The following is a 288,358-nucleotide window of genomic DNA, read 5'->3' on the forward strand; positions in this document are numbered from 1 at the left end:
GCAGAGATTGAAATCTTACGTAAATTAAATAAGGAGACAAGGGATTTGAAAGAAAAAAAAGGTAAAGAAATTTAAGAGAGATAAGGAGGAATATAGAAATAAGAATGACAATAGTGATGTCACACAAACTGAAATATGTGGTATTGCTAAGGATAAAAAGAAACCTCCCTCCCAGTGGAAAAAAATAGATAGAGAAAGAAAAAGAAAACCTCCAATAAGGGATAATTGGAGGGCCAATGGGAGGGAATCTTGGAGAACAGATAGGCAACTTAATAGGAGGTGGAAAGATGATGAGGAGAGAAATAATAGAAAAGATTGGGGACGAGGAAATTTTACTCCAAATAGAAATAGATATCAATTTTTACCGAGAGAAGATGAGGAGGTTCATACCCCTTTTTTAAACTGGGAACCGAGGGGAAACAGAAGGAGATTTTAAGGAAAAGGAGATGTAAAAGAGGAAAACGTGCAGGTATAAAAAAGAAAACCAATAAAAAGACTTCGGTAGTTGAGCCCATACAAAGTGATCAATTAAGTATGAAAATATTTAATTTAAGTAAAAAGGAACTTACAAAAGAGGAAACAAATGTGTTGATGAAAGGTCTAAAATATGCCCCGACGAGTAAGGCTGCCCTTTTCAATTTTATATTGATTTAGAGAAATTTACCCGTAAGCTAACAGTAAAGAATTTTTTTGTGGCTAAGGATGGAGATGAGGCCTTGAGTTCTGAGGGTGGAGGCTCCTCCACTTCTACATTCAGGCCGAAATCAACGTTCTATCCTACACATTGTAGAGGGAGCTTTATTGAATCCTTCGGCAAAATTGTGAATGAGGAGGTAGAGAGTGTATTACAGAAAAAAATTAGGAGGTGTAATCTTACTTATAAGGAACGCCTTGCCCTAAAGTCACTGAAAGATGATAAAGACTTGATCATCAAACCGGCGGATAAGGGTGGAGGGGTGGTCCTTATGGATAAATGTGAGTATATGGCAGAGATTGATAGACAGTTAATGAGTGGTAACACTTACAAAAAATTAAAGAATGACCCTACGAATAGAATTAAGAATGACCTAATAGTTCTCACTAGGGAAGCTATGGAAAGTGGGGTCCTCACTCAATCGGAATTAGAATTAACTAATATCCCCTATCCCTCTGTTCCAACAATATACGTGCTGCCAAAAATCCATAAGGGCCCCCTCCACCCACCGGGTAGACCGATTGTGTCTGGGGTAAATAGCATTACCTCAAATCTGTCAGCAGTTGTAGATTCGTATCTTCAACCCCTAGTAAAAGAGACAAGAGCTTTTTTAAAAGATACTGGGGATGTGTTAAGAATGCTGAGTAACTTAGAGTGGAAAGAAGACTACCTGATGGCTAGTGGGGACGTCTCCACACTATATACAATTATTGACATTGATTTTGGGTTACAGGCTTTTTCCTTCTTTTTAGATAGGTCCACTTTGTCTCCCGAAGTAAAGATATTTGTATTGAAAAGTATTAAATTTATTTTAACAAATAATTACTTTTTTTATAATGGGATTTATTATTTACAGACAGTAGGCACGGCGATGGGCACCAGATTCGCACCCAGCTACGCCAATCTTTTCATGGCATTCTGGGAGGAGAGTGCAGTGTGGCGTGATGGCGAGTTGGGTGCGGGTCTGGTGACCTGGAGTCGTTATATAGACGACATTTTTTTGGTCTGGAATGGAACACAACATGATCTGTCTGCTTTTTGTGATAGTTTGAACTGTAACTGTTTAAATATTAATATTACTTTTAAAAGCAGTAATTTTGAACTTTCCTTTTTGGATCTGTGTATCTATGTGAAGGAAGGATGCCTTCATACAAAAATCTTTAGAAAGGACACTGACTCCAATGGGTACATAGACAAAGTCTCCATCATAAGAACTGGCTTGACGGGATTCCGTACAGCCAGTTTTTGAGGGTGAGACGGAACTGTACCGAGGAAGATACTTGCAAAGAACAGATGAAAGAAATGGGCCAACGCTTTATAAAAAAAGGTTACCAAAAAGAACAAATTGAAGTGGCTAAAGAAAAAGCACTAGGTATAGAGAGACAAAGTTTGCTAGTGAATTCTATGAAAGATCGTAAGAAGGATAATATCTGTTGGTCTTTTATTAGCAATTTTAACTCTCAACACAAGGAAATAGAGACCATTTTTAAAAATAATTGGAAGATCCTGAAACAGGATCCAATTATAGGGAACAAATTACCTGATAAGCCTGTTTTTGTGTATAGACGTGCCCCCAGTCTCAAGGATAAACTTGTTAGAAGCAATTTAGATGAAACCAAAAGATCCAGCACGAGAACTCTAGGTTTCCATAGATGTGGTTTATGCACTATGTGTAGATTGGTTAAGGGACCCAGTAAAATCAGGGATTTCTGTGTGAAAAATGTTACCTATCCAATAAAAGAATTCCTCATGTGCAACACGAAAAATGTTGTGTACGGTTTGGAATGTAAATGTGGGTTAGTTTACATTGGCAAAACCGGTAGGAATCTTAAAGTCCGTCTAGCTGAGCATACTTACAACATAAAAAAAGGACTTGAAACCCACACAGTATCAGCACATTTTAAGAAAGTTCATAATTCCAACCCAGGTGCCATTAAGTCCTTCTGGGGATTACAAACCATTTTGCCATCTTGGAAAAATAAAGATGATGATGTGATACTGGCAAAGGCGGAAATGAAGTGGATCCACACTTTGAAAACTCTGACCCCAGGAGGACTTAATGGCGATTTCGAATTGAAGTGGTTTTTATGAAAAAATTCTTTTAAGGAAATGAAAATATTTTTTAAAAATCATTTAAAAAAAAATGTAAATATTTTTTAAATTACATTCTCCTGCTGCTTTTGAATTTGTGTCTGCTTAGAATTATTTGGTGCTATTATGATTTTATAACTGCCAGATGATTATTCCCCTATCTATTTTAAAAGTTTTGTAATTGTTGTTTTCTTTAATGTTTTTATTTTATATATGGACCTTTTATGGACTTTGTTTTAATCGCTGACTCAACTGGAGGAAAAGAAATTAAGTGGCGATTCAGACGAAATTGCGGAGGTGAACCGCACAAACCACTTCCTGTTTTTCTCCGTTGGAACGCATAGAGACTTATGCTGCCGGGAGTGACGACTTCCGGTCGCGGCCGATGACGAGGACTTCCGGTCGTGGCAGAAAGCGCCGCGTTTTGGCGGGAGTGAGACCTGCTTGTTTTGGACAATTATGCCTAATGTTTGGGGGTATAAATACCCTACTCTAAGTACTCACCACTATGCTTCTGATGAAGGACCATAGCGTCCGAAACGCGTCAAATTAGTGGTGCCCGGTGTGGAGAGGTGGAGCTGTCTTCCTTGGATGACCTTTTCCTTCCGATATGCTGCAGAAGTCCGGAATCTCCAGTGTTCCTTTTGGGAGGGTAATTCGATTCCAGCTGCCAGCGCCCCTTGACACCCACCCTGTTGTGTTGTGGATATATGTCTATATTTTTTAAAAACATTGTGAGTGTTCTGTGTAAATAAATTCGCTGTCCCTTTTGTCCAAATTGGTCTGCCCAATGATTTGTTTTCTTTTTTGAGATAAGAGACTACACGTTGGAGGGCGTCATAAGAGGACACCTGCAAACACTCCAGTGAAGGATGGCAAGGGGATTCCCTTGTTTTGATTTATCTATATCAGATGTAAGGACGTTTTTTATGGTGTTTTGCGCCTATCACTTTCCAATCCTGTGTGTATCGATTTATGTAGGCCACTGTGGTCACATTGTCTGACTGCACCTGAACAGCCCAATGTTGTAGAAGGTGTGCTGCCTGCAGAAGGGCGTTGTACACTGCCCTGAGCTCCAGGATGTTTATCGGAAGGAGAGACTCTTGGTCCGACCAATGACCCTGAAAGGTTTCCCCCAGAGCGACTGCTCCCCAACCTCTTAGACTTGCATCTGTGGTTACAAGGATCCAGTCTTAAATTCCGAACCTTCGCCCTTCCAGAAGGTGTGGAAGCTGCAGTCACCAGAGGAGTGAAATCCTGGCTTTCGGAGAAAGGCGTATCCTCTTGTGCATGTGTAGGTGAGAGCCCGACCACTGGTCCAAGAGGTCCAGTTGAAAAGAGCAAGCATGAAACCTCCCGTACTGTAGAGCCTCGTAGGCAGCAACCATCTTCTCCAGGAGGCATATGCATTGATGAACCGATACCCGGGTAGGTCGTAGGACATCTCAGGCCATAGTTTGAATCACCAACGTTTTCCCCACCGGGAGAAACACCCTCTGCACTTCCGTGTCAAGGATCATTCCCAGGAAAGACAGTCGCCTTGTCATCTCCAGGTGAGACTTTGGAAGGATTATGAGCGTGATGGATTGCAACAGCCTCTCCCTGGACGACGCCTTGATCAGGAGATCGTCCAGATATGGAATTATGTTCACCCCCTGCCTGCGGAGGAAAACCATCATCTCCGCCATCACCTTGGTGAAAATCCTTGGTGCTGTGGAGAGGCCAAACGGCAGCACCTGGAACTGATAGTGCTCGTCCAACAGTGCAAACCGGAGGTATGCCTGATATGGCGACCAAATGGGAATGTGGAGGTAAGCATCCTTGATGTCCAGAGACACCAGGAATTCCCCCTTCGTGAGTCCTGAGATGACAGCCCTCAGAGATTCCATCTTGAATTTGAACTCCCTGAGGTAAGGGTTCAAAGATTTTAAGTTTAGAATAGGCCGTACCGAACCATCCGGTTTCGGTACCACAAAAAGGTTTGAATAATAACCCTTGTTCCACTGCTGAGGTGGAACCGGAACAATGACCTCCGAAACCACCAATTTCCTGATGGCTTCCAGAAGAATTGTCCTGTCTGCCAGCAGGGCTGGCAAGCCTGACTTGAAGAAACGGTGAGGCGGGGGATCTTCACACTCCAGTCTGTACCCTCTGGACACTATATCCAGAACCCAGGGGTCCAGCCCCGATGACACCCAGACGTGGCTGAACTGCCTGAGTCTTGCCCCCACCTGTCCTTCCTCCAGGCCTAGCTGTCCACCGTCATGCGGAGGACTTAGGAGTATCAGAAGCGGGCTTCTGGGTCTGGGAACCTGCGGTAGCAGGTTTCTTTCCCTTGGCACGACCACCTCTGAAGAAGGTGTTCAAAGTTTTATTCTTTCGAGGCCTTGCGGGCCGGAAGGACTGTGACGTGGAAGATGAAAAAGGCTTTTTCGTAGCCGGGGCAGCTGAGGGGAGAAAAGGAGTCTTACCCGCGGTAGCCATGGCAATCCACGCATCCAGCGTCTCCCCAAAGAGAGCCTGACCCTTGTATGGCAGGCCCTCCACACACTTCCTGTATTCCATGTCTGCAGACCAGTTACGCAGCCAGAGACCCCCACGAGCCGAGACAGACATGGAGGAGATCCCCGCAGCCATGGAACCCAGGTCCTTCATGGAATCCACCAGGATCCCTGCAGAATCCTGAATATAACGTAAAAATAAATCAACGTCACCTTTATCCAGCGTAGTCGATTTCTCCTGCAGAGTGATAGACCACCTGGCAATCGCTTTTGCAATCCAAGCACAGGCTATAGTAGGCCGCAATATAGCCCCTGAAGCCGTGTAAATGGACTTTAGCGTAGCATCCACCTTGCGATCTGCTGGGTCCTTTAACGCGGTAGACCCCGGGACCGGTAATACCACCTGTTTTGACAGCCCGGAGACAGAGGCGTCCACGATCGGCGAAGACTCCCATCTCTTCCTATCTACCTCTGGGAAGGGAAAAGCCACCAAGACTCTCTTGGGAATCTGGAATTTATTTTCCGGAGTTTCCCAGGCCTTTTCAAAGATAGCATTCAATTCCTTGGATGCCGGGAAAGTGAGAGGGGGCTTCTTATGATCTGTGAAGAAGGCCTCCACCACCTGTTCCGGTGCTGTATCCGAAATGTGTAAAACATCCCTAACAGCTTCAATCATCAACTGCACCCCTTTGGCAAGGGATGCCGTCCCCCTCGACACATCCCGTCACCATCTGCAGCGTCAGAGTTGGTGTCCATGTCATCCTGCATAATTGCAAGTGCACGTTTGTGAGAATGTACCGCAGGGGAGCCCGAGGAGGCAGTATCAGACCATACAACCATAGAGGATTGGAGGACCTGAGTGGCATGCTCAGTCCTAGCAACTCTATCAGAAATCTGAGAAATAGTCCCCCTCAGAGAGACTAACCATTCTGGCTCTCTAGCTGGGATCTGTGCTAAAACAGTGCAATCCTGATTACATGGAATGGAGTCTTCCTGTGAAGACAAATCCTCTGCCGCATATGAAACAGTGTCCCTAGACATGTTGCACACACACTCAAACACCCCACAAACACACAGGTTATTATGAACACAGAGTTTCCCTTCCCAAGAATGGCAGAGAGACACAAAGATTGGAGCCAACCCACACACAGCGCTATCAAAGGTATAGGGAGTCCCTTACCAGCGCTGGTTGTGTCCCTTAATAGGTGACAGCCTGTACACAGCCTCCCCCCCCCCCCCCCCCCCTTCTACAACCCCCTCTGTACCGTACAGACAGCTGGAGATTGCTCTGGAGGGACCTGGTTCCACTAGAAGTGATTGCAGGCAGGAGAAAATGGCGCTGAACGCTGCTGGGTCCACTCTGAGGAGAAGCTCCATACCCCAAGGCCGCACTCTTCACACTGTCCCCCCGCTTGCTAGGGGGGACAGTGACTCACTCGCCACCTCTTCAGCTCCAGAGGGGGTGGCGGCCGGGGCGAGCGTTCCCCTGTGGCGGGGCGCGATCAGACCCCTCTGAAGCCAGTGTTCAGTCAGCGGGAGCAGTGGCTCAAGACCCCACAGGGCGGACACTGCTCCCCCCCCCCTCAGTCCCTCGCTGCAGGGAGGCTGTCGCCAGCAGCCTCCCTGTGAAAACCGAAAACTCTGAAAAATAAAAATGTAACTTTTTCCAAAGAAGCTCAGTAGAGCTTCCCTAGCTGTGACCGGCTCCTCCGGGCACATTTTCTAGACTGAGTCTGGTAGGAGGGGCATAGAGGGAAGAGCCAGCCCACACTGTTAAACTCTGAAAGTGCCAATACTCCTGGTGGACCCGTCTATACCCCATGGTACTAATATGGACCCCAGCATCCTCTAGGACGTAAGAGAAAATGGCAGTATTTTGCAGAGAAAATTAAAGGGGCCCAGTTAGGCCAATGCCCACCTCCCTGGTGGCTAGTGGATGGGCAAAATTCAACTTCTGGTGGCTCCAGACCTAACAATTTTAATATACAAAGCAGGACTATCTCCTGCTACATGGAAAAATATCCATGATGATGTAGTAGACTCAGTTGCCCGCTGGACCTAGCACCTGAAATATAGAGAATGTAGGATGGGACTAGAGTATGGGCCAAAAGCCCAAGACAAAGGGCACTCTGGTGGACTGAGAAATGTGGTAATTTATGGCCGGGCAGCTCTCTAGATATTGCATTGGTGGCCTTATTGTAGTCCCAAAATGAACAGAGTAACACCTACAGTGGCAGCTTTAATAGGAGCAAGGCTGTCGTCAGAAATTGTGGGTCTCGGCACTGACAAACTATGCAGGCCCCCACCCAAAAAAAAAAAAAATTAAATAAATTAGGGGCCTGAGGGCCCTCTCAGTAGCTAACAGCTGCGGGTGGTGGTTGGCGGCACTGGGCGGTGCTCGGCAGTGGGCAGCATGCGGCCCGGGCCCTCCACTCTCTGTCAGAGTGGCTGGGCCCGGGACAGTTGTGCCCCCAGCACCCCCCTGATGTTGGCCCTGGAGTGGAGTCTCTTTTGCTTTTCACCACAGCATTTCTCTTCTCCTTGATGTACATTCGCTTTGGAGACCCCAGCACTGCTATTCCACATACTTGCTGACTTTTTACCTGAGATGTCACAGGAGCGGGCCCAGGTGGATGGTGTGAGGGTATGGATTTGTGAATCACATCATTCTGCAACAGGGAGAGGGGAAACAATAAGGAAGTTCACCAAGAATCCAGAATACTGGTCTACTCTTTTGGGAATCTGTGAGTCTTCCAGACATTCCGGGAGAGTAGGCAAATGTACTCACACACTGGGATAACATTTATCAGCATGTCTCCTCATGTTCAAATACGTCTTTACCTTTGAACAATGTCTCCCTTCTGTACCTTGTTAGAACCCTTGATATATTTGAAAGTTTCTATCAAGATGTTGTAGTGGGCCACTAGTTTGTCCAAATAAGTGGGTACCAATAATAATAGCTTATGGACCAGCAGCAAATGGTAACTTTAAAAGTGAATAGGTGTTAGAATGATTTCCTTCTTGGCATTAATCTAACTTATAACATGAATCTATCTTCAATTTGCCTCATTAGTGCACATTTTAACATCAATTACCTTAAGGCAGTGGCGTATGTATTAGGGGTGCAGTGTGTGCGGCGCACATGGGCCCCCAATGTCCAGGGGGGGCCCACTCCCCACTGTTACCACCCCCACATGGTCCCTTCCTGTAAATCACTTTTATTGCCAATGATTTAAGATCGGTTTGCGAGTACTCGCGGGTCCTATTTTCACGTTAGATCCTTGACAAAGGCATCATTGCTGAAACGCTTTGAACACTGCTGGACACTGCAACACAGCTATTTTACTACACTTTACAGCTCTCTCCCCCAGCTGGCGAACGAGGACTGCCCGAGAGATCCCGCACCACGTGACGCATCACATGATGCGGCTACCAGGAAGTGATCAACGGGACCTGAAGCAGGTGAGTGTAGCGGCTGCTGCACCGCACGGTGTTCGAGACGCCACGGACTGGTAGACAGCAGCACCGGAGGATACAGGCACGGAAGCTGAGCCGGCACAGGCGCGCTGAACGCACCCCTGGCGGTAAGTAAAAGAACCAAGCCCGTAACCTGTCTCCTCATAGTGGTGCACATAGACATCAGCAATACAAGGGTCGGACTAGCGGGACGCCGCAATAGTCTCATCACCCCATGAACACTGATAAACTATTATACTCATATTTAATACATAGGTCATATCCACCTATGGTAAAGGTGCCCTAACAGGAACACCTGACATTCACCCATCAGGGGTCAATCCGGATCAGGGTATACCATTTAGGAGGGTATACTGCACAAAGGGTGGTCTGCAGGACACACCTGATAGAGACCTTTTCACCCACAAATAAACATCAGATCTCAAATCAGTACAAACATAGTCCTCTGTTCTTCAATCATTTTACACACAATCATTGACCAAATTGATATTCTCCCCCCCCCCCCCCTCTACCCCCTCCTCTCATCCTTCAAATCTTCACACACATCCTCACATCTGAGTGCGCTGACCATATCCAATTCAATGATTTAAGATCGGTTTGCGAGTACTCGCGGGTCCTATTTTCACGTTAGATCTTTGCTATAGCTGAATTGGCTCCAGTTTTCAAATTAATGAAGAATTATACAATCCAATTATTTTCTCCATTTGAAGTACCTTACTAGTCTAGGCAACTTTACTAAACAGAATCGACTTAGTTTTGCTTTTTTAACAATTACCCTCATTCAACAATAAAATTAATTTGTTTTACTTGTGATAACGTAGCTGGTAGTCACGCAGACAATCCAACATGACCCGCCCCACTAGGTACAAAATGCTCTGTTTCTGGACCTCCCTCTTAATTTATGATTACCATCACCTGTGTTAAACTTGTTAAATGATAAGAAAACTGTTTCTTCACAGGTGATGGCAATAATAAATTAAGAGGGAAGTCCAGAAACAGAGCATTTTGTACCTAGTGGGGTGGGTCATGTTGGAGGGTATGGTCACGTTTGAGATACATAACACATTCATATCTCCTCACTAACGCTGAGGAGGCGTGGCAGTGCACTGCTGAGCCTGCTGTGACATCCTCAGACCACAGCCACACCTCCTCCCAGCATACAGCGAGGAGACACATAACACATTCATATCTCCTCAGTAATGCTGGGAGGAGGCATGGCAGTGCACTGCTGAGACTGCTGGGACATCCTCAGACCACAGCCACACCTCCTCCCAGCATACAGCGAGGAGACACATAACACATTCATATCTCCTCAGTAATGCTGGGAGGAGGCATGGCAGTGCACTGCTGAGACTGCTGGGACATCCTCAGACCACAGCCACGCCTCCTCCCAGCATACAGCGAGGAGACACATAACACATTCATATCTCCTCAGTAATGCTGGGAGGAGGCATGGCAGTGCACTGCTGAGACTGCTGTGACATCCTCAGACCACAGCCACGCCTCCTCCCAGCATACAGCGAGGAGACACATAACACATTCATATCTCCTCAGTAATGCTGGGAGGAGGCATGGCAGTGCACTGCTGAGACTGCTGTGACATCCTCAGACCACAGCCACGCCTCCTCCCAGCATACAGCGAGGAGACACATAACACATTCATATCTCCTCAGTAATGCTGGGAGGAGGCATGGCAGTGCACTGCTGAGACTGCTGGGACATCCTCAGACCACAGCCACACCTCCTCCCAGCATACAGCGAGGAGACACATAACACATTCATATCTCCTCAGTAATGCTGGGAGGAGGCATGGCAGTGCACTGCTGAGCCTGCTGTGACATCCTCAGACCACAGCCACACCTCCTCCCAGCATACAGCGAGGAGACACATAACACATTCATATCTCCACAGTAATGCTGGGAGGAGGCATGGCAGTGCACTGCTGAGACTGCTGGGACATCCTCAGACCACAGCCACGCCTCCTCCCAGCATACAGCGAGGAGACACATAACACATTCATATCTCCTCAGTAATGCTGGGAGGAGGCATGGCAGTGCACTGCTGAGACTGCTGGGACATCCTCAGACCACAGCCACGCCTCCTCCCAGCATACAGCGAGGAGACACATAACACATTCATATCTCCACAGTAATGCTGGGAGGAGGCATGGCAGTGCACTGCTGAGCCAGCTGTGACATCCTCAGACCACAGCCACGCCTCCTCCCAGCATACAGCGAGGAGACACATAACACATTCATATCTCCTCAGTAATGCTGGGAGGAGGCATGGCAGTGCACTGCTGAGACTGCTGGGACATCCTCAGACCACAGCCACACCTCCTCCCAGCATACAGCGAGGAGACACATTACACATTCATATCTCCTCAGTAATGCTGGGAGGAGGCATGGCAGTGCACTGCTGAGCCTGCTGGGACATCCTCAGACCACAGCCACGCCTCCTCCCAGCATACAGCGAGGAGACACATAACACATTCATATCTCCTCAGTAATGCTGGGAGGAGGCATGGCAGTGCACTGCTGAGACTGCTGGGACATCCTCAGACCACAGCCACGCCTCCTCCCAGCATACAGCGAGGAGACACATAACACATTCATATCTCCTCAGTAATGCTGGGAGGAGGCATGGCAGTGCACTGCTGAGACTGCTGTGACATCCTCAGACCACAGCCACGCCTCCTCCCAGCATACAGCGAGGAGACACATAACACATTCATATCTCCTCAGTAATGCTGGGAGGAGGCATGGCAGTGCACTGCTGAGACTGCTGGGACATCCTCAGACCACAGCCACGCCTCCTCCCAGCATACAGCGAGGAGACACATAACACATTCATATCTCCTCAGTAATGCTGGGAGGAGGCATGGCAGTGCACTGCTGAGACTGCTGGGACATCCTCAGACCACAGCCACACCTCCTCCCAGCATACAGAGATGAGCAACAGAGAGGGCCGAGTGACACAGTTAGCACAGCTCCTGTTCCTTTGTTCGGCCCTTTCTCTGTCCCACCACAACCGATTTCCCACCAGTTGGGCTTGTTTTGTTCAGTACGTCCTCGGCTTTTGTTGGGAGTTAGCAGTGACTGTGTGAAACAAAATGTTTTCGTCGCAGAAATTAGTTCTTCTCTGAGACGGTGTACTAACAACACTGATGTTTTTTTTTTATATTTGTGGCAAATATAGTGCTGCAAAAGACAGAAAAGATATAACGGTATTCATAAAACAAGCATTTCAGGCTTATTTCGGACATCACATAAGCCAGCAAAACAAGATATGGGTGCCTCACAAAGTTTGTAAAACCTGCGTGAAATCACTCCGCAATTGGACTAAGGGGGTAATTCCAAGTTGATCGCAGCAGGAATTTTTTTAGCAGTTGGGCAAAACCATGTGCACTGCAGGGGAGGCAGATGTAACATGTGCAGAGAGAGTTAGATTTGGGTGGGGTGTGTTCAATCTGCAATCTAAGTTGCAGTGTAAAAATAAAGCAGCCAGTATTTACCCTGCACAGAAACAAAATAACCCACCCAAATCTAACTCTCTCTCTCTCTGCACATGTTATATCTGCCTCCCCTGCAGTGCACATGGTTTTGCCCAACTGCTAAAAAAAATTCCTGCTGCATTCAACTTGGAATTACCCCCTAAATGTGATAGAAAAGGATTTAATTTTGGCATACCTACGATGTGGTGTGAGCCAAAAGATCACTTGAGTGACTGCTATATTTGTACTGTAAATGTGAAGGGTATGAATCGATTTGGAGAGAGAATTGACAGCATAGGAAAGGAATGAGTTAAACATCTTGTGAGGGGTGGACCTAGCTGGAAGGAAAGTACAACCCTTTGGGAAAAGGGGAGGGTTAGTATATATAGGGAAGGATAGACATCTTGTCTCTCTCTTGTTGGTGAAATTGCCTTGAGTGGGTGAGTGCTGCATAGCAGGCTTACCAACTTCTACTGTGTTTCCCCTGGGGCTCATTAACTTTGGTCCCCTCCTCTGCATTCCCCCCCCCCCCTCCCTTTTTTGAGTCTACAGTTCGGCTGGCCTCCACGGGCTCGAGCGGGGCCGAGGTGCGGCAGCCCGGGTCAGCTTGTTGCTGAGTTCCAGGCCGGCTTTGCCGGAGGGGCTTGGGCAGCGGGGTGGGCCAGCGGTGCGTCCCGGCCGCCCAGAGGTGGAAGGGCGGCTGCCCCCACCTCCGAGCGCGGCGGGTGATTAGTGGCGGGCGACCGCGGGCGCGCGCATGCGCGCCGCTGTGGGCGCCCGTCCGTGGAGCCGCACGGGGCTCATGTGCAGCTCCCTGGGCACTGTACAGGATGGCGGGGCCAGGACGGAGTCGGCTGCTAGCCGCGCGAGGTCTGTCACTGGGCCTCGCGCGGCGGATCTGCAGGGGGATGCGGCCGGCCGGAAAGCAGTGGGACGCGCGCACGAGGTGCGCGCGCACCCACGAGGGCTTCCGGCGTCGCCGTGCGCGCACGGGGGCGCGCAGCGGCGTCGCCAGCCTCAAGGTCTCCCCAGCTTGCTCCCCTGCAGCCGGAGTCCGGCGGGGGGCAGGGGGGGGAGGAGAGGTACGAGGGTGGTTCCCTCAGAAGAATATAAGCAGGGCTCTGCAGGGAGGGACGACCAGGGGGTACACGGGGGTCCCTCAGAAGAGTATAAGCAGGGCTCTGCAGGGAGGGACGACCAGGGGGAACACGGGGGGTTAGAGGCACCAGGAGTCGGGGCGCGCGCACGATGTGCGCGCGAGCCCGTACTCACGGCAGGCGGCGCCGTTTGCGCGCGTGCGCGCGCAGCGGCGCCGCACGTCTCTCTGTCTCCCCAACTCGCTCCCCTGGAGCCAGATGCCAGTGGCTTGCGGGGGAGGGGGGGCAGGGAAGGGGAGCGGGGGCCGCAGGGCTGCTGCGGGCGCTAACCGGCCTCGCCGCAGGTCCCTCCTAGCGGGCGGAGTTGGCTCCGATCTGCGGGGGGTTCGGAGAGCGACAGCAGCGTTGGCGCCGACGGCCAGTCCCTCGATAGAGACGGGCGCCCCCTCCCCCTTTTTTCCCACCAAGGCAGACGTCGCCCCCCGGGTGACGCCGTCGGGCGTCATGCGGGTAGGCGCGCGGGGGCCCCGGCTGGGGGCACCGGGGAGCCGGCGCCGTGGTTCGGGCCAGTAAGGGCCCCTCCGGAACTCTGGAGTTGGCTCTGGCCAAGGTGGGCGCGGCATTACGGCCGCTGGCTGCGGCTGCATCACCGGGGGTAGCGGCAAGCTCCGACGCGGCCGCGATGGAAGGCGGGTCCGGAAGACGGTCAGCTTCAGCGGCGCGGCGAATTGCCACGCCTGCAGGGAGCTCGGAGAGGCCGCCGCAGACCTAGAACACGGTCCGTAACAGGACGGGCAGGGACGCGCTGCGGGGACAACCCCCTCACGAGTGGCTCGGCAGGCGCCGCAGTTGTTTTCCTGTGTCTTTCGCCCCCCTTTTTCTCTCCTGCAGGGGATCGCGGCGAAGTGGAGATGGTGGAGTACGGGTAAGAAGACGTCGGTTCTGCCACGCCGGAGGATTCCGTGTCGGTGCAGTCGACGGGTTCAGGTGAGGTGTTACAGTCGGTAGCGGGATCATCCACGAGTCCCAGTTCTCGCAACTTTTCCTCTTCCTCCTTTTCCTCTGCTCTGTCGTCGCAGGCGTCCGAAGTCGGTAGCGCTACTAGGGCGAAGAATCAGGCGACTAAATTCGCCAAAAGGGCGGCGGGGCAGCTGGGAGCTCGAAGAGGCGTAAGCGGATTGGGGAGGATGCTCGCAGGGCCAAGAAACGCAGCGATTTGCACTGGTGGGCGCGCTGCAACTACACTGCAGTGATGCGGGGCCTGCGGGATAGCGGACGTAGGAAGATTCGTAGTGGGACTTCGTGCATGTGTTCGTCTGTACGAAGGAAGCGAAGAAGGAGTATAGATCGGCGGCTGCAAAGAGGGACATCGGGGCCGTGGCCTTCCGTACCTTCGTTAACTGGCTGGCCGGTTTTGGGTCTTCGCGGCGTGCTACCTGGAAGATAGGCCGGTCGAGCACAGGAACGTGATTCGGTACATGCTTCTCATACATGACTTGCAGCGCACTTCTTCGGGATCGGAGTGGCGTAGGTAGAAGCAGGATGGTTAGCGGGTCATGGACTTTGGGTTCAAGGACGTCTAGGTCTGGCTCAAAGTCACTCGGGCTTCACAGCAGACGGAGGAGCCCCGGAAGCCGGGGGCGGACGGCCACCACCGCGCAGGGTCGTCCGCCCAGGGGTAAGGCGCGGACGGCGGATCGGCCAAATCCAGCCTCCTCCTGCTTCAAAGGCAGTCGTCAAGGTACCCGGGGTAAACAAACTTATCTCAGGCAGGCCGCGGGCGGGAGCGCTCCACAGAGCTTCAACGCCAATTGCTTTAGAAACGATGGGCATCCAAATAGGTATCCAAATAGGGCGGATGCAAAAATTTCTGTTTTTCCGGTTTTAATTTTGTTTGCGCGTGCCTGTTGCGAGCGAGGTGTCGGTTCGGGTCCAGTGGATATGGAGGTCATCTCTCCAGTGGGGGTGGTTCCGAAGAAGACTCCGGGCGCTTTTCGGCTTATTCAACATCTTTCTTACCCATCGGGGACGGCGGTCAATGACGTGAGGCCGCCGGATCATGGTTCGGTGGTTTATCAGTCGTTGACGAGGCATTGGCGCTGGTCCGCAGTTACGGGACTGGAGCACTCATGGCTAAGATCGAGGTTGAGTCCGCTTTTCGGTTGCTGCCATTACATCCGGACTCATTCCGTTTTATGGGGTTTTCGGATCGGAAGGGGGTATTTCATCGGCAACGGTTTGCCGAGGGGGTGTTCCGTTTCATGCTCGTTTTTCGAACGGTTTAGCACGTTTCTACACTGGTTCGTGGAGTTTTCGCCAAGGGGTCATGGGGTCGCCCATTACCTCAATGACTTCCTGTGTGCGGGCGGCACATTCAGCACGGGCGGCGACTTGCTGGTCAGCATCCGAGCCCTGTTTTTTCCACTTCGGCGTTTCAGTGGATGAGGAGAAAACTGAGGGACCGTCCTCCTGTTTGTCCTTTTGGGGATCGATTTCGACACAGCGGCAGGATCGGGTCGGCTGCATCGGGACAAGGTGGTGAAGCTCCGCGAAGCTATTGGCCGGTTCGAAGGGTCGCGTAAGATCACACTGCCGGAAGCTGGAAAGGGCGAATGCGGGGTGTGCCAGACCACATCATTTCGTGCGATGATCCTCCGAGATTTAAGGGGATGGAGCAATATGGGCCTCATTCCTGGAGGATTTCAACGGGGGTGTATATGGCAGGCTCCAACGGTAGTCAGCGCTAGGATGCAGTTGTTCACCGACGCGGCTGGGGCCTCTGGATACGGATGTTATCGGGAGGGATCTTGGTGCGCGGCTTCGTGGACGGCATCGCGAAGGCGTAACCAGGGACTTTTTGCTTCTGGAGTTTTTTTTCCCCATTATGGGGGCGCTGGAGGTTTGGGGCGAACGGCTGGCTCCTCGCAGCATCTTTAGATGTGACACTCTGGGCGTTGGCGCATGCGATAAATAACAAGGGGGCGAAGCCGCTGTCATGCTGCGGGTGCTGGGACAGTTGTGTAGACATGCCTACGTCGGAACGTGTGGTTCCGCGCGCAACATGTGCCGGGGCTGGAGAACGGAATTGCCGACGCTCTGTCACGAGGGCATTGGGAAAGTTTTTTGTTGGTTAGCACCGTAGGCCGACGAACATGGTGTTCAGTGTCCCGGTTATGTTGGGAGGTGATCGGGACGGATTGGAGGGTCTTGCGCTGCGGTCAGTCGCGCCAGCCACGCTTAAGCCGCAAGCTTGGAGCGGAGTAGGAGGAGCTTGTTTAAGGACGAATTCAGCAAGGTAAGAGCGGGCATCGGAGGATGCTTTCTTTTATTTGGCAGCTGTAGGTTTCGGGTAGGTCCAGAGCGGTGGTATCCCGGTACTTGGCCAGGATTTCGTTTCAGCGGGATAAAGGGCGTCCCCGACGTGGCTAAGAGCGGGATTCTGTTGAAGGCGATGAAAGGATGGGCGCGAGTCGCGCCGACGCCCATTGATGCGGCCTTGTTGCTGGATGTCATCAGGGCGGTTAGAGGTGTCGCGTCGTCCATGTTTTGAATTGCGGTTGTTCTTCAGTTTGGCGTGCTCAATGGCTTACCACGGGGCTTTTAGGGTTCCGGAACTGGTAGCGCCTTCTCAGCGAGCAGATTCGCGCATGTTGGTCGGGGACGTGGTGGTGGGTGAGAAGTCCTTGCTTTGCAGATTGCGACGCTCTAAGACTGACCAAGTGGGGAGAGGTCAATGGGTCACCTTGGTTCCGGCTCTTGAGGAGAGCATTTGCCCAGTGAGGTTGGCGGTGCAATATGAGGCAGTACGGCCCGACGGTCGGGGGTCATGGCCGCTGCACTATGAAGGGCTGCCGGTGACGAAGTATCTATTTCATGGGATGCTGGGTTGCTGTCTTGCGAGCTTGGGCCTTCCACCCGCTGCGTTCGGGACGCATTCCCTCCGCATAGGGGCTGCGACGTCGGCTGCGGCGACGGGATTTTACATGGCTGAGATCCAGGCGGTGGGGCGATGGAAGTCGTCAAGCTACAGACGGTATATGCGCCCCGTTGCATGAGATGTTGGCTCGCGCGTACTTGTGTGTCAATTCCAGTCGTTTAATCATGTTATTACAGTTCAGTACGTTATGGTGTTGTGCGTTTGTTTGTCTTCCCCCTTTTTTATCCTACTCAGGGATTAGCTACTCGCTGTTGCTGGCATGAGCCGGCAGCGGGGGTCTGGAGTTATTTTGCAATTTTTTGCCTGACTTGACGGACTGAATTCTAATCCACAATTCGGCTAATCTGTTTTAATCAGAGTCCCTCAGCAGGTCTTTATGCTTTCACCTCCAGCTGAGTTATTACATGTTTTACCCCTTCTCCCCCCACCCCCCCCCTCCCCTCCCCCTTTTGGTTTGTTATTTTCATCTTTCCCATTTGTGTGTTCAAGTTAGGCTTCAAATTGGCGGATTGCTCGTGCAGATCGGCTAGGCCGAGACTGCTGCAATATACGACAGCAAAATTTTTCTTTTTGGCAGATCCTTCAGGTTAATGCAGTAAATTAAACAATGGTATAGATGATTAGTAACCACTTTTACCCCCTTTTCCTCCTCTTCAGGTTGGTTGGTAGATGACTTGCCTATTTTGGTGGTTGGCCACTCTTATGTGTATTGGGCCGCCCAGTGTTGGCCTCGCAGGGGGCACAGATGTTTCCTAGGGCTCCAGAAGTTCGTTGGCTTGGTTGGCAAGGGATGATGTGGACGGAGTGGAGAAGTAGACTAGTGAGTCAGGCCAGCAAGCATGTTAGCCCTAGGGTGTTGGTTGTCCATTTAGGTGGCAACGACCTGGGGAAGAGGACTTATTTGGAGATGCGGTGGGCCATGATACAGGATCTGGCAAGTTTGGCCGCAGCAGTGGACCAATTGTATATTGGTGTTCTCCTTGATGGTGCCAAGGTTGAGTTGGCAAGGTGTGGCGGACGGTCGCGAAATTGAGGAGGCCACGCAGTAGGGGAATGGACCACTTGTATATTGGTGTTCTTCTTGATGGTGCCAAGGTTGAGTTGGCAAGGTGTGGCGGACGGTCGCGAAATTGAGGAGGCCACGCAGAAGGGGAATGGACCACTTGTTATATTGGTGTTCTCCTTGATGGTGCCAAGGTTGAGTTGGCAAGATGTGACGGACGGTCGCGAAATTGAGGAGGCCAGGCAGAAGGTGAATGGGGCGGTGGCGAAGTGGGTTGTCCCACGGAGGCCAAGTGGTTCGCCACCCTAGGATTCAGTCAGAGACAAAGTCACCTTCTTCGGCCTGATGGTGTGCATCTATCCAATGAGGGGATGATGTTCTTTCCTGGAGGATCTGTTCCTAGGGTTGCTGGAGTTAGGGTGAGGTTATGGTGGCGGTGCGAAGACTCTGGGAAGGAGTCTTTCGCTGTTGGCGGAAAAGAACGGCAGTTGGTGGTTGTATGGTAAGCTGTAGTGATTTACAGTTTGATTTGGTTTAGGTGCACTCACCTCCATAGACTTATTGGCCGCTTGACCACCCGTCCGGGAAGGCAGCGGCAGGGCACCCAGGAGCGGTGGGTAGTCACTGTGGGGGTGGAGTTGTCACCTATTACCGGTTTTTGATAGTTGTAGTAAAATTAGGATGGTTTCGAATTTTTAGTATTTTACGGTTAATTTAGCTTAGTAGAGCCGTTCTTTTTGCTGCCACCATATGCCGGCTGTATCGGCATCTTAACAAAGTTTTCAATTACAGGTTTGCTATGGTTAGGGTCAAATAAATAGCTAGCAATTTTTCTGCCAAATTCAAGTCTCCGTGTCTTTATTTATTGGGTTTAGAGGTAACGAATGCTTTACTTGGAATGAACGGGTCCACCAAATGTCACTAGGATGTTTAGGAGAGAGAATTGACAGCATAGGAAAGGAATGAGTTAAACATCTTGTGAGGGGTGGACCTAGCTGGAAGGAAAGTACAACCCTTTGGGAAAAGGGGAGGGTTAGTATATATAGGGAAGGATAGACATCTTGTCTCTCTCTTGTTGGTGAAATTGCCTTCCCGCCCTCCCGCCCTGTTGGTAAAGGTTTCTGGCACGGAGTGCCTTGGCATTAAATTGTTGGCTGGTTTTATCGTTGGCTATTTATTGGCGGAAAAGAACGGCAGTTGGTGGTTGTATGGTAAGCTGTAGTGATTTACAGTTTGATTTGGTTTAGGTGCACTCACCTCCATAGACTTATTGGCCGCTTGACCACCCGTCCGGGAAGGCAGCGGCAGGGCACCCAGGAGCGGTGGGTAGTCACTGTGGGGGTGGAGTTGTCACCTATTACCGGTTTTTGATAGTTGTAGTAAAATTAGGATGGTTTCGAATTTTTAGTATTTTACGGTTAATTTAGCTTAGTAGAGCCGTTCTTTTTGCTGCCACCATATGCCGGCTGTATCGGCATCTTAACAAAGTTTTCAATTACAGGTTTGCTATGGTTAGGGTCAAATAAATAGCTAGCAATTTTTCTGCCAAATTCAAGTCTCCGTGTCTTTATTTATTGGGTTTAGAGGTAACGAATGCTTTACTTGGAATGAACGGGTCCACCAAATGTCACTAGGATGTTTAAAGAAACGCAAATGGGAATACCCAAGTATGAATTCTGCAAGCAACCGATACCACATACTGAAGATTTACCTGTACCATCATACAGTTCATTGTGCAAAGTTGAATATGATGATGTGGAAATGTTAATTTCATACAGTGCAAATGACAACACAGATGAAAGTGAGCTTGAAGAAAGTTCCACAACTCCAAAAAATTTTCTCAAAAGGAACTAAACGATTTAATTTGTGACTTGAACTTATTGAAAAAGCTGAGCTTTTAGCATCCTGACTTGAAGAAAAGCACTGTCTTGAGACGGATGTTACTATAACGTCGTATCGAAATAGAAAACAAGTCATACTGCCGTTCTTTAGCCAAGATAACAATCTTGTGTATTGCAACAATATTCCAGAACTTCTCCAGATGATGGGTTTACAAGAATATCGAGCAGAAGACTGATGGCTATTCTTGTATAGTCCATAAAGGAGCTTAAAATGCATATCAATGCACAATGGGAATACATTTGCGTCGATTCCTATTGGTCATTAAACAAAACTTAAAGAACAGTATGAAAATATCAAGTTAGTGTTATTCTCAGTATCGGTGGTCTGTTTGTGTCCATTTAAAAATGGCAAACTTTCTCCTAGGGCAGCAAAGTGGATATACCTGTACTAAGTATCCATGTCACATATGCTCATGGGATAGTCATGCAAAACAAAAGCACTGGCAGCAAACCATATGGCCTCCAAGAGAAGTTATAACTGTAGGAGAAGCCAACATCATTCATGAGTCGTTAATCAACAGGAAAAAGAAATCATACTGCCACCTCTCCATATCAAACTGGTTTAGTGAAACGATTTGTAAAAGCATTGGAGAAGTCATGCGATTGTTTCACGTATATTTTGAGAACATTTCCATCTCTTAGTATTAAAAAATTAAAGGCAGGAATTTTTGACGACCCACAGATACGGAAACTAATGAATGATCCAAATTTTACCACATCTATAACTGAAACCGAATCTGAAGCATGGCTGAGCTATGTGTCTGTCATTCAAAAATTTTTAGGCAATCACAAGGCAGACAACTATCAAGAATAGTCCACAACATGCTAAAATGTTTCAACAAAGTAGGTTAAAAAATGAATATTAAAGTAAATTTTTTGTACAGCCATTTAGATCACTTCCCGTCCAATCTAGGAGATTTAAGCGAAGAACAGGGTGAGTGGTTCAACCAAGATATTCAGGTAATGGAAGAAAGATATCAAGGAAGGTGGGATTATCACATGATGGCTGATTACTGTTGGAGTCGGCAGAGGGACTGCCCGCAACAGGAATACAAAAGAAAATCCTACAAAAAAACGTTCTCATAGCTTCCTAACACTTATGTATGTAATTATGCTGTGTCTCTTTATAACATTTTACAAATCAAATGTAATCAGAATTAAAAAAAATATTTTTAACTATTTTTAACATTGTTTAATATAATTTTTCATACATATTGAAGACATATGCCTTTCTCAAAAACTAGAGCCAAATGAAAAATAAGCATGGAATATTCATGATGAGGAGCACAAAATTAATTGAAATCGACTCTTAAATCCCTGTTCCCCAGTGAATTGCACTGTTTCATGAACATCAACAAATGAATTAGGCCCTATATGGCATCTGAAAAGTCTGTTTTTCCACAAACTCAGTGCTTAAAGTGATCCTTGTGAGTTTGCCATAGTGAGTTGTTGTCCCCATTAGGAGTTGGCCAGATGGCCTTTCCCCTTGCGAGTTGTTGTCCCTGTAAGGGGTTCGGCGCGTGGCCTTTCCCCTTGCGAGTTGTTTGGTGGGGATGGGGGCAGGTGGCCTCATCCTTGTAAATTTGTGGGCAGTTGGCCCATTTTGTTTTTTATGTTAACAAGTTATTGCTTTATCTAGGTCATTATTCCCCTGCCACGATACCCAATTTGAAGCTAAAATTTGAAATCCCTTCAAATAAAAATCTGAGCCCTTTCATACCAATTCAGTTGTCCGAGTCTTTATTTCTTATATATAAAGACTGAGTTTGTGTGAATGAAGTGTGCATCAGCCGATAGAGAGTTAAATCACTGTTCTTCAGTGGCCATAGCTGTTTCATGCGGTGGTTGTGGGGCACTGATCTTCTTGTAGTGAGATGAGGTGTCCCGAACTTGGGAGGGGACCTGGCCTTGTCAATTCTGGCAAGTTAAGGGTTGGTGAATTCCCCATAGCCAGGTTGCATCCAGGGATTACATGTATATTGTGTCATGTTTTTTGTGACTGGCTGTCTGCAATGCTTTCATGGTCCCCAAGGTTTTTTTTAATTAATACAACTTTGACCTTAACTAGCAATTGCATTGTGTGTGTTTATCATAGTAGGGATAAGAGGGAAAGTGTTTAACTGTTATGGTTTTGGATAAGATCTGCTGATAGGCAGCTTATTTACAGTATATGACACCACAAGGGTTGCAGTGCCATTGTGGTACCCACGTTTGGGATGCCACTACTACCCCCATCATGGCCCTAACTGCAGCCAGCGCTGCCAGAGGAGACTTGTCAGCGGGACATGCGCTGACAGCGTTAAAAGTTCCTTCTCCGGTTGCCTAGCAACAGCCACGGAGAAGGCAGAGGGTACTGGGACCCAGGGGAGCCAAGCCATCCATTCCCAAGCGCGGGAATCTGTAGCGCCAGGGATTGGACAAGGAGAGGCGCCAAGAAAGAAGAGGAGGGGACAAAAGAAAAAAGAGAGCGGCGTCGGAGAGAGCGGACGGTTCTGTCGCATGGCTGCGCGGAGAGGAGGACTGCCAGCCGCCGAGAAGTGTGGCAGAGCACGGCGTGAGAGGAAGCCGTGGGAGAGCCCCAAGTCACCGGCTGTGCAGAGCCGCTGAGAGGAGAGCCACGGCGAGTGCAGGAGAAGAGAGCGGCCGTGTGAGGGATGGAGCAGAGACGCGGCCGGCAGCAGCGCACAGCCGCCCATCACAGCCGTGCTTACGGACAGAGGAGCCGGAGCCTCCCGGCAGCTGTCCCCGGTGCCTGAACCGCCGCAGAGAGGGGGAAGCATCATTACCGCACTGCAGTGAGCGGGGAGAGCGCAATCAGCCCGCACCAGGTCACAAGCTATGCAGGTACATTCATAAATCTCCACCTCAGCTAGCAGTTGATAGGAGACAACATACCCCTACCCCAGTTGACGGATACTTAGTGGGGCTGTCACTGATAGGGTCTTCCGAAGGAGAAGGGGGGACATCCTTACCCCCAAAACACCCCCACCATAAGCTTGGTCACTCAGGGTTAAAGCCCCATTTGCCTCCAGCATACAGTGGCATCACGTATGAACCTGATCCCCATGTCCTCCTCTCACCAGACAGATTGTTCATAATCTCACAAGCTTACATGGTCACCGTATGTCTGGAGTGATACCTTATCCAGAGTCGCTTCGTTTCCTCTGACTTACTTTTCCGTGGATACAAATATGGCTAGTACCGTTAGCCGCTGCTACCGTGTTATATCACGAACAGACAGTTTAGCACACATCCCTACGAATACTTACCTTGCGTCCACTGACGTCTTCCCAGGAGTCCTCTGTTAGCGTGCAAGTAGTCTGTTAGAGGGACGTTGGCCGCAAACACCCACTGGGGCGCAGGAACTGAACATTAGTGCCCGGCGTATGACGCCATCCTATGGACAGTTTAAGAGGTGCATCAGCATTACTGTCAGGACATTCTTTACCCTAAGATAACGTTACCTTCCAAATGATTGGTAGTGCATGTTATATATTTGATTGTTTGATTCAGTCATAGTTATACCGTAGAGATGTTTAAACTGTGAACACTGTTATAGACAGGGAAAGACTCAGGGTATTGTAGTAATGTTCAACCTATGCAAATGTGTTTAATGAGAATTGAGTTACAACAGTGACTAATATTTTTAGTCCAATAAATGGTTGTCACCGTCTCTGTGTGTAGTGGTCTCTGAGCGTATTGTGTTTGGGTTGCCCTTCCGGGGTTCTCCTGGTCCTTCTTCCCCAGCCTCACAGGTGATGGGAAGAATAGTCGCTGGCCTCAACATCATTGAAGAATGGATACTGCCGACCACGAAGACGACCGAGCTTCAGGTACGAACCCACTTTATAGGGATATTACACTTGGCGTCCGCGAACAGGATCGTTTCAAGATGTCGAACCCAGACATTCCGGAGTCGTCCTCGGCACAGGGACAACCACCAGCGGCACCCGGAAACCCGACAGGGACAACGGCATCACCTATCACCATGCCATATTACTTTGGGGCCCCATGGTTGCCGACATACGTAGGAAAACAAGTCCCTGGCTCAAGTACTTTCAAGGCATTCAAAGACAAAATGCTCTCCATGTTTCGCCTATATACGCTCACGGAAGAACAAAAAGTAGAGATCCTGAAGGGACAATTAACCAGCCCAGCACTGAGGGAAGTAGAAGCATGGGAGGATACGGAGAAGAAGAGTGCAGATTGTATATTAAGGAGCATATTTGAATCCAAAACGGTAGCAGAACTAAAGAGCCGTCTGTACGCGAGAAAGCAACGACCAGGTGAATCTTTACGGGAATTTGCACTAGGCCTACAATAAGCCTTGAGGGCTGTACGAACACTGGATCCACTGGATGTTGGACTGACCCATGACACCCTAATTAATTTATTTATTGAGGGAGCGCAAGACAAAGCAATTCGGTCACAATTACGAATGTGGAGACGCCAAAAGCCAGACAGTTCTTTCTCTGCGTTTAAAGAAGATGTTCTGTAGATATTAGGATTGAATCAGGGCGACGGGACTGAAGACGACGAGGCACCAAGGAAAGTGGACGAAGAAAGCCTCCAGAGCATCCCTCCATACAAGAATGTAGATGCCACCACCCGAGCGGGGGCAGTCCTTCAGCAGGCACCCACCAGGGCCAGACCCTATCGAAGCCCTGAATCGACAGATGTCGGAAGTGACGCTCAGCCTGTCCCGGATGAGCCAGAGGCTAGAAGAACTCGGCAAAGAACCAAGTGGAAGCCGACGCAGAGAATGGCGTCAAGAACACGGTGGAAGAACCCACCCTCGATGGGAGGTCACGAGAGAGTCAGGCCGACGGCCTACCGATCGGTTTGATCCACAGGGTCGACCAATTTGTAGGGGATGTCACCAGAGCGGACACATCAAACGGAACTGCCCACTTGACCCTTTAAACGGGGGGACCCTGAGGCGAGGGACCGACCCTCGGGAGGAGAACCACTGACAGGTCCGCCGTCACGGGATTGGTGGCCCCAGTATGTAGGAGAGTGCCCCCACCTGAACATCCGCATCAATGGGATCGAGATACCGTCTCTCTTGGATACGGGCTCACAAGTCTCTACAATCCGACTCACAGAGTTCCTTCAACACTGGGACGAAGCCACCATTGTGTCCCCACCCGCTACATGGCTCCACCTGCTAGCCAGCAATGGACAACCCATCGCCTTCCAAGGCTACTGGGAAGCCGACGTGAAAGCAGGAAATGCCGCCTTGACGCGCCAAGGATACCTCATCACCACCGCGCCCAACGCGCACTTGCCACCTGTGATCCTGGGCATGAACATTCTGCAAAACTGTCCCGAGGAACTAGTAGAAGCCCTGATGAAGACCGCGGCCCCTAAGGAACGAAAGGCCCTGCAACAGACCGTCAAAGTGCTAGAGGGCCAAAGGAAATTTGTTAACGGTCAGGGTGAGATTGGAAAAGCCCAAATCACCGACCGCCAACCTGTTCTGCTGAGACCGAACTCTGAGCAAGTGGTGTGGTGCAAAACGAGAATTGGTCCGGGGGGAAGAGACTACGAGGCTCTAGTGGAACCCTGTGACTGGGATGGACAACGGCCGTTCGCTGTAGCGAGGACACTAGCCAAAGTGGTACAAGGGAGGGTACCAGTCCGTCTTCTGAACCCTCACTCGTATGCCATCAGACTCTACAAGTACTATCCAGTAGCAAAGGTCAGTTGGATCGACTTCCAAGACATCGTGGGACAGGGTGTAACCGCGGCTCAATCAGGAGCGGCAGACGGAGAAACGTCGGCGGCTGAGGAAGAACCCCCATGGTGGGCCGGGATCCAGATCGGCGATGTTGACACCCCCACTGATAAAAGAGATGGAATATTACAGATTGTGCGACGCAACGCTGCTGCATTCAGCCAACACCCTTCTGATTTTGGGCAAACGGATGAAGTGTATCCTCACATTCCCACGGGGACAACCCCTCCTATCAAGGAACGACACCGACCCCTCCCTCCAGCCATGTACCAGCCAGTGAGGAACATGATTGCATAGATGAAAGAGGCTGGGGTCATCCGTGAAAGCCACAGCCCATGGGCCGCTCCACTGGTGATAGTGAAGAAGAAAGACGGTAGTCTGCGCTTCTGCGTAGAGTATCACAGGCTCAATGCTGCAACTCACAAGGACGCCTATCCGCTTCCCCGAATCGAAGAATCTCTGACGGCCTTAAAGACGGCGGCGTATTTCTCCACACTGGACCTCACCAGCGGCTACTGGCAGGTCCAAATGGCCCCTGAAGACATCGAGAAGACGGCCTTCACTACGCCAATGGGCTTATTTGAATTCATGAGGATGCCATTCGGGCTCTGCAACGCTCCGGCCACCTTCCAGCGCGTCATGGAGCACTGTCTCGGACACCGCAACTTTGAGATGGTCCTGTTGTACCTCGACAATGTGATAATCTTCTCAAGAAACTACGAGGACCATCTGCGACATTTGGAAGAAGTGTTCCAACAATTGACCAACTGCGGCCTGAAGCTTAAATCGAGCAAATGTCACCTGCTCAAGCCCAAAGTCCAGTATCTTGGACATGTCGTCAGCGCCGAGGGCGTGATGCCTGATCCGTAGAAGATCAGAGTCGTTCAGGACTGGCCAGTCCCCAAGACCGTCAGAGATGTCCGAAGTTATTTGGGATTCGTAGGCTACTATAGGCGCTTCATTGAACAATTTGCTGCAGTGGCGGTCCCGTTGCATGAATTACTCCGAGGCCAATCGGGTCATGAGCGAAGAGGGTCGTCCTTGGTATGTTGGGGAGAAGAACAGCAGCGGGCCTTTCACCAGTTGAAGACGTCCTTAATCGAAGCCCCATTATTGGCCTACCCCGATTATGAACAACCATTTCAAGTGTACACAGGCGCCAGTCACCGGGGGCTAGGAGCCGTACTGTCCCAGGTGCAGGATGGGTGTGAAAGAGTCATCGCATACGCCAGCCGGGGCCTCCGCAAGACTGAGCGGAACTGTGAGAATTACAGCGCCTTTAAGCTGGAGTTGCTCGCCCTCATCTGGGCCGTCACCGAGAAATTTAAACATTATCTTGCCGCCACGCCGTTCGTCATCATGACGGATAATAACCCGCTGGCACATCTGTCTACTGCTAAGCTCGGAGCTCTGGAACAGAGATGGGTATCCCGACTAGCAAAATTCCGGTACACCGTATCCTACCAAAGTGGGAAGTCCAACGGGAACGCCGACGCCCTTTCCCGATTACCCACTGTAGATGTTGTGGAGGAAGATAGAGATGTGGATGAGGATGTCGAAACCCCGGTGTTTAAAGTCTCTCAAAAGGGACGAACGGTCACGTCGGACCCCCTATCCGTCACCGGACCTCCACGAGTGGAAGGCGCCTTACTGGATGCTCCCACAGTCGACTGGCGCGAGAAGCAACGGAAGAGTCCAGTGCTGAGGGAACTTGTGGCCTTGTTGCACCAGCGACGCCAGTTGACCCGGGTCCAACGGGAAAAAGCTGACCCGGAATTGATCAAGTTACTACTGCATAGGGACCGCATTCACCTGGAGGAGGGGATCCTAGTGCGCACCAGCATAGATCCGAGTACTCATCAACCGGTTACTCAGGTGGTTGTCTCCAAAGATCAAGCCACTCTTCTGCTCACAGCCTACCATGACAAATCCGGACACTTCGGCACTCAAAAGACTGAAGCCATCCTACGCACACGGTATTTCTGGGTGGGCATGCGAGAAGATGTGGAAAGATGGTGCCGTGACTGTGTTCCATGCACAAGGAAAAGGCAGGCCGACGCTACCCAAAAGGACCCTCTACATCCCATTAAGAGCCAACGTCCACTACAAATCGTTGCCCTGGATCATGTGAAATTGGAGCCGAGCATCAATGGATATCTGTATGCCCTTACAATAACGGACCATTACAGTAAATTCCTAGTAGCCGTCTTGGCCAAAGACCTCACTGCTAAAACCACTGCCGAACTGTTTTTGAAGCACTTTGCCAGGCTCTATGGGTATCCAGACTGCATCTTGACCGACCAAGGCCCTGCCTTTGAGTCACAGCTGTTTCACGAACTGTGTTCTTACTACGGCTGTCGAAAAGCTCAGACCACAGCCTATCACCCGCAGGGGAATGGATTGTGTGAACGAGCTAACCAGACCCTCATCGGGATGCTCCGGAGCCTAGCGGTAGAAGATCGCACCAAGTGGCCGACCATACTCCCCAAACTAACCTACCTCTACAACAACACCGAGCATTGCTCCACCGGCTTCACGCCATACTACCTCATGTTTGGCCGACGAGGCAAATTACCCCAGGACCTGGAATTAGCCCCTGCTGTGGCCCTTCCCGTCGACCCAAAGACCGACTGGGTCCGTGAGCACCAGCGGAGGATAGAAGCTGCCCGAGAAATTGTAACTAAAAGAGTAGAGCATGCCCAGCATCGCCAGGAGGCGAACTACAATGCCCACATCCAACCTGAGGCACTGAAGACTGGAGACTTTGTCTGGAAGAAACGGAATCACCGCACCAGCAAGCTTGACGCTATGTGGGAGAGTTACCCGTACATCGTGGTCAGTGTTCCTGAGGGCGACCGATACACCTACAAGATCCGTAAGGGCCTGGAAGGTCCAGTCAGCGTGGTACCGAGAGACCAACTCAAGTTCTGTACCATAGAGCTACCGACGAGGAGCACAGATCCACCTGTGGTAGAGGGACAGGAGACCCTGGGGGGCATACCCTTACACGATCCCATGGAGCTCTTAGTGTTTATGGGTGGTCTACCTCCACCGCATCCAGCCCCGCCCGTAACTCCAGACCCGGTGTTTGACACGCCTGTGGAAGGCCTGTATCGGCCTAACCTAGTTACCGCTCCTAGCGAGAGTGACTTTCCTGTAGTTGAGGCCAGAAGGTCGGGACATAGCACACAAGGCGTCCCGCCTTTAAGGTATAGAGAGTAGAATGTTAACTGTTTTTTTAGTATGCTTATACCTGATTCGTTTGCACGTGTTTCATGTTATTGTTGAGAGACTCATGTTAAAGACTTTGACTCTCTACACATGCGTGAGGATACGCATCCTTCCACCAGGGACACATGTGGTGCCCACGTTTGGGATGCCACTACTACCCCCATCATGGCCCTAACTGCAGCCAGCGCTGCCAGAGGAGACTTGTCAGCGGGACAGGTGCTGACAGCGTTAAAAGTTCCTTCTCCGGTTGCCTAGCAACAGCCACGGAGAAGGCGGAGGGTACTGGGACCCAGGGGAGCCAAGCCGTCCATTCCCAAGCGCGGGAATCTGTAGCGCCAGGGATTGGACAAGGAGAGGCGCCAAGAAAGAAGAAGAAAAAAGAGAGCGGCGTCGGAGAGAGCGGACGGTCCTGTCGCATGGCTGCGCGGAGAGGAGGACTGCCAGCCGCCGCCGAGAAGTGTGGCAGAGCGCGGCGTGAGAGGAAGCCGTGGGAGAGCCCCAAGTCACTGGCTGTGCAGAGCCGCTGAGAGGAGAGCCACAGCGAGTGCAGGAGAAGAGAGCGGCCGTGTGAGGGATGGAGCAGAGACGCGGCCAGCGGCAGCGCACAGCCGCCCATCACAGCCGTGCTTACGGACAGAGGAGCCGGAGCCTCCCGGCAGCTGTCCCCGGTGCCTGAACTGCCGCAGAGAGGAGGAAGCATCATTACCGCACTGCAGTGAGCGGGGAGAGCGCAATCAGCCCGCACCAGGTCACAAGCTATGCAGGTACATTCATAAATCTCCACCTCAGCTAGCAGTTGATAGGAGACAACATACCCCTACCCCAGTTGACGGATACTTAGTGGGGCTGTCACTGATAGGGTCTTCCGAAGGAGAAGGGGGGACATCCTTACCCCCAAAACACCCCCACCATAAGCTTGGTCACTCAGGGTTAAAGCCCCATTTGCCTCCAGCATACAGTGGCATCACATATGAACCTGATCCCCATGTCCTCCTCTCACCAGACAGATTGTTCATAATCTCACAAGCTTACACACGGTCACCGTATGTCTGGAGTGATACCTTATCCAGAGTCGCTTCGTTTCCTCTGACTTACTTTTCCGTGGATACAAATATGGCTAGTACCGTTAGCCGCTGCTACCATGTTATATCACGAACAGTCAGTTTTGCACACATCCCTACGAATACTTACCTTGCATCCACTGACGTCTTCCCAGGAGTCCTCTGTTAGAGTGCAAGTAGTCTGTTAGAGGGACGTTGGCCGCAAACGCCCACTGGGGCGCAGGAACTGAACATTAGTGCCCGGCGTATAACGCCATCCTATGGACAGTTTAAGAGGTGCATCAGAATTACTGTCAGGATATTCTTTACCCTAAGATAACGTTACCTTCCAAATGATTGGTAGTGCATGTTATATATTTGATTGTTTGATTCAGTCATAGTTATACCTTAGAGATGTTTAAACTGTGAACACTGTTATAGACAGGGAAAGACTCAGGGTATTGTAGTAATGTTCAACCTATGCAAATGTGTTTAATGAGAATTGAGTTCTGTGTGTGTAGTGGTCTCTGAGCGTATTGTGTTTGGGTTGCCCTTCCGGGGTTCTCCTGGTCCTTCTGCCCCAGCCTCACAGGTGACGGGAAGAATAGTCGCTGACCTCAACATCGTTGAAGAGTGGATACTGCCGACCACGAAGACGACTGAGCTTCAGGTACGAACCCACTTTATAGGGATATTACACTATGTTCTGGGCATCCCAGAAGTTCAGGATGGCATGGGAGATATCCTGAAGGTGCAAATGGAAAGAGGTGATTCAGGAGAAGCAGTGGAGGGGGTCATTGGCAGAGCCAAGTGGGTAGGAGTGTAAGTTGAGATGAGACTGGGTATGTAGGGAGAAGAGTGGTTAAGGGTTTTGCAGGTGAGTAAGAGGAGTTTGAATATGATTCTGTGGGGTATAAGAAGCCAATGGTGTAACTGGCACAGGTGAGCAACAGAAGTACAGTAGAATGACAAGAGATACAGTAAATGAGGTGAGCAGCAGAGATAAGGGTAGAAATGTTTATATCGAAACACATGGAATATATTACAGTAATCCAGGGGGAAATGGCTCAATACTATAGCTATTACAGAGGTGGAACCAGCAGGCAGGGCCGGTCCTGGGGCTCTGTGCGCCCTGGGTGCCAATAGAGGGCGTGGCTTCGTACAGGGGGCGTGGTCATTTACGCCCCTGTACAGACTACTGTTTCGCTGAAATGTGCGGTGCGCAATGACGTAATTGCGCACCGCACAGCAAAGGTCCTCTCCACGAAGGGAAACTAGACGCGTAGCGTCTAGTTCCCTTCATGGAGAGGACCTTTGCTGTGCGGTGCGCGATGACATAATCGCGCACCGCACAGTAAAGGACCTCTCCACGAAGGGAAACTAGACGCTACGCGTCTAGTTTCCCTTCACAGCGGCCATCGGCAGCGGGCAGCAGGGGGCACAGCAGCAGCGGATCTTGCCCTGATGCGGCACCCTCCGGATGGCGCCCTGCGCCCTCCGGGAGGCGGCGCCCCGGGCAAAAGTCCTGCTTGCCCGTGGCAAGATCCGCTACTGCCAGCAGGATTGGGAGAGGGACTGAAGAATAAGAGGGCAGAGTTTCATCAGCAACAATGTGATCAGGGACAAACACAGGATTTTCAACAGGGGGGTATCCAAATGCAATCCACAATCTCCCTCTCCACAGAACATTGGTATTTTTTTACACAGGATACTGTATGGAATACAGTATTAATATTTAACATTATAGATGGACTGTAGTATAGGCTGTATCAAACATATTTAACTAATATAAGTAAAACTTCAGGAAAAGGTTAAACATGCCATAAAAAATAAATACATATATTAAACATAATAGAACCAGTAGGAGACAGAACTGAGCTTTCTAAGCACAGTGTCCCACCTCATCGTAAGGCTCCTGTCTCTTCTTATGGGCAGCTACTCTCTGATCCTGTGCACAGTTTGAGGGCTCAGATCCACACACACACAGCAAACGTGGTAGAAGAAGATGCTATATTGGGCATGTGCAACAGCTCTGATCTGTCCCTTTAACTGCATGTTGTAGTGGCAGCTCTAATAATTGTATTATATACTATTGCTATTGTCATAATTTGAGCTGCTGGCCAAGAAGAAGGGGGTTTTCTGGGCAACTGGAAACCCCCTCTGCGTTTTCCTATGGTGGTATTGGAGGCTGAAGGGAAGAGATGTAGAGGGAGGAGACCAATGAACCTGGGAGGAAACCAAGAGGAAGGAGAGGGGAGGTAGAGATGGAGAAAGAGCTGTTTGACAAGTAGGAGGTGATCTTAGGGAGTACTGTATCATGCAGCACTCCCAGGGCACTCGCTGGTTGAAGAATCCACATCCTCACAAGTTAAAAAAAGATATGAGTGGAGTCACTGCAGAGGTTTGAGAAAGAAACACACACACGCACCTCCCAACTGTCCTAAATTCAGCCGGACAGTCCCACTTTTTGGTCCTGCAGATGTGGGGTGAGGTTGGGGACACTCTGTCATTGATGTTCTGTATAGCAGAGCAGTGGTGAATGGATGCACGTGCATCATCCACACAGAGGGGCAAATGTATTAAGCCCGGAGAAGTGATAAAGCAGTGATAAGTGGAAGGTGAGTGATAATGCACCAGCCAATCCGCTCCTAATTGTCAATTTACCTATTGGAGCTGATGCGTTATCACCTTGCACTTATCACTGCTTTATCACTTTCCAGGCTTAATACATCTGCCCCTGTGTCAGGAGAGGCTGGGGGCTGCCCAGTAGCTCCTGGATTGGTGTGCAAGCCCAAGGGCCCACCATGATGAGAATCTGGGGTGTGATATGCATCCACACCCCAAAATTCCATGCACTAGCAGGTGTGGCCTTGTGGACATGGGGCAACGGCCTGTCTGGTATTTGCAAAGAGTCCTGGGACACTATTTAAAAATGTTTAGAGGTATGCATACCTGTCACTCTTTCCAGGCCAGGAAAAGGTGTGTTACAGGCTCATTTGTTCCACTGAAGAAGTAATTATTGGCTCCTTAAACTGCATGTTTATTTATTTATTAAACCTAGCTTTCAATTACTTGGGTGTCCAAGCTGTATTATGTCTGAAAGAAGAACTCAGTGCACAGCTCGGTTCTGTAGAGCAGTCTATAAAGGTCTGTAAACCCAATTAAATTTCTTCTCATCATACCATCCCCAATGCAGCGGGATGACAGAAAGAGCCACAGTGTTCAGAGCTGTATTTGAAGGTTGCAGCAAGATGATTGACCTGTAGGATTGGGTGCCGTGCCATTCCCCTGGTGATTTGTGCGTCACTGCGGCCGCTGGGACTCTGGAGGGGTAAGCATAGAAGAAATGGGTGCAGGGAGTGTGGTGTGGGCCGCAGGGGCCTGTGTACACTGCACAGGCTGCACCCATTATACATACACCACTGGATGAAAGACTATTCTTTTGTAATAAAAATATTGTAGTTGGCAAGTGAAAAAAAAACAGTGACGAATAAAAGCTGACATACTTGCCTGTTGCTGATTCTTTACTATTTAATTACATTAGTTTTGGATTTAACTACAACACAATCCCCCCCCCCCCCCCCATTTTTTTTTTAAATATAAGTAAAAAATGTTAATGGTCTAAAATCATGTTAACTAAAGTGTCATTTACAAGTCACACACATCTTTAAGGACATTTTGTCTTCTTTTAGCATTACTGTACATAGGCCTATGAGAGGCTTGTATGCAGTGGTGGGCTGGGCAGGGTGACATCTGCAGACGCAGAAACTGTCCTATTGACAGCGACCAGCCAGAGTCTTCATACACACCAGGCACCGTACCACGGTGACTGCACAGCGACAGGTCACGCCAGTCTTTGTTGTCACATGGCTCAGGATTGGTCACATGAGAGTTACAATTGTCTATCTCTAAGCCAACTCTGATTGATTCAACCAATTCCACTACCTCCTGTATTTGTGTCAGGAAATGCTGCTGATAAATTTATTACCCCTGCAAAGTGTTCTGTTCCCATATTAGAATAAATTTGTGCGCTCTCTAACAGGAATGTCTCACACTGATTACTTCTGGGTGCAGAACATTTTACACTCTAGCAGCAGCCGGTAATGCTACAAGTGCCCCGGCAGGCAGGAGACTGGTGCATTAGGGCAGGACATGGAGCAGATAGAAGAATGGTACAAGGGGAGGCTGAGAGGTGGGAGAGGATGGGCCCACCATATTGCCTAATGTCCACATGGTTTTGGGTATGGGTGTGCATGAGGAAAGTAGGCAGAGGTTAAAGAAGAAGAGGTTGTGGTCAGAGATTGCAAAGAATGAGGTAAAGCAGACACAGAGGACTGCAAGGTAACAAGAGAGCAAGAGCAGAGACACAGAACAGGTATCAGGAACTGTTGTCTTACAATGCCAAGGTGTCACGAACCAGAGTTACCAAATAAAAAGTCAGGTATCAGCGATATCACAGACAAGAGATTTCTGATGCATACACCTGGGATGTTATTCCTGGACACCAAAGATATGCAGACAGGAACGGTCTCAACTAGTGCAGCTCACTAGTCAGCTACTCTGCAGGAAACCTACCTGCACAGTGGGTCAGGTCTATTTATCAGCACAGATGCAGAGAACAGTTCTTCAGAGAAACACCTGCATTGCAGATTAGAACTAATTAAAAGCAAAGGTAACTGAAAACTATCCTGTAACTGCAAGGATGCAGTCCAGATGTACAGGTGACCAATACAGAATGCTGTCCAGGCTTCACTGCAGTCCAGGCAGGGCCGTCTTAACAGCAGTGTAGGCCCCTGGGCACAGCAATGCACTGGGCCCCCTACCCATCCTCCAGCATTACGGGTGGGGGTTGCTATCAGCGGCAGCTTTGATGTCCCATGGGCGGTAGAGGGTGTTAACATGTAGGACCTGGAGCAGTAATTTATGCTAATTACTTCTTTACTGCCCAGATGGGGCTAAACTGTAGAAGGGGGCATTGGGCTGAATGAAGAAGCTCTGGTACATGACTTCCAGGGTGTTAGGGGGTGTTTAATACATAGGGGAGGGGTGGATAGTGGAGTGGGCTTAATATTTATCATTTTCTGGTGGGGGGGCAGATTGCTTGACTGCAGATATCTCAAGTTCCTGAAAATATATTTATTAGCTTAGATTGGGGGAAAAAAATAGAGAGTCCAACCTTTCAGGAGGTACTGGGGACTTGGGGATCAGAGTTCAGGTGCCAGAGCAATTCACCAACGAAAATATAAAACTGCATATTAGTCGTGTGGAGCTGGAGCAGGGACCAGCTGCTTGAAGGCTGATATCTCTGGTTCTGGGCATAGTAGAAACAATTTGCCAGTGTCCACCAAAAGGGGAGAGTCCCAGCTTTTGGATTATACCCTCAGACAATCTCTAAATCAGACAGAACCTGAGATATCTGACTGGAAAGAGCAATTAACAGGCTTGGATGGGGACCACTGCTTTCAAGTCAGATATCACCAGTTCCCCAGGGCCGATTTTAAAAAATCTGGTACCCCTGGAAAGAGGGGACCCTCAGCTATCAGCCTAGGGCCCTTAAACTCCTGGGGCCCTTGGGCAAGAGCCCATTGAGCCCATACGAAAAGACGGCCCTGAGTCCAGGGACAAATGCAACATTTCTACAGGGGGAGGGAGGGGGTCAAAATCTTACATCTCAAAAACAAAGCAAGAATAAAAACTGTCTCAATTAGTCTGCAACAGACAGCTTCTTGATTGAGTTCTTGGGGTAGATTTACTAAAGCTCCTAAAAATGAAAAGTGATGGTGTTGCCCAACATAACCAATCAGATGTGTCTATAATTTTCTAGGATACAGCAGAGAAATTATGGCTACCCGAACTAAGTTTGAAATCTGTATTACACCACAGGCGCTAATAGACTATATATCATACATAAAATTTCACCATTACGTCCTTTTTGGCAGAGTGAAGAGTTCCTTTGGCTGGGTCTTTTCTTCAATTCAGAATACCTGCTGTAGAATCTCCAGCATACAAAGACATAAAAATAAAAAACAACCAATGTGTAGTAGGCTTTTTTCTGTACAAATACATGGATAATAGTGACTTCAAGAGTCTATGAGTGATTCTAGAGCGTACCCCACTCACACTTTAGTCAGATAACCACATGCACATCAAGGTTTCTTTTTAGGACACAGTGACTTCTCCCACTTGAACTGCACCCAGCGTGGTGATCAGCGGTCTTTATCTAGCTGTAGAGTGCGCCCTGTGGTGTTTTAGAAAAAGATAGACTGGAGCGTACCCCAAAACTCACACTCGAGAGATAGGTGGCAAACACATAATTATTCCAAATTATTGTGAAAAGTACATCGCCAGGAATCAAATATAAAGATACCGCTATAGGAATCATACCACATCCTGAATTGTGAGTTGGGGTACGCTGTATTGGATTGTCATTCCTCCCCTAAAAAAGATACCTTTATGTGTTTGACACCTATCTCTCGAGTGTGAATGCTCCAGTCTTTTTCTAAAACACCACAGGGCGCACTCTACAGCTAGATAAAGACCGCTGATCACCACGCTGGGTGCAGTTCAAGTGGGAGAAGTCACTGTGTCCTAAAAAGAAACCTTGATGTGCATGTGATTATCTGACTAAAGTGTGAGTGGGGTACGCTCTAGAATCACTCATAGGGGGTCATTCCAAGTTGATCGCTAGCTGCCGTTGTTTGCAGCGGAGCGATCAGGCTAAAAATCGGCATTTCTGCGCATGCGTATGGGCTGCAATGCACACGCGCGTCATACGGGTACAAAGCCCGTTGTGGTTGTGCACAGGTTCTAGCGAAGTTTTCAGTCGCACTGACGGCCGCTAGAAGATTGACAGGAAGGGGGCGTTTCTGGGTGTCAACTGACCGTTTCCATGAAGTGTTTGCAAAAACGCAGGCATGTCTGAAAAAAACGCAGGCATGGCTGGGCGTTCGCTGGGCGGGTGTATGACGTCAAATCCGGACACAAATAGGTTGAAGTGATTGCAAGCGCTGAGTAGGTTCAGAGCTACTCAGAAACTGCACAAACTTTTTTTGCAGAGCTCGGCTGCACAAGCGTTCGCACTTCTGCTAAGCTAAAATACACTCCCCAGTGGGCGGCGGCATAGCATTTGCACGGCTGCTAAAACTAGCTAGCGACCGATTAACTCGGAATGACTCCCATAGACTCTTGAAGTCACTATTATCCATGTATTTGTGAAGAAAAAAACCTACTACACATTGGTTGTTTTTTATTTTTATGTCTTTGTATGCTGGAGATTCTACATCAGGTATTCTGAATTGAAGAAAAGACCCAGCCAAAGGAACTCTTCACTCTGCCAAAAGGGACGTAATGGTGATATTTTATGTATGATATATAGTCTATTAGCGCCTGTGGTGTAATACAGATTTCAAACTTCAGGTAGCTGTATTTGTGTTTAAATGTGGTGACATTTTCTGAAGTCTGTAACATCTAAACTGCTTTGCACCAGTTCGGATTACCCCCCCCCCCCCCAAAAAAAAAACTTTTTTCTCTAGAGCAGTGGTTCTCAAACTCGGTCCTCAGGACCCCACACGGTTCACGTTTTCCATGTCACCCGGCAGCTGCACTGTGTATCACCAACTGTCACATTTTAAAAATCTACAGTTGACCTGCAAAACATGAACCGTGTGGGGTCCTGAGGACCGAGTTTGAGAACCTATGCTCTAGAGAAATTATAGCTAGATTCTGATAAATTGCTATGGGCAACGCCACGACTTTTAATTTTTCGTAAATCTACCCCCTTGTGTATCATACTTATATAAAGCCACTTTGACAATCACATTAGATCACATACATACAATACATAAAGGGGTCTATTTAGTAAAAATTTCCTATTGAATCTGAATATAATTTCAGCTTATCGCTAAATATTTTTGGCAGTCTCGGCAAGGAGACTGAACACAAAGAACATAGAATTTGACAGCAGATAGGAACCACTTGGCCCATTTAGTCTGCCACTTTTAGACCCGATGTGTGAAAGGTGTATGAAGGGTGTTACCAGCACCCCTTTGAACTCTTTTAGTATACTTGACTATATCCCATCTGGCCTTTTTAAATTATTCACTTTCAGTTTTGAGAGTTCTGTTAGGAGCTTTGCCTCTGTACTTGTAGCTACCACATTTTTATGATAATACTTCCAATTTAACTGTGGCCCTTGTTTGCATCCTTTGAATAAGCGAAAGATGTCTGGTCCCATCTTAATTCAACCGCGTATGCGCCTTTTCAGGGACACAGCATAGAGTCAGGAGGAGAGTAGTGGCTGGGGAGAAGGAGAGAAGCAGTTAGGGGAGGAGAGAAGCAGTCGGAGGAGGAGAGAAGCGGCCAGGGGAGGAGAGAAGCAGTCGGAGGAGGAGAGAAGCGGCCAGGGGAGGAGAGAAGCAGTTGGGGGAGAAGAGAAGTGGCTGGGGTGGAGAGAAGCAGTTGGGGTGGAGAGAAGCAGCCAGGGGAGGAGAGAAGCAGTCGGGGGAGGAGAGACTCAGCCAGTGGAGGAGAGAAGCAGTCAGGGGAGGAGAGACGCAGTCGGGGGAGGAGAGATGCAGTTGGGGGAGGAGACAAGTGGCTGAGGGAGGAGAGAAGCAGTCGGGAGAGAAAAAAAGCAGCTGGTGGAGAAGTATCTGGGGGAGGAGAGTAGCAGCCGGGGGAGGAGAGAAGTATCTGGGGGAGGAGAGTAGCAGCCGGGGGAGGAGAGAAGCATCTGGGGGAGGAAAGTAGCAGCTGGGGGAGGAGAGAAGCATCTGGGGGAGGACCGTAGCAGCCGGGGAGTAGATAGCTGGCCAGTGGCCAAGGGAGAAGTAAAGTGAAGCTTCTTTCATATATATAAATACTGTTTCTGCACAGCCCCCATATTATCCAATAGGGGCTGCAGGATCATGAATGGAGAAATTAAAAGGACTTTTGAATTTTCTAAATATAGAGAATAGAAATGATTTGCTTTCTATGGAGAAATTATGTTTTAAAGTTTATTAAACAGAGTCCAAAGTGTGTCTAATTTAAATCAGAGGGAAAAAATAATCACAACAGAATAAAAAATGTCTACTAGATTTTCCTTCACATACCACCACTGCCCAGCAGCTTTTCTTTTTTATCCCTGGATGTTATAAAACTATGCTGAGAAGCACAGAAGGCATCGTGAAAAAAAAGGAATACACTAATAATACATGTAATCCAAAGGCAGAAAAAATCTTTAAAAGAAAATATCTTTAATAGCAAATGAACATGCTTGTATTGATTTTGTGCAGAAATGCTATTGGTTGATCGGGATCCGGTCTGAAGATCGACACTGTCTAGGTCGACAATGGTTAGGTCGACCACTATTGGTCGACAGTCACGAGGTCGACATGGTTTCTAGGTCGACAGATCAAAAGGTCGACGTGACTTTTTAAAAATGTTTTCCTTTTTTAAAACTTTTTCATACTTAACGATCCACGTGGACTACGATTGGAACGGTAACCTGTGCCGAGCGAAGCGGTAGTGGAGCGAGGCACCTTGCCCAAAGCATGGCGAGCGTAGCGAGCCATGCGAGGGGACACGGTGCACTAATTGGACTTCCCGGTCACTGTACGGAGAAAACAACACCAAAAACACATGAAAAACTCCTGTCAACCTTTTGAACTGTCGACCTAGACCATGTCGCCCTACAACCCCTGTCGACTTTCCAACTCTGTCGACCTAGTGCCTGTCGACCTATAGTGGTCGACTGAAACATTGTCGACCTAGAACCTGTCGATGCAATAATCCACACCCGGTCGACCAGGGACTTTAAAGTAACTGACTCAACACTGCTAATCAGCTCCCGCATTGGCGTTATTCCTATAAATGCCCTCCTATTTTATGTACTACTAGGTTAAGCCACCCAAATTGTTATCGCAGTGTACATTGTTTCATTTGATTCATGTCAGGAGCGTTATCTTTTGTTCTACCAGACAGGCTTATGTAGATCTGGTGGTATTATATAGTCCAAAACAAAATGACCATAGTAGATGCTCCGTTTGATAAGTCCCTTTATTATGTATATATGAAGGAATTCTTTGTTAATACCTTGTATTGCTCCATGTAATCGCTTCACAAATTGCTCACTAATGCGAGACGTATTAGACGGGAACATGATGTAACAGCTCATAGCGTTGCACTTGACAAATTCACAAGCAGGCATTGTATACATGTATATGCAGTATTATCCACTGACACATGAAATCATAGTCTGACAGAGGAAACTGGAGATTAGCCGCTTATTCCTGCCATAAGTGCCATTGTAAGAGCAAAGGGCCCAGTTTGCTTTAAAATGTAAAAAGGTAACAAGAAGATAAGAAAGCAAAACACTGCAGTACCTAAAACAGCAATGCATCGGTTATAAGTCATAGCTCTGTAATACATAACGCCGGTAGATATGAAACGCTTAACAATGCTATCAATTTATTATGTTCATGAAAAAAAATCAACATCTAAACTTGGGTCTATGGGGTAAATTTACTAAGGTGGGAGTTTTTAGAAGTGGTGATATTGGGGGTCATTCCGAGTTGATCGTAGCTGTGCTAAATCTAGCACAGCTACGATCATGAACTCAGACATGCGGGGGGACGCCCAGCACAGGGCTAGTCCACCCCGCATGTCAGTGCCGCCCCCCCCTTCCCCCCGCAGAAGTATAAAGGCATCACACTGCGACGATGCCTTTGCACTTCAAGAGTAGCTGGCCGGGAGATACTCTTCGCTCCCCGGCCCGCAGTAGTTGCCCGCCGTTTCGCCCCCTCCCGGCCATTGACCGCCTCGGCCTGTCAATCAGGCAGAGGCGATCGTACTGTAGCGACGGGCGGCCATGCGCCAGCGCACTGCGGCGCATGCGCAGATCTGACATGATCGCTACGCTGCGAGAAACTGCAGCTTGCGATCGGGTCAGAATGACCCCCATTACCCATAGCAACAAATCAGATTTTATCTTTTAACTGTAGCCAGTCTTTAGGTCAACAGCACTTAGGTCGACACTCATTAGGTCAAATGGTCACTAAGTCGACGTGGCAAATGTCGACACATGAAAAGGTTGACGTGAGTTTGAAAAAATATATATTTTTTTTACTTTTTCATACTTTACGATCCACGCGGACTACGACTGGGAATAGTAACCTGTGCTGAGCGCAGCGGTAGCAGTGCGAGGCACCTTGCCTGAAGCTTGCGAGCTGTGCCAGGGGATACGATGCACTAACTGGGGTCACTTTACGAAGAAAATGACACAATTTTTTTTATAAAAAACTCATGTTGACCTTTTTCCATGTTGACATTTTGCATGTTGACCTAATGACAGTGTCGACCTATGTCAGGTGTCGACCTAGTCACTGTCGACCAATAGTGATCGACCTAATGACTTTCGACCTAATTACTGTCGACCCTATGATCCACACCCCTTTTATCTTCTAGAAGCAGCTAGATAAATGTTAAGTAGAATCTGATTGGTTGCTATGAGAAACATCACCAGTTCTAAATAACTTCCACCTTAGTCAATTTACCCTCATGGGTTTTGCTGAATGACGTAAGTTTAGGCCACAGAAGTTGTGTGACACAGCTGATCAAACGAAGGTCCCCGCTGTCATTTCTAAAAACTAGTTGTCAATATGGTTAGGTGAAGTATCCGAATCCTTACCCCAAATAACAAAAATTTAAAACAGTCTGAAATTTTTGCAGCAGGCTATTCTAAGCCGTCTAGTTAGCAAGGTATTATTTTTAGAGGCTGCACGGTGTTGGACTTGGGGCTGGGCTGACCTCCAGCCTTCAATGGGTTCTCGGACATTAATTGGGAAGGGGAGTTGGGAGGGAGGGAGGAGCAGCCGATGTGTATTTTTATTTTGCATGGAACTGTTAGCTTATGCAGTAAGGAGAAACCGATACCATGATCCCTGCAAATCTGTTTACAGCACAGAGTGAAGTTCTGCTATTGGTATGAAGGTCTGGAAAGAAATATACATACAGCAAGAGCAAGTGACATAATGTTAATCTCTTGATCGAGGCAGGCAGAATCACACAACTAAGAGACAAGGGGTGAGTGGGAGGGCTGATGTGTCTCCTCACTTAGTGGGAGAAAACCCGACTGGAAGTAAAGTTTATGAGCAAATTTGGAATCTTGGAAAAGTCAAACTTTAAAGGACAGTCAAGCAGACATGATATGTAAGTTCCTCTCTCCCAGCTAAGGCGATCAAAGGTTTTTGAAAGCAAACACAAAGTCAAGAGATGAACAAGAAGTACTCCTTTGAAAAAGGGAATGTGAAAGCTATCAGAGAAAGGCGAATAATGAAACACACGTAGGACGCTATGGATATTTTATCTCTACATGGACTACCCTGAGGACACACGTATGCTCTCAGTCATGGAGAACGGGGAGGATGTGATTGGGAGCTCCAACCTTATGGTGGTCTCCGATGAGAAGACGTTCGAACTCTGCCGTCAGAAAGACTGCTGCGAACGGTTGGTGATCAATGTCTCAGGGCTGAGGTTTGAGACTCAGATAAGGACACTCAGCAGGTTCCCCGAAACCTTGTTAGGAGACCCAAGGAAACGAATGCGCTTCTTCGATCCACTGAGGAATGAGTACTTCTTTGACCGGAACCGGCCATGTTTCGACTCAATACTGTACTTTTACCAATCAGGCGGTCGACTTCGTCGGCCTGCTAACATACCCCTAGATGTTTTTATGGAGGAGCTGATGTTTTACCAGCTTGGAGATGATGTGATCAGGAAATTTAGAGAAGATGAGGGGTTTCAAAAAGAGGAGGAGAGACTTCTTCCTGAATGTGAGTTCATGAAGCAAGTATGGCTCCTCTTTGAACACCCGGACAGTTCTTCTGCCGCACGTATCGTCGCAATTATCTCTGTCATGGTCATTCTCATCTCCATAGTCATCTTCTGCTTAGAAACGCTACCAGAATTCCGGGATGAAAGGGATCTATCCTTACCGGTAAGCATTATAATTTAATTATTTTCATGGTCATATATCAGAGGTTTTTTATTTTTATTTTATTTCAAATGTACCATGAAAACATTGGTGTAATTAAGATGATAAACAGGTATGACGTTCCTGAGAGAAATTCTTGGCAGGTACAGTATACCCTTGATAACTGAATTATGTGCAGGAACTAGCCTTTGAAGTACGAAAAGATAAACAGATGGAATCAATGTATGGGGTGTTTGTTTGGTCATGGAGGGGGTCAAATAGATTTGACATCCTAGTATTAGTTTACCAAAATATCCAAAAGTCCATTCAAAGTCATATTTTACTGCTGTTTATTTACAAACACATTTTGTACATTTTACATAAGATATTCACCTTCAATTCATCTGTAACAGTCAGTGGGAGTTGATTGTATTCTTAAAATACTGAAAGGTTTTACAGTATATTATTAGTATGAATAACAGAGGGGGCTTTCCGTGTAAGAGAAGCTATAAGAGTTTGTTCCTACAATTCCACACTTATTGTGCTACAAACATAGGCCAAACAATACTAAACAGTGATATTCATTTCACACCATTGCCTTCTAAAATTTGAACATTGGGCCTTATTTAGGTTTGTTAGCAAACCATAAAAGTTAGCAATTTGGCAAAACCATGCAGGTGGGGCAGAGGTAACATGTGCAGAGAGAGTTAGATTTGTATGGGGTGTGTTAAGACTGAAATCTAAATTGCAGTGTAAAAATAAAGCAGCCAGTATTTACCCTGCACAGAAACAAAATAACCCACCCAAATCTAACTCTCTCTGCACATGTTACATCTGCCCCACCTGCAGTGCAACATGGTTCTGCCCAATTGCTAACTTTTTTGGTTTGCTAACAAACCTGAATAACCCTCATTGTGTTGACAATTTTAGAACGTGAAACATTCCTCATGTGTTAAGCTAGCAGTATAAAATAATGATTATGCAGATTTAGGAGCAAAGCAATAAAAAAGTAAACAAAAAACCCAGCAAGTTTGCACCTTGGCGTAATTATTGTTCTGTGCAGCAGTGGGGGAAATTTAACATGAGTCGAATATTTAAAGTTGGGAATGGGTGTATCCTAACTCAATTCTAAATTTCAGTGTAAAAACAGGATTTTCCCTACATGCAAAAATAAAAACATACAGTAAGTGCATTTACACCTCTTGCATTGAAACATGGTTTGTCCAGGAGCAAATCTGCTACTTTTTTTTACCTGCTCCTCTCTCTGTTTATGCCATGTACATACCTTTTATGCATTTTTTATACATTTTTTCACTGCCTAGGTGTGAATGAGATATGAGGATTTGACTGTACATTGCTTAGGTCAGTGGTCTCCAACCTTAATTGGGGTGTGAGCCACTTTCGGAAAATAAAACCTCTGAAGGAGCTACCCCCTCCCCATAATGCGCTGGCGTTCCTGTTAAGTGGGTGTGGCCTCACAAAAGTGGGTGTGGCCTCACAACTACCAGTAATGCCCCCCCGCGTAGTGCCAGATACACAAATAATGCCCCCCAGCAGTGCCAGATATACAAATAATGCCTCCCAGCAGTGCCAGATACACAAATAATGCCTCCCAGCAGTGCCAGATACACAAATAATGCCCCACAGCAGTGCCAGATACACAAATAATGCCCCCCAGCAGTGCCAGATATACAAATAATGCCTCCCAGCAGTGCCAGATACACAAATAATGCCCCCAGCAGTGCCAGATACACAAATAATGCCCCACAGCAGTGCCAGATACACAAATAATGCCCCACAGCAGTGCCAGATACACAAATAATGCCTCCCAGCAGTGCCAGATACACAAATAATGCCTCCCAGCAGTGCCAGATACACAAATAATGCCTCCCAGCAGTGCCAGATACACAAATAATGCCCCACAGCAGTGCCAGATACACAAATAATGCCTCCCAGCAGTGCCAGATACACAAATAATGCCCCACAGCAGTGCCAGATACACAAATAATGCCTCCCAGCAGTGCCAAATACACAAATAATGCCTCACAGCAGTGCCAGATACACAAATAATGCCCCACAGCAGTGCCAGATACACAAATAATGCCCCACAGCAGTGCCAGATATACAAATAATGCCTCCCAGCAGTGCCAGATACACAAATAATGCCCCACAGCAGTTGCAGATACACAAATAATGCCTCCCAGCAGTGCCAGATACACAAATAATGCCTCCCAGCAGTGCCAGATACACAAATAATGCCCCACAGCAGTGCCAGATACACAAATAATGCCCCACAGCAGTGCCAGATACACAAATAATGCCTCCCAGCAGTGCCAGATACACAAATAATGCCCCACAGCAGTGCCAGATACACAAATAATGCCTCCCAGCAGTGCCAGATACACCAATAATGCCCCACAGCAGTGCCAGATACACAAATAATGCCTCCCAGCAGTGCCAGATACACAAATAATGCCCCACAGCAGTGCCAGATACACAAATAATGCCCCACAGCAGTGCCAGATACACAAATAATGCCCCACAGCAGTGCCAGATATACAAATAATGCCTCCCAGCAGTGCCAGATACACAAATAATGCCCCACAGCAGTGCCAGATACACAAATAATGCCCCACAGCAGTGCCAGATACACAAATAATGCCCCACAGCAGTGCCAGATATACAAATAATGCCTCCCAGCAGTGCCAGATACACAAATAATGCCCCCCCAGCAGTGCCAGATACACAAATAATGCCCCACAGCAGTGCCAGATACACAAATAATGCCTCCCAGCAGTGCCAGATACACAAATAATGCCCCACAGCAGTGCCAGATACACAAATAATGCCTCCCAGCAGTGCCAGATACACAAATAATGCCTCACAGCAGTGCCAGATACACAAATAATGCCCCACAGCAGTGCCAGATACACAAATAATGCCCCACAGCAGTGCCAGATATACAAATAATGCCTCCCAGCAGTGCCAGATACACAAATAATGCCTCCCAGCAGTGCCAGATACACAAATAATGCCCCACAGCAGTTGCAGATACATAAATAATGCCTCCCAGCAGTGCCAGATACACAAATAATGTCCCACAGCAGTGCCAGATACACAAATAATGCCCCACAGCAGTGCCAGATACACAAATAATGCCCCACAACAGTGCCAGATACACAAATAATGCCCCACAGCAGTGCCAGATACACAAATAATGCCCCACAGCAGTGCCAGATATACAAATAATGCCTCCCAGCAGTGCCAGATACACAAATGATGCCCCACAGCAGTGCCAGATACACAAATAATGCCCCACAGCAGTGCCAGATACACAAATAATGCCCCACAGCAGTGCCAGATATACAAATAATGCCTCCCAGCAGTGCCAGATACACAAATAATGCCTCCCAGCAGTGCCAGATACACAAATAATGCCTCCCAGCAGTGCCAGATACACAAATAATGCCCCACAGCAGTGCCAGATACACAAATAATGCCTCCCAGCAGTGCCAGATACACAAATAATGCCCCACAGCAGTGCCAGATACACAAATAATGCCCCACAGCAGTGCCAGATACACAAATAATGCCCCACAGCAGTGCCAGATATACAAATAATGCCTCCCAGCAGTGCCAGATACACAAATAATGCCTCCCAGCAGTGCCAGATACACAAATAATGCCTCCCAGCAGTGCCAGATACACCAATAATGCCCCACAGCAGTGCCAGATACACAAATAATGCCTCCCAGCAGTGCCAGAAACACAAATAATGCCCCACAGCAGTGCCAGATACACAAATAATGCCCCACAGCAGTGCCAGATACACAAATAATGCCCCACAGCAGTGCCAGATATACAAATAATGCCTCCCAGCAGTGCCAGATACACAAATAATGCCCCCCAGCAGTGCCAGATACAATTCCCCCCGCAGTGCTATTTAAAATGCCCCCCCCCCCCCGCAGCGCCAGATAAAATGCCCCCCCGTCCCCCCCGCAGTGTCCGATATTGTGTCCCACACAGTGCTAACCCTTACTAGCATCTTCTACTGCCGCCGATGCTGCTCCTCCTGTATGAGGGACGGAAGGGGAGGAGAGCGCAGTGCGCGCCTCTCCTGTGAAGTCCGGAGAGCGGCTGCGGTGAGGGTGACAGAATCTCCGGCGGCGGCCATTTGAAATATGGTGCCGGTAAGTGAGCTAATCAAAACTCGCGGTCCGGCAGCCAATCAGGTGCCGCCACTGCCGGTCCACGAGCTCTGATTGGCTGACGGCCGGCACCATATTAAAAATGAAGGGAGGAGGAGTGCCAGTGACTGCCCAAGCCCATGCGCTCTGTGAGCTACCGAAAATACTACGGCGAGCTACCGGTAGCTCACGAGCTACGCGTTGGAGATCACTGGCTTAGATCAATATATCCCTACATGGAATGCATACTATTTACTGGCAGGCGGGAAGCCGGCTGTCAAGATCCTGACAGCAGCATCCCACCCTACAGAATGCCGGCAGCAGAGCAAGCGGTACGAATCCCCTTGCGGCCTTGGATGCTCGCTGCGCTCGCCACAGGTTTTTTTCTCACTCTGTAGGTGTCGTAGACACCCACGGGTGGGAATAGACCCTGTGCATCGGGATTCCGGCTGTCAGCAAATTGATTGCATCCCCCCTACGTTGGTCAGTACTTACTTGTTTTATCCATTGATAAATCTAGTGGTCATTGTGCCATGAAGACATGCAAAGTTTTCTATTTAGCCTAAATTATAATGGATTGTGTATTTTTCCAACTGTGTTAGTTTAAGGACGTCACCTTACTATGGGCCTTATTCAGGTTTGTTAGAAAACCAAAAAAGCACAAAACTGTGCAAAACCATGTTGCGCTACAGGTGGGGCACATGTAACATGTGCAGAGGGAGTTAGATTTGGGTGGGGTGTGTTCAAACTGAAATCTAAATTGCAGTGTAAAAATAAAGCAGCCAGTATTTACCCTGCACAGAAACACTATAACCCACCCAAATCTAACTCTCTCTGCACATGTTATATCTGCCACACCTGCAGTGCACATGGTTTTGCCCAGTTGCTTGCTTTTTTAGTATGCTATTGCTAACAAACCTGAATAATCCCCTATGACGGGTTTAAACTAATAGATTTAGAATTAGTGACATTATTAAATAGCCACTGTCATGCGGCTGACACCACTGCATTCTGCAGTTTGAACGTTGTGTTTAAAATTGTAGAACATGGAACATTTATCATGTAATGAATGAAAACATAACCACTGAAGTGGTGCTACCGATGTCAGTGCAATATGTCCTGCATAGCTCCCAGTCATCGTAATGCATGAGCACTTAAATAAATCACATTTTTAATTGACAGTCCTGTTACTGGGAAGTGCTGCAGCAGCTAGGTGCTAAAGTAACACTTCTACTGTTAAACTAGTTTTTCTTCAAGCACAAACTACATCAGAGGTTACTTTCAGGCTATATACTGTAGTAGCTACAGTAATATAGGAGCTACCATGCTGTCAGTGTAGTAAACAGACGTAGGCAATTATTATCAGCGATTTATATAGCATCTACATATTACTCAGAGTATATCTAATCAACCACATCAGTCTCTGCCTAGTGGGGCTTACAATCTATGGGGGAGATGTTCCAACCAATCAGCTTATGACTGTCATTTTTCAAACACAGCCAGTAAAAGGGTAGCTGATTGGCTGGTACTTTATCTCTCTCCACTTTTTCTTTCTCCAAGGTTTGATACATCTCCCCCTATGTTCTCTATGACACGTGGTAGGAAACAACTAGAGCACCCCGAGAAAACCCATGCAGACATGGGTAGAACACACAAACACCACACATATAGTACACTCGTTGGCTTTGAATCCATGGCCCCTGTGAGGCGAGGAAGTAATGCTAACCACTGTGCCACTGTGTAACATAATTTATGCTATGCCTAGACCTGACCTACTCAAATACTTGCCGACTTTTGAAAAATAATTTCTGGGAGATCTTGCTCTACGCAAGGGGTGTATCTTGCTCCTCATATGTGGCGCATAAGGCAGCACACAGGGGAATGTCCTGCACTGCTATTTAAAAGCTTTCATAATCCGCTCAATCAAGGTACAGAACTGTTATATGTCAGTGCTTTATTAAAACTGAGATAATAATACATGCATTAGATGTAAAATGTCAAGGGCTTCCAGGGGATGCCACAAGGGTATAGTGCGGGCCTTCGGTCTCCTTTGGATGGCAACCTGGTAATGGTCAAGCCAGAGCCGGCCCTAACCAATATGATGCCCTAGGCAAGATTTTGTCTGGTGCCCTCTAGCACCACCGCTATTTCCACCTCTGACCCAGCACCCCTTTCCCAGCACCATATTTTTGTGCTCCTATTTTAAATAGGAACAGTGCACAAAAAAGGGACATGTTCTTTCTGGGAAGGGGCATGGACACACAATAGTACCCCCAATTCAAATTACACCACACAGTAGTGCAACTTTATTCACATTTTATCATGTGATAGTGCCCCTTATTCACGTTACATCACACAGTAGTACCACTTTACCTTATGTATGTTATTCCTCATAGTAGTGCCCCTTATACACATTACATCACACTGAATTGCTCCTTATTCACATTACACCACACCATACCATATTGATTACACCACACCATATTGATCTTTATTCACATTAGACTACAGTAGTGCCCTTTCTATACATTAAGCCACACAGTAGAGCACCTTATACACATAATGCCACACATTAGTAATGCCTTTATACACATAATACAGTACCACACAGTAATGCCCCTCACACATATGCCACAGATTATTAATGTCCTTATACACATAATGACACACATTAGTAATGCCTTTATACACCTAATACTACACAGTAATGCCCCTTACTCATATGCAGGGCCGGACTGGCCATCTGGCACTTCTGGCAAATGCCAGAAGGGCCGATGGCCATGTGGGCCGGTCCAGCGCTCACTGAGACACGCTGCCACTCAGTCCGGCGGCAGCGTGTCTCAGCTGTCAGGAGAGGAGAGCGCCCGCCAGCGCAGCTGTGTCTGGCGCGGCGGCGTATAGCGGACTTCAAACCAGCCGCCAGTTCGTGAGCCAATCAGAGCTCGCGGACCGGCAGACAATCAGAAGCCGCCAGTCCGCGAGCTCTGATTGGCTCACGATCCGGCGGCTGGTTTGAACGAAGTCCGCTATATGCCGCCGCGCCAGACACAGCCGCACTGGCGGGCGCTCTCCTCTCCTGACTCACCCGTCTCTCACAGCCGGAGCTCGGAGGAGGAGCAGCAGCAGCAGTGCAGCAGCGGTAAGCAGCTGCAGCACTGGCTGCTGTGGGGGCAATTGTATACCTGGCACTGTGGGGGCAATTGTTTACCTTGTACTGCGGGGGCATTTGTATACCTGTCAGGTATACAATTGCCCCCACAGTGTCAGATCCACAATTACCCCCACAGTGTCAGGTATTACCTGACACTGTGGGGGCAATTGTGGATCTGACACTGTGGGGGCAATTGTGGATCTGGCACTGTGGGGGCATTTGTATACCTGGCACTGTGGGGGCATTTGTGGGTCTGGCACTGTGGGGGCATTTGTGGATCTGGCACTGTGGGGGCATTTGTATACCTGGCACTGTGGGGCATTTGTATACCTGGCACTGTGGGGCATTTGTATACCTGGCACTGTGGGGGCATTTGTATACCTGACACTGTGGGGGCATTTGTATACCTGGCACTGTGGGGGCAATTGTGGATCTGGCACTGTGGGGGCATTTGTATACCTGGCACTGTGGGGGCATTTGTGGATCTGGCACTGTGGGGGCATTTGTGGATCTGGCACTGTGGGGGCATTTGTGGATCTGGCACTGTGGGGGCATTTGTGGATCTGGCACTGTGGGGGCATTTGTATACCTGGCACTGTGGGGGCATTTGTATACCTGGCACTGGTGGGCATTTGTATACCTGGCACTGTGGGGGCATTTGTATACCTGGCACTGTGGGGGCAATTGTGGATCTGGCACTGCACTATTGGGGGCATATAATGTAAATTTCGGCTCATACCGGGTGCTATAATGTAAATTTCGGCTCATACCGGGTGCTATAATGTGAATTTTGGCTCATACTGTGTGGTATAATGTGAAAGAGGCACCAGTACTAGATAGTATAAGGGGTCCTACTATTGTGGTGCATAATGCGTAATGTATGGTGTGGTAAACTACACTGAAGGTCACGCCCCCTTTTGAGTGGCCACACCACCTTTTCCGGAGCTTAATTACAAACTTCACATTTCCATACCCCCACTTAAAAATGTATACTTCAACCACTGGTTGTGTGTATTTTAATAGAGAATGATGTACGCTTGTATGTTGTTAGAATATTATATTTGTAAGAGCATAGACTAATAAGCGGGAGGAGTCAGGAATAGTAAGGGGAGGAGTCACAGAGGTGGGCCTGTGTGCTTCAAAAATGCCAGGGCCTATTTTTAGTCCCAGTCCGGCCCTGCTCATATGCCACAGATTATTAATATCCTTATATTAACCTTTATTTTTATTGGAAAAAAAAAAAAATTAATGTCCTTATAAACATAATGTGCCTTACACATACGCTGTACATTATTAATGCCCTTAAATATATAATGACACACATAATGCCCCTTACACATATGCCGCACATTATTAATGCCCTTATACACGACACACATAGTGCCCCTTACACATATGCTGCACATTATTAATGACCTTATACACGACACACATAATGCCCCTTACACATATGCCGCACATTGGGGGTCATTCCGAGTCGTTCGCTCTGAAAATTTCTTCGCATCGCAGCGATTTTCCGCTTAGTACGCATGCGCAATGTCCGCACTGCGACTGCGCCAAGTAAATTTGCTAAGAAGTTTGGTAATTTACTCACGGCTTTTTCATCGCTCAGGCGATCGTAATGTGATTGACAGGAAGTGGGTGTTTCTGGGCGGAAACAGGCCGTTTTATGGGTGTGTGCGAAAAAACGCTACCGTTTCTGGGAAAAACGCGGGAGTGGCTGGAGAAACGGAGGAGTGTCTGGGCGAACGCTGGGTGTGTTTGTGACGTCAAACCAGGAACGACAAGCACTGAACTGATCGCAGATGCCGAGTAAGTCTCGAGCTACTCAGAAACTGCACAGAGATGTCTTTTCGCAATGTTGCGAATCTTTCGTTCGCAATTTTAAGATGCTAAGATTCACTCCCAGTAGGCGACGGCTTAGCGTGTGCAATACTGCTAAAATCGCCTTGCGAGCGAACAACTCGGAATGACCCCCATTATTAATGACCTTATACACATGACACACATAATGCCCCTTACACATATGCCGAACACTATTGCAGAGTCAACCCACCCACACACAGCACTTTCAGGGCCGCTAACACTGTGACCTCTGCCTCTGCTTGGATACAGATGTGTCCTCATACATCTTGCCTCAATACATCATGCAGCAGGAGATACCTGGCTTGAGTCAGCTGGCAGCTTTGCTAACATTGGGCACCTTTTTTTTTGCTTTAACTGCATCTTATTAGCGTTGCTATTGACTGAGATGCACAAGCAGCTTCTGCTGATTAAAATGACATGTGGCATGCCTTTATTCTGTGTGCGACTGTGGCTGTATCTGCATATGTATTGCCACATTACAGGGATTTCCACGAATACACTGTTACGTAGCATTTCGTATGCAGATACAGCCACAGTTACACACAGAATATAGTCATGCCGCATATCATTTTAATCAGCAGAAGCTGCTTGTGCATCCTAGTCACATAGCAACGCTAATAAGATGCCGGCAAATCTTAGCTGCGCTGGTAGGAGGCCCCCCGCCACGCGCACCATTTTCCTGTCGTTGCCCCCTTTTCTCCGTCGCCGCCCCCGCAACACTGCATCTCCGCCCTGTAAACGGAGCGTCGCCGCCTCCCCTGCCCTGATTGATAGGCAGAGGCGATCACATTTTCTGCGGCCCCCCGCAGAAAATGCGGGCACATGCGCAGGACAGGCCTGCATCTTTTTTGTATTTTTTGCAATTGGATCGCACACTGCGATCCAACCTGAATGAGGCCCTATAGCTTTTCTCGGCCACTTGATTGTGCAAATCAAATAACGTAATGTAGCCAGTCCCCCTCCTGAAAGCAAGGTGTAAAAAGTAGGTAAGTATGACTAATATCAATTTGTCGCTTTAATTGCACAAATCTGATACATTCTTCCATCTCCTGCAAGGTTCGGGAGACTCCTGATTTTTCGTGACCGCATTTCCGGCATTCCACCCGCTTCCTAGTGAAGCAGGCAGGATGAGGAGATTACACAGAGAAATGCAACGCCGAATGGAGGAGGCGGGACTAATTGATGCAAATTTGCTACCTGACTGGTCTTTGCCTATACAATTAACTACTGGTGTGTACTGGGGTATGGGTTGTTGGGTCGACCCAACTTAGGCCGACACTCATTAGGTCGACCACTGAAGGGCGACATTGCCATTAGGTCGACATGCAGTAGGTCGACATGGGTGTTAGGTCGACATGTACTAGGTCGACATGTCAAAAGGTCGACATGAGGTTTTTGACTGTTTTTGGTGTCGTTTTCTCCGTAAAGTTACGTAGGACCCATATTAGTGCACCGTGTCCCCTTGCATGGTTTGCTTCGCTCGCCATGCTTCGGGCAAGGTACCTCGCTCTGCCACCGCTTCGCTCGGCACAGATTACCGTTCCAATCGTAGGCCACGTGGATCGTTAAGTATGGAAAAACCCCAAAAATGAAAAAAAAAAAGTAGAAAAACTCATGTCGACATTTTGACCTGTCGACCTAGTACATGCTGACCTAGCGGCCATGTCGACCTAATGCATGTCGACCTTCAGTTGTTGACCGAACGAGTGTCGACCTAAGTTGGGTCGACCTAACAACCGTAACCCGTGTACAGTACTCTGCTCACCCTCAAGACTGCTCGGGTTACAGTTAAAATGCCGGCGGCCAGGAACAGCGTTCAGGATACTGTCGCCCAAATCCCGACAACCGGCAATACCGACAGCCGGAATCCCGACCCACCAGGACTATTCCCACTTGTGGGTGTCCACAACATCCATAGAGAGGGGAATAGATCCTGTAGTGAGTGCAACGAGCCACGGGGCCCTCAGCGTGGCGAGTGCAGCGAGGGGGGACTCCTAGCGCTCGCCCCGCTGCCCTCCTAACGCTCGCTCCTAGCGCTTGCCCTGCTGCCCTCCTAACGCTTGCTCCTAGCGCTCACCCCAGCATTCTGGCAGACGGAATGTCACTGTCGGGATCTTGACAGCTGGGATCCTGTCCGTCTGCACACACATTTCCAACAAAATGGCACAGCTATTATATGAGGGTGGTTCAATAAGTAAGGTAACAAAACCTCTCACGTGTGTAATGTTCTCTATTACATTCTAATGTCCCGCCAGGCCAGAGCAGGTAGACCGTTGCTTCCCCTCACTCCCATTACACTGCGCCTCATATCAGTCATACTGTCCCAACATCAGCTGTAAGATGTCTAGGTCTACGGTGATAACGTCATGTAAGTGAAACAAGTCTGGGTTTGACTTGCAATGTAAAATTTAATGTGCCTGAAATTTTGTTGCAATTATTTAATCTAGAGCTAGTTTTTAGTATTTATCTACTGCACATATTTTTATTCTTGTTTTGTGTGTTGGTAAAAACATCCCAGTAATAGTTTATATTGTATAGTCATAATAACTAAAAATGTATCATATCTTTTACAATCCAAGAGAAATAATCATGTGAGAATTTGCGCAATTCTCCTGATGTCTCTAATGTTCAATTTGCAAAATAATAAAGTAAACTGTTTTCAAATGTTGTAACTTTGTGTTGCAAACATCACGTCGTACTGTTGATTCTCACCAAGAGAACGCAGTAATGCAGAGTGACTACATCTGACACTTGCAGCCTCCATAATACTGAAACAGGGGAAGGTAAAAGCGGAAAAAATGCATTGGGACTTTCTTTTTTTAGTCGGATGCACCGCGCATGCACCGCAATTTTGTTTGTGCAGCATCGCAGTGCAAATGTAGATGCACGGTAGCAAAAATTTAATTCTGCAAACCACTCACACAGTGGTTCAGGATGGTGCTTCCTCCCGAAAAGCAGCTTGCAGTGGGTCGAAACTCTCCTGCTGTTGCAGAATTGTCTTGTAGTGGTAGAAGATCATCAGCGGGATATAACGCCGGCCGAGTCCGGCGGCCGTGCGGGATGCCAGCAGAACTCAGACTTCTTTTAAAGGGGCAATCACTTACAAGGCAAAAACATGCCTTGTAAGTGATTGCCCCTTTAAAAAAAAAGTCTGTGTTCGGCCAGCATCTCGCATTATATCCCGCCGACAGGCTCTCCAGTGGCATTTACTATTTACACCAGTGTTGCCTACTCTCCTGAATCCTGCAGGAGACACCCAATTTTTCGGGTAGACCCACGCATCCCTCCTACATTCTGCTCACTTCCTAGTGAAGCGGGCAGAATGTAAAAATAAATACAGTAATACCGCTGTCATTGCAGAGGGGGTGTGGCCTAATAACGCGATTCTATGAGAATAACGTAATTATAGCCATGTCTTATGCAAATTTAGGGCCTAATTCAGATATAATCGCAGCAGCAAATTTGTTAGCTAATGGGCAAAACCATGGGGGTGATTCTGACCAGTTCGCTCGCTGCGTTTAATCGCAGCAGAGCGAACGGGTCCCTGCTGGCACATGCCAGGCGGCCGAAGGCCATAGCAGGAATGCGATCGCCTCCGCCTGATTGACAGGCAGAGGTGATCGCTGGGCAGGAGGGGGCGGAATGGCGGCGTTTGTCCGCCGTTTCGTGGGTTTGGTCCAGCCAATGCAGGCGTGGCCGGACCGAACGGGGGGCGGGCCGCAGCAACTGCATGACATCACACGCAGCCGCTGCGGGCCGGGGAGCGATGAGTAGCTCCCGGCCAGCACGCTAAAGCTGCGCTGGCCAGGAGCTACTCGTGAAGTGCAAAGGCATCGCCGCTGTGCGATGCCTTTGCACTTCTGCGAGGGGGGCCGGACTGACATGCGGGGCAGGCTAGCCCTGTGCTGGGCGTCCCCCCGCATGTCACGTAAGAAGATCGTAGACGTCACACAGCCACCGCGGCCCGCCCCCCCAACGGTCCGGCCACGCCTGCGTTGGCAGGACTGCGCCTCCTAAATGCAGCCCCCTCCCACCCAGCGACCGCCTCTGTCTCAGAGGCGATCGCTAGGCAGCGACGACTGCCATGCACCAGCGCACTGCGGCGCCGGCGCATGCGTGGTTCCAACCCAATCGCTGCACTGTGACAAACTGCAGCGAGCGATAGGGTCTGAATGACCCCCATTGTGAAGTGCAGTATCCTGCGTTATTTAGCTGCATGCAGGAAATACCTCTCTCATATCTGGTGTTCAGACTTTAGTAAATTGCAGTGATGCATGCATCATGGGGAAAATGCTGGGTTGATAATTTTGATAAATATGTTATATGATGTTACTGAGACACCTAGGGGGTCATTCCGAGTTGATCGCTCGCTAGCAACATTTTGCAGCGCTGCGATCAGATAGTCGCCGCCTATGGGGGAGTGTATTTTCGCTTAGCAAGTGTGCGAACGCTTTTACAGCCAACGGCACAAAAAAGTTTGTTGCCGTTTCTGAGTAGCTCTGGACTTACTCAGCCGCTGTGATCACTTCAGCATGTCCGGTCCCAGAATTGACGTCAGACACCCGCCCTGCAAACGCTTGGACACACCTGCATTTTCCCATACACTCCCAGAAAACAGCCAGTTGACACCCACAAACGTCTTCTTCCTGTCAATCACCTTGCGATCGGCTGTGCGAATGGATTCTCCGTTAAATCCAGCACCGATCCTCTTTGTACCCGTACAATGCACCTGCACATTGCGGCACATACGCATGCGCAGTTTTGCTGAGTTTTAACCTGATCGCAGCGCTGCAGAAAGTTGCTAGAGAGCGATCAACTCGGAATGACCCCCAAAGTTTCCTGTCATTTCCAGTGGCCAATCCTGTACTTTCAGGCAATAGAAGCCACTTATCCAGGTTCAAAATATATGCTCTGCACTGTAATACTTGTCCTAACAAGCAAGACTGCTGCGTAGAAATAAAACTCAGAGCAATAAACAGAGCGGAGTGTTGTTTCCTAATCCAAAGATCAAAAAGAGAAAAAAGATGCAGGTACATTATCCCTGTGTGTATAATAAAACGCACTCTCATGTGTCCAGGCCCTTAGAGAATATCGTGTCTCAGAATAACCCGTTCACTAACAACGTGCTGATCTCTTATCCTATAGAAATGTTGGAGTCACATATAAATACTGCTCCTCCAATTACATCTGCCAGAGACACAATGACGTCAGTGGGTTTCTGAGAATAATCCTGGTTATTAGTGATTGGTGGGGGACCCACAGTCAGCGGCCAGGACTAGTACCTGTAATGCTTATTGCAACGTAAACACTACAGCTAGATGTCTGTGAATTTCAACACAACGTTCTGTGATGTCGCAGAGATTTCCCTCGGAGGAATATTCTGGACTAGCAGAATTAGAACCAGCTTTATCACAGCATTAAATACTTTAGCACTGGCCAAAAGAGAGATCCACAAAACTAACCAAAGCCTCCTATAGTAAAATATAATAATAATAATAATAATAATAATAAAATGTAATAACAATGGTAAAATAAAATATAAATACAGATACTATCTCAGTAGGGGAACCAAAATTGTGTGATTTTGAATTTTGGATAAGGGATACTCAACCTGTATTTGAAAATATGTTATCCTGAAAGAGAGACTTGAGACACACTCCCTGTAAGGGATGTGGCCTAATGGGGAAGGGGTGTGGCTTTATGACATTTTCTCATGCTTACTCGGTATCCGGACTCCAGGTCGACAACAAAAAGGTCGACACACCTTGGGTCGACGCCAATTGGTCGACACACCTTAGGTCGACATGGACAAAATGTCGACATGGACAAGAGGTCGACATGGAAAAAGGTCGACATGAGTTTTTCACATTTTTTTTCTTTTTTGGAACCTTTTCATACTTAACGATCCACGTGGACTACGATTGGAACGGTAATCTGTGCCAAGCGAAGCGAAGGCACCATGCCCGAAGCATGGCGAGCGAAGCGAGCCATGCGAGGGGACGCGGTGCACTAATTGGGGTTCCCGGTCACTCTACGATGAAAACGACACCAAAAAAACATAAAAAACTCATGTCGACCTTTTTCCATGTTGGCCTTGTTTCTGTCGACCTTTTGTCCACGTCGACCTAAGGTGTGTCGACCTAAGGTGTGTCGACCTTTTTGTTGTCGACCTGGAGTCCCAGACCCGCTTACTCTGGGGGGCTGGGCCAGAGCCGGCCATAGGCATAGGCAAACTAGGCAATTGCCTAGGGCATTTGATATGTCTAGGGGCATCAGCAGCTTCTGCTGATTAAAATGATATGTGGCACGCCTATATTCTGTGTGTAGCATTTCATATGCAGATACAGCCACAGTCTCACACAGTATATAGGCATGCCGCATATCATGTTATTCAGCAGAATCTGCTTGTGCACCCTAGCCACATAGCAATGCAAATAAGATGCATTTTCATTAAAATAATGTGCCCGACGTTAACATTGAGGCAAGATTTATGAGGACACATCTGTATCCAAGCAGAGGCAGAGGTCACAGTGTTAGTGGCAGTGTGAGTGCTGTGTGCATGTGAGTGGGTTGGTTGTGCAGTAGTGTTCGGAATATGTGTAAGGAGCATTATGTGTGTCATGTAAAAATGCATTAATAATGTGCAACATATGTTTAAGGGGTACTGTGTCATTATGTGTAGAAGTGCATTAATAATGTGCGGCATATGTATAACAGGGTACTACTGTCTGTGTATCATTATGTGTATAGGGGACTAATAATGTGCAGCAAATGTGTAGGGGGCACTATGTGTGTCATTATGTGTATAAGGGCATTAATAATGTGCAGCATATGTGTAAGGGACATTATGTGTAAAAGGGCATTAATAAAGGTTGTCATAATGTGTAAGGCACATTATGTTTATAAGGACATTAATAATGTGTCTCATATGTGTAAGGGGCATTACTGTGTGGCATTATGTGTATAAGGTGCTCTACTATATGGCATTGCGTATAGAAAGGGCACTACTGTGTCCTCTAATGTGAATAAGGAGCAATAGGGTGTGGTGTAATGTGAATGTGAATAAGGAGCAATTCAGTGTGTAGTAATGTGAATAAGGGGCTCTAATGTAACGTTTATAAGGTAAAGTGATACTACTGTGCGATGTAATATGAATTATGGACACTATTGCATGATCAAATGTGAATAAAGTTGCAGTACTGTGTGGCGTAATTGGAATTGGGGTTACTATTGTGTGGCCATGCCCCTTGCCAGTAAAAACACCCCCCTTTTTGGGCTGTGTGCCAAATGTGCGAACTGTTCCTATTTAAAATATAGGGGGTATAAACACCAAAATAGGGACTGCTATGGATGAGGGGTGGTGGTGCTGGGAAAGAGGTGCAAGGTCAGAGGCGGAACCAGCGATGGTGCTAGGGGGCACCAGCGGTGGTGCTAGGGGGCACCATCTAAAATTTTGCCTAGGGCATCATATTGGTTAGGGCCGGCTCTGGGCTGGGCTGTACCTCCTGACTGTGTAATACCCCTTTCACACCGCACAAATAACCCAGTATCCACCCGGCATACTGCCGGGTCGACACGGGTCGGTGTGCGGTGTGAAAACGCCATGTCAGATTGTTATTCCCGGGTTGAATACTGGGTCAGTGGCTCTGTAAACGGATTCCCAGGTCGAGACGACCCGGGACCCGTTTACAAGATAGGGAGAGGCGGCGCTGAGATGAGCTCATCTCCCAGCGCCGCCTCCACCTCCACCCCCGCTGTCGTGTCGCCCCCCCCGCCGCTATGGCAACAGACCCGGCAATATGCCGGGTCTGGAAGCCAGCAGAAAGAGGTAGGAGAGTCTCCAATGCCGGATCCCACGCGGGAAGAACCCGTTTCTAATTCTCGGGTGGGATCCGGCATTGGAGATGTGAAAGGGGGTATAATGCTCCCTCTAACATGGGTGGGAACAGTCCCTGGAAAGTGGGACAGTAGAAGGTATGTGCACATGATTATTGCTATAATTGCTATAATCATCGTATTTAATTTCATTCAAATTGGATTTATTCAGGAACTCTGACCAATAATTGGCTTAGATAAAGGACAGTTTATAGAGGGGTTTTCCATGCCAAACCACCAAAGTGGGCATGATCATTATGCAATATAGTAGTGGTATGGCCCTCACTTTAGGCCAATCTGTACCACTTTCTAATGCACCTCAAATATATGGGCACTGCCGGATGCACTACTGCCAGGCAGTGGTGGATTTCCCACTAAGCACGTGCCTAGGGGCGGCACTTGCTGGGGGGCGGCACTCCAGGCTGATAAGGGCCAGGTGATTCTTTTATTTCATCATTCCGATTATGTTTTTTATATTTTTTTTAAGTAAATGATGGGGGTGAGCAGTAAATTGTGGTCCAGGAGTTGGTAGCAGGGCAAGGCTGGGGATGCTTTGGTGGTCTCGAGGCATCTGGACTGGTACTTGAAGTGAAAGGGACAATGGCGCAATGGGAGGGGGGGGGGGTGGCGGCAGCGGCCAATAATGTGCCTAATTCCCTGGGACAGCACAAAGTGTGTCACATCTCCCAGCTGTCCCTGCACTTGGAACAGTACAGGTGTAATATGTCATGCTTTTCACGGCTTCTGCTCCTTGCTCTGTGGTAACCTTTTATTGATCCAGCAAAAAATACTGGTGAATTCATACATGAGGCCCAGCACAGCACAAAACCTACATACAGCACTGATCACATTTCACCCAGCCCTCAGGCTGGCTCTGAGAACAAAATCAGATACCTCATACCACACGGGAACTGCTACCACGCAGAAGTGTCCAGGCCTGGTCCGACTACAGCAACGAGCATAGACTCTGGGGAGGCCGACCAGCCGAGTGTTTTACTCCACTCACAGCTACCCTGTCTTGTCTCTTAATGGGATCCAGTCTTTAGGTCGACACTCATTAGGTCGACCACTATTGGTCAACATGCATTAAGTCGACATGGCAAAGTTCAACACATGAAAAGGTCAACCATGAGTTAAAAAAAATAAAAATAATAATCTTTTGAACTTTGTCATACTTTTACGATCCACGCGGACTATGATTGGGAATAGTAACCTTGCCTGAAGCATGGTGAGCGATGCGAGGGGATACGGTGTACTAATTGGGGTTCCTGGTCACTTTATGAAGTAAGCTACACCAACAAAATCTAAAAAACGCATGTCGACCTATATCAGGTGTCAACCTAGTCACTGTTGACCAATAGTGGTCGACCTAATGACTGAGTGGTAAGAATCATAGGCCCTCATTCCGAGTTGATCGCTCGCTAGCTGCTTTTAGCAGCAGTGCACATGCTAGGGCGCCGCCCTCTCTTAACTTAGCAGAAGTGCGAACGAAAGGATCGCAGAACTGCTCGTAAAAATTTTCATGCAGTTTCTGAGCAGTTTCAGACCTACTCCTTCCTTGCGATCACTGCAGACAGTTTAGTTTCTGCTTTGACGTCACAAACACGCCCTGCGTTCGGCCAGCCACTCCCCCGTTTCCCCAAGAACGCCTGCGTTTTTACCTGTCACACCTGCGTTTTTTAGCACACTCCCGGAAAACGGCCAGTTACCACCCAGAAACACCCACTTCCTGTCAATCACTCACCAATCAATACAGCGACAGAAAAGCGTCGCTTGACCTTGTGTGAAACTGCATATTTTTGTGTGAAAGTACTTCGCGCGTGCGTACTGCTGCCTATATGCATGTGCAGAAGTGCCGATTTTTAGCCTGATCGCTGCGCTGCGACAACGGCAGCTAGCGATCAACTCGGAATGAGGGCCATAGTTGTCAATTGGTAAAACATTACTTCAGCAGGTGCATTATAATATGAACATCTTAACACAGAATACAGGTTGAACCCGATGGGCATTTTGCCTCTTTTCAACCTCACTAACTATGAAACTATGTGACTGTCGACCTAGTTACTGTCGACTCTATGATCCACACCCCTAGTGTACCTTTGTTATGTTAACGTTACAGCAATGTGATCTGTATAAGGAGGACATTTTAGTTTCATACATACATAGAAACAAAAAAATAGGTTATTTTGATCACGTGAGATTATGCATTTGCATTTCCCATAAATATATACTCTCCATGGGGTCGATTCAATCCACCGACAGTTAAATAGCGCCAGGAATTAGCTCCCGACGCTATTCAATTCAGCTCAAGTTAAGTCGGCGAATGCCTGTTTCTCGCGGACTTAACAGGTTGATTTGTCGGGAGAACGGGCATTCTCCGACTTCTCAGCCTCGCGCCGGCCGCGCAGCAGCACTTTTGGCGGATTTCTTCTCTCATCCCCCGGGGGTGAGAGATGAATTCCCGACAATTGAGTGTCACTTGGCGCTGTGTTGAATAGCGCCGGGAGCTAATTCCCGGCACTATTCAACTGTCTGTGAATTGAATCGACCCCTATATTTATGTCATGTATCGAATTATATGGGGGAAATGAATGTGATAGCCTGCACCATGCAGGCATCAGCAGAATTGGGGGGGGGGAGTATGACTGATGCTATAAAGTAGCAATCATTTTAAATAAACTAACTGGTTTTGCCTTTTAAATGATTGCTGCAAAACATCGGGCAGGCATGCTGGGGTCCTGACGCTGCCTGCAAGTGTGCTATTTCCCCTTATATTTGTTGTTCTGAAAGAGTCTAGAAATCACATAGCCCTACAACGAGCAGCCAGTGTAAGAGCCTGTGCAGAATGGTTGGCCATCGACCATCGATGATTCAAAATCATCGATGGTGTATGTTCGATGTAGAATACTTTTGATGGGGGAGCACCAAATGGTTTCCATCCATCGATGGAAAGGTATAACCAAATACTTTTTTTTTTATGTGGTACCAGGACATGGAGCATGACACCGCTAAGCCCCACCCATTTTTTATTGGTCCGTGGACAAGTCAGAACTTTTCAGTGGTGGCCATCAAGTGGTGAAAACCATCGATGGATCACCATAGATGGTTGTGTATCATCGATGGTTATCATTGATGGTAACCATTGATGGGCACCCACCGATGGCCATGCCTACTGTGCAGTGCGGAAATTGCAGTGCAAAACGTTTCCTTCATATTTTAAAACGGTATATCTAATTTAGGCCTGATTTAGAGGTGGATGCAAATGAAGCCGCAACTCTATCTTCTTATGCTGCGTGTCTGCCAATTTATGGTAATACCACAGCTGATGGAATTCTTACAGAGACGCCCACCGGCTCTGGCTGTAATTCTACGATTCGTGTAAAAAGTCACACCATCCATCACATATCCATTGCAGCCCTACGGTTGCTCAGAATGTCCTTCAAGACATGGCCACCAGTGCAACTGCAGATTTGGATGCAGTCACTGGCCGCAACATGCCTATGTCTAGATAGTCACCCTCCTGATAACACCCACTGAAATTCCAGTTCTTTGCATCCAAAATCGCACTACAACCTCCCATGGTAATTATCAGATGTATGCACAGTATAAGAAATGTCGGGCAATTAGGCAAACACTGGCAAAGCAGCCACCTCTGACACAGGCCGTTAGAGGGGTGATACCAGTGGTATCATGCTCAGGGCCTGTAAGCAGGGCCATTTTAACATATAGGCACACTGGCCAGCTGCCCATGGCCCCATAATTCTAGAGGCCTTTGATCAGAGGCATGTAGTGTCACACATTCAGAGCGGCCAAGTAGCATTCTCTACCTGCCTCCCATATTGCAGCCAGACAGGGAATGGCTGTCATCATGGACTGGTGGATGTTTGATGCTATCCACCAATCAGAGTGCTGACAGCCATTCACTGAATGGACGCATGTGGAGAGATGGTGTGGGACTGCAGAAGGGGCGTGTTTTTATTTATATTGGTTCCCATGAATGGGTGATTAGGGGCCCCAATGCACTGCATTGCCTTAGGCATACAATGCTGTTAAGATTGCCCTGCCTATGAGACAATACCTCATAGGCCCTGAGATATGCTATATTCACAACATCACAGGAAAAATACAACACAAGCAGAGATAAACACTGGACCAAACAAGGAGTAAATTATTGCTGTGACTGGTCACACATCACTAAGGTTTTCTTATTATTATTCTAAATTAGAGTCAACCATAGCTCATTAGATGTACAACCCCAATGTGCTAGTTATGTCCTCAATAGTTTAGTGCCTATTGGCGGTGTTCTAAGTGGTGTCGAAGTCGAAAATATTATAGCCACATGCATCACGTACAAACACCACACAGATGGCCTCCGTGTGGGTGCTTGTTCTGCCGTGCATGTGCATACTCGCAAATTACGTATAATCGCTCATGCGGTCCTGCGTGTTAGCGTGTGGTATGAGTAAATACGATAGCATACGCTTTCGCATGGAAAAGCCATAAAGACATATTCCATATTTAATCCATATAATACATAATTTACACATAGCCTACATGCACCACACCAGCGAGTTACATTTAGAGATATGTTACATTTAGAGATATCCAACTTTACAGGATATGAGGGGACAGAATTAGGTTTGGTATCCAGCTGTACAGTATTTCAAGGGCAATATTCCAATGACAGTTTGCAGAAAGTAGCACGCTCCTGCGCATAGATATGCGCAGGAATATATTATTAATATCACACTGTATGTAATGTACTCTTGATATTTGGATGGAACCCAGTGGAGGACATCTGCAAGCGCACCTGGACCAGGCATCGCCCACCTATTCAAACCGACCTATGACCCCTCATGTACTGTAAATGACCAGCCCTTTAACCTATGGATGAAGAGATTACAGTTTGTTTCATGCTTTGGACCATTGTATAAAACCAAGCCTCCTGGCTGGCCTCAGCCTTTTTCTCTGAAGGTCATCTATTCAGATTGACTGAGGACCGGATCTGGGTGGCGCAGGTGAACAAACGTATGTATCCATTGGTTGTAGCTTCTTCTCTTGTATTATTGTATTTCTGTTGTAGCCCCCTTTTAAGTAAATAATTGTTGGTGTGTTGGACCTGCAACATTGCATATACAATTGGTGTCGCATTCCTTTCCTGTTAGGGGTTTTAAAGTGTATTCCGCCGCATGTGTAGCTACTTTGTGCTTACAGCGTGCCGGCGTGCTTACGCAACGTGTACGTATTTGATAGGGGTTTTACACACACACACACACTTAGCGGTCGCAGTGGCCTGAACAGTTGTACATTTAAAGTATTGCTTTTCTTCCTGAAAGTTAATCAGACTTAACAGTGGTGAGCAAATTAATAGTTTCATACACTGTCACCCATCATGATCAGTTTGACCTTGGTAAACAATTCCATAAACATTTGTGTAATAGAGTGAGGAGAGAAAGCTATCCAGACGTTATGTTGGCATACTGCCTCTGCTGTCAGCCCATATGTCTGAACAGTAAACAGGCGATGAGAGGGCAAGTTGATGGTGTGGTAACTTTCTGCATTATACAATTGGCCACATATATTGCATTTGACTCAATTTAAGGGATTAAAATAATTCACAATAATCTCTATGACAGGCATGCTTCTGTATTTATTTGGTGTGACACTAATTATACCAATAGACATTGATTATACACAGAATACTCTTTCCTTACATTTACTTAAGCGGTACTCCTTAAATATAATCTTTTTTTTTTTTTTTAAATATATGTCTATTAACAAGGACACAAAATAAACATTCTGATCAGAGAAATTGTTACATCAAGTGCAGCTAAATGCTATAAATGACAAGAATCCTATCAGATATGCAACACAGGTATCCAAAACAGTACCTATCGTTATTCAAATAACATAGAAAAATAAACATATAAAACAAATCAGACAATTAGGCATAGAAAAGGATGACATTTAGAAGTAAAAGGCTAAGTGGGGAGGGGGGGATACAGGTTCGAAAGGGAGGTTGCAGGTAGGAAGAGATGGATTCCCAAAAGGACATGCGGAGAGAACGCTATAGACCAGAGATTTTCAACCTTTTACAACTCGCGGCACTCTGATGTTGCTTTCACATCGCAAACCGTGCGTTTGAAACGGTTCTTTAAACGGTTCTTAAAACGGGTCTGAGCAGTTAAACCCCTTTCACATCGCATGTTGTAACTGGTATATTACCGTTTCATTACCGTTTTGGTACCTTTCACACTGAACCCGTTTCTCCCATAGAAAACAGTGGTTGTCATTGTAAATGGACTTTTCTGGCCCACACATTATTAATAATTATTAATTAATTATTAATAATTTGGCTAGTCGTACGATGGAACCCAGCAGCTTCAAGCATCTTTACCATGTTTTTGTAGATGACTGCATCCTTCACTGTCCCAGTGATTTGGCTACATATTTCTTCATCCCCTCTCATCCTAAGCAGCTCCCTAACCTCCTCATCACTCCAATTTGCCATTTAAAATTGTATTCTATATAATAAAATGCTTCTTCGCTCTCATGTGTTTCCTCCAGTTTATTTCCTACTTCTGCCTGGTGACATCACGCATGGAGACAGCCTATCACCTTCTGTGGTTTGGAAATACCGTTTCAGAGCCTTTCACATTGCACAATGAAACGGGTCTGAACCGTGTAGGACCCTGCTTTTTAACCGTTTAAAATACCAGTAATCTGTAACCAGTACATTCAAAGTGGCCTTTTCCCACCGCAGCTAGAACCGTTTTGGAAGGCTTAAAAAATGGCAATTTACCGGGTTATAGCTGCGGTGTGAAAGGGGTATGAACAAGATCTAAATATTGCCAAGGCACCTAAAATATAATGGTGATGCATGGTGCAGTTGCGTGTCCTAGGATGTCATGTCACAGCTTCTCCATAGGTAATGCCTCAGCCACATCTGAGAAAGCTAGAAAAGCCCAACACTGCCCGGGCCCAAAATTAGAACGGGCTCTGCAACCACTAAACCCACCAGTATTGATCGTTCCGGGGCCTCAGTAGCGGCAAAACACTGACGGGCCTGGCTGTGCTTCTATGGCGGCACACCTGGAGACTGCTCAGGGAACACTAGTGTACCACGGGACAGTGGTTGAAAAACACTGCTATAGACACATCTCCTGTCTGCACAGTCCAATATAAAGGCACAGAAGGGTACTTCCAGCTCAAACAGCAAAATTAAGATGTGTTTGTGAGGAATTAAATTCCAGCCAAGGGTGCCAGGTAGCTGTAAAGCTTTGAATCCGCTCTGGAGTCACTTGAAAATCTACCATTGACATATACATGTCAATGCGAGTGAACAATTCCCTAATGGTAGGAGGGGATGTAGACCACCAGCGAACTGGTATCGCAGTCTTTGCAGCACTATTGAGGAATTTTTTTTTAATAAGATGCTGGGGGACCGGAATAAGAATTAAGAAGCCAGAAAGAAGGAGTAGTAAATATAATCTTTTTGACGTAAAACATGAACAACATTTTTTTGTCAATCACCAAACACAAGGGGGAGATGCATCAGAGCTTGGAGAGAGATAAAGTAGAGAGAGAGAGAGATAAAGTACCAATCAGCTCCTAACAGTCGTCTTTTAAACACAGCCTGTAAACTGCAGTTAGTCGCTCATTGGTTGGTACTTTGTGTCTCTCCAAGGCATGATACATCTTCCTCAAGTAACTCTTAATGACCTTCTCAATATTTTGCCTTGAAAAAGCTATAAATTTGGTTGGAGTTATCAAATAATAATTGTATGTATGCCCTATATGTATTTTTGGAGTTTTTTTTGCAATCTAATTTATTAAAAGTGATGTTTTTAATTATTTAAATAAAAAGGCACCAGAAAGGCGTTGTCTTTAATTCACAATCTGTGAATCCCCGTTCCTTTTTCTATATTTAATTTGTTACTTGCCTGTTGCCTCGGACATCTGTTCCAGGTTGCCTTAGTATGGGATTACCTTGTGGCTAGGAAATTGTATATGCAGGGCATTACTGTTTGGTGGACATGGAGATGAATTCTATATGCTGGATATTAAACAGTTCTTTATGACATATACATTTTACATATTTTGCGGAGGGTGAGACAGCCGTCTTGGTGGTCTCAATTGCTATTCTAGGTGATCCGCCTCCATCCCCGCCCGATTGGAGCTTACAGTCTAAGGGGGACATGTACTAAGCGGTGATAAAAGTGGAGAAGTGGCCTATGGCAACCAATCAGCTGCTCTGTATACATTTATAGTATGCAAATTCTAAATGTTAAGTCAATGCTGATTGGTTGCCATAGGCAAGTGCCAGTTTTATCACCGCTTAGTACATGTCCCCCTAAATTCTATAACAATAAAATAAATATATTCTCATCTACTCTGCTAGAACATCTGCACTGACTCCTGAAAGAACATCTTCACCTCCCTCTACCTACCCACTTCCTAATGAAGTCATCATGGCTCCGCCCCCTCTGAGCAATGCGACAATTTGGTCAGGAAAAAGTCACCCCAGAAGATGCAAACTGATTCCCATTGAATGTTTCTGTCACCTGCACATCCTCTTGCTGAACATGTCCTCTATACATTAAAGATCATCACCCCTTGAACCTTACTTAAATAATTTGCTCCACAAAAATTAAATCTAAATTTTGTATGTAGACATCATTCAATGCTTAAGTTTTGAAATATGAAATCTACATTTTGAACCCCTGCAAGACTCGTGGGAATCTATGCACTTACTGTAAAAATAGTTGCCTTGGAGCAAGAAGTTCCACCAAAAGCTGACAATAAGCATGAAGGACATTAAACCACAAGGGGTTTGAGTGTTGCCTCCTTTAATAATATGCTGCTAATTTCCCCTTTAAGGCAGTCAGCTTACTTTTAACAGCCAATAGTATTTAAGTGGGGAGGAGTTTTTTTTAGTTAACAGTGGTGTGAGGCAGAAGATCTGACTCTTTATTCCGGTTTCCAACACTCCCACCCTTTTTGTGCATGGCTGATTAGTGGCGGGACAGAATTGTAGTTTGTGTGTTAGGTTTTAGACTTAGTGGGTGCGCTCTCCCTGCAGTGGGGTATGTATAAACCAATTGTCCTAGACGGGGAAATGGTTATACCACCTGAATAAGTGGGTTGTGGAATGGAGAATTGAACACCAATAATCGGTTCCGTGTAGGTATGTTTAGTTGTCCTGTCTGTTCTTTATTGCTGCCACCATTTAAATATTTAAATTGAAAAGTATTATTTCTCTATTAATAAATCTGAAAAAATAATAATAAATTATATATATATATATATATATATATATATATATATATATATATATATACTAGGTCAGTGGTGGCCAACGCGTGGCTCTTGAGCCACATGCGGCTCTTTCGTTATTCAAATGTGGCTCCCAACACTCAAAGTCACGTGACCACAAGAGATCTGTAAACCGCTGCACTCCAGCCAGACATGCAGCAGCACTACGTAGACTGAGAACTGAGGGAGCCAAATACACATGGGGTAGCTGGCTGGAGTGACACAGGCGGGTGCTGGCTGGAGTGACACAGGCGGGTGCTGGCTGGAATGACACAGGCGGGTGCTGGCTGGAGTGACACAGGCGGGTGCTGGCTGGAGTGACACAGGCGGGTGCTGGCTGGAGTGACACAGGCGGGTGCTGGCTGGAGTGACACAGGTAGGTGCTGGCTGGAGTGACACAGGCGGGTGCTGGCTGGAGTGACACAGGCTGGTGCTGGCTGGAGTGACACAGGCTGGTGCTGGCTGGAGTGACACAGGCGGGTGCTGGCTGGAGTGACACAGGTGGGTGCTGGCTGGAGTGACACACGCTGGTGCTGGCTGGAGTGACACAGGCTGGTGCTGGCTGGAGTGACACAGGCTGGTGCTGGCTGGAGTGACACAGGCGGGTGCTGGCTGGAGTGACACACGCTGGTGCTGGCTGGAGTGACACAGGCGGGTGCTGGCTGGAGTGACACAGGCGGGTGCTGACTGGAGTGACACAGGCGGGTGCTGGCTGGAGGGTGCTGGCTGGAGTGACACAGGCGGGTGCTGGCTGGAGTGACACAGGCTGGTGCTGGCTGGAGTGACACAAGCTGGTGCTGGCTGGAGTGACACAGGCGGGTGCTGGCTGGAGTGACACACGCTGGTGCTGGCTGGAGTGACACAGGCTGGTGCTGGCTGGAGTGACACAGGCGGGTGCTGGCTGGAGTGACACAGGCGGGTGCTGGCTGGAGGGTGCTGGCTGGAGTGACACAGGCGGGTGCTGGCTGGAGTGACACAGGCTGGGTGCTGGCTGGAGTGACACAGGCGGGTGCTGGCTGGAGTGACACAGGTGGGTGCTGGCTGGAGTGACACAGGCGGGTGCTGGCTGGAGTGACACAGGCTGGTGCTGTCTGGAGTGACACAGGCTGGTGCTGGCTGGAGTGACACGTGCTGGCTGGAGTGACACAGGTGGGTGCTGGCTGGAGTGACACACGCTGGTGCTGGCTGGAGTGACACAGGCTGGTGCTGGCTGGAGTGACACAGGCTGGTGCTGGCTGGAGTGACACAGGCGGGTGCTGGCTGGAGTGACACACGCTGGTGCTGGCTGGAGTGACACAGGCGGGTGCTGGCTGGAGTGACACAGGCGGGTGCTGGCTGGAGTGACACAGGCGGGTGCCAGCTGGAGTGACACAGGCGGGTGCTAGCTGGAATGACACAGGCGGGTGCTGGCTGGAGTGACACAGGCGGGTGCTGGCTGGAGTGACACAGGCGGGTGCTGGCTGGAGTGACACAGGCGGGTGCTGGCTGGAGTGACACAGGCTGGAGCTGGCTGGAGTGACACAGGCTGGAGCTGGCTGGAGTGACACAGGCGGGTGCTGGCTGGAGTGACACAGGCTGGTGCTCGCTGGAGTGACACAGGCTGGTGCTGGCTGGAGTGACACAGGCGGGTGCTGGCTGGAGTGACACATGCTGGTGCTGACTGGAGTGACACAGGCGGGTGCTGGCTGGAGTGACACATGCGGGTGCTGGCTGGAGTGACACAGGCGGGTGCTGGCTGGAGTGACAAGGGCGGGTGCTGGCTGGAGTGATACAGGAGGGTGCTGGCTGGAGTGATACAGGAGGGAGCTGGCTGGAGTGACCCAGGCGGGTGCTGGCTGGAGTGACCCAGGCCGGTGCTGGCTGGAGTGACCCAGGCGGGTGCTGGCTGGAGTGACCCAGGCGGGTGCTGGCTGGAGTGACCCAGGCTGGTGCTGGCTGGAGTGACGCAGGCGGGTACTGGCTGGAGTGACACAGGCGGGTGCTGGCTGGAGTGACACACGCTGGTGCTGGCTGGAGTGACACAGGCGGGTGCTGGCTGGAGGGTGCTGGCTGGAGTGACACAGGCGGGTGCTGGCTGGAGTGACACAGGTGGGTGCTGGCTGGAGTGACACAGGCTGGTGCTGGCTGGAGTGACACAGGCTGGTGCTGGCTGGAGTGACACGTGCTGGCTGGAGTGACACAGGCGGGTGCTGGCTGGAGTGACACACGCTGGTGCTGGCTGGAGTGACACAGGCTGGTGCTGGCTGGAGTGACACAGGCACGTGCTGGCTGGAGTGACACAGGCGGGTGCTGGCTGGAGTGACACACGCTGGTGCTGGCTGGAGTGACACAGGCGGGTGCTGGCTGGAGTGACACAGGCGGGTGCTGGCTGGAGTGACACAGGCGGGTGCTGGCTGGAGTGACACAGGCGGGTGCTGGCTGGAGTGACACAGGTGGGTGCTGGCTGGAGTGACACAGGCTGGAGCTGGCTGGAGTGACACAGGCTGGAGCTGGCTGGAGTGACACAGGCGGGTGCTGGCTGGAGTGACACAGGCTGGTGCTGGCTGGAGTGACACACGCTGGTGCTGGCTGGAGTGACACACACTAGTGCTGGCTGGAGTGACACACGCTGGCGCTGACTGGAGTGACACAGGCGGGTGCTGGCTGGAGTGACACAGGCGGGTGCTGGCTGGAGTGACACAGGCGGGTGCTGGCTGGAGAGACACAGGCGGTTGCTGGCTGGAGAGACACAGGCGGTTGCTGGCTGGAGAGACACAGGCGGGTGCTGGCTGGAGTGACACAGGCGGGTGCTGGCTGGAGTGACACATGGGGGAACTGAAGTGTATTATGTGAATCTGGCTTTTCAATATATTTTATGCGGATCTGGCTTTTTCAATTATTTTATGTAGAAGTGGCTTTTTCATTGTATTTTATGTTGGATCTGGCTTTTTCAATGTATTTTATACCAGGTGCGTGGCCTTGCAGGCACAAAGTCACACCCCATTTTTGCAAGTGCGCCATCGGCTCGAAGTCTGGTCTTTGATGTACCTAACAAGATTTCTTGGCTCTTTGTCTCTGACTGGTTGGCCACCCCTGTACTAGGTGCTTCATCGCGCCCTACGGGCGCTCTTCACACCGTCGCAAGGGGCTACGCCCCCTTAACCCTTGCATGCCTTTCTGGGGTTTAATATTTGTATTATATGGAGTATTACCTGCATTCCTTTGTTAGTGGTTAAATATTGCACAATGAAAGGGCGTGCGATGGTGAAGGAGGCGCAGCCCCTTGCGACGGCGTGAACAGCACCTGCAGGGCACGATGTACAGAATGTAGCGGGTGCGGGGGGGACTGCGGATGGTGTCTGTAGATGCTGCGGGTGGAGGGGAGGCAGAAGTGGGGGTGGGGCCTGGATGGGGAAGGTTCGGGAGGTGCTGCGCGTGGGGGAGGGGCAGAGGAGTGGGGGATGCAGATGGGGGAGGGGTCCGGAGGCACTGAAGGTGGGGGAGGGGCAGGGGTGCCACGGGTGGGAGAGGGGCAGGTGTGGGGATGTTGTGGATGGATGAAGGGTTCCGGAGGTGCTGTGGGATGGGAAGGGACGGGAGTGCCGGGGGTGGGGTAGGGGACCGCAGGCACCATGGGTAGGGTAGGGGCAGGTACGGGTGTTGCGGCGGATGGGAAAGGAGGTCCGGAGGTGCTGCAGGTGGTGGAGGGGCAGGTGCGGGGGTGCCATTGGTGGGGGAGGGGTGGGTGAGAGGGGGACCGCTGATGGAGGAGGGTGTCTGCAGATGCTGCGGGTGGAGGGGGCAGGTGTGGGGGGAGACATATAAGGGGGGTGAATGGTGGAAGGGGCCTGGAGGTGCTGTGGGTGGTGAAGGGGTGGAGGAGTGGGAGCCACGGGTGGTGTAGGGGGTCTGGAGGCACAGCATGTGGGGGAGGGGTGGAGTGCTGCATGTGGTGGAGGGGAAGGTGCGGAGGTGTGGTGCATTGGGGAGAGGTCTGGAGGCGCTGCGGGTACTGTATATGCCATAAAAGGTAGTTGGAGGGTATGCAGTAACAGGGCCAGGACAGGGGTGACAGGGTCAGTACAGGGTTGACGGGGCCAGGACAGGGGTGACAGGGTCAGAACAGGGGTGACGGTGCCAGGACAGGGGTGACGGGGCCAGGACAGGGGTGACGGGGCCAGGACAGGGGTGACGGGGCCAGGACAGAAATGATAGGGACAGGATAAGGGTGACAGGGCCAGGATAAGGGTGAAAGGGCCAGGATAAGGGTGGCAGGGCAAGGCCAGGGGTGACAGGGACATGACAGAACACAGGGCACGGGAGAGATTGGTATTAGGGACAAAACAGTGGTGACAGACAGATGTGTCTTACCGGAGTCACTGCTGCTGGCTGCTGCTGTTCCACTCCAACCTGTTGGGATCTGCTGCTGCTGGAGACTTGGCATGGCTGACTCTCTCAGGCTGGATTCCTGCTTCCTATGCCCGTCCGCATCCCTCCCCCCCTCCTCAGTCACACACCGCAGACCTTGCGCAGCTGCCGGGCACTGTGGTAAGGTGAGACTGGAAATGACTGGTTAGCCCCCAGGAGATGCTGCGGCTGGAGGGAGGAGGGGGTCATAGCATGCACGTGGCGCGGACCTCACGGCTTCCGGGCACTGTGGTAAGGGGAGACTGGGAGTGACTGGTTAGCTCCCAGGAGACGCTGCGGCTGGAGGGAGGAGGGGGTCGGAGCCTGCAAGCAGCTCGGATTTCTGCAGCGCTACCCGCCGGCTAAAGTGTGTGAATGAGCTGGGCGCACCTCACTGCGGGTGGCAGCGCTGCAGCTAGCAGTGGGGTTGCCGGGGCTGGAGATAACAGAGGCAGTACGGAACCTGCACAGCATCAGGTGCCCCACAAAACTGCAGCTAAGAAGCGTGGAGTGTGCCAGAAAGTGACGCTCCTCTGCGCCAGAGAGACCCTGCTGAGTATGCCGATGTGGGGGGTCAAGCACACAGTGAGCCGGTGCCCGTCTGTCTGTACGGCATACCCCCTCACACCCCCCCATACCTCCCAACTGTCCCGATTTTCGCGGGACAGTCCCATTTTTTGGGGTCTGTCCCGCTGTCCCACCCGCGGGTCGCAGTGTCCGGCGGTGGGAGGGGGGGGGGCAGTTGGAAAGCTCCTGTACTCGCTGTTCTGCTTAGCAGAGCAGCGGTGAATAGTGGAGACAGAGGGAGAGGGGGCATCAGGGGGTACGGATTAAGGGGGGTTCCAGCAGCAGAGCCGGATTAAGGGGGGGGGCAGGGGGTACGTACCGTTGGCCCCACAGTTTTAGGGGGCCCCCCGGCTGGAGTAGCTCTGTTCCAGCTCAGAAGCTCCCCCGTCCTGCCAGCAACAGCGGCAGCATTTGTGCTACAGTCAGCACACGCTGCTGCATATTGGCAGGTCTGTGGTGTTGCAGGGAGGCAGCAGTCTCCCTGCTTTCTTCTCCCTGTGCGGGTGTGTAGGGGGGAGCGACCACCTCCTCTGGATTTAGCCCAAGGTGAGGGGCCAAAATCCCATCAAAAAACAAAAAATAAAAATTGAAATTTGCATAAGGGGGCGTGGCCACGCGGGCCGCGATTAGGCCACGCCCCTAACCCACAGTGGCACAGCAATGAGATAGGGCTCCCCTGTCACAAGTGCCCTGGGCCCCCCGGACTCATAATCAGCCCCTGGGAGCATGCCAGCAGCTCACAGAGCGCTGGGCATGCTCCCTCACTGACGAAAATGGGGCCCTCCCGTGAAGCCACGCCCCCTTTTCGCCGAGTGTGTTTCCCTCCTTCTGCCTGGATAAAGCTCCTGCAGAAAGCTGGGAGGTCTGCACCCCTGCCTGTGCCATGCCCAATGCCCATGCTATCTGCTTCTGCTCCTAGTCTCCTGTAGATTTGGCCAGATCTCTGTGACTCATTTGACTAACTCCGCCCAGTGTTGTAACTCCGCCCAGCGTTAGCAAATGAATCACAAGGTCACAGAATAGGGCTATTATATAGGAGATATACACTGCTCAAAAAATAAAGGGAACACTAAAATAACACATCCTAAATCTGAATGAATGAAATATTCTTATTAAATACTTTGTTCTTTACATAGTTGACTGTGCTGACAACATAATCACACAAAAATTATCAATGGAAATCAAATTTATTAACCCATGGAGGTCTGGATTTGGAGTCACACTCAAAATTATGATTTGTGATCTCCGAGTGCCGTTTTCAATTGGATTGCTATCACCCTGCTCTAACTGGCACCGGAGTATGCTGATTGTTAGATTTGAGTGCCGGCACACACTGGAAGGATATATATATACATATATATATATACATATATATATATATATATATATATATATATTAGAGATGTGCACCGGAAATTTTTCGGGTTTTGTGTTTTGGTTTTGGATTCGGTTCCGCGGCCGTGTTTTGGATTCGGACGCGTTTCGGCAAAACCTCCCTGAAAATTTTTTGTCGGATTCGGGTGTGTTTTGGATTCAGGTGTTTTTTTTCAAAAACCCCTCAAAAACAGCTTAAATCATAGAATTTGGGGCTCATTTTGATCCCATAGTATTATTAACCTCAATAACCATAATTTCCACTCATTTCCACTTCCAGTCTATTCTGAACACCTCACACCTCACAATATTATTTTTAGTCCTAAAATTTGCACCGAGGTCACTGGATGACTAAGCTAAGCGACCCAAGTGGGCGGCACAAACACCTGGCCCATCTAAGAGTGGCACTGCAGTCAGTGGCGTAACGAGAAATTTTTCTCCCCCAAGCCAAAAAATGCTTCGGCGCCCCCCCCCCCTTTCATGCTCCATAATTGGGAGCAAGAAAGGGATAAATATGCGCGCGCCGAAGGCGCGCGCGTCAAAAAAGGGGCGTGGTTTTGTTGGAGTGGGCGTGGTTTCGCATAAAGGGGCGTGGCATTGCAGGAAAAGACTACCTTATACCCCAGTTTTGCAACCTGCACGCCCATACGTTGGCCACCACAGGAAAGAAAAATAATCCTGATTCATGCCCCTTACATTATTTGTCATTTTTCCTCCTTATAGTAATGCCCAGTATACATTATGCCACATACTGCAATGGCCCTTAGACATTATGCCGCACACAATAATGCATGACACAATATGCACACACTGTAATGCCCCCGACACATTATGCCACACACCGTAATGTCTGTGACACATTATGCCACACACCGTAATGCCTGTGACACATTATGACAGGAATCGCAATGCCCGTTATACATTATGCTACACACTGCAATGCCCCTGATACATTATAGCACATACAATGTCTGTGACACATTATGACACACACCGCAATGTCCGTGATACATTATGCCACACACTGCAATGCCCGATACATTATAGCACATACAATGCCTGTGACACATTATGCCACACACTGCAATGACCTTGAGACATTATACCACAATGCCCGTGATATAGTATACCATACACCGTAATGCCTGTGACACATACCGCAATGCCCTGCCCGTTATACCCTATGCCACACATCGCAATGCCCGTTATGTATTATGCCACACTGCAATGACCCTGAGACATTATACCACATACCACAATGCCCGTGATATAGTATACCACACACCGTAATGCCTGACACATTATGACACACACCGCAATGTCCGTGATACATTATGCCACACACTGCAATGACCCTGAGACATTATACCACATATCACAATGCCCGCGATATAGTATACCATACACCGTAATGCCTGTGACACATTATGACACACACCGCAATGTCCGTGATACATTATGCCACACACCGTAATGCCCATTACACATTAAGTCCTACAGTAAGGCTTCTAATTACTTTTCAATTACCTGCTCGTTGTCAGGGGTTTCATGCACTGGGTGTGATGCTCGTTGCCAGGGGTTTCATGCTCTTGGTTCCATGCACGGTGCCAGGGGTTTTCATGCTCAGGGTGTCATGCTCGTTGCCAGGGGTTTCATGCACTGGGTGTCATGCTCGTTGCCAGGTGTTTCATGCACTGGGTGTCATGCTCGTTGCCAGGTGTTTCATGCACTGGGTGTCATGCTCGTTGCTAGGAGGTAGTCCTTGTTGCTAGGGCTGTGCTCCCAGTGCCACATATGTCCCCAGTGCCAGATATTCCCCCACGGTGCCAGGTACTTACATGCCCCAGTGCCAAATATAGTCTCCCCCCCCCCATGTACCAGGTACACATATACCCCCCCAGTGCCACATATGCCCCCAGTGCCAGATATTCCCCCCCAGTGCCACATATGCCCCCAGTGCCAGATATGCCCCCAGTGCCATATATTCCCCCCCAGTGCCAAATATGCCCCCAGTGCCAGATATCCCCCCCCCAGTGCCAGATATTCCCCCCGTGCCATATATGCCCCCAGTGCCAGATATCCCCCCCCAGTCCTAGATATTCCCCCCGTGCCATATATGCCCCCAGTGCCAGATATCCCCCCCAGTGCCATATATGCCCCCAGTGCCAGATATTCCCCCCCAGTGCCATATATGCCCCCAGTGCCAGATATCCCCCCCAGTGCCATATATGCCCCCAGTGCCAGATATTCCCCCCCAGTGCCATATATGCCCCCAGTGCCATATATGCCCCAGTGCCAGATATCCCCCCCCCAGTGCCAGATATTCCCCCCAGTGCCATATATGCCCCAGTGCCAGATATCCCCCCCCCAGTGCCATATATGCCCCCAGTGCCAGATATTCCCCCCCAGTACCATATATGCCCCCCGTGCCAGATATCCCCCCCCCCCGAGTGCCATATATGCCCCCAGTGCCAGATATTCCCCCCCAGTGCCATATATGCCCCAGTGCCAGATATGCCCCCCAGTGCCAGATATTCCTCCTCCCCCCCCGTGCCATATATGCCCCCAGTGCCAGATATTTACACCCCCCCCGCCCCCCGCCGTCGCTTTTTGGAGGGACACGGTGGGCACAGCTCATCTCTCCTGTGTCCCTCCTGCTGCATCATCTCCGGCGGCCGCGGGTCTAATAGGGGGAAGTGCCGGTTCGTGAGCCAATTAGAGCTCACGGACGGCACTTCCCCCTATTAGACCCGCGGCCGCCGGAGATGATGCAGCAGGAGGGACACAGGGAGGCGCGCTGTCCCGCCGTGTCCCTCCAACAAGCGGCGGAGGGAAGAAGACTGCAGACTGACATGCGGACGCTCGTCCGCATGTCAGTCTGCTGTAAATCAGTGGCGCCCCCGCAGCCCCTCGCCCCCAAGCCACCGCGAGGACTGCGGGGGGCAGTAGTTACGCCACTGACTGCAGTGTCAGACAGGATGGCAGATTAAAAAAATAGTCCCCAAATAGCACATGATGCAAAGAAAAAAAGAGATGCACCAAGGTCGCTGGATGGCTAATCTAAGCGACCCAAGTGGCCGGCACAAACACCTGGTCCATCTAGGAGTGGCACTGCAGTGTCAGACAGGATGGCACTTAAAAAAATAGTCCCCAAACAGCACATGATGCAAAGAAAAGAGAAAAAAAGGTGCACTGTGGTCGCTGGACGGCTAAGCTAAGCGACACAAACACCTCAATATCAGAGGAATTATTCGTTCTAATCAATGGTATTATTGGTCCAAATCACTGGAAGAAAATGACAAAATCACAGAAAATATTCGTTCTAATCAATGGTATTATTGGGCCAAATCACTGGAAGAAAATGACAAAATCACAGGAATTATTCGTTCTAATCAATGGTATTATTGGTCCAAATCACTGGAATAAAATGACAAAATCACTGGAATTATTCGTTCTAATCAATGGTATTATTGGTCCAAATCACTGGAAGAAAATGACAAAATCACAGAAAATATTCGTTCTAATCAATGGTATTATTGGGCCAAATCACTGGAAGAAAATGACAAAATCACAGGAATTACTCGTTCTAATCAATGGTATTATTGGTCCAAATCACTGGAATAAAATGACAAAATCACTGGAATTATTCGTTCTAATCAATGGTATTATTGGTCCAAATCACTGGAAGAAAATGACAAAATCACTGGAATTATTCGTAAACATTTGTAGAAAGTCGCTGCTTTCTGATTACAGAAATGCTCAGATATTCCTGCGAATCCACAATCCCTTCCCAGAGGAAAAAGAAATTGAGAAACCGTTGTTTGAGAACGTTTGTTCTCTTTCCCTTACAAAGGAACAAACCACTTTCCAAGAAGACTGACGTTTTTGGGATTATGGAGACATAATGTTTTTGAAAATAAATCCTAAAGCAGGTGGTGTATTAGAGCAAAAGAGTGCAAGAGACCAGCCATGCTGTTTATGAAATGTTATGACAAAATGTTACTGTAATTCATAAGCACTCATTCCTAACTCTGCTAAGTACTGTTTGGTATACTGTATCCGGCTTCCATGAGGTAGTTGTCCATTATTTCAGCTTCCATTGACCTTTTTGAAAGCGGTAGAAGTTATCGATTTTTTTTTTTTTTTCCCCTATTTTTAATTTTCTCCTGCATAGCCCAGTAAAATGTTGCAATGTTAAGTATTGACTTGTGCCTTCTGGGGGTCCACTTCTTCACCAAACCCAGCCAAATCTCATCCTAACCCTCTGTTCCACGTTCTCTATGTACCCCATCTGTGTCACCCATGTCTGTCTACCCCTCCCCTTTAGATTGTAAGCTCTCACGAGCAGGGACCTCTTCCCTCATGTGCTTATCCTTTGTCTTACTTTAATAATCTTCAACTGTACCACATCCAGCAGTCCTCTGCCACCTGATACTTATTCCAGTGTCATCTGCTGATGTAACTATGTGTATTTACCCTGTATTTGTCCTATACTGTCATCAACTGTAAGTTGCTGTTTTACTGTTTGATTATTTATGTACACTGTAATTGGGCGCTGCGGAACCCTTGTGGCGCCATATAAATAAAGGATAATAATAATAATAATAATAATAATAATAGTATAGGGTGTATAATCCCCAGGTGTATCTCACACATCACTCAGTACAGATTACAGGATGTATAATCAGTAATCACCAGGTGTATAACACACATCGCACAGTACAGTATACATACTGGTCACAACAATGCAGCAGATATTGAGCACTGATCAAGATACTAGAAGTGACAAAGAACTGCAAGATACAGCAATGGCCTACTGTACTGTACTGTACTATATATGTATACTGCTGGTCACCAAAATGCTGCACTGTCCTACTATATACTGCTCACAATAATGCAGCACAGATATGGAATGGATACTTGCAGTGACACAGAGCTGCAAGATACAGCAATGGCCTACAGTACAACTATATACTGTTGGTCACCAAAATGCTGCACTGTAATACTATATATACTGCTCACAAAAATGCAGCACAGATATGGAATGGATACTTGCAGTGACACAGAGCTGCAAGATACAGCAATGGCCTACTTTACAACTTTATACTGCTGGTCACCAAAATGCTGCACTGTAATACTATATATACTGCTCACAAAAATGCAGCACAGATATGGAATGAATACTTGCAGTGACACAGAGCTGCAAGATACAGCAATGGCCTACTGTACTGTACTACTATTATACTGGTGGTCCCCAGTCCCCACAATAAAGCACACTGAGCACAGATATTTGCAGCACACTGAGCACAGATATGGAGCGTTTTCATGCAGACAACGTAGATATTTTCAGCACACTGAGCACAGATATTTGCAGCACACTGAGCACAGATATTTGCAGCACACTGAGCACAGATTACGGAGCTTTTCAGGGAGAGAACGCAGCCACGTCCTCTCCGTTCAATCTCCAATGCACGAGTGAAAATGGCAGCGACGCGCGGCTCTTTATATAGAATACGAATCTCGCGAGAATCCGACAGCGGGATGATGACGTTCGGGCACTTTCGGGTTAACCGAGCAAGGCGGGAAGATCCGAGGCTGCCTCGGAACCGTGTAAAATAGGTGAAGTTCCGGGGGGTTCGGATCTCGGAGAACCGAACCAGCTCATCTCTAATATATATATATATATATATATATATATATATATGCAAAACAATCAGCGGCACTCACGGCTCCCGAATGGGGAAATGGAGCCGTGAGTGCCGCTGATTGTTTTGCATATTTATGGACACCCGATTCGGGGTTGTTACCTGGATGGCACCGGCTTATTGATTGTATAGTATTTCTGGATGGAATGCTACTGATTCTCATACAATATATATATATATATATATATATATATATATATATCTAAGAAATTCTCATGGGAGCTAGACCACTTCAGATTTCACATACAAATGTGTTTATTTTAAAAAAAAAATTTTATAAACAGTAAAAACTGTAATCATATAAAAATATCAATAAAACATACACATAACTTTATATAGCAAATGAACAGTATAGACAAATAATTATCTTGGTAATTTTTATATTGGTGATATCCACATCAATTTTTCAATGAAGCGTTCAGATGTATGTTCAAATCACAAATGCGTGAATGCCCAACGCGTTTCGTCCTTACAGGACTTCATCAGGGGACGTAATCTGAGTGGTAGTTAGAAAGAAGGTGATACACCATATACTAATTATAGTTATCACAGTCTTGCTACTATTATAACATCTACTTACATACCAATGAGATCAAAGTTTGCAAGATATCACATCCAACTTTTGCCGCAGGTGTATGTAAAATTCTCACAGATAGAAGATCTAGAAATGTCACCATTAAAATTGATATTAAATTCAAGTGACCATATATATTTGAAAGAATTAGTAAACATAATCAAGGAGGGAGGAACAAACATAATGGAGTAATGGAGGAATAGATGCAATATACTCTTATCAATGGGTGTAATAATTGCTCAATCAATCATATTTGAGTACAATGTTACTCATTATTCAAAAACAGAAGTGATGGTAATTATTCCATTATATCATAGATATTTAAACGAAGCTACTCACATTCCAATAATGGTGTCTATCATAAAAAGTTCACCAATGTGTACAAACAGAAGAAAAATTGCTGTGACAGTAACCTATAAATTGGAAATACAGACAATAATGTGTATGTATATTAGGGATAAATGATCTTTACCAGCATTAGTTATAAACTGCAGATTATTACTTTCATTACATATATCCAAACCTAACTATACATAACATTCATTGTACAAATGGAGTAAATCCAAATTGTTCTTATATATACAATATCATTGAACTATCTATGAGGGACCATATTGAACCTAATCGCTGATCCATAATTGTATTTTTATATATATTCCTGATTATTGATATTCCCAAATTATGCTTTTATATATTATAAAAAGGGCGGAGCTTTGACACCCATTATAAATTCAAACAAAACTTTAGTATAATGGGATACGACAAGGCTTACCAGCCTCTATATGTCCAGACAATATCTTATATTCTCTTGCAAAATTACAGCCCTAATATTTAATTCACGTTATACTGTAAATTATTAGATAATAAATCCTAAAAAATGAAAATGATCTAATTTATAAAAATAGTTACTATGTAAAAATAAGGCTACAACTAGATTAATTAAATTAATTTATAATGGGGGAACATCTTGGGCTCACCTTTTTAGTTGAAAATTGACCAATCCAAATAAGAATAAGAATCTTGTGATAGATTCAAATAGGTCAATACCCTGGAAAAGAAATTAATCCATAAATATGGGTTCCCTTTCCAATATATCCAGATGTCCATTAATCATATATATATATATATAATTCTGGGTGTCTGCACTCTCCAAAAATATTATAAACATTGGGGTGCTCCAACAGGGACAACTAGTCCAAAATACAAAAATAGATTTCTAGAATAAAAATATTATCCATTCAGGCACTCACCATTTAAAGCTGTTTTAATAAAGTTCTTCAAAGTTCCTATAGGTGGAACGCACGGCACTTCCGGTCGGAGACAAGCGTTTCCCCGATATGCTATTTTTACAGCTTATTCTATGATAGCTGTGGTGCTGTTGATCATACAAATTTGGGCACTGATGTATGTTTATACTCTGACAGCGTTTGGTATGTGTATTATAATGAATAGTGGTATTTTCATTTTGGGATATATGTAATATAATGCACCAGGTCATGATTGGTAATTGAGGGGGGTATATAGTTCTGCCTTTGGTGGTGGTTGCCATTCACTCTTCTGGCTGCTTGGTGGATGGTTCATTGTGCTGCTATGTCCTGAAGTAAATCCTGAGGGATTGAAACGTCGACCATGTCTTTTTTGCACTTTAAAGAACTTTATTAAAACAGCCTGCTTTAACTGGTGAGTGCCTGAATGGAATATTTTATTCCAATATATATATATATATATATATATATATATATATACAATATGGGTGTCTGCAGTGTCGGGAGCCACAGTCCACTGACCCCTCGACCACAGAATCAGGCGGCACTCCACGGATTTAGTGTAGCAAATAAAACTTTATGTAACAGACAGCATGAAGAGTCCAACGTTTGAACACCGCGGCGGGTGTTTTTGTCAAGGACACATGCTTCACCATGTGTCCTTGAGCCAAGGCCGAAACTAGGATTTTCGTCACCCGGGGCAAGGCAATAGTTTGCGCCCCCCCCCCCAAAAAAAAACAACAACAACAGTAAAAGAAACTCTATCAGGCTAAATCAGGAAATTTGAAAAAAGGGGATACTATTGGACAATCAATATTCCCCTATGTGCCTGAAATGCCCTACAGTATGCGTCACATGCCCTGCCAGCGTGTTCCACTACATGCTCCACTGTGTGTCCCCATACATTGCACTATATCATAACACTTCATTCCCCTATCCCTTGCACTACATCACTATACTACATCCCCTACACGCTGAACTACATCACTATACTACATACCCTATATGCTACACTACATCACTATACTACATCCCCTTATATGCTACACCACATCAGTGCACTACAATCCCCTATATACTGCAATACATTACTACACTACATACACTATATGGTACACTACATCACTACACTACATCCCCCTAAAAGGTACACCAAATCCCCCCATCTGGGAGGCAAAGCGGAGGTTGATCTTGCTAACTGGGAGCACAGTGCGCTTCTATAGCTTGTAAGGTGCACCGCACGCTAGTCGCAGCACTGCATGGCAAAGAAGAGAGTTTAAGACAGTAACCGGCATAGGAGAGATCCCAAGTACTGGAGCTCACCCGTACAGCGCTGTGAGCCAGCTGTGGGCAGACTGGTGGGTCAGAGACATTGCCAAGGGAGCTGTCTTCTGCCTCTCTGGAGCAACACAGCCCTGCCGGTAAAAAAAAATGAAAATCCCCTGTTCCTCTGTAACTCCTTGGCACCCCCTCAAATCCTGCACACGGGGCGCATGCCCCCTTAGCCCCCCCCCCCCCCCCTAGTTACGGCCCTGCCTTGACAAAAACAAGGACACATCAAGGAGGGCACCCCGGTCACTACATACGCTTTCGAGTGCCAACTATACCCATTGAAAATAAATAAATATATATATATATATATATATATATACACAATATAATAGCCCAGATCTGTGACTTTGTGACTCATTTGCTAACGCTGGGCGGAGTCACAACACTGGGCGGAGTTAGTCAAATGAGTCACAGATCTGGGCAAATCTATAGGAGACTAGGAGCAGAAGCAGATAGTATGGGCATGGCACAGGCAGGGGTGCATACCTCCCAGCTTTCTTCGGGCAGACAGGGGTGCATACCTCCCAGCTTTCTTCAGGCAGAAGGAGGAACACACGTGCGGCGAAAATGGGGCGTGACCAACGAAAATGGGGCGTGGCTTCATGGGAGGGCCCCCGTTTTCGTCAGTGAGGGGGCATGCCCAGCGCTCTGTGAGCTGCTGGCATGCCTCCAGGGGCGGATTAGGAGTCCGGGGGGCCCAGGGCACTTGAGACAGGGGAGCCCTATCTCATTGCTGTGCCTGCTGTGGGACTGGGGGCGTGGCCTAATTGTGTGCCGTGTGGCCACGCCCCCTTATGCAAATTTATTTTTTTATATGGAATTTTGGCCCCTCAGCTAGGGCTAAATCCAGAGGAGGTGGTCGCTCCCCCCTACACACCTGCATAGGCAGAAGAAAGCAGGTAGACTGCTGCCTCCCTGCAACACCACAGACCTGCCAACACGCAGCAGCGTGTGCTGACTGTAGCACATTGCTGCCACTGTTGCTGGCAGGACGGGGGAGCTTCTGAGCTGGGACAGAGCTACTCCAGGCGGGGGGCCCCCTAAAACTGTGGGGCCCATGGTACGTACCCCCTGCCCCCTTCCCCCCCCCTTAATCCGGCTCTGCTGCCGGAACCCCGGGACAGTTGGGAGGTATGCGGGTGAGTGAGGGGGTATGCCGTACAGACAGACGGGCACCGGGTCACTGTGTGCTTGAACCCCCACATCAGCATACTCAGCAGGGTCTCTCTGGCGCGGAGGAGCGTCACTTTCTAGCACACTCCACGCTTCTTAGCTGCAGTTTTGTGAGGCACCTGCTGCTATGCAGGTTCCGTACTGCCTCTGTTATCTCCAGCCCCGGCAACCCCACCGCTAGCTGCTGCGCTGCCGCCCGCAGTGAGGTGCGCCTAGCTCCTTCACACAATTTAGCCAGCGGGTAGCGCTGCAGAAGTCCAAGCTGCTTGCAGGCTCCGACCCCCTCCTCCCTCCAGCCGCAGCGTCTCCTGGGAGCTAACCAGTCACTCCCAGTCTCCCCTTACCACAGTGCCCAGCAGCCGCGAGGTCTGCGCCGTGTGCATGCTATGACCCCCTCCTCCCTCCAGTCGCAGCGTCTCCTGGGGGCTAACCAGTCACTTCCAGTCTCCCCTTACCACAGTGCCCGGCAGCTGCGCGAGGTCTGCGGTGTGTGACTGAGGAGGGGGGGGGGGGGGGAGGGATGCTGACGGGCAGAGGAAGCAGGACTCCAGCCTGAGAGAGTCAGCCATGCCAAATCTCCACCAGCAGCAGATCCAAACAGGTTGGAGTGGAACAGCAGCAGCCAGCAGCAGTGGCTCCGGTAAAACACATCTGTCTGTCACCACTGTTTTGTCCCTAATACCAATCTCTCCCGTGCCCAGTGTTCTGTCATGTCCCTGTCACCCCTGGCCTTGCCCTGTCACCCTTATTCTGGCCCTTTCACCCTTATGCTGGCCCTGTTACCCCTATCCTGGCCCTGTCACCCCTGTGCTTGCCCTGTCAACCCTATACTGGCCCTGTCACCTCTGTCCTGGTCCTGCTGCCCCTACCCTGGCCCTGTCACCTCTATACTGTCCCTGTCATTTCTGTCCTAGCCCCATCGCCCCTGTCCTGGACCCATCACCCTTGTCCTTGCCCCGTCTCCCCTGTCCTGGCCCCGTCACCCCTGTCCTGGCCACGTCACCCCTGTTCTGACCCTGTCACCCCTGTCCTGGCCCCATCACCCCTGTTCTGACCCTGTCACTCCTGTCCTGGCCCTGTTACTGCATGCCCTCCAACTACCTTTTTGGTAGGTACAGTACCCGCAGCACCTCCAGACCCCTCCTCAATGCACCACACCTCCGCACCTTCCCCTCCACCACATGCGGCACTCCACCCATCCCCCACACGCTGTGCCTCCAGACCCCCTACACCACCCGTGGCTCCCACTCCTCCGCCCCTCCACCACCCACAGCACCTCCAGACCCCCTCCACCATCCACCCCCAATATATGTCTCCCCCCACACCTGCCCCCCTCCACCCGCAGCATCTGCAGACACCCTCCTCCATCTGCGGTCCCCTCCTTACCCACCCCTCCCCCACCCATGGCACCCCCGCACCTGCCCCTCCACCACCTGCAGCGCCTCCGGACCCCCTTCCCCATCCGCCGCACCACCTGTACCTGCCCCTCCTCTACCCACGGCGCCTCCGGACCCCCTACCCCACCCCTGGCACCCCCGCCCCTTCCCATCCCACAGCACCTCCGGAACCCTTCACCCATCCGCAGCATCCCCACACCTGCCCCTCTCCCACCCATGGCATCCCTGCCACTCCCCCACCTACAGTGCCTCCGGACCCCTCCCCCATCTGCAGCCCCCACTCCTCTGCCCCTCCCCCACCCGCAGCACCTCCTGACCCTTCCCCATCCTGCCCCCCCGCTTCTGCCCCCCCTCCACCAGCAGCATCTACAGACACCCTCCCCCATCCGCAGTCCCCCCCGCACCCGCTACATTCTGTACATCGTGCCCTGTAGGTGCTGTTCACGCCGTCGCAAGGGGCTGCGCCTCCTTCACCATCGCACGCCCTTTCATTGTGCAATATTTAACCACTAACAAAGGAATGCAGGTAATACTCCATATAATACTAATATTGAACCCCAGAAAGGCATGCAAGGGTTAAGGGGACGTAGCCCCTTGCGACGGTGTGAAGAGCGCCTGTAGGGCGCGATGAAGCACCTAGTATATATATATATATATATATATATATACACTGCTCAACAAAATAAAGGGAACACTTAAACAACACAATGTAACTCCAAGTCAATCACACTTCTGTGAATTCAAACTGTCCATTTAGGAAGCAACACTGATTGACAATCAATTTCACATGCTGTTGTGCAAATGGATTAGACAACAGGTGGAAATTATTGTCAATTAGCAAGACACCCCCAATAAAGGAGTTGTTCTGCAGGTGATGACCACAGACCACTTCTCAGCTCCTATGCTTTCTGGCTGATGTTTTGGTCACTTTTGAAAGCTGGCGGTGCTTTCACTCTAGTGGTAGCATGAGACGGAGTCTACAACCCACACAAGTGGCTCAGGTAGTGCAGCTCATCCATGCGAGCTGTGGCAAGAAGGTTTGTTGTGTCTGTCAGAGTAGTGTCCAGAGCATGGAGGCGCTACCAGGAGACAGGCCAGTACATCAGGAGACGTGGAGGAGGCCGTAGGAGGGCAACAACCCAGCAGCAGGACCGCTACCTCCGCCTTTGTGCAAGGAGGAACAGGAGGAGCACTGCCAGAGCCCTGCAAAATGACCTCCAGCAAGCCACAAATGTGCATGTGTCTACTCAAATGATCAGAAACAGACTCCATGAGGGTGGTATGAGGGCCCGACGTACACAGGTGGGAGTTGTGCTTACAGCCCAACACCATGCAGGACGTTTGGCATTTGCCAGAGAACACCAAGATTGGCAAATTCGCCACTGGCACCCTGTGCTCTTCACAGATGAAAGCAGGTTCTCACTGAGCACATGTGACAGACGTGACAGAGTCTGCAGACGCCAAGGAGAACGTTCTGCTGCCTGCAACATCCTCCAGCATGACCGGTTTGGCAGTGTGTCAGTAATGGTGTGGGGTGGCATTTCTTTGGGGGGCCGCACAGCCCTCCATGTGCACGCCAGAGGTAGCCTGACTGCCATTAGGTACCAAGATGAGATCCTCAGACCCCTTGTGAGACCATATGCTGGTGCGGTTGGCCCTGGGTTCCTCCTAATGCAAGACAATGCTAGACCTCATGTAGCTGGAGTGTGTCAGCAGTTCCTGCAAGACGAAGGCATTGATGCTATGGACTGGCCCGCCCGTTCCCCAGACCTGAATCCAATTGAGCACATCTGGGACATCATGTCTCGCTCCATCCACCAACGCTACGTTGCACCACAGACTGTCCAGGAGTTGGCGGATGCTTTAGTCCAGGTCTGGGAGGAGATCCCTCAGGAGGCCATCCGCCACCTCATCAGGAGCATGCCCAGGCATTGTAGGGAGGTCATACAGGCACGTGGAGGCCACACACACTACTGAGCCTCATTTTGACTTGTTTTAAGGACATTACATCAAAGTTGGATCAGCCTGTAGTGTGTTTTTCCACTTTAATTTTGAGTGTGACTCCAAATCCAGACCTCCATGGGTTAATAAATTTGATTTCCATTGATCATTTTTGTGTGATTTTGTTGTCAGCACATTCAACTATGTAAAGAACAAAGTATTTAATAAGAATATTTCATTCATTCAGATCTAGGATGTGTTATTTTAGTGTTCCCTTTATTTTTTTGAGCAGTGTATATATATATATATATATATATATATATATATATATATAGGATATATTTATATATAGGATATATATATATAGGTCAAGTACAGGTAACATTTAATGGGTAACACAAAAATACGCTGCTAGTGAGTTTATAGGTTCACAAGGTCACAAAGCGGAATCTGCTCGGTGGGCCTGCAGCTTTGCACTTTCAGAAATGACCTCTCGAGGAGAGCTGGATGTCCTGTGTTGAATTGGTTTTAATTAAAGATTCCACTTACTGCTTTCTGTTTTTTTCCTGTGTGTGTAGATGATACCTCTGAATGCCATGTTTCTGCTGCTGGTTTGTTAGTGCCAACGGGAGATTCAATTTAGTCCTCATCATCATGACCTATATAGATAGGAGACTGGGCAAGATGTCAGACCAGGACATCAGTATTAATAAAGACAAGATATAATCTCCCTTAGACAGTGTGCACTTTTATCAGCCGCTATTCAGCCATCTCACATGTCTCATCTTGCAAAAGAAAATCCACTAATTATCTCTCCTTCTAGATGCCCTTTGCAGTGCCCAGAGCTGTTCTCTAAAACTGTTATATCAGTTATATCATTCAATTACTTATAATGATGAAGACAAGTGTGCCAGTGGCGTTACACAAGAGATAGGGAGCATTAGCAGAAGTTAGAACATTGGTTATATCATTCTTTGACCAGGACACTAATTACATATGTACTCAGTGTCAGACTGGAGCATGAAGGGCCCACCGGGGGAATGCAGTAGTATGGACCCATACTTAAGGGGTGTGGCCAGTCACCAGGCGGGGTTTGCCCAACCATCTTAGAGACTTAGCTAACCATTCAGATGGACAGAAGGTTGATTGATAAGGGTACGAATCTTAATGTTGTTTCCATCAATGGTCTGCTCCACTGGGTAATTGACCAATTCATTGAGTAACAATGTGTAATTTGAGTGCATAGTCTGGAACCTGCCCCCTAAGGGATGTGGTGGGGCCCTGAGGCACCAGGGCCCTCTAGTTGACTTCCCCTGTATCCTTGTGGGCTAGTCCAACCCTTTATGTGATTCAGCTGTGTTACCCTTGGTTAAGTTTTTCTTTAATAATGAGGAACACTGTGGCCCATAATTATTATTATTATTATTATTATTGTTATTAATAATAATAATTCACTTCTGCTTACTGGGGGTAATTCTGAGTTGATCGCAGCAGGAACTTTTTTAGCAGTTGGGCAAAACCATGTGCACTGCAGGGGGGGGAGGCAGATGTAACATGTGCAGAGAGAGTTAGATTTGGGTGTGGTGTGTTCAATCTGCAATCTAAATTTTCAATCTGCAATCTAAATTGCAGTGTAAAAATAAAGCAGCCAGTATTTACCCTGCACAGAAACAAAATAACCCACCCAAATCTAACTCTCTCTGCACATGTTATATCTGCCTCCCCTGCAGTGCACATGGTTTTGCCCAACTGCTAACAAAGTTCCTGCTGCGATCAACTCAGAATCACCTCCAATGTCTTTACTTTTCCTCTGCTTATTATATATTTAAGGATTATCCAGTCTGAAACTCAAAATTGAGTTTGGAGTGGAATATCATCAACTATCTGATGGCTCCCGCAAAAAAAAAAAAAGATCAATAACATGGTTTGCTCCCGAATATTATTCAACTAAATGCAGTGCTAGTCAGGCATGGCAAGGAAATTAGGAAAGAGTGTTGTGGGCCTCATTCAGACTTGGACATTACTGTTTTCATAACAGCAGCCATTGTTGGAACAGCAGGAGCAGCAGCCAATGGTAGCCTTCCACTTGTGCACCTGCATACGGAAGACAGTACAAGCACTGAGGTTTTTAGTGTCTAAATCTAACTCTTTCTGCACATGTTATCCCCCCCCCCCCCGCAGTGCACATGGTTTTGCCCATTAGCTAACAAATTTGCTGCTGCGATCAGGTCTGAATTAGGCCCCAAGTTCGTGTTAGTAGTTGCAGCTTGTTGTTTCTTTTCCAACTTGTGGGTTTGAGAGACATACTAGTGCTTTCTAGTTTGACAAGCTGTAAAAGGTTCGACAAAGAGAATATTGTCAGTGAACAAGGGGGGTCATTCCGAGTTGTTCGCTCGCAAGCTGCTTTTAGCAGCTTTGCACACGCTAAGCCGCCGCCTACTGGGAGTGAATCTTAGCATATTAAAATTGCGAGCGAAAGATTAGCAGAATTGCGAATAGACACTTCTTAGCAGTTTCTGAGTAGCTCCAGACTTACTCGGCATCTGCGATCAGTTCAGTGCTTGTCGTTCCTGGTTTGACGTCACAAACACACCCAGCGTTCGCCCAGACAATCCTCCGTTTCTCCAGCCACTCCCGCGTTTTTCCCAGAAACGGTAGCGTTTTTTCACACACTCCCATAAAACGGCCAGTTTCCGCCCAGAAACACCCACTTCCTGTCAATCACACTCCGATCACCAGAACGAAGAAAAAACCTCGTAATGCCGTGAGTAAAATACCTACCTGCATAGCAAATTTACTTGGCGCAGTCGCAGTGCGGACATTGCGCATGCGCATTAGCGACTAATCGCTCCGTTGCGAGAAAAAAATAACGAGCGAACAACTCGGAATGACCCCCAAGAAGAGGCCTGTAATTTTGTGATGTTGGAGGGCCTTCTTCAGAAGCACAAGTGACTTCATGAAAGAGGGGGGGTTAGAAGTTTGGTATGTTGTTTGTCTGTGTTGCACACAAGCACAGACAGGACGGCTAAGGGTCTGCAGGTGCAGTTATTTAAATACAGGGTTGCACTACTTGTTTTGCAGCATTTTATGATTTAATGGGGTTTAGGTTTTATGGATGGTACACTTGGATGGTACATCCATTTCGTTTTTTCATCTTATTACTTCTCTATTGATATTTTCAGATTTAAGGAAGAGGGTTATATGGTTGGTTGGCCGTTCACACGTGTTCTTAGCAAAAACCTGATTTTTTTTCGATTTTCAGGAACAGGGGTGAAAGCCCAATGGAGTGGAGTCAGAGAGTCACATGGGAACACTTCAGGCATAGGATATGGGAGTGGGCTCGTTTAAATGGCCCACTCATATTCTTGTGGGGGAAAATGATACATGAAAACACTCCAAGAGATATTTCAGTAAGGATATTGGGGGTCATTCAGACCCGATCGCACGCTGCAGTTTTTTGCAGCTGTGCGATCGGGTCTGAACAGCGCAAGCATGGGGGCCGCAATGCGCAGGCGCGTTGCTGGCCGGCGATGGACGGGGACGGACAGTGATGGAAACAAAGAAGAAAGCATTTGCAGTGGCGAACGCAAGAAGATTGACAGGAAGAGGCCGTCCGGGGGTGTCAACTCACCATTTTCTGGGAATGTCGAGGAAAACGCAGGCGTGCCTCGCCGTTTCCAGGGAGGGTTCCTGACGTCAGCTACAGCAAGGATCGTCGCAGCGGGTGAGTAAGTCCTGAGCTGTGCAGAGACTGACAAACTTTTAGTTGTGCAGCTCTCTGCACATGCGTTTGCAGCCCTGCACAGCGATTCCCCCTCCCCTGTAGGCGGCGATTACCTGGTCGCAGCAGTGCAAAAAATGGCCTGCGTGTGACCAGGTCTGAATGAGGCCCATTAAGAGGATTTTTTATGGTTAGGGAGATTGGTCAGAAATTATACCATGGTGGTTTTGACATTATTCAGTTTCATTGGCAGCCTTGAATAGATCTTGAGTAATAAGTAGCACGTCCCTGTCTCAATGGGTTCAGTTGAATGTGTGCCTGGCTGCTGAGCACTAGAGTCAGACACTGGCAGCTGCCATGTGTGCATTTAACAAATGTGAGACTGAATATATTTTATATTTACAGTGAGGCTTTGGGGATAGCCCTGGATGTGTATGGAGGTGTGTATAGAACTTTGCATATTGTGGTGAGTATTTGACAATGGAGAAATTATGTATTCTGCTCAGTAACCTTTTAGTTGAATGATTTTTAAGGTTTTACAAGAGATAAGTTTACTACTGTTAGGGTAATGTTCCCACAGCAAGAGGTAAAAAAAAATTCTGTTAGGCTAGGCATGTTTACACTGGAAAAAAGGAGATTAAGAGGGGACATGATTAACATTTACAGATATATAAGGGGTCAATACACAGAGCTAGCGGGGGAATTGTTTTTGGTAAGATCATCACAAAGAACACGTGGACACCCACTTAGGCTAGAGAAGAAGAGATTTTGCACAAAGAGACGGAAAGGTTTCTTCACAGTAAGGACATTACATATTTGGAATTCCCTGGCTGAGAGAGTAGTAATGGCGGACTCGGTCACTACTTTTAAGAATGGGCTAGATAAATTCCTAATGGCTAGGGATATACCGGGTTATGGTGGGTAAATCATGCATTATAGTATTAAAATAAATAAATAAATAAATAAATAAAAATTATATATATATATATGTGTGTGTGTGTATATATATATATTTATATATATAGAAGAAGAAGAAGAAAAGGAATTGACATAACGGCTAAACATTTACCACAGTTAAATTAGTCTTAAAAATATTACATGTGTAGGAGATCACTAACAGGTTGAACTCGATGCACAAATTGTCTTTTTTCAACCTTAGAAACTGTGTTACTATGTTACTATATCCACTGTCTCTCCAGTGTAGCTGTCTAATGGTTTTGAGCAATTGGCGGTCATTGTCACTTTACGGGACTAAGAGCTGATTCTGATGCATTTCTACTGTGCTGCTGCAGCAGCCATCTTGCTACCTTATGCTAATGTGGTTGTCCGGCGGTGTATGACAATTATCTGCCTGTCTCCATGCGTAAGGCCGTGGCACACACCGTTTTCTGTTTGCAGACACAGTCATCATATTAAGTATCTGGATTTGCCTCCAACCCAAGAGATCTATCTGTAACAGGCGTCCATTCACAGTCCGCCCGCTCCAAGGGAGCACATATATCTTCCTACACACCCACAAGACTGCCATGACACTCCTAAGAGATGGAGCAGTTGTGTGCGATCACAGTGTATCCAGATACTGCACAGAAACGCGTTTCACACAAGGAGTGATCAATGGACAGATTCAGCATCCACACTTTCAGCCCTGGTCCGTGCTGTGGCCCATGCGCAGTTTGCAGATAGCTACAGGATCCGGTTGCATCAGGACTTGCGCCCCCACCCAGAATCATCTCTTGAGTTTTAAAATAATTATTATTTTATTATTTATTGTTGATATCTTGTTGGGTGTTATTATTTCCCCAGTTCAGGTTCTGTGGTATATATGTACTACGAAAGTCTTAAATTTGGTTTGCTTATTTGCGACCATATATAACATTGACTCGGTAAATGGAGGTCAGCAACGCATTTTCTTAAAATATTCCAATAAAAATATTTTCCGGCGCTACGCAGGTAAATTATGAGCCCATATACTTTACTAAGCAGTTTTTGTTTTGTTTTTTTTGCTTTGTAATGCGTAATTTGTGCTGGAATCCATTCTTACCTTAAGTTATGTAACAGCTGTCAGCACGCAGCTCCAAAGACATGCGCTAGGATATATTTAAAGAGAACAGCCTGTCACCAACCCGCACGCAATAAGCATTGCTCATGGATGTCTGGACCATTAACATAAACTGGCTACTGAAATTACAAATATGCAGTCAGATAATAGTCTCTACATACAGAAGAGAGGTGGAGCAGCGAGATGCCAAACATACTGCCCAACGGTTACATTAAAAGCTGGAGACCAGGGTTCAAGTCCCAGTATATGCTCATTATGTGGATGATTTAGCAAAGGGCAAAAATCCCTATTGCTGGACAAATAGGATGTTGCTTTTGGTGATTATAAATTTAGAACAGTGGTATTATTCCAAAATATGTCCCCAGTGTCGGGCTGGGGTATGTAGAGCCCACCGGGGGGATGCAGTGGTAGGGGCCCATGTTAGGGGTGTGGCCAGTCTGCAGAGGGTGTGTGGCCTGACACCTCATTGGTTTGACTAACCTTTAGAGAGTGCCACGTCTGGGCCCCTTCATAAATATATACAGTAAATTAAGATGCTGCATCAATAATAATGTACCAGATTAATAACAGATTAATAACAGCAATGCACTGTAGAAAATACACCAAAGTCCGGTATAAGGTAATATATGTATGATGTACAGTATAATTCAAGTGCACAGACTGGAACCTGATCCTTGGAGCAGGAGGTGGGGCCCCCAGGCAGTGGGGCCCACCGGTGGTTTCCCCTGTACCCCTGTGGGCCAGTCCAAGCCTGTATGTCCCTATAGATTAGGGGTGGGCAAAATACGGCCCGCGGGCCGGATGCGGCCCGCAAACCGATCCTACCCGGCCCACTGCTTCCCCCCAGTGCGCAATGACAAGCGGCCCGACAGGCTGAGCTGCTTGTCATTGCTCTGCAGTACCTACAAGCCGCCGGCGCCTGTCTCCCCTGCTGCTGCTGCACGGCGCCTGCCACACTTATCTTCTTGCCTTGTAGCCTCCCCCTCCCGCCTCCAGTGACAACGGCAGTGTTCATGGTCAGCCAAAAAGGGGGTGGAGCTATGCGAGGGCGAGGGGCGGGGCTACACGGACCTAAGGGGGCGGAGCTACACGGGACAAGAGCAACTGCTACAGATCCATCCTTCCTGCCACTGCCAGCCAGATAAGTTAATGGAAAAAGTGAATAAGAGAAAGAAAGTGTATTTGTGTGTGTATATATATATGTGAGAGTGTGTGTGTATATGTTTGTGTGTGCAGGCAGTGGCGTCAGACTGTTTTTAGGTTAGGGGGGAGATCTTTAACGCTCGAAGTACCACCCCTAACTCCCCCCCCCCCCCCCCCCCCGTGTTCTGTCACTGACTTAACCCCACATGTTCTGTCACCGCGTCACACCCCCGTGTTCTGTCACCGCGTCACCCCCCCCGTGTTCTGTCACCGCGTCACCCCCCCCCCGTGTTCTGTCACCGCGTCACACCCCGCATGTTCTGTCACCGTGTCACCCTCAGTGTTCTGTCACTGACTTAACCCCACATGTTCTGTCACCGCGTCACACCCCCGTGTTCTGTCACCTCGTCACCCCCCCGTGTTCTGTCACTGTCACACCCCTCGTGTTCTGTCACCGCGTCACAACCCCCGTGTTCTGTCACCGCGTCACACCCCCCGTGTTCTGTCACTGTGTGTCACCCCGCCTGTTCTGTCACCGTGTCACTCTGTGTTCTGTCACTGACTTAACCCCACATGTACTGTCACCATGTCACCCCCGTGTTCTGTCACCGCGTCACACCCCCGTGTTCTGTCACCGCGTCACACCCCCGTGTTCTGTCACCGCGTCACACCCCCGTGTTCTGTCACCCGCGTCACACCCCGCATGTTCTGTCACCGTATCACCCTCAGTGTTCTGTCACTGACTTAACCCCACATGTTCTGTCACCGCGTCACACCCCCGTGTTCTGTCACCGCGTCACCCCCCCCGTGTTCTGTCACTGTCACACCCCTCGTGTTCTGTCACCGCGTCACACCCCCCGTGTTCTGTCACCGCGTCACACCCCCCGTGTTCTGTCACCGCGTCACACCCCCCGTGTTCTGTCACTGTGTGTCACCCCGCATGTTCTGTCACCGTGTCACTCTGTGTTCTGTCACTGACTTAACCCCACATGTACTGTCACCATGTCACCCCCGTGTTCTGTCACCGCGTCACACCCCCGTGTTCTGTCACCGCGTCACACCCCCGTGTTCTGTCACCGCGTCACACCCCCGTGTTCTGTCACCGCGTCACACCCCCGTGTTCTGTCACCGCGTCACACCCCGCATGTTCTGTCACCGTGTCAACCTCAGTGTTCTGTCACTGACTTAACCCCACATGTTCTGTCACCGCGTCACACCCCCGTGTTCTGTCACCGCGTCACCCCCCCGTGTTCTGTCACTGTCACACCCCTCGTGTTCTGTCACCGCGTCACACCCCCCGTGTTCTGTCACTGTGTGTCACCCCGCATGTTCTGTCACCGTGTCACTCTGTGTTCTGTCACTGACTTAACCCCACATGTACTGTCACCATGTCACCCCCGTGTTCTGTCACCGCGTCACACCCCCGTGTTCTGTCACCGTGTCACACCCCCGTGTTCTGTCACCGTGTCACACCCCCGTGTTCTGTCACCGCGTCACACCCCCGTGTTCTGTCACCGCGTCACACCCCCGTGTTCTGTCACCGCGTCACACCCCCGTGTTCTGTCACTGCGTCACACCCCCCGTGTTCTGTCACCGCGTCACACCCCGCATGTTCTGTCACCGTGTCACCCTCAGTGTTCTGTCACTGACTTAACCCCACATGTTCTGTCACCGCGTCACACCCCCGTGTTCTGTCACCGCGTCACCCCCCCCCCGTGTTCTGTCACTGTCACACCCCTCGTGTTCTGTCACTGCGTCACACCCCCCGTGTTCTGTCACTGTGTGTCACCCCGCATGTTCTGTCACCGTGTCACTCTGTGTTCTGTCACTGACTTAACCCCACATGTACTGTCACCATGTCACCCCCCGTGTTCTGTCACCGCGTCACACCCCCGTGTTCTGTCACCGCGTCACACCCCCGTGTTCTGTCACCGCGTCACACCCCCGTGTTCTGTCACCGCGTCACACCCTTGTGTTCTGTCACTGTGTCACACCCCCCGTGTTCTGTCACTGTGTCACACCCCACATGTTCTGTCACCGCGTCACACCCCCGTGTTCTGTCACCGCGTCACACCCCCGTGTTCTGTCACCGCGTCACACCCCCGTGTTCTGTCACCGCGTCACCCCCCCGTGTTCTGTCACTGTCACACCCCTCATGTTCTGTCACCGCGTCACCCCCCCCGTGTTCTGTCACCGCGTCACACCCCCCGTGTTCTGTTACTGTGTGTCACCCCGCATGTTCTGTCACCGTGTCACTCTGTGTTCTGTCACTGACTTAACCCCACATGTACTGTCACCATGTCACCCCCGTGTTCTGTCACCGCGTCACCCCCCCGTGTTCTGTCACCGCGTCACACCCCCGTGTTCTGTCACCGCGTCACACCCCCGTGTTCTGTCACCGCGTCACACCCTTTTGTTCTGTCACTGTGTCACACCCCCCGTGTTCTGTCACTGTGTCACACCCCGCATGTTCTGTCACCGTGTCACCCGCAGTGTTCTGTCACTGACTTAACCCCACATGTTCTGTCACCGTGTCACCCCCGTGTTCTGTCACCGCGTCACCCCCCGTGTTGTCACCGTGTCACCCCCCCGTGTTGTCACCGTGTCACACCGCCCGTGTTCTGTCACCGTCACACCCCCCCGTGTTCTGTCACCGTGTCACACCCCCCGTGTTCTGTCACCGTGTCACACCCCCTGTGTTCTGTCACCGTGTCACACCCCGCATGTTCTGTCACTGACTCAACCCCACATGTTCTGTCACTGAGTCACACCCCCCGTGTTCTGTCACTGTGTCACACCCCCCGTGTTCTGTCACTGTGTCACACCCCCCGTGTTCTGTCACTGTGTCACACCCCGCGTGTTCTGTCACTGTGTCACACCCCGCGTGTTCTGTCACTGTGTCACACCCCGCGTGTTCTGTCACTGTGTCACACCCCGCGTGTTCTGTCACTGTGTCACACCCCGCCTGTTCTGTCACTGACTCAACTCCACATGTTCTGTCACCGTGTCACCCCCCGTGTTCTGTCACCGCGTCACACCACCCGTGTTCTGTCACTGTGTCACACCTTTCCCCAGGGGCCATAAGACACTGGATAATTTGCTTGCTGTGCAATGATTATCCCAAATAAAATGTTAATGTGTAAAAGGGGGCTCTACCTTCCGTACTGTGTAAAAGAGAGCTCTACCTGCCGTAATGTGTAAAAGAGGACTTTACCTGGCGTAATGTGTGACAGGGGCTCTACCTGGCGTAATGTGTGTAAGTGGCGCTACTGTGTGGCATAATTTGAATAATGGAGACTATTGTGCAGCCTAATATGTATCTATTTTATTTTTGGGCCACACCCCTTCCCTATGAAGCCACGTCCTTATATTTTTGGCATGTGGGGAAGCTGCTATTTTGTGTGCGGCCCTCGGATACTGACAGGAAAGTGTCAAGTGGCCCTTCAGCTGAAATAATTGCCCACCCCTGCTATAGATGGTGGTAAAAACACAAAAGACTATCTTGCATCATTGTTCACCGCTGGTTGGCCATGCAACAAAGAGATGTATGTCTATGTCTTGGGTTTCTTCCAGTGGTGTGGACCTGATATTTCCCAAGCGTATGCTATAAAGCAAGACCAATAGTACACACCAGTTTGGCAATGGAGGGGAATCTTATGTATAGGTGTCGCATACAGTATCACTCACCTTTTGAGTAAATGAGACGTGCTGTGGACATTCATTTGATAACCCATTGTCCGTTGGTTCACAGAATACTTACCTGTATGCATGTTTATTCTTTTGAATTGGCATATGATAGATCTGTTTTGTTCTATGTGTATACACCTGCATTTTCCTACAAACACAGTTTTCTTTAGACATCATGATTTCAATTACACAACCAAGTTTTTTCAGCTAATGAAGTGGGAAGGATCCAGGAGTGTTTCAGGGGTAAATGTAGGGATTCTAGAGAGCACTGCCAACATGAAACCCTTCATCATGTACACAGCAGGTGCACTACTATCAGGTGCACGCATCTCTATTAACAGCCATCTCTATTAAGAGTCCCCAAACTTAGCCCCACAATCAGAATCAGAATCAGCTTTATTGGCCAGGTATACTTGCGTATACTAGGAATTTGTCTTCGGTTTGCTATACAACAGCCAAGTAGGTAACAGATAAGCAGGTGGGGGAAGTAAAGTCACACAGATAGGTATACAAGTGAGTTACATGTACGTCTAGTCAGTCAATGTTCAGGAGTTCAGCAGGCGGACCGCTTGGGGAAAGAAACTTTTGAGGCTTCTGGTGGACCTGGCGGGGACGGCCCTGTAACGCCTGCCTGAAGGAAGCAAGTTAAACATGCTGTGGCCGGGGTGTAGCTGGTCTTTTACTATCTTCATTGCCCGCTTTTTAGCTCTGGACAGGTACAGGTCCTGGACTGAGGGAAGGTCGGCCCCGATGATCTTCTCTGCGGTTCTGACCACCTTTTGGAGCCTGCATCTGTCCCTCGCGCTGGCGGAGCTGTACCATACGAGTATCGAGGAGCACAGTACCTACTCCACAATCGCGGAGTAGAAGAGGAGCAGAAGCTTCTGTGGGATGTTGAACTTCCTTAGTTGCCTGAGGAAGAACAACATCTTCTGCGCTTTCCCAACAGTGGCGTCAGCGTTGGACCCCCATTTAAGGTCCCGGGAGATTGTGGTCCCTAGAAACTTGAAGGAGTCCACTAGCGATACCACACTGTCAGCAATCGTTAGCGGAGGTGCACTAGATGACTTCTTCCTGAAGTCCACTATCATCTCGACAGTTTTGAGGGGGTTGAGCTCAAGGTAATAACCTCCAAAACACTTCAGCACTAAATAGCCCCATCACCCCACCATAAACTAAAAGGAACCACCATGAACCCAAAATTAAATAGCCCCCACCATAATCTCACCTCTATTTTAATAGCTCTCACCCACCATTAAGTTATTATCCCCCATCTTCACCCAGTGGTATGACTAGAGCTTTGTAGTATCATTTTGAAGAGGACCCTAAAGCTTCTAGGCAGGGACCTCTCTAGAGAGGCGGTTGGAGTGGATATGGTCACTATCGTTTTTAAGATTGAAAAGCTTTCTGTATACTAGCGGGCCAACGGTGGGGAGGACAGAGAGGAACAGGAAACGTATACCGGGAGACGACCAGCGGTGAGAGCGATCCCATGCTTATACACCTGTGAATACTTGTAAGGTGTCGGGACATAGCAATTAACTGCAGCTACGTCCAGGAGGTCAGGTGCCTTGCTGGCAGCACCGATCCCAGACGGATAAGAAACACCGCATGAATCGGCGTCTAGAGAGTCCGGTGAGGCAATTCCAAATATTATCTCTGTTGATGCACAAAAACTGTTGGAACGCTATGTATTGGATTTGATACAAGAAGTTTTTAAGAATAAAATAGACTTTGTTTTTAATATATCTGGACATTTGATTTGGATTGTGGAGGTGGAAGAATCATATACAGCTAAATCCTGAATTTAATCATATTTGTATAGCATTGACAGCGCTAAGAGTTTCTAAAGGACCTGGGTTCTATATACAATTTGTACGGCTGATAGGCTGATCAGCATTTCCTTATAAGAGACACAGCTGCAGTCATACAGCGCTTTGGAGAGGATTCTCATATTTGTACTTTTACGCTATAGTAATGTCCCTGTGTATAGTATGCATCACAGTAGCGCCCTTGCCATAATTCATAATAAGCCCCATAGCAGTGACCCAGTTTATAGTATGCAAAGTTCCGTCCCCATCAGCAGCCTGTCTATGTTAGCAGCATGCACCAAGGTCTTGTATCAGCCTTCAGTGTCACAGCATTGTTTCTGTGCCACCTATCCAGAACACTGGGCATAAACTTTTAAAGGTAAAGGTGCTAAGCCTCCATACCCATTAAGAATCTAGGCCCCCTAGCAATGGCACTCAAGGGCGGTTAATCAACAAGGAGGAACAGGCACCTACCTAGGGCCCAGTGGCACCTAGGGGGCACATCTGTTGCCATTGTGTTAAGATGTCTTTGTTTTTTTCAAGTTGTCCCGTTGTTCATTGGAGCACAGTAATGCTTCACCAACACTATACTGAAGCATTGCTGTGCTGCTACGTTTTTTTAATGCAGGGACGGATGTGAATGTGCTGCTTTACACAGACAGCAGCAGGGGAGGCCCTAGCAATGCTATCACAGTGCTCCTCCAATTGGAGGTTCTCCTGCCTATCTGCATAAGAAGGTAGGATCCAGGAACACAAGGCAAGTGGGTGGGATAGAGGTGAAGTTATTTTTATCCAGATAAAGCTATGTGGAGATAACTGATGGGGTGTCAAGTGATGGGCATATATGTGGCATGGGGGACATCTGGTAGGCATATAAGGGGCATTGAATGGGTAAATAAGAGGTATGAAGGGGCATAGGGAGGTTGGATGACATGTGGATGTAGTCTGATGGCATGTGGATTGATCTGATTGGCATGTAAGGTGCATTGAGGGAGGTATGATGGCATGTGTGGGGGTCTGATGGAGATATGGTGCTGTCTTATGACAAGTAAGGGGCATTGCTGGAGGTCTGATGGTACAGTTGCAAGAAAAAGTATGTGAACCCTTTGGAATTTCCTGGATTTGTGCATAAATTGGTCATAAAATGTGTTCTGATCTTCATCTGTCACAACAATAGACAAACACAGTCTGCTGAAACTAATACCACACAAACAATTATATGTTCTCATGTTTTTATTGAACACACCATGTAAACATTTAAAGTGCAGGGTGGACAAAGTATGTGAACCCCTAGGTTAATGACTTCTCCAAGAGCTAATTTGAGTCAGGAATCAGCCAACCTGGAGTCCAATCAATGAGACGAGATTGGAGGTGTTGATTAAAGCTGCCCTGCCCTAGAAAAAACACACACCAGTTTTGAGTTTGCAATTCTCAAGAAGCATTGCCTGATGTGAACCATGCCTCGCAGAAAAGAGCTCTCAGAAGACCTATGATTAAGAATTGTTGACTTGCATAAAGCTGAAAAGACACAAAGAAATGGATGTGCATTCACAAGGGTTGCGCAATAAAAGCAGACAAGGCAGCCTTACTAACTACACGGATAGGGACAAACACAAAATCCCTGGATACTCAATGAATACAAAAAATGTGCAGTAGTATTGGCGCTGAGTCCGTAAGATGTACCCTTATATTACTAAGGGAATATATAAATGAGATCTAGTTGATGTATGAAGTACAGTACATTTTATTGAACATACATACACAACATGGAATGAAGTTTAAAAAATTAAAAATGCAAACTTAATGGACACGATACAGTACATATATGTGCAACTGGAGCTGGGAGACAGTGACTTGGTTAAAGTGCTGGTGCAGTAAGCAGATGGTAAGTCTCTCACCCTTTGGTGGCCCTGCGGTGGGCTAGCTTAAGGAAGCAATGCTGGTCCGGCGCTGATGTAGCCCGGCACCACCGCACAGGGCAAAAATCAGCTTCTTGGTCCTTTGCCAGGTGTTCACCGTTCCCAGGTCCAGTGTTCAATCCAGTGTAACAACGCGTTTCGGTCATTTATTTTAGACCTTTTTCAAGTTTGTGGATTGAATTTGAGGGCTTATGAGGATGATTTATACCCCTAACCATTAGTCTATCACTCCTAACACCTGTAGTTTTACCGGAGCGCCGTATCGCCCCGGCTTGTTCCGCCGGAAATGACGTCTCCTGCGTTTCACCGTCAACCGGAAATGCTCTTGTTTGCGTTCCAATGGTGAAGACCGGAAGTGATGTCTTTTGCGTTCCACCGCCGGTCAGGAAGTATCCCGGTTTACGTTCAAATACAATAAAGATCTCCTGCGCACCGCTGATATATCTGTGTTTTCTCTATCAAATTTGAATCACTCCTGGGTGCGTTCACTGCCTCTGAGAGTGGGTGGTTAGATTCCCTGGTTGTTATCAGGTTGCCTATGGTGAATCCCCGTCGGCCATCTTTTTTGAGGGTAGCACAGTACGGCATATTCATGTGATTCCCATAATGCTTGAATTTTCCTTAGATATATTCAGTGGAGGACCAACTCTGACCAATCTTGGTGGTACTTTGTATTCCCACTAGTCCATCCCTTTTACCCGAGTTGGTCACTCATTTTGAATGTTGTAGCAGCAGATGAATATAATAGGCAAGAGAAAATAAAAGAGAAAAATTACAACCAGATAAAAAATACAATCAGATAAAATACAATAAGATAAAAACTCAATCTAAAAACCACTTCAATTCAAAATCAACATTATGACCGTTTGGTTTAAGAGAATTTAAATTAAAAATCCAACGCATCTCATTTTGAGCTAGAATTGTTTCAAGATTTTTGTTTTTCCAACTTGCTTTAACTTGCTGAATCCCTAGGTATCTTATGATATGTCCCTCACATTTATTATGTATTTTTGTGAAGTGTTCTGAAAGGGTGCTGCAGAGATGTTTGCTTTTAGAGACCATAGGAGAACATCATCCAAAATATTCCTGAATGAAAACTCGGAGGATACTAATGAGGATGATGATGATCTCCCTACTATACTCACAAAGTTAGAGAGGATTATGATAAAGGAAAATCGTCTATGGTGGGAGGTAATCACACTAGAACATTACCTGACACACCATCTGGTCCCCAAGGGATTGAGAATTATAAAGAAACCATCCTTCACCAATGAGAGTGAAGCATTTCTGAAGGAATGGGAGAAAATTCTCAATCAGTGTGGCTTATCCCTAGTAGAACTAATAATAAAAGAAAGAAAGGAAAATTTATTGGAAGCAAACCGAGAAATTGAAGTGTTAAAAACCCGCATCGTCCCTTCTAGTGATTTAGAAGAAGTAAAAGAGAAAGAAAAAATCATTCTCACCAAACTTGAAAAGGAGACTAATGAATTAAAAATAAGAAAGAAAAGGAAATTCTTCAGGGACTCTAGGGTAACTTCACTGGAGGATTTAGATAAGGGGGTAGATGAAGAACTTCCCCCAACCAGGGATTCTACCCGGACTCCCACTTGGAGAGATAACAAAATACAACATAACCCCCAACCAGTTAAAGTAAGGAATAGAAAAACATTCCACAAACCTTGGAATAACAGACCTTACAGGCCTGCAAGACAGGAATTCGGTTCATACAGACCGAGATTTCAACATAGGAAGGAAGAATGGAATGATAATTATCATAGTTATGATATAAGACCCCCAGAGAAAAGGAATGAGAATTGGAGGACCCCAAGAAGGAGAGACCTGGAATATCCAGAATCGGAAAGACCCCTAAGAACAAGAATGTACAAAGAGAACCCACTTCAGGATAAGAGAACTGATACTGAAGGTGGATGGCAAACATCAAGAAGGAATCCCAGTTTTTTAGAACAGGACTTCCGGCAACAGAGAAACAGATAACTGATAAACCGACCAGGAGGGGTAAAAGAGGAGGTGTAGTCAAGAAGAAGAAGAAGTCTGCATCACGTACCACCAACCCCCATATGATCCAAGAAGAAAAAAACACCAACCAGAATCAGTTCGTAAAAGAACCTACAAGCAGAATCTTCAATTTAAGTGATCACGAATTATCTGATGTAGAAAAAAACGTCCTCATGAAAGGGCTTAAATTTGCCCCTTCTAGTGACCCCAACCCCTTTGAGATGTTTGTGGACTTACAAAAATATGTAAGGAAGTTGAGCCTCAAAAAATTCTTTCAGGGAAAAGAAACAAACACCGAAATTACGACCAATAATGGGAAAACCTTCAAAAAGAAATCACATTTCTATCCCCAGCATGTTAAAGGAGGAAGTATAGAATGCTTCAACTCCATCGTGACGAAAGAACTGAGGAAAATCCCCAAACCAAAGAAAAATAATCTTTCACAAAAAGAAAGACTAGCCCTGTCATCTCTACAGAAGAATACAAATCTGACCATCAAACCTGCAGATAAAGGGGGAGGGGTTGTACTCATGAATACAATTAATTATATGAAAGAAATAGAAAGGCAGTTGGGGGATGAGGGAACATATAAAAAACTGAAGGCAGATCCCATCGCCAATATGATTAAGAAGTTAGACGATCTCACAAAGAGAGCTATGGAAAGTGGTGCCATCTCTGCGACAGAACGAGACTATATCCACATAGATAATCCCTCTACACCGACAATATATGTCCTGCCGAAGGTCCACAAGGACCCAGTAAACCCCCCAGGACGCCCAATCATCACGGGGACAAATAGTCTGTCATCGAATCTATCAGCAATGGTGGATTCGTATTTACAACCACTGGTCAGTGAAACTCCTGCCTTTTTAAAAGATACAGGGGATGTTTTGAGGAAGTTGGAAAAAGTTGTCTGGAGTGAGGAATGCACTATGGTTAGTGCAGATGTCAGCACTTTATATACCATCATCAATTGGCAAGAAGGAAAGAAAGCCATTGAGCACTTCTTACAAAGGAGTAAATATAAGGAAGAAGTGAGATCATTCATAATTGAATCGATCGATTTCATTCTCACCAACAACTATTTCTACTACAATGGATCATATTATCTCCAAATCAGGGGCACCGCCATGGGCACCAGGTTCGCTCCAAGTTATGCCAACTTGTACATGGCCTATTGGGAGATGCGACACATTGACCCAATAAGGACATCTGGAGCGAACCTGGTGTCATGGTGGAGATTCATTGACGATATTCTTCTTTTTTGGAGGGGAACAGACGAAAGCCTTTCCTTATTTCTTGAGTCACTCAATTCAAATGATTTTAACATCCAATTAACCTTTTCTCAGAGTAAAAAGGAGATCATTTTTTTAGATCTGCAAATTTATATTGGGGATAATAAAATTTGCACCAAAACTCATCGGAAACCGACCGATTCCAATTCCTATATTAGCGTAGATAGTGAACATCATTGCAAATGGTTGGAGAACATCCCCATAGGTCAATACAAAAGACTGAAAAGAAACTGTACTGATCCTAAAGTATTTGAGGTACAGAAGAAAGAAATGGGGGATCGCTTCCGGGAAAAGGGGTATTCTGAATCCACTTTAGCAAAAGCTGAAAAACAGGTCTCAGGCACAGAAAGAGATCATCTCATAAAAGAAAAGGAAAAAAACCCCTCTCAAACCAGTCATAACCCATATGAATGGGCATTTGTCACCAAGTATGGTGCACACCATAAAAGAATCGAGAGTATTTTTAAAGAAAACTGGAGAATTCTGAAGGATGACCCGGTGATAGGAAAAATCATTCCTGATAGGCCTATGTTCATCTACAAAAAAGCCCAATCCTTGAAAGACCGTTTAGTTAAGAGTAGCCTACCGGAGAAATCTTTAGCCAGGACGTGTAATCAAGGCTTCCATAGGTGTGGTGATTGTCTAATGTGCAGGACAACCACCAGGAAAGACATACCACGTAAATGCACAGAGTTCACAGTTAATGGAAAGAACCATAAAATCAAAGATTTCATCACTTGTCACTCAAGAAATGTCATCTATCTTCTTGAGTGCAAGTGTGGGCTAATATATGTAGGCAAGACATCCAGGCCCTTGAAAATCAGAATGGCGGAGCATGTGTATAACATCCGCAAGGGCCTGGATAGTCATCCCTTTTCAGAACACTTCACAAAAATACATAATAAATGTGAGGGACATATCATAAGATACCTAGGGATTCAGCAAGTTAAAGCAAGTTGGAAAAACAAAAATCTTGAAACAATTCTAGCTCAAAATGAGATGCGTTGGATTTTTAATTTAAATTCTCTTAAACCAAACGGTCATAATGTTGATTTTGAATTGAAGTGGTTTTTAGATTGAGTTTTTATCTTATTGTATTTTATCTGATTGTATTTTTTATCTGGTTGTAATTTTTCTCTTTTATTTTCTCTTGCCTATTATATTCATCTGCTGCTACAACATTCAAAATGAGTGACCAACTCGGGTAAAAGGGATGGACTAGTGGGAATACAAAGTACCACCAAGATTGGTCAGAGTTGGTCCTCCACTGAATATATCTAAGGAAAATTCAAGCATTATGGGAATCACATGAATATGCCGTACTGTGCTACCCTCAAAAAAGATGGCCGACGGGGATTCACCATAGGCAACCTGATAACAACCAGGGAATCTAACCACCCACTCTCAGAGGCAGTGAACGCACCCAGGAGTGATTCAAATTTGATAGAGAAAACACAGATATATCAGCGGTGCGCAGGAGATCTTTATTGTATTTGAACGTAAACCGGGATACTTCCTGACCGGCGGTGGAACGCAAAAGACATCACTTCCGGTCTTCACCATTGGAACGCAAACAAGAGCATTTCCGGTTGACGGTGAAACGCAGGAGACGTCATTTCCGGCGGAACAAGCCGGGGCGATACGGCGCTCCGGTAAAACTACAGGTGTTAGGAGTGATAGACTAATGGTTAGGGGTATAAATCATCCTCATAAGCCCTCAAATTCAATCCACAAACTTGAAAAAGGTCTAAAATAAATGACCGAAACGCGTTGTTACACTGGATTGAACACTGGACCTGGGAACGGTGAACACCTGGCAAAGGACCAAGAAGCTGATTTTTGCCCTGTGCGGTGGTGCCGGGCTACATCAGCGCCGGACCAGCATTGCTTCCTTAAGCTAGCCCACCGCAGGGCCACCAAAGGGTGAGAGACTTACCATCTGCTTACTGCACCAGCACTTTAACCAAGTCACTGTCTCCCAGCTCCAGTTGCACATATATGTACTGTATCGTGTCCATTAAGTTTGCATTTTTAATTTTTTAAACTTCATTCCATGTTGTGTATGTATGTTCAATAAAATGTACTGTACTTCATACATCAACTAGATCTCATTTATATATTCCCTTAGTAATATAAGGGTACATCTTACGGACTCAGCGCCAATACTACTGCACATTTTTTGTATTCATAAAGCTGAAAAGAGTTACAAAAGTATCTCTAAAAGCCTTGATGTTCATCAGTCCATGGTAAGACAAATCGTCTATAAATGGAGAAAGTTCAGCACTGTTGCTACTCTCCTTAGGAGTGGGTGTCCTGTAAAGATGACTGCAAGAGCACAGCGCAGAATGCTCAATGAGGGGAATAAGAATCCTAGAGTGTCAGCTAAAGACTTGCAGAAATCTCTGGCACATGCTAACATCTCTGTTGACGAATCTACCATACGTAAAACATTGAACAAGAATGGCGTTCATGGGAGGATACCACGGAGGAAGCCACTGCTGTCCAAAAAAACCATTGCTGCACGTTTGAAGTTTGCAAAAGAGCACATGAATGTTCCACAGACCTACTGGCAATACTGTGGACAGATGAAACCAAAGTTGAGTTGTTTGGAAGGAACACACAACACTATGTGTGGAGTAAAAAAGGCACAGCACACCAACATCAAAACCTCATCCCAACTGTGAAGTATGGTGGCGGGAGCATCATGGTTTGGGGCTGCTCTGCTGCCTCAGGGCCTGTACAGATTGCTATCATCGACGAAAAAATTAATTCCCAAGTTTATCAAGACATTTTGCAGGAGAACTTAAGGCCATCTGTCCACCAATTGAAGCGCAACAGAAGATTGGTGATGCAACAGGACAATGACCCAAAGCATAGAAGTAGATCAACAACAGAATGGCTTCAGCAGAAGAAAATACGCCTTCTGGAGTGGCCCAGTCAGAGTCCTGACCTCAACCCGATTGAGATGCTGTGGCATGACCTCAAGAAAGCGATTCACACCAGACAACCCAAGAATATTGCTGAACTGAAACAGTTTTGTAAAGCGGAATAGTCCAAAATTCCCCCTGACCGTTGTGCAGGTCTGATATGCAACTATAGGAAACGTTTGGTTGAGGTTATTGCTGCCAAAGGAGGGTCAACCAGTTATTAAATCTAAGGGTTCACATACTTTGTCCACCCTGCACTGTGAATGTTTACATGGTGTGTTCAATAAAAAACATGAGAACATATAATTGTTTGTGTGGTATTAGTTTCAGCAGACTGTGTTTGTCTATTGTTGTGACTTAGATGAAGATCAGAACACATTTTATGACCAATTTATGCACACATCCAGGAAATTCCAAAGGGTTCACATACTTTTTCTTGCAACTGTATGTGTGAGGACTGATGGGCATGTGGTGATGTCTTACGGCATGTAAAGGGCATTGTGGGAAGACGGATGGGCATGTGGCAATGTCTAATGGCATGTAAGAAGCATTGTGGGAGTTTGGATGGCATGTGGGGGCTAAGGGGAATGTGGCAATGTCTGATGCCATGTATGGGGTAAGTTGAGTGATCTGACTGGCATGGATATGTGTTGATAGCAATGCAGGGAGCTCTGATGGCATGTACTGTAGGTGTATTTGATGGATATGTAAGGGGCATTTGGAGATACCGTATGTGATTGCATTTAAGGGACAAGTGAGGAGTTCCATTAGGCCCATGGGGAGGTCCAATATTGCCTGATGGGCATGTGGGGGAAGAATAGCATATGTCTGAGCTTATGGCGAGTGCGTCAATGTGAGGGGCTTGTCATCATTTACTATTTTTTTACCCCAGCTCATGTGTGTATGTAGGACCCAAATTAATATCTTACCAAGGACCCTATCTGGCTCTGACTGTACCCAGTGCACCTACAATAGTTACGCCCCCTTACGCACACTTGATTAAATTATTTACCCACCCACATTACATGTGTTTATCAACTGCTGGCTTTACCAGTGTAAGATGAAGCATTACAGACTGTATATAAAGCAATGTGTATTTTACACACAGGAGTTATACTGTATAAATTGTTTGTGTTCATTACACTTTTGTACACAAATATAAAATAACTCCTATCAGCTATTTATAACCAGTATTAAACCCATACACAGAACACTCAAAGAAAGACAAGCATATGCACACTCACCTGTTCACACACATTCATACAGCTACCTCCTAACACACTGTATGGTATGCGGTTAACATACCGCCCGTCGGGATCCCGGCTGTCTCAATGCCGCCACCAGAATCCCAACGGGAATACTATACCGCCGCCGGAATTCCGGCGAGGTAGGTGATTCCCCCTCTATGGGTGTCTACGACATAGAATAGAACATGTGGCAAGCAAAGCTCGCCACAGAGCCGGTAGCGTGGCAAGCGCAGTGAGCCCGCAAGGGGCTTCATTGCGCTCGCCCCCTGCCGGCATTCTAGAGCTCAAGATGCCGATGTCGGTATACTAACATTTGGCATCTCGAGCGGCGGGATCACATACCGATCCCCACTGTATAACTTAGTGATGATACACAGAAGAATATAAATTATACAGGGTAATATTACAGAAGATCTATAACAAACTATTGCCCTTATTTATCAATGAGTGATAAATTTCACTGTGAGTGATAAATTGCAAAAGCCAATCACCTCCTAACTGTCATTTTTCAAACACAGCCTGTGACATGGAAGTTAGGAGCTGATTGGCTGGTGCAATTTATCACTCACAGTGAAATTTATCACTCATTGATAAATAAGGGCCTATGGGGGTCATTCCAAGTTGTTCGCTCATTGCCGATTTTCGCAACGGAGCGATTAAGGCAAAAATGCGCATGCGCATGGTACGCAGTGCGCATGCGCTAAGTATTTTAGCACAAAACTGAGTAGATTTACTCACGTCCAACCGAAGACTTTTCATCGTTGAAGTGATCGTAGTGTGATTGACAGGAAGTGGGTGTTTCTGGGTCGGAAACTGTCCGTTTTCAGGGAGTGTGCAGAAAAACGCAGGCGTGTCAGGGGAAAACGCGGGAGTGTCTGGAGAAACGGGGGAGTGGCTGGCCGAACGCTGGGCGTGTGTGTGACGTCAAACCAGGAACGAAACGGCCTGAGCTGATCGCAATCTGTGAGTAGGTCTGGAGCTACTCAGAAACTGCTAAGAATTTTCTATTCGCAATTCTGCTAATCTTTCGTTTGCTATTCTGCTAAGCTAAGATACACTCACAGAGGGCGGCGGCCTAGCATGTGCAATGCTGCTAAAAGCAGCTAGCGAGCGAACAACTCGGAATCACCCCCCGTATCCGGTCATAGTGTATGCTATATCCTTTTTTATTTGAATTTTACTGCTCTCTTTTTAAAGATTCATTTTTATTTCTTACTATTATATGCCTATTATGTAAAACTTCTGGTCCAATAATAACTTACATTTTCTGAGCCCGGCAGACTAGCAAACAATGATTGATGTGCCTTAATATTTCTATATTATAGAGTATTTCCAGGCAGTTTTACATTGCTGCAGTATTTTTCATACCAACCTTGTTGGATCATGCACATTGAGAAATGAGCACTAGAGTGCTACACAGGAAGATGGGAGTAGTGACTGTAGCTTAGCATTCACAGCAGCTGCACTACAGCCATCTTCTTGTAGCATTCTCAATAGAGATGAGCGCCTGAAATTTTTCGGGTTTTGTGTTTTGGTTTTGGGTTCGGTTCCGCGGCCGTGTTTTGGGTTCGAACGCGTTTTGGCAAAACCTCACCGAATTTTTTTTGTCGGATTCGGGTGTGTTTTGGATTCGGGTGTTTTTTTCAAAAAACACTAAAAAACAGCTTAAATCATAGAATTTGGGGGTCATTTTGATCCCAAAGTATTATTAACCTCAAAAACCATAATTTACACTCATTTTCAGTCTATTCTGAATACCTCACACCTCACAATATTATTTTTAGTCCTAAAATTTGCACCGAGGTCGCTGTGTGAGTAAGATAAGCGACCCTAGTGGCCGACACAAACACCGGGCCCATCTAGGAGTGGCACTGCAGTGTCACGCAGGATGTCCCTTCCAAAAAACCCTCCCCAAACAGCACATGACGCAAAGAAAAAAAGAGGCGCAATGAGGTAGCTGTGTGAGTAAGATTAGCGACCCTAGTGGCCGACACAAACACCGGGCCCATCTAGGAGTGGCACTGCAGTGTCACGCAGGATGGCCCTTCCAAAAAACCCTCCCCAAACAGCACATGACGCAAAGAAAAAAAGAGGCGCAATGAGGTAGCTGTGTGAGTAAGATTAGCGACCCTAGTGGCCGACACAAACACCGGGCCCATCTAGGAGTGGCACTGCAGTGTCACGCAGGATGTCCCTTCCAAAAAACCCTCCCCAAACAGCACATGACGCAAAGAAAAAAAGAGGCGCAATGAGGTAGCTGACTGTGTGAGTAAGATTAGCGACCCTAGTGGCCGACACAAACACCGGGCCCATCTAGGAGTGGCACTGCAGTGTCACGCAGGATGTCCCTTCCAAAAAACCCTCCCCAATCAGCACATGATGCAAAGAAAAAGAAAAGAAAAAAGAGGTGCAAGATGGAATTGTCCTTGGGCCCTCCCACCCACCCTTATGTTGTATAAACAAAACAGGACATGCACACTTTAACCAACCCATCATTTCAGTGACAGGGTCTGCCACACGACTGTGACTGATATGACGGGTTGGTTTGGACCCCCCCCAAAAAAAGAAGCAATTAATCTCTCCTTGCACAAACTGGCTCTACAGAGGCAAGATGTCCACCTCATCTTCACCCTCCGATATATCACCGTGTACATCCCCCTCCTCACAGATTATCAATTCGTCCCCACTGGAATCCACCATCTCAGCTCCCTGTGTACTTTGTGGAGGCAATTGCTGCTGGTCAATGTCTCCGCGGAGGAATTGATTATAATTCATTTTAATGAACATCATCTTCTCCACATTTTCTGGATGTAACCTCGTACGCCGATTGCTGACAAGGTGAGCGGCGGCACTAAACACTCTTTCGGAGTACACACTTGTGGGAGGGCAACTTAGGTAGAATAAAGCCAGTTTGTGCAAGGGCCTCCAAATTGCCTCTTTTTCCTGCCAGTATAAGTACGGACTGTGTGACGTGCCTACTTGGATGCGGTCACTCATATAATCCTCCACCATTCTATCAATGTTGAGAGAATCATATGCAGTGACAGTAGACGACATGTCCGTAATCGTTGTCAGGTCCTTCAGTCCGGACCAGATGTCAGCATCAGCAGTCGCTCCAGACTGCCCTGCATCACCGCCAGCGGGTGGGCTCGGAATTCTGAGCCTTTTCCTCGCACCCCCAGTTGCGGGAGAATGTGAAGGAGGAGATGTTGACAGGTCGCGTTCCGCTTGACTTGACAATTTTGTCACCAGCAGGTCTTTGCACCCCAGCAGACTTGTGTCTGCCGGAAAGAGAGATCCAAGGTAGGCTTTAAATCTAGGATCGAGCACGGTGGCCAAAATGTAGTGCTCTGATTTCAACAGATTGACCACCCGTGAATCCTTGTTAAGCGAATTAAGGGCTGCATCCACAAGTCCCACATGCCTAGCGGAATCGCTCCCTTTTAGCTCCTTCTTCAATGCCTCCAGCTTCTTCTGCAAAAGCCTGATGAGGGGAATGACCTGACTCAGGCTGGCAGTGTCTGAACTGACTTCACGTGTGGCAAGTTCAAAGGGCATCAGAACCTTGCACAACGTTGAAATCATTCTCCACTGCACTTGAGACAGGTGCATTCCACCTCCTATATCATGCTCAATTGTATAGGCTTGAATGGCCTTTTGCTGCTCCTCCAACCTCTGAAGCATATAGAGGGTTGAATTCCACCTCGTTACCACTTCTTGCTTCAGATGATGGCAGGGCAGGTTCAGTAGTTTTTGGTGGTGCTCCAGTCTTCTGTACGTGGTGCCTGTACGCCGAAAGTGTCCCGCAATTTTTCTGGCCACCGACAGCATCTCTTGCACGCCCCTGTCGTTTTTTAAAAAATTCTGCACCACCAAATTCAAGGTATGTGCAAAACATGGGACGTGCTGGAATTTGCCCATATTTAATGCACACACAATATTGCTGGCGTTGTCCGATGCCACAAATCCACAGGAGAGTCCAATTGGGGTAAGCCATTCCGCGATGATCTTCCTCAGTTGCCGTAAGAGGTTTTCAGCTGTGTGCGTATTCTGGAAAGCGGTGATACAAAGCGTAGCCTGCCTAGGAAAGAGTTGGCGTTTGCGAGATGCTGCTACTGGTGCCGCCGCTGCTGTTCTTGCGGCGGGAGTCCATACATCTACCCAGTGGGCTGTCACAGTCATATAGTCCTGACCCTGCCCTGCTCCACTTGTCCACATGTCCGTGGTTAAGTGGACATTGGGTACAACTGCATTTTTTAGGACACTGGTGAGTCTTTTTCTGACGTCCGTGTACATTCTCGGTATCGCCTGCCTAGAGAAGTGGAACCTAGATGGTATTTGGTAACGGGGGCACACTGCCTCAATAAATTGTCTAGTTCCCTGTGAACTAACGGCGGATACCGGACGCACGTCTAACACCAACATAGTTGTCAAGGCCTCAGTTATCCGCTTTGCAGTAGGATGACTGCTGTGATATTTCATCTTCCTCGCAAAGGACTGTTGAACAGTCAATTGCTTACTGGAAGTAGTACAAGTGGGCTTACGACTTCCCCTCTGGGATGACCATCGACTCCCAGCGGCAACAACAGCAGCGCCAGCAGCAGTAGGCGTTACACGCAAGGATGCATCGGAGGAATCCCAGGCAGGAGAGGACTCGTCAGAATTGCCAGTGACATGGCCTGCAGGACTATTGGCATTCCTGGGGAAGGAGGAAATTGACACTGAGGGAGTTGGTGGGGTGGTTTGCGTGAGCTTGGTTACAAGAGGAAGGGATTTACTGGTCAGTGGACTGCTTCCGCTGTCACCCAAAGTTTTTGAACTTGTCACTGACTTATTATGAATGCGCTGCAGGTGACGTATAAGGGAGGATGTTCCGAGGTGGTTAACGTCCTTACCCCTACTTATTACAGCTTGACAAAGGGAACACACGGCTTGACACCTGTTGTCCGCATTTCTGGTGAAATACCTCCACACCGAAGAGCTGATTTTTTTGGTATTTTCACCTGGCATGTCAACGGCCATATTCCTCCCACGGACAACAGGTGTCTCCCCGGGTGCCTGACTTAAACAAACCACCTCACCATCAGAATCCTCCTGGTCAATTTCCTCCCCAGCGCCAGCAACACCCATATCCTCCTCATCCTGGTGTACTTCAACACTGACATCTTCAATCTGACTATCAGGAACTGGACTGCGGGTGCTCCTTCCATCACTTGCAGGGGGCGTGCAAATGGTGGAAGGCGCATGCTCTTCACGTCCAGTGTTGGGAAGGTCAGGCATCGCAACCGACACAATTGGACTCTCCTTGTGGATTTGGGATTTCGAAGAATGCACAGTTCTTTGCTGTGCTGCTTTTGCCAGCTTGAGTCTTTTCATTTTTCTAGCGAGAGGCTGAGTGCTTCCATCCTCATGTGAAGCTGAACCACTAGCCATGAACATAGGCCAGGGCCTCAGCCGTTCCTTGCCACTCCGTGTGGTAAATGGCATATTGGCAAGTTTACGCTTCTCCTCAGACAATTTTATTTTAGGTTTTGGAGTCCTTTTTTTTCTGATATTTGGTGTTTTGGATTTGACATGCTCTGTACTATGACATTGGGCATCGGCCTTGGCAGACGACGTTGCTGGCATTTCATCGTCTCGGCCATGACTAGTGGCAGCAGCTTCAGCACGAGGTGGAAGTGGATCTTGATCTTTCCCTAATTTTGGAACCTCAACATTTTTGTTCTCCATATTTTAATAGGCACAACTAAAAGGCACCTCAGGTAAACAATGGAGATGGATACTAGTATACAATTATGGACTGCCTGCCGACTGCAGACACAGAGGTAGCCACAGCCGTGAACTACCGTACTGTACTGTGTCTGCAGCTAATATAGACTGGTTGATAAAGAGAAGATGTCTATGTAACTATGTATGTATAAAGAAGACTGAAAAAAATCCACGGTTAGGTGGTATACAATTATGGACGGACTGCCTGCCGAGTGCAGACACAGAGGTAGCCACAGCCGTGAACTACCGTACTGTACTGTGTCTGCAGCTAATATAGACTGGTTGATAAAGAGAAGATGTCTATGTAACTATGTATGTATAAAGAAGAATGAAAAAAAACCACGGTTAGGTGGTATACAATTATGGACGGACTGCCTGCCGAGTGCAGACACAGAGGTAGCCACAGCCGTGAACTACCGTACTGTACTGTGTCTGCAGCTAATATAGACTGGTTGATAAAGAGAAGATGTCTATGTAACTATGTATGTATAAAGAAGAATGAAAAAAATCCACGGTTAGGTGGTATTACAATTATGGACGGACTGCCTGCCGAGTGCAGAGACACAGAGGTAGCCACAGCCGTGAACTACCGTACTGTGTCTGCTGCGACTGGATGATAAATGATATAAAAAATATATATATATCACTACTGCAGCCGGACAGGTATATATTATATATTATATAATGACGGACCTGCTGGACACTGTCTGTCAGCAGAATGAGTTTTATTTTTATAGAATAAAAAAAAAAAAAACACACAAGTGAAGTCACACGACGAGTGTTTAACTTTTTCAGGCAATCACAATATAAGTATACTACTAACTATACTGGTGGTCAGTGTGGTCAGGTCACTGGTCAGTCACACTGGCAGTGGCACTCCTGCAGCAAAAGTGTGCACTGTTTAATTTTAATATAATATGTACTCCTGGCTCCTGCTATAACCTATAACTGGCACTGCAGTAGTGCTCCCCAGTCTCCCCCACAATTATAAGCTGTGTGAGCTGAGCAGTCAGACAGATATATATAATATTATATATAGATAATAGATGATGCAGCACACTGGCCTGAGCCTGAGCAGTGCACACAGATATGGTATGTGACTGACTGAGTCACTGTGTGTATCGCTTTTTTCAGGCAGAGAACGGATATATTAAATAAACTGCACTGTGTGTCTGGTGGTCACTCACTATATAATATATTATGTACTCCTGGCTCCTGCTATAACCTATAACTGGCACTGCAGTAGTGCTCCCCAGTCTCCCCCACAATTATAAGCTGTGTGAGCTGAGCAGTCAGACAGATATATATAATATTATATATAGATAATAGATGATGCAGCACACTGGCCTGAGCCTGAGCAGTGCACACAGATATGGTATGTGACTGAGTCACTGTGTGCTGTGTATCGCTTTTTTCAGGCAGAGAACGGATTATAAAGTAAACTGCACTGTCCTCACTAGTAAACTCTCTCCACTCAGTCTCTACACTTCTACAGTAACAGTACTCCTCCTAGTCAGCTCCAGTAAATCTCTCTCAGTCTCTTATAATCTAAATGGAGAGGACGCCAGCCACGTCCTCTCCCTATCAATCTCAATGCACGTGTGAAAATGGCGGCAACGCGCGGCTCCTTATATAGAATCCGAGTCTCGCGATAGAATCCGAGCCTCGCGAGAATCCGACAGCGTCATGATGACGTTCGGGCGCGCTCGGGTTAACCGAGCAAGGCGGGAAGATCCGAGTCGCTCGGACCCGTGAAAAAAAACATGAAGTTCTGGCGGGTTCGGATTCAGAGAAACCGAACCCGCTCATCTCTAATTCTCAATGCATACTATAGAGCTCTATCAATAAGATCTCCGTCTCAGGAGCTGCTAAAACATTTTGGTCTGTTGTGGGGGGGTTGGGATATTGGGCACTTGGAAACCCTCCATATGTGTGCCACTGGGCTTCCGGCTATCCTGGGAGTTTGGGGACAGCTCACCAAAATTCTGTGATAGTAGGCTTTAAGTTATTATATTATGTACAAATAGTGTAATTAGTATTTAGAGACTTTAGTGTTTACTAGTGATGCTGTGAAATTCTTATTATACAGCTATGTCCTCATTTACTATTACCGCAGCCCTTCTCTGGTACAGGTTGAATGGTGTTGAAAAGTCTATATACTACAATTCTCAGTGCGGCTCACACACACCAGATATCTTGCGCTGCATGCCGTATTGAGGCTTGGTGCATATAGGAACATTGTACACCTGACGTACATCTGGCACAAACGCTACTGTTTTAGAACAGTAATATACATGTGACTTGGATAAATAACGCTGCAGTGGACTTTTTTTTTATTTGATTTTTTTTTTTTTTTACATATCACTCTTTAAGACAAACTGCAAACATTTCTATAATCGTGCCAGTTCTTTCTCTTTTAATACATACCACACAATGCCGCCCACTTTGAAATGATCATATTGGAGAAGTAACCATAGCTGGGGACATGTCAGCAGTAAATCACACTGGTCATCGAGAGGGATTAAGGTTTATCATCAGATTTACAGCACATGATCGCGGGAACACTTGTCACAGTGTATGCTATGTGTAGCACGTGAACCTGCTCCCCGGTAGGTGCTGACTATAATCACTGTTTGAAAGATCGTTATAATGATCTGTGGTAAGCCTGGGATGAGGTTCCCTGCTATGTAAATGTCTGATGTCAGCCAGTGTTTATTATGTATAAGTAACACCCCTCTAGTTGCAGGAGTGTGGGTGATAGACCTGGGGCCAGATGTAATAGCGGGCGAGTTTGCCGGAGGTGAGGAAGGCAGCCAGACTCAGACTTTTTTTAAAGGGGCCATCATGTACAAGGCAAAGCCATACCCTGTAAATGAGTGCCCGTTTCAAATAACAGGGCAGATGTATGAAGCCTGGAGAAGTGATAAAGCAGTGATAAGTGCAAGGTGATAATGCACCAGCCAATCAGCTCCTAACTGTCAATTTACATATTGGAGCTGACTGGCTGGTGCGTTACCACCTTACACTTATCACTGCTTTATCACTTCTCCAGGCTTAATACATCTGCCCCAATGTCCGAGTTCGGTCAGCCTCATGCACCTACGGCAAACTCGGACGCTATTACATCTGGCCCCAGATGATTGATGGTAGGGATGGCCATCGACCATCGATGATTCTAAATCATTAATGGTATATGACCGATGTTAACTACTTTTACCATCGATGGGGGAGAGCTAGATGGTTTCCCGCCATCGATGTTAAAGAGTTAGCAAATATTTTTTTTTATCTTTCAGGGTGTCAGGGACATGGAGCATAGCCCCGCCCCCAACACCAGTTAAGCCACACCCACAGTCCCTGATTGGCCCGCGACTAAATAATAAAGCAAGGGTGACCATCGATTATTCAAAACCATTGATGGTTCCCTTACAGATGGTTTTCAACCATCGATGTTATCAATATATGGTACAATCGATGGTGACCATCGATGATAGCCCACCGATGACCATCCCTAATTGAAGGTACCTTCCAGGGTGCAGACTTATAGCATACTGTATTTCCTATTCTTCCCTTACATCGTGGGCTCCTGTCTCCCACCAACTTCCTAATAAAGGTCCAGATTTATTAAGCCTTGGAGAGTGATAAATTACACGGTGATAAAGTACCTGCCAATCAGCTCCTAACTGCCATGTTACAGGCTGTGTTTTAAAAAATGACAGTTAGAAGCTGATTGGTTGGTACTTCATCACCGTGCAATTTACCACTCACCATAGCTTGATAAAGCTGGGCCAAAGGGGCTTATATATCAACGAGTGATAAAACTCATTGTGAATTATAAAACTTGTTGCATATAATGAGTGCTCCAGCCAATCAGCTACAAACTGTCACGTGTTCAGCTACTTAATGTCATGTGTTTGAAAAATGACAGTTGTGAGCTGATAAGCTGGAGCACCATTTATCATACGGACTGAGTTTAAGCATGCACAATGAGTTTCATCACTCGTTGATAAATGTGCCCCCAAATGAGATGGATAAGATGCCTGATGAGGTGATACTCAGCAAATCACAGCCCTGATACAGTTAGTACTATTGCACCCCGGGAACCATCTGAGAGGGAATCTATGTATCTTGCGTGTTTACGTGAGAAATGTGTGACTTTTAGTATTGGCCGCATTTTTCAGTGATTTTATGCAGTTGATATCGCAGGATCGCTAGAACATAGCTATTCCCATGTCCTCTAAGGGAACTGTGAATGGGAGTTTTTGAAGTAGCAGATTGGTGCAGATAATATTTAGCCCATCCAAGGAATGTAGCAGTGAGGGCAGAGGCAGAGGCGGAACTACCGCCAGTGGAACCAGTGCGTTGCACTGGGGCCCGCCACTGTCCAGGGGCTCAAAGCATGTAATGAGTCAAACTGACTCATTACATGCCGCTGTGTGCTGCGGGCAACCGCTGCCCGCAGCACACAGCCGCCCGGAGAGGAGCGCAGCGCAGCGGACACGGGGGGAAGGAGGAGGAGGGAGGTGGAGGAGGGAGCCGCAGCTGTTTTATTGGTTGAGGCGCTGCTGCTGCTGTCCCTCTGCTTCACTATAGGCTGTCTTTCGCCGCTGTGATGAGGGAAGCGCATCCCAGCATTCACAGCGGCGGAGAACAGCCTATGGTGAAGGACTGGGACAGCAGCAGCAGCGCCTCCACCAATAACACAGCGCTGCTGCGGCTCCCTCCTCCACTTCCCTCCTCCTCCTTCTCTCCTGCCCGTGATCTCTGCCAGAAGCTGCACCGAGGAGCCTGACTGGAGAGAGTAAGTATAATTCTTTCTTTCTTTTTTTCTCTTTCTTTCTTTCTTTCTTTCTTTCTTTCTTTCTTTCTTTCTTTCTTTCTTTCCTTCTTTCTTTCTTTCTTTCTTTCTTAATGTGCAAAAAGGGGGACTGTCTGCCGTAATATGTAAAATGGGGGAATCTGACTGCCGTAATGTGTAAAAAGGGGGGAGCTGTCTGCTGTAATGTGTAATAAGAGGACGCTGTCTGCCGTAATGTGTAACAAGGGCACGCTGTCTGCCGTAATGTGTAATAAGAGGACGCTGTCTGCCGTAATGTGTAACAAGGGCACGCTGTCTGCCGTAATGTGTAATAAGAGGACGCTGTCTGCCGTAATGTGTAACAAGGGCACGCTGTCTGCCGTAATGTGTAAAAAGGGCATGCTGTCTGCCGTAATGTGTAACAAGGGCACGCTGTCTGCCGTTGTGTGTAAAAAGTGCACGCTGTCTGCCGCTATGTGTAAAAAGGGCATGCCGTCTGCCGTTATGTGTAAAAAAGGGGAAGCTGTCTGCCGTAATATGTCAAAAGGGGGACGCTGTCTGCCGTGATGTGTAAAAAGGGGACGTTGTCTGCCGTAATGTGTAAAAAGGAAAATCTGTCTGCCGTAATGTGTAAAAAGGGGGACGCTGTCTGCCGTAATGTGTAAAAAGGGGAAGCTGTCTGCCGTAATGTGTAAAAAGGGGGACGCTGTCTGCCGTAATGTGTAAAAAGGGGACGCTGTCTGCCGTAATGTGTAAAAAGGGGGACGCTGTCTGCCGTAATGTGTAAAAAAGGGCACGCTGTCTGCCGTAATGTGTACAAAGGGGACGCTGTCTGCCGTAATGTGTAAAAAGGGGACGCTGTCTGCCGTTATGTGTAAAAAGAGCACGCTGTCTGCCGTTATGTGTAAAAAGTGCACGCTGTCTGCCGCTATGTGTAACAAGGGCACGCTGTCTGCCGTTATGTGTAAAAAGGGGGACCCTGTCTGTTGTTATGTGTAAAAAGGACGCGCTGTCTGCCGTTATGTGTAAAAAGGGGGACGCTGTCTGCCGTTATGTGTAAAAAGGGACGCTGTCTGCCTTAATGTGTCAAAAAAGGGGACGATATCTGCCGTAATGTGTAAAGAGGGGACGCTGTCTGCCGTAATGTGTAAAAAGGGGAATCTGTCCGCCGTAAGGTGTAAAAGGGTCTCTACCTGGTGTAGTGGTGCTACTGTGCGGCGTAAATTCAATAATGGAGACTACTGTGCACCGTTTTATGAATTGGTATTATTTTGTGGCCACACCCCCTTCCCCACGAAGCCACGCCCCTATGTATTTTTGCACGTGCCTACGGCGCGCACTGCCCCTGTTTTGCATGCAGGGGTGGGGCTCCGATGCCATTTCTTGCACACAGTGCTAAAATGTCTAGTTACGGCACTGTTGCTAGGTATCCATTTCTTTGGCCCCGAGCAGGTCCCCCTCACCAGATCATCTCCAGGGGTGACTTGGATGGGATAAGGGGGGGGGGGGGGCAAAGCATTTTGTCGCACCTGGGCCTACCGCTCGCTAGTTCCGCCACTGGGCAGAGGTGTCTTCGGGTGAACAGTGGGGAGGCCTGATGCTGAGTGAGAACAAGCTACAGGGAATGGTATGGCAGAGATGAGCGGCCTAGTTGTGTGAGCCAGTGTCTGAACTCCATAGAGGTGGTCTCTGTCACCCATTCCTGTCAACATCATTGCATTGCAGTGCTCCACACCGACTGCGGGCCTAATTCTGACCAGATCTGCGATCAGATAGTCGCCGCCCAGGGAGAGTGAAAACCCGCCCTGTGCAAGTGTGCAAATGCATGTGTACACCATGTGAAAATTCTGCCAGACAGCGGACATCTGCAAATCCGTTCGTAACTCACTCACCATCGAATGATTTTTCCAGTCTGCGCATAGCCCAGGACTTACTCCTACAGTGCGATACAAACAGGCTGATCAGTGCCGGAGCTGACATCACACAGTTACACACCCTCCCTGGAAATGCTTGGGAGCGCCTGCGTTTTTCCAGACACACCGAGTAAACAGTTACCACCCACAAACGTCCGCTTCCTGTCAATTGCGAACGCCCATGCAACTGACATTCTTACACCATCCTGGCTCTGGTGACGCACCTGTGCATTGCGGTGCATATGCATGCGCAGTCATTCAATAGTCGGCCGCTGTACGATTTCGCACAACAGCGATCAAGTCTGAACCGGGCCCTGTGTCTGCATGCAGGCCCAGCGCTACCTGCTCAGCAAAGGGATGCAGTGCAGGTAGGCGCCAGGCAGGAAAGGCGCTCTACCTGCTCTGCATCCCTGCTGCTGCGCCTGGGCCCCCTGCTTCTGCCGGCCGCTGTTCCTGTCACTGCATGACAAGCAGCGGCGCAGGTAGCTGAAAGCCTCCTCTCCTCTCCCCCTCCCCTACTGTGACAGTGACTGATGGGATGGGGTGGTGGAGCTACACGGACAGAGGGGGCGGAAGGGGGGGGGTTACACGGGACCATCAGACTGCAGTGCCACACAGGAGGACATGCTGCTCCAGATCCTGCCAGCCAGGGAGAGTAAGTGAGAAAGTGTGTGTGTGTGTGTGTGTGTGTGTGTGTGTGTGTGTGTGTGTGTGTGTGTTTATGTATGTGTACGGGGGAGGGGGGGTGAATAAACTGCACTTCTGTGGGCGTTACGTGTAAGCTGCACTACTACTGGGGCATTATGTGTAAGCTGCACTACTACTGGGGCATTATGTGTAAGCTGCACTACTACTGGGGCATTACGTTAAGCTGCGCTACTACTGGGGCGTTATGTGTAAGCTGCGCTACTACTGGGGCATTATGTGTAAGCGGCGCTACTACTAGGGTCGTTTTGTGCAAGCTGCGCTACTACTGGGGCGTTATGTGTAAGCTGCGCTACTACTGGGGCGTTACGTGTAAGCGGCGCTAATACTGTGGGCGTTACGGGTAAGCTGCGTTACTACTGGGGCGTTATTTGTAAGCTGTGCTACAACTACGGTGTTATGTGTCAGCGGCGCTACTACTGGGGGCATTTTAAATGGGGGTACAATTGTGTGGCCATGCCCCTTCCTTGTGAGACCACATCCCTTTTTCGACGTGCGCTGTCCCTTTGTAAAGTATGGGAGGGCGCAAATTTATAGTTTGCAGGGGGGGCGCCAAACACCTTAGCACCGGCCCTGTCTGCATGTTCACCAAGTAACTGGTTGTTACAGGCGCATTGGCCACTTCTTCACTTTAAACCCTTCAGAGTTTGGGATGAGGAGAAATTAACAACCTGAAGGAGCCATTTAGCAGCACAGTTGGTGCGATGTTTAGCATTGCTGACTTATAGCATTGAGGTGATTTCTGCCACCATGCTGTGTGGAGTTTGTATATTCTCCAAGTGCTTGCGTGGGTTTCCTCCGGGGTGCTCTGGTTTTCCTTCCACAATCTAAAAATATACTGCTAGGTCAACTGGCTCCTATACAAAAAAATTACTGGTAGAGAATAAAGGGGGAGATTTATTAAAGCTTGGAGAGAGATAAAGTACCACCCAACCAGCTCCTGTCATTTTTCAACACAGTCTGTAACGTGGCAATTAGGGGCTGATTGGCTGGTACTTTATCTCTCTCTCCACTTTATCACTCTCCAAGCTTTAGATAAATCTCCTCAAAAGATTGTAAGCTCCACTGGGGCAGGGACTGTGAATGGCCAAATAGGCTCTGTAAGGCGCTGCAGAATATGTATGCACTATGGTGGTCATTCCGAGTTGTTCGCTCGTTATTTTTTTTTGCAACGGAGCGATTAGTCGCTAATGCGTATGCGCAATGTCCGCAGTGCGACTGCGCCAAGTAAATTTGCTATGCAGTTAGGTATTTTACTCACGGCATTACGAGGTTTTTTCTTTGTTCTGCTGATCGTAATGTGATTGACAGGAAGTGGGTGTTTCTGGGCGGAAACTGGCCGTTTAATGGGAGTGTGTGAAAAAACGCTACCGTTTCTGGGAAAAACGCGGGAGTGTCTGGGCGAACGCTGGGTGTGTTTGTGACGTCAAACCAGGAACGAAACTGACTGAACTGATCGCAGATGCCGAGTAAGTCTGGAGCTACTCAGAAACTGCTAAGAAGTGTCTATTCGCAATTCTGCTAATCTTTCGTTCGCAATTTTGATAAGCTAAGATTCACTCCCAGTAGGCGGCGGCTTAGCGTGTGTGCTAAAAGCAGCTTGCGAGCGAACAACTCGGAATGAGGGCCTATGTAAATAACGTAACAAATCTTCCACACACCACCACTGAACAGGGAGGCTAGATGTCTGAACTTGTTTTCATTTTTATTTTAGCTGCTTATGTTTTGCCTGTGTGAGAAACTCAAATATATAGGAGACAACATGGACAGTTTATTACATGGAGATGAATCACAGCTCGGAGAGAGATAACGTGAACAGAGATAAAATACCAACCAATCAGCCTCTCATTTTTCAAAACAGCCTGTAACATGACAGCTAGGAGCTGATCGGCTGATACTTTATTTCTCTCCACTTTATTTCTCTAATGAATGGTTACAGGCCCTCATTCCGAGTTGTTCGCTCGCTAGCTACTTTTAGCAGCTGTGCAAACGCTATGCCGCCGCCCTCTGGGAGTGTATCTTTGCTTAGCAGAAGTGCGAACGAAAGGATCGCAGAGTGGCTACAAATTTTTTTTGTGCAGCTTCAGAGTAGCTCCAGACCTACTCCTAGCTTGCGATCACTTCAGACTATTTAGTTCCTGTTTTGACGCCACGAACACGTCCTGCGTTCGGCCAGCCACACCTGCGTTTCCCCAGGCACGCCTGCGTTTGTATGTGACACGCCTGCCTTTTTACACACACTCCCCAAAAACGGCCAGTTACCTCCCAGAAACACCCACTTCCTGTCAATCACTCTGCGGCCAGCAGTGTGATTGAAAAGCGTTACTAGACCTTGTGTGAAACTGCAACGACCGTTGTGAAAGTACGTTGCGTGTGCGCATTGCGGTGCATATGCATGCGCAGAATTGCCCTTTTTATGCCTAATCGCTGCACAGCGACCGAAGGCAGCTAGCCAACAACTCGGATTGATCACCACAACAGAGTGCGCAGTGACAATACAAAGTTTCATTCTCAACTGTCTTGTCCCGCACATGTTACATGTATGTATGGGATCGATATGAATTGCCGATAGACGGATGCCGGCGGTTAGAATCCAAACAGCGGTATCCCGTCCATCAGAATCCCGACAGCCCCCCAGTAAGCCCCCTAACCCTCCTCTGCCCCCTACCCCTAACCTCTTTGTGCCTAACCCTAACCCTCCCTTCCCCGCTGCCTAAACTTAACCCTCCCCACTTGATGCTTAACCTTAACCTCCCCTTCTATGTGCCTAACTCTCCCGGTATCCGGTCTCTAGGTCGACACCAATTAGGTCGACAACCATTAGGTCGACACACATTGGTCAACAGTGGATAGGTCGACACTAGAAAAAAGGTCGACATGGACATTAGGTTGGCATGAACAAGGTCGACATGAGGTTTTTTTTTTAAATGGGGGGGCACTTTTTAACACTTTACGATCCACGTGGACTACGATTGGAAATGGTAACCTGTGCCCAGCGCAGCAGTAGCGGAGCGAGGCACCTGGCCAGGCAAGCCATGCAAGGGGATACGGTGCACTAATTGGGGTTCCTGGTCACTTGACGGAGAAAACGACACCCAAAAAACATTAAAAACGTATGTCGACTTTTTTTCATGTTGACCATGTTCATGTTGACCTAATGTACATGTCGACCTATTTCTAGTGTCGGCCTACCCACTGTCGACCAATGGGTGTCGATCTAATTGGTGTCGACCTAGAGTTCCACACCCAACTCTCCCTCCCTGGTCCCTAACCCTCCCTGGTCCCTAACCTTAACCTTCCTGGCCCTGCTCCCTAACCCCCATTCTTCTACCTAAACCTAACCTCCACCCCTCCCCCCCACCCCCACCACGGCAGGACGTGTTGTCCCGATGATCGGGATGCTGGCTGTCGGTAATGTGACGCTAGCATCCCATCGGTATATCGATGCCGGCATTGCCTCCTACTTCAGGATACTGGCATCGGTATATCGACCGCCGGGATCCCGTCTGTCGGGAAGCTAACTACTTCCCGTATGTACATCTTTCTACAGGTCACCAACTAAGCATTTGTGTTTGTGAAGGTTCAGGAGGCCTTCAATGATGCACTTTTGTATACTTCTATCCTTCATCTGCTCTTAAACTGGTTCAACTCTATGGAATTTACGTGAAATCCTAATCTTGAAACCTGTCTGGCAGTGGGCACATGATACTGAACTAAATGCCAGCAGAGAGCATTTGGGTTGTACTGGAAGGCAGCGGCTATATTTATCTTTATCTTGACCAAGCACTCATGTCTTCTTAGGCTTCTCACGTCTTCCATGTGCATAGCATGAGTATCAACATGACTTAACATGATACCACCTGCGTTTCACCACCACCGCCCATGAACAGGGACACTTTCCAGTGCAGGGTATTGCAGCTTGTATCCAACTCATTTTAGTTGTAGCCACCTACTCCGTCCGTTGCTGCTACTGCATACATTAGCTCGTCGTTACAGTTTGTAACACAAATCTTTAATACCTTTCGCAGAAACAAGTAAATGTTTTCGATGTGCCTGGCCTGAGTTCCCCTGCAGGAAACTAATCCCTCCCATTTTTTCATGATCTGTTTGGGATCGGGTGACGGGTCATCATGGTTACACGTCTATTCTTGACCGGATTAACAGCTTTCTGAGGTGTACCGACAACTTGGTGTCACTTAATCCTGGACACGATGGGACAGTGCGTTGTTGGCATTTGCTCAGAACCAGCGAATCATTTTTGAAACTTTAGATTGTCTTGTAAAAAGTAATAAAATGGATATTTTTTGTTGTTGTTTGGCCACTGCTGCTTTGTGTTATCCATGTGTTAATTATAACTGCTAATTAATAATAGCACAAGAAAAAGAGGCAGTGAAACGCGTTATATAAGAAAATTCCTAGCTATTTACTGCACTATAACCTTACACAAAATGTGATGGTATTTTTGTATACACATACCGTTCCAGTAGCAAGGCATGACAAGTGGCTGTGGAATAGGGATGCTGAGGTGGTGCCAGGCCTGCCTATTGGGGACTACAGTACCTATCTGTGGCGATTGTTCAGGAGCCAGATGGAACAGAAGGATGAGCCTGTCCACAATGTGATAAGATGATATCACAGAGAAGGAGCAGAGGCAGAGAGGAGATGTGCAGTTCGGATCTTTAAGAATCAGAATTCACCCCAATTTTGCAGTTCTAAACCGAACCGAGTCTTGGTTCGGTTCTCCCGAGGAGATCCGAGTCCTGATTTGGATCTTACCACGGTCCAGATTTTGGATTTTAAAACCGAACTTCGTGTTTTGGATTGCAAAATGAAATGACACGATTTTAGCTGTTTTTTTTTTTCCATTTTCAAAGAACCCAAAATACAAGATTTGGATTTTAAAACTGAATTCTGAACCAAAACGGTATTGCAAAACCAAAACCAAAGTACAACAGTGACAGACCAATACCAATACCAGACTCCACGCACAGCTCTAGTCCAGAGTAATCCAGGCAACCATATATATTTAAGACATAAATTTAATTTAACTTTCCTATTTTGAGGAGAACATAAAACATTGGGGCAGATGTATGAAGCCTGGAGAAGTGATAAAGCAATGATAACTGGAAGGTGATAACGCACCAGCCAATCATAACAGGTTTGAAAAATGACAGTTAGCAGCTGATTGGCTGGTGCGTTATCACCTTCCACTTATCACTGCTTTATCACTTCTCCAGGCTGAAAACCAAAAGTGAAAGCAATTGGGCAAAACCATGCTGCACTGGGTGGGGCAGATGTAACATGTGCAGAGAGAGTTAGACTTGGGTGGGTTATATTGTTTCTGTGCAGGGTAAATACTGGCTGTTTATTTTTACACTGCAATTTAGATTTCAGTTTGAACACACCACACCCATAGCTAAAGGTGGGTACACACTGGCCGATATATCGGCCATTCTCTTGAACGGACGATATATCGTGGGTCCGTCGGCCAGTGTGTACGGCCGATGCATCTGTGAACTCCGTCGTTCACAGACGTATTGCGTTGGCCCCGCAGCACAGCCGACGGCCAATATATCTACCGCCGACGACCAATATATCTACATGCTGCGGTGGCCGGTGGTGATTGACAGCTGAACTGGGCATGTGTGTGTACACGCCCGCCCAGTACATGACGTCAGTCCCCGACGGATTGGCCAGTGTGTATGCTCAACACACTGCCCGATTCGTCCATAGATATATTTGCTGATCAATTGATCGGCAGATATATCTTCCAGTGTGTACCCACCTTTACTCTCTCTGCACATGTTACATCTGCCCCCACTGCAGTGCACATGGTTTTGCTCAATTACTAAATTTTTTGGTTTGCTTACAAACCTGAATAAGGCCCTTAAAACATCTTCCCCAATGGGAGAGCACCCTGAGAAGTGGAATCGAGTCCAATAAGTAACGTTCAGATTCAGAGATGGACGCTAAATGCAAATATATATATATATTAAAGCAGTAGGAAGCACCTGTAATTGAAAGATGCTCACTGCTGACTTTTGTGATCTACAGCTGCAACCTAAGACGCAGCATTGGATCATCTGCATGAACATCGGTCATGTGAGTAATCCTCAGGTTACGCAGGATTGCTGGTGTTTTTGCACTGCCGGGGGGGCCAGTGAAGCTGTGTCCAAGGATGTAGCCACTGATCTGGTCATGCCCAGAAAATGGGGCTGATACGCTTCCATTGCCTGTAACACTGGCCGCCGCTGCCCCTTCCCTAACCCGAAAACTGCTGCAGCATGTCAAGCACACTGCGCCTTAGGAAGCGCAGCGACCGGAGTCGCAGCAACAGATCTGCACATGCGTGGTATCGATTCAGATCGACAAACATCGTAAATGTAAGCATCCATCGGGTTTGCATACACGTCCAAAACTCTGATAAAGGCACGGCGTCAGACCGAGCAGATTATAAGTCACAGTGGTTCCTTGTAAACATGCAGCCAATCCATATGAAGATCAATAACTGCATTATCCTCCTGCAAAACTAAGAAAGGGAGACCAGCAGCAGGAAGTATTGCCCCTTTAATTTACACTTCAAACAGAATAACATTCATATCTGTGTAATTGAACATCTTCATAACAACATACCTCGGTGGAGACCCGCCGGGAGAGGGAGAATGCAGGAATTAGATGAGGACGCATAGTGACTTCACCAAGGTCAGAAGGAGCTGCTGCTTGTGGTGACTGGGACTGTGCTGTACAGAAAATGTCTTTGTGCCATAATTACATGGGCATCACTGATATACTATATACCACTTACATTTTATTTATTTATTTTTCATGGTTTTAGTTATTGGAGATGTAGGAGATGCCCCGCACCTTTCTATGTGGCGGGGTGTCTCTCCGGGTACTTTGCCCAGGGTCGGACTGGTCCACAGGGGTACCAGGGAAACCACCGGTAGGCCCCATTGCCTGAGGGCCCCTCTCCTTTCTCTAGGGATCAGGTTCCAGACTGTACACTTGTATTATACATGGTAGATATGTTGCATTACACCATACCTCCCAACTGTCCCGATTTTCGCGGGACAGTCCCGTTTTTTGAGGACTGTCCCGCTGTCCCACCCGCGGGCCGCAGTGTCCCGTGGTGGGGGGGCAGTTGGGAGGTTCTCTCTCTCGCTGCCCTGCTTAGCAGAGCAGCGGTGAATAGACGCTGTGCGCATGCGCACAGCTTCTATTCAGTGCAGACAGAGGGAGAAGAGGCATGCCAGCGGCTCACAGAGCGCTGGGCATGCCCCCTCAGTGACAAAAACGGGGGCGTGACTTGCGAGCGCGGGTCCTCCGCGAAGCCACGCCCACTTTTTATTAGGTCACGCCCCTTTTCGGGAGCGTGTGTCCCTCTTTAGAGAAGGGAAAAGTTGGGAGGTATGTATCTGCAAGCTTGCAATCCACAGTACATGCACTTTTCTGTTTGTTATTAAACACATTATTTTTGTTCACAGAACATTGGGGGGGTATTCACAGGTGGACGCTAATTTTCTGAAATCGCAAACGGCTGTCTGCGGCTGCATTGCGCAAGCTCCGACTTTCAGTATAAAATCGTATCCCAGAAGGATGCAACCACATAGTGATTGACATGCAACGAGTGGTGGTGGTGAGGGAGAATGGTGTAGGAAACGCAGGCATGTCATGGCCAATTTCGGTGTCGCAGGATGACGTTGCCTCCGACGGGAAACACGGTGGTGATGCGCCTGTATAAGCAGCCTGGCTGCGTATACAGGGGTCGACCTCTATTTGCTGCTTTCTGCGATGCAATTGCAATTGAATTGCGATCGCATCACTGGGCTGCGCTACACATGCTAAGCGGCCTTGCCTTGTGCAGGCCGGCTCCCAGCCTGCGATGTAATCCGTAGCAGTTTTTGCGTTTTTTGCAAAACTGTTACTGACTATGAATAACCCCCATTATCTTTTTACATACATAAAACAATATAGTATTAAAAAAAACTGCATACTGCACAAACTGGTAATAACTAATTTATAAAGTCATAAAGGACAGGAATTGTAACTCACTGCATCTGAATAACATTATATTAGGGTTATACATTTTTCAATAAACAGTTCTCACATTTATCCCTATATGGTGTATTGGTGTTATTCAGAATCTGCAATCCACACTGAATAACCCCATATGGTGGTCATTCCAAGTTGTTCGCTCGTTGCCGATTTTCGCTATGCTGCGATTTGTTGCTAAATGCGGCGCATGCGCATGGTACGCAGAGCGCATGCGCTAAGTTATTTTACACAAAACTTAGTAGATTTGCTGGTGTTCGTGCAGCGCTTTTTAGTCGCACTGCTGATCGGTGAGTGATTGACAGGAAAGGGGCGTTTCTGGGTGGTAACTGAGCGTTTTCCGGGAGTGTGCTAAAAAACGCAGGCGTGTCAGGGAAAAACGCGGGAGTGTCTGGAGAAACGGGGGAGTGGCTGGCCGAACGCAGGGCGTGTTTGTGACGTCAAACCAGGAACTAAACGGACCGAGCTGATCGCAATCTAGGAGTAGGTCTGGAGCTACTCAGAAACTGCAAGAAAATATTTAGTAGCAGTTCTGCTAATCTTTTGTTCGCTATTCTGCTAAGCTAAAATACACTCCCAGGGGGCGGCGGCCTAGTGTGTGCAATGCTGCTAAAAGCAGCTGGCGAGCGAACAACCCGGAATGAGGGCCAATATACAGTATACATTAGAGATGTGCGGTTTGGTTCTGAAGAAAGCCAAATCCACCCGGACTTTGGGATCCGAACCGAACCAAAACTCCTACATCTCCAATCTGAGCTGAGTCTCGATCTTCCTGCAGTTCGGAATACAGATTTTAAATCCAAATTTCAGGTTTTGGATTGCAAAAATGACATGATTTTAGCTGTTTTCTCAATTTTTATAGATTTTTTTTGTTATCAACGATTACCGATTTTTAACCAAATCAAAAAGCGAATACGAACCAAAACACGATGATGAATTAGAACCAAAACACAGGGGTCCACATCCATCTCTAGTATATTGTTTATTTATTACCAGTTATTTATATAGCGCACACATATTCCGCAGCGCTTTACAGAGAATATTTGCCCATTCACATCAGTCCCTGCCCCAGTAGAGCTTACACTCTATATTCCCTATCACATGTACACACACACACACACACACACATTAATGCTAGGGTTAATTTTGTTGGAGCCAATTACCCTACCAGTATATTTCTGGATTGTGGGAGGAAACCCACGCAAGTAAGGGGAAAATATACAAACTCCACACAGTTAGGGCCGTAGTGGGAATCGAACCCATGACCTCAGTGCTGTGAGGCAGGAATGCTAACCATTACACCATCTGTACTGCCTGTATTCACAATTGTTCCTTAAATTGTTTATGAAAAGTTTTTGAATTGCCACCAGTTAGAAATGTACCTTAAATTGGATATTGCAAGAAGGTAAGCATCAGTAGTAACACTTTGGGGGAGATGTTTCAAACTTCGGCATGAGATAACGAGTAGAAAGATAAAAGTACCAACCAATCAGCATCTGTCATTGTACAGGTTGTGTTTGAAAAAAGACAGGAGCTGATTGGTTGGTGCTTTATCTCTCTCCACGTTGTATCTCTCCATAGTTTGATACATCTCCCCCATTATGTGGCAGATTCAATCAGCCGTATGCCAAGTTGGCGGTCTGCAGGGAAAGTGCCTGAAGCCATTCAATGATCAACTTGCAAGCAGCCAGGGGCCAGCTGTTATCTGTTATGTCTGCTCACTTCTCCAGACAGAGCAAGCAAAAATAAGCGCTTACGTTTGCCACATGTTGGTCATGGGTCTGTAATTAAATAGCTCTGGGCTCTTTACCTGCATGAACAGGCCACGTGATTTAACCCTCTGCTTACTGCATCTGCACCTATAGTTCACGGCAGTAACCTCCTACACGATAACCCAGGGCCGTCGTACTCGTAACACCATTGTAGGACCTAGGTAAAGCAATACATTGGGGGCCCTAACCACCCATTCATGGCAATAAATAAAAATAATCATAACTTATCCCTCCTGTGGTCCCACACCGTCTCTCCACATGCTTCCATACAGTGAATGGCTATCAGCACTCTGATTGGTGGACAGCTCCAGCCATCCACCAGTCTGCATGCTGACAGCGATTCACCGCCTGGCTGCAGGTTGGGAGGCAGGCAGAGAATGCTGCTGATCTTGTTGTGTATAATTCACAATCAGAGTGGCCAGCCAGCAATGTCTAACGGCCTTCCAAGAAGCTCTGGAGCCACCAGACCAGAGGGCAGATTACTCCCAGCATACTGCTTGGAGTCCCCTAGCCTCGTGAGGCCTCGGGCAACTGTCCACTGTGCCCATATGTTAAGATGGCCCTGTGATAACCTTGGTTATGATTAGGTATAGAAATTAAATAAGGCAATAAGGAAGATTTGCTGTATCCTCGGGGTATCCGGTCTCTAGGTCGACCACACTTAGTTTGACAGTCACTAGGTCTACCACTATTGGTCGACATGCATTAGGTCGACAGGGTTTCTAGGTCGATATGGTCACTAGGTCGACATGACAAAAGGTCGACATGAGTTTTTCACGTTTTTCCCCATTTTTTAAACTTTTTCATACTTTACGATCCACGTGTTGGGAACGGTATCCTGTGCTGAGCGAAGCGAGCCATGCGAGGGGGCACGGTGCACTAACTGGGGTTCCTGGTTACTCTACGAAGAAAACTACACCATTTAAAAAAAAAAAAAACTTATGTCGACCTTTTGTCATGTCGACCTTGCTCATGTCGACCTAATGCTTGTGTTGACCTAATTTGGGTGTCGACTTAGTTACTGTCAACCAATAGTGGTCAACCTAGACCAGGCTTTTTCAACCAGTGTGCCGTGGCACACTAGTGTGCCGCGACCAGTTGCAAGGTGTGCCGCAGAGCCAGAGCAGCTTCCTGCACCTTCAGAGTGAACTGTTTTCCCGGGCTCTTCTTAAAGGATCATTCATGCTCCGGCTGTGACCTGTGCCTTGATAACGCTGCGGTGTGATATCATAGGTCACGGCCACCGCGACTCACCACCCAGCATACACATCTTCCAGTTCCCGCCTGCATCCACAGCTTTCTTTGCCTACCCGCATCCTTACCTGCCTGCCCGCCCGCCCACTGCTCAGTATTCGCAGCAATCCACTGACAATGCTAAATTCCTTGTCGTGTAAACAACCCTTATGAAGCTAAGAACACTGTACGCTGTTTATTTAAGAAATACCGTAATGATACGCTATTTGCGTAACGATCGCTCAGCCGTAGGCGAGACGCTCAAGCGTCACGTTCGCTCACGGCCCAGTGATCACAGGACACGTTATTGGTTATGTCTAGGGGAAAGATTCGCTGTAACGTAGCGTACGCTAGAGACCACGAGGAGGTCACCAGCGATGCAGACGCTCACAACACTATACCTTTATGTTAAACCTTATACCGATGAAATACACTGAATACCTTAATGTGAGTACAGGGTGTAAGTGCAACCTTGTGGAACCTGACTATCTACAAAGCTGCATGAGCGTCACCGACGCTCAAATGAACACTTATCACTATAGGAAATACACAGATACTGGTTTAGGTTTCCAAGGCCTATTAACTGTATTATGTCTAATATACTTGAAAAAGGGGATAACAGTACATATGATACACTACAATATAACAGAGACTTCCTAACCACAGAACTAAACAATAAATACAAAAAGACAATACTACACTGACCTAAATGCAATACGATACAATACTATAATACTATAAGGTATTTAAGAGAAAAAGAGGAGAGAGAGAGATAGAGAGAGAGAGAGAGAGAGATTGGCTCGCAGAAAGACAATGATTATGGAGAGAACTTACGCACAAAGGGTATGATCGCCAGCGCCTCGATATCCAGCTCCCGATTATCAGCAGATAACCGTTGATGAGAGAGTGAGAGCTGGATGTGGTCGGCCTGCCTATTTATGCTCCACACACAATGCAATCTCCTGGTCCTACAATCCCATTGTCCATTGGCCGAAGGAATTCGGCCCTGCATCATAACAAAAGGTCATAGGGTGATTCATACAGGTGGGCTGTGACGATTTCCAACAGCTCAGGTGGGTGGGAAACTGGGTTTCCCGCCGCATACCTGAGTATGTGCAAATCATAGAAATGGACATAAACTTCTTATGTCCATAACTATTCGCACGAGCGATTAATACGCTCCAAACCAACACCGGAATATTGCTAATCAAATACTCTTCCGATGGGTACCAAACACTGCTGTATGATTCCTGTTAAACCCTTCGTACGATGCAAAGAGGGATTCCTCAGCTCTGGGACATTATATTTTAACCAAACTTACAGAAACTATCAAAGGGATCATGATCTATAAACTACATTAATTGTGAACATTTGTAACTAATGAGTCGCACGCTACGATCACATAAACTCTACCGTAAATGCGCATACTGCGCGTGCGAGTGCACGCTATTGCGGGTATGCGCTTCCACGGGAGAGCGTACGCATGCGCAGCACGGACCAGTGTGCGGTGCAAATATGGCAACGTGCATTGAGACATTTTTCTGACTTTGACAGTCCACCCTTTGGCAGTCAATAATAACTGCCACAAAATATTTAAGGAGAAAAATGTAAGTCAGGGGTTAATTGATTTCCATGGTTGGGTAGGGGAGGAGAGAGGAGAAGGTGTGAAGAGGGTATGACCTAGTGAGAAAGCAGGAGCATGTGTGTATGAGTCCATGTTTGGAGGGTCATGTATCATCGTGCCGTACGTGTGGTAAATCAAGCTTCGAGGTATTGCGAAGTATACATTTGAATTCCTTCTTATCCTGTGGTACAGGTCTGTGGATGGGCTGTCAAACTTTACCGAGCTCATTTCGGCTTTCAGTTGTAACAAAATGGGGATGCACATTTTAGTTGATGATACATGAATGGGGGAGGTATGTGGTTGCTGCTATCTGTGCCTGTATTCCCTATCGACTATGTGTGTTATTACCTGAGGGTTGCAGAGATGAAGATAAAGAACACTTACGAAAAATGCAATGATATTCTATGTCAGGTTAATGTACGTTCGTCGATTGGGGTCTTGATTGGTGTCGGTTGATTGGAGTCTTCTTCTTTGTGCTTTTGCTCATAAATCGTGAGTAAAGCATACAACGTCCATGGATTTACAAAAAATGTTGGGCTAGCGTGATTTTAAAGTTCCTAGGGAAACTGGGGTACCCATGGCATTGTCCATCAAAATCTTGTTTATCAGGTCGTCTGCTCTTCTTCTTTCCATCTTTCCGTTGTCGGCCCCTTGGCTCATCAAATCCTTCGTCTACGTGGGTCTTTGTACCTCGGAGGAAAACATAGAAATGGGTGAAAGACGGACCGTATACTCATTACATCATTACGTCATGGTTTCTAGCATTGGGTCATAAATCAAATCCAGGTTAATTACAGTTTCCTCACTCCTCAAGCTCATCACTTTTGTACTTTGTTTGCACCTTATTAAAGCCTGCCCGCATCTAAATATCAATCCAAACGATATAACGACACCCAAAATACATAGGAGAAACTTTCCAACATCCATTATGACTCCTTGAGCCCAGTCTCCTAAACCGGAGAACCAATTTCGCGGGTTCAACCATGACACCCAACCAGTCAGCTCATTACCTACAGCAGCAAGGGTGAGATTGTGTTTTCGACGAAATTCCCACTTTAATTGCAGAATATCGTCCATCTTTTGGTCTATGACCTCTACCGGATCCTCGGTGCTATTTGTGATATACGTGCAACACTTTATGCCGTACTGTGTTGCCAATGTAACACAATATCCGCCTGTTACTGCTGTAAGATAATTAAGAACCATCCTATGCTGAACTAGTTCTGTTTTGTAAGCTTGAAGTTCCCTTCCAGTGTATCTAAACGTGTCATCATACATTTCAGTGATATTATCTAACAAATTGGCGAGTGCGGAAATGTATCTATAATTCATCACACCTCGAGCGGTGCGAGTGAAATCTAACGCTACCAGAACCTGAATCCCGGTGGATTCATGGATAAGATCAGAGGCCGGATGCTCTAACCTTTCTGACAGTTGTCTTTTAACAAGGTGCTCGTAGTGAGTGTGAGTATAAGGAGTTTGGGCACCACGGTGTATGTCCTTCATTTTGTCATGTGTAACAGTCATTACTTCAGGCAATACTTTTCCAATATAACACAATCCTTCAGAGTTTGGGGCAAGCCACTTGTACGCCTTTCTCCCACATATGAAATATGCATCATCGGGGAGAACATAGGGGACGGAGAAGGACATGACCATGTTACAAACCTTCCAGGTGAAATCTCCTGACCCTAATTCTTCCATCTGCCTAATGCACGTATCGGTTTGTACGATATGTGCACAGTATCCTGGTGATACCTCTCCAACTTTAGTAATCCTATTTCCTAAGGTATATCGATACCGGAATGATTTTCCTCTACTGGCTATGTGGCGTACGAGCTCTGTATCTGTAGGCATTCTATCTGCTCTGTGTGAAAAGGTCATGGTAAGGTTGCTCCATGACACTTCCCAATTTCCCGGTTTTCTGGGATTGGAGATGTTAAAACATATGAGGGACCTATCCACATGGTATTGGTGGAGCTTCAAACTAGGAGGGCTGGAGATGTTAAACCTCCGGTCCACCGGTCTCCCACCACTTAGCTCAAGTACCTCCCCTAACGTTAAAGGAAATGGTACTAGCCCTGATTTACTGTGACCCTGAGGTACTTGAGAGCATACCCAACAATCTGTTTGGTTTAACACGTTACCCACTAAGGAGTGATAGTCACTCAATGGATGCCGGTCTATATGGATATTAAAACTAGATTGACATTTCTTTATGCATCCATCTTCAACCAGATTATCACATAGCCTACAGATACAATTTTCCTCAGCTAACAATCCATCACAATTTCTTCTATCGGATCGTTTTCTGATACTCGCCTTTGCTTGTTGGCTTGGTTGATCTTGGAAAACTACGCCTCCATCATCATAATCGGAACCCATTCCAGAACCTCTCTCGACCTCTATGGTACTCTCGCCGGAACAGACTGCTCTGGTCAACATCATGGTTAACATCAAAATCCGGATCACAGTCTCTTGGGGCAAGTCCATCTTTGAGGAGGAAATAGAGAAGAATGAGAAGGGGGAAAAAGAAATTTTAAAGGAGAGGGGATGGGAAGTGGAGAAAACAATAAAAGGGAGAGGGGAGTCGACAGCTGCTTTCGGTCTTCAAGGCTCAGGTGCCGCCTCAGTCCTCCTGGAACAGACACTCTAGTGATACAACCTCTACCGTCTGTTCCTTATCACGGGACTTCTCTGGATCAGCAACCTTCTTGCAGTGGGATGAATGGACCCAAGTCTCTCTCTCAGCAACCTTCAATGCTGTGGTGCTAGTCAATAAGACCTGGTATGGTCCTTCCCATCTATCAATAAGACAACCTGAGCGTAGAAAATTTCGTATCATTACATAATCCCCAGGTTCAATGTCATGACAATTACTATCTGGTAAATCAGGAATCACCAGCTTCAGATTATCATTTTGATTCCTCAACTGCTTACTCATATTAATTAAGTACTTTACAGTTACTTCATTGTTACATTTCAAATCATCCTGAGGGTTAATCATGACATGCGGTTGTCGACCAAACAGAATTTCAAAAGGAGACAAATTAAGAGGGGACCTGGGAGTGGTTCTGATACTATACAAAACAATGGGTAAAGCTTCTGGCCACGTCAATCCTGTCTCTGCCATTACTTTACTCAATTTATTTTTAATAGTGCTGTTCACTCTTTCGACCTTCGCGCTCGCCTGTGGACGGTACGGAGTGTGCAGCTTACTATCAATTCCCATCAACTTACACATTCCTTGAAAGACATCACCTGTAAAATGGGTACCCCTATCACTTTCAATGATTCTAGGGATACCATATCTACATACAAATTCCTGCACAATTTTCTTAGCTGTAAACATAGCGGTATTTGTAGCTGCTGGAAAAGCCTCGACCCAATTCGAGAAAACATCTATGCAAACAAGTACATATTTCAAATTTCTACATGGGGGTAATTGAATGAAGTCAATTTGTATTACTTGGAAAGGGCCGCCGGCAGGTGGGATATGGGAGGGTTCTGTAGGTATTGCCTTTCCAATATTCTTTCTCAGGCAGGTAAGGCATGACATTGCTCTTTTACTAGCATGAGAGGAGAATCCTGGGGCGCACCAGTATGCTCTTACCAATTTGCACATCCCCTCCTTGCCTAGATGAGTCAGCCCGTGAGCTGCTTCAGCCAGACACGGAAGGTATGCCCTGGGGGCCACTGGTTTACCATGTCCATCCGTCCAGAGCCCTGAGGACTCCTGGCCATATCCCTTTGCCTTCCAGACTGCCTTCTCCTGAGTGGAACACAAATTCTGCATTTCACACAACTTTTGTGTGTTGATGGTATTAAATACCATCAGTTGTGTGGTGTCTGTCCGTATGGGGGTAGCAGCTGCAAGCTTTGCAGCTTCGTCTGCTCGGCTGTTACCAAGGGATACTGGGTCTTGACTATATGTATGTGCTTTACATTTGATAACAGCCACTCTGTCGGGTTCCTGTATCGCTGTTAGAAGCCTTTTTATGTGAGCTGCATGCGCTATCGGTGTACCAGCTGCCGTCATGAAATTTCTGAGACGCCATAGCGCTCCGAAATCATGGACTACCCCGAACGCGTATCTAGAATCGGTGTAGATATTGGCAGACTTACCCTTAGCCAATTCACATGCTCTGGTTAGGGCGACCAGTTCAGCAACCTGGGCTGAGTGAGGTGGGCCTAGCGGTTCCGCTTCTATGGTGTCTTGGTCATCTACGACTGCGTATCCAGTACACAAGTCTCCCGAGTCTGACTGTCTGTGACAACTACCGTCCGTGTAGAACGTGAGTTCTGCATCTTCTAGTGGATTGTCACTGATGTCAGGCCTTGCGGTAAAATTTTGGGTCAAATATTCCATACAATCATGTGTATCTTCCTTTGCATTAAATCCTCCTTCCCCATCACTCTCACCTCCCACCCTTTGTGCCTGTCCAGGCACACCTGGGAGAAATGTTGCAGGGTTTAATGCGCTGCATCTCCTTATGGTGATGTTTACTGGGGCCATTAATGCCAATTCCCATCTCGTAAACCTTGCTGATGAGACATGTCTGGTTTGGGCAGAATTCAATAAGGCCGATACCGCATGTGGTGTATGGATTGTGAGGTTGTGGCCTAGCACGACATCTTCGCTTTTCGTCACTAGCAATGCTATCGCTGCAACGCTACGCAAGCATGTGGGGAGGGATCGCGCTACCGTGTCTAGCTGAGCGCTGTAGTATGCAATTGGCCTGCTGGCATCACCGTGTTTTTGTGTTAGTACCCCTGCTGCGCACCCAGCACTTTCTGTTCCGTATAGCTCAAAGGGTTTCCCATAGTCTGGCATACCTAGTGCTGGTGCCTGCGTTAGGCACTGTTTGAGTCTCTCAAATGCTGTTTCAGATTCGTCTGTATGCGAAATCCGATCAGGTTTGTTTGAAGAGACCATTTCCTGCAAAGGTAGCGCCAATATGGAAAACCCTGGGATCCAATTACGGCAATACCCACACATTCCTAAAAACGTCCTGATCTGTTGCTGGGTTTGTGGCAGTGTCATGTCTCTAATGGCTTGGATTCTATCAGCGGTCAGGTGTCTCAGTCCTTGTGTTAGACAGTGTCCCAAGTATTTTACCTTAGCTTGGCATAATTGCAACTTGTCTTTGGAGACCTTGTGACCTGTGTCTGAAAGATGAAACAGGAGCTGTTTCGTATCCTTCAGGGATGCCTCCAATGAATCAGAACACAGCAGTAGATCATCCACGTACTGTATCAACACTGATCCACTTTCCGGTTGGAAAGACTGTAAACAATCATGCAAAGCCTGAGAAAATATACTTGGACTATCTATGAAACCTTGGGGTAACCGAGTCCACGTGTATTGGACTCCTCTGTATGTGAATGCAAACAAATATTGGCTGTCAGGGTGCAGAGGTACCGAAAAGAAAGCGGAGCAGAGGTCAATAACAGTGAAAAATTTGGCAGTGGGAGGAATTTGCATTAGGATGACAGCTGGATTAGGCACTACGGGGAACTGACTCTCAACTATTTTGTTAATCCCCCTTAGATCCTGCACTAGCCTGTAACCCCTCCCCCCACTCTTTTTAACAGGGAAGATGGGACTATTTGCTGTGCTGGACGTTCTTACTAGAATGCCCTGTTGTAGCAAGCGCTCTATTACCGGGAAAACTCCTAACTCCACCTCTGGCTTCAGAGGATACTGTGGGATTTTTGGAGCTATCCTACCATCTTTTCCTTGTACTACTACTGGGGCTACATTTGCCATTAATCCAGTGTCCTGTCCATCTTTTGTCCAAAGCGACTCTGGTATCTGAGATGTCATCTCTTCTACTTGGGATGGATTCCTATTTGTCATAATGGAATGTGACATTAATTTTGATGGGGAGTCTAACATGTCTCGTACTTCCTGAGCGTGATTCTCAGGGATGTCCAAGAATACACCTTCAGGAGTACAATAAATGACGCAACCCATTTTACATAGTAAGTCTCTTCCCAGGAGATTGGTCGGTGCCGATGCAGCCAGCAAAAAGGAATGCTTGGTATGCAAAGGCCCTATTGTAATCTCGGCTGGTTTGCTAACAGGGTAGTGCTGGACTACTCCTGTTACTCCTATGGCTGGAACTGTCCTACCAGTGGTTCTCATGCCCACTGTCGAATTGATCACTGACTTGGCCGCCCCTGTGTCTACAAGAAAGTTTAAAGTTTTACCGGCTACATTGATTGCAATCTCTGGTTCGCTTCCAAGACTGGCAATCAATTTAACTGGTTGCAGATTACAGGTATGGCCACACCCCTATTGGGTATGCTGACCTCCCTGAATCCCGCTGGCAGCAACTACTTGTGAGGGAGTTAGCTGGGAACTACCAGAGGCATGCCAATCTCTGTTTGGGGGATATCTTTTTGTTTCCCCTGTATGTGGCTCAAAACTCCGCCTCTGTGGACCCTGCTCCCAATGTCGTGTGTGGTGTTGTTGTCTAGGGGGTTGAAAAGATCTTTGTACATTTCTTACTCTACAGTCTCGTGCAAAATGTCCTGGTTTGTTACAAGAAAAACATGTTATTACACTTGCCTTACCCACAGGATTCGGTGGTACATACGCAGGCTGCCTTGTGGTCAGCGCCTGTATACTTACGGACATCAACTTATCACTTTGCGACTCCCTGTGCCTAGTGATATTTCTGTCGTGATCAATAGCAGCCTCTCTCAAGGTGGACACTGACAGACCTCGCCAACATGGCTGCGTGGTCTGTACCCTAGCTTTTAATGTTTCTTTCAAACCATCCATCAGTACAGATACTGCTACTTCTCGATGGTTTGGGTTGGTCTTAATGTCTTCTATACCAGTGTACTTTGCCATTTCTAATAGTGCCCGGTGAAAATATTCTATTGCCGTTTCGGACTCCTTTTGCTTAATGGAAAATATTTTATTCCATTTAACAACGGCAGGGAAATACTCCTTTAGCTGTAAATTTATCCTTTTTACATTATCCTTGTTGTACACGTCTGTAAGCGGTACATCTTTATCCAATGCACAATCAGCTAAAAACTGAGTTGCATCAACATTGGAAGGTAAACAAGCTCTTAGCAGTATCTGCCAATCCTTGTTGTTGGGTTCTACCGTGTTACCTAAATCCCTGATGTATTTTTGGCTAGCAACTAAATCCTTCCTGGGGTCAGGAAATTCGGACACTATTGTTCTTAATTCCATTCTGGAAAATGGAGTATACATGGCAATGTTCCTTATGGGAGTGGCGCCAGACACATCTGTTTTTCCATTGGGAACTGCTATTACCCTTACAGGAGCAATTCTAACAGCCTCTTCCTGTGTAGATTCTACAGCTTGTTGTGGTACAATTGTTTCAGTGTAGTGCATGGTGCCGTACTTACCCGTTGACACGACCTCACCTATCCCTCCGCTAGGGGCTTTCACTAATCTCGTGGGTGTCGCTGTGCCTACTGTGGTCTCTGCTATGGTGGCTGCAAGAGAGAGAGCTGAAATTGTTGCTGAATCGTCTTCTTGATCACACTCCTGAGGAAGGTTCAAAACAGGGTACATCTTGCACGGGTTAATACTTGCATGAGTTATTTGGTTAACATCATTAACATTTACAGTGTTACTAAGAGTTTGTGTTTTACAACCCAGTGCGTTTCTCTCCGCAATCAACTTCTCTCCTGCAATGTATGGTGGGGGAGGAGCTGTGGCAATCAACTTCCTGACTGCCCCAGATCCCGCCGCCAGAGCCAAACCTCTCTGTATCTCACCTTCCTGGTGCCATAACTGTAAATAATCATGATGCTGAATTCGTCTCTTTGCTGATTTTACGAGACATATCCTCCTCCTTAAATTTTGTAACACCTCTGGACTGAAGCTACCTATTCTTGGGAACTTGTCCCTGTCTTGTACAGTCATTCTCTCCCATTCATCACATAAAGATTCGGTGTGAATTCCATATTTTTCACACATTACATATCGTGCCGACCCAACTGGTCGGTTCACAGAATCAACCTGAACCAGGGTTGATCGCCCCCTACCTGAGCAACTGGCCCCCATAGTCTGTAGGTGTTGCTTAATCCTCCTTGGATTTTCTGTATCAAGGTTTTCAGCAAGCCTTTTCAGACAACCAAATTACTCCACAGTAGGCCGGCGGTGGCGGTTTACCGAGTACCCCACTCACTCGCCCACCTCGACCAATACGACCTGTAAACACCGTTATGATGCCAGCGTACTCGATACAGGGCCCCTATGGAACCTTCAGTTTACTGGAACATATGAGGGTTACCCGCAGGACACTTACTCTTTCCAGTAAAGTTGGGGTTGTTAGATAGTTCCTGAGTGACCAGCGAACTTCCCTTCCAAAAATAAAAAATTACACAAATCACGTCAGAATGTACAAATAGCGTTTGTGACCACTTTACTCTAATGGTATTTAGGTCAGATTACTAACTACTGCACACAATTACGTGTGGTCCAATCGTTCAGTACACGAGCACTATTTGTCATGTACTGAAAGACCAATGGAATCGATGTTTCCGGCCGCGATTCCTTCAGCAAGAGCTTATGGCCTATATGGGTTCTGCACCAACACCCCAGGCGTTGTGCCACTGGACTTTTATAGCGGACCTTTTACCTTACGACCTCCTGGTCTTGTTCCTTATGACCTCCTGGTCTTGTTACCTTATGGTCCGCTATACTCTAATGCTCAAATATTATTTAACCAGGGATGCCTCCCTGGCCACCGTATATGTCACTTACACGTATGTTCCTTGACGAGTACCCGACTTTCCTTTTGGTTCCACCTTAAAGTTATATAAACTTTTGTATACAAAACACACTCACTCAACACATGTACACTTTGTTTCTATATCTATTTCTGCGCAGAAATTGTCTTCAGGCCAAGAGTGTTACCAATTAGGAGCAGGATCTGTTAAACTAAATTTCAGATTTTCCAAAAAATAGATTTGCGTTATTTACCGCTGTGCGTTACTTATCGCTTTTGCGCTAATTATCGCTTTGCGCTAATTATCGCTTTGCGCTAATTCAACTTTTCGTGACTTGGGCTACGTGGGCGTAACCAGACGCTACGTTGCGTAGTGAACGCTGCGTGCGTCTGCCTTTTGGATTGCGTGCGCTAGTCTTTGTTAGCGACACGTGTACGCAATGCAAAGGATCCACCGTAACACAATATATTTATTTATCAATGTAGATGATCCCTGATCATCTACCGCAATCCACACTGACTGCCTTGTATCTCAGACAAACCGTGTGTTTGTTCTATACTTTAACTATTACCTCTACTTTTAAATAACAGCAAATCTCTTTTTAGCACTTTCTATCAACTATAAAAAAATTGGCAAACAGGAATAGTGATATACGAAATTTGAAAAAGAAATGCAGATAAATGTATGCGTACGCAAGACAAAAGAAAAATAAACAGTTTTAAAAGACACAAGCGTTTTGTTCTTACTTCCGGTTACCGGATTCCTTCAGCACTCTTTACCTAAGCGAAGCAGACGCTTATCCCGTCAGCAACTGCGAGACAACCTCCCACCCTTTTGCTGGGGGATAACGTCTGCTGATCTACCTAGTGCAGATGTGAAAAGGACCGGACGAGCCCGCAATTGACAATGCTAAATTCCTTGTCGTGTAAACAACCCTTATGAAGCTAAGAACACTGTACGCTGTTTATTTAAGAAATACCGTAATGATACGCTATTTGCGTAACGATCGCTCAGCCGTAGGCGAGACGCTCAAGCGTCACGTTCGCTCACGGCCCAGTGATCACAGGACACGTTATTGGTTATGTCTAGGGGAAAGATTCGCTGTAACGTAGCGTACGCTAGAGACCACGAGGAGGTCACCAGCGATGCAGACGCTCACAACACTATACCTTTATGTTAAACCTTATACCGATGAAATACACTGAATACCTTAATGTGAGTACAGGGTGTAAGTGCAACCTTGTGGAACCTGACTATCTACAAAGCTGCATGAGCGTCACCGACGCTCAAATGAACACTTATCACTATAGGAAATACACAGATACTGGTTTAGGTTTCCAAGGCCTATTAACTGTATTATGTCTAATATACTTGAAAAAGGGGATAACAGTACATATGATACACTACAATATAACAGAGACTTCCTAACCACAGAACTAAACAATAAATACAAAAAGACAATACTACACTGACCTAAATGCAATACGATACAATACTATAATACTATAAGGTATTTAAGAGAAAAAGAGGAGAGAGAGAGATAGAGAGAGAGAGAGAGATTGGCTCGCAGAAAGACAATGATTATGGAGAGAACTTACGCACAAAGGGTATGATCGCCAGCGCCTCGATATCCAGCTCCCGATTATCAGCAGATAACCGTTGATGAGAGAGTGAGAGCTGGATGTGGTCGGCCTGCCTATTTATGCTCCACACACAATGCAATCTCCTGGTCCTACAATCCCATTGTCCATTGGCCGAAGGAATTCGGCCCTGCATCATAACAAAAGGTCATAGGGTGATTCATACAGGTGGGCTGTGACGATTTCCAACAGCTCAGGTGGGTGGGAAACTGGGTTTCCCGCCGCATACCTGAGTATGTGCAAATCATAGAAATGGACATAAACTTCTTATGTCCATAACTATTCGCACGAGCGATTAATACGCTCCAAACCAACACCGGAATATTGCTAATCAAATACTCTTCCGATGGGTACCAAACACTGCTGTATGATTCCTGTTAAACCCTTCGTACGATGCAAAGAGGGATTCCTCAGCTCTGGGACATTATATTTTAACCAAACTTACAGAAACTATCAAAGGGATCATGATCTATAAACTACATTAATTGTGAACATTTGTAACTAATGAGTCGCACGCTACGATCACATAAACTCTACCGTAAATGCGCATACTGCGCGTGCGAGTGCACGCTATTGCGGGTATGCGCTTCCACGGGAGAGCGTACGCATGCGCAGCACGGACCAGTGTGCGGTGCAAATATGGCAACGTGCATTGAGACATTTTTCTGACTTTGACACCACTATGAACAACCCCCGCCACTGAGGGACAGGGAGGAGGACAGCTGATATTTGTTATTTTATTTCTCCTGTGGAGAGCAAAAGGATTTATGTGGGGAGCAATGTGATTGATTTATGTAGGGAGCAACATGATTTATGTGGGGAGCAATGTGATTGTTTTTTCTGTGTAGGCCAATGTATGTGTGTCTTTTTTATTACTGTGAGGGCCAGTGTGTGTTTTTTGTTTTTTTTCCTGTGGGGAACTGATGGTGTGCCTTGGCAATTTTAAAATATTGTTCGGTGTGCCGTGAGTAAAAAAAGGTTGAAAATCACTGTCCCTAGACCCTAGTCTCTAGACCCTTAGTGTGGTCGACCCTATGAACCACACCCATCCTCTGTCCTAGCAATGGCTGTGAATGGTCAGATGCTCTTTCGCCCCTTTGCCAGCTGTCCGGCGATTATGGCATGTTCTAAAGAAGGAAACTCTAATGAAAGCAATCATCAAACACGTCAGTAAATAAGGCTTATAAAACGTAATTGTACAGTTAATTTAACACAACTGTATTGTAACCCTAAGCAACCAATCATATGCTAGTTTAAATAAGTCCACCAAGCATAGTCTGATGAAAGCAATATCTGATTGGTTACTACAGCTTATGGGGGGGTGTTCAATTAAGTAGCATTTTTTCGACTGGCCGAAAAAACGGCACTAATTCGAAACATGGTTTTCAATTTTGGCCATTTTCGCCTGTTTTTTAATCCATTTTCGCCCATGTCGTTTCACTTTTTTTTTGTCAAATCGGCATGCGTGAAACTTGCAGCGAAAACGCCCACAAATCTGCCAAAACATGTGTATCAGCAGCAGTGAATTCGTCGATACACATGGTTTTTGCCAGTGCCGGATTTTTCCACCAGTCGAAAAAACGTCACGGGCATTGAACAGGCCAAATGTAAAATCAATCTAAAAATGGGTAAAAAGTGCAGTTTTTTTTCGACCGGTCGAAAAACAGCACTAATTGAATACACCCCTATGTGTATAACAAAAATAAAAAAAACTATCCATTTAAAAAAAAAAAAAAGTGTTCTCCTTTACCTTTTAGATTCAAACCGGACTCTTGAGTACAACCCTTGTCTGCTGTTTATACTAGAGAGTTAATATTAGTATATGAGTATACGGCACCGCGGAGCTGTGAAAGACACGGCTATGTGCATCGGCTTAGTCACTCATTTATTTGGAAAAGAAAACTGCATCTGCGAATTGTGAAAGGTCACGCCCTGAAGTGACCCGTATCTCTGACATTAGTGGTGCAAGGGAACAAGGTCAGTGCAGCATTATGAAGCGCCTGTGACTGCACTGTGAAGCCCCCAGAGGTTTTATTAAGCATTTCGGGGAAACAAGCTTCCATAAATAACACAATTACATTTTTAACTGCTCCTGACCCCCCATTTAAGCCGCCCCAGGTGTGGGCTTGCCCAGCAGTATATATTTCCAGCGCGCGGCAATGAGTGGAACTTGTGTTTCACTTTTCTCATACTCATCACTCACGCAGGGTCTGTTTTCATCTCTGAAATAGTACAGCCGCTTCTGAACGCAGAGTTCTAGGATAAGGAACATTTAATTGACCGTTTGTGCAGAAGCAGTTATATTGTAATTGAATATTGTGCCGCATTGATTGATACCGCTTAATTACTATTCCTCTTGTAACGGCTAATGTCACTATTTTTACTTTTCTACTCTTCAGGATCACATGAAATAAGAGGCAGTTCCATGCTCATCCTGTCTTTCATCTCCTCACATGTGCCTTAGGTAGCTCCATCTTCTCCTCTTCCTGTCAACCCCCCCCCCCCCCCTTCATCCCCCAGCTTTTGAGTTACCCCCTGCCACTTACCTTGTGTTAGGCAGGGTTGAGTGGCAACATCTGTCAAGCTAGACTGGGACATCATATCACAGTGTCACTCCCAGAGCTGGATTAATGCTGGGGGGGGGGGGGGGGGGGGCGGAGAACTAAGACAGGGGGGCCCTAAAGTAAAAAGTTAAATCATAGCATTGTAAATGTTGAAGATTCTTTATTAAATATTGATAGTTAATGCAAAAGAAGAAACCGGCACTCTAAACTATCATTTACTTACACACAGCGGTTTATTGGCGATATACAAAGTTTTGGACCCTTGGCTTAAGAAAGTGCCTGAGTGTTTGAAACGTTGCTGATTATTGCTACAAGTTTGAAGTGCCGGTCTCTTCTTCTGCAATAACTATGACACACACATGGGTCTACTACGGTATGCCTGTGCTCGGGATCCCGATCGCCAGCATGCCGGCAGCGGGGTGAGCGCAACAGAGCCCCTTGCGGGTTCGCTGCGGGCATGGTGGTGCGCTGTGCTATTTATTCTCCTTCCAGGGGTGTTGTGGACACCCCAGGAGGGAAAATAGTTGTTGGTATGCCGGCTGTTGGGATCCCGACAGCCGGCATATCAAATGCTTCCCCCCCCACACACACACACACATATATATATATATATATATATATATATATATATATATATATATAAATAATAGATGTTTTTGCAGGTGGCACTCACAACACATTCATTGTACTTGAGCTACATACATATATGTAGTTGGATACCTGGGAGGGCACCTAGGCAAGTACATAATATATAAGGTGGAGTTGGTCTGAGTATGTGTTTACGTTACAAAGAGAGAGAGAGAGAGATACACAAACGCACACATATAGAGAGACAGAGGCATACAAACACACACACACACACATATATATATATATATACTGTATGTATATATATATATATATATATATATATGTGTGTGTGTTTGTATGCCTCTGTCTCTCTATATGTGTGCGTTTGTGTATCTCTCTCTCTCTTTGTAATGCCCCCTGTAGCAGTGCCGCTTAGACACGTAATACCTCCTGTACCAGTGACGCTTACACACGTAGCGCCCCCTGTACCAGTGGCGCTTACAAACGTAACGCCCCCTGTAGCAGTGCCGCTTACACACGTAACGCCCCCTGTAGCAGTGCCGCTTACACACGTAACGCCCCCTGTAGCAGTGCCGCTTACACACGTAACGCCCCCTGTAGCAGTGCCGCTTACACACGTAACGCCCCCTGTAGCAGTGCCGCTTACACACGTAACACCCCCTGTACCAGTGCCGCTTACAACCCCTGTACCAGTGATGCTTACACACATTATGCCGCAGTCACACATACACACAACAGACACACATATATATATACAAACACACACACACACACATACATACTGTACATACATTACACACATACACAGTCACACATATATACAGTATACACAGACACTGTATATACACACACACACTCAATATCTTTCCAGACACTTACCTAATGAAGTCTGCCTGGCCAAAGCTGTAGCAGCTCATCCTGCTGTTGCAGCATGGTCCTGTCTAGCTCCACCCCTTATTCCCATATAGCCCCGCCCCCTTTGGCTCCTGCCCGGCCACTGAATGTCACACAGGGGAGCGGGGGGAGAGAGGAGGCTTTGTGCAGCCGGCGCCGCTGCATGTGTGACAGCAGCCGGCAGCAGCAGCAGGGATAGCAGATGCAGCTCAGCACAGGGATGCAGAGCAGGGAACGCCTCTCCTTCCTGGCGCCTCCCTGCACTGCATCCCTTTGCTGAGCGGCTAGCGCCGGGCCTGTGTGCAGTGTCACTGACATTGCACAGCACTCTCACCTTTTACATTGATTCAGCGAATCAGTCAGTTCTGCCAGCCAGTCACTATTGTTAGCGCTGGTGTCCCAACGCGCCACTTTACAGGGAAGTAGACGCACTAAATAAACTACAGCTCCCAGCAGCCCTTAGCACCGAAGCATTCCGGCCCTTAGGGCTGCTGGGAACTGTAGTTTATTGCGTACATCTTCTTCCCTGTAATGCGGCGCATTGGGACACCGGCGCGAACCATAGTGACTGCCTGCTGTGTGAGTCTCCGGGAAAGCCACTGCCATAGGGAGGACAGCAGCTTAGCTGCTGACAGAAGGAGAAGCATTACCCGCCCCTCCCCCACTCACAGTACCTCCGAGCCCCATCCGCGGCACCCCCACACACCCCCTCCAGCACCCGCGGTAGCTCCGGACCCCCTCCCCCACCCGAAGCAACCCCGCACCCGCCCCTCCCCCGCATCCACCTCTCACCCACCCGGGGCACTCCAGCAGCTGCTCTTCCCCCACCCGCAGTGGCTCCGGACCACCACCCGGGGCACCCACGTACCCTCCCCCACCTGCGGCACCACCGCAACCGCCCCTCCCGCGGCACCCCAGGATCCCATCCACCTCTTACCCGCACCCCCTACTCCCCCAACCAAAGCACCTACTAGGTGATTCACCAGGCCCTGCGTGCGCTGTTCACGCCGTTGCAAGGGGCTTCCACCCTTTAACCACTGCGCGCCCTTTGTCCGTGTAATATTTAAGCACTCACACAATTATGACTGGATGTAATACTCCATATAATAAAAATATTGCACGCCACAAGGGTGTGCAAGGGTTAAAGGGGCGTAGCCCCTTACGACGGTGTGAAGAGCGCCCGTAGGGCGCAATGAATCACCTAGTATATATATATATATATATATATATATATATATATATATAGCAGGAGAGACACAAACACACCCACTTATATACATACACATGGCGGGATGTACTGGAGTGCGAGATCGGCGGAGGTGCAGGATGCCGGCCGCTATCAGACATTTTTTTAAAGGGTCAGTCACTTAAAGGCAAAACCATGTCTTGTAAGTGATAGCCCCTTTCACAAACGTCCAAGATCGGCCGGCATCCTGCACCTCCGCCGATCTCGCACTCCAGTACATCCCGCCCATAGACAGAGACACACACACTGATATATATATATATATAGTTTCATGCAGTTACCGGCACTCAATACCTCACTTATTAGAATATGCCCCGGTGCCCTCCGTCACAAAGCTGTGTAAGTATATGGAGATATCGGCGGCACTCACTAGGGACTTTCACAGCTCAGGAAAAAGAGACACAGCTCAAGTCTGCTGTTAACGTTTCAGTTTATGCAACTTTCGTCAGAACAACATACATAATGAAAAGCACATACCTTTATACCCGCACCAAACACCCGAGTGCACGTCCCAGGCTCGGTCACGCCGGCGGGGAATGGATGATGTCATCAGTCCTCACCACTATCAGACCGCTCCTCCCCGTCGCCGCTCCGGTTACCATGGAGACATACTATATACAAAGAAAGAAAAAACATTTAATACACCCCTAAGGATACAGGAAAGTCCTTAGTCATGCACATTGACAATTGACACATATCAGTTTCAGCGCTGACAGCTAACCTAAACACAATATAAATCAATCCTATATAGATATATCTTATTCAAGAAAACAATTTAAATTGCATTGTTCATTGAGACCTCTTGGGGCGATCGTTTTTAAACGGTGTATCCACCTTGTTTCTCTCTGTAGTAATAATTTATTTCTATCCCCCCCCCTGATATTTTCTGGTTGCTGGTCTATGATTTTGTATTTAAGTGTAGCTAGATTGTGTTTAAATTTAGCAAAGTGCCTAGCCACTGGTTGAGCTTGACTATCCCCACCTAACGCAGCCCGAATGGCCGACCGGTGCATTGCCATCTGCTCCCGGAATTGGCGTGAGGTCTTACCTATGTAGAGGAGCCCACACGGGCATCTGATAAAGTATATGACGTGTGTGCTAGTGCAGGTTAAAACCTTGTCAATATTAATCATCCTTCCTGTGTGTGGATGCGCAAACCCCGGGCCTGTCTCCATATAGCTGCATGTAGTGCAGCCAATACACCTGTAGCACCCGGGTTTTTTAGTAAGGAAATTGGACTTCTGACTAATTTTGAAGGAAGAAATATCGTTATGCACTAAGTAGTCCTTCAAGTTTCTATTTCTAGTGTAACTAGGTAATAACAAAACATCTTTAAGTGCACTTAATTCCTTATCGGATCCAACAATAGACCAAGCCATCCTAGCATGTTTAACAATCTCGCCACTGATAGCTGAAAATTTCTGTACAAATGGTATTTTATTCTCCATTGGCACGTAACTTCCAAATGAGAGGTTACGATTGGAAAGAATTAATGAAAACTAAGGCACGGGTATTACGGTTGGATAGAGGTGGACTCCTACGGAAACCCAGCCTTAAGGCACACTCAATGGAGAATAAAATACCATTTGTACAGAAATTTTCAGCTATCAGTGGCGAGATTGTTAAACATGCTAGGATGGCTTGGTCTATTTTTGGATCCGATAAGGAATTAAGTGCACTTAAAGATGTTTCGTTATTACCTAGTTACACTAGAAATAGAAACTTGAAGGACTACTTAGTGCATAACGATATTTCTTCCTTCAAAACTAGTCAGAAGTCCAATTTCCTTACTAAAAAACCCGGGTGCTACAGGTGTATTGGCTGCACTACATGCAGCTATATGGAGACAGGCCCGGGGTTTGCGCATCCACACACAGGAAGGATGATTAATATTGACAAGGTTTTAACCTGCACTAGCACACACGTCATATACTTTATCAGATGCCCGTGTGGGCTCCTCTACATAGGTAAGACCTCACGCCAATTCCGGGAGCGGATGGCAATGCACCGGTCGGCCATTCGGGCTCCGTTAGGTGGGGATAGTCAAGCTCAACCAGTGGCTAGGCACTTTGCTAAATTTAAACACAATCTAGCTACACTTAAATACAAAATCATAGACCAGCAACCAGAAAATATCAGGGGGGGGGGGATAGAAATAAATTATTACTACAGAGAGAAACAAGGTGGATACACCGTTTAAAAACGATCGCCCCAAGAGGTCTCAATGAACAATTCAATTTAAATTGTTTTCTTGAATAAGATATATCTATATAGGATTGATTTATATTGTGTTTAGGTTAGCTGTCAGCGCTGAAACTGATATGTGTCAATTGTCAATGTGCATGACTAAGGACTTTCCTGTATCCTTAGGGGTGTATTAAATGTTTTTTCTTTCTTTGTATATAGTATGTCTCCATGGTAACCGGAGCGGCGACGGGGAGGAGCGGTCTGATAGTGGTGAGGACTGATGACGTCATCCATTCCCCGACGGCGTGACCGAGCCTGGGACGTGCACTCGGGTGTTTGGTGTGGGTATAAAGGTATGTGCTTTTCATTATGTATGTTGTTCTGACGAAAGTTGCATAAACTGAAACGTTAACAGCAGACTTGAGCTGTGTCTCTTTTTCCTGAGCTGTGAAAGTCCCTAGTGAGTGCCGCCGATATCTCCATATATATATATATATATATATATATAGAGAGAGAGAGAGAAAGATATATATATGTATATGTATATATATATATATATACTGTCATACTTTGACAAAGGGGCTATACGAGCCCTGAAACGTTGGTATATGTTTTTGTGACCTATTTAATAAAGTTTATTTCTGTATTTCTGGATGAAAGCCCCGGAGTGCCGCTGTTTCTTTGTTATGTGTGTGTATATATATATATATATATATATATATATATATACACACACACAGTATATATATATCTAGATATATATGTGTGCATATATCTATATGTTTGTATATGTGTGAAAATGTATGTCTCGACTATATATATATATATATATGTGTATATATAAAACTACAGTATATATATATATATATATATATATATACACACACACACACACACACACACACACATAAATATATACTGTACATATATATTAGTATTTATGGAGGGTGGGTGTGTCCTTGCCTGAGACACGGGGAGCAGTGGACAACACGTAAGCCGGCACCCGGATGATGAACTGGAGTGCTGAAAGGCAGTGCTGGGAGAAATACTGTGCCTTGTAGCCGTACACAGCCCTGGAATCACGGACACTGATGAAGTAAGCAAGAGCGGATTCCATCTGCCCGCCCCCTTCCTCCAGCTGTGTCCCGCCCCCTTCCTCCCGCTGTGTCCCGCGCACCAGAAGAAGGACAGTGAGATCCAGCACAGCCGCAGGCTGCAAATACGCATCCAATTGGACAGCCACCGGCATTCTGGCACTACTCTGTGGCGCTGTCTGTATGACGGCTGTCCGAGAGTCAGTGTCAGCGGCTGGCGGCTATAGCGCTACAGATCGGATCAGCACTTAAGGTCTGATCTGTGGTGGTTGACGGGGGTCCCTGTCAGGGAGGGGGCACCGGGGTACTTACCCCCTGGGACCCCCCTTAATCCGGCTCTGCCCAGCCCATTATCACGTGGAGGTGCAGCTGCCGGCTGCGGAACCTTAAACACTGAGGGCAAGATGTATCAAGCCCTGCGGAGAGATAAAGGGGTCTATTCATGAAGCAGTGAAAAGTGTGGAGAAGTGAACCAGTGGAGAAATTGCCCATGGTAACCAATCAGCATTGAAGTAACATTTATCATTTGCATACTTTAAAATTATACAGAGCAGCTGATTGGCTGCCATGGGCAACTTCTCCCCTGGCTCACTTCTCCACTCTTTTTTCACTGCTTCGTGAATAGACCCCAAAGTACTAACCAATCAGCTCCCATCATTTTACAGACTGTACGGGACATGTACTAAGCAGTGATAAAAGTGGAGAAGTGAGCCAGTGGAGAAGTTGCTAACCAATCAGCTGCTCTGTATAATTTTATAGTATGCAAATGATACGTCAATGCTGATTGGTTGACATGGGTAACTTTTCCTCTCGCTCACTCCTCCACTCCCACTCATCACTGCTTAGTACATGTCCCCCTAAGTTTGAGAAATGTCAGATATAAGCTGATTGGTTGTTACTTTATCTCTTTCCACTCTCTCTCAAAGCTTTGATAAATTTCCCCCCTGTAACTCTCTCCAAGGCTTGATACCTCTCACCCGAAATGAGTGACATGAATGCACTTATTTTGGGGCTGATGCAGTTGAAGTCCATTTGCAGAACATACAGAGAATATTGTGCGTTTTCGCTCTGCTCATGCTCGGAAACCAAGTATGGGAGAGCAATGATGGGAGAGAAGGGGGACAGCAGAGAGGGCCGGAGCCAAGCAAGAGGTGGTAGAGACAGGTGACCCGACAGGTCCGTTAAGTATACTAGTACATAGTATAAACTGTACCTAGTATATACTAGTATATATTATTTATCGCTATATATACTAAACTGATAAGGTGGACTGCAAATATTGTATTTCTTACTGCAGTGTTTTAAAGTTTCAAAACAAAATCTAAGCATCAGAATGTACAAGTTATTTTCCCAGATAACAGTACTAAGTTTTCCTTGGTCCATTTCCTCAAGGTGCTTCCCGGGTGACAGAGGTACAATTTGCAGATTTACTCGTTGAAGATTTCTCCATTTGATATATATAAAGTATATTTAAAAAAAAAAAAAAAAAAAATCATTTATAAGGTTTACATTTTACCTGATACTTTTTTTCAAGTTTCAAACTGAGAACTCAAATGTGCGCTGCCCGTGTAAGAACCAGTAGGATAAGGAGGATATCCTGATGCAGCAGTTCATTAACCCTTGCTGCTCCAGACCAGAGTATTCCTCCGCTGCCTCAGCGACATTTTTATTCTAGTTATATTGTGGCAATAAATGTTTTTGTTTTTTTTATGTATTTGTTTATTGCTGTTGCAAATGGCAATAAAAAACAGGACTGGCTCTTAATATTGAATAGACCCTAATGGGACCATTGTCGGATTGGGGTATGAAGGGCCCACCGGGGGAATGCAGTAATGGGGGCTCATATTTAGGGGTGTGGCCATCCTACAAAGGGGGTGTGGCCAGCCTCCACAGAGGCTTGAAATGCACAATAGTCTTGTGCAGTGTAATGCAACATATCTACCATGTATAATACAAGTGCACAGTCTGGAACCTGATCCCTAGAGGAAGGAGTGGGCCCTCAGGCAGTGGGGCCTACCGGTGGTTTCCCCTGTACTCCTGTGGACCAGTCCAACCCTGAATGGGACCCATATACCAGGCCAGTCTCGGGACAAGTCACCGCTTTGCCAATGCCTGCGTCGGGTCATCCGCAAAATCCAGCATGTTGTAAATCCTCAATTTGCTGATTCCAACTTAAAAATGATTGGAATGGTCAAGTCAGGGTTTTAGACTTGTAGGATTTTGCCAATCCTCTGACAAATCGCCAATCATTGGAGTCCACCGATTGGCAGATACATAGCCAGCATAAGACTTATCGGTTTTGCGCAGTGAAACAACATAGTTGCAACAGTTTTAAACAGTGGGCTCGGCTGCCCGACAGTCTTTGTTGCAATGATCAGGAAAGGGGCTGAGTGACGAAAGCTCAGACTTACATTTTTGCTAAACTGAAATAAGGCAACAGTTAAAATCTCCAGTTCATGTGTAGTATTATTATTATTATTATCCTTTATTTATATGGCGCCACAAGGGATCCGCAGCGCCCATTACACAGTACGTAATCAAATGTGCAAACAAGAAAACAGCAGTGCAAGACAATATAGGACAAGTATGGAAAACCAGGGGTCAGGTGTCATCAAAGGGAGTATGGAGTATGAGATACGGTCATTAGGTCGACCACTATTGGTCGACATGTTTTAGGTCAACAGGGTCACTAGGTCGACGTAGTCAGTAGGTAGACATGTACTAGGTTGACAGTTCAAAAGGTCGACATGAGGTGGGGGTTTTTTACATTTCAATTGTTGGACTTTTTCATACTTTACGATCCACGTGGACTACGGTTGGGAATAGTAACATGTGCCGAGTGCGCAGGGGACACGGTGCACTAATTGGGGTTCCCCGTCACTTTTTTACGAAGAAAACGACACCAAAAAAAGTAAATAAACTCATGTCGTCCTTTTGACCTGTCGACCTAGTACATGTCGAGCCAGTGACCCAGTCGACCTAATGCATGTCGACCAATAGTGGTCGACCTAATGACCGGCGACCTAAGTTGTGTCGATCCAACGACCCATACAATGATAGCGTAAGTAAGAAAAGAAAAGGAACATGAGAAAAGAAGGCCCTGCTCTTGATAGCTTACAATCTAAAAAGATGAAGGGCTAACAGACCGGGGTGACACAGAAGGGGTAGACAGTGAGCATAGACAAGAGGGTAAAAACGAACTTAAGTCTGTATTTGTGTAGTTACATTATCATATCTCAGAACACACACACACACACACATTGGGGTAAATACGTCTGGTGCACAAGTACTAGCTATTAATATTTAATAATGATAAAGTATAGTTGCTTAGGTTCAGATTTATCAAGCCTTGGAGAGTGATAAATTGCACGGTGATAAAGTACCAACCAATCAGCTCCTGTCTTTTTCAAACACAGTCTGTAACATGGCAGTTAGGAGCTGGTTGGCTGGACCTTTATCACTGTGCAATTTATCACTCTCCAAGGCTTGATAAGTCTGGGCCTTAGCATTTTATGCACAACTATGTAAAGACTAGAGAACTGCATTCTTCCAGAGTTTTCAAATGTCTTTGTGTCTTCTAATTATGGCTTATCGATTTGTGTTGCAGGTACAACCCCATCACAAGTCTAACAGCACAGTTGCATTTAAAGAGAAGAGTCCGTTTGAGGATCCTTTCTTCATTGTGGAGACAATCTGTATCTGCTGGTTCTCCTTTGAGCTCTCGGTGCGTTTCATCGCATGCCCCAGCAAAGCTGCCTTCTTCAAGGATATCATGAATATGATCGACTTTGTGGCAATCATACCATACTTTGTTGCTCTGGGCACAGAACTGGCTCGCCACAGAGGTGTGGGCCAGCCAGCTATGTCACTGGCCATCCTCAGGGTCATCCGGTTGGTCAGAGTCTTTCGTATCTTCAAGCTCTCCCGACACTCCAAGGGATTACAGATCTTAGGACAAACACTGAAAGCCAGTATGAGGGAACTAGGACTTCTCATATTCTTTCTGTTTATTGGAGTTATCCTCTTCTCCAGCGCTGTGTATTTTGCAGAGGCTGATCATCCAGAAACAAAGTTTACCAGTATCCCCGAGGCATTCTGGTGGGCTGTGGTGACAATGACTACAGTAGGCTATGGAGACATGTCTCCGGAGACAGTAGGCGGTAAACTGGTGGGCTCTCTCTGCGCCATTGCAGGTGTGCTAACCATCTCTCTTCCTGTGCCTGTCATTGTATCCAACTTTAGTTATTTCTATCACCGAGAGACAGAGTGCTCAGATATCGGGCAGTTCAATCACATTGGCTCATGTCCGAATGGTCCACCACATACTCCAAAGTCCAAAGGGAAGGATAAAAGTCCAGTGCTGGACAAATTTAAGAACTTATACAGTAATTCCAAGGCTGAATTCCTAGATGGACTTTGCCCTGTAGATGATAAGCTTGTGAATACTGGACAGTCGCATATCATAACACAAGTGTGACTTGTTCCCATCTAACATCACTTGGTCATCCTTTGGAGTCTTAAATTAAGAACTGTACTGTACATGAAGAGCCAATGACTTATTTTTGTTGTGTTGTCCAATAACATTGGAAAGATATGCATAGTGCTATGCTAAACCATTAACTAATACTCTGCTTTCTTATGTCCCACAAACATTGGAAATATATGAATAGTTTATCAGCAATAATAAGGCAAGCCTCACAATGGCTTCCAAAGATGGTGATGAGTAAGTTCCATCATTGGTGGATGCAAAATTAGGGGTAATGAGAGATGCCTCATGTGAGTAGATGAGAGGAACAAACATTATGAGGAAGTTACGCTGATGACCTTTGGACCAGGAGTTGGACAATACTCCTGGCCAGTTGGAGGCTCTTCAAGAAGGTGATTCTTTTATACCAGTGAGAGGTTCCCACCAATGTCCTAGAGAGATCAGCTGTCCATCACACAACGATGAAACATTAGGCCTGCACTATTATATTACAGTAGTGAGAGTAGACTCAAATGACAGCAAATGACTATATACACAAATATGACAGCAAATATAATCCAGGTTAGGAATACAGAAGGAAGGACGTCTGCTCGTTCCCCAAAGAGGACATGACAGAGTTGTACGTTAACTTTGGTATTAAACTTCTACAGTAGAAATTATTTTTTTATATTATAATGTCATCCTTTAAGACTAGAAATTATGGTTTTCACTTATAATGGAACCAGAATGATTACGTTCAGGAACTACTGTATAGCTGTTTCCTCCATTTAACAGTCTTGGGGTTTACAAAATACCCGTCAACAGGTTTCTTTTATTTATTTTATTTGTGAGCTGTGTCTCCGGTGAGCAGTGCAACACCTATTCATTTGTGATGAAGAAAATAGTTGCCGTACCCTTTTTCACGCAACCCCAAATGAGATACCACCTGATTAACACGCACTTTACATTTTCCCGGGTCAGTGTTCGCGTAAGGAAGATATTTGTGTACTTTTCTCAGCAATTGCGCAATGTACGTACGATACGAGATTTCTACTATTCCTCTTCCAACTGAATACAAACTTTGCTCAAATGTTCTTAAGTTTGCAGAATGTCATTTTATAACATGATGATAATGCAGTTCAGGTTTCTTCACTGGAAATTATTCTTTAACCCATCCCTTCAGATCTCACAATAAAAGTCTTAAATCATAAAATAAGCCTTCAAGTCTTTAAGAGGATCCTTCTCAAGAGAACATAATAATGTTTTCTGATTTGAAGGGGACATAATGATGTGCACGTGTAATTTATGCTACATGGTGATGATCTGTGGCTGAACAATGATCTCTGATCTATCAATCCAACACCGGCATGATCATCCACTCATAGGTGTATTGTAGGAACACACGCTCTGATGTCAAGCTAAGAGGGATTGCATAGACATAGCGGGTCATGATGCAATAAGGCCGTGTGGAGGATTTAAGAGACAATTACGATGGACTGAAATGATATACTATATACAAGACTGGATTTCTGATTTATTAAAGCTTGGAGAGAGATAAAGGGGTCTTATTCATAAAGCAGTGAAAAGAGTGGAGAAAAGGAACAGTGGAGTAGTTGCCTATGGCAACCAATCAGCTTTGTAGGAAGCCTTTATCAAGTACATTCTATAAGATGTAAGGGAGATGCTGATTGGTTGCCATGAGCAACTTCTCCACTGACCTGTTTCTACACTCTTTTCACTACTTCATGAATAGACCCCATAGTACCAACCAAAAAGCTCCTGTAATTTTCAAACTTTGGGGCAGATGTATTAACCTGGAGAAGGCATAAGGAAGTGATAAACCAGTGATAAGTGCAAGGTGATAAAGGCAGCAGCCAATCAGCTCCTAACTGTTCATTTACATATTGGAGCTGATTGGCTGGTGCCTTTATCACATTGCACATATCACTGGTTTATCACTTCCTTATGGCTTCTCCAGGTTAATACGTCTGCCCCATTGCCTGTTACCTGGCAGTCAGGAGCTGATTGGTTGGTACTTTATCTCTCTCCAGTCTTTGATATATCTCCCCTTAAAGAAAGACATATAAACTGCAATTAAATGTACATGAACCATACAATTAAGTAAGAAGAAAATCAGAAAAAATATAGCAATATTATGCCCTCCTAACAGGCAAGAAACAATAAGTCACACTATTTAATTGACCTCTACCGTCGGGACGAAAACCTTATCCAGAAAACCCCCCAAAAAATAAGCATTCTATTCTAGGGGCAAAAAGCCCCCATAAAATATTTCTGCGTTACAAGACGTAAGTAAAATAGAATGGTGGAGTCATTCGTTTCTGTCTCTACCTCTGACAACATTTACAAGGTGGTCAGGTCATGGTCATTAAAAAACCAACCACGGAGCTGTAATTGATTCAGTCAATCAGCTTGCCAAAAGCTCTAAGGAAATAGTCCGCATAGTTATGTAGCTTTAATGAGCCTTTGACTCCAACAAGGCAACAAATGAGGAGAAATGATCTGCCCAAAGTTCTGCTCCTGAGGGTGGAGTGTTGTCAGCGTTGAAGACTCGATGACAAAATGGATAATATTACACATCTTGACATCCAGACAGAGCATCCGAGAACACAGAACAATGGCTCCTGCTTTAGAGTGTGAACTATTAAATCCAACATTGCTTTGAAATGTGTTGTAAGTATTACAAGCTGCTATTTCTGAGGAAGCCACTGCGGTGTTCACTTCCTTAAGTGCTTTTGTGCATATATAATTCTTACAATGTAATTAGCAAAAGGAAAAAAAAAAGTATATGTTTACACAGGACTATGCTATAAAACTGAAACATACACCGGCCGGTGTCAAAGGCCACTTCTTAATACTTGTAAGTACAACAGCATCTTGGAAATTGTATATTTATCTAATAATAAAACATTTATTTATTGCAAAAATTTGTTTTCACTTGGGGGCGGGGTTCTTGTGGGCTTAATTATTCTTGACTAAAACATGAGGTCACCTTACAAAACTTTAAATTAAAACTAAAACCCTCAAAAAAAAATGTCAATTATGTCAGTGATGTTGAGAAAGTTGATCTGTGCTGTTTGTATTTTCCTTTGCAGTTTGAACATCTTGATTTACAGTTCAGGCGTTGCTCACTGTTTGCTGACATATTTCTGTGAAATTCTGTCGTATATTCAACATGCCATAGATTTGTTTCAATACAGAACAATACACAAAACACTGCAGATAATTTTTGAATCTATCTATCTATCTATCTATCTATCTATCTATCTATCGTGACAGAACCACATAGACGGAGTACAGTCCAACTCACTTTAGTTCCACCTCAGGCAGGTTACACAATACATGCAGGTTTTGCAGGTCATGATTTACGGGCAGTCTTTAAACAGCAGCACAACATTCCAAGTTCTAATAACCACAAGTAGTACAGATTCCAAAAGACTCCTAACATAATCCCAGACCCATACCTCCCAACATGACCCTCCCCAGGAGGGACAGAATGCTCTGCTCCTGGACTTCCCTCTTAATTCATGATTGCCATCACCTGTGCTGAAACACCTTTCTTATCCATTAACCTGTTCAACACAGCTGATAGCAATCACAAATTAAGAAGGAAGTGCAGGAGCAGAGCATTGTGTCCCTCCTGGAGAGAGTCATGTTGGGAGGTATGCAGACCCCCAACCTATCGCCTGGCCACTTGCTGGCATCAGGAGCCATGACCTACTGAACAAACACATTTTTAAAGATAGCAGACTTGTTGTGGTGATTAGCCCAGCTGTGGCTAACAACAGGCTCAGCTAAAACCCAGACTGGATTCCATCAGACCTATTGCTGCTGCTCCAATCTTACAAAAGCCTGTTGTTTCACACTAACCTTGTGGAATCATACTGTCCCTGCCACTATATATATCTATCTATCCATCTATCTATCTAGATATATCTATAGATCTAACTCTCTCTCTATATATATATATATATGTATATATATATACTAGGTGCTTCATCGCGCCCTACGGGCGCTCTTCACACCGTCGCAAGGGGCTACGCCCCCTTAACCCTTGCATACCTTTCTGGGGTTTAATATTTGTATTATATGGAGTATTACCTGCATTCCTTTGTTAGTGGTTAAATATTGCACAATGAAAGGGCGTGCGATGGTGAAGGAGGCGCAGCCCCTTGCGACGGCGTGAACAGCACCTGCAGGGCACGATGTACAGAATGTAGCGGGTGCGGGGGGGACTGCGGATGGTGTCTGTAGATGCTGCGGGTGGAGGGGGGGCAGAAGTGGGGGTGAGGCCCGGATGGGGAAGGTTCGGGAGGTGCTGCGGGTGGGGGAGGGGCAGAGGAGTGGGGGATGCAGATGGGGGAGGGGTCCGGAGGCACTGCAGGTGGGGGAGGGGCAGGGGTGCCACGGGTGGGAGAGGGGCAGGTGTGGGGATGTTGTGGATGGGTGAAGGGTTCCGGAGGTGCTGTGGGATGGGAAGGGACGGGAGTGCCGGGGGTGGGGTAGGGGACCGCAGGCACCATGGGTAGGGTAGGGGCAGGTACGGGTGGTGCGGCGGATGGGAAAGGAGGTCCGGAGGTGCTGCAGGTGGTGGAGGGGCAGGTGCGGGGGTGCCATTGGTGGGGGAGGGGTGGGTGAGGGGGGGACTGCGGATGGAGGAGGGTGTCTGCAGATGCTGCGGGTGGAGGGGGGCAGGTGTGGGGGGAGACATATAAGGGGGGTGAATGGTGGAGGGGGCCTGGAGGTGCTGTGGGTGGTGAAGGGGCGGAGGAGTGGGAGCCGCGGGTGGTGTAGGGGGTCTGGAGGCACAGCATGTGGGGGAGGGGTGGAGTGTCGCATGTGGTGTGGTGCATTGGGGAGAGGTCTGGAGGCGCTGCGGGTACTGTACATGCCATAAAAGGTAGTTGGAGGGTATGCAGTAACAGGGCCAGGACAGGGGTGACAGGGTCAGAACAGGGTTGACGGGGCCAGGACAGGGGTGACAGGGTCAGAACAGGGGTGACGGTGCCAGGACAGGGGTGACGGGGCCAGGACAGGGGCGACGGGGCCAGGACAGAAATGACAGGGACAGGATAGGGGTGACAGGGCCAGGGTAGGGGCGGCAGGACCAGGACAGGGCTGACGGGGCCAGTATAGGGTTGACAGGGCAAGCACAGGGGTGACAGGGCCAGGATAGGGGTAACAGGGCCAGCATAAGGGTGACAGGGCCAGGATAAGGGTGAAAGGGCCAGGATAAGGGTGAAAGGGCCAGGATAAGGGTGGCAGGGCAAGGCCAGGGGTGACATAGACATGACAGAACACAGGGCACGGGAGAGATTGGTATTAGGGACAAAACAGTGGTGACAGACAGATGTGTCTTACCGGAGTCACTGCTGCTGGCTGCTGCTGTTCCACTCCAACCTGTTGGGATCTGCTGCTGCTGGAGACTTGGCATGGCTGACTCTCTCAGGCTGGAGTCCTGCTTCCTCTGCCCGTCCGCATCCCTCCCCCCCTCCTCAGTCACACACCGCAGACCTCGCGCAGCTGCCGGGCACTGTGGTAAGGGGAGACTGGGAGTGACTGGTTAGCTCCCAGGAGACGCTGCGGCTGGAGGGAGGAGTGGGTCGGAGCCTGCAAGCAGCTCGGATTTCTGCAGCGCTACCCGCCAGCTAAAGTGTGTGAATGAGCTGGGCGCACCTCACTGCGGGTGGCAGCGCTGCAGCTAGCGGTGGTTTTGCCGGGGCTGGAGATAACAGAGGCAGTACGGAACCTGCACAGCGGCAGGTGCCCCACAAAACTGCAGCTAAGAAGCGTGGAGTGTGCCAGAAAGTGACGCTCCTCCGCGCCAGAGAGACCCTGCTGAGTATGCCGATGTGGGGGGTCAAGCACACAGTGAGCCGGTGCCCGTCTGTCTGTATGACATACCCCTCACACACCCCCATACCTCCCAAATGTCCCGATTTTCGCGGGACAGTCCCATTTTTTGGGGTCTGTCCCGCTGTCCCACCCGCGGGTCGCAGTGTCCCGCGGTGGGGGGGGCAGTTGGAAAGCTCCTGTACTCGCGGTGAATAGTGGAGACAGAGGGAGAGGGGGCATCAGGGGGTACGGATTAAGGGGGGGTTCCAGCAGCAGAGCCGGATTAAGGGGGGGGGCAGGGGGTACGTACCGTTGGCCCCACAGTTTTAGGGGGCCCCCCGGCTGGAGTAGCTCTGTCCCAGCTCAGTAGCTCCCCCCCCCCCCGTCCTACCAGCAACAACGGCAGCATTGTGCTGCTGCGTGTTGGCAGGTCTGTGGTGTTACAGGGAGGCAGCAGTCTCCCTGCTTGCTTCTGCCTGTGCGGGTGTGTAGGGGGGAGCGAGCACCTCCTCTGGATTTAGCCCTAGCTAAGGGGCCAAAATCCCATAAAAAAAACAAACAAACGGAATTTGCATAAGGGGGCGTGGCCGCGCGTCCCGCGATTAGGCCACGCCCCCAACCCACAGCAGGCACAGCAATGAGATAGGGCACCCTGTCTCAAGTGCCCTGGGCCCCCCGGACTCATAATCAGCCCCTGGGGGCATGCCAGCAGCTCGCAGAGCGCTGGGCATGCCCCCTCACTGACGAAAACGGGGACCCTCCCGTGAAGCCACGCCCCCTTTTCGCAGAGTGTGTGTCCCTCATTCTGCCTGAAGAAAGCTCCTGCAGAAAGCTGGGAGGTATGCACCCCTGCCTGTGCCATGCCCATACTATCTGTTTCTGCTCCTAGTCTCCTGTAGATTTGGCCAGATCTGTGACTCATTTGACTAACTCCGCCCAGTCTTGTGACTCCGCCCAGCGTTAGCAAATGAATCACAAAGTCACAGATCTGGGCTATTATATAGGAGATATATATAAATATATATATACTGTATATATATACTGTATATACACACACACACAATCAGAGCTGAACAAATAGTAATGGTACTGTTTTACTGTTTAAATCTTATGAATTACCTATGTAAATAGTTGCCTCTGGTTTTAAAAAACAAGATTTTAAAGTTTGTGTTGGGTCTTGCTTTTAGTTTTCTGCAAAAAATAGGGACACGCCCACTGAGTAAAGCCATTTTAGGATACTCCTATATTCACACAAATGGGACATTTATACGGGCTGTATATGGATCTGACAATCAACGTGACAGCACTGGAGTAAGAAATCCAGATCATCAAAGGAGAAGACAGGAGGATAAGGAAGATTAATTCCCCACATATTACATCCACATAACAGCATCTTGCTTTTGAGGATGAAATATTCCAATGGGATTTAAGCGGTTAATTGTCATACAAATAGATATTGATAGGTTTGTTTGTTTGTTTGTTTGTTTGTTTGTGAACAGTTTCTTTTATAGTGCAGCAAATTCCGTTGCGCTTTACAATTGGAAACAACAGTAATAAAACAAAACTGGGTAATAATAACAGACATAGACATACCAGTCATAGAGGTAGGAAGACCCTGCTCGCAAGCTTACAATCTATAGAATTCGGAGATATTGGGGTATATTTACTGAAAACCTTTTCTCAAAATTTCTATCGATTTAAGATAGATCTGAATCAGTGTTGTGTTTCAAGGGCTAAAACTAATATTAAAACATGTTTGTTAGTAAACATTGGTTTAGATTGATTTTACATCAATTTCATTTATTTTTTTAAATACCAATGAAATTTGACCTTTAGTAAATTTATCCCTTCATCTCATGCTTTTAATGGGATGCCTATTGCTCCATCCTGGGCATACTGTATGTGGGACAGCGCATTTACTGCACATCGGCACAGATACTTGTTTCATAAACAAAAAGAATAAAGAAAATAAAACATTCAAATACAACACATGTACTAAAAATAGTTCCAACGGCCCCTCACTGTCATAAATAAGTCTCTTCAGTGCAACATTTTAGAAGAAAAAAGAAAAGAAATAAAAGTTTGAAGGAGAGGACACTAAACAGATAGTAGGTAAGGCAAATTTAGGGGGAGATATATCAAAGGTTGGAGAGAGATAAAGTGGAGACATAAAGTATAAATTATTTATTTATTGCCAGTTATTTATATAGCGCACACATATTCCGCAGCGCTTTACAGAGAATATTTGGCCATTCACATCAGTCCCTGAAATGACAACCAATTAGCTTCTAAACTGTCACTGTTCATACACAGCATATACAGTTACCATAGAAGCTTATTGGCTGGTTCTTTAGCTCCCTCCAAGCTTTGCTAAATCTCCCCCTAACCTGCAAATGGTTGCAGAGTTGTTGTTTTTTGGAAGACAATGCACACGTGCCCCGATACCGCTGCAATATTGCTCGCAGTGCCCTGTTATCTGCACAGCTCTGGATGGAGTTCATTAAGGATCCATACAATACAGTTATACTTCCTTTCCATGAAGCATTGCCTTGATTGCAGGATCCAGTGAAGCCTCCAATAGGACAGGCCTGTGATCGCCTCTGCTATTGCTGGTCGGTCTGTGAACAGAGAGGTCAGTGCTCTTGCACCACGAACCTCTTCTAATGCAAACGTTCACAGAGAGGCGGCAGAGGTCATGGGCACCTGCTAAGCATATTCTTCACAGGTCCATCCCGCTGCAGAATAATCCACACAACTGGCCAGTGGTTTGGACTCAGTATCATTAGACTGTGAAGAGACTGCAACAAAGTCAAGTACAGCTTTGTATTTTATATTATCTGAATTATCCCCACCCAAATCTAACCTTCTAGTTTTGCATTCAGTTGTCCTCTAGTATAAGTGAGGAAGCATCATAGCTGTGCCACTTGTGATACATTTTAGTTATCAGCGCTAGCAAAAGTGTACTGTAAGTCTGGATGTACTTTTGTTCATATTATTATTGAAACATTTATGCTTGCAGCCCACCGCCGTCACCGAACCCCAATCTCTGCAAGTGCCTACACGAACACATATGCCTAACACCCAGGGCCGTCTTTTTGTATGGGCTCAATGGGCTCTTGCCCAAGGGCCCCAGGAGTATAAGGGCCCTAGGCTGATAGCTGAGGGTCCCCTCTTTCCAGGGGTACCAGATTTTTTAAATTCGGCCCTGGGAAACCGAAGATATCCGACTTGAAAGCAGTGGTCCCGATCCAAACCTGTTACTTGCTCTTCCCAGCCAGATATCTTGGGTTCTGTCTGACTTAGAGTTTTTCTGAGGGTAGAACCCAAAAGCTGGGACTCTCCCCTTTTAGTGAACACTGGCAGCTTGTCTCTACTGTGCCCAGAACCAGAGATATCAGCCTTCAAGTAGCTGGTCCATGCTCCAGCTCCACGCATCTCGTATGCAGTTTTAGATTTTCGTTGGTGAATTGCTCTGGCTCCTGAACTCTGATCCCCAAGTCTCCAGAACCTTCTGAAAGGTGGGAGACTCTAGTTTTTTTTATCCCATTCAAAGCTAAGAAATCCATTTTCAGGAACTTGAGATATCTGCAGTCAAGCAAGATGCCCTCCCACCAGGAAATGATAAATATTAAGCCCACTCCACTATACACTCTCCCCTATGTATTAAACACCCCCTACCACCCTGGAAGTCAAGTACCAGGGCTTCTTCATTCAGCCCAATGCCCCCTTCTACAGTTTAGCCCCATCTGTGTAGTGAAGGAGTAATTAGCATAAATTACTGCTCCAGGTAATAAATGCTCTATAGGAAGATAGAACACCCCCTACCACCCGCGGGACATCAAAGCTGCCGCTGATAGCACCTCCCACCCCTACCGCTGGAGGATGGGCAGGGGGCCCAGTGCATTGCTGTGCCCAGGGGTCTGCACAGCTGTTAAGGCGGCCCTGCTAACACCAGTAAATTGCAGTAACATGCCCTCATCTCTTAGACATGGACATCTACACAAGGATTGGCTTGTGAGCCACACCCAGATAGGCTTGTTATAGTTTTGATTAGAGATGAGCGCCGGAAATTTTTCGGGTTTTGTGTTTTGTGTTCGGTTCCGCGGCCGTGTTTTGGGTTCGACCGCGTTTTGGCAAAACCTCACCGAATTTTTTTTGTCGGATTCGGGTGTGTTTTGGATTCGGGTGTTTTTTTCCAAAAAACCTAAAAAACAGCTTAAATCATAGAATTTGGCGGTCATTTTGATCCCAAAGTATTATTAACCTCAAAAACCATAATTTCCACTCATTTTCAGTCTATTCTGAATACCTCACACCTCACAATATTATTTTTAGTCCTAAAATTTGCACCGAGGTCGCTGTGTGAGTAAAATAAGCGACCCTAGTGGCCGACACAAACACCGGGCCCATCTAGGAGTGGCACTGCAGTGTCACGCAGGATGTCCCTTCCAAAAAACCCTCCCCAAACAGCACATGACGCAAAGAAAAAAAGAGGCGCAATGAGGTAGCTGACTGTGTGAGTAAGATAAGCGACCCTAGTGGCCGACACAAACACCGGGCCCATCTAGGAGTGGCACTGCAGTGTCACGCAGGATGTCCCTTCCAAAAAACCCTCCCCAAACAGCACATGACGCAAAGAAAAAAAGAGGCGCAATGAGGTAGCTGACTGTGTGAGTAAGATAAGCGACCCTAGTGGCCGACACAAACACCGGGCCCATCTAGGAGTGGCACTGCAGTGTCACGCAGGATGTCCCTTCCAAAAAACCCTCCCCAAACAGCACATGACGCAAAGAAAAAGAAAAGAAAAAAGAGGTGCAAGATGGAATTATCCTTGGGCCCTCCCACCCACCCTTATGTTGTATAAACAGGACATGCACACTTTAACCAACCCATCATTTCAGTGACAGGGTCTGCCACACGACTGTGACTGATATGACGGGTTGGTTTGGACCCCCACCAAAAAAGAAGCAATTAATCTCTCCTTGCACAAACTGGCTCTACAGAGGCAAGATGTCCACCTCATCATCATCCTCCGATATATCACCGTGTACATCCCCCTCCTCACAGATTATCAATTCGTCCCCACTGGAATCCACCATCTCAGCTCCCTGTGTACTTTGTGGAGGCAATTGCTGCTGGTCAATGTCTCCACGGAGGAATTGATTATAATTCATTTTAATGAACATCATCTTCTCCACATTTTCTGGATGTAACCTCGTACGCCGATTGCTGACAAGGTGAGCGGCGGCACTAAACACTCTTTCGGAGTACACACTTGTGGGAGGGCAACTTAGGTAGAATAAAGCCAGTTTGTGCAAGGGCCTCCAAATTGCCTCTTTTTCCTGCCAGTATAAGTACGGACTGTGTGACGTGCCTACTTGGATGCGGTCACTCATATAATCCTCCACCATTCTTTCAATGGTGAGAGAATCATATGCAGTGACAGTAGACGACATGTCCGTAATCGTTGTCAGGTCCTTCAGTCCGGACCAGATGTCAGCATCAGCAGTCGCTCCAGACTGCCCTGCATCACCGCCAGCGGGTGGGCTCGGAATTCTGAGCCTTTTCCTCGCACCCCCAGTTGCGGGAGAATGTGAAGGAGGAGATGTTGTTGACAGGTCGCGTTCCGCTTGACTTGACAATTTACTCACCAGCAGGTGTTTGAACCCCAGCAGACTTGTGTCTGCCGGAAAGAGAGATCCAAGGTAGGCTTTAAATCTAGGATCGAGCACGGTGGCCAAAATGTAGTGCTCTGATTTCAACAGATTGACCTCCCGTGAATCCTTGTTAAGCGAATTAAGGGCTCCATCCACAAGTCCCACATGCCTAGCGGAATCGCTCCGTGTTAGCTCCTCCTTCAATGTCTCCAGCTTCTTCTGCAAAAGCCTGATGAGGGGAATGACCTGACTCAGGCTGGCAGTGTCTGAACTGACTTCACGTGTGGCAAGTTCAAAGGGCATCAGAACCTTGCACAACGTTGAAATCATTCTCCACTGCGCTTGAGACAGGTGCATCCCACCTCCTATATCGTGCTCAATTGTATAGGCTTGAATGGCCTTTTGCTGCTCCTCCAACCTCTGAAGCATATACAGGGTTGAATTCCACCTCGTTACCACTTCTTGCTTCAGATGATGGCAGGGCAGGTTCAGTAGTTTTTGGTGGTGCTCCAGTTTTCTGTACGTGGTGCCTGTACGCCGAAAGTGTCCCGCAATTCTTCTGGCCACCGACAGCATCTCTTGCACGCCCCTGTCGTTTTTTAAAAAATTCTGCACCACCAAATTCAAGGTATGTGCAAAACATGGGACGTGCTGGAATTGGCCCAGATTTAATGCACACACAATATTGCTGGCGTTGTCCGATGCCACAAATCCACAGGAGAGTCCAATTGGGGTAAGCCATTCCGCGATGATCTTCCTCAGTTGCCGTAAGAGGTTTTCAGCTGTGTGCGTATTCTGGAAACCGGTGATACAAAGCGTAGCCTGCCTAGGAAAGAGTTGGCGTTTGCGAGATGCTGCTACTGGTGCCGCCGCTGCTGTTCTTGCGGCGGGAGTCCATACATCTACCCAGTGGGCTGTCACAGTCATATAGTCCTGACCCTGCCCTGCTCCACTTGTCCACATGTCCGTGGTTAAGTGGACATTGGGTACAGCTGCATTTTTTAGGACACTGGTGACTCTTTTTCTGAGGTCTGTGTACATTTTCGGTATCGCCTGCCTAGAGAAATGGAACCTAGATGGTATTTGGTACCGGGGACACAGTACCTCCAACAAGTCTCTAGTTGGCTCTGCAGTAATGATGGATACCGGAACCACGTTTCTCACCACCCAGGATGTCAAGGCCTCAGTTATCCGCTTTGCAGTAGGATGACTGCTGTGATATTTCATCTTCCTCGCAAAGGACTGTTGGACAGTCAATTGCTTGGTGGAAGTAGTAAAAGTGGTCTTACGACTTCCCCTCTGGGATGACCATCGACTCCCAGCAGCAACAACAGCAGCGCCAGCAGCAGTAGGCGTTACACGCAAGGATGCATCGGAGGAATCCCAGGCAGGAGAGGACTCGTCAGAATTGCCAGTGACATGGCCTGCAGGACTATTGGCATTCCTGGGGAAGGAGGAAATTGACACTGAGGGAGTTGGTGGGGTGGTTTGCGTGAGCTTGGTTACAAGAGGAAGGGATTTACTGGTCAGTGGACTGCTTCCGCTGTCGGCCCAAGTTTTTGAACTTGTCACTGACTTATTATGAATGCGCTGCAGGTGACGTATAAGGGAGGATGTTCCGAGGTGGTTAACGTCCTTACCCCTACTTATTACAGCTTGACAAAGGGAACACACGGCTTGACACCTGTTGTCCGCATTTCTGGTGAAATACTTCCACACCGAAGAGCTGATTTTTTTGGTATTTTCACCAGGCATGTCAACGGCCATATTCCTACCACGGACAACAGGTGTCTCCCCGGGTGCCTGACTTAAACAAACCACCTCACCATCAGAATCCTCCTGGTCAATTTCCTCCCCAGCGCCAGCAACACCCATATCCTCCTCATCCTGGTGTACTTCAACACTGACATCTTCAATCTGACTATCAGGAACTGGACTGCGGGTGCTCCTTCCATCACTTGCAGGGGGCGTGCAAATGGTGGAAGGCGCATGCTCTTCACGTCCAGTGTTGGGAAGGTCAGGCATCGCAACCGACACAATTGGAGTCGGACTCTCCTTGTGGATTTGGGATTTCGAAGAACGCACAGTTCTTTGCGGTGCTACTGCTTTTGCCAGCTTTAGTCTTTTCATTTTTCTAGCGAGAGGCTGAGTGCTTCCATCCTCATGTGAAGCTGAACCACTAGCCATGAACATAGGCCAGGGCCTCAGCCGTTCCTTGCCACTCCGTGTGGTAAATGGCATATTGGCAAGTTTACGCTTCTCCTCCGACAATTTTATTTTAGGTTTTGGAGTCCTTTTTTTACTGATATTTGGTGTTTTGGATTTGACATGCTCTGTACTATGACATTGGGCATCGGCCTTGGCAGACGACGTTGCTGGCATTTCATCGTCTCGGCCATGACTAGTGGCAGCAGCTTCAGCACGAGGTGGAAGTGGATCTTGATCTTTCCCTAATTTTGGAACCTCAACATTTTTGTTCTCCATATTTTAATAGGCACAACTAAAAGGCACCTCAGGTAAACAATGGAGATGGATGGATTGGATACTAGTATACAATTATGGACGGACTGCCGAGTGCCGACACAGAGGTAGCCACAGCCGTGAACTACCGCACTGTACTGTGTCTGCTGCTAATATAGACTGGTTGATAAAGAGATAGTATACTCGTAACTAGTATGTATGTATAAAGAAAGAAAAAAAAACCACGGTTAGGTGGTATATACAATTATGGACGGGCTGCCGAGTGCCGACACAGAGGTAGCCACAGCCGTGAACTACCGCACTGTACTGTGTCTGCTGCTAATATAGACTGGTTGATAAAGAGATAGTATACTCGTAACTAGTATGTATGTATAAAGAAAGAAAAAAAAACCACGGTTAGGTGGTATATACAATTATGGACGGGTTGCCGAGTGCCGACACAGAGGTAGCCACAGCCGTGAACTACCGCACTGTACTGTGTCTGCTGCTAATATAGACTGGTTGATAAAGAGATAGTATACTCGTAACTAGTATGTATGTATGTATAAAGAAAGAAAAAAAAACCACGGTTAGGTGGTATATACAATTATGGACGGGCTGCCGAGTGCCGACACAGAGGTAGCCACAGCCGTGAATTACCGCACTGTACTGTGTCTGCTGCTAATATATAGACTGGTTGATAAAGAGATAGTATACTCGTAACTAGTATGTATGTATAAAGAAAGAAAAAAAAACCACGGTTAGGTGGTATATACAATTATGGACGGGCTGCCGAGTGCCGACACAGAGGTAGCCACAGCCGTGAATTACCGCACTGTACTGTGTCTGCTGCTAATATATAGACTGGTTGATAAAGAGATAGTATACTCGTAACTAGTATGTATGTATAAAGAAAGAAAAAAAAACCACGGTTAGGTGGTATATACAATTATGGACGGGCTGCCGAGTGCCGACACAGAGGTAGCCACAGCCGTGAACTACCGCACTGTACTGTGTCTGCTGCTAATATAGACTGGTTGATAAAGAGATAGTATACTCGTAACTAGTATGTATGTATAAAGAAAGAAAAAAAAACCACGGTTAGGTGGTATATACAATTATGGACGGGCTGCCGAGTGCCGACACAGAGGTAGCCACAGCCGCGAACTACCGCACTGTACTGTGTCTGCTGCTAATATAGACTGGTTGATAAAGAGATAGTATACTCGTAACTAGTATGTATGTATAAAGAAAGAAAAAAAAACCACGGTTAGGTGGTATATACAATTATGGACGGGCTGCCGAGTGCCGACACAGAGGTAGCCACAGCCGTGAACTACCGCACTGTACTGTGTCTGCTGCTAATATAGACTGGTTGATAAAGAGATAGTATACTCGTAACTAGTATGACTATAAAGAAAGAAAAAAAAACCACGGTTAGGTGGTATATACAATTATGGACGGGCTGCCGAGTGCCGACACAGAGGTAGCCACAGCCGTGAACTACCGCACTGTACTGTGTCTGCTGCTAATATAGACTGGTTGATAAAGAGATAGTATACTACTAATATTATATATACTGGTGGTCAGGTCACTGGTCACTAGTCACACTGGCAGTGGCACTCCTGCAGCAAAAGTGTGCACTGTTTAATTTTAATATAATATTATGTACTCCTGGCTCCTGCTATAACCTATAACTGGCACTGCAGTGCTCCCCAGTCTCCCCCACAATTATAAGCTGTGTGAGCTGAGCACAGTCAGATATATATATACATTGATGCAGCACACTGGGCTGAGCAGTGCACACAGATATGGTATGTGACTGAGTCACTGTGTGTATCGTTTTTTTCAGGCAGAGAACGGATATATTAAATAAAACAAACTGCACTGTCTGGTGGTCACTGTGGTCGTCAGTCACTAAACTCTGCACTCTCTTCTACAGTATCACAGCCTCAGGTCAATCTCTCTCTCTCTCTCTCAACCCTAATCTAAATGGAGAGGACGCCAGCCACGTCCTCTCCCTATCAATCTCAATGCACGTGTGAAAATGGCGGCGACGCGCGGCTCCTTATATAGAATCCGAGTCTCGCGAGAATCCGACAGCGTCATGATGACGTTCGGGCGCGCTCGGGTTAACCGAGCAAGGCGGGAGGATCCGAGTCTGCTCGGACCCGTGAAAAAAACATGAAGTTCGTGCGGGTTCGGATTCAGAGAAACCGAACCCGCTCATCTCTAGTTTTGATGACACTAGGCAAAATGTTCAAACTAAACCAGAGTCCATTGAAGACACTCAAGAAACACAATGAAAGCAGCAGGCTGGGCCATAAGCTGTACAGGTACTAGGTGGGGTAATGGCCTGTTAAAAATATTTTTAAAAGGAATACACCTATACAGCAGCTAACATGGCCAATGACACTGACCATGCAGGCAGATGCCCCACTGCAGACCCACCAACATGACCCCTTCCACCAAGTGCACTATACTCTGCTCCTGGACTTCCCACTTCATGTATGATTTCAGTCACCTGTGTTTGACTAATCAATTCAGAATGGTGTCTGTAACCCAGGTGACTTCACACATTAATATCCCTTTCACACTGAAGCTCCGGCTCCAACCTGGGATACGGAACATGGTTTTTCAACCCATGATACAGCTCTTCACTAGAGATGAGCGCCTGAAATTTTTCGGGTTTTGTGTTTTGGTTTTGGGTTCGGTTCCGCGGCCGTGTTTTGGGTTCGAACGCGTTTTGGCAAAACCTCACCGAATTTTTTTTGTCGGATTCGGGTGTGTTTTGGATTCGGGTGTTTTTTTCCAAAAACACTAAAAAACAGCTTAAATCATAGAATTTGGGGGTCATTTTGATCCCAAAGTATTATTAACCTCAAAAACCATAATTTACACTCATTTTCAGTCTATTCTGAATACCTCACACCTCACAATATTATTTTTAGTCCTAAAATTTGCACCGAGGTCGCTGTGTGAGTAAGATAAGCGACCCTAGTGGCCGACACAAACACCGGGCCCATCTAGGAGTGGCACTGCAGTGTCACGCAGGATGTCCCTTCCAAAAAACCCTCCCCAAACAGCACATGACGCAAAGAAAAAAAGAGGCGCAATGAGGTAGCTGTGTGAGTAAGATTAGCGACCCTAGTGGCCGACACAAACACCGGGCCCATCTAGGAGTGGCACTGCAGTGTCACGCAGGATGGCCCTTCCAAAAAACCCTCCCCAAACAGCACATGACGCAAAGAAAAAAAGAGGCGCAATGAGGTAGCTGTGTGAGTAAGATTAGCGACCCTAGTGGCCGACACAAACACCGGGCCCATCTAGGAGTGGCACTGCAGTGTCACGCAGGATGTCCCTTCCAAAAAACCCTCCCCAAACAGCACATGACGCAAAGAAAAAAAGAGGCGCAATGAGGTAGCTGTGTGAGTAAGATTAGCGACCCTAGTGGCCGACACAAACACCGGGCCCATCTAGGAGTGGCACTGCAGTGTCACGCAGGATGTCCCTTCCAAAAAACCCTCCCCAAACAGCACATGACGCAAAGAAAAAAAGAGGCGCAATGAGGTAGCTGACTGTGTGAGTAAGATTAGCGACCCTAGTGGCCGACACAAACACCGGGCCCATCTAGGAGTGGCACTGCAGTGTCACGCAGGATGTCCCTTCCAAAAAACCCTCCCCAATCAGCACATGATGCAAAGAAAAAGAAAAGAAAAAAGAGGTGCAAGATGGAATTGTCCTTGGGCCCTCCCACCCACCCTTATGTTGTATAAACAAAACAGGACATGCACACTTTAACCAACCCATCATTTCAGTGACAGGGTCTGCCACACGACTGTGACTGATATGACGGGTTGGTTTGGACCCCCCCCAAAAAAGAAGCAATTAATCTCTCCTTGCACAAACTGGCTCTACAGAGGCAAGATGTCCACCTCATCTTCACCCTCCGATATATCACCGTGTACATCCCCCTCCTCACAGATTATCAATTCGTCCCCACTGGAATCCACCATCTCAGCTCCCTGTGTACTTTGTGGAGGCAATTGCTGCTGGTCAATGTCTCCGCGGAGGAATTGATTATAATTCATTTTAATGAACATCATCTTCTCCACATTTTCTGGATGTAACCTCGTACGCCGATTGCTGACAAGGTGAGCGGCGGCACTAAACACTCTTTCGGAGTACACACTTGTGGGAGGGCAACTTAGGTAGAATAAAGCCAGTTTGTGCAAGGGCCTCCAAATTGCCTCTTTTTCCTGCCAGTATAAGTACGGACTGTGTGACGTGCCTACTTGGATGCGGTCACTCATATAATCCTCCACCATTCTATCAATGTTGAGAGAATCATATGCAGTGACAGTAGACGACATGTCCGTAATCGTTGTCAGGTCCTTCAGTCCGGACCAGATGTCAGCATCAGCAGTCGCTCCAGACTGCCCTGCATCACCGCCAGCGGGTGGGCTCGGAATTCTGAGCCTTTTCCTCGCACCCCCAGTTGCGGGAGAATGTGAAGGAGGAGATGTTGACAGGTCGCGTTCCGCTTGACTTGACAATTTTGTCACCAGCAGGTCTTTCAACCCCAGCAGACCTGTGTCTGCCGGAAAGAGAGATCCAAGGTAGGCTTTAAATCTAGGATCGAGCACGGTGGCCAAAATGTAGTGCTCTGATTTCAACAGATTGACCACCCGTGAATCCTTGTTAAGCGAATTAGGGGCTGCATCCACAAGTCCCACATGCCTAGCGGAATCGCTCCCTTTTAGCTCCTCCTTCAATGCCTCCAGCTTCTTCTGCAAAAGCCTGATGAGGGGAATGACCTGACTCAGGCTGGCAGTGTCTGAACTGACTTCACGTGTGGCAAGTTCAAAGGGCATCAGAACCTTGCACAACGTTGAAATCATTCTCCACTGCACTTGAGACAGGTGCATTCCACCTACTATATCGTGCTCAATTGTATAGGCTTGAATGGCCTTTTGCTGCTCCTCCAACCTCTGAAGCATATAGAGGGTTGAATTCCACCTCGTTACCACTTCTTGCTTCAGATGATGGCAGGGCAGGTTCAGTAGTTTTTGGTGGTGCTCCAGTCTTCTGTACGTGGTGCCTGTACGCCGAAAGTGTCCCGCAATTTTTCTGGCCACCGACAGCATCTCTTGCACGCCCTTGTCGTTTTTTAAAAAATTCTGCACCACCAAATTCAAGGTATGTGCAAAACATGGGACGTGCTGGAATTTGCCCATATTTAATGCACACACAATATTGCTGGCGTTGTCCGATGCCACAAATCCACAGGAGAGTCCAATTGGGGTAAGCCATTCCGCGATGATCTTCCTCAGTTGCCGTAAGAGGTTTTCAGCTGTGTGCGTATTCTGGAAAGCGGTGATACAAAGCGTAGCCTGCCTAGGAAAGAGTTGGCGTTTGCGAGATGCTGCTACTGGTGCTGCCGCTGCTGTTCTTGCGGCGGGAGTCCATACATCTACCCAGTGGGCTGTCACAGTCATATAGTCCTGACCCTGCCCTGCTCCACTTGTCCACATGTCCGTGGTTAAGTGGACATTGGGTACAACTGCATTTTTTAGGACACTGGTGAGTCTTTTTCTGACGTCCGTGTACATTCTCGGTATCGCCTGCCTAGAGAAGTGGAACCTAGATGGTATTTGGTAACGGGGGCACACTGCCTCAATAAATTGTCTAGTTCCCTGTGAACTAACGGCGGATACCGGACGCACGTCTAACACCAACATAGTTGTCAAGGACTCAGTTATCCGCTTTGCAGTAGGATGACTGCTGTGATATTTCATCTTCCTCGCAAAGGACTGTTGAACAGTCAATTGCTTACTGGAAGTAGTACAAGTGGGCTTACGACTTCCCCTCTGGGATGACCATCGACTCCCAGCGGCAACAACAGCAGCGCCAGCAGCAGTAGGCGTTACACGCAAGGATGCATCGGAGGAATCCCAGGCAGGAGAGGACTCGTCAGAATTGCCAGTGACATGGCCTGCAGGACTATTGGCATTCCTGGGGAAGGAGGAAATTGACACTGAGGGAGTTGGTGGGGTGGTTTGCGTGAGCTTGGTTACAAGAGGAAGGGATTTACTGGTCAGTGGACTGCTTCCGCTGTCACCCAAAGTTTTTGAACTTGTCACTGACTTATTATGAATGCGCTGCAGGTGACGTATAAGGGAGGATGTTCCGAGGTGGTTAACGTCCTTACCCCTACTTATTACAGCTTGACAAAGGGAACACACGGCTTGACACCTGTTGTCCGCATTTCTGGTGAAATACCTCCACACCGAAGAGCTGATTTTTTTGGTATTTTCACCTGGCATGTCAACGGCCATATTCCTCCCACGGACAACAGGTGTCTCCCCGGGTGCCTGACTTAAACAAACCACCTCACCATCAGAATCCTCCTGGTCAATTTCCTCCCCAGCGCCAGCAACACCCATATCCTCCTCATCCTGGTGTACTTCAACACTGACATCTTCAATCTGACTATCAGGAACTGGACTGCGGGTGCTCCTTCCAGCACTTGCAGGGGGCGTGCAAATGGTGGAAGGCGCATGCTCTTCACGTCCAGTGTTGGGAAGGTCAGGCATCGCAACCGACACAATTGGACTCTCCTTGTGGATTTGGGATTTCAAAGAACGCACAGTTCTTTGCGGTGCTTTTGCCAGCTTGAGTCTTTTCAGTTTTCTAGCGAGAGGCTGAGTGCTTCCATCCTCATGTGAAGCTGAACCACTAGCCATGAACATAGGCCAGGGCCTCAGCCGTTCCTTGCCACTCCGTGTGGTAAATGGCATATTGGCAAGTTTACGCTTCTCCTCCGACAATTTTATTTTAGGTTTTGGAGTCCTTTTTTTACTGATATTTGGTGTTTTGGTTTTGACATGCTCTGTACTATGCCATTGGGCATCGGCCTTGGCAGACGACGTTGCTGGCATTTCATCGTCTCGGCCATGACTAGTGGCAGCAGCTTCAGCACGAGGTGGAAGTGGATCTTGATCTTTCCCTAATTTTGGAACCTCAACATTTTTGTTCTCCATATTTTAATAGGCACAACTAAAAGGCACCTCAGGTAAACAATGGAGATGGATGGATTGGATACTAGTATACAATTATGGACGGGCTGCCGAGTGCCGACACAGAGGTAGCCACAGCCGTGAACTACCGCACTGTACTGTGTCTGCTGCTAATATATAGACTGGTTGATAAAGAGATAGTATACTCGTAACTAGTATGTATGTATAAAGAAAGAAGAAAAAACCACGGTTAGGTGGTATATACAATTATGGACGGGCTGCCGAGTGCCGACACAGAGGTAGCCACAGCCGTGAACTACCGCACTGTACTGTGTCTGCTGCTAATATATAGACTGGTTGATAAAGAGATAGTATACTCGTAACTAGTATGTATGTATAAAGAAAGAAAAAAAAACCACGGTTAGGTGGTATATACAATTATGGACGGGCTGCCGAGTGCCGACACAGAGGTAGCCACAGCCGTGAACTACCGCACTGTACTGTGTCTGCTGCTAATATAGACTGGTTGATAAAGAGATAGTATACTCGTAACTAGTATGTATGTATAAAGAATGAAAAAAAAACCACGGTTAGGTGGTATATACAATTATGGACGGGCTGCCGAGTGCCGACACAGAGGTAGCCACAGCCGTGAACTACCGCACTGTACTGTGTCTGCTGCTAATATATAGACTGGTTGATAAAGAGATAGTATACTCGTAACTAGTATGTATGTATAAAGAAAGAAAAAAAAACCACGGTTAGGTGGTATATACAATTATGGACGGGCTGCCGAGTGCCGACACAGAGGTAGCCACAGCCGTGAACTACCGCACTGTACTGTGTCTGCTGCTAATATATAGACTGGTTGATAAAGAGATAGTATACTCGTAACTAGTATGTATGTATAAAGAAAGAAAAAAAAACCACGGTTAGGTGGTATATACAATTATGGACGGGCTGCCGAGTGCCGACACAGAGGTAGCCACAGCCGTGAACTACCGCACTGTACTGTGTCTGCTGCTAATATATAGACTGGTTGATAAAGAGATAGTATACTCGTAACTAGTATGTATGTATAAAGAAAGAAAAAAAAACCACGGTTAGGTGGTATATACAATTATGGACGGGCTGCCGAGTGCCGACACAGAGGTAGCCACAGCCGTGAACTACCACACTGTACTGTGTCTGCTGCTAATATAGACTGGTTGATAAAGAGATAGTATACTCGTAACTAGTATGTATGTATAAAGAATGAAAAAAAAACCACGGTTAGGTGGTATATACAATTATGGACGGGCTGCCGAGTGCCGACACAGAGGTAGCCACAGCCGTGAACTACCGCACTGTACTGTGTCTGCTGCTAATATATAGACTGGTTGATAAAGAGATAGTATACTCGTAACTAGTATGTATGTATAAAGAAAGAAAAAAAAACCACGGTTAGGTGGTATATACAATTATGGACAGGCTGCCGAGTGCCGACACAGAGGTAGCCACAGCCGTGAACTACCGCACTGTACTGTGTCTGCTGCTAATATATAGACTGGTTGATAAAGAGATAGTATACTCGTAACTAGTATGTATGTATAAAGAAAGAAAAAAAAACCACGGTTAGGTGGTATATACAATTATGGACGGGCTGCCGAGTGCCGACACAGAGGTAGCCACAGCCGTGAACTACCGCACTGTACTGTGTCTGCTGCTAATATAGACTGGTTGATAAAGAGATAGTATACTACTAATATTATATACTGGTGGTCAGGTCACTGGTCACTAGTCACACTGGCAGTGGCACTCCTGCAGCAAAAGTGTGCACTGTTTAATTTTAATATAATATTATGTACTCCTGGCTCCTGCTATAACCTATAACTGGCACTGCAGTAGTGCTCCCCAGTCTCCCCCACAATTATAAGCTGTGTGAGCTGAGCAGTCAGACAGATATATAATATATATAGATGATGCAGCACACTGGCCTGAGCCTGAGCAGTGCACACAGATATGGTATGTGACTGACTGAGTCAGTGTGTGTATCGCTTTTTTCAGGCAGAGAACGGATATATTAAATAAACTGCACTGTGTGTCTGGTGGTCACTCACTATATAATATATTATGTACTCCTGGCTCCTGCTATAACCTATAACTGGCACTGCAGTAGTGCTCCCCAGTCTCCCCCACAATTATAAGCTGTGTGAGCTGAGCAGTCAGACAGATATATATAATATTATATATAGATAATAGATGATGCAGCACACTGGCCTGAGCCTGAGCAGTGCACACAGATATGGTATGTGACTGAGTCACTGTGTGCTGTGTATCGCTTTTTTCAGGCAGAGAACGGATTATAAATAAAAGTGGTGGTCACTGGTCACTATCAGCAAAACTCTGCACTGTACACTACTGAGTACTCCTAATGCTCCCCAAAATTAGTAAATCAAGTGTCTCTCTAATCTATTCTAATTCTAAACGGAGAGGACGCCAGCCACGTCCTCTCCCTATCAATCTCAATGCACGTGTGAAAATGGCGGCGACGCGCGGCTCCTTATATAGAATCCGAGTCTCGCGATAGAATCCGAGCCTCGCGAGAATCCGACAGCGTCATGATGACGTTCGGGCGCGCTCGGGTTAACCGAGCAAGGCGGGAAGATCCGAGTCGCTCGGACCCGTGAAAAAAAACATGAAGTTCTGGCGGGTTCGGATTCAGAGAAACCGAACCCGCTCATCTCTACTCTTCACGCTGCAGCTTGGACTTGGGTTATTACTGGGTCGACTCCTTCCTCACTGCACCCGTCTCTACACTGTCTGCCCTGCATGTTACATCCCATAGGCCGGCATTCTGAATACACAGCCAATCAGCAGCCTTATAGAGCGAGCGTGGTCAAATAAGCCAGGTCTTACCTTTCACACTGCAGCCGACCCAAGTCAGTACCGGGGAAAATCCTGGTCATCAGCCAGGAGTGGACTAGGGACACACAACCCAGTCCTGAGACAGGACAATATACCGGGTTATTCGCGTGGAAGGGGTATTAGTGGGAAGTCTAGGAGCAGAGCATATTGCACCTAGTGGTAGGGGTTATGTTAGCGAGTCTGCCTCTCACTCCTGGCAAAGCCCACAAGGGGCCACGTTTATGGTATTTGTATGGCCGTTGCCACGGCTGCACAGTACTATGAAAGGGAAGTGTGTAACATAGTAAAAAGTGAGAGTGGCCCAAAATGCATTTTTATTATCTCCTACAATAGCCCCTGCCTCTCAGTTACCATTGTAAATCTAAGGACTGCCGAGAAGTTTCCTGTTCTGGGATCAGCACCCATAAACACTTTTATTAGGTAGGACCATGAGGTTTTCCAGTTTAGATCTGTTATCTTCGGTGCAGGGTTTCAGGATATCCCCCATGGGTACAGAGTTGTTGGATGTCTAAAAGATATATCTTCATTGACCCACTGTTCAGTCAGACCTTTCATTATTCTTCTTCTTACATTCAATGGTGCATTTAAAGGGAGCTACTCAGTGCATATATTTATTTATTTTCTGGAACAGAATTATCTTGAGAAAGAAACGTGAGGCTATTCCTTTTTCTGTATAATGTAAGGGCTGGGGGTGGGGTTTGACGGGGGTAGTGGTGATACATAGCAATGGTCATAATATTAGATAGGTCATTAACAAGATAGCCTATAAATTATTGATATAAGAAGAATGCTTTCAAAATTCTTGTATATACTGTACAGTGGTCCATCTGTGGGTGTAAAATCTCGTATTATCAATTAATCAATACATTTACATCCACTTGTATGAGAGTAGGTAGTGGGTAGTACACACGGGGACGTTTACACACATTCCATATGGCATGCGCTGTTTTCTGGTTTTCTTCTAATGGAGCATGTTCCATAGATTACCATTTAAAGCACATTTGTTTTTGTGTGGAAACGTTACTAATGAAGGTCAGCACATTCAGCGCAAGCAAATGGTGGAACGTATGCCAACTGCTCACAACACATTTCATTCAAAGCGCACTAAATTAATTACAAACATATTTTAAGTGCTTCATAGATGTATAATAAATATTCTGTATGTGATCATAGAGGCAATGATAAACGTCTTTTAAGTCCATCATCAAGGCATGATAAATGTATTATAAGTCCATGATAAAGGCATGACAACCGTATTGTATATACATCATAGAGGCATGACAAACATAGTACAGTACATCATAGAGGCATGATAAACGTATTATATATACATCATAGTGGCGAGATAAACATATTATATATACATCAAAGTGGATGACAGATGTATCATATACATCATAGAGGCATGATAAACGTCTTATAACTCCATCATCGAGGCATGATGAATGTGTTATAAGTAGAGATGAGCGGGTTCGGTTCTCCGAGATCCGAACCCCCCCTGAACTTCCCCTATTTTACACGGTTCCGAGGCAGCCTCAGATCTTCCCGCCTTGCTCGGTTAACCCGAACGCGGCTGTGGCCGGAGAGACTAACCAGCCACGCGTGTAATGGCGGCCGCAGCACTGAAGGGGTTAACCCCTTGTGCCCGGCGCCATTAGGAGGACAATGGGCGCTTGGCGTTACTTTTAAACTGTGCACTGGCGCTAGTCGCCATCTTTAAATGAATTGTGGGTGCTAGGCACCGGGTATTTAAAATATGTTTCATAATGTGTCATATGTTATATCTCTGCGCAGTGCGAAGTTGGAGAATGATGAACTGATGGACAGGGCACTTATGAGGAAAGTACAAGGTATTTTGTTTCTAAAAAGGCCTTGAAAATAGTTTGTGAGACACTTTTTGCATAGGAAGTCGTATGGTAATTGTCCTAGCTCCAGACTTGCTATGTACAAGTAAGTGTCAATTAGCCGGCCTCTTGGTGGCCAAACATCTTTGAAATGCAAACGAAGGTGGAAGGAAGACTGTTTGTTGTGTTGCAGCCTTTCCTGTTGTAATCCCAAACACTGGGTTTGCATGGAGATGTGAATGAGACAGAAACATTTGTATTTGAAGCTATGTGTTAAATGTCTCAATGGCGAAGTGTAAACTACCAGGTGGCAGGAATTGGAGTTTAAATTATACAAAACTTTGTGTGTGCCAGGAAAGAGGAAAATAAGATTTTACTTACCGATAAATCTATTTCTCGTAGTCCGTAGTGGATGCTGGGACTCCGTAAGGACCATGGGGAATAGCGGCTCCGCAGGAGACAGGGCACAAAATAAAAGCTTAAGGATCAGGTGGTGTGCACTGGCTCCTCCCCCTATGACCCTCCTCCAAGCCTCAGTTAGGATACTGTGCCCGGACGAGCGTACATAACAAGGAAGGATATTGAATCCCGGGTAAGACTCATACCAGCCACACCAATCACACCGTACAACTTGTGATCTGAACCCAGTTAACAGTATGATAAACACAAAGGAGCCTCTGAAAAGATGGCTCACAACAATAATAACCCGAATCTTTGTAACAATAACTATATACAAGTATTGCAGACAATCCGCACTAGGGATGGGCGCCCAGCATCCACTACGGACTACGAGAAATAGATTTATCGGTAAGTAAAATCTTATTTTCTCTGACGTCCTAGTGGATGCTGGGACTCCGTAAGGACCATGGGGATTATACCAAAGCTCCCAAACGGGCGGGAGAGTGCGGATGACTCTGCAGCACCGAATGAGAGAACTCCAGGTCCTCCTCAGCCAGGGTATCAAATTTGTAGAATTTAGCAAACGTGTTTGCCCCTGACCAAGTAGCTGCTCGGCAAAGTTGTAAAGCCGAGACCCCTCGGGCAGCCGCCCAAGATGAGCCCACTTTCCTTGTGGAATGGGCTTTTACTGATTTTGGCTGTGGCAATCCTGCCACAGAATGTGCAAGCTGAATTGTACTACAAATCCAACGAGCAATCGTCTGCTTAGAAGCAGGAGCACCCAGCTTGTTGGGTGCATACAGGATAAACAGCGAGTCAGATTTTCTGACTCCAGCCGTCCTGGAAACATATATTTTCAAGGCCCTGACAACGTCAAGCAACTTAGAGTCCTCTAAGTCCCTGGTAGCCGCAGGTACCACAATAGGTTGGTTCATGTGAAATGCAGAAACCACCTTAGGTAAAAATTGAGGACGAGTCCTCAATTCCGCCCTGTCAGAATGAAAAATTAAGTAAGGGCTTTTATATGATAAAGCCGCCAATTCTGACACACGCCTGGCTGAAGCCAAGGCTAACAGCATCGACACCTTCCATGTGAGATATTTTAAGTCCACAGTGGAAAGTGGTTCAAACCAATGTGACTTTAGAAAACTCAACACCACATTGAGATCCCAAGGTGCCACTGGAGGCACAAAAGGAGGCTGTATGTGCAGCACCCCTTTTACAAATGTCTGAACTTCAGGTACTGAAGCCAGTTCTTTCTGGAAGAAAATCGACAGGGCCGAAATTTGAACCTTAATGGACCCTAATTTTAGGCCCATAGACAGTCCTGTTTGCAGGAAATGAAGGAAACGACCCAGTTGAAATTCCTCTGTAGGGGCCTTCTTGGCCTCACACCACGCAACATATTTACGCCAAATGCGGTGATAATGTTTTGCGGTTACGTCCTTCCTGGCTTTGACCAGAGTAGGGATGACTTCTTCTGGAATGCCTTTTTCCCTCAGGATCCGGCGTTCAACCGCCATGCCGTCAAACGCAGCCGCGGTAAGTCCTGGAACAGACAAGGCCCCTGCAGTAGCAGGTCCTTTCTTAGAGGTAGAGGCCACGGTTCGTCCGTGAGCATCTCTTGAAGTTCCGGGTACCAAGTCCGTCTTGGCCAATCCGGAACCACGAGTATAGTTCTTACTCCTCTCCTTCTTATGATTCTCAGTACTTTTGGTATGAGAGGCAGAGGAGGGAACACATACACTGACTGGTACACCCACGGCGTTACCAGAGCGTCCACTGCTATTGCCTGAGGGTCCCTTGACCTGGCGCAATATCTGTCCAGTTTTTTGTTTAGACGTGACGCCATCATGTCCACCTTTGGTTTTTCCCAACGGTTTACAATCAGGTGGAAGACTTCTGGGTGAAGTCCCCACTCTCCCGGGTGAAGGTCGTGTCTGCTGAGGAAGTCTGCTTCCCAGTTGTCCACTCCCGGAATGAATACTGCTGACAGTGCTATCACATGATTTTCCGCCCAGCGAAGAATCCTTGCAGCTTCTGCCATTGCCCTCCTGCTTCTCGTGCCGCCCTGTCTGTTTACGTGGGCGACTGACGTGATGTTGTCCGATTGGATCAACACCGCCTGACCCTGAAGCAGAGGTTTTGCTTGACTTAGGGCATTGTAAATGGCCCTTAGTTCCAGAATGTTTATATGAAGAGACGTTTCCAAGCTTGACCACAGGCCCTGGAAATTCCTTCCCTGTGTGACTGCTCCCCAGCCTCTCAGGCTGGCATCCGTGGTTACCAGGATCCAATCCTGAATGCCAAATCTGCGGCCCTCTAGTAGATGAGCACTCTGCAGCCACCACAGGAGAGACACCCTTGTCCTTGGCGACAGGGTTATCCGCTGATGCATCTGCAGATGCGATCCGGACCATTTGTCCAGTAGATCCCACTGAAATGTTCTTGCATGGAATCTTCCGAATGGAATCGCTTCGTAAGAAGCCACCATTTTCCCCAGGACCCTCGTGCACTGATGCACTGAGACCTGTCCTGGTTTTAGGAGGTTCCTGACTAGCTCGGATAACTCCCTGGCCTTCTCCTCCGGGAGAAACACCTTCTTCTGGACTGTGTCCAGAATCATTCCTAGGAACAGTAGACGTGTCGTTGGAATCAGCTGCGATTTTGGAATATTTAGAATCCACCCGTGCTGACGTAACACTACCTGAGATAGTGCTACTCCGACTTCTAACTGTTCCCTGGATCTTGCCCTTATCAGGAGATCGTCCAAGTAAGGGATAATTAAAATGCCTTTTCTTCGTAGAAGAATCATCATTTCGGCCATTACCTTGGTAAAGACCCGAGGTGCCGTGGACAATCCAAACGGCAGCGTCTGAAACTGATAATGACAGTTTTGTACTACAAACCTGAGGTACCCTTGGTGAGAAGGGTATATCGGGACGTGGAGATAAGCATCTTTGATGTCCAGAGACACCATATAGTCCCCTTCTTCCAGGTTTGCTATCACTGCTCTGAGTGACTCCATCTTGAATTTGAACCTTTTTATGTAAGTGTTCAAGGATTTCAGATTTAAAATTGGTCTCACCGAGCCGTCCGGCTTCGGTACCACAAACAGCGTGGAATAATACCCCTTTCCTTGTTGCAGGAGGGGTACCTTGATTATCACCTGCTGGGAATACAGCTTGTGAATGGCTTCCAAAACTGCCTCCCTGTCGGAGGGAGACTTTGGTAAAGCAGACTTCAGGAAACGACGAGGGGGAAATGCCTCGAATTCCAGTTTGTACCCCTGCGATACTACCTGTAGAATCCAGGGATCCACTTGCGAGTGAGCCCACTGCGCGTTGAAATTCTTGAGACGGGCCCCCACCATATCTGAGTCTGCTTGTAAAGCCCCAGCGTCATGCTGAAGACTTGGCAGAAGCAGGGGAGGGCTTCTGCTCCTGTGAAGCGGCTGCATGGTGCAGTCTTTTTCCTCTTCCTCTGCCCCGGGGCAGAAAAGAATGGCCTTTTGCTCGCTTGTACTTATGGGAACGTAAGGACTGAGTTTGAAAAGACGGTGTCTTTTTCTGCTGATGTGGAGTGACCTGGGGTAAAAAGGTGGATTTTCCAGCCGTTGCCGTGGCCACCAGGTCCGATAGACCAGCCCCAAATAACTCCTCCCCTTTATACGGCAATACTTCCATGTGCCGTTTGGAATCCGCATCCCCTGACCACTGTCGCGTCCATAACGCTCTTCTGGCAGAGATGGACATAGCACTTACTCTTGATGCCAGGGTGCAAATATCCCTCTGTGCATCACGCATATATAGTAATGCATCCTTTAAATGTTCTATAGTTAACAAAATATTGTCCCTATCCAGGGTATCAATATTCTCGGTCAGGGAATCCGACCATGCGACTCCAGCACTGCACATCCAGGCTGAGGCGATGGCTGGTCGCAGTATAACACCAGTATGTGTGTATATACTTTTTAGGATATTTTCCAGCCTTCTATCAGCTGGTTCTTTGAGGGTAGCCGTATCAGGAGACGGTAACGCTACTTGTTTTGATAAACGTGTGAGCGCCTTATCTACCCTAGGGGGTGTTTCCCAACGCGCCCTAACCTCTGGCGGGAAAGGATATAATGCTAATAATTTTTTAGAAATTAGCTGTTTTTTATCGGGGGAAACCCACGCTTTTTCACACACCTCATTTATTTCCTCTGACTCAGGAAAAAATATTGGTAGTTTTTTCTCACCCCACATAATACCCTTCTTTGTGGTACTTGTAGTGTCAGAAAGGTTCAATGCCTCTTTCATTGCCGTGATCATGTAACGTGTGGCCCTACTGGACATTACGTTTGTCTCGTCACCGTCGACACTAGACTCAGTATCTGTGTCAGGGTCTGTGTCGACCCACTGAGGTAACGGGCGTTTTAGCGCCCCTGACGGTGTCTGAGACGCCTGGACAGGCACTAATTGATTTGCCGGCTGTCTCATGTCGTCAACAGTTTTTTGCAAATTGCTGACATTATCACTTAATTGTTTAAATACAATCATCCAGTCAGGTGTCGACTCCCTAGGGGGTGACATCACCAACACAGGCAACTGCTCCGCCTCCACATAATTTTCCTCCTCATACATGTCGACACACGCGTACCGACACACAGCACACACACCAGGAATGCTCTGATAGAGGACAGGACCCCACTTAGCCCTTTGGAGAGACAGAGGGAGAGTCTGCCAGCACACACCCAGCGCTATATATATATACAGGGATAACCTTATATAAGTGTTACTCCCTTATAGCTGCTGTTAATATATTTATTTGCTGCCAAACGTGCCCCCCCTTCTCTTTTTTACCCTGATTCTGAAGCAGGACTGCAGGGGAGAGTCAGGGAGCCGTCCTTCCAGCGGAGCTGTGAGGGAAAATGGCGCTTGTGTGCTGAGGAGATAGGCTCCGCCCCTTCACGACGTCCTTATCTCCCGCTTTTTTGTGTAAAATGGCAGGGGATTAAAATACATCCATATAGCCCAGGAGCTATATGTGATGTATTCTGTTTTGCCACCTAAGGTATTCTGTTATATTGCGTCTCAGGGCGCTCCCCCCCCAGCGCCCTGCACCCTCAGTGACCGGAGTGTGAAGTGTGCTGAGAGCAATGGCGCACAGCTGCGGTGCTGTGCGCTACCTTAGTCTGAAGACAGGATGTCTTCTGCCGCCGATTTCACCGGACCTCTTCGTCTCTTCTGGCTCTGTAAGGGGGACGGCGGCGCGGCTCCGGTGACCCATCCAGGCTGAACCTGTGATCGTCCCTCTGGAGCTAGTGTCCAGTAGCCTAAGAAACCCGATCCACTCTGCACTCAGGTGAGTCCGTTTCTTCTCCCCTTAGTCCCACGATGCAGTGAGCCTGTTGCCAGCAGGACTCACTGAAAATAAAAAAACCTAACTAAACTTTTATTCTAAGCAGCTCAGGAGAGCCACCTAGATTGCACCCTTCTCGGCCGGGCACAAAAATCTAACTGAGGCTTGGAGGAGGGTCATAGGGGGAGGAGCCAGTGCACACCACCTGATCCTTAAGCTTTTATTTTGTGCCCTGTCTCCTGCGGAGCCGCTATTCCCCATGGTCCTTACGGAGTCCCAGCATCCACTAGGACGTCAGAGAAATTATTTTATTCATTTGTTTGTATTTTGTAAGATATCCTGATTGGATGGAAATTATTCAGGGGGGACATGACCCCCTGTTGTACTGTGTGGAAAATTGACATAAAAAGGAGGCCTGCGAGCATCTAGAGTGTATTATACCAACTACTTTCTGCTGTAACAATCTAGCTACCGGTAGAGGACTAGTGGGGATTCGTCAACACCACACAGGTGTGGTAAGGCAGCGTGTCGGCACTTACAGAGCAGAACCGTGGTTCCAAATACCACGGCAGGTTAGGAGTTTGGTGGTAGCAGCATAAACCCACCCACAGCGCAGTGGGTGGAGTCAGTAACAGGCGGTTACTGACGGTAAGCGGGAATCCCCTATGTAGTCAGGTCCCGTGTGACCTAACCTTCCATTCTGTGTACTGGGGATGGGACCGTCCGGTCACAGAAATTGGTGGCATAGCGGTGGGATAATCCCAGGCTTTTTTTATGTCACCCAATTGGAGAAGCCGAGTTACTCAGGAGAGGAGTAACTGCAGTGCAGGAGAACGCACAAGATGGCGGACTTCAGCAGAATGTCCAAGGATGATTTGGAGATCGTGTGACGGCAGAAGGGATCGTCCAAGAGCGTCATGTGGGCGGCGCTCATGAGCTTGGAGGATTCCCGCTGGGTGGAGGTGGAAAGCACTGATGGCGTCAGCATCACAGAGGACGGCCCACCAGTGGACCTTCGTACAGAACCGGTGAGACCCACAAGCCCTGCCCCTTCTAGCAGCAGACATGTTTCCCAGCAATCCCTAGCAGGGCCAGGATCCCAACGTCCTAGGGGGGGCGACACGGATACCATAGCAGATCGGCTAGTGGAATTGGGGGAAAGGGCAACGGAGCAAAAATGCATGCTTGTCATTTGGATGTGGCATGCGGAGCGGGCATCACAAGCCGTGGTACCCCGGGAGCCGGTGACCACTGCTGCACACAGATCGGGACGTATTCAGTTTGCCAAGTTTGCAGACAGTGATGGGGACATTGATGGACATTTACAAGTTTTTGAAAGGACTTGTAAACTACATGATTTACCCAAGTTGGAGTGGGTGAGATACCTTGTGCCCACTCTGCATGGAGAGGCCTTTGAGGCCTATCGAGGAGTGGCCACGGAGGACTGTGGGGATTACGACGAAGTCTAACGGGCCCTCCTCCAGCGATTCTTCATCACTCCAGAGTATTACAGGAAGAAGTTCAGAGACTTGCCCAAGAATCCTAGCAGCACCCATGAGCAGTTCGCCATCCAGCTGCGGCAGTACGTGGTGAAGTGGGTGAAGGATTCTGAAGCCACTACATGGGACGCACTGATCGACCTGATCTGCAGGGAGCAGCTCTGGGTGCTAGACCGGGAGCCACCCAGCTTAAAGATGGCTGCCCAGTTAGCCGACAAGTATGTGGCAATTCGTCCACAGGGGTAGAAGCGCCCAGCCAGCAGCCAGCTCCAAAAGACTGTACCATCAGGGGGACACCCCTCTTCAGCTCATCGCCCCCTAAAGCAAGCATCTTCCAACCCGGGTGCTCTTGGCCAGCAACCGCACCGCCGTGTCCCTGCAAGTGATCAGGGATCATCGGTGCCACGACTGGAGAAGAAGTGCTACAGCTGTGGGAAAATCGGACATCTGAGGATGAACTGTCCTGCATCCCAAGCACCCCAGACTCGTGCCCCAAATCTGAGTGCTGGAGCCCGGCTCGCTTGTTTGACGAGTGGAGATGAGCCTACAGAGACTGTTTCCCCTCCAGTCAGTCCGATGGAGTGTGGCGGGAAACAGGTGCACTCTGCGGAGAGAGTCACCTGCATGACCAAACAGCCCCTACACAACATGTGGAGGCACCTGCAGCCGGTCCACGTGGGACCCCTGCAGGGGGAAGGCCTAAGAGACTCTGGGGCCTCAATCACTGTGGTGAGCCCCCACCTTATAGATCCTGCTGCAGTATAGTAGGGTCGCACTGCCAAGGTCACCCTGGCAGATGGAACGGAGAAAGCGGTTCCCATAGCAAGAATCTACCTGGACTGGGGAGCTGAACCAGAGTTGCGAGAAGTTGCCGCCATGGATGGTCTCCCAACTGATGTGGTCCTAGGAAATGATCTGGGTGGTGGGATCATCACCACGTTTGCTGGCGCCATTCCCCGGAGTCAAGTTCCACAACCACCGTTGACATCAGCTACTCCAGCACAGCCCAGCACAGCGGAAGACTACAGCTACTAGACAACTGCGAGCACAGCCAACCACAGCCTCAACCAGCCCAGAGGAAAAGACTACAGCGGCTTGATCAGCACATCGACCCCGCATGCCTTTTGCCTCTGGTATGCCTACGTCCCCTAGCAACGCAGAGGATGTTGGTTCCAGCTCGTTTGATCCTGTGGGGGTGCCCAATGAGGCTCCTGACCCAAGTGGTTTGCCAACTCCGGCGGTGAGTATGAAAAACCACACTGACCTTTCCGTGACTGACCCCTACCAGACTGACCCTAGTAGTCCCCACCTAGATCCTCCTGTAGAGTGTTCCAATTCAGGAGAGATTGAGGGCCACAGGCAGGAGTTTAGGGAGGCTCAGCTCTCTGACCCATCCCTGAAAGGCATGAGGCGCCACTCTGGCAGCGGCCTTGACAGGGTTGGGACAGGACGTTTGGCCTGGTGGGAAGGGTTAAGGTACAGGGTAGCCAGGAAAGTGGGAGGGGATAGACCAGATAGGGAATGTGTCCAACTGGTACCCCCAGGGAACTTTCCTGCGCTTCCGGTGTCGGTTGCCAGAGAAACCCCTTTGGACACCCACTCAGAGATAGACCGTACCCTGAAGTGCCTGACACAGAGCTTACCCTGGTCTGGAATGTCGGCTGATGTCCAGACCAACCGTAAGGCTGGTGCCATACGTTGGCAGCTGGGGCACTCCAGCGGTTGTGTTGTCTCTGGGCCTCTGCCCATAGGAGAACCTTTACAGCAAGTTGCTGTGGACATAGCAGGTCCCCTGCCTATGCTCAGTAGATCGGGGAAGACACCCAGCATCCCTGTAGTGGATGCCACACAGGATCCAGAGGCTGGTGGTCTGGCCGCCATCACTGTGGCACAGGTAGCGGACGAGGAGGAAAGAGCAGACCTAGGTGACAGGGTAGGTTTCCCGAGTCATAGGTCAACAGAGGAGGATTGGAGGGCAGGTCTGACAGTTAGGCCAGACAGTTGCCAGATAGGAATGACGGAGGTGCAGTGCCTGGGGCATCATGTGGGAGGAGACAGGGGTAGGCCCAAAGCAGAGGCAAACAGAGGCTGTCCCCAGCCCACATTACCCAGACTGGTACTGACCTTAGAACCTGTAAGGCCCTACGGACTCGTTGTCATTGACTTTAGTCCTGTAGTGAACCCCTTTACAGAGATGGCTAGGAAGGGCATTCTCAAGTCAGTGGACTTTGCACCTGCTTGCGAGTTGGCATTCCAGTCATTGAAGGAGGCTCTGGTACCCGCTCCAGTGCTGATGGCGCACACTCTTGACCAGGACTGTGTTTTTTACGAACTACTGCGCCATTGCACAGACTGGAAGCAGTACTGAGCCAGAAAGAGCCATATGGGCAGGAGCACCCTGTGGCCTTTTGAGCAGAATACTACTATGGTGGGAGGTGGGGTATGCCGCAATTGGGACACTTTGGGTGGCACTTGTGTGTACATTGGACCAGTTTTTACTCTGTTCGTGTAACTGGACCTCCCCACAGTGGTGACTTACCACCCACCTGTTAGGTGGCTGCAACCTACCCTGGGGAAATCGGACAGACTTTTGTGGTGGAGCTTTGAACTTGGACTTCAGGTGGACTATCTGAACATTGTGTCCCCACAAGAATCGGGCCACCATAATATGGATGAACTGTCTAGGCTGGAGCCTACACCCCCCCAGGTAGCGTCCCCTTCAACCTAACAGACTGCGGGACCAGGAGCCTTATCGTTGGGACATGACTCGCTGGTTTTCCCGCTTGAATTGGGGGGGGGGGGAATGTGGCCGGAGAGACTAACCAGCCACACGTGTAATGGCGGCCGCAGCACTGAAGGGGTTAACCCCTAGTGCCCGGCGCCATTGGGAGGATAATGGGCGCTGGCGCCACTTTTAAACTGTGCACTGGCGCTAGCCGCCATCTTTAAATGAATTGTGGGTGCTAGGCACCGGGTATTTAAAATATGTTTAATAATGTGTCATATGTTATATCGCTGCGCAGTGCGCAGTTGGAGAATGATGAACTGATGGACAGGGCACTTATGAGGAAAGTACAAGGTATTTTGTTTCTAAAAAGGCCTTGAAAATAGTTTGTGAGACACTTTTTGCATAGGAAGTTGTATGGTAATTGTCCTAGCTCCAGACCTGCTATGTATAAGTAAGTGTCAATTAGCCGGCCTCTTGGTGGCCAAACATCTTTGAAATGCAAACGAAGGTGGAAGGAAGACTGTTTGTTGGGTTGCAGCCTTTCCTTTTGTAATCCCAAACACTGGGTTTGCATGGAGATGTGAATGAGACAGAAACATTTGTATTTGAAGCTATGTGTTAAATGTCTCAATGGCGAAGTGTAAACTACCAGGTGGTAGGAATTGGAGTTTAAATTATACAAAACTTTGTGCCAGGAAAGAGGAAATTATTTTATTCATTTGTTTGTATTTTGTAAGATATCCTGATTGGATGGAAATTACTCAGGGGGAACATGACCCCCTGTTGTACTGTGTGGAAAATTGACATAAAAAGGAGGCCTGCGAGCATCCAGAGTGTATTATACCAACTACTTTCTGCTGTGAACATCTTGCTGTATTGCTCAGCCTTTTTGAAGGCTGTATTTGGGCAAATAAAGTTCTTCTGCTTAAAGACGACGCTTCATCTTGTGACCTGCAGGCCTATGCAAAACATAGCCCCGTTCTCCGGCTGTCCAGGGAGCACCCCAACGTCTCCAAGTTCCGCCTTCCGCCAGCTACCGGTAGAGGACTAGTGGGGATTCGTCAACACCACACAGGTGTGGTAAGGCAGCGTGTCGGCACATACAGAGCAGAACCGTGGTTCCAAACGCCACGGCAGGTTAGGAGTTTGGTGGTGGCAGCATAAACCCACCCACAGTGCAGTGGGTGGAGTCAGTAACAGGCGGTTACTGACGGTAAGCGGGAATCACCTATGTGGTCAGGTCCCGTGTGACCTAACCTTCCATTCTGTGTACTGGGGACGGGACCGTCCGGTCACAGCGGCTGAACGACATCATCCCGCTGTCGGATTCTCGCGAGATTCGTATTCTATATAAAGAGCCGCGCGTCGCCGCCATTTTCACTCATGCATTGGAGATTGAACGGAGAGGACGTGGCTGCGTTCTCTCCCTGAAAAGCTCCGTATCTGTGCTCAGTGTGCTGCAAATATCTGTGCTCAGTGTGCTGCAAATATCTGTGCTCAGTGTGCTGCAAATATATAGTAGGACAGTTCAGCATTTTGGTGACCAGCAGTATACATATAGTACAGTACAGTAGGCCATTGCTGTATCTTGCAGCTCTGTGTCAAGTATACTGTCTCTGTGCTGCATTACTGTGAGCAGTATATAGTAGGACAGTGCAGCATTTTGGTGACCAGCAGTATACGTATAGTACAGTACAGTAGGCCCTTGCTGTATCTTGCAGCTCTGTGTCAAGTATACTATCCATATCTGTGCTGCATTATTGTGAGTAGTATATAGTAGGACAGTGCAGCATTTTGGTGACCAGCAGTATACATATAGTACAGTACAGTAGGCCATTGCTGTATTTTGCAGCTCTGTGTCAAGTATACTATCTCTGTGCTGCATTATTGTGAGCAGTATACAGTAGGACAGTGCAGCATTTTGGTGACCAGCAGTATACATATAGTACAGTACAGTAGGCCATTGCTGTATCTTGCAGCTCCGTGTCAGACTCAGTTCTAGTATCCTGATCAGTGCTCAATATCTGCTGCATTGTTGTGACCAGTATATAGTACTACAGTGCAGCATTGTGGTGACCACCAGTATATAGTACAGTACAGTAGGCCATTGCTGTATCTTGCAGCTCTGTGTCACTTTTAGTATCCTGATCAGTGCTTAATATCTGTGCTCAGTGTCAGTGCTGCATTGTGGTGACCAGTATACTACAGTACAGTAGGCCATTGCTGTATATTGCAGCTCTGTGTCAAGTATACTATCTCTGTGCTGCATTATTGTGAGCAGTATATAGTAGGACAGTGCAGCATTTTGATGACCAGCAGTATACATATAGTACAGTACAGTAGGCCATTGCTGTTTCTTGCAGCTATGTGTCAAGTATACTATCCATATCTGTGCTGCATTATTGTGAGCAGTATATAGTAGGACAGTGCAGCATTTTGGTGACCAGCAGTATACATATAGTACAGTACAGTAGGCCATTGCTGTATCTTGCAGCTCTGTGTCAAGTATACTATCTCTGTGCTGCATTACTGTGAGCAGTATATAGTAGGACAGTGCAGCATTTTGGTGACCAGCAGTATACATATAGTACAGTACAGTAGGCCATTGCTGTATCTTGCAGCTCCGTGTCAGACTCAGTTCTAGTATCCTGATCAGTGCTCAATATCTGCTGCATTGTTGTGACCAGTATATAGTAGTACAGTGCTTCATTGTGGTGACCACCAGTATATAACAGTACAGTACAGTAGGCCATTGCTGTATCTTGCAGCTCTGTGTCACTCCTAGTATCCTGATCAGTGCTTAATATCTGTGCTCAGTGTCAGTGCTGCATTGTGGTGACCAGTATAGTACAGTACAATAGTCCAGTGCTGTTCTCGCTGCTCAGTGTCAGTTCTCCGTAGTATCATCAGTGATCAGTATAATCAGTTTTCAGTATAATCAGTGCGCTGTTAGACGTGTGCCCGTTTTCCGCCATTAGTGCAGTGGGATTTAGACAATTGATGAAGTTATTGTGTCCCCGGTACAAAATCCCATCTAGATTCCACTTCACTAGGCAGGCGATAGCGAGATTTTACCAATTAATATCAATGATTTATAATTATTAATTACAGTGATCTTGCCAAATAATTCCAGTGATTTTGTCATTTTCTTCCAGTGATTAGGACCAATAATACCATTGATTAAAATGAATAATTCCAGTGATTTTGTCATTTTCTTCCAGTGATTTGGACCAATAATACCATTGATTAGAACGAATAATTCCAGTGATTTTGTCATTTTCTTCCAGTGATTTGGACCAATAATACCATTGATTAGAATGAATAATTCCTGTGATATTGAGGTGTTTGTGTCGCTTAGCTTAGCTGTCCAGCGACCACAGTGCACCTCTTTTTCTCTTTTCTTTGCATCATGTGCTGTTTGGGGCCAATTTTTTTAAGTGTCATCCTGTCTGACACTGCAGTGCCACTCCTAGATGGGCCAGGTGTTTGTGCCGCCCTCTTGGGTTGCTTAGCTTAGTCATCCAGCGACCTTGGTGCAAATTGCGGGTCTAAAAATAGTATTGTGAGGTGTGAGGTGTTCAGAGTAGACTGGAAATTAGTGGAAATTGTGGTTATTGAGGTTAATAGTACTATAGGATCAAAATTACCCCCAAATTCTATGATTTAAGCTGTTTTTGAGGGTTGTTTTTTTCTTAAAACACCCGAATCCAAAACACACCCGAATCCGACAAAATTATTTTCAGGGAGGTTTTGTCAAAACACGGCCGCGGAACCGAATCCAAAACCAAAACACAAAACCCGAAAAATTTCCGGTGCACATCTCTAGTTATAAGTCCATCATACAGGCATTATTATATATACATCATAGAAGCATGACAGACGTATTATATGTGCATCACAGAGGCATGACAGACGTATTATATGTGCATCATAGAGGCATGACAGACGTATTATATGTGCATCATAGAGGTATGACAGATGTATTATATGTGCTTCATAGAGGCATGACAGATGTATTATATGTGTATCAGAGGCATGATAAATGCAGGGCCGGCTCCAGGCCTACTAGCACCCTGAGCGAGAAAATGTAAAAGCGCCCCCCAACCCCTATGCGCGCGCCTTCGGCGCGCGCTTCGGGAAAAGTGGGCGTGGCCTCCTGGGAAAGTGGGTGTGGCCTCGTAACTTCATATTATTAAACTATAAATAAATATATTTTTTCACACCCCCTCTATGCACACAATTAGCAGCCTTATGCAGAACAGCCACAGTAGTGTTCCTTACACACAATGTCTCCAGTGTAGTGCCAGCTACACATGACATGCCCCGCAGCAGTGCCAGCAACACATGACATGCCCCGCAGCAGTGCCAGCTACACATGACATGCCCCTCAACAGTGCCAGCTACACACAATAGACCCCCAGCAGTGCCAGCTACACATGATAGTGTTCACGTTTTAGGGCAGGGTGCTGATCACAAGGAGGGCACATTTTTAAGTAAGGAGGGCAAAATGATGTACATACTGTAATGCTTGGTGCTCCTCCACCCACATGCTGAAGCAGGGACAGTGCGCGCCGAAGGCGCGCAGCAAAAATTTAGGGGCGTTGCTTCGTGGGGAAGGTGCATGACCACAGAATAGTGGCAATTCGCATTACACCACATAGTAGTGCAGCTAATACACTTTGCACCAGGTAGAACCTCCTATACACTTTGCGCCAGGCAGAGCACGTTAGACACTTTGCGCCAGGCAGAGCACGATAGACACTTTGCGCCAGGCAGAGCACGATAGACACTTTGCGCCAGGCAGAGCACGATAGACACTTTGCGCCAGGCAGCGCACGATAGACACATTGCCTAGCCACAGACGCCTAGTAGATACACTACATGATATGCCCCCCAGCAGTGCCAGCTACACGTGACATGCCCCCCAGCAGTGCCAGCTACACGTGACATACCCCCCAGCAGTGCCAGCTACACGTGACATGCCCCCCAGCAGTGCCAGATACATAAATGGCCACACAGTGCAGATATGCCCCCAGTGCCAGATACATAAATGCCCCCACAATGCCAGATACATAAATGACCACACAATGCCAGATACATAAGTGCCCCCACAGTGCCAGATGCATCAATGACCCCACAGTGCCAGATACATAAGTGCCAGATACATAAATGCCCCCAGTGCCACAAAACATAAATGCCCCCACGGTGCCAGATAAATAAATGCCCGCCGTGCCACAAAACATAAAAGCCCCCACAGTGCAGATATGCCCCCACAGTGCCAGATACATAAATGCCCCCAGTGCCAGAAACATAAATGCCCCCACAGTGCCAGAAACATAAATGCCCCCACAGTGCAGATATGCCCCCACAGTGCCAGAAACATAATGCCCCCACAGTGCCAGAAACATAATGCCCCCACAGTGCAGATATGCCCCCACAGTACCAGAAAAATAATGCCCCCACAGTGCAGATATGCCCCCACAGTGCCAGAAAAATAATGCCCCCACAGTGCCAGAAAAATAATGCCCCCACAGTGCAGATATGCCCCCACAGTGCCAGAAAAATAATGCCCCCACAGTGCAGATATGCCCCCACAGTGCCAGAAAAATAATGCCCCCACAGTGCAGATATGCCCCCACAGTGCCAGAAAAATAATGCCCCCACAGTGCCAGAAAAATAATGCCCCCCACAGTGCAGATATGCCCCCACAGTGTCAGAAAAATAATGCCCCCACAGTGCAGATATGCCCCCACAGTGCCAGAAAAATAATGCCCCCACAGTGCAGATATGCCCCCACAGTGCCAGAAAAATAATGCCCCCACAGTGCAGATATGCCCCCACAGTGCCAGAAAAATAATGCCCCCACAGTGCAAATATGCCCCCACAGTGCCAGAAAAATAATGCCCCCACAGTGCAGATATGCCCCCACAGTGCCAGAAAAATAATGCCCCCACAGTGCCAGAAAAATAATGCCCCCACAGTGCAGCTATGCCCCCACAGTGCCAGAAAAATAATGCCCCCACAGTGCAGATATGCCCCCACAGTGCCAGAAAAATAATGCCCCCACAGTGCAGATATGCCCCCACAGTGCCAGAAAAATAATGCCCCCACAGTGCCAGAAACATAAACGGCCCCACACAGTGCCAGACAGATTTTAACTTACCTGTCACTGACACTGCGGTGCTGCTGGGAGCCGGGAATACTGCTGTGGGCGGGCCGCGGACGGAGGATCGAAACTGTCTGCACGCTATGCACGCTGCGCGGCGCCGGCGTCCAACGTCAGACGCCGGCGCCGCACAGCGCGCTGCATAGCGCGCACACAAGCGGCCGGGAGTGGGACACATAGAGGCTGGCTCCAGGCAGGAATATGGCGGCCGCAGCGTGCGGCGCCCTGTAAGAGTGGCGCCCCGCGCGGCCGCTCTAGTCGAACATGCCTGGAGCCGGCCCTGGATAAATGTATTATATATACATCGTAGAGGCATGATAAATGTATTATATATACATCATAGAGGCATGACAGACGTATTATATGAGCATCATAGAGGCATGACAGACATATTATATGTGTATCATAGAGGCATGACAGACATATTATATGTGCATCATAGAGGCACGACAGACATATTATACAGACATATTATATGTGCATCATAGAGGCATGACAGACGTATTATTTGTGTATCAGAGGCATGATAAACGTATTATACATACATCGTAGAGGCATGATAAATGTATTATATATACATCATAGAGGCATGACAGACGGATTATATGTGCATCATAGAGGCGTGATAAACGTATTATATATATATCATAGAGGCATGATAAACGTATTATATGTGCATCATAGAGGCGTGATAAACGGATTATATATACATCATAGTGGCATGATAAACGTATTATATGTGCATTATAGAGGCATGATAAACGTATTATATACTGTATACATCATAGTGGCATGATAAACGTATTATATGTGCATCATAGAGGCATTATAAATGTGTTATATATACATCATAGTGGCATGATAAACGTATTAAATGTGCATTATAGAGGCATGATAAACATATTATATACACATCATAGTGGCATGATAAACATATTATACAGTGGTGCTTGAAAGTTTGTGAACCCTCCAGAATTTTCTATATTTCTGCTGAAATTTGCCCTAAAACTGCCTCAGATCCTCACCAAAGTTCTAAAAATAGATAGAGAACAAATCAAAATGAAACCAAAAAATTAGACGTGCTCATTTAATATCACATATCTGTGAGTTGCAAAAGTATGTGAACCTTTATTAGCATATATTTTGAAGGTGAAATTACAGTGAGGTATTTTCAATCTATGGGATGACAATCAGGTGTGAGTGGACTAGAGATGAGCGGGTTCGGTTTCTCTGAATCCGAACCCGCCCGAACTTCATGTTTTTTTACACGGGTCCGAGCGACTCGGATCTTCCCGCCTTGCTCGGTTAACCCGAGCGCGCCCGAACGTCATCATCACGCTGTCGGATTCTCGCGAGGCTCGGATTCTATCGCGAGACTCGGATTCTATATAAGGAGCCGCGCGTCGCGGCCATTTTCACACGTGCATTGAGATTGATAGGGAGAGGACGTGGCTGGCGTCCTCTCCGTTTAGAAATTAAAATAGATAGGAGAGTGAGAGTGAGACACTTCATTTACTTACTGGAGCTTAGGAGGAGTTATACTAGTGACTGATGACCACTGACCAGTGACCTGACCACCAGTGCAGTTTTATAATTTATTATTATTTAATAATCCGTTCTGTTCTTGTTCTCTGCCTGAAAAAAACGATACACAGTGACTCAGTCACACTCACATACCATATCTGTGCTCAGCCCAGTGTGCTGCATCATCTATGTATAATATCTGACTGTGCTCACACAGCTTAATTGTGGGGGAGACCAGTGGCAAACGCAGGATTTGCATGGGGGGGTTTCCAGAACTGGGCGGAGCCTATCACGGGGGTGGGGACTGAGGTGACCCAGTATATGCTGGGTCCGTAAAACTAGTGTGTCTGTGTGTGTGTGTGTGTGTGTGTGTGTGTGTGTGTGTGTGTGTGTGTGTGTGTATATATATATATATATATATATATATATATATATATATGCTTGTGCCATTATGCCACAGTTTACACTGCACCACTGGCTGTTGGAGTGATGCAGGTCGTTGATTAAGTGGATGCATTAAAATCATTTATACTAAAGTCCTGGAGTGCCATGTCCTGTCTTGGACATTTGTTTGTTCTGACTCTTCTACATACATATATATATATATATATATATATATATACATACATACACACACACATACATATACACGGGTGGTCTTCAGTATGCCGGCGGTCGGGCTCCCGGCGACCAGCATACCGGCGCCGGGAGCCTGACCGCCGGCATACCGACACTTATTCTCCCTCGTGGGGGTCCACGACCCCCCTGGAGGGAGAATAGAATAGTGTGGCGCGCGTAGCGTGGCGAGCGCAGCGAGCCCGCAAGGGTCTCATTTGCGCTCGCCACACTGTTGGTAAGCCGGCGGCCGGCCTCCCGGCGCCGGTATGCTGGTCGCCGGGAGGCCGGCCGCCGGGAGATCGTAGTGAACCCATATACACATATACATAGCATATTAAACATGCATACATATATATATATATATATATATATATATACACACACACACACATACAGTACACATATATATATATATATATTGTAACACTGTAGGGGTGCAAGGCGCCTTTTCCTGGGGAATATGGCAGCATGCAGCAGCTGAGGAACAACACAAGTCCAGTTTCCGGTACAACTGACCCCGGCCAGTTTTATTGTAACAGAAAATAAAACAAACCCCAAAATAAAAATACCTTGCCTGTCCGGCACTAACTAAACATAAGATATTCCTAACTGTCACTAAACAAAACACAGAGTTCTTCAGTACATACTGTATGGCTCACTTGCATCAGAAAGCGTGTCTCTCACACACAGATCCTGCAGCCTTCCCAGGCAGTCTGCCCATACTAATCAGGTTAGAAGCACTATATCACTCTTACACAGCTGAAACCCTGATTAGCCCTCTGTGAGGCCAAAGACCCGAACTGGGCCCAATGTCTAGAACTCGCCTTATCTCTCTCTCAGAGCCTTTACCCAGCTTTTACAGCAAACTGAAAAGGTTCAGACAAAACAAAAAGCATTTTTCCTAGAAGTTAACATTTTCTAAAACATGTAAGACAAGAACCTGGGACAAATATACCTGCCCTCAAACACTATCCCAGTGTTCTTGTCACATATCCCCCTCCCCTGTTTCGACCTAGGGGCCGGAACACTTGTAGCCCCCAAACAGAAGATGCGAGACAATGCATCTGCGTTGGCCAATTGTGTTCCCGGTCTATGTTCGACAGTAAACTTAAAGTCCTGCAACGCTAGAAACCATCTAGTTACACGAGCATTCTTGCCTCTATTTACATACATCCATTTTAAAGGGGCATGGTCTGTCACTAGTCTGAATTGTCTACCCAAGAGGTAATATCTCAAGGTATCTAGTGCCCACTTAATGGCCAAAGCCTCCTTTTCCACAATGGCATACCTTTTTTCATGCTCATTGAGTTTCCTACTCAAATAAATGATAGGGTGTTCGTCCCCATCTCTGGTTTGGGACAGCACAGCACCTATCCCTACCTCTGAGGCATCTGTCTGTACCACAAATTCTTTTGAAAAATCTGGTGTTATCAACACCGGTTGTGAACACAAAGCCACTTTTAACGCTTGGAACGCCTTTTCTGCATCAGGGTTCCATTTCACCACATTTGACTGCTTCCCTTTGGTAAGGTCTGACAACGGCACCGCTGTGGTCGCAAAATTAGGAATAAACCGTCTATAGTACCCAGTAATTCCCAAAAAAGCCCTTACCTGTTTTTTATTCACTGGACGAGGCCAGTTTTGAATAGCATCAACTTTATTCAATTGGGGCCTAATCAGACCTCTGCCTATGGTGAAGCCCAAGTATTTGACCTCCTCCATTGCGAGGCAGCACTTCTTTGGGTTAGCAGTTAACCCTGCCTCTCTGATTGAGTCCAGTACTGCTTGTACTTTAACCAATTGGGACCCCCAGTCTGTACTGTGAATTACCACATCATCCAAATAGGCAGCTGCATATTTTCTATGGGGCCTCAAAATTTTATCCATCGCCCGTTGAAAGGTTGCTGGAGCCCCATGCAACCCAAAGGGTAACATCTTATACTGGTACAGCCCCTCCGGAACCGAAAAGGCTGTTTTTTCTTTGGCGCTATCAGATAAAGGTATTTGCCAGTAACCTTTGGTCAGGTCCAATGTGGTGAGAAACCTGGCTGTTCCCAGCCTTTCTACAAGCTCATCCACACGGGGCATGGGGTATGCGTCAAACTTGGACACCTCATTTAACTTACGAAAGTCATTACAGAAGCGTATGCTACCGTCGGGCTTCGGGATGAGCACTATGGGACTGGACCACTCACTGTTAGACTCCTCTATGACTCCAAGTTCTAACATGGTTTTAACTTCCTTAGAAATAGCTTCTCGCTGAGCTTCAGGAATCCTATATGGCTTTAAATGAACCCTGACCCCTGGTTCTGTGACAATGTCATGTTTTATTATGGTCGTTCGGCCAGGCAGCTCTGAAAATACCTCCCTATTTTGGACGAGAAATTCTTTAACCTGATTGTTCTGATCAGCTGATAATGTCTCTGACACCTTCACTGCGGGAAGCAACCGGGGTGAAGACACCGAAGGGCAAGGCTCCGCTGACAGAGACAACCTATCTTTCCAGGGTTTGATTAAGTTAACATGGTAGATCTGTTCGGGTTTTCTCTTTCCCGGCTGGTATACTTTGTAATTAACCTCATTCATTTTTTCCCTAATCTCAAATGGACCCTGCCATTTAGCTAGGAATTTGCTTTCCACAGTGGGTACCAAAACAAGAACTCTATCTCCAGGAGCAAATTCCCGTATCTTGGCACTCCGGTTATAGACCCTCTGTTGAGCACTTTGGGCCTGTTCCATGTGCTCTCTGACAACAGGTACCACGGCTGCAATCCTATCCTGCATTTGTGTTACATGCTCAATAACGCTTCTATAAGGAGTGGGCTGTCCTTCCCACGTCTCTTTGGCAATATCCAACAGCCCTCTGGGGTGTCTACCATACAACAAATCAAATGGAGAAAATCCCGTAGAGGACTGAGGAACTTCTCTGATGGCCATTAACAAGTAGGGCAACAAACAATCCCAGTTTTTCCCATCTCTCTCAACAACCTTTTTTAACATACTTTTTAATGTTTTATTAAACCTTTCCACCAACCCGTCAGTTTGGGGATGGTAGATGGACGTCCTGAGGTGAGTGACCTTAAATAACTTGCACAATTCTTTCATGATCCTTGACATAAATGGAGTACCTTGGTCAGTCAAAATTTCTTTTGGTATTCCCACTCTACTAAATACCTGCACCAGCTCCCTAGCTATCGCCTTGGTTGTGATAGTGCGTAAAGGGACAGCCTCAGGATATCGAGTGGCATAGTCCATAATTACCAGGATATACTGATGGCCCCGAGCAGACTTTAACAAGGGCCCCACGAGATCCATGGCTATTCTGTCAAACGGGACCTCTATAATAGGCATGGGAACTAGTGGGCTCCTGAAATGGGGTCTAGGGGCATGATACTGGCATTTAGGACAGGAAGAACAATATTCAGACACTTCTTTATAAACCCCTGGCCAAAAGAACCTTTGTAAAACTCTTTCAGTGGTTTTTTCTGCCCCTAAATGTCCTGCGGTAACGTGACTATGAGCTAAATCTAGTACCGTTCTCCGATAAGGCTGGGGAACTACCAGCTGTTCCACCACATCCTCACCCCTTTTGACAATGTGGTACAAGAGCTCATTACAGATGGCCATGTGGGGATACGTAACCCTGTCACCTGGTACCACAGGTTCCCCATTAACAATCTTAACATTCTCTCTAGCCTTTATTAAGGTAGGATCCTTTAACTGTTCAGACGCAAACAGATCCTTCTTTACCTCCAGGTCAGGCACGCTTTCAGTTCTAACTACTATGTCTCTGTTCCCGGCAAGAGGGTCCTCACTGGACTCCCCATCTGTCACTTCCCCAGCCAAACTAGCAAAAGGCAAAGGGCCAGAAAGTTCCGAAGACCCACGTATATCCATAAAATCACCGGTATTATCAACTGGCTTTTTACTTCTCACATCTGTTGATAACCGTGATTCCCACAGTTTCCAAAAATGAGGAAAATCCCTCCCTATTATGGCCTCATGCACCAAGGTAGGGACCAGTCCCACTTTAACCATTGCTGACCCACAACAAGTTTCTATATTCACCTCAGCAGTGGCATAATGTTGGGTATCCCCATGTATGCAAGTTACCCCAATAGGTATTTGCTGGACCTTTAAGGGGTTCACTAACCCAGCTTTCACGAGGGTAACTAAACTTCCTGAATCTAGCAAGGCCTCTACCCGGTTACCCTCTAAGAACACATCACACATTTGTTTTTCCAGCTCAGGTGAAGGTACCACAGTACAGGCTAACCTAGCAAAGAAAGACATTCTGCGACATTCAAAGGCAGCATCACATTGCATGGGTTCTTGCGTGACTGGGCAATTGGCAATAACATGACCTGGCATACCACACCTAAAACATTTAACCACACGATTATCAACCCATTTGGGCAGCATAGACCGTTCTAGCCCCATTGGCCTGTTTCCAGGGCCAGTGTTTACAGTCTCTCCAGCCTTGCGTTCTCTTAACCGCCCAGCAACGTTTTCCCACGGAACAGTCTTACCAGTCTTTACTGAAGGGCGCTGTCGAGGATCTATGGGTTGCTGGGTGGTCATCAGTAGTTCCTCTGCTGCCAAATACCTCTCTACCATGTCCACTAATTGGTCAGCAGTACCCGGGTTTCCATGGCTCACCCACTTGCGCAGGACCATGGGCAAAGATCTCAAGTAGCGGTCCATGACGACTCTTTCCACCATCTGGGGACCAGTTAATGTCTCTGGCTGTAGCCATTTTTTTGTTAGCTGAATAAGGTCGTGCATCTGGGAGCGCGGAGGCTTCTCCATGGCGTACAGCCAACGGTGCACCCGTTGTGCTCGTACTGACAGCGTGACTCCCAGGCGGGTCAGGATCTCAGTCTTTAGTTTATCATAGTCCCGAGCCTCAGCAGGGCTTAAATCAAAGTAAGCTTTTTGGGGCTCACCTGACAGGAAAGGAGCCAGCAGACTGGCCCACTGTGCTTTCGGCCAGTTCTCACGCTCGGCAGTCCTTTCAAACGTGGTCAGATAGGCCTCCACATCATCAGCCTCTGTCATTTTCTGCAGGAAGTGACTGGCCCGTATAGAACTAGAGGTGGTTGGAGCACTGACGGCCACATCTCCAACCCGAGCTGCAAGTCTCTGCACCACTTCTGCTAAGGCCTCTCTATCCTGACGCTGTTGCCTGTAAAGTTCATCAACAACTGCCTGCTGTTGTCTCTTATTTTCCTCCATTGCCACCTGCTGCTGTCTGTTGGCCTCCTGCTGTAGTCTCCAATTTTCCTCCATTGCCACCTGCTGTTGTCTCCTATTTTCCTCCATTGCCACCTGCTGCTGTCGGTTGGCCTCCTGCTGAGCCGCTGTAGCTTGCAGCAAGGCTTTAAGCAGATCCTCCATGTCGACAGATTTTTCAGGCGGCTTTGTAGCTGCTTTCACCCAGGACATATACCAAACCCTCAGGGGTGAGTCTCAGTAACTTCACACTGGGCTGTATCTGCATAAACCACCGTTTTCTGCAGGCCTCACAAAGCTGCTGCTTTCACTTATGCGCAGAACGGTGTGCTCGCATTCTCCACCAAGTTGTAACACTGTAGGGGTGCAAGGCGCCTTTTCCTGGGGAATATGGCAGCATGCAGCAGCTGAGGAACAACACAAGTCCAGTTTCCGGTACAACTGACCCCGGCCAGTTTTATTGAAACAGAAAATAAAACAAACCCCAAAATAAAAATACCTTGCCTGTCCGGCACTAACTAAACATAAGATATTCCTAACTGTCACTAAACAAAACACAGAGTTCTTCAGTACATACTGTATGGTTCACTTGCATCAGAAAGCGTGTCTCTCACACACAGATCCTGCAGCCTTCCCAGGCAGTCTGCCCATACTAATCAGGTTAGAAGCACTATATCACTCTTACACAGCTGAAACCCTGATTAGCCCTCTGTGAGGCCAAAGACCCGAACTGGGCCCAATGTCTAGAACTCGCCTTATCTCTCTCTCAGAGCCTTTACCCAGCTTTTACAGCAAACTGAAAAGGTTCAGACAAAACAAAAAGCATTTTTCCTAGAAGTTAACATTTTCTAAAACATGTAAGACAAGAACCTGGGACAAATATACCTGCCCTCAAACACTATCCCAGTGTTCTTGTCACAATATATATATACACATGTATATATATATATATATATCATGTGTGTGTGTGTGTGTGTGTGTGTGTGTGTGTGTGTGTGTGTATGTATGTATGTATATACATGTGTATATATGTAGGCACATGGATATATATGTACTATAATTAAAATAAAGTAAACTTTTATTGCACTTGCAAGTGCCACCAGGAAGACAGCAGGCTGCAGAGGACGCTAGACAGTCATTAATAACTAGGTGCTTCATCGCGCCCTACGGGCGCTCTTCACACCATCGCAAGGGGCTACGCCCCCTTAACCCTTGCATGCCTTTCTGGGGTTTAATATTTGTATTATATGGAGTATTACCTGCATTCCTTTGTTAGTGGTTAAATATTGCACAATGAAAGGGCGTGCGATGGTGAAGGAGGCGCAGCCCCTTGCGACGGCGTGAACAGCACCTGCAGGGCACGATGTACAGAATGTAGCGGGTGCGGGGGGGACTGCGGATGGTGTCTGTAGATGCTGCGGGTGGAGGGGAGGCAGAAGTGGGGGTGGGGCCCGGATGGGGAAGGTTCGGGAGGTGCTGCGCGTGGGGGAGGGGCAGAGGAGTGGGGGATGCAGATGGGGGAGGGGTCCGGAGGCACCGCATGTGGGGGAGGGGCAGGGGTGCCACGGGTGGGAGAGGGGCAGGTGTGGGGATGTTGTGGATGGGTGAAGGGTTCCGGAGGTGCTGTGGGATGGGAAGGGACGGGTGTGCCGGGGGTTGGGTAGGGGACCGCAGGCACCATGGGTAGGGTAGGGGCAGGTACGGGTGTTGCGGCGGATGGGAAAGGAGGTCCGGAGGTGCTGCAGGTGGTGGAGGGGCAGGTGCAGGGGTGCCATTGGTGGGGGAGGGGTGGGTGAGGGGGGGACCGCTGATGGAGGAGGGTGTCTGCAGATGCTGCGGGTGGAGGGGGGCAGGTGTGGGGGGAGACATATAAGGGGGTGAATGGTGGAAGGGGCCTGGAGGTGCTGTGGGTGGTGAAGGGGTGGAGGAGTGGGAGCCACGGGTGGTGTAGGGGGTCTGGAGGCACAGCATGTGGGGGAGGGGTGGAGTGCCGCATGTGGTGGAGGGGAAGGTGCAGAGGTGTGGTGCATTGGGGAGAGGTCTGGAGGCGCTGCGGGTACTGTACATGCCATAAAAGGTAGTTGGAGGGTATGCAGTAACAGGGCCAGGACAGGGGTGACAGGGTCAGTACAGGGTTGACGGGGCCAGGACAGGGGTGACGGTGCCAGGATAGGGGTGATGGGGCCAGGACAGGGGTGACGGGGCCAGGACAGGGGTGACGGGGCCAGGACAGGGGTGACAGGGCCAGGACAGAAATGATAGGGACAGGATAGGGGTGACAGGGCCAGGGTAGGGGCGGCAGGACCAGGACAGGGGTGACGGGGCCAGTATAGGGTTCACAGGGCAAGCACAGTGGTGACAGGGCCAGGATAGGGGTAACAGGGCCAGCATAAGGGTGACAGGGCCAGGATAAGGGTGAAAGGGCCAGAATAAGGGTGGCAGGGCCAGGGACATGACAGAACACAGGGCACGGGAGAGATTGGTATTAGGGACAAAACAGTGGTGACAGACAGATGTGTCTTACCGGAGTCACTGCTGCTGGCTGCTGCTGTTCCATTCCAACCTGTTGGGATCTGCTGCTGCTGGAGACTTGGCATGGCTGACTCTCTCAGGCTGGAGTCCTGCTTTCTCTGCCAGTCCGCATCCCTCCCCCCCCCTCCTCAGTCACACACCGCAGACCTCGCGCAGCTGGCGGGCACTGTGGTAAGGTGAGACTGGAAATGACTGGTTAGCCCCCAGGAGATGCTGCGGCTGGAGGGAGGAGGGGGTCATAGCATGCACGTGGCGCGGACCTCACGGCTTCCGGGCACTGTGGTAAGGGGAGACTGGGAGTGACTGGTTAGCTCCCAGGAGACGCTGCGGCTGGAGGGAGGAGTGGGTCAGAGCCTGCAAGCAGCTCGGATTTCTGCAGCGCTACCCGCCAGCTAAAGTGTGTGAATGAGCTGGGCGCACTCCACTGCGGGTGGCAGCGCTGCAGCTAGGGGTGGGGTTGCCGGGGCTGGAGATAACAGAGGCAGTATGGAACCTGCACAGCGGCAGGTGCCTCACTAAACTGCAGCTAAGAAGCGTGGAGTGTGTCAGAAAGTGACGCTCCTCCGCACCAGAGAGCCCCTGCTGAGTATGCCGATGTGGGGGGTCAAGCACACAGTGAGCCGGTGCCCGTCTGTCTGTATGACATACCCCTCACACACCCCCATACCTCCCAAATGTCCCGATTTTCGCGGGACAGTCCCATTTTTTGGGGTCTGTCCCGCTGTCCCACCCGCGGGTCGCAGTGTCCTGCGGTGGGGGGGGGGGGGCAGTTGGAAAGCTCCTGTACTCGCTGTTCTGCTTAGCAGAGCAGCGGTGAATAGTGGAGACAGAGGGAGAGGGGGCTTCAGGGGGTACGGATTAATGGGGGGGTTCCAGCAGCAGAGCCGGATTAAGGGGGGGGGGGGGGCGGGGGATACGTACCGTTGGCCCCACAGTTTTAGAGGCCCCCCCGGCTGGAGTAGCTCTGTCCCAGCTCATAAGCTCCCCCCCCCGTCCTGCCAGCAACAGTGGCAGCATTGTGCTACAGTCAGCACACGCTGCTGCATATTGGCAGGTCTGTGGTGTTGCAGGGAGGCAGCAGTCTCCCTGCTTTCTTCTCCCTGTGCGGGTGTGTAGGGGGGAGCGACAACCTCCTCTGGATTTAGCCCTAGCTGAGGGGCCAAAATCCCATAAAAAAAATAAAAACAAAAATAGGAATTTGCATAAGGGGGCGTGGCCGCGCGGTCCGCGATTAGGCCACGCCCCCAACCCCCAGCAGGCACAGCAATGAGATAGAGCTCCCCTGTCCCCTTTGCGCCAGGCAGAGCACGATAGACACTTTGCGCCAGGCAGAGCACGATAGACACTTTGCGCCAGGCAGAGCACGATAGACACTTTGCGCCAGGCAGCGCACGATAGACACATTGCCTAGCCACAGACGCCTAGTAGATACACTACATGATATGCCCCCCAGCAGTGCCAGCTACACGTGACATGCCCCCCAGCAGTGCCAGCTACACGTGACATACCCCCCAGCAGTGCCAGCTACACGTGACATGCCCCCCAGCAGTGCCAGATACATAAATGGCCACACAGTGCAGATATGCCCCCAGTGCCAGATACATAAATGCCCCCACAATGCCAGATACATAAATGACCACACAATGCCAGATACATAAGTGCCCCCACAGTGCCAGATGCATCAATGACCCCACAGTGCCAGATACATAAGTGCCAGATACATAAATGCCCCCAGTGCCACAAAACATAAATGCCCCCACGGTGCCAGATAAATAAATGCCCGCCGTGCCACAAAACATAAAAGCCCCCACAGTGCAGATATGCCCCCACAGTGCCAGATACATAAATGCCCCCAGTGCCAGAAACATAAATGCCCCCACAGTGCCAGAAACATAAATGCCCCCACAGTGCAGATATGCCCCCACAGTGCCAGAAACATAATGCCCCCACAGTGCCAGAAACATAATGCCCCCACAGTGCAGATATGCCCCCACAGTACCAGAAAAATAATGCCCCCACAGTGCAGATATGCCCCCACAGTGCCAGAAAAATAATGCCCCCACAGTGCCAGAAAAATAATGCCCCCACAGTGCAGATATGCCCCCACAGTGCCAGAAAAATAATGCCCCCACAGTGCAGATATGCCCCCACAGTGCCAGAAAAATAATGCCCCCACAGTGCAGATATGCCCCCACAGTGCCAGAAAAATAATGCCCCCACAGTGCCAGAAAAATAATGCCCCCCACAGTGCAGATATGCCCCCACAGTGTCAGAAAAATAATGCCCCCACAGTGCAGATATGCCCCCACAGTGCCAGAAAAATAATGCCCCCACAGTGCAGATATGCCCCCACAGTGCCAGAAAAATAATGCCCCCACAGTGCAGATATGCCCCCACAGTGCCAGAAAAATAATGCCCCCACAGTGCAAATATGCCCCCACAGTGCCAGAAAAATAATGCCCCCACAGTGCAGATATGCCCCCACAGTGCCAGAAAAATAATGCCCCCACAGTGCCAGAAAAATAATGCCCCCACAGTGCCAGAAAAATAATGCCCCCACAGTGCAGATATGCCCCCACAGTGCCAGAAAAATAATGCCCCCACAGTGCAGATATGCCCCCACAGTGCCAGAAAAATAATGCCCCCACAGTGCCAGAAACATAAACGGCCCCACACAGTGCCAGACAGATTTTAACTTACCTGTCACTGACACTGCGGTGCTGCTGGGAGCCGGGAATACTGCTGTGGGCGGGCCGCGGACGGAGGATCGAAACTGTCTGCACGCTATGCACGCTGCGCGGCGCCGGCGTCCAACGTCAGACGCCGGCGCCGCACAGCGCGCTGCATAGCGCGCACACAAGCGGCCGGGAGTGGGACACATAGAGGCTGGCTCCAGGCAGGAATATGGCGGCCGCAGCGTGCGGCGCCCTGTAAGAGTGGCGCCCCGCGCGGCCGCTCTAGTCGAACATGCCTGGAGCCGGCCCTGGATAAATGTATTATATATACATCGTAGAGGCATGATAAATGTATTATATATACATCATAGAGGCATGACAGACGTATTATATGAGCATCATAGAGGCATGACAGACATATTATATGTGTATCATAGAGGCATGACAGACATATTATATGTGCATCATAGAGGCACGACAGACATATTATACAGACATATTATATGTGCATCATAGAGGCATGACAGACGTATTATTTGTGTATCAGAGGCATGATAAACGTATTATACATACATCGTAGAGGCATGATAAATGTATTATATATACATCATAGAGGCATGACAGACGGATTATATGTGCATCATAGAGGCGTGATAAACGTATTATATATATATCATAGAGGCATGATAAACGTATTATATGTGCATCATAGAGGCGTGATAAACGGATTATATATACATCATAGTGGCATGATAAACGTATTATATGTGCATTATAGAGGCATGATAAACGTATTATGGCCCTCATTCCGAGTTGTTCGCTCGCAAGGCGATTATAGCAGAGTTACACACGCTAAGCCGCCGCCTACTGGGAGTGAATCTAAACATCTTAAATGTGCGACCGATGTATTCGCAATATTGCGATCAAAACCGAGTTAGCAGTTTCTGAGTAACTCCAGACTTACTCTGCCTGTGCGATCAATTCAGTGCTTTTCGGTCCCGGCTGACGTCATAAACACACCCAGCGTTCGCCCAAGCACTCCCACCGTTTCTCCAGACACGCCTGCGTTTTTTCCGGAAACGGTAGCGTTTCCTGCCACACGCCCCTAAAACGCCGTACATCCGCCCAGTAACACCCATTTCCTGTCAATCACAATGCGTTCTCCGGAGCGACGAAAAAGCCGTGAGTAAAATTACTTTCTTCTTAGTAAAGTTACTTGACGCATGCGCAGTGCGAACATTACGCATGCGCACTAAGAGAATTCTCACTGCGATGCGATGAAAAATACCGAGCGAACAACTCGGAATGAGGGCCTATATACTGTATACATCATAGTGGCATGATAAACGTATTATATGTGCATCATAGAGGCATTATAAATGTGTTATATATACATCATAGTGGCATGATAAACGTATTAAATGTGCATTATAGAGGCATGATAAACATATTATATACACATCATAGTGGCATGATAAACATATTATACAGTGGTGCTTGAAAGTTTGTGAACCCTCCAGAATTTTCTATATTTCTGCTGAAATTTGCCCTAAAACTGCCTCAGATCCTCACCAAAGTTCTAAAAATAGATAGAGAACAAATCAAAATGAAACCAAAAAATTAGACGTGCTCATTTAATATCACATATCTGTGAGTTGCAAAAGTATGTGAACCTTTATTAGCATATATTTTGAAGGTGAAATTACAGTGAGGTATTTTCAATCTATGGGATGACAATCAGGTGTGAGTGGACTAGAGATGAGCGGGTTCGGTTTCTCTGAATCCGAACCCGCCCGAACTTCATGTTTTTTTACACGGGTCCGAGCGACTCGGATCTTCCCGCCTTGCTCGGTTAACCCGAGCGCGCCCGAACGTCATCATCACGCTGTCGGATTCTCGCGAGGCTCGGATTCTATCGCGAGACTCGGATTCTATATAAGGAGCCGCGCGTCGCGGCCATTTTCACACGTGCATTGAGATTGATAGGGAGAGGACGTGGCTGGCGTCCTCTCCGTTTAGAAATTAAAATAGATAGGAGAGTGAGAGTGAGACACTTCATTTACTTACTGGAGCTTAGGAGGAGTTATACTAGTGACTGATGACCACTGACCAGTGACCTGACCACCAGTGCAGTTTTATAATTTATTATTATTTAATAATCCGTTCTGTTCTTGTTCTCTGCCTGAAAAAAACGATACACAGTGACTCAGTCACACTCACATACCATATCTGTGCTCAGCCCAGTGTGCTGCATCATCTATGTATAATATCTGACTGTGCTCACACAGCTTAATTGTGGGGGAGACCAGTGGCAAACGCAGGATTTGCATGGGGGGGTTTCCAGAACTGGGCGGAGCCTATCACGGGGGTGGGGACTGAGGTGACCCAGTATATGCTGGGTCCGTAAAACTAGTGTGTCTGTGTGTGTGTGTGTGTGTGTGTGTGTGTGTGTGTGTGTGTGTGTGTGTATATATATATATATATATATATATATATATATCTACACATATATATGCTTGTGCCATTATGCCACAGTTTACACTGCACCACTGGCTGTTGGAGTGATGCAGGTCGTTGATTAAGTGGATGCATTAAAATCATTTATACTAAAGTCCTGGAGTGCCATGTCCTGTCTTGGACATTTGTTTGTTCTGACTCTTCTACATATATATATATATATATATATACATACACACACACATACATATACACGGGTGGTCTTCAGTATGCCGGCGGTCGGGCTCCCGGCGACCAGCATACCGGCGCCGGGAGCCTGACCGCCGGCATACCGACACTTATTCTCCCTCGTGGGGGTCCACGACCCCCCTGGAGGGAGAATAGAATAGTGTGGCGCGCGTAGCGTGGCGAGCGCAGCGAGCCCGCAAGGGTCTCATTTGCGCTCGCCACACTGTTGGTAAGCCGGCGGCCGGCCTCCCGGCGCCGGTATGCTGGTCGCCGGGAGGCCGGCCGCCGGGAGATCGTAGTGAACCCATATACACATATACATAGCATATTAAACATGCATACATATATATATATATATATATATATATATATATACACACACACACACATACAGTACACATATATATATATATATATTGTAACACTGTAGGGGTGCAAGGCGCCTTTTCCTGGGGAATATGGCAGCATGCAGCAGCTGAGGAACAACACAAGTCCAGTTTCCGGTACAACTGACCCCGGCCAGTTTTATTGAAACAGAAAATAAAACAAACCCCAAAATAAAAATACCTTGCCTGTCCGGCACTAACTAAACATAAGATATTCCTAACTGTCACTAAACAAAACACAGAGTTCTTCAGTACATACTGTATGGCTCACTTGCATCAGAAAGCGTGTCTCTCACACACAGATCCTGCAGCCTTCCCAGGCAGTCTGCCCATACTAATCAGGTTAGAAGCACTATATCACTCTTACACAGCTGAAACCCTGATTAGCCCTCTGTGAGGCCAAAGACCCGAACTGGGCCCAATGTCTAGAACTCGCCTTATCTCTCTCTCAGAGCCTTTACCCAGCTTTTACAGCAAACTGAAAAGGTTCAGACAAAACAAAAAGCATTTTTCCTAGAAGTTAACATTTTCTAAAACATGTAAGACAAGAACCTGGGACAAATATACCTGCCCTCAAACACTATCCCAGTGTTCTTGTCACATATCCCCCTCCCCTGTTTCGACCTAGGGGCCGGAACACTTGTAGCCCCCAAACAGAAGATGCGAGACAATGCATCTGCGTTGGCCAATTGTGTTCCCGGTCTATGTTCGACAGTAAACTTAAAGTCCTGCAACGCTAGAAACCATCTAGTTACACGAGCATTCTTGCCTCTATTTACATACATCCATTTTAAAGGGGCATGGTCTGTCACTAGTCTGAATTGTCTACCCAAGAGGTAATATCTCAAGGTATCTAGTGCCCACTTAATGGCCAAAGCCTCCTTTTCCACAATGGCATACCTTTTTTCATGCTCATTGAGTTTCCTACTCAAATAAATGATAGGGTGTTCGTCCCCATCTCTGGTTTGGGACAGCACAGCACCTATCCCTACCTCTGAGGCATCTGTCTGTACCACAAATTCTTTTGAAAAATCTGGTGTTATCAACACCGGTTGTGAACACAAAGCCACTTTTAACGCTTGGAACGCCTTTTCTGCATCAGGGTTCCATTTCACCACATTTGACTGCTTCCCTTTGGTAAGGTCTGACAACGGCACCGCTGTGGTCGCAAAATTAGGAATAAACCGTCTATAGTACCCAGTAATTCCCAAAAAAGCCCTTACCTGTTTTTTATTCACTGGACGAGGCCAGTTTTGAATAGCATCAACTTTATTCAATTGGGGCCTAATCAGACCTCTGCCTATGGTGAAGCCCAAGTATTTGACCTCCTCCATTGCGAGGCAGCACTTCTTTGGGTTAGCAGTTAACCCTGCCTCTCTGATTGAGTCCAGTACTGCTTGTACTTTAACCAAATGGGACCCCCAGTCTGTACTGTGAATTACCACATCATCCAAATAGGCAGCTGCATATTTTCTATGGGGCCTCAAAATTTTATCCATCGCCCGTTGAAAGGTTGCTGGAGCCCCATGCAACCCAAAGGGTAACATCTTATACTGGTACAGCCCCTCCGGAACCGAAAAGGCTGTTTTTTCTTTGGCGCTATCAGATAAAGGTATTTGCCAGTAACCTTTGGTCAGGTCCAATGTGGTGAGAAACCTGGCTGTTCCCAGCCTTTCTACAAGCTCATCCACACGGGGCATGGGGTATGCGTCAAACTTGGACACCTCATTTAACTTACGAAAGTCATTACAGAAGCGTATGCTACCGTCGGGCTTCGGGATGAGCACTATGGGACTGGACCACTCACTGTTAGACTCCTCTATGACTCCAAGTTCTAACATGGTTTTAACTTCCTTAGAAATAGCTTCTCGCTGAGCTTCAGGAATCCTATATGGCTTTAAATGAACCCTGACCCCTGGTTCTGTGACAATGTCATGTTTTATTATGGTCGTTCGGCCAGGCAGCTCTGAAAATACCTCCCTATTTTGGACGAGAAATTCTTTAACCTGATTGTTCTGATCAGCTGATAATGTCTCTGACACCTTCACTGCGGGAAGCAACCGGGGTGAAGACACCGAAGGGCAAGGCTCCGCTGACAGAGACAACCTATCTTTCCAGGGTTTGATTAAGTTAACATGGTAGATCTGTTCGGGTTTTCTCTTTCCCGGCTGGTATACTTTGTAATTAACCTCATTCATTTTTTCCCTAATCTCAAATGGACCCTGCCATTTAGCTAGGAATTTGCTTTCCACAGTGGGTACCAAAACAAGAACTCTATCTCCAGGAGCAAATTCCCGTATCTTGGCACTCCGGTTATAGACCCTCTGTTGAGCACTTTGGGCCTGTTCCATGTGCTCTCTGACAACAGGTACCACGGCTGCAATCCTATCCTGCATTTGTGTTACATGCTCAATAACGCTTCTATAAGGAGTGGGCTGTCCTTCCCACGTCTCTTTGGCAATATCCAACAGCCCTCTGGGGTGTCTACCATACAACAAATCAAATGGAGAAAATCCCGTAGAGGACTGAGGAACTTCTCTGATGGCCATTAACAAGTAGGGCAACAAACAATCCCAGTTTTTCCCATCTCTCTCAACAACCTTTTTTAACATACTTTTTAATGTTTTATTAAACCTTTCCACCAACCCGTCAGTTTGGGGATGGTAGATGGACGTCCTGAGGTGAGTGACCTTAAATAACTTGCACAATTCTTTCATGATCCTTGACATAAATGGAGTACCTTGGTCAGTCAAAATTTCTTTTGGTATTCCCACTCTACTAAATACCTGCACCAGCTCCCTAGCTATCGCCTTGGTTGTGATAGTGCGTAAAGGGACAGCCTCAGGATATCGAGTGGCATAGTCCATAATTACCAGGATATACTGATGGCCCCGAGCAGACTTTAACAAGGGCCCCACGAGATCCATGGCTATTCTGTCAAACGGGACCTCTATAATAGGCATGGGAACTAGTGGGCTCCTGAAATGGGGTCTAGGGGCATGATACTGGCATTTAGGACAGGAAGAACAATATTCAGACACTTCTTTATAAACCCCTGGCCAAAAGAACCTTTGTAAAACTCTTTCAGTGGTTTTTTCTGCCCCTAAATGTCCTGCGGTAACGTGACTATGAGCTAAATCTAGTACCGTTCTCCGATAAGGCTGGGGAACTACCAGCTGTTCCACCACATCCTCACCCCTTTTGACAATGTGGTACAAGAGCTCATTACAGATGGCCATGTGGGGATACGTAACCCTGTCACCTGGTACCACAGGTTCCCCATTAACAATCTTAACATTCTCTCTAGCCTTTATTAAGGTAGGATCCTTTAACTGTTCAGACGCAAACAGATCCTTCTTTACCTCCAGGTCAGGCACGCTTTCAGTTCTAACTACTATGTCTCTGTTCCCGGCAAGAGGGTCCTCACTGGACTCCCCATCTGTCACTTCCCCAGCCAAACTAGCAAAAGGCAAAGGGCCAGAAAGTTCCGAAGACCCACGTATATCCATAAAATCACCGGTATTATCAACTGGCTTTTTACTTCTCACATCTGTTGATAACCGTGATTCCCACAGTTTCCAAAAATGAGGAAAATCCCTCCCTATTATGGCCTCATGCACCAAGGTAGGGACCAGTCCCACTTTAACCATTGCTGACCCACAACAAGTTTCTATATTCACCTCAGCAGTGGCATAATGTTGGGTATCCCCATGTATGCAAGTTACCCCAATAGGTATTTGCTGGACCTTTAAGGGGTTCACTAACCCAGCTTTCACGAGGGTAACTAAACTTCCTGAATCTAGCAAGGCCTCTACCCGGTTACCCTCTAAGAACACATCACACATTTGTTTTTCCAGCTCAGGTGAAGGTACCACAGTACAGGCTAACCTAGCAAAGAAAGACATTCTGCGACATTCAAAGGCAGCATCACATTGCATGGGTTCTTGCGTGACTGGGCAATTGGCAATAACATGACCTGGCATACCACACCTAAAACATTTAACCACACGATTATCAACCCATTTGGGCAGCATAGACCGTTCTAGCCCCATTGGCCTGTTTCCAGGGCCAGTGTTTACAGTCTCTCCAGCCTTGCGTTCTCTTAACCGCCCAGCAACGTTTTCCCACGGAACAGTCTTACCAGTCTTTACTGAAGGGCGCTGTCGAGGATCTATGGGTTGCTGGGTGGTCATCAGTAGTTCCTCTGCTGCCAAATACCTCTCTACCATGTCCACTAATTGGTCAGCAGTACCCGGGTTTCCATGGCTCACCCACTTGCGCAGGACCATGGGCAAAGATCTCAAGTAGCGGTCCATGACGACTCTTTCCACCATCTGGGGACCAGTTAATGTCTCTGGCTGTAGCCATTTTTTTGTTAGCTGAATAAGGTCGTGCATCTGGGAGCGCGGAGGCTTCTCCATGGCGTACAGCCAACGGTGCACCCGTTGTGCTCGTACTGACAGCGTGACTCCCAGGCGGGTCAGGATCTCAGTCTTTAGTTTATCATAGTCCCGAGCCTCAGCAGGGCTTAAATCAAAGTAAGCTTTTTGGGGCTCACCTGACAGGAAAGGAGCCAGCAGACTGGCCCACTGTGCTTTCGGCCAGTTCTCATGCTCGGCAGTCCTTTCAAACGTGGTCAGATAGGCCTCCACATCATCAGCCTCTGTCATTTTCTGCAGGAAGTGACTGGCCCGTATAGAACTAGAGGTGGTTGGAGCACTGACAGCCACATCTCCAACCCGAGCTGCAAGTCTCTGCACCACTTCTGCTAAGGCCTCTCTATCCTGACGCTGTTGCCTGTAAAGTTCATCAACAACTGCCTGCTGTTGTCTCTTATTTTCCTCCATTGCCACCTGCTGCTGTCTGTTGGCCTCCTGCTGTAGTCTCCAATTTTCCTCCATTGCCACCTGCTGTTGTCTCCTATTTTCCTCCATTGCCACCTGCTGCTGTCGGTTGGCCTCCTGCTGAGCCGCTGTAGCTTGCAGCAAGGCTTTAAGCAGATCCTCCATGTCGACAGATTTTTCAGGCGGCTTTGTAGCTGCTTTCACCCAGGACATATACCAAACCCTCAGGGGTGAGTCTCAGTAACTTCACACTGGGCTGTATCTGCATAAACCACCGTTTTCTGCAGGCCTCACAAAGCTGCTGCTTTCACTTATGTGCAGAACGGTGTGCTCGCATTCTCCACCAAGTTGTAACACTGTAGGGGTGCAAGGCGCCTTTTCCTGGGGAATATGGCAGCATGCAGCAGCTGAGGAACAACACAAGTCCAGTTTCCGGTACAACTGACCCCGGCCAGTTTTATTGAAACAGAAAATAAAACAAACCCCAAAATAAAAATACCTTGCCTGTCCGGCACTAACTAAACATAAGATATTCCTAACTGTCACTAAACAAAACACAGAGTTCTTCAGTACATACTGTATGGCTCACTTGCATCAGAAAGCGTGTCTCTCACACACAGATCCTGCAGCCTTCCCAGGCAGTCTGCCCATACTAATCAGGTTAGAAGCACTATATCACTCTTACACAGCTGAAACCCTGATTAGCCCTCTGTGAGGCCAAAGACCCGAACTGGGCCCAATGTCTAGAACTCGCCTTATCTCTCTCTCAGAGCCTTTACCCAGCTTTTACAGCAAACTGAAAAGGTTCAGACAAAACAAAAAGCATTTTTCCTAGAAGTTAACATTTTCTAAAACATGTAAGACAAGAACCTGGGACAAATATACCTGCCCTCAAACACTATCCCAGTGTTCTTGTCACAATATATATATACACATGTATATATATATATATCATGTGTGTGTGTGTGTGTGTGTGTGTGTGTGTGTGTGTGTATGTATGTATGTATATACATGTGTATATATGTAGGCACATGGATATATATGTACTATAATTAAAATAAAGTAAACTTTTATTGCACTTGCAAGTGCCACCAGGAAGACAGCAGGCTGCAGAGGACGCTAGACAGTCATTAATAACTAGGTGCTTCATCGCGCCCTACGGGCGCTCTTCACACCATCGCAAGGGGCTACGCCCCCTTAACCCTTGCATGCCTTTCTGGGGTTTAATATTTGTATTATATGGAGTATTACCTGCATTCCTTTGTTAGTGGTTAAATATTGCACAATGAAAGGGCGTGCGATGGTGAAGGAGGCGCAGCCCCTTGCGACGGCGTGAACAGCACCTGCAGGGCACGATGTACAGAATGTAGCGGGTGCGGGGGGGACTGCGGATGGTGTCTGTAGATGCTGCGGGTGGAGGGGAGGCAGAAGTGGGGGTGGGGCCCGGATGGGGAAGGTTCGGGAGGTGCTGCGCGTGGGGGAGGGGCAGAGGAGTGGGGGATGCAGATGGGGGAGGGGTCCGGAGGCACCGCATGTGGGGGAGGGGCAGGGGTGCCACGGGTGGGAGAGGGGCAGGTGTGGGGATGTTGTGGATGGGTGAAGGGTTCCGGAGGTGCTGTGGGATGGGAAGGGACGGGTGTGCCGGGGGTTGGGTAGGGGACCGCAGGCACCATGGGTAGGGTAGGGGCAGGTACGGGTGTTGCGGCGGATGGGAAAGGAGGTCCGGAGGTGCTGCAGGTGGTGGAGGGGCAGGTGCAGGGGTGCCATTGGTGGGGGAGGGGTGGGTGAGGGGGGGACCGCTGATGGAGGAGGGTGTCTGCAGATGCTGCGGGTGGAGGGGGGCAGGTGTGGGGGGAGACGTATAAGGGGGTGAATGGTGGAAGGGGCCTGGAGGTGCTGTGGGTGGTGAAGGGGTGGAGGAGTGGGAGCCACGGGTGGTGTAGGGGGTCTGGAGGCACAGCATGTGGGGGAGGGGTGGAGTGCCGCATGTGGTGGAGGGGAAGGTGCAGAGGTGTGGTGCATTGGGGAGAGGTCTGGAGGCGCTGCGGGTACTGTACATGCCATAAAAGGTAGTTGGAGGGTATGCAGTAACAGGGCCAGGACAGGGGTGACAGGGTCAGTACAGGGTTGACGGGGCCAGGACAGGGGTGACGGTGCCAGGATAGGGGTGATGGGGCCAGGACAGGGGTGACGGGGCCAGGACAGGGGTGACGGGGCCAGGACAGGGGTGACAGGGCCAGGACAGAAATGATAGGGACAGGATAGGGGTGACAGGGCCAGGGTAGGGGCGGCAGGACCAGGACAGGGGTGACGGGGCCAGTATAGGGTTCACAGGGCAAGCACAGTGGTGACAGGGCCAGGATAGGGGTAACAGGGCCAGCATAAGGGTGACAGGGCCAGGATAAGGGTGAAAGGGCCAGAATAAGGGTGGCAGGGCCAGGGACATGACAGAACACAGGGCACGGGAGAGATTGGTATTAGGGACAAAACAGTGGTGACAGACAGATGTGTCTTACCGGAGTCACTGCTGCTGGCTGCTGCTGTTCCATTCCAACCTGTTGGGATCTGCTGCTGCTGGAGACTTGGCATGGCTGACTCTCTCAGGCTGGAGTCCTGCTTTCTCTGCCAGTCCGCATCCCTCCCCCCCCTCCTCAGTCACACACCGCAGACCTCGCGCAGCTGGCGGGCACTGTGGTAAGGTGAGACTGGAAATGACTGGTTAGCCCCCAGGAGATGCTGCGGCTGGAGGGAGGAGGGGGTCATAGCATGCACGTGGCGCGGACCTCACGGCTTCCGGGCACTGTGGTAAGGGGAGACTGGGAGTGACTGGTTAGCTCCCAGGAGACGCTGCGGCTGGAGGGAGGAGTGGGTCAGAGCCTGCAAGCAGCTCGGATTTCTGCAGCGCTACCCGCCAGCTAAAGTGTGTGAATGAGCTGGGCGCACTCCACTGCGGGTGGCAGCGCTGCAGCTAGGGGTGGGGTTGCCGGGGCTGGAGATAACAGAGGCAGTATGGAACCTGCACAGCGGCAGGTGCCTCACTAAACTGCAGCTAAGAAGCGTGGAGTGTGTCAGAAAGTGACGCTCCTCCGCACCAGAGAGCCCCTGCTGAGTATGCCGATGTGGGGGGTCAAGCACACAGTGAGCCGGTGCCCGTCTGTCTGTATGACATACCCCTCACACACCCCCATACCTCCCAAATGTCCCGATTTTCGCGGGACAGTCCCATTTTTTGGGGTCTGTCCCGCTGTCCCACCCGCGGGTCGCAGTGTCCTGCGGTGGGGGGGGGGGCAGTTGGAAAGCTCCTGTACTCGCTGTTCTGCTTAGCAGAGCAGCGGTGAATAGTGGAGACAGAGGGAGAGGGGGCTTCAGGGGGTACGGATTAATGGGGGGGTTCCAGCAGCAGAGCCGGATTAAGGGGGGGGGGGGGGGCGGGGGATACGTACCGTTGGCCCCACAGTTTTAGAGGCCCCCCCGGCTGGAGTAGCTCTGTCCCAGCTCATAAGCTCCCCCCCCCGTCCTGCCAGCAACAGTGGCAGCATTGTGCTACAGTCAGCACACGCTGCTGCATATTGGCAGGTCTGTGGTGTTGCAGGGAGGCAGCAGTCTCCCTGCTTTCTTCTCCCTGTGCGGGTGTGTAGGGGGGAGCGACAACCTCCTCTGGATTTAGCCCTAGCTGAGGGGCCAAAATCCCATAAAAAAAATAAAAACAAAAATAGGAATTTGCATAAGGGGGCGTGGCCGCGCGGTCCGCGATTAGGCCACGCCCCCAACCCCCAGCAGGCACAGCAATGAGATAGGGCTCCCCTGTCTCAAGTGCCCTGGGCCCCCCGGACTCATAATCAGCCCCTGGGGGCATGCCAGCAGCTCACAGAGCGCTGGGCATGCCCCCTCACTGACGAAAACGGGGACCCTCCCGTGAAGCCACGCCCCCTTTTCGCCGAGTGTTTCCCTCCTTCTGCCTGGAGAAAGCTCCTGCAGAAAGCTGGGAGGTATGCAGCCCTGTCTGTGACATGCCCAATGTCCATGCTATCTGCTTCTGCTCCTAGTCTCCTGTAGATTTGGCCAGATCTCTGTGACTCATTTGAATAACTCCGCCCACTGTTGTGACTCCGCCCAGCGTTAGCAAATGAATCACAAGGTCAAAGAATAGGGCTATTATATAGGAGATACTCATGCAGCAAAAAAAAAAAAAAAAAAAAAAATTTTTATTTTTTTAGTGGAGGGGGGTTTCTGGGTACTCGGAAACCCCCCCTGGGTGCGCCACTGGAGACTGGGGAGCAGTTATAGGTTATAGCAGGAGCCAGGAGTACATATTAAACAGTGCACACTTTTGCTGCCAGAGTGCCACTGCCAGTGTGACTGACCACTGACCACTGTGACCAGTGACCTGACAACACTGACCACCAGTATAGTATATTGTGATTGAATGTCTGCCTGAAAAAGTACACTCGTCGTGTGACTTGTGTGGTGTTTTTTTATTCTATAAAAATTAAAAAACTCATTCTGCTGACAGACAGTGTCCAGCAGGTCCGTCATTATATAATATATACCTGTCCGGCTGCAGTAGTGATATATATATATTTTTTATATCATTATTTATCATCCAGTCTATACTAGCAGCAGACACAGTACGGTAGTTCACGGCTGTAGCTACCTCTGTGTCGGCACTCGGCAGTCCATCCATAATTGTATACCACCTACCCGTGGTTTTTTTTTTCTTTCTTCTTTATACATACTACATCTCATTATCATCCAGTCTATATTAGCAGCAGACACAGTACAGTACGGTAGTCCACGGCTGTAGCTACCTCTGTGTCGGCACTCGGCAGTCCATCCATAATTGTATACCACCTACCCGTGGTTTTTTTTTTCTTTCTTCTTTATACATACTACATCTCATTATCATCCAGTCTATATTAGCAGCAGACACAGTACAGTACGGTAGTCCACGGCTGTAGCTACCTCTGTGTCGGCACTCGGCAGTCCATCCATAATTGTATACCACCTACCCGTGGTTTTTTTTTTCTTTCTTCTTTATACATACTACATCTCATTATCATCCAGTCTATATTAGCAGCAGACACAGTACAATACGGTAGTCCACGGCTGTAGCTATCTCTGTGTCGGCACTCGGCAGTCCATCCATAATTGTATACCACCTACCCGTGGTTTTTTTTTTCTTTCTTCTTTATACATACTACATCTCATTATCATCCAGTCTATATTAGCAGCAGACACAGTACAGTACGGTAGTCCACGGCTGTAGCTACCTCTGTGTCGGCACTCGGCAGTCCATCCATAATTGTATACCACCTACCCGTGGTTTTTTTTTTCTTTCTTCTTTATACATACTACATCTCATTATCATCCAGTCTATATTAGCAGCAGACACAGTACAGTACGGTAGTCCACGGCTGTAGCTACCTCTGTGTCGGCACTCGGCAGTCCATCCATAATTGTATACCACCTACCCGTGGTTTTTTTTTTCTTTCTTCTTTATACATACTACATCTCATTATCATCCAGTCTATATTAGCAGCAGACACAGTACAGTACGGTAGTCCACGGCTGTAGCTACCTCTGTGTCGGCACTCGGCAGTCCATCCATAATTGTATACCACCTACCCGTGGTTTTTTTTTTCTTTCTTCTTTATACATACTACATCTCATTATCAACCAGTCTATATTAGCAGCAGACACAGTACAGTACGGTAGTCCATGGCTGTAGCTACCTCTGTGTCGGCACTCGGCAGTCCATCCATAATTGTATACTAGTATCCATCCATCTCCATTGTTTACCTGAGGTGCCTTTTAGTTGTGCCTATTAAAATATGGAGAACAAAAATGTTGAGGTTCCAAAATTAGGGAAAGATCAAGATCCACTTCCACCTCGTGCTGAAGCTGCTGCCACTAGTCATGGCCGAGACGATGAAATGCCAGCAACGTCGTCTGCCAAGGCCGATGCCCAATGTCATAGTACAGAGCATGTCAAATCCAAAACACCAAATATCAGTAAAAAAAAGGACTCCAAAACCTAAAATAAAATTGTCGGAGGAGAAGCGTAAACTTGCCAATATGCCATTTACCACACGGAGTGGCAAGGAACGGCTTAGGCCCTGGCCTATGTTGATGGCTAGTGGTTCAGCTTCACATGAGGATGGAAGCACTCAGCCTCTCGCTAGAAAACTGAAAAGACTCAAGCTGGCAAAAGCACCGCAAAGAACTGTGCGTTCTTCGAAATCCCAAATCCACAAGGAGAGTCCAATTGTGTCGGTTGCGATGCCTGACCTTCCCAACACTGGACGTGAAGAGCATGCGCCTTCCACCATTTGCACGCCCCCTGCAAGTGCTGGAAGGAGCACCCGCAGTCCAGTTCCTGATAGTCAGATTGAAGATGTCAGTGTTGAAGTACACCAGGATGAGGAGGATATGGGTGTTGCTGGCGCTGGGGAGGAAATTGACCAGGAGGATTCTGATGGTGAGGTGGTTTGTTTAAGTCAGGCACCCGGGGAGACACCTGTTGTCCGTGGGAGGAATATGGCCGTTGACATGCCTGGTGAAAATACCAAAAAAATCAGCTCTTCAGTGTGGAGGTATTTCAACAGAAAAGCGGACAACAGGTGTCAAGCCGTGTGTTGCCTTTGTCAAGCTGTAATAAGTAGGGGTAAGGACGTTAACCACCTCGGAACATCCTCCCTTATACGTCACCTGCAGCGCATTCATAATAAGTCAGTGACAAGTTCAAAAACTTTGGGCGACAGCGGAAGCAGTCCACTGACCAGTAAATCCCTTCCTCTTGTAACCAAGCTCACGCAAACCACCCCACCAACTCCCTCAGTGTCAATTTCCTCCTTCCCCAGGAATGCCAATAGTCCTGCAGGCCATGTCACTGGCAATTCTGACGAGTCCTCTCCTGCCTGGGATTCCTCCGATGCATCCTTGCGTGTAACGCCTACTGCTGCTGGCGCTGCTGTTGTTGCTGCTGGGAGTCGATGGTCATCCCAGAGGGGAAGTCGTAAGCCCACTTTTACTACTTCCACCAAGCAATTGACTGTCCAACAGTCCTTTGCGAGGAAGATGAAATATCACAGCAGTCATCCTACTGCAAAGCGGATAACTGAGGCCTTGACATCCTGGGTGGTGAGAAACGTGGTTCCGGTATCCATCATTACTGCAGAGCCAACTAGAGACTTGTTGGAGGTACTGTGTCCCCGGTACCAAATACCATCTAGGTTCCATTTCTCTAGGCAGGCGATACCGAAAATGTACACAGACCTCAGAAAAAGAGTCACCAGTGTCCTAAAAAATGCAGCTGTACCCAATGTCCACTTAACCACGGACATGTGGACAAGTGGAGCAGGGCAGGGTCAGGACTATATGACTGTGACAGCCCACTGGGTAGATGTATGGACTCCCGCCGCAAGAACAGCAGCGGCGGCACCAGTAGCAGCATCTCGCAAACGCCAACTCTTTCCTAGGCAGGCTACGCTTTGTATCACCGGTTTCCAGAATACGCACACAGCTGAAAACCTCTTACGGCAACTGAGGAAGATCATCGCGGAATGGCTTACCCCAATTGGACTCTCCTGTGGATTTGTGGCATCGGACAACGCCAGCAATATTGTGTGTGCATTAAATATGGGCAAATTCCAGCACGTCCCATGTTTTGCACATACCTTGAATTTGGTGGTGCAGAATTTTTTAAAAAACGACAGGGGCGTGCAAGAGATGCTGTCGGTGGCCAGAAGAATTGCGGGACACTTTCGGCGTACAGGCACCACGTACAGAAGACTGGAGCACCACCAAAAACTACTGAACCTGCCCTGCCATCATCTGAAGCAAGAAGTGGTAACGAGGTGGAATTCAACCCTCTATATGCTTCAGAGGTTGGAGGAGCAGCAAAAGGCCATTCAAGCCTATACAATTGAGCACGATATAGGAGGTGGAATGCACCTGTCTCAAGCGCAGTGGAGAATGATTTCAACGTTGTGCAAGGTTCTGATGCCCTTTGAACTTGCCACACGTGAAGTCAGTTCAGACACTGCCAGCCTGAGTCAGGTCATTCCCCTCATCAGGCTTTTGCAGAAGAAGCTGGAGACATTGAAGGAGGAGCTAACACGGAGCGATTCCGCTAGGCATGTGGGACTTGTGGATGGAGCCCTTAATTCGCTTAACAAGGATTCACTGGTGGTCAATCGGTTGAAATCAGAGCACTACATTTTGGCCACCGTGCTCGATCCTAGATTTAAAGCCTACCTTGGATCTCTCTTTCCGGCAGACACAAGTCTGCTGGGGTTGAAAGACCTGCTGGTGAGAAAATTGTCAAGTCAAGCGGAACGCGACCTGTCAACATCTCCTCCTTCACATTCTCCCGCAACTGGGGGTGCGAGGAAAAGGCTCAGAATTCCGAGCCCACCCGCTGGCGGTGATGCAGGGCAGTCTGGAGCGACTGCTGATGCTGACATCTGGTCCGGACTGAAGGACCTGACAACGATTACGGATACGGACATGTCGTCTACTGGCACTGCATATGATTCTCTCCCCATTGAAAGAATGGTGGAGGATTATATGAGTGACCGCATCCAAGTAGGCACGTCAGACAGTCCGTACTTATACTGGCAGGAAAAAGAGGCAATTTGGAGGCCCTTGCACAAACTGGCTTTATTCTACCTAAGTTGCCCTCCCACAAGTGTGTACTCCGAAAGAGTGTTTAGTGCCGCCGCTCACCTTGTCAGCAATCGGCGTACGAGGTTACATTCAGAAAATGTGGAGAAGATGATGTTCATTAAAATGAATTATAATCAATTCCTCCGCGGAGACATTGACCAGCAGCAATTGCCTCCACAAAGTACACAGGGAGCTGAGATGGTGGATTCCAGTGGGGACGAATTGATAATCTGTGAGGAGGGGGATGTACACGGTGATATATCGGAGGATGATGATGAGGTGGACATCTTGCCTCTGTAGAGCCAGTTTGTGCAAGGAGAGATTAATTGCTTCTTTTTTGGTGGGGGTCCAAACCAACCCGTCATATCAGTCACAGTCGTGTGGCAGACCCTGTCACTGAAATGATGGGTTGGTTAAAGTGTGCATGTCCTGTTTATACAACATAAGGGTGGGTGGGAGGGCCCAAGGACAATTCCATCTTGCACCTCTTTTTTCTTTAATTTTTCTTTGCGTCATGTGCTGTTTGGGGAGGGTTTTTTGGAAGGGCCATCCTGCGTGACACTGCAGTGCCACTCCTAGATGGGCCCGGTGTTTGTGTCGGCCACTAGGGTCGCTTATCTTACTCACACAGTCAGCTACCTCATTGCGCCTCTTTTTTTCTTTGCGTCATGTGCTGTTTGGGGAGGGTTTTTTGGAAGGGACATCCTGCGTGACACTGCAGTGACACTCCTAGATGGGCCCGGTGTTTGTGTCGGCCACTAGGGTCGCTTATCTTACTCACACAGCTACCTCATTGCGCCTCTTTTTTTCTTTGCGTCATGTGCTGTTTGGGGAGGGTTTTTTGGAAGGGACATCCTGCGTGACACTGCAGTGCCACTCCTAGATGGGCCCGGTGTTTGTGTCGGCCACTAGGGTCGCTTATCTTACTCACACAGCTACCTCATTGCGCCTCTTTTTTTCTTTGCGTCATGTGCTGTTTGGGGAGGGTTTTTTGGAAGGGACATCCTGCGTGACACTGCAGTGACACTCCTAGATGGGCCCGGTGTTTGTGTCGGCCACTAGGGTCGCTTATCTTACTCACACAGCTACCTCATTGCGCCTCTTTTTTTCTTTGCGTCATGTGCTGTTTGGGGAGGGTTTTTTGGAAGGGACATCCTGCGTGACACTGCAGTGACACTCCTAGATGGGCCCGGTGTTTGTGTCGGCCACTAAGGTCGCTTATCTTACTCACACAGCTACCTCATTGCGCCTCTTTTTTTCTTTGCGTCATGTGCTGTTTGGGGAGGGTTTTTTGGAAGGGACATCCTGCGTGACACTGCAGTGCCACTCCTAGATGGGCCAGGTGTTTGTGTCGGCCACTAGGGTCGCTTAGCTTAGTCATCCAGCGACCTCGGTGCAAATTTTAGGACTAAAAATAATATTGTGAGGTGTGAGGTATTCAGAATAGACTGAAAATGAGTGGAAATGATGGTTTTTGAGGTTAATAATACTTTGGGATCAAAATGACCCCCAAATTCTATGATTTAAGCTGTTTTTTAGTTTTTTTGGAAAAAAACACCCGAATCCAAAACACACCCGAATCCGACAAAAAAAATTCGGTTAGGTTTTGCCAAAACGCGGTCGAACCCAAAACACGGCCGCGGAACCGAACCCAAAACCAAAACACAAAACCCGAAAAATTTCCGGCGCTCATCTCTAGAGTGGACAACCTGTCTTTTTAAAAGAACAGGGACCCATCAAAGGGCCTAATTCTGAGTTGATCGCAGCATCAAATTTGTTAGCAGTTGGGCAAAACCATGTGCACTGCAGGGGAGGCAGATATAACATGTGCAGAGAGAGTTAGATTTGGGTGGGTTATTTTGTTTCTGTGCAGGGTAAATACTGTCTGCTTTATTTTTACACTGCAAATTAGATTGCAGATTGAACACACCACACCCAAATCTAACTCTCTCTGCACATGTTAAATCTGCCTCCCCTGCAGTACACATGGTTTTGCCCAACTGCTAACAAAGTTCCTGCTGCGATCAACTTGGAATTACCCCCCATGTGCACTGCAGGGGGGACAGATATAACATTTGCAGAGAGAGTTACATTTGGGTGGGGTGTGTTCAAACTGAAATCTAAATTGCAGTGTAAAAATAAAGCAGCCAGTGTTTACCCTGCACAGAAACAATGGGGGGAATTCCAAATTGATCGTAGCAGGAATTTTTTAGCAGTTGGGCAAAACCATGTGCACTGCAGGGGAGGCAGATATAACATTTGCAGAGAGAGTTAGATTTGGGTGGGTTATTTTGTTTCTGCGCAGGGTAAATACTGGCTGCTTTATTTTTACACTGCAATTGAGATTGCAGATTGAACTCACCCACCCAAATCTAACTCTCTCTGCAAATGTTATATCTGCCCCCCCTGCAGTGCACATGGTTTTGGCCAACTGCTAAAAAATTTCCTGCTGCGATCAACTTGGAATTACCCCCAATATGACCCACTCAAATCTAACTCTCTCTGCAAATGTTATATCTGCCCCTCCTGCAGTGCACATAGGGGGTAATTCCAAGTTGATTGCAGCAGGAATTTTGGGGCAGATGTATTATTAACCTGGAGAAGGCATAAGGAAATGATAAACCAGTGATATGTGCAAGGTGATAAAGGAACCAGCCAATCAGATCCTAACTGTTAATTTACATATTGGAGCCGATTGGCTGGTGCCTTTATCACCTTGCACATATCAGTGGTTTATCACTTCCATATGCCTTCTCCAGGTTAATACATCTGCCCTTTTGTTAGCAGTTGGGCAAAACCATGTGCACTGCAGGGGAGGCAGATTTAACATGTGCAGAGAGAGTTAGATTTGGGTGTGGTGTGTTCAATCTGCAATCTAATTTGCAGTGTAAAATAAAGCAGCAAGTATTTATCCTGCACAGAAACAAAATAACCCACCCAAATCTAACTCTTTCTGCACATGTTATATCTGCCTCCCCTGCAGTACACATGGTTTTGCCCAACTGCTAACAAAATTCCTGCTGCGATCAACTCAGAATTACCCCCCATGGTTTTGCCCAATTGCTAACAAACTTACTGCTGCAATCAACTCAGAATTACCCCCAAAGTCTGATGTTTACAACACGTTTGTGGAAGTGTATCATGCCATGAACAAAGGACATTTCTGAGGACCTCAGAAGAAGAGTTGTTGAAGCTTATCAGGCTGGAAAAGCATAGGCGTGCGCAGGGGTGGGTGTCTGGTGCGCACAACCACCCCCTAATGTCCGGTAAACCTATCTCACATGCCTGATGCAGCGATCACCGAGCAGGCTGATTACTGTCCCCTCTGCGTTGCACCCTGTCAGGACTGCATTACTGACCGGACGCCTGGGTTAATCAAGGGTGCCACTGCCACCGGCTTTCAAACTCCTGGCTCCACCTCAATGTACAAAAACAGCGTGATGTGACGTGATGACATCATGCTGCTCGCACGCCCACCCATCACACACCTACCTCTCTCCTTCTATTCTATGCCAACACCAGCCACTGATGAGGAGCAGCATGCAGCCAGCGTTCCTTTTAGGAAGACAAATTCAATACTGGCAGGCGGTCAGCAGCATTGACACATAACGCGTTTTTCCAGCAGTAACTAGTCTACGACTGTCAGTGTCAGTGAGTGACTGCAGCTTGCAGGGGAAAGAGAGGCGGAACCAGACCAGGCTGAGGATGAGCAGTGACAAAACTGAAAAGTTGTGAATCCCTAGCAGATGGCGCAAAGAAGAGCAGCCCGTAGGCCGGTTCACCACAACAGAACCTCACCAAAAAGTTCAGATAGCAGAAATTTAAATACAAATGTGTGGGACCCAGAATAACAGGCGCTTTACAATACAGACAAAAAAAATAAATTATATGTATATATAGATATACTCAGCATCACGTCCCTGAAATGTGCAGGAAAGATGGAGTTTCAAATCACCGTGTGGACGGACGTATTCCCTTTTCTGAAGAAATTCTTTCTCCTCAGATCGATGTTGACATGGAAAAAAATGGTATATATATATGTGTAGTAAAGTTTAAACAATGAATGAGTCTCTCTCAATGTCATAAATATTTAACACAGCAAGGGCAATATTCATCCATCGATGAGGCGTACCCCAACTCACTTTCCAAACGAGAGAAAAAAGCCTATCAAGGTATCTTTTCTATCCACCTCTGTGTTAGAAATCACAGGTTTAGGTGATGAACCCTCTTTGCCAGGGAATTAAGCGTACCTCACTCACACAGAAAGGGGGCACTTGAAACACATAAAGGTATCTTTCATGCTCTGTAAGTTGAATGTAAGGCGTACCCTACTCACGGAAATAAAGATTATATTCAAACACATCTGGGTTTCTTTCGATGGTCAAACGTGTTAGTAATTGGCACTGATTTTCCTCATGTGTGAATAAATTCCACAATCAAAAAGAATATGATTCACGATATGTCCACATGAAAAAGTTTGTATTTTATTAAAAAACGCCCCGTACAAAAGGGGTGAGCACAATGAAAACAGTAAAAAGGTATGCACAGTCCAATAGATGTTATGGCGGCGTGGCTTATGCATCCAAAACATACAAAAAAAATATAAAGTCCAGGACATACATAAAAAACAAAAAAGATTTTGTTAAAAGCAATAACAGTTCATACCTAAGTGGTATAGTAGAAGGTCCACACTCTCAGCTGGTCAACATGTTTCGGCCTGTCATAGGCCTTTATCAAGATATACTGAGAGAGGGGAGGGACCAGTAATTTATATGTGGAGTGACCAATCAGAAACTTCTTTAATTATGACATCATCATTGAGTGTCATTTTATCATAACGACAAAAAACCATTATAAAATACAAAACAGAGTCTGTCAACATGTTTCATAACATTTAACAAAGTTGTTGAAAGGAGAACAGCATCAAAAAGAATGAATTACAAGCTTTTCATTAAAGGAATCTCCATGGCAACCATATACACAGCACTTTGTTTGGTACCGTGTTCTTTAATAATAAACAACTCCCAAAAATAAGGTGCTGGGGTGAAAAGGCTGATACTCCAATGGTGTCAGCATATCAGCTGCACACCATGGACTATTAAGAATCGAGATGTTTCGACCGCTACACGATAGACTGCGCATCGTTGCCATGGCGACGCGGTCTCTAGAAGTGGAAATGACGTATACCTAGAGACCTGACGCGTCATTGTCATGGCGACGCGGTCTCAAAAGGCGGAAGTAAAGTGTATATGGAGGCCTGCGTGTCGTTACCATGACAGCGCGGGCTAATTGAAGAAAACACGGAGAAATAAATGATGGCCAAGAACTAGATCTTAACTCTCTTGTTTATACCGAAGCTCGAACGGCCATCTTTAAAATGGACAAAATATGCCCATATAGTGTTTGATAAATGAATTAGTATATGAATCTGGATAATACCCATAATTTCAATGAACATTAATAAACATATATAGGCATAGATCTATCTTGACACAGAAAAAACGCAAAAATGCCCAAATATATATATATTTGAGCCAGTGGCGGAACTAGCGAGCGGTGGGCCCAGGTGCGACAAAATGCTTTGCCCCCCCCCCCCCCCACACACACACATCCCATCCAAGTCCACCCCCTCACCCCTGGAGAGGATCTGGTGAGGGGGACCTGCTCAGGGCCAGAGAAATGGATACCTAGCAACAGTGCCGTAACTAGACATTTTAGCACTGTGTGCAAGAAACGGCATCGGAGCCCCACCGCTGCATGCAAAACAGGGGCAGTGCGCGCCGTAGGCGCGCGCAAAAATACATAGTGGCGTGGCTTCGTGGGGAAGGGTTGTGGCCACAAAATAATACCAATTCATAAAACGGTGCACAATAGTCTCCATTCTTCAAATTACGCCACACAGTAGCACCACTACACCAGGTAGAGACCCTTTTACACCTTACAGTGGACAGATTCCTTTTTACACATTACGGCAGACAGCGTCCCCTTTTTACACATTACGGCAGACAGCGTCCCCCTTTTTACACATTACGGCAGACAGCGTCCTCCTTTTTACACATTACGGCAAACAGCGTGCACTTTTTACACATAACGGCAGACAGCGTCCCCTTTTTACACATTACGGCAGACAGCGTGCCCTTGTTACACATTACGGCAGACAGCGTTCCCCTTTTTACACATTACGGCAGGCAGATTCCCCCTTTTTACACATAGCGGCAGGCAGATTCCCCATTTTTACACATAGCGGCAGGCAGTCCCCCCTTTTTACACATTGCGGCAGGCAGATCCCCCCTTTTTACACATAGCGGCAGGCAGTCCCCCCTTTTTACACATTGCGGCAGGCAGATTCCCCCTTTTTACACATTGCGGCAGGCAGTCCCCTGTTTTTACACATTGCGGCAGGCAGTCCCCCATTTTTACACATTGCGGCAGGCAGTCCCCCATTTTTACACATTGCGGCAGGCAGTCCCCCATTTTTACACATAGCGGCAGGCAGTCCCAACAAAGAAAGAAAGAGACAGAAAGACAGAATTATACACACATTACGGCAGACAGCGTCCCCTTTTTACACATTACGGCAGACAGCGTCCCCCTTTTTACACATTACGGCAGACAGCGTCCCCCTTTTTACACATTACGGCAGACAGCGTGCCCTTGTTACACATAGCGGCAGACAGCGTACACTTTTTACACATAACAGCAGACAGCGTACACTTTTTACACATAACGGCAGACAGCGTGCCCTTGTTAAACATAGCGGCAGACAGCGTAAACTTTTTACACATAACGGCAGACAGCGTCCCCCTTTTTACACATTACGGCAGACAGCGTGCACTTTTTACACATAACGGCAGACAGCGTCCCCTTTTTACACATAACGGCAGACAGCGTGCCCTTGTTACACATAGCGGCAGACAGCGTACACTTTTTACACATAACGGCAGACAGCGTGCCCTTGTTAAACATAGCGGCAGACAGCGTACACTTTTTACACATAACGGCAGACAGCGTCCTCCTTTTTACACATTACGGCAGACAGCGTGCACTTTTTACACATAACGGTAGACAGCGTCCCCTTTTTACACATTACGGCAGACAGCGTGCCCTTGTTACACATTACGGCAGACAGCGTTCCCCTTTTTACACATTACGGCAGGCAGATTCCCCCTTTTTACACATAGCGGCAGGCAGATTCCCCATTTTTACACATAGCGGCAGGCAGTCCCCCCTTTTTACACATTGCGGCAGGCAGATCCCCCCTTTTTACACATAGCGGCAGGCAGTCCCCCCTTTTTACACATTGCGGCAGGCAGATTCCCCCTTTTTACACATTGCGGCAGGCAGTCCCCTGTTTTTACACATTGCGGCAGGCAGTCCCCCATTTTTACACATTGCGGCAGGCAGTCCCCCATTTTTACACATTGCGGCAGGCAGTCCCCCATTTTTACACATAGCGGCAGGCAGTCCCAACAAAGAAAGAAAGAGACAGAAAGACAGAATTATACTTACCCTCTCCGTGGGCTCAGGCTCCTCGGTGCAGCGTCAGACGATTCCCAGGCTGGAGAGAAGGAGGAGGGAGGTGGAGGAGGGAGCCGCAGCAGCGCTGTGTCATTGGTGGAGGCGCTGCTGCTGCTGCCCCTCTGCTTCACTATAGGTTGTTCTCGGAAGACAGCCTATAGTAAAGCAGAGGGGCAGCAGCAGCGCCTCCACCAGTAGTAAAGCGCTGCTGCGGCTCCCGCCTTCGGCTCCCTCCTCCTCCTTCTACCCCGTACACTACCGCTGCTCCTCTCCTCTCCGGGCGGCTGTGCGCTGCGGGCAGCGGTTGCCCGCAGCGCACAGTGGCATGTAATGAGTCAGTTTGACTCATTACATGCTTTGGGCCCCTGGACAGAGGCGGGCCCCAGTGCAACGCACTGGTTGCACTGGCGGTAGTTCCGCCTCTGATTTGAGCGCCATGTTAGTTTGCCATGGATTTTCCTAACCATTTAACATATAGCAGAAAAAAAATAACATGTTTTCTTAAGAACAGTGTTGAATGGTAATTTTCTTCTCCAATAGTGGTTTGGGATGGAAAAGATAGTCTCGGTCTACAAAACTGAAAGGAAAACAACAGTCAAGTTCACCAAATAGATATACAGATTTATGAGATCACAAAAACCATTTAAGCTCAAAGTCGTTGTTGAGGCCCCCTGGAGCCAGGGTATTACAATTATAGATCAAGCTAATTTTAATGGCATTTAATTGTTCACAAGGCACATAGGAGCCCAAGGTAACCTCTAAGCAACTGAAGGCCTTTCTCACATTAACGCAGTGATTTTCAACCTTTTTTAACTCGCGGCACACCGAACAATTTTTTAAAATTGCCAAGGCACATCATTCGTTCCCCACAGAAAAAAACAAAAAACACACATTGGCCCTCATAGTAAAAAAAAAATCCATACATACATTGGCCTACACAGAAAAAACAATCACATTGCTCCCCACATAAATCCTATTGCTTCCCACATGAATTATTCAAATTGTTCCTTCCATAAATCCATAAATCCTTATTCTCCCCACATGAATTCTATTGTTCCCCACAGGAGAACTAAAATAACAAATATTAGCCCCTACCGGTCAGCTGTCCTCCTCCCTGTCCCTCAGTGGCGGGGGTTGTTCATAGTGGAGTGCTGCGAATACCGAGCAGCGGGTGGTCGGGCAGGTGTGGATGTGGGTGGGCAAGGAAAACTGTGTATGCAGGCAGGAACTGGAAGATGTGTATGCAGGCAGGTGAGCTGGCTGGGTGGTGAGACGCGGCGGCGTGACCTATGATATCACACCGCCGCGTCTTCAAGGCATACGTCACGGCCGGAGCACGACTGAACCTCTAAGAAGAGCCCGGTCCAATAGTTCATTCTGAAGGTGCAGGAAGCTGCTCTGGCTCCGCGGCACACCTTGCAACTGGTCGCGGCACACTAGTGTGCCACGGCACACTGTTTGAAAAAACCTGCATTAACGAATGTTAATGTTCACTGAACACTGAGGACACTGAACAACAATGGTGTGCATGACAGGAGAACGCTGCTGATCTCCAAAATGGACATTGCTGCCCATCTGCAGCTTGCTAAAGATCACCTGGACAAACCAAAAGGCTATTGGAGTACAAGGGGTATATTTACTAAAATTCGTATTTATGTCGATTTGGTGGGAGATGAATCACGATTGGCATCGAATGTGTGAATTTGCAACTTTTTGTATTGTTGTACGCCTCATTTACTAAGCTGTCGTATTTTGATTATTTTCATTTTTCGATGTCGATGTCATTCGTGTTTTTCAAAGGTAGAATGCGGCCGATTTTGTGTTTTTGCGGCGTGTTGTGTTTTTTTTTTTACGAATTCATCATTTGAATGTTACGGCAGTGTTTCTCCGTTCCCGGCCGCGATTTTTTTCTAACTTTCGTTTTTGTCACTCATCCGTGATTGGTTTGTTTCCTGATGGAGGAGTATCTGTGCTCATCACTATAAAACCACCCCAAACCGACCGAACCTCGTGGGTTTAGCTAGTGGAGAGGTGAGAGGAAGTGGTGTTTGGTGTTGGTGAGTAGTTTGGAGTATTTGGTGGATTGGAGTTGGGGTTTTTTCGATTGCTGAGAGCTGTACTGTGTGTGTAAGTAGTCTTGTCATACTTGTTGTGTAGTTATTTAAAAGTCTGTTTACTTTTTTGTCTTTGTTAAAAAAAAATCAGTCTATTGTCATTGTTTGAGAGTGTGTGTGTGTGTGTGTGTGTGTGTGTGTGTGTGTGTGTGTGTGTGTGTGTGTGTTTGGTGTGTGGTGTGTAGTGGTAGTGGAGGAGTGTGTTTTGTGTTTTTTTTATCAGTATTATTTGTTGTTTGTCCTGAATATGTCCCAGTCAGAGGTGAGTGAGGTGGAGGAGGTGAGTGAGAGGGAGGAGGTGAGTGAGAAGGAGGAGGTGAGTGAGGTGGAGGAGGTTAGTGAGGGGGTGGAGGAGGGGGAGGTTGGTGCCGCAGACTCGAGTGACAGTGATGGTGCTGTGGCTCCGCAGCCACGCACCACTACAAAGACGAGCCGCAATGTGAAATTCAGCTATGCAGAGAATGTTGCATTGGTGCGTGAGCTGATGAGTCATCATCGTCAGCTGTTTGGGCCTGATGCTGCCAAGGTATCTTCACGCAGGAAGAGTGTTCTGTGGGGGAAGGTAGTAGCGGCAGTTAATAGTGAGGGTGTGGTGAGGAGGACCGAGGACACGTGTCGTAAGCGTTTCTACGACATCAAGCGCCGTGTCAAGGCGAAGATGGCCAAGGAGGCAAAGTCTGCCAGGCAAACAGGGGGTGGACATCCCTTCATAGCGTCGTATCAGGAGTGGGAGGAGCCTGTGCGGTCCCTTATTCCGCCAGAAGTGGTTGGTGCGACTTATGTCCGGGATTCGGATCGTCCAAGGCAGGATGGTGAGTTTGTGGTACAATATTTATATTATTTTAACATATGTGCTTTGTCCTTAGTTGTCTGAAATGTATTGTAGCTAATTGTGTTTGTAAGTTGGATTAATTTTTCAAATGTGTTGGTGATGTAGTTTTGTGCATAGTTATGTTATTTCCCTTTGTATTGTGAAGTTAGCAGTTGTCCTGTCCCTTTTGCTGCATCTAATTTTTTTTGTTTATTTTGTTTTTTTTTGTTTTTTTCGAATTTTTGGGTGTGCCTTTAAATGAAGTGTGACTCATGTGTTTTCATGAATGTTTAATCCATTTTTTGAAATGTATTTATGGTTAATGTATGTTGTTGTGGATAGGCCTTTGTGTGCAAGATGTGATTATTGCCGCAGAATATTTTTTTTTTTTTATAATATATTTGGTTGTTGGGAGTTATTTTTGTCACAAAGATTTTTTTTTCTAACAGACTAATATTCTTGTTGTGTTAAACATCCACGGTTGGTTTTGTAGTTGTATAATACTGTGAATTCTGCACCTTAGGGTATGGATTGGTTGTTGTAATTGGTTCATGATTAAAGTATACACACCCAATGAAATCAGCCAGAAAAGCATAAGCAAAGTTTAGTTTAATTTTCATAATGGTCTTCATATGTCCACATCACAATAAGGTTTTTCAGTAAATATCTATTCACAATATAATGATCATAAGTAGTGATGAGCGGGTTCGGTTTCTCGGAAACCGAACCCCCCCGAACTTCACCCTTTTTACACGGGTCCGAGGCATACTCGGATTCTCCAGTATGGCTCGGTTAACCCGAGAGCGCCCGAACGTCATCATCCCGCTGTCGGATTCTCGCGAGATTCGGATTCTATATAAGCAGCTACGCGTCGCCGCCATTTTCACTCGTGCATTGGAAATGTTAGGGAGAGGACGTGGCTGGCGTCCTCTCCGTGTATTGTTGATGCAAATATTTGTGCTTGCTTTACTTATTGCTTAATTGTGGGGACTGGGGAGCAGCTGTATAATATAGGAGGTGTACAGTGCAGAGTTTTGCTGATCAGTGACCACCAGTTTTATCCGTTCTCTGCATGAAAAAAACGCTCCTTATCTGTGCTCAGTGTGCTGCATATATCTGTGCTCACACTGCTTAATTGTGGGGACTGGGGAGCAGCTGTATTATATAGGAGGAGTACAGTGCAGAGTTTTGCTGACAGTGACCACCAGTATACGTTGTCTGCCTGAAAAACACTCCATATCTGTGCTCAGTGTGCTGCTTTATTGTGGGGACTGGGGACCACCAGTATAACAGGGACGTGCAGTCAGGGGAGGCAGTACCTCCCCTGTCATAATGCTTGCTGTAATACAAAGAAGATATTTATAACATGTCCTGTGTCATATTTATCTTCTTTGCATTTTTCTAATCATAGCTGCTGTGGAAACACAGCCAAATGTGTGTGGGAGGCAGCAGAGAGCGCTGCCTCACACTGACAGTGATAAAGTGTCTGAGGCTGGGGGCGGGCAGGGGGCGTGGCCAAACGGAGGGTAGGAAAAGCCCATTGAAAAAAACAGAGAGAAGAGGCAGCAGCCGATCTGCCTCAGTGACAGGGGCGTGCCTGCATCCCACTTCAGAGCCCGCCCCTGTCAGTGAGGCAGATTTGATTGGACAGCAGCTGCAGCACTGAGCAGTGACTGTTTCCTGCTGTCACTGTCGGTGCAGAGTTCGGCTCTCTCCCCCCTCCCTCTCCAGGTGCTGGTAGCGTTACATATTGTGGGTAAGGCTGTCAGGTTGCACAATCTGACATGTCTACAGCAGTGGTAGCACTGCTATAGCCATGTACAGTAAGGTCAGGCTGCTGCTGTCAGGGTTGGAGCCTTGAGAGGAGCAGGCTGTGTGTCACTGTCTGCTCCAGGCTTCAGCTGCTGCCTGTGGAAGTGTCTTACTGATAAGCAGTAACCCAAGTATGTACCTTCCTCATTCCCACACACACTGCTGCAGCAGCAGCACAGCCCTGTCAGGGAGTGTGAAGAAGATGGACACTGGGGCTCCTCACTTGGAGTACCCATTGTCTCATTTCTTGTATCTGTACTCAGTTCATACTTGCCAATGCTTCCGCATCCTGTGGGAGACTCCTGTTCCACCAACCAGTTTCCCGCTACCTCACAAAGCCCTCCCAATCCCACGGAACCCTCCAGCCACGTCTACAATTTGAAATGCGCAAGTAAGGACGTGAAGTGGGCGGAGCTTGATGCACAATGACTAATATGTCAGCCACGCACCACGTGTAGCATGGTCCGTGGCCGGATAAAGCGTTGCACTGCATATAGCCTGCAAGCAGTGAATCAGTGGTGCGTGCAGGCATGAAGAACACACTCCACAATGCCCCTCTTCTGCGGCAGCTGCGGCGGATCCCTCCCCAGCCAAAAACATGATAGCAGTGCATTGGGAGTCATGGGCAGTGAGACATCTTGGAGGGGGAGTTATGGAGGAGATGGTCCAGGGTGGAGAGATGCTATCACAGAGAGATTGACAGCTCTGAGGTGACAGGGAGCTCTGACAGGCTGGTGAAGGAGGAGTGCGTAGTCTCAACTTAATGAGTGTGTGTGTCTGTGTAGTCTGGCAGTGTGTGTGTGTTAACACTGACCCCAGTGGAGGTAAAAAAAATATTTCAGCTAGTGTATGTTGTTATGTCTTCAGACAATTACAGGCACTTTATCGGTTAATATTACATAGTACTGTATACCTGCCTAATTAAGCAGTATGTAAATGTGGTTGTCACGCTATATGATTTGATATAGATTATATTTACTTGAAATGGTTCTGGTTGTAAATCTTTTTGTCCTTTGCTGAGTGTGAATTTTGCTGCCATGAGTTACCAAATTGTCGCCGGGATGTAACGGAGTCCGAGGTTGCCGGAGGTGCGGGATGCCGGCTGATTCCAGACATTTTATTAAAGGGGTAATTACTTACAAGGCATAGTTTTGCCTTGTAAGTAATTGCCCCTTTAAAAAAAGGGCAGAGATCGGCCGGCAACTCGTACCTCCAGCAACCTCGGACTCCGTTACATCTGCCCAGATATTTTTTATAGTAGCTCAGTTACTAAGATAGCGTTTATGTCTTATCTGGTAAATTGATTTCCAAAAAATGATCTGCCACTTAGGGTATAAGGAAATGGATGTGTGTAAAGAGTTTCATTAGTACATTGACATTATATGAAGGTCCCCTAGTTGGTGTCACAGAGCCCACAGGGGAAGTCAAACAGTTATCTTTTGAAATCTCCAAATGTTTACTGCATAGTTGCCTACCTTCCCATTTACGGAGGAGGCTTCCGTTACCCCAGAATTTTTAAAAAAATCCCACGGATTCCCAAAGGCCAGTGAGCCGAGCAGCGTGTACCAGGCTGTGTTCCTCCTGCGGGCCAAGTGTGCAGTGTCTCTCTAATGCCGTACTGAGTGTCAGCAATCAGCATGGTAACTTGGGCACCTGCAATGTTTAGGATTAGTACACCAGCTACCGGCACCCTGCAGCCACAGCTGCGGTGAGTGAGGGACCAGCAAGGGGAACCCATGTGGTGGTATAGGAATAGATCCCCTCCTCACTCTCCCCAGTATTACCAGTCACCTGAGTCTGCAGGAGTCTGGGTGGGACGTGGCGGGATACGGTCGTTAGGTCAATTTAACTTAGGTCGACAGTCATTAGGTCAACTACTGAAGGTCAACATGTGCATAAGGTCGACAGGTTAAAAGGTCAACATGAGTTTTCACATTTTTTGGATTTTTCCATACTTGACGATCCACGTGGACTACGAGTGCCGAGCGAAGCGGTAGCGGAGCACTAATTGGGGTTCACCGTCACTTTACGAAGAAAACGACACCAAAAAAAGTCCAAAAACTCATACCGACCTTTTCACCTGTCGACCAAGTACATGTCAACCTAATGACCATGTCAACCTTCAGTGGTCGACCTAATGACTGTCGACCTAAGTTGAGTCGACCCAACAACCCATACCCGACGTGGCGGGGAGGTGTATTTCCTACTTATGCTAGTGTGGTCGGTGCCTGTGCTGGGATTTTGCTAGCTGCAGTGCAAGTCCCAGCTCTCGGGCAGGCATGCTAGTACAGAACGTCAGTGGTCTGTGTACAGTGTCTGCTTCCTGCATGGGTCGGACATGAACTGTCATACCTAAAGATACCCACGATGTGCTCTACTCATGGAAAAAGGGGTGATCCTTACCTGCCTTTCTGGGGTCGAGCCCAGTAGAAAGAAAGGGAACCTTGTACTAGGGGAGGGGGGCTGTATATGTATATAGGGTTATTTAACCTATCTATCCTGTACTAAAGGGCACACGTATCAGGGTTAGGCACTATAAGGGGAGGTTACAGCTGGGCTACGGGAAGGGAGGGTTAGGGGGTTGGGGATAGGGAAGAACACCCCCTACTCACCCCAAGCTGTACGTTGGTGTAAATCCAGTCCTGTTATTAGCCAGTGCCTCCCCAGTCATTGACCTCACCGCACATCACTGCAGTATAACATTATATAGGAGGAGTACAGTGCAGCGTTTTGCTGACCAGTGACCACCAGTATACGTTGTCTGCCTGAAAAACACTCCATATCTGTGCTGCATTGTAGACAGTATATAGTAGGAGTACAGTGCATAATTTTGCTGACCACCAGTATATAATATATAGGAGTACGGTACAGCAGGCCACTGCTGTACCTACCTCTGTGTTGTCAAGTATACTATCCATCCATACCTGTGGTGCATTTCAGTTTTGCACAGTTTGCTGACCACCAGTATATAATATATAGCATTACGGTACAGTAGGCCACTGCTGTACCTACCTCTGTGTCGTCAAGTATACTATCCATCCATACCTGTGGTGCATTTCAGTTTTGCACAGTTTGCTGACCACCAGTATATAATATATAGCATTACGGTACAGTAGGCCACTGCTGTACCTACCTCTGTGTCGTCAAGTATACTATCCATCTACATTCTATACCTGTGGTGCATTTTAGTTTTGCAGTTTGCTGACACAGTGACCAACAGTATATATAGCAGTACGGTACGGAAGGCCACTGCTGTACCTACCTCTGTGTCGTCAAGTATACTATCCATCTAGATTCTATACCTGTGGTGCATTTCAGTTGTGCAGTTTGCTGACACAGTGACCACCAGCATATATAGCAGTATGGTACGGAAGGCCACTGCTGTACCTACCTCTGTGTCGTCAAGTATACTATCCATCTACATTCTATACCTGTGGTGCATTTCAGTTGTGCAGTTTGCTGACACAGTGACCACCAGTATATATAGCAGTATGGTACGGAAGGCCACTGTGTTACGCACACCAGTGCTAACAGGAGTATACCGGTGTATGAACAGAGAGGGAAGCGAAGCAAACGAACTCACAGACAGTATAACATAACATACACAGGAGGTGATGGAATAACTAATAAACACAAAGTGAACGGAGAAGCCCAAAGGCTCAGGAATTGGGTGTCTCCCTAGTGTCAGGAATGCTCAGATGGAATAGAGCGGACAATGAAGCGATGTGTAGTGATTTAACATGTGGAGCACCTGAAATGATGTTGCTAAGAGCAACAGAAAAAACCCCAAAGGGTTACCAACGGGTGTGGGAATAAACTCCTTGGTCAGAGATAGAAATATAGACACAAGGAGAGTATCCACAATCCTAACCCCCACTTGCAGGGCACAGGTTCAGCTTACTGCCACTAAACTGACACCTGGACGCCCTGCACAGTGAGGGAGGATTAAGCAAGCAGGTCTGAGAGTACAGCCGCAAACCTGCTGGGTTCACAGAATAGCAAAAGAACCCCAGCAGGTCAAACAACTGACTCCAGTCTTACTGCTAGGTCCGGATTGGCAGAATGAAGTACCGAATCCCAAGGCCTATTCGCAGTAAGCAACAAGTAAATACAAAGTCACACAGTACTAGCTAACTCTCTGGAACTGACTAACAAACAAAGATTCAGCAGCATTTGCCTAGCCTGAGGGGATGGTTTATATAGCAGGTGCTGTCCACGCCCCACTCAGACCTCACAGACTGTGAGCACAAAACCAGCGCCGGATTCCCTGCCGTGCACAGAGCCTGTAACCACTACCCAGTAAAAACCCGGACCGGAGTATCAGCTGCGCTCAGGTTACTTCGCTAACACTTGCCTCCCGGTTGCCATGGCGACGTGGCAGCACAGAGCAGGAGATCCTAACAGTACCCCCCCTCTGACAAGGGGTCAAAGAACCCCTACCACCGGGTTTATCGGGGAACTGCGAGAAGAAAGAGCGTATCAATCTGGGGGCATGAAGATCACAACTGCGCACCCACGACCGCTCCTCCGGGCCATACCCCTTCCAGTGCACCAAAAATGACAGCCGACCCTGAACCATCTTGGAGTCAAGAACCCTTTCAACCACAAACTCCCTCTGACCCCGTATCAGAAGAGGAGAAGGTCTTCCACTGGAAGAAGGATTACTAACCGCCAGTTTTAAAAGGGAACAATGAAATGTTTTATTGATACCCAATGAACGGGGCAGATCTAACTGAAATGCCACCGGATTGATAACCCTGGTGATCTTATAAGGGCCGATGAACCGGGGACCAAACTTATGAGATGGCTGTCTCAACTTCAAATTCTTGGTGGACAACCAGACGAAGTCTCCTAATTTGAAGCTGCAGGGTCTTCTCCGCTTATCAAAAACCCTTTTGGTCACTAATGACACAGACACAAGGGCTTTCTTCACTTTCCTCCAAATACCCCTAAGGACCGAAACAACAGAGGAACCACCAGACGTGGAATCCAGGGGGTCAAAAGAATTGGCCTTAGGATGATGCCCATACACACAAAGGAAGGGAGAGATCCCTGTAGCAGAGTGAGCCGCGTTGTTATAGGCAAACTCCGCCATGGACAGATGAGCAACCCAGTCAGTATGACACTTGGAGACATAACACCTGAGGAACTGCTCCAAGGACTGGTTCACCCTCTCAGTCTGCCCATTAGACTGTGGATGGTAGCCTGACGACAAGCTCACAGAAATCTGGAGATCAGAACAAAATGCCCTCCAGAATTTGGCCACAAACTGGGATCCACGGTCAGAGACCACATCAAGTGGCAACCCGTGGAGGCGCACAACATGCTGCATAAATAACTCAGACAGGCGTCTGGCCGATGGCAACCCAACCAGTGGAACGAAATGCGCCATCTTCGAAAACCTGTCAACGACAACCCAAATGGCTGTCATCCCCGAGGATTTGGGCAAGTCCACCACAAAATCCATGGAAATGTGGGTGCATGGCTTAGACGGAATAGAGAGTGGATGTAATGGGCCGACAGGAACCCCTCTAGGAGTTTTATTTCGGGCACAAACGTCACATGCCCGAACCCACTGATCCACATCCCTAGCCACCGAGGGCCACCACACCGCCCTAGACAGCAACTCCCGAGTTCTGGCAATACCCGGATGCCCTGCCGACCTCTTGGCATGGAATTCCAGGAACACTCGCTGTCTTAACCTAGGAGGCACAAGCAAGAGACCTACCGGAAGGTCTGGAGGAGCCTGCTCCTGTGCTCTAAGGACTAATGACAAGAGGTCCTGGGTAATGCCCACTTTAATACATGATGGGGACACAATGGGCAATGGCTCCTCGGTGGTCTCTTGAACTGGAGCAAAACTCTGCGAGAGCGCATCAGCCTTGATGTTTTTTGACCCAGGGCGATATGTTATCAAAAAATTAAAGCGAGCAAAAAACCAAGCCCATCGTGCCTGCCTGGCACTGAGCCGCTTCGCTGACTCTAAATATGCCAGATTCTTATGGTCGGTGAGAATTGAGACCACAAACTTAGCCCCCTCAAGCCAGTGTCTCCACTCCCCGAGTGCATCCTTTATAGCCAACAATTCCCGGTTACCCACATCATAATTCATCTCGGCAGACGAAAATTTACGGGAAAAGTAAGCACAGGGATGAAGGCGATTATCAGACACCCCCATCTGAGAGAGCACTGCCCCAATACCTATCTCAGAGGCATCCACTTCTACCACAAAAGGACGCTCTAGATCTGGGTGTCGCAGCACCTTGGCCGAGACAAATGCCCTTTTGAGACGGGCAAAGGCCGCTTTGGCCTCACAAGACCAGTGAGCAACATCCGCCCCTTTCTTAGTGAGTGCCACCAAGGAGGCCACTATAGACGAAAATCCAGCGATAAACCGTCTATAAAAATTCGCAAAGCCCAGAAAACGCTGAAGCGCCTTCAAACTAGTGGGCTGCACCCAATCCAGGACTGCCTGTACCTTAGAACCCTCCATTTGGAAACCTTCTGAGGAGATAATATACCCTAGAAATGCGATTTGCTGGACTTCAAACTCGCACTTCTCCAGCTTCGCCCCAAGCTGGTGGTCTCTGAGTTTCTGGAGGACTAAGCGTACATGCTTCCGATGTTCCTCCAGGGAATGAGAGAAGATTAGGATGTCATCTAGATAAACAACTAAGAATCTATCCAAATATTCCCTGAGCACATCGTTCATGAATTCCTGGAAGACTGCCGGGGCATTAGAGAGCTTAAAAGGCATCACCAAATATTCATAATGCCCTGAGTGGGTATTAAAGGCAGTCTTCCATTCATCCCCCTCTCTTATTCGGATTAGATTGTAAGCACCGCGTAGGTCAATCTTAGAAAAAATGGTGGCAGTACGAAGCTGGTCAAACAAAACCGAAATGAGAGGTAGTGGGTACGAGTTTTTCTCTGACGTCCTAAGTGGATGCTGGGGACTCCGTAAGGACCATGGGGAATAGCGGCTCCGCAGGAGACAGGGCACAAAAGTAAAAGCTTTAGGATCAGGTGGTGTGCACTGGCTCCTCCCCCTATGACCCTCCTCCAAGCCTCAGTTAGGTTTTTGTGCCCGGCCGAGAAGGGTGCAATCTAGGTGGCTCTCCTAAAGAGCTGCTTAGAGTAAAAGTTTTGTTAGGTTTTTTATTTTCAGTGAGTCCTGCTGGCAACAGGCTCACTGCAACGAGGGACTTAGGGGAGAAGAAGTGAACTCACCTGCGTGCAGGATGGATTGGCTTCTTAGGCTACTGGACACTAGCTCCAGAGGGACGATCACAGGTACAGCCTGGATGGGTCACCGGAGCCGCGCCGCCGACCCCCTTGCAGATGCCGAAGAGAGAAGAGGTCCAGAAACCGGCGGCTGAAGACTTCTCAGTCTTCATGAGGTAGCGTACAGCACTGCAGCTGTGCGCCATTGCTCTCAGCACACTTCACACCAACGGTCACTGAGGGTGCAGGGCGCTGGGGGGGGCGCCCTGGGCAGCAATGAAAGTACCTATGCTGGCTAAAAATACATCACATATAGCCCCTGAGGCTATATGGATGTATTTAACCCCTGCCAGGTTGTCAGAAAAACGGGAGAAGAAGCCCGCCGAAAAGGGGGCGGGGCCTATTCTCCTCAGCACACAGCGCCATTTTCCTACACAGCTCCGCTGCTAGGAAGGCTCCCAGGCTCTCCCCTGCACTGCACTACAGAAACAGGGTTAAAACAGAGAGGGGGGGCATTTTATGTGGCGATATTATTATATATTAAGATGCTATAAGGGAAAACACTTATATAAGGTTGTCCCTGTATAATTATAGCGTTTTGGTGTGTGCTGGCAAACTCTCCCTCTGTCTCCCCAAAGGGCTAGTGGGGTCCTGTCCTCTATCAGAGCATTCCCTGTGTGTGTGCTGTGTGTCGGTACGTGTGTGTCGACATGTATGAGGACGACGTTGGTGAGGAGACGGAGCAATTGCCTGTAATGGTGATGTCACTCTCTAGGGAGTCGACACCGGAATGGATGGCTTATTTAGGGAATTACGTGATAATGTCAACACGCTGCAAGGTCGGTTGACGACATGAGACGGCCGGCAAACCAATTAGTACCTGTCCAGGCGTCTCAAACACCGTCAGGGGCTTTAAAACGCTCATTACCTCAGTCGGTCGACACAGACACGGACACTGACTCCAGTGTCGACGGTGAAGAAACAAACGTATTTTCCATTAGGGCCACACTTTACATGTTAAGGGCAATGAAGGAGGTGTTACATATTTCTGATACTACAAGTACCACAAAAAAGGGTATTATGTGGGGTGTGAAAAAACTACCTGTAGTTTTTCCTGAATCAGATAAATGAAATGAAGTGTGTGATGATGCGTGGGTTTCCCCCGATAGAAAATTATTGGCGTTATACCCTTTCCCGCCAGAAGTTAGGGCGCGTTGGGAAACACCCCCTAGGGTGGATAAGGCGCTCACACGCTTATCAAAACAAGTGGCGTTACCGTCTCCAGATACGGCCGCCCTCAAGGAGCCAGCTGATAGGAGGCTGGAAAATATCCTAAAAAGTATATACACACATACTGGTGTTATACTGCGACCAGCGATCGCCTCAGCCTGGATGTGCAGCGCTGGGGTGGATTGGTCGGATTCCCTGACTGAAAATATTGATACCCTTGACAGGGACAGTATTTTATTGACTATAGAGCATTTAAAGGATGCATTTCTATATATGCGAGATGCACAGAGGGATATTTGCACTCTGGCATCAAGAGTAAGTGCGATGTCCATGTCTGCCAGAAGATGTTTATGGACACGACAGTGGTCAGGTGATGCAGATTCCAAACGGCACATGGAAGTATTGCCGTATAAAGGGGAGGAGTTATTTGGGGTCGGTCCATCGGACCTGGTGGCCACGGCAACAGCTGGAAAATCCACCTTTTTTACCCCAAGTCACATCTCAGCAGAAAAAGACACCGTCTTTTCAGCTTCAGTCCTTTCGTCACCATAAGGGCAAGCGGGCAAAGGCCAGTCATATCTGCCCAGGGGTAGAGGAAAGGGAAGAAGACTGCAGCAGGCAGCCCCTTCCCAGGAACAGAAGCCCTCCACCGCTTCTGCCAAGTCCTCAGCATGACGCTGGGGCCGTACAAGCGGACTCAGGTGCGGTGGGGGGTTGTCTCAAGAGTTTCAGCACGCAGTGGGCTCACTCGCAAGTGGACCCCTGGATCCTACAAGTAGTATCCCAGGGGTACAGATTGGAAATTCGAGACGTCTCCCCCTCGCAGGTTCCTGAAGTCTGCTTTACCAACGTCTCCCTCCGACAGGGAGGCAGTATTGGAAACAATTCACAAGCTGTATTCCCAGCAGGTGATAATCAAAGTACCCCTCCTACAACAAGGAAAGGGGTATTATTCCACACTATTTGTGGTACTGAAGCCAGACGGCTCGGTGAGACCTATTCTAAATCTGAAATCTTTGAACACTTACATACAAAGGTTCAAATCAAGATGGAGTCACTCAGAGCAGTGATAGCGAACCAGGAAGAAGGGGACTATATGGTGTCCCTGGACATCAAGGATGCTTACCTCCATGTCCCAATTTGCCCTTCTCACCAAGGGTACCTCAGGTTCGTGGTACAGAACTGTCACTATCAGTTTCAGACGCTGCCGTTTGGATTGTCCACGGCACCCCGGGTCTTTACCAAGGTAATGGCCAAAATGATGATTCTTCTTCAAAGAAAATGCGTCTTAATTATCCCTTACTTGGACGATCTCCTGATAAGGGCAAGGTCCAGAGAACAGTTGGAGGTCGGAGTAGCACTATCTCAAGTAGTTCTACGACAGCACGGGTGGATTCTAAATATTCCAAAATCGCAGCTGATTCCGACGACACGTCTGCTGTTCCTAGGGATGATTCTGGACACAGTCCAGAAAAAGGTGTTTCTCCCGGAGGAGAAAGCCAGGGAGTTATCCGAGCTAGTCAGAAACCTCCTAAAACCAGGCCAAGTGTCAGTGCATCAATGCACAAGAGTCCTGGGAAAAATGGTGGCTTCTTACGAAGCGATTCCATTCGGCAGATTCCACGCAAGAATTTTTCAGTGGGATCTGCTGGACGAATGGTCCGGATCGCATCTTCAGATGCATCAGCGGATAATCCTGTCTCCAAGGACAAGGGTGTCTCTTCTGTGGTGGCTGCAGAGTGCTCATCTACTAGAGGGCAGCAGATTCGGCATTCAGGACTGGGTCCTGGTGACCACGGATGCCAGCCTGAGAGGCTGGGGAGCAGTCACACAGGGAAGAAATTTCCAAGGAGTGTGGTCAAGTCTGGAGACTTCTCTCCACATAAATATACTGGAGCTAAGGGCAATTTACAATGCTCTGAGCCTAGGAAGACCTCTGCTTCAAAGTCAACCGGTGCTGATCCAGTCGGACAACATCACGGCAGTCGCCCACGTAAACAGACAGGGCGGCACAAGAAGCAGGAGGGAAATGGCAGCAAGGATTCTTCGCGGGGCGAAAAATCATGTGATAACACTGTCAGCGGTGTTCATTCCGGGAGTGGACAACTGGGAAGCAGACTTCCTCAGCAGGCACGACCTCCACCCGGGAGAGTGGGGACTTCATCTGGAAGTCTTCCACATGATTGTGAACCGTTGGAAAAGACCAAAGGTGGACATGATGGCGTCCCGTCTGAACAAAAAACTGGACAGGTATTGCGCCAGGTCAAGAGAACCTCAGGCAATAGCTGGGATGCTCTGGTAACACCGTGGTTGTACCAGTCGGTGTATGTGTTCCCTCCTCTGCCTCTCATACCCAAGGTACTGAGAATTATAAGACGGAGAGGAGTAAGAACTATACTCGTGGCTCCGGATTGGCCAAGAAGGACGTGGTACCCGGAACTTCAAGAGATACTAAGAAGGGACTTGCTTCAGCAAGGATCATGTCTGTTCCAAGACTTACCGCGGCTGCGTTTGACGGCATGGCGGTTGAACGCCGGATCCTAAAGAAAAAAAAGGCATTCCGGAAGAGGTCATCCCTACCCTGGTCAGAGCCAGGAAGGAGGTGACCGCACAACATTATCACCGCATTTGGCGAAAATATGTTGCATGGTGTGAGGCCAAGAAGGCCCCCACGGAGGAATTTCAACTCGGTCGATTCCTGCATTTCCTACAAACAGGAGTGTCTATGGGCCTCAAATTGGGGTCCATTAAGGTTCAAATTTCGGCCCTGTCGATTTTCTTCCAGAAAGAATTGGCTTCAGTTCCTGAAGTCCAGATGTTTGTCAAGGGAGTACTGCATATACAACCCTCTTTTGTGCCTCCAGTGGCACTGTGGGATCTCAACGTAGTTCTGGGATTCCTCAAATCACATTGGTTTAAACCGCTCAAATCTGTGGATTTGAAATATCTCACATGGAAAGTGACCATGCTGTTGGCCCTGGCCTCGGCCAGGCGCGTGTCAGAATTGGCGGCTTTGTCTCACAAAAGCCCATATCTGATTGTCCATTCGGACAGGGCAGAGCTGCGGACTCGTCCCCAGTTTCTCCCTAAGGTGGTGTCAGCGTTTCAACTGAACCAGCTTATTGTGGTACCTGCGGCTACTAGGGACTTGGAGGACTCCAAGTTGCTAGATGTTGTCAGGGCCCTGAAAATATAGGTTTCCAGGACGGCTGGAGTCAGGAAAACTGACTTGCTGTTATCCTGTATGCACCCAACAAACTGGGTGCTCTTGCTTCTAAGCAGACGATTGCTAGTTGGATGTGTAGTACAATTCAGCTTGCACATTCTGTGGCAGGCCTGCCACAGCCAAAATATGTAAATGCCCATTCCACAAGGAAGGTGGGCTCATCTTGGGCGGCTGCCCGAGGGGTCTCGGCTTTACAACTTTGCCGAGCTGCTACTTGGTCAGGGGCAAACACGTTTGCAAAATTCTACAAATTTGATACCCTGGCTGAGGAGGACCTGGAGTTCTCTCATTCGGTGCTGCAGAGTCATCCGCACTCTCCCGCCCGTTTGGGAGCTTTGGTATAATCCCCATGGTCCTTACGGAGTCCCCAGCATCCACTTAGGACGTCAGAGAAAATAAGAATTTACTTACCGATAATTCTATTTCTCGTAGTCCGTAGTGGATGCTGGGCGCCCATCCCAAGTGCGGATTGTCTGCAATACTTGTACATAGTTATTGTTACAAAAATCGGGTTATTATTGTTGTGAGCCATCTTTTCAGAGGCTCCGCTGTTATCATGCTGTTAACTGGGTTCAGATCACAGGTTGTACAGTGTGATTGGTGTGGCTGGTATGAGTCTTACCCGGGATTCAAAATCCTTCCTTATTGTGTACGCTCGTCCGGGCACAGTATCCTAACTGAGGCTTGGAGGAGGGTCATAGGGGGAGGAGCCAGTGCACACCACCTGATCCTAAAGCTTTTACTTTTGTGCCCTGTCTCCTGCGGAGCCGCTATTCCCCATGGTCCTTACGGAGTCCCCAGCATCCACTACGGACTACGAGAAATAGAATTATCGGTAAGTAAATTCTTATTTTAATCGTGATACGGTTCAATTCCCTGAAGTCGATGCAGGGTCGCAACGAACCGTCCTTTTTACCCACGAAAAAGAACCCCGACCCAACTGGGGACTGTGAGGGTCTGATAAATCCCTTAGCCAAGTTCTCCTGAATGTACTCTGCCATAGCCTGAGTCTCAGGACGTGACAGGGAGTACAACCTGCTCTTGGGAAGCTTAGCATCCAGCAACAAATCAATGGCACAGTCATAGGGGCGATGGGGAGGTAGTACCTCCGCAACTTTTTTGGAGAACACATCCGCAAAATCTGCATAACATCCTGACAATCCTGGCAAACTTAGCTGCGAGAGCCTGACTGGAAGGCTCAAGCAACTCCTGAAACAATCACTACCCCAACTAAGAATCTCCCCAGAGACCCAGTCAAATTGAGGGTTATGGGCCCTTAACCAGGGTAACCCCAAAACCAATGGGGCAAAAGAACAGACAGTCACATAAAAAGACAATTTTTCAGAGTGTGTGGCTCCAATAAACAAAGGAATTTGGCTGGTGCAGGAGGTAATTTTACCCTGGGACAATGGTTCCCCGTTTAACCCACAGATCTCAATCTCTGATGCCAAAGGTACTAAGGGAACAGAGTGTTCCAGGGCGAATTGACGGTCCATGAAAACCCCATCGGCCCCACTGTCAACAAAGGCCTCAGTCTTGACAGTTTGACCGAGGATCTCCAAAGTCACCGGAATGAGAAAAGTCTTTTTAGGAAATTCTGACTTCTGGCCTGACAGGATATTTCCCATCACCCTCAGGCCCTGAAGTTTTCCGGTTTTTCTGGGCATGATACTACAACATGACCTTTATTCCCACAGTACAAACACAAACCCTGCTGTCTCCTCCGCGTCTTCTCACGCGAGGAGAGGCGGGTAGCCCCAATCTGCATAGGCTCCTCGGAATATTCCTCAGAGTCTGAGGTTCCCTTGGGAAAAAAGGAAACTGCGGTCTCCCTTTCAAGCCTACGCTCTCTCAGCCGTCTATCCACCCGGATGGATAACTGCATGAGCTGATCTAAGCTATCAGGCGAGGGAAATTGTACCAGTTGGTCCTTTATCTGGTCAGAAAGGCCCCTTCGGTACTGGTTTCTCAGGGCTGGGTCATTCCACTGGGTATCATGAGCCAACCTCCGAAACTCCGTACTATAAACCTCAGCTGGCCGTCGCCCTTGCTTAAGAACCGTAATCTGAGCCTCGGCTGAAGCCATCTTGTCAGGGTCATCATACAAAATGCCCAGTGCCGTAAAAAAAGCATCAACACTTTTAAGCGACGGACAGTCAGGCTGTAACCCATATGCCCAGACCTGTGGGTCTCCTTGTAGCAAGGAAATCACCATGCCCACCCGCTGAATCTCCGACCCAGAAGACTGGGGCCTAAGCCTGAAATATAGCTTACAGCTCTCCTTGAAACAAAAGAACTGCGAGCGATCTCCAGAAAAACGATCCGGGAGATTTACTTTCGGCTCCTTAACCCCTGAACTTGCCGCTGCTGCTGCGGGAGCTCCGCTAGCGGCCTGCGGGGTATTCATTTTAATGGACATCTCATTAAATTATCGAGTCAGGACCTGCACCTGATCGACCACCTGTTGCAAAGTATTTTGAGGGGTATGCTCCATATTCCCACAAAATTTCAACAGGAGTAGGGCTGCTGAATATGTTGCGCACACCAGTGCTAACAGGAGTATACCGGTGTATGAACAGAGAGGGAAGCGAAGCAAACGAACTCACAGACAGTATAACATAACATTCACAGGAGATGATGGAATAACTAATAAACACAAAGTGAACGGAGAAGCCCAAAGGCTCAGGAATTGGGTGTCTCCCTAGTGTCAGGAATGCTCAGATGGAATAGAGCGGACAATGAAGCGATGTGTAGTGATTTAACATGTGGAGCACCTGAAATGATTTTGCTAAGAGCAACAGAAAAAAACCCAAAGGGTTACCAACGGGTGTGGGAATAAACTCCTTGGTCAGAGATAGAAATATAGACACAAGGAGAGTATCCACAATCCTAACCCCCACTTGCAGGGCACAGGTTCAGCTTACTGCCACTAAACTGACACCTGGACGCCCTGCACAGTGAGGGAGGATTAAGCAAGCAGGTCTGAGAGTACAGCCGCAAACCTGCTGGGTTCACAGAATAGCAAAAGAACCCCAGCAGGTCAAACAACTGACTCCAGTCTTACTGCTAGGTCCGGGTTGGCAGAATGAAGTACCGAATCCCAAGGCCTATTCGCAGTAAGCAACAAGTAAATACAAAGTCACACAGTACTAGCTAACTCTCTGGAACTGACTAACAAACAAAGATTCAGCAGCATTTGCCTAGCCTGAGGGGATGGTTTATATAGCAGGTGCTGTCCACGCCCCACTCAGACCTCACAGACTGTGAGCACAAAACCAGCGCCGGATTCCCTGCCGTGCACAGAGCCTGTAACCAATACCCAGTAAAAACCCGGACCGGAGTATCAGCTGCACTCAGGTTACTTCGCTAACACTTGCCTCCCGGTTGCCATGGCGACGTGGCAGCACAGAGCAGGAGATCCTAACACACTGCTGTACCTACCTCTGTGTCGTCAAGTATACTATCCATCTACATTCTATACCTGTGGTGCATTTTAGTTTTGCAGTTTGCTGACACAGTGACCACCAGTATATATAGCAGTACGGTACGGAAGGCCACTGCTGTACCTACCTCTGTGTCGTCAAGTATACTATCCATCTACATTCTATACCTGTGGTGCATTTTAGTTTTACAGTTTGCTGACACAGTGACCACCAGCATATATAGCAGTACGGTACGGAAGGCCACTGCTGTACCTACCTCTGTGTCGTCAAGTATACTATCCATCTACATTCTATACCTGTGGTGCATTTCAGTTGTGCGCAGTATATATAGTAGTAGGCCATTGCTATTGATACTAGCATATAATTCCACACATTAAAAAATGGAGAACAAAAATGTGGAGGGTAAAATAGGGAAAGATCAAGATCCACTTCCACCTCGTGCTGAAGCTGCTGCCACTAGTCATGGCCGAGACGATGAAATGCCATCAACGTCGTCTGCCAAGGCCGATGCCAAATGTGATAGTAGAGAGCATGTAAAATCCAAAAAACAAAAGTTCAGTAAAATGACCCAAAAATCAAAATTAAAAGCGTCTGAGGAGAAGCGTAAACTTGCCAATGTGCCATTTACGACACGGAGTGGCAAGGAACGGCTGAGGCCCTGGCCTATGTTCATGGCTAGTGGTTCAGATTCACATGAGGATGGAAGCACTCATCCTCTCGCTAGAAAAATGAAAAGACTTAAGCAGGCAAAAGAACAGCAAAGAACTGTGCGTTCTTCTAAATCACAAATCCCCAAGGAGAGTCCAATTGTGTCGGTTGCGATGCCTGACCTTCCCAACACTGGATGGGAAGAGCTTGCGCCTTCCACCATTTGCACGCCCCCTGCAAGTGCTGGAAGGAGCACCCGCAGTCCAGTTCCCGATAGTCAAATTGAAGATGTCACTGTTGAAGTACACCAGGATGAGGATATGGGTGTTGCTGGCGCTGGGGAGGAAATTGACAAGGAGGATTCTGATGGTGAGGTGGTTTGTTTAAGTCAGGCACCCGGGGAAGACACCTGTTGTCCGTGGGACGAATATGGCCATTGACATGCCTGGTCAAAATACAAAAAAAATCAGCTCTTCGGTGTGGAATTATTTCAACACAAATGCGGACAACAGGTGTCAAGCCGTGTGTTGCCTTTGTCAAGCTGTAATAAGTAGGGGTAAGGACGTTAACCACCTAGGAACATCCTCCCTTATACGTCACCTGGACCGCATTCATCAGAAGTCAGTGACAAGTTCAAAAACTTTGGGTGACAGCGGAAGGAGTCCACTGACAACTAAATCCCTTCCTCTTGTAACCAAGCTCCTGCAAACCACACCACCAACTCCCTCAGTGTCAATTTCCTCCTTACACAGGAAAGCCAATAGTCCTGCAGGCCATGTCACTGGCAAGTCTGACGAGTCCTCTCCTGCCTGGGATTCCTCCGATGCATCCTTGAGTGTAACGCCTACTGCTGCTGGTGCTGCTGTTGTTGCTGCTGGGAGTCGATCGTCATCCCAGAGGGGAAGTCGGAAGACCACTTGTACTACTCAGTGATCGCGCTGAGCAGAAAAAATTGTGGGTCCCGGGGACCCCTCACTTTAAAAAATTGGGGTCCTACTTCACAGTTTCTGGGTCCCATAGCAATGTATGCTTTTGAGCTCCCCTTATGCCTCCCCACATAGCATTAGACCACCCCACATGGTAGACAGCAGTTATGGCAGTATTGCGGGGCAAATGGGGGGTTAGGTGCAGGAAGTGCTGTAGGCAGTGTTAGGGGTAGGGAGGCATCAGTACCCAGGATTCGGTGAGTCCTGCTCCCCGTCAACTTTTAAGATCAGCTTCTCTGTGTCCTTGTTGAAGCCCTACCGCTATAACACGAGGTGTGTGCGTATGCTGGGCACTGCTTTGGTTTGGGGATTGTTTGTGTCTATGCTGAGCACTGTGTGTGGATATGGGAGTTTGTTTGCTGGTCACTGTGTATAGGGGGATGTATCATAGGCACTGTGGGTATGGAGTACCCATATGCTAGGCGCTGGGGGGGGGGTGTATAATGAGCACTGTGTGGGTATGGGTGGTGCGTATGATGGCCAGTGTGTGGGTATAGAGGGTGCTATGAGCATTGTAAGTGTGTATAATGGGCACTGTGTGGCATGGGTGTGCGTATGATGGGCGCTGTGTGGTATGGGTGTGCGCATGATGGGCGCTGTGTGGTATGGGTGTGCGCATGATGGGCGCTGTGTGGTATGGGTGTGCGTATGATGGGCGCTGTGTGGTATGGGTGTGCGTATGATGGGGTGTGTATACTGGGCATTGTGAATAATGAGCACTGTGTGGGTATGGGGGTGTTTATAATGGGCACTGTGTGGGTATGTGGGACAGAATGGGTGCAGTAGAGGTGGAAGGGGGTAGGATAGGTGCAGTACTGGTAGCAGGATTTGAGCAGTAGTGGTAGCAGGGGGCAGGATGGGTGCAGTAGTAGTAGGGGGTAGGATAGGTGCAGTAGTGGTAGCAGGGGGCAGGATGGGTGCAGTAGTGGTAGCAGGGGGTAAGATAGGTGCAGCAGTGGTAGGGGGCAGGATCGGTGCAGTAGTGGTAGGGGGTATGATAGGTGCAGTAGTGGTAGCAAGGGGTAAGATAGGTGCAGCAGTGGTAGGGGGCAGGATGAGTGCAGTAGTCGTAGGGGGTATGATAGGTGCAGTAGTGGTAGCAGGGGGTAAGATAGGTGCAGCAGTGGTAGGGGGTAGGATAGGTGCAGTACTGGTAGCAGGATGGGAGCAATAATGGTGGTAGCAGGGGCAGGATGGGTGCAGTAGTAGTAGGGGGTAGGATAGGTGCAGTAGTGGTAGCAGTGGGTAAGATAGGTGCAGTAGTGGTAGGGGGCAGGATGGGTGCAGTAGTGGTGGTAGCAGGGGGCAGGATGGGTGCAGTAGGGGGTAGGATAGGTGCAGTAGTGGTAGCAGGGGGTAAGATAGGTGCAGTAGTGGTGGTAGCAGGGGGCAGGATGGGTGCAGTAGTGGTGGTAGCAGGGGGCAGGATGGGTGCAGTAGTGGTGGTAGCAGGGGGCAGGATGGGTGCAGTAGGGGGTAGGATAGGTGCAGTAGTGGTAGCAGGGGGTAAGATAGGTGCAGTAGTGGTAGGGGGCAGGATGGGTGCAGTAGTGGTGGTAGCAGGGGGCAGGATGGGTGCAGTAGGGGGTAGGATAGGTGCAGTAGTGGTAGCAGGGGGTAGGATAGGTGCAGTAGTGGTAGCAGGGGGTAAGATAGGTGCAGTAGTGGTAGGGGGCAGGATTGGTGAAGTAGTGGTGGTAGCAGGGGGCAGGATGGGTGCAGTAGGGGGTAGGATAGGTGCAGTAGTGGTAGCAGGGGGTAAGATAGGTGCAGTAGTGGTGGTAGCAGGGGGCACGATGGGTGCAGTAGTGGTGGTAGCAGGGGGCAGGATGGGTGCAGTAGTGGTGGTAGCAGGGGGCAGGATGGGTGCAGTAGTGGTGGTAGCAGGGGGCAGGATGGGTGCAGTAGTGGTGGTAGCAGGGGGCAGGATGGGTGCAGTAGTGGTGGTAGCAGGGGGCAGGATGGGTGCAGTAGTGGTGGTAGCAGGGGGCAGGATGGGTGCAGTAGTGGTGGTAGCAGGGGGCAGGATGGGTGCAGTAGTGGTGGTAGCAGGATGGGTGCAGTAGTAGTAGGGGGTAGGTGGTGATTCACCACATAACCTGTGGTGATGGGGAAAAACACAGCCGACCACAGCTCCAGCCCCCCTCCCTCCGAAGACGCCAGCCAGCCAAGGAACCTTTACAGCGCCTGCAATTACTGACCACTTAGTCTCCCTGCGGGAACCCCGGACACCAGTCAGCAAACCCAGGCATAGTGACTGACACGGCCGTGACTAACACGCGTCACGGCCGCAGCTATACATTACCGCCACCAAGTTCACCGGGTCTCCATAGCGGACAGACTCACGGGATTCGAGCGCACCACGTCAGCAGGAATCGGCGTCCGTGATCTAGTGGCTAAAGCTGGGCAAAGTGACTGAGGCTTCCCGCGGTGCCGTCTGAGGCAGTGTCCGCGCTGCCGCTCTTGCTTTGAGAGAACACATCAAAGGCAAGAGCGGCAGCGCGGCCACTGCCTCAGACGGCACCGCGGGAAGCCCCAGTCACTTTGCCCAGCTTTAGCCACTAGATCACGGACGCCGATCCCTGCACATTGCCAGCACCTCTCATCCCTGTGACAACCCCCCCCCCCCCCCGATACACTTACAGACACCGCGAGTCAGCCGGCATCCGCAATCAGCCAGGCGCCAAAGAGGAGGGGGAACTGGCTCCACCTCCTCTTTCTAGCATTCACCACGAGGCCAGCATGTCAATCAAACAAATCCCCCTTACGGATTCGCGGAATGAGGAGCGCGTCCCCGGGGACCCTCCCACTTTGTATACTGGAGTCCCGTGTCTTCAAAAACGGGTAAAAAACGCGCCATAGCGCGTTTTTGCGATCACTGCTACTTCCAGTAAGCAATTGACCGTCCAACAGTCCTTTGCGAGGAAGATTAAATATCACAGCAGTCATCCTGCTGCAAAGCAGTTAACTCAGTCCTTGGCAGCCTGGGCGGTGAGAAACGTGGTTCCGGTATCCACCGTTAATTCAGAGGCAACTAGAGACTTGATTGAGGTACTGTGTCCCCGGTACCAAATACCATCTAGGTTCCATTTCTCTAGGCAGGCGATACCGAAAATGTACACAGACCTCAGAAAAAGACTCACCAGTGTCCTAAAAAATGCAGTTGTACCCAATGTCCACTTAACCACGGACATGTGGACAAGTGGAGCAGGGCAGACTCAGGACTATATGACTGTGACAGCCCACTGGGTAGATGTATTGCCTCCCGCAGCAAGAACAGCAGCGGCGGCACCAGTAGCAGCATCTCGCAAACGCCAACTCGTTCCTAGGCAGGCTACGCTTTGTATCACCGCTTTCCAGAAGAGGCACACAGCTGACAACCTCTTACGGAAACTGAGGAACATTATCGCAGAATGGCTTACCCCAATTGGACTCTCCTGGGGATTTGTGACATCGGACAATGCCACCAATATTGTGCGTGCATTACATCTGGGCAAATTCCAGCACGTCCCATGTTTTGCACATACATTGAATTTGGTGGTGCAGAATTATTTAAAAAATTACAGGGGCGTGCAAGAGATGCTGACGGTGGCCTGAAGAATTGCGGGCCACTTTCGGCATTCAGCCACCGCGTGCCGAAGACTGGAGCACCACCAAACATTCCTGAACCTGCCTGCCATCATCTGAAGCAAGAGGTGGTAACGAGGTGGAATTCAACCCTCTATATGCTTCAGAGGATGGAGGATCAGCAAAAGGCCATTCAAGCCTATACATCTGCCCACATTATAGGCAAAGGAGGGGGAATGCACCTGACTCAAGCGCAGTGGAGAATGATTTCAACGTTGTGCAAGGTTCTGCAACCCTTTGAACTTGCCACACGTGAAGTCAGTTCAGACACTGCCAGCCTGAGTCAGGTCATTCCCCTCATCAGGCTTTTGCAGAAGAAGCTGGAGACATTGAAGGAGGAGCTAAAACAGAGCGATTCCGCTAGGCATGTGGGACTTGTGGATGGAGCCCTTAATTCGCTTAACCAGGATTCACGGGTGGTCAATCTGTTGAAATCAGAGCACTACATTTTGGCCACCGTGCTCGATCCTAGATTTAAAACCTACGTTGTATCTCTCTTTCCGGCAGACACAAGTCTGCAGAGGTTCAAAGACCTGCTGGTGAGAAAATTGTCAAGTCAAGCGGAACGTGACCCGTCACCATCTCCTCCTTCACATTCTCCCGCAACTGGAGGTGCGAGGAAAAGGCTAAGAATTCCGAGCCCACCCGCTGGCGGTGATGCAGGGCAGTCTGGAGCGAGTGCTGACATCTGGTCCGGACTGAAGGACCTGCCAACGATTACTGACATGTCGTCTACTGTCACTGCATATGATTCTCTCACCATTGAAAGATTGGTGGAGGATTATATGAGTGACTGCATCCAAGTAGGCACGTCAGACAGTCCGTACGTATACTGGCAGGAAAAAGAGACAATTTGGAGGCCCTTGCACAAACTGGCTTTATTCTACCTAAGTTGCCCTCCCTCCAGTGTGTACTCCGAAAGAGTGTTTAGTGCAGCCGCTCACCTTGTCAGCAATCGGCGTACGAGGTTACTTCCAGAAAATGTGGAGAAGATGATGTTCATCAAAATGAATTATAATCAATTCCTCCGAGGAGACATTCACCAGCAGCAATTGCCTCCAGAAAGTACACAGGGACCTGAGATGGTGGATTCCAGTGGGGACGAATTAATAATCTGTGAGGAGGGGTATGTACACAGTGAAAGGGGTGAGGAATCGAAGGATGATGATGAGGTGGACATCTTTACTCTGTAGAGCCAGTTTGTGCAAGGAGAGATTGATTGCTTCTTTTTTTGGTGGGGGCCCAAACCAACCAGTCATTTCAGTCACAGTCGTGTGGCAGACCCTGTCGCTGAAATGATGGGTTCGTTAAAGTGTGCATGTCCTGTTTATACAACATAAGGGTGGGTGGAAGGGCCCAAGGACAATTCCATCTTGCACCTCTTTTTTCTTTCATTTTTCTTTGCATCATGTGCTGTTTGGGGACTATTTTTTTGAAGTGCCATCCTGTCTGACACTGCAGTGCCACTCCTAGATGGGCCAGGTGTTTGTGTCGGCCACTTGGGTCGCTTAGCTTAGTCACACAGCTACCTCATTGCGCCTCTTTTTTTCTTTGCATCATGTGCTGTTTGGGGACAATTTTTTTAATCTGCCATCATGTCTGACACTGCAGTGCCACTCCTAGATGGGCCAGGTGTTTGTGTCGGCCACTTGGGTTGCTTAGCTTAGTCACACAGCTACCTCATTGCGCCTCTTTTTTTCTTTGCATCATGTGCTGTTTGGGGACAATTTATTTAATCTGCCATCCTGTCTGACACTGCAGTGCCACTCCTAGATGGGCCAGGTGTTTGTGTTGGCCACTTGGGTCGCTTAGCTTAGTCACACAGCGACCTTGGTGCGCCTCTTATTTTCTTTGCATCATGTGCTGTTTGGGGACATTTTTTTTGAAGTGCCATCCTGCCTGACACTGCAGTGCCACTCCTAGATGGGCCAGGTGTTTGTGTCGGCCACTTGTGTCACTTAGCTTAGCCATCCAGCGACCTCGGTGCAAATTTTAGGACTAAAAATAATATTGTGAGGTGTTCAGAATAGACTGAAAATTAGTGTAAATTATGGTTATTGAGGTTAATAATACTATGGGATCAAAATTACCCCCAAATTCTATGATTTAAGCTGTTTTTGAGGGTTGTTTGTAAAAAAAACCCGAATCCAACAAAAAAATTTCAGGGAGGTTTTGCCAAAACGCGTCCGAATCCAAAACACGGCCGTGGAACCGAATCCAAAACCAAAACACAAAACCCGAAAAATGTCCGGTGCACATCACTAAGGTCTAAATTCATATTTCAACAGTACCAAAGAGAGCCAGCACAGCCAGGACACTAACCACACTGGCAAGAGATGCGGATGCTGGCAATGCAGGTAATATTTTTGTGGGTACACATATTCTGAAAACACATAGAAAAACAGAATTATAATGTTTATATTATCCCATAGGAACTTCATCATCGCACCGCACTCCACTAAGACGACATTCTCAGGGGTCTGCCAGTCTACAGAAGATGGGTAGTAAGAGACGCCGTCTTGAGGCGGCAACTACACCCGCATCCTCACCACCACAACGGCGCATCTCCACTGTGTTGGCTCAGCCACCAGAAGCCATTTTGGCCAGTCCACAAAGCAATGAACCACAATCCCCTCAGCTGTCTGGTGAGTAAACCTTAATTTAAAAAAAAAAAATGCATTTTACACAGTGTTTTTGCACACAAAAAAAAAACCCCAAAAGCACCCACTCATCCTTGTACTAATCCACACCAGCAAACACATGTTGGTAACGTTACTAAGATGGGACTTCTATTTAAGATGTGATGTTGCCCATAGCAACCAATCCTATTCTCCGTAACATTAATACAGCACCTTCTCGAATATAATCCCTGCAGTGTTTTTGGTTGCTTGGACAGCATCCCATCTTAAAACCAAATTCAATCTTAGTAATTTGACCCCATGGTAAGCATTATTTCGTGGTACACATCACAAATTAACAAATTGCGCAAAATAGGTGTGCCCACTTCTGCCAACCATATTTTTAAGCATATGTTTTTTCACTATAATTGAAAATGTTTACTGGGAAAGACTGACAGCCTTTAACAATGTATGAGTGTATTGTTGTACACATTTAATGTATTCTGTTTGTTTGGCAAAAGGAAGCTTTAAACATAATATGTCAAGGGTGGAATGTTGCATTTTTATAGTTCTACGTGTTTGGCCATTAAGTAAGGCTCATAGTCCAACATTTACCTTAAAGATTGTTGTAATGAGTAGGGAACCAAAGAAGCCACATGTTTTTACTATAATGTCCAATATAATTATAAGTTTAGGGCACACTCTATTTTTAATTTTCTACATGCATATTAAGAAGTAATGCATGTTGACGTAAAGCACAATCAAACCAGAAGCCCAACAGTAACTAAATTGTGGCTGTCTTCAACCCCATACAGATCCAGACATCATGCCCCAGGATACCCAGCAGGAAACTGACTTGCAGCAAACTTTCACACTACACCTGCAAGCAGTTGATCCGAACCAGCCAACCACGCCGCTTGACATTACTCCACCACCCCAAACAACCCCCTCCCAACAATTGAAACATAAATTTGTTGGCAGCCCAGCAACAAGGCTCAAGCTCAGGGACAACCACACCTAGCCAAACCCCAGTTACCTCCCCAGTTAGATGATCAAGCAGAACACGGCCCAATGTGCCAACAGAATCCTCTGCTGCCACCAAAAAAACAACAAGGAAATGAGCAAGCCAGCCAAAAAACATAAAGTATTGTCAAATATAAATAACGTTTATAGAATTGTGGCCAACAAAATTATAGTGTTTAAGATAATTTATTACTCAAATGCTATATGTGTAATGTTTAATTTGTTATTGACTAACAGTGTAATATGAAAATTTTATTGACTAATTGTAAACAACATGCCTAATATCAAACAAAAACGCATCACAAACATAATTCATAACTCCATATATTTTAGGTTTGGGGTTAGCCAATGTTGAGTTTGATAAATTAAGACTTACCGGTAAAATGACGCATAATCAGTTATTGGCTTACCTGCCTTCCTACATCTGTACTCACACTGTCGCAAGATGTTTCTATCTCCTCTACTTGCTGACTGTTTACTTCATCACCAACATCATCCTCCTCCTCCTCAACATGTGGCACATGTTGACACAAACACATGTTATGAAGAAAACAGCAGCAGAACACAATCCTAGTAGGGACTATACAACAAAAGTCATGCAGACTTATACAGATACCGAAACATAGATTTCAGCACACCAAAACATCACATTCCGCGTGGACTTATGTGCATTATTGGAATTGTGTTCAGCAGGGGAATGAGGTTGGGACAATGGAGTAAGAAGCCAAGATAAGCACCCATATCACCCATCACCTGAAAGACAGATATAGCCAACATCAGGACATGTGGTTTAGGTAAATATTAAGAAACAGAATGACGATGTTGAGGTTAACACACATACACACTACGAATTTGGAACATACCCTGCAGCCATCCATCAGGCATTTGTCCGCCCTCAAATTGGTCAAAGAGGGATGACTGACTGAGGATGAAGGAGTCATGGCAGCCACCAGGGTAACCCGAAACAACACTCATACGTTTTCGATTTGCAACACAAACCACCTGGACATTAGTTGAGTGGGCCAGATGTCTATTGGTATAAATGTATTGCCTGCCCCTAGGTGGTCTCAGCTCAACGTGTGTGCAATCTATGGCACCCAGCACATTGGGCATGCCAGCAAGCTCATAGAAAGATACCCTGACTGCATGCCACTGCGACTCCTGGGTAGGGAAGCAGATAGAGGCATCTATGTGTGGATACAAAGCATCCAAAACCTGAGTGGACATTACAAAACACAAGGTGAGTGTCATGACCTGTTAAAAATACAATACTGTGTTATATTACATAACAGAAGCACAACTTAGACATAGAGGAGTATGTATGTGTTAACTTACCTGCTTTAAAAATTTAGAAAAGCTGGGCTGTGAGATAGCAATTACATCGCCAGTCACAGCCTGAAAGCTGCCAGTAGCCATAAAGTGCAACACAGCCAGTAGTTTGTGCAGGCCTGAGACAGAGCGAGAGCGTGCTGTCTCAGGGTCTAGGTCCAGTTTGACAAGGTTATACAGACGGAAAATGTTGTTTCTATGTAGCCGGAACATCTGTATGACCTGGTCATCGGCCAATGCGTTTAAGTTTAAACGCTCCCTAAAAAACCGAGGCCTGCGCAGCCTCCGCGGCAACCTGGACAACCTGCTGACCATGTTCAGTTTCCTGGCCCTGGTTTATTGTAGCCTCATTGGCCCTCATTCCGAGTTGTTCGCTCGCTAGCTGCTTTTAGCAGCATTGCACACGCTAAGCCGCCGCCCTCTGGGAGTGTATCTTAGCTTAGCAGAATTGCGAACGAAAGATTTGCAGAATTGCGAATAGAAATTTCTTAGCAGTTTCTGAGTAGCTCCAGACTTACTCAGCCATTGCGATCAGTTCAGTCAGTTTCGTTCCTGGTTTGACGTCACAAACACACCCAGCGTTCGCCCAGACACTCCCCCGTTTCTTCAGACACTCCCGCGTTTCTCTAACGTCCTAGTGGATGCTGGGAACTCCGTAAGGACCATGGGGAATAGCGGTCTCCGAAGGAGGCTGGGCACTCTAGAAAGATCTTAGACTACCTGGTGTGCACTGGCTCCTCCCACTATGACCCTCCTCCAAGCCTCAGTTAGATTTCGTGCCCGGCCGAGGTTGGATGCACACTAGGGGCTCTCCTGAGCTCTTAGAAAGTTATAGTCTTAGAATTTGTTATTTTCAGTGAGACCTGCTGGCAACAGGCTCACTGCAGCGAGGGACTAAGGGGAGAAGAAGCGAACTCGCCTGCTTGCAGCCGGATTAGGCTTCTTAGGCTACTGGACACCATTAGCTCCAGAGGGATCGACCGCAGGCCCAGCCTTGATGTTCGGTCCCGGAGCCGCGCCGCCGTCCCCCTTACAGAGCCAGAAGCAAGAAGATGGTCCGGAAAATCGGCGGCATGAAGACTCTGTCTTCACCAAGGTAGCGCACAGCACTGCAGCTGTGCGCCATTGCTCCTCTCACACACTTCACTGAGGTCACTGAGGGTGCAGGGCGCTGGGGGGGGCGCCCTGAGGCAGCAATAAAAACACCTTGGCTGGCTAAAATACCTCAATATATGGCCCCAGGGGCTATATATGAGGTAAATACCCCTGCCAGAATTCCATAAAAAACGGGAGAATAGGCCGCGAAAAAGGGGCGGAGCCTATCTCTTCAGCACACTGGCGCCATTTTTCCCTCACAGCTCGGCTGGAGGGAAGCTCCCTGGCTCTTCCCTGCAATTCTACAGAGGGAAAAGAGAGGGGGGGCATTAAAATTGGCACTGTATACAGTATATTATATAAAAGCTATTAGGGACATAACTCAGTTAGTCCCTGTATATATATAGCGCTCTGGTGTGTGCTGGCATACTCTTACTCTGTCCCCCCAAAGGGCTTTTGTGGGTCCTGTCCTCGTTTAGAGCATTCCCTGTGTGTCTGCGGTGTGTCGGTACGGCTGTGTCGACATGTTGAATGAGGAGGCTTATATGGTGACAGAACAGAGGCCGATATATGTGATGTCGCCCCCTGTGGGGCCGACACCAGAGTGGATGGATAGGTGAAAGGTATTAACCGACAGTGTCAACTCCTTACATAAAAGGGTGGATGACGTAACAGCTGTGGGACAGCCGGCTTCGCAGCCCGCGCCTGCCCAGGCGTCTCAAAGGCCATCAGGGGCTCAAAAACGCCCGCTCTCTCAGATGGCAGACACAGATGTCGACACGGAGTCTGACTCCAGTGTCGACAAGGTGGAGACATATACACAATCCACTAGGAACATCCGTGACGTGATCCCGGCAATAAAAAATGTGTTATACATTTCTGACTTTAACCCAAGCACCTCTAAAAATGGGTTTTAGGTTTGGGGAGAAAAAACAGGCAGTGTTTTGTTCCCCCATCAGATGAATAAATGAAGTGTGTGAAAGCGTGGGTTCCCCCGTTAAGAAACTGGTAATTTATAAAAAGTTACTGATGGCGTACCCTTTCCCGCCAGGTGGATAAGTTACGCTGGGAGATATCCCCTAGGGTGGATAAGGCGCTCACACGTTTGTCAAAAAAGGTGGCACTGCCGTCTTAGGATACGGCCACTTTAATAGGTACCTGTTGATAAAAAACAGGAGGTTATCCTGAAGTCTGTATTTACACACTCAGGTACTAGACTGAGACCTGCAGATAGTGCTGCTGCAGCGTGGTCGGTGACCCTGTCAAACAGGGATACTAGTTGGCAAACATAAAAACATATTAAAGACGTCGTCTTATATATGGGGGATGCACAGAGGGATATTTTGCCGGCTGGCATCCAAAATAAATGTAATGTCCATTCTGTCAGGAGGGTATTAGAGACCTGTCACTGGACAGGTGATGCTGACTTAAAAAGCGCATAGAGAGCCTTATAAGGGTGAGGAATTATTTGGGGATGGTCTCTGGGACCTCGTATCCACAGCAACTGCTGGGAAGAAATAATTTTACCTCAGGTTTCCTCACAGACAAAGGTACAGTCCTTTCGGCTTCAGAAAAGCAAGCGGGTCAAATGGCGCTTCCTTTCTGTACAGAGACAAGGGTAAAGGGAAAAAAGCTGCACCAGTCAGCCTGTTCCCAGAATCAAGATTCTTCCCCCGCCTCCTGTGAGGCCACACCATGACGCGGGTGCTCCACAGGTGTAGCCAGGTACGGTGGGGGGCCGTCTCAAAAATTTCAGCAATTAGTGGGCTCGCTCACAGGTGGATCCCTGTTTCTTTCAAGTAGTATTTCAGGGGTACAAGCTGGAATTCGAGATGTCTCCCCCCAGCCGTTTCCTAAAATATGCCTTGCTGACAACTCCCTCAGGCAGGGAGGCTGTGCTAGAGGCAATTAATAAGCGGTATTCCCAGCAGGTAATACTCAAGGTGCCCCTACTTCAACAAGGACGGGGTTACTATTCCACACGGGTTGGGGTACCGAAACCGCATGGTTCGGTGTGACCCATTTTATATTTAAAATCCTTGAACACAAAAATTCAAGTTCAAGATGGAATCGCTCAGGGCGGTTATTCCAAGCCTGGACGAGGGGGATTACATGGTATCCTGGGACATCAAGGATGCTTACCTGCATGTCCCCATTTTCCATCCTCGCCAGGAGTACCTCAGATTTGTGGTACAGGATTACCATTACCAAGTCCAGACACTGCCGTTTGGACTGTACATGGCACCGAGGGTGTTTTATCAAGGTAATGGCCGAAATGTTGATACTCCTTCAAAAAAAGGGAGTTGTAATTATCCCGTACTTGGACAATCTCGTTATAAGGGCGAGGTCCAAGGAGCAGTTGGTAGTCGGGGTAGCACTATTTTGGAAAGTGCTACAACAGCATGGTTGGATTCTAAACAGTCCAAAGTCACAGCTGGTTCCTATGACACGTCTACTGTTCCTGGGGATGGTTCTGGACATAAACCAGAAATAGTGTTTCTCCCGGAGGAGAAAGCCAAGGAGTTGTCATCTCTAGTCAGAGACCTCCTGAAGCCAAAATAGGTAGCGGTGCATCATTGCACGCGAGTCCTGGGAAAAATGGTAGCTTCCTACGAAGCAATCCCATTAGGCAGGTTCCATACAAGAACTTTTCAGAGGGACCTGTTGGACAAGTGGTCCGGATCGCATCTTCCGATGCATAGGCTGATAACCCTGTCTCCAAGGACCAGGGTATCTCTACTGTGGTGGCTGCAGAGTGCCCATCTTCAAGAGGGCCGCAGGTTCGGCATACAGGACTAGGTCCTAGTGACCATGGATTCCAGCCTTTGAGGCTGGGAGGCAGTCACACAGGGAAGAAATTTCCAGGGACTTTGGTCAAGTCAGGTTATTTCCCTACACATAAATATTCTGGACCTGAGGGCCATTTACAATGCCCTGAGGCCGGCAAGGCCTCTGCTTCAAAACCAGCCGGTACTGATCCAATCAGACAACATCACGGCAGTCGCCCATGTAAACCAACAGGGCGGCACAAGAAGCAGGATGGCAATGGCAGAAGCCACAAAGATTCTCCGATAGGCGGAAAATCATGTGTTAGCACTGTCAGCAGTGTTCATTCCCGGAGTGGACAACTGGGAAGCAGATCTTCTCAACAGACACGACCTCCACCCGGGAGAATGGGGACTTCCTCCAGAAGTCTTCCAATAGGATTGTACACCATTGGGAAAGGCCACAGGTGGACATGATGGCGTCCCGCCTCAACAAAAAGCTATAAAAGATATTGCACCGGGTCAAGGGACCCTCAGGCGATAGCTATGGACGCTCTGGTAACACCGTGGGTGTACCAGTCGGTTTATGTGTTCTCCCCTCTGCCTCTCATACCAAAGGTACTGAGAATAATAAGAAGGCGAGGAGTAAGAACGATACTCGTGGATGGCCAAGAAGAGCTTGGTACCCAGAACTTCAAGAATTTATATCAGAGGACCCATGGCCTCTGCCACTCAGACAGGACCTGCGGCAGCAGGGGCCCTGTCTGTTCCAAGACTTACCGCGGCTGCGTTTGTCGGCATGGCGGTTGAACGCCGGATCCTGAAGGAAAAGGGCATTCCGGAGGAAGTCATTCCTACGCTTACTAAAGCCAGGAAAGAGGTTACAGCAACTCATTATCACCGCATATGGCGAAAATATGTTGCATGGTGTGAGGCCGAAAGGGCCCCAACAGAGGAATTTCAACTAGGTCGATTTCTGCATTTCCTGCAAGCAGGAGTGACTATGGGCCTTAAATTGGGTTCCATTAAGGTACAGATCTCGGCTCTGTCGATTTTCTTTCAAAAAGAACTAGCTTCAGTACCTGAAGTTCAGACATTTATAAAAGGAGTGCTGCAGAGTCAGCCCCCGTTTGTGCCTCCTGTGGCACCTTGGGATCTCAACGTGGTGTTGAGTTTCTTAAAATCACATTGGTTTGAACCACTAAAAACCGTGGATCTGAAATATCTCACGTGGAAGGTGGTTATGTTATTGGCCTTGGCTTCTGCCAGGCGAGTATCAAAGTTGGCGGCTTTGTCTTGTAAAAGCCCTTATTTGATTTTTCATATGGATAGGGCAGAATTGAGGACTCGTCCCCAGTTTCTCCCAAAGGTGGTGTCAGCGTTTCACCTGAACCAGCCTATTGTGGTGCCTAGGCTACTAGGGACTTGGAGGACTCCAAGTTGCTAGACGTTGTCAGGGCACTGAAAATATATGTTTCCAGAACGGCTAGAGTCAGAAAATCTGACTCGCTGTTTATCCTATATGCACCTAACAAGCTGGGTGCTCCTGCTTCTAAGCAGACTATTGCTCGTTGGATTTGTAGTACAATTCAGCTTGCACATACTGTGGCAGGCCTGCCACAGCCAAAATCTGTCAATGCCCATTCCACAAGGAAGGTGGGCTCATCTTGGGCGGCTGCCCGAGAGGTCTCGGCTTTACAACTTTGCCGAGCAGCTACTTGGTCAGGGGCAAACACGTTTGCAAAATTCTACAAATTTGATACCCTGGCTGAGGAGGACCTGGAGTTCTCTCATTCAGTGCTGCAGAGTCATCCGCACTCTCCCGCCCGTTTGGGAGCTTTGGTATAATCCCCATGGTCCTTACGGAGTTCCCAGCATCCACTAGGACGTTAGAGAAAATAAGAATTTACTCACCGGTAATTCTATTTCTCGTAGTCCGTAGTGGATGCTGGGCGCCCATCCCAAGTGCGGTTTATCTGCAATACTTGTACATAGTTATTGTTAACTAAATCGGGTTATTGTTGAGCCATCTGTTGAGAGGCTCTATTGTTTCATACTGTTAACTGTGTTTCATATCACGAGTTGTACGGTGTGATTGGTGTGGCTGGTATGAGTCTTACCCGGGATTCAAAATCCTTCCTTATTGTGTACGCTCGGCCGGGCACAGTACCTAACTGAGGCTTGGAGGAGGGTCATAGTGGGAGGAGCCAGTGCACACCAGGTAGTCTAAGATCTTTCTAGAGTGCCCAGCCTCCTTCGGAGCCCGCTATTCCCCATGGTCCTTACGGAGTTCCCAGCATCCACTACGGACTACGAGAAATAGAATTACCGGTGAGTAAATTCTTATTTTTTCCCAGAAACGCCAGCGTTTTTTCGCACACGCCCAGAAAACGGCAAGTTTCCGCCCAGAAACACCCACTTCCTGTCAATCACAGTACGATCACCAGAACGATGAAAAATCCTCGTTATGCCGTGAGTAAAATACCTATCTTTTGTGTAAAATAACTAAGCGCATGTGCTCTGCGAACCTTGCGCATGCGCAGTAAGCGACTAATCGCAATATAGCGAAAATCGGCAACGAGCGAACAACTCGGAATGACCCCCATGGAGCAGTCTCAGGTATCCCACGGCAAACAAAAAATCAGTACTACACACGGCAGCAGCCATTTCAGAGTGAGAGGTTTGAAAAATGTGCTTTGGTCCCTTTTGAAGGGCCAAAAATGCAGGTGTGATTAATGTAGAATTGGAAACACTTGTAAACACGCTTCTCAAAAGCAGGTCTATTTTTTTCCAGACTTTTTTTACGATTCGCTTTTTTTCACGGCCGCCAATGCACTTTCACGGTAGAGATTTCAAATACGAATGCATAGTAAATTACAGAGTTGTATACCTAAACAGCCGCGTTTGACCGATGGTGTATTCATTCGTATTTTTTTCTTTGACTTCCAAAAAAAATACGAATGACCTCATCACTGCCGTGATTTGAGTTTAGTAAATTCCCGAGATGACACTTTGAAGAAAAAACAACAAATCGGTCAAAATCGGGAGCTTAGTAAATATACCCCCAAAATGGGTGTGGTATGGAAGGTAGATCGTAACTAGGTCGACAGTGTCTAGGTCGACCACTATTGATCGACAGGGTCTCTATGTCGACATGGTATTTAGGTCGACAGGTCAAAAGGTCGACATGAGTTTTTTATGTGTGTGTTTTTGTGTGGTTTTCTTTGTAGAGTGACCGGGAACCCCAATTACTGCACCGCTATATCTTTGCTCGGCACAGATTACCGTTCCAATCGTAGTCCATGTGGATCGTTAAGTATGAAAAAGTTCAAAAAAAGAAAAAAATTGTGAAAAACTCATGTCGACCTGTTTGACCTGTCGACCTAGAACATGTCGACCTAGAGACCCCGTCGACCTATAAACCCTGCCGACCTAGTTACTGTCGACCAATAGTGGTTGACCTAGATAGTGTCGACCTAGTTACTGTCGACCTAGAGACCGGATCCCGTCCAAAATACAGCTTTCTGAGAAGCGTTATGTTTGGAGAAAATAGAACACTGCATTCCAGCATGAAAATCTCATAGCATCTGTGAAACACAGTGGTGATGGTATCGTGGTTTAGGCCTGTTTTGCTGCATCTGGCCCAGGAGGACGACTTACCATCATTGATGGGACAATGAGTTTTGAATTATACCAGAATAGAGGCATGACAAACATCTTATATGTCCATCATAGAGGCATGACAAACGTCTTATATGTCCACTATGGAGCCATGACAAGCATCTTATATGTCCATCATAGAGGCATGACAAACGTCTTATATGTCCACTATGGAGCCATGACAAACGTCTTATATGTCCATCATAGAGGCATGACAAACGTCTTATATGTCCACTATGGAGCCATGACAAACGTCTTATATGTCCATCATAGAGGCATGAGAAACGTCTAATATGTCCACTACGGAGGCATGACAAACGTCTTATATGTGCATCATAGAGGCATGACAAACATATTATAAGTCCATCATAGAGGCATGACAAACATATTATAAGTCCATCATAGAGGCATGATAAACATATTGTATGTACATCATAGAGGCATGACAAACATATTATAAGTCCATCATAGAGGCATGATAAACATATTGTATGTACATCATAGAGGCATGACAAACATATTATAAGTCCATCATAGAGGCATGATAAACATATTGTATGTACATCATATAGGCATAATAAATGTATTATAAGCCCGTCATTTAAAACCATATTATAAGAAGCATGATAAACCTGTTATACTGTAAGTAGATCATAGAAGCATTGTAACTACTAATATGTACATGTACAGTAGCACCCGTCACCCCTCCCAAATCTAAATCCCCCTGTTACATCTGCCCCACCTGCAGTGCAGCATGGTTTTGTCCATTTGCTTGCTTTTTTGGTTTGCTAACAAACCTGAATAAAGCCCAGTAAGAGCATGTTCCCCTATCATACAAGAGTGTATAGTAGTAACATGGTAAAAGTCATAATATTTGGGGACCCCAGTAGTAGGGTTCATCTGTATCAGAGCATCTTATCTTGTGATCATGTTTGTCTGCATAAGGTGTCTAGTCTGTCTGCTGAGACAGCGGGGTTAAATATAGGCTGTCAGGATAATCTAGATTCCTGTTCTGGAGAAGCTGTAACTGGACCATGTCTGAGGGATGAATGTAATGTGACAGCAGCTCTTGCTTTATGACTTTGGGGTCAATGGCTAACGCTGTGTTAGTTTCAGGGCATTCCTCCTTTTTCGTCTTCTCCTGCTCAGCAGACAAGTCACTGCAGTCATCCTGTCTATGCAGTATCCTCAGGAAAACGTGTTTGCAGTTTTTGTTCTTCCCTTCATTTTACGATGCGATAAATTTAGGTCAGTGCATGGGAAAGTGACCTTATATTTGTGTGTCATGGCTGGCGCCATGGCGCTTGTGGATATTTCTGCTACGTATCATGTACAGTTCTCTACAAGTATCCCATTAAAGGATCTGATGCTAAATTGACCATAGAACCCAATCCACCTATACAAAGCCTATGGTCCGTCCAGCCATGACCTTGCTTGAGGTCTCTGGTTCCTCATTTGCAGGGGTGTAGCCAGAGCTTTGTGGGCCCCATAGCAACATTTTGAAGGGCCCCTGTCCTAATGCTTCTAGAGATACCTATCCACAGCAATTGTTAATTTTAAGCCCCATAATAGTGCTCTAGTTTACTTTCTGAACCATAGTAGTGCCTTAGTTTATTTTATGAACCATAGTAATGCCCTGGTTCATTGTAGAGCCACCAGTACACGTTATCCAACACTGTGACCCCAATTCACATTATGGTATGCAGTGTGCCCAGTTCATATTATGTCACATTACAGCACCCCCAGTTCATATTATGCCACACTTTAGTGCCTCCGCTTCATATTGTGCCAGATTACAGATTCCTAGTTCAGATTATGAGACATTGTAATTAGTGATGTGCACCGGACATTTTTCGGGTTTTGTGTTTTGGATTCGGTTCCGCGGCCGTGTTTTGGATTCGGACGCGTTTTGGCAAAGCCTCACCGAATTTTTTTTGTCGGATTCGGGTGTGTTTTGGTTTCGGGTGTTTTTTTCAAAAAACCCTAAAAAACAGCTTAAATCATAGAATTTGGGGGTCATTTTGATCCCATAGTATTATTAACCTCAATTACCATAATTTCCACTAATTTCCAGTCTATTCTGAACACCTCACAATATTATTTTTAGTCCTAAAATTTGCACTGAGGTCGCTGGATGGCTAAGCTAAGCGACACAAGTGACCGACACAAACACCTGGCCCATCTAGGAGTGGCACTGCAGTGTCAGGCAGGATGGTACTTCAAAAAAATAGTTCCCAAACAGCACATGATGCAAAGAAAAAAAGAGGCGCACCAAGGTCGCTGTGTGACTAAGCTAAGCGACACAAGTGGCCGACACAAACACCTGGCCCATCTAGGAGTGGCACTGCAGTGTCAGACAGGATGGCACTTCAAAAAAATTGTCCCCAAACAGCACATGATGCAAAGAATAAAAGAGGCGCACCAAGGTCGCTGTGTGACTAAGCTAAGCGACACAAGTGGCCGACACAAACACCTGGCCCATCTAGGAGTGGCACTGCAGTGTCAGACAGGATGGCACTTCAAAAAAATTGTCCCCAAACAGCACATGATGCAAAGAAAAAAAGAGGCGCACCAAGGTCGCTGTGTAACTAAGCTAAGCGGCCTTCCGTACCGTACTGATATATATACTGGTGGTCACTGTGTCAGCAAACTGCAAAACTAAAATGCACCACAGGTATAGAATGTAGATGGATAGTATACTTAATGACGACACAGAGGTAGGTACAGCAGTGGCCTTCCGTACCGTACTGCTATATATACTGGTGGTCACTGTGTCAGCAAACTGCAAAACTAAAATGCACCACAGGTATAGAATGTAGATGGATAGTATACTTAATGACGACACAGAGGTAGATACAGCAGTGGCCTTCCGTACCGTACTGCTATATATACTGGTGGTCACTGTATCAGCAAACTGCAAAACTAAAATGCACCACAGGTATAGAATGTAGATGGATAGTATACTTAATGACGACACAGAGGTAGATACAGCAGTGGCCTTCCGTACCGTACTGCTATATATACTGGTGGTCACTGTGTCAGCAAACTGCAAAACTAAAATGCACCACAGGTATAGAATGTAGATGGATAGTATACTTAATTACGACACAGAGGTAGGTACAGCAGTGGCCTTCCGTACCGTACTGCTATATATACTGGTGGTCACTGTGTCAGCAAACTGCAAAACTAAAATGCACCACAGGTATAGAATGTAGATGGATAGTATACTTAATGACGACACAGAGGTAGATACAGCAGTGGCCTTCCGTACCGTACTGCTATATATACTGGTGGTCACTGTGTCAGCAAACTGCAAAACTAAAATGCACCACAGGTATAGAATGTAGATGGATAGTATACTTAATGATGACACAGAGGTAGGTACAGCAGTGGCCTTCCGTACCGTACTGCTATATATACTGGTGGCCACTGTGTCAGCAAACTGCAAAACTAAAATGCACCACAGGTATAGAATGTAGATGGATAGTATACTTAATGACGACACAGAGGTAGGTACAGCAGTGGCCTTCCGTACCGTACTGCTATATATAGTATACTGGTGGTCACTGTGTCAGCAAACTGCAAAACTAAAATGCACCACAGGTATAGAATGTAGATGGATAGTATACTTAATGACGACACAGAGGTAGGTACAGCAGTGGCCTTCCGTACCGTACTGCTATATATAGTATACTGGTGGTCACTGTGTCAGCAAACTGCAAAACTAAAATGCACCACAGGTATAGAATGTAGATGGATAGTATACTTAATGATGACACAGAGGTAGGTACAGCAGTGGCCTTCCGTACCGTACTGCTATATATAGTATACTGGTGGTCACTGTGTCAGCAAACTGCAAAACTAAAATGCACCACAGGTATAGAATGTAGATGGATAGTATACTTAATGACGACACAGAGGTAGATACAGCAGTGGCCTTCCGTACCATACTGTTATATATACTGGTGGTCACTGTGTCAGCAAACTGCAAAACTAAAATGCACCACAGGTATAGAATGTAGATGGATAGTATACTTAATGATGACACAGAGGTAGGTACAGCAGTGGCCTTCCGTACCGTACTGCTATATATACTGGTGGCCACTGTGTCAGCAAACTGCAAAACTAAAATGCACCACAGGTATAGAATGTAGATGGATAGTATACTTAATGACGACACAGAGGTAGGTACAGCAGTGGCCTTCCGTACCGTACTGCTATATATAGTATACTGGTGGTCACTGTGTCAGCAAACTGCAAAACTAAAATGCACCACAGGTATAGAATGTAGATGGATAGTATACTTAATGACGACACAGAGGTAGGTACAGCAGTGGCCTTCCGTACCGTACTGCTATATATAGTATACTGGTGGTCACTGTGTCAGCAAACTGCAAAACTAAAATGCACCACAGGTATAGAATGTAGATGGATAGTATACTTAATGACGACACAGAGGTAGGTACAGCAGTGGCCTTCCGTACCGTACTGCTATATATAGTATACTGGTGGTTACTGTGTCAGCAAACTGCAAAACTAAAATGCACCACGGGTATAGAATGTAGATGGATAGTATACTTAATGATGACACAGAGGTAGGTACAGCAGTGGCCTTCCGTACCGTACTGCTATATATAGTATACTGGTGGTCACTGTGTCAGCAAACTGCAAAACTAAAATGCACCACAGGTATAGAATGTAGATGGATAGTATACTTAATGACGACACAGAGGTAGGTACAGCAGTGGCCTTCCGTACCGTACTGCTATATATAGTATACTGGTGGTCACTGTGTCAGCAAACTGCAAAACTAAAATGCACCACAGGTATAGAATGTAGATGGATAGTATACTTAATGACGACACAGAGGTAGGTACAGCAGTGGCCTTCCGTACCGTACTGCTATATATAGTATACTGGTGGTCACTGTGTCAGCAAACTGCAAAACTAAAATGCACCACAGGTATGGAATGTAGATGGATAGTATACTTAAATGACGACACAGAGGTAGGTACAGCAGTGGCATTCCGAGTTGTTCGCTCGCAAGCTGCTTTTAGCAGCTTTGCACACGCTAAGCCGCCGCCTACTGGGAGTGAATCTTAGCTTATCAAAATTGCGAACGAAAGATTAGCAAAATTGCGAATAGACACTTCTTAGCAGTTTCTGAGTAGCTCCACACTTACTCGGCAACTGCGATCAGTTCAGTCAGTTTCGTTACTGGTTTGACGTCACAAACACTCCCAGCGTTCGACCAGACACTCCTCCGTTTCTTTAGCCACTCCCGCGTTTTTCCCAGAAACGGTAGTGTTTTTTTCGCACACACCCATAAAACGGCAGTTTCCGCCCAGAAACACCCACTTCCTGTCAATCACATTACGATCACCAGAACGAAGAAAAAAACCTTGTAATGCCGTGAGTAAAATACCTAACTGCATAGCAAATTTACTTGGCGCAGTCGCACTGCGGACATTGCGCATGCGCATTAGCGACTAATCGCTCCGTTGCGAGAAAAATATAACGAGCGAACAACTCGGAATGACCCCCAGAGGTAGGTACAGCAGTGGCCTACTGTACCGTAATGCTATATATTATATACTGGTGGTCACTGGTCAGCAAAACTCTGCACTGTACTCCTCCTATATAATATTATACTGGTGGTCCCCAGTCCCCACAATAAAGCAGCACACTGAGCACCGATATGGAGTGTTTTTCAGGCAGACAACGTATACTGGTGGTCACTGTCAGCAAAACTCTGCACTGTACTCCTGCTATATAATACAGCTGCTCCCCAGTCCCCACAATTAAGCAGTATGAGCACAGATATATGCAGCACACTGAGCACAGATATGGAGCGTTTTTTTCAGGCAGAGAACGGATAACTGGTGGTCACTGATCAGCAAAACTCTGCACTGTACTCCTCCTATATTATACAGCTGCTCCCCAGCCCTCCCCATAATTAAGCAATAATGCACAATCAAGTTCAACAATAACGGAGAGGACGCCAGCCACGTCCTCTCCCTAACATTTCCAATGCACGAGTGAAAATGGCGGCGACGCGTGGCTGCTTATATAGAATCCGAATCTCGCGAGAATCCGACAGCGGGATGATGACGTTCGGGCGCGCTCGGGTTAACCGAGCCATACGGGAGAATCCGAGTATGGCTCGGACCCGTGTAAAAAGGGTGAAGTTCGGGGGGGGGTTCGGTTTCCGAGAATCCGAACCCGCTCATCACTAATTGTAATGCCCTCCAATTCATTTTATACCACATTACAATGAGCAAGTCAAAGGGCATAACTAGATATATTGAAGGCCCCAAGCCAAAGGTATGTAAGGGGCCGGGCCCCTACATATCACCCAAAGTGGGCCCCTCTCAGCTCTGGGCCCCATAGCAGCTGCACTCCCTGCCCCTATGGTAGCTGCGCCCTTGCTCATTGGCGAATGCAGCACACCAGCGATCAGACGAGATTTCAATAAAGACCAGTATATGGTAATTGTAAGGGCTTTTGCCTTGAGGATATCCAGGGTTTGCACTGGGTTTCTGGGGCTGTCTTGCTGGTAGGCAGGAGGCCAGGTTGTGTTGGACTGTGAGTATGATGGCTGGAAATGATCGGGGGATAGAAGCAGCAGCACTATGGTGGGCAAAGGCAATGGAAGACCTTGTTTATAGCACGAATAATCACAATCACACTTTTACTTATCGCAGTTAGAAAGCTATCTATGATCAGGGCTGGTGGAGCACATCAGGAGGACACCTTCCAAGACTCTGTTCTGTGGAGCACATTGGTGCATTCTTGGGCTATGAGCAAGGGGGATGGTGCATAGTTGGCTGTATGGTGCATGTACCACTCCTGGGCATTGGTGCAGCAGAGAACCCAGCAATGGCTCTGTTTGTGATCATGATAAGTAACCAGCCTTATTCCTGCCATAGAACACAGAATCTCTACTGATGGCTTCTGGTACAAGGTACCTGAAGCAGCTTCCTTACACCCCACTGCTCACTTATTGTGATCTGCAGGTGATGGACTATCAACAGCATCTAGATTTTGCCTTACTTCATTCGAGGGTTAAGCTTTTAGCTTTGCGGCTATGACTCTTTAGAACTTTCTACCTTGTACAGTGTAAGAGTCCCCCCACTCCATAACACTTCAAAAACCAACTCAAGAATTTTGTTTTCTGACGCGTTTCACTAATGTCCCTTTAGTTTCTAAAATGAAAATATAATCCAAATGCTCAGCTCTCTTTTCTGTTGTCTGTTATTATCAAAGTTAATCTGTAACATTTAATAATAATAATAATAATTATTATTATGTTTTGAAATCTTAGGGGTCAATCCATTTATTTGAAAGTTTCTCGTACCCGCAAGTTATCTCGGAAGCAACCGCACTTTACAGCAGCTCGAACTCCCACAAAAGTGCTCACTACCCCATAGGGTTGTGAGCATTTTTTAGCAAAATCGGTCGGAAATCAGGCCGCGAGGGGTGCAAGTTCGGGTCCATTGCCGGCGTTGAAACACAACGGCAATGGCAACTTGCACCTATCTTAAATAATTAGATTGACCCCTAAATCATTTGTCAGGTATAGTGCACCAAGAACATATATGCCAGAGAAATTTAATGCACCACTGATAAGACACACCAGCCCATTAGTTGTAATGCCCAGTAAGATGCCCTTCAGTAGAAGTAATGCCAGCAAAATGAAACCAGTGGATACCTACCTAAAAATATATTAATTAGTAGTAGTGTCCATTATGAAAACCCAAGAAGCCACCAATAATACCCAATATGGCACCTATTAGCAGTAGTAGAAATCCATAGTAAAAGTCGTATAGGTAGCAGTGATGTACAGGAAAATGAAAATCGTAGTAGTAATGTCATGAAAAATTCAGCAGTACCTAGTAAGAGGCTCATTAGTAGCAATGGCCAGTAAGCTGTCTCGTAGTGGTCATGTCCCGTAACATATTGATCAGTACAGTAATGCTTAGCAACCTACCCATTACTATCAGCAATACCGACCAGCAGCTATATACTGTACGCCAGTAAGACAGCAACGCTCAGCAAGATACACATTAGTAATGTCCAGCAAGTTATCTATTAGCTATCAAGGCCACTAAGATGCTCATTACTAACAGTAATGGTCTGTACGATTCTTCTAGCAATGTCCAGCAAGTTATCAGTAATTAGCAGTAATAGTGTGCCCATTAGTAATAATGTACAATAAGTTTAAATATGCACTGCAGCCTAACCTAAATCCCCTCTGCCCACACTGTAGCCTAACCCTAACGTCCCCCCGCAGCCTAAGTACACACTGAGTGAAGTGTCCCCAGCCCATATGTTGGCCCCATGGGCCTGGTTGGTTTTGCCTTGTAAATAACAGCAGCTTTAAAAAAAAACGAACGAGTTCCGGCCGTCTTGCACTGCACTGCACTGCACTGCACTGCATTACATCCGGCTTGAAATCATAGATCAGGCCTGGCCAACCTGTGGCTCTCCAGATGTTGTGAAACTACACATCCCAGCATGCCCTGCCACAGTTTTAGCATTCCCTGATAGCAAAACTGTGGCAAAGCATGATGGGAATTGTAGTTTTACAACAGCTGGAGAGCCACAGGTTGGCCAGGCCTGTCATAGATAGCTCGCAGATGCCTTCACATCACAGGCTATTACACTTATCTCTAGGGGTGTAGTTTATGTCGGCGGTCAGACTCCCGGCGCCGGAATCCCGACCGCTGGCATACCGACCGCCGGCATACCGACAGCTGGCCGAGCGAAAATGAGCCCCTTGCGGGCTCACTGCGCTCTCCACGCCGCGGGCACGGTGGTGCGCTATGCATGCCACGCTATCTATTCTCCCTCCAGGGGGGTCGTGGACCCCAAGAGGGAGAGAAGCTGGCGGTAAGCTGGCGGTCGGGATTCCGGCGTCGGTATGCTGGTCCCAGCCGCCGGCAAACTGAAGACCACCCATCTCTAGATGTACCTATCTAGTGACAGAGGCAGGTTTAAATAGGCTTCCTAATTTGATGAGTGCCATGAACCCGTCCCTATGATAATGAGCAGGATACCAGCCATGGAGAAAAATAAGATTTTACTCACCGGTAAATCTATTTCTCGTAGTCCGTAGTGGATGCTGGGACTCCGTAAGGACCATGGGGAATAGCGGCTCCGCAGGAGACTGGGCACAACTAAAGAAAGCTTTAGGACTACCTGGTGTGCACTGGCTCCTCCCACCATGACCCTCCTCCAGACCTCAGTTAGGATACTGTGCCCGGAAGAGCTGACACAATAGGAAAAGGATTTTGAATCCCGGGTAAGAATCATACCAGCCACACCAATCACACCGTATAACTCGTGATATTATACCCAGTTAACAGTATGAAATATAACTGAGCCTCACTACAGATGGCTCATAACAATAACCCTTTAGTTAGGCAATAACTATAAACAAGTATTGCAGACAATCCGCACTTGGGATGGGCGCCCAGCATCCACTATGGACTACGAGAAATAGATTTACCGGTGAGTAAAATCTTATTTTCTCTGACGCCCTAAGTGGATGCTGGGACTCCGTAAGGACCATGGGGATTATACCAAAGCTCCCAAATGGGCGGGAGAGTGCGGATGACTCTGCAGCACCGAATGGGCAAACTCTAGGTCCTTCTCAGCCAGGGTGTCAAACTTGTAGAATTTAGCAAATGTGTTTGACCCCGACCAAGTAGCTGCTCGGCAAAGTTGTAAAGCCGAGACCCCTCGGGCAGCCGCCCAAGAAGAGCCCACCTTCCTCGTGGAATGGGCTTTCACTGATTTAGGATGCGGCAGTCCAGCCGCAGAATGTGCAAGCTGAATCGTACTACAGATCCAGCGAGCAATAGTCTGCTTTGAAGCAGGAGCACCCAGCTTGTTGGGTGCATACAGGATAAATAGCGAGTCAGTTTTCCTGACTCCAGCCGTCCTGGAAACATATATTTTCAGGGCCCTGACTACGTCCAGTAACTTGGAGTCCTCCAAGTCCCACGTAGCCGCAGGCACCACAATAGGTTGGTTCACATGAAAAGCTGATACCACCTTAGGAAGGAATTGGGAACGAGTCCTCAATTCCGCCCTATCCATATGAAAATCAGATAAGGGCTTTTGCATGACAAAGCCGCCAATTCTGATACACGCCTGGCCGACGCCAAGGCCAACAGCATGAACACTTTCCACGTGAGGTATTTTAGCTCTACGGATTTAAGTGGCTCAACCCAATGCGACTTCAGGAAATCCAACACCACGTTGAGATCCCACGGTGCCACTAGAGGCACAAACGTGGGGCTGAATATGCAGCACTCCCTTAACAAAAGTCTGAACTTCAGGCAGTGAAGCCAGTTCTTTTTGGAAGAAAATGTACAGAGCCGAAATCTGGACCTTAATGGAACCCAATTTTAGGCCTGTAGTCACTCCTGACTGTAGGAAGTGCAGAAATCGACCCAGTTGAAATTTCTCCGTTGGGGCCTTCCTGGCCTCACACTAAGCAACATATTTTTTGCCATATTCGGTGATAATATTTTGCGATCACATCTTTCCTAGCCTTAATCAGCGTAGGAATGACTTCCTCCAAAATGCCTTTTTCCTTTAGGATCCGGTGTTCAACCGCCATGCCGTCAAACACAGCCGTGGTAAGCCTTGGAACAGGCAGGGCCCCTGCTGCAGCAGGTCCTGTCTGAGCTGCAGAGGCCATGGGTCCTCTGAGATCATTTCTTGAAGTTCTGGGTACCAAGCTCTTCTTGGCCAATCCGGAACCACGAGTATAGTTCTTACTCCTCTCCTTCTTAGTATTCTCAGTACCTTGGGTATGAGAGGCAAAGGAAGGAACACATACACCGACTGGTATACCCACGGTGTTACCAGAGCGTCCACAGCTATCGCCTGAGGGTCCCTTGACCTGGCGCAATATCTTTTTAGCTTTTTGTTGAGGCGGGACGCCGTCATGTCCACCTGTGGCCTTTCCCAATGGTGTACAATCATTTTGGAAGACTTCTGGATGAAGTCCCCACTCTCCCGGGTGGAGGTCGTGCCTGCTGAGAAAGTCTGCTTCCCAGTTGTCCACTCCGGGAATGAACACTGCTGACAGTGCTAACACATGATTTTACGCCCATCGGAAAATCCTTGTGGCTTCTGCCATCACCATCCTGCTTCTTGTGCCGCCCTGCTGGTTTACATGGGCGACCGCCGTGATGTTGTCTGACTGGATCAGCACCGGCTGGTGTTGAAGCAGGGGTCTAGCCTGACTTAGGGCATTGTGAATGGCCCTTAGTCCCAGAATATCTATGTGTAGGGAAGTCTTCTGACTTGACCACAGTCCCTGGAAGTTTCTTCGCTGTGTGACTGCCCCCCAGCCTCGAAGGCTGGCATCCGTGGTCACCAGGACCCAGTCCTGTATGCCGAATCTGCGGCCCTCTAGAAGATGAGCACTCTGCAGCCACCACAACAGCGACACCCTGGCCCTTGGAGACAGGGTTATCAGCCGATGCATCTGAAGATGCGAACCGGACCACTTGTCCAACAGATCCCACTGGAAGATCCTTGCATGGAACCTGCCGAATGGAATTTCTTCGTAAGAAGCTACCATCTCTCCCAGGACTCGCGTGCATTGATGCACCGACACCTGTATTTGTATTAGGAGGTCTCTGACTAGAGATGACAACTCCTTGGCCTTCTCCTCCGGGAGAAACCCTTTTTCCTGTTCTGTGTCCAGAACCATACCCAGGAACAGTAGACGCGTCGTAGGAACCAGCTGCGACTTTGGACTATTCAGAATCCAGCCGTGCTGTTGTAGCACTTCCCGAGATAGTGCTACTCCGAC

General features: G+C 47.6%; 1 protein-coding gene across 1 annotated transcript; it reads left to right on the forward strand.

Moving 5' to 3' along the window:
• Positions 1 to 42,086: 42,086 nt before the first annotated feature.
• Positions 42,087 to 162,196, forward strand: KCNA7 (potassium voltage-gated channel subfamily A member 7). The gene is made up of 2 exons (XM_063942445.1): positions 42,087 to 43,178; positions 159,498 to 162,196. Exons 1-2 carry the CDS (start codon positions 42,555 to 42,557, stop codon positions 160,365 to 160,367), a joined length of 1,494 nt encoding a protein of 497 aa, XP_063798515.1. The 5' UTR covers positions 42,087 to 42,554; the 3' UTR covers positions 160,368 to 162,196.
• The last annotated feature ends 126,162 nt before the right edge of the window (positions 162,197 to 288,358 follow it).

This window comes from Pseudophryne corroboree, chromosome 10 (genome assembly GCF_028390025.1).
Source record: "Pseudophryne corroboree isolate aPseCor3 chromosome 10, aPseCor3.hap2, whole genome shotgun sequence".
In the NCBI taxonomy this organism is placed as follows: domain Eukaryota; kingdom Metazoa; phylum Chordata; class Amphibia; order Anura; family Myobatrachidae; genus Pseudophryne; species Pseudophryne corroboree.

Bases quoted from the DNA above. Each gene is read 5' to 3' on its own strand.
- KCNA7 (XM_063942445.1), top strand. From the start codon at position 42,555: ATGGACTACCCTGAGGACACACGTATGCTCTCAGTCATGGAGAACGGG. The intron at 43,179-159,497 runs GTAAGCATTATA...TTTGTGTTGCAG, and splicing joins AAAGGGATCTATCCTTACCG to GTACAACCCCATCACAAGTC.